The sequence below is a fragment of the Natrix helvetica genome, assembly GCF_964273705.1.
Source record: "Natrix helvetica genome assembly, chromosome: 5".
In the NCBI taxonomy this organism is placed as follows: Eukaryota; Metazoa; Chordata; class Lepidosauria; order Squamata; family Natricidae; genus Natrix; species Natrix helvetica.
Genome location: NC_138551.1, coordinates 95400493 through 95676797, shown reverse-complemented (window position 1 = coordinate 95676797; position 276305 = coordinate 95400493). Strand labels below are relative to the sequence as shown.

The 276305-nt window shown below is 42.0% G+C and overlaps 1 protein-coding gene across 9 annotated transcripts; it reads left to right on the top strand.

The window, feature by feature from the left end:
- Positions 1-33390: 33390 nt before the first annotated feature.
- Positions 33391-199101, top strand: PAX2 (paired box 2). Of its 9 annotated transcripts, none has more exons than XM_081953770.1 (10): positions 33391-33925; positions 36718-36883; positions 37578-37775; positions 101342-101427; positions 110407-110526; positions 160521-160696; positions 164859-164985; positions 183526-183627; positions 188959-189045; positions 192920-199101. In XM_081953770.1, the coding sequence occupies exons 1-10, from the start codon at positions 33883-33885 to the stop codon at positions 193039-193041; spliced, it is 1227 nt and encodes a 408-aa protein (XP_081809896.1). In that variant the 5' UTR covers positions 33391-33882; the 3' UTR covers positions 193042-199101. The 9 variants fall into 9 exon arrangements, with proteins under 9 accessions (XP_081809896.1, XP_081809891.1, XP_081809894.1 ...); XM_081953765.1 differs by having other exon boundaries at positions 36718-37174; XM_081953768.1 differs by having other exon boundaries at positions 36715-36883.
- The last annotated feature ends 77204 nt before the right edge of the window (positions 199102-276305 follow it).

Below are 276305 nucleotides of genomic sequence, written 5' to 3'. Positions count from 1 at the left end.
CAGAGGAAGCAACACTCCTATTGGCAAAAGGTCCAGGCTGTGTTATTATATTTCTGATCTTTGACATTTCTTGACATTCCTTCCTAGGCCTAGACCCCCATCTCCCAGAGTCTTGCCTATTGAACATCCAAAGAGATCAATTTTAAAATTACTCCATTTATAGACAGCATACTAAAAAGCAGAGACATCACCTTGCCAACAGAAGTGCATATAGTCAAGGCTATGGTTTCCCCAGTTGCAATGTACGGCTGTGAAGGTTGGACCATAAGAAAGGCTGAGTGCCAAAGAATGGAGGCCTTTGAACTATGGTGCTGGAGAAGACTCCTGCAAGTCCTTTAGACTGCAAGATGATCAAACCGGTCAGTTCTAGAGGAGATATAACCATGACTGCTCTTTAGAAGGCCAGATCCTGAAGATGAAACGCAAATCCTTTGGCCACTTAATGAGAAGGAAGGACTCACTGGAGAAGAGCCTAATGCTGAGAAAGATGGAGGACAAAAGAAGAAGGGGATGACAGAGAATGAGGTGGCTGGATGGAGTCACTGAAGCAGTAGGAGTGAGCTTAAATGGACTCCAGAGGATGGTAGAGGACAGGAAGCCCTGGAAGAACATTGTCCATTGGGTTGGACATGACCTCATGACTAACAACAACAACAACTGTGACCAACAAAGATATTTCTCACAACGTTGTTCTCCCACAAGCCAACCAAACAAAATAAAAATTGGTTACAGACATTTTGACCATTTAGCAACACAAAGCCTACTCAGATGCATTAGTTGTAAACTTGTTCCTTTCTGCCATGCACTCACCCCAGGCAAAGCTTATTTCTGCAGGTACTTTTTGCAGATATTTTGAAATGGGAAAAAAGAGAAAGGAACCAGCTGCCAAGTGAGTGTCATAAATGAAGACTAGATAAAGAAAATTACTCAGCTCTCATTTTGACTACACCTTCTCTATGGAGAAGCTATCGGGTGATTAGGAAGAGCTGGTAGAAGAACAATTTCAGCTTCAGTTTGAAAAAGCTACAACATCCTACCTCTACCTGTCAATGACTACTTCTGCTTCAACCACAATAATACACGGGCAAAAAATAGATACAAACACAATATAAACAGATCCAAACTTGATTGCAGAAAATGCAACTTCAGCAACAGAGTGGTCAATGCTTGGAATGAACTACCTGACTCTACTATTACATCCTCAAACCCCCATATCTTTAATCTAAGACTGTCTACTGTTGACTTCACCCCATTCCTAAGAGGTCTGCAAGGGGGCATGCATAAACGCAACTGCATACCTACCATCCCTGTCCTACTGTCCCCATTTATTCGTACCTATTTCCTGTGTTCATGTCCATGTTTATACTTATACCTGTTATCTTGTTTGGCTGAATGAATGAATGAATGAATGAATGAATGAATGAATGAATGAATGAATGAAAAAACAAACAAACAAATAAAATGATCAGGGAATGTCTGTTGACATTGACCTGGTTCATAATGACTGTATTCTAATTTACTGACATTTAGTGGGGAATGGCTAAACCTAAATCTGAATAATCTTATACAACATATAAAATACCAGATTATTTGCACAAGGAAAATGTTGGAAAGGGAGGATTTGGAGAATTTAAGATAAATCAAAACAAGGCATCAAAACTAGGGAAAGTTCTAAAGCAGATCATTGTTGTGGCCTGCCAGTGGCCAGCAGAGCTGGCAGCAGATTTGGAAAGTGAGGAGGTTGGAGAGGAACATGGGCCAGTCCTGGAGTCTGGGGAAGGCATGGATGAGAGCTTTGTGTCGGAGACAGAGAGGAGATCAAGGCCATCTGGTAGTTATTTGCTGCCTCTGGAGACTCCGGAATCTGACATCAGTGAGGCAGAAGAACAGCAGGAGCCTGTTCCCAGCGCATGCGCAGAGCTGCCAGAAGGCAAGAACAATTAAGAAAACAGGGTCGACTTGGGAGTAAGTCTTGGAGATGATTGTCCCCTCACATAAGACATAAAAGAGGAGTGAACAGGATGTGAGCTTTTGCAGTAAGCAATTAGTTCATCTGGTCAGTTCAAGCTATGAAAGTTCTGTTTGACTCTGTGCTAAGTTTGGCCTTGCTCTGCATTGGCAATTACTGTATTTTTCAGACTATAAGATGTGCCAGTGTATAAGACCCACCAAGATTTTGAAGAGGTAAGTAAGAAAAAGGTTTTTGCCTTCCCTCAGCCCCCAGAAGCACCCTGCAGGCTCTTTTGGGGGGGGGGGAGGTGCATCTTATACTCCAAAAAATACGGTAGGTCTCTGGCAGCATTCCAAGGGAGATACGGTGGGTGTTTATCAACATTCCCCTGAAGGATTGTGGCAACTCAAGCAGACATCTGTCGGAACCTTCACAGACTGTTTGTGAAGCCTTGCAGACTGTTAATGACTATAATTTACAGCCATATAAATGGAAGAGGATTTTGGGGACTAAGATTGTGATTTATGCTTTCTCAGGAAGCCTCGGTCAGAACAATCATAAAGAGATCAATATCCAGGCCAGGGCTGTAAAATTCGCAGCCCACGGGCCAAATGTGTCATGCACTGGCCACAGCCATACCCAGTTTAGTGAAGGGGGGAAGTCCCAATACATCACATGACACAGCTGTGACGACGTGAGTTTGACACCCCTGGTCTAGGCTATGGTGGGACTAAGTAAAGTAAAGACTAAGTATAGTAAAGACTAAGGTTGTCAGAATAAATCTAGTTCGCTTTATTTAATTCACTTTTATTCATTTTGATACAATTCTTAAAAGACTGTAGCGATGCAATGGACAGACAATCTTGCCCACAAATATATAATTAGATACAGTTTTCTTTAATATGAATAGCAAACTAGTTTATAATGGGCAAGATAGTAGGTACATAAAATCCGATGTGAAAACAGTACTAAAAAGTGTGTTCATCAAAGATTCCTCATCTAACTGGAGTGCTACAAGATTCAACTCAACATTTTCATTATTGGCTTTGATAAAGAAGTAAGAAATAAGGAAACAGTTATCAAATTTACAGATGATGAAAAATTAGATGGCACCATTAATATTATACACTAGAAGGCCATCAAAATTCAGAATGATCTTGATCGCTTAGAGCACTGCAAATAACACACTTGTATTTAATAGAGTGAAATGTAAACTCCATCCATTTAAAAAATCAAGTTTACAGACATATAGTGTGCAACATATAGCTTAAAAATCATGGATAGAAAAAGGAACCGGGAAGCGTGATTCATCACAACTTTTATGTGGTTGCATCAACAGCAGTATAGTGTTGTGTTGAAAAACCTATAGCTGTAGTTGCTAATGTTGTTTGGGGGAAATGCCCCAATGGCATCCTCGTCGTTATGGTTTTAAGGCCCTTTTCCCCATTGCATGTTAATGCTGCATGATGAGAATGTGTTAATATTGCCAGTTTTCTACACTATTCCATGACATTGCTTCTAGTTCATCCCCAGGCGTTGAGTGAAAATCAATCATCAATAGTTGTAACAAGCATAAAAGTAGCATTTCCATCACAAGTGTGTGTGTGTGTGTATGTATGTGTAAACTCTGCATCACTTTGCCACCTTGGAAGTTAAGCCAGGTGATCAACAATAGATAGGTCCAGTGATGGGTTGGGAGGCATGGCCACAGTCCATTTTCTCTGTTCTCCAGCCAACCTCTGTGGTGGCCATTTCACTCTTTGCCTTTGTCTTCCCTGGTATACTGTTTCCTTTGATAGCTGTCAATTCCACACACAGCCCTATTTGTTTCCGGCATGAAGTTTTCTTCAGGGTCCCAGCAATATAAAAAATCATACCTACACTCAAAAGTTGTAGCAAGGGGTTCTCTGCCGGGTTGCTGGGTGGTTGTGGGCATGGTCGGCATGGCATTGTCAGCCTCCTGCACCATGCCAGGGTGGGGGCGTTTTTGCCTTTCCCGGGCTCCAGAGGGTTTCCTCGAGCCTCAGGGAAGACGAAAACGGCCTCCCCAGGCTCCAGAGGCTCTCTGGAGGTTGGAAACAGGCCCGTTTCCAGCCTTCCCAAACTTCCGGTAGGCCCATTTTTCACTTTCCCTAAGCCTCCATGCACACCCTGCACTTACCTGTATCCCAAAAAAGCTGAGTGGAGACTCCTGGGAGGGGCAGGGTGGAAGGGACCAGCCAGGAGTGGGATTTGGGGGTTCTTCGAACTGCACAGAATCTTAGCTAGAGGTTCTCCTGAGCCCCCAGCAGCCCACCCCGGGTGACTGTTTTATTTCGGAGAAGAAGGCAGCCATAGGAACTCTGTCCTGAAGTGAGTAGAGCTCCACCTTTCTAAGTGCGAAAGGAATCTTTTCACACACTGTAACAATATTCTGAAGTATATGTTTAAATTTACTTGCAGCCACCCCCTTTTTCTTCATGGCAGTGCCTCGAAATCATGAAGGATGGCAAATTAGGGCTTGCCAATTTCCCTATATTTGTTGATTAAAGTATTCCCTTTTCCTTCTCCCTTCAGGAAAAGGGAGGTGTAAAAGCATCTACCATATTTTTCAGAGTATAATATGGACCTTTTTCCCTCAAAAAATAAAAAGGGTGAAAATCTGGGTGCGTCTTATACATTGAATACAGTATTTTTGGCCTCCCAAAACCCTGCCCCCTTTGCAAAAATGCCCATGCATAGCCTTTAGGAGGCTTCCAGAATGCTCCTGGGGGCTGGGGAGGGCAAAAATGAGCAAAAAATGGGCCGTTCTTTGCTCATTTTTGGGCCCACACAACTCCCAGGAGCACTCTGCAAGCCTCCTAAAGGGTATGCATGCCCTTTTTTGACAAAAAAAACAGGCCCATTTTTGCAAAAAAAAAAAAATGGTCCGTTTTTGGGAGGTCTGCAGAATGCTTAAACTTTTTTTTTAATTTGCCTCTTTAAAATCTTGGTGCATCTTATACTCTTGTGTGTCTTATACTCCAAAAAATATGGTAATTGTACCATCATGGCAGGGCCTCTTTCCCCTCCTCCCTACAGCTGTTTGGTGTCTTCCATTATGTTTCTTTCCATTTTTTTAAACTGAGTTGCCCCAGTGGATTGTGGGAGAAGGAGCTGACTAACTACCTTCAAGAAACCAGACCAGTAATTGTATCCTATTACCTTCATTACCAGTTCGGTAGGGAGGGCTCTTCTACAAGGCACCAATAGTGTTGCCATCCTGTGCAGGAGATGACAGAAAAGACCCAAGGAACCAGACCATACTAAAGACGGACTATCCCCACCAGCCTCAAGGATCCTGATGGACAGGGAAGCGAGCAAAAAATGTGAGGATATCAATTACTTTGAGTTTACGTAATGACACACTCAGTGATCAGGACAGAATTATAGACTTAGGGCTCTTCTGGGGCGTCTTTTCACCTCACCAAGCAGAAAAGGGGAACTGCTAGAGGACTAGAAAAGATTTGACCTGGTTCCAATCTCCAAAAAAAAAAGGGAAAGAAAATGGATACATGACCAATCACTTCTTCCAGCCCTTGTTGGTGCTGGGCATGCCTTGGTCACTTGGGGAGGCATGCACCAGTCTTCAAAATGAAGTTGCTTGAGTCACTTGATTTCAAAACAAATCGCAGCAGTTGCTGCCAATTAACCAATAAGAAGAAGTATATCATACCAAAAAATAAAAAGTCCCACCAATGTTCTCCAGGCTTAGCATACAGCTTCTACAACTGAAATGCTCTTGTGGCATTTTATTGGTATTATTACCATATTTTTCAGAGTATAAGATGCACCTTTTCCTCCCAAAAAGAGGATGAAAATCTGGGTGCATCTTATACACTGAATACAGTATTTTTTTTGCCTCCTGAAACTCCACCCCCATCACCAAAATGGCCATGCATAGCCTTTAGGAGGCTTCCAGAGTGCTCCTGGGGGTTGGGAGGGCAAAAATGAGTGGGAAAAGTGCCTTTTTTCACTCATTTTTGGCCCCCCAGGAGTTCTCTACAAGTATTCTAAAGGCTATGCATGGCCATTTTTGGGAGGTCTGCAGAGTGCAAAAACTTTTTTTTTAAATTTGCCTCTTCAAAATCTTGGTGAGTCTTATACTCTGAAAAATACGGTAATCATATTGCCCAGTTATGGGTTTTGAAGATTTTGGATTGGAAGAGAGAAGCGAGCTTGGGGGAGATGAGTTGCAGGTACATACAGTATGGTGGTGGGGAAATACTAGCCCTAATATTGTATGTATACGTGAATACAATCAATACTATACAGTGTACAGCTGGCAGATGCAGTCTTTGGAGTGCTTTGCATACATTTGTGAACATTTCTACTGTACCAAACTCCGCCATTAGGAAGCTTTGGGTAGGCCTGATGCCTCAGCAGAGAAGGCCTTGTCTCTTTCGGTACAAGAAGCAGCACCAAAGTCAAGAGCCGAGCAGCTGGAAATAAGGAAAAACTTTCTGACAGTGAGAGCAATCAACCTATGGATTAGCTTCCCTTTGGAGGTTGTGGGAGCTTCATCACTGGAGGCTTTCAAGAAGAGATTGGACTGTCATCTGTCTGTAATGATGTAGGGTTTCTTGCTTGGGCGGAGGGGGGGGTGTTGGACTAGACCTCCAAGGTCCCTTATAACTCAGTTATTCTAACAGAATGTTAGGTCTATGGCAGTGATGGCGAACCTATGGCACGTGTGCCACAGGTGGCACGCGGAGCCATTTGTCAAGGCACGCGAGGCGCTGCCCTGTCAGCTGGCCAGCACGCATGCGCATGCTGGCCAGATGAGTTCCCCCTTTTTTAAAGCCATTTTTCACCCTCCCCAGGCTCCAGAGGCTTTATAGGAGCCTGGGGAGAGCGAAAACAGCCTTCCCCGCCCCCCCGGACGTCCTCTGAAGCCTTCGGAACGCTCAAAATGACCCTCCGAGCAAACCGGAAGTGACTGGAGGGCGTCCCGGGGGGGAGGCTGTTTTCACCCTCCCCAGGCTCTTATAAAGCCTCTGGAGCCTGGGGAGGGCGAAAAAAGCATGTAAAAATGGGGGGGGGAGCACCTTTAGTGTGCGCATGCGCACTGGGAGGTTGTCGTGCATTGCATCATGGGTGCGGCACGCCCACACACAACCCCCCTGCGCTCCCCCAACTTATGGCACGTGAGCCAGAAAAGGTTTGCCATTGCTGGTCTATGGGTTGCAGAACCAAAGAGAAGCAACATACAGTAGTGGCCAAAATTGTGGAAACCCTTTGAGAAAAGTATATTTTTGAGGTTTGATGGCTAATAACACCACTTTTTTTTTTAGTTTCAAGATAATCATATTCCACTGCTGGAATGGCCTGGTAATAGCCCAGACCTTAACCCAACAGAAAATCTATGGAGCCGGCTAAAGAGACTTGTTAGTCAGAAGCAACCCAGCAATAAAACCCAGTTAATAGAAGCAATCATTCAATCTTGGTTTCACATTATAACAACTGCAGAACTAAAAAGACTTGGTTCACTCCATGGGAAGATGTTATAAGGCTGTAATTCATGCTAAAGGTTACCCAACTAAGTATTATCTGACATGGTGATAATTTTTGTATATCTCGTTTTTCTATGGTTATAATTTTTGTACATCTCATTTCACTTTTTTTCTTAATAAATGCTATTCTAATAGCAAATCCTTCAAAAAAAAATTATTACATTACATTTTTGATTACATTATCTTTCCACTGATATATAATTTTATGGCACTACTCCCAAAAAAGTGGTGTTATTAGCTCATTTTAGAAAATATACTTTTCCCAAAATGTTTCCACAATTTTGGCCACTACTGTAGAACTAAGAAAAAAAATTCCTAACAGTAAGAACAATGGAACAGAAGTTGCCTTCTGAAGTTGTGGGAGCTTCATCACTGGAGGTTTTCAAGAAGAGATTGGACTTCCATTTGTCAGAAGTGTTGCAGGGTCTCCCGCTTGGGCGGGGGGGGGGGAGGTTGGACTAGATGACCTACAAGGTCCCTTCCAACTCTGTTAATCTGTAATCCACTCCTTTTCCAGCCTGCTTGCAACTCTTCCTGGGATTTTCCCAGAGGAGAAACACCCATGGAAAGTCCTGACTGGCTTTCTCAAACTTTCTCTTGAGAGGAAAGTTTTTTTAATTGCGTTTTTTTATTTTTTCCATTTTCATAGCATATAATCACATGTATACTATCACATAGCCAACATCACATTGTATTATTAAATGTTTACATCAATTCACCTTACCATCAGCTCCCAAAAGCAATTATTGGCTCTTCTCTCCATACACCATATTTGTACCTTATCCATCACTTTCTTCTTCCTCTGTCCTCCCCCTCCCTACCTCCTTTCTTCCCTCTGTCGTCCTTGTCTTCTCTACTTCCCCTTCCTCTCTCCTTCTCCTTCTTGAGAGGAAAGTTTGCAGGATCCTCCTGCCCATAGGACTTCCACCATTCCCATATCCCCAGAGCCACGAATTGTTGCCTAGGCAGGAATCTGGCTCTCTCAGGGCTTGTGGGCCAGGTGGCAGGCCTTCCCGCAAGGAAGTGCAAGAAGAGCAACGAAGATGATGAAAGACCTGGAGGCTAAAACATATGAAGAACGGTTGGTTGGAGGATTTGGATTTGGCTAGTCTAGAGAAATGAAGGACTAGTGGGGACATGACAGCAGTCTTCCAATATTTGAGAGGCTGCCACAAAGAGGAGGGGGTCAATTTATTTTTCAAAGCACCAGAAGGCTGGACAAGAAACAATGGATGGAAACTAGTCAAGGAGCAAAGCAAGCTGGAATTGAGGAGAAACTTCCAAACAGTGAGGACAATTAACCAGTGGAACAGCTTGCCTCCAGAAATTGTGGGCGCTCCATCACTAGATGTCTTTTGAGAAGAAACTGGCAGTCACTTGTCTGAAATGCAATAGGATCTGCTTGAGCAGGGGGCTGGACTAGAAGACCTCCAAGGTCCCTTCCAGCTCTATTCTGATTCATTATTCAAGTGTCGCGAAGGGGGGGGTGAAGGCAAGTCTTTTGCATGGAGGGGTGAACTGGCCACAGCTGCCCCTTTCCCTTTTCCTTTGGGCCTCTCTCAGGGCTGCCTTTGCCCTGGGAACTTTCCTGACGCCAGGTTAATGAGTAACCGGTGCAGAAGGAGTCATTTTCTTGGGAATGTGAACTATTTCCTTTCTGGTAAAGAAAGAAAGAGCAGGTGGGAGATTAAAAACTGGAGGTCCCAGGTTACCACGTTTTCTGCTCCGGAGAGGCAGACCCAGACTCACCTCTTAAGAGGAGGATCCTGCGTGAAGCTCCATCATGTCATCCCCCCTTCCCTTTGTTCATTCTATCTATCTATCATCTATCTATCTATCTATCTATCTATCTATCTATCTATCTATCTCTATCTACATCTATCTATCTATCTGTCTGTCTGTCTGTCTGTCTATATCTATCCATCCATCTCTCTCTCTCTCTCTCTCTCTCTCTCTCTATCATCTATCTATCTATCTATCTATCTATCTATCTATCTATCTATCTATCATCTATCTATCTATCTATCTATCTATCATCTCTATCTACATCTGTCTGTCTGTCTGTCTGTCTGTCTATATCTATCTATCTATCCATCCATCTCTATCTCTATCTATCTATCTATCTATCTATCTATCTATCTATCTATCTATCATCTATCTATCTATCTATCTATCATCTATCTATCTATCTATCTATCTATCATCTATCTATCTCTAGCTACATCTGTCTGTCTGTCTGTCTGTCTGTCTATATCTATCTATCTATCCATCCATCTCTATCTCTATCTATCTATCTATCTATCTATCTATCTATCATCTATCTATCTATCTATCTATCTCTATCTACATCTGTCTGTCTGTCTGTCTGTCTGTCTGTCTGTCTATATCTATCTATCTATCTATCTATCTATCTATCTATCTATCTATCTATCTATCTCTCTATCTATCTATCATCTATCTATCTATCTATCTATCTATCTATCTATCTATTTTGGTTTGTCAAGCATGTATGAGAAAACAAGTATATGTATGAACATAAGGTATACGTATATACATAAGAAATGAGTAAAAATAGATGGGAACAGGAGGAAAAGGACGGTAGGCACGCTGGTGTGCTTATGCAAGCCCCCTTATAGACCTCTTAGGAATGGGGTGAGGTCCACGGTAGAGAGTTTAAAGTTAAAGTTTTTGGGGGTTTGAGGATGTAACAATAGAGTCAGGTAGAGCATTCCAGGCATTGACCACTCTGTTGCTGAAGTCGTATTTTCTGCAGTCGAGTTTGGAGCTGTTTACCTTGAGTTTGTATCTATTGTTTGACCGTGTATTGTTGTGATTGAAGCTGAAGTTGTCATTGACAGGTAGGACATTGTAGCAGATAACTGTGTGTACTACGCTTAGGTCAGACCATAGGTGGCGTAGTTCTAGGTTGTCCAGGTCCAAAATTTGAAGCCTGGTGGCATAAGGTATTCTGTTCTGAGCAGGGGAGTGGAGGACGCTTCTCGTGAAATACCTCTGGACCTTTGGAACTAAGAAGGGCAGTCTCGTCCCCCCTTCCCCCGCCCCGGACTTTGTCTGGCTCAGCTGCTTCAATATTCTGGCCTGCTGGGAGTCCTGGCCTGCTCCCTGTAAAAGGGGCAAAGGACAAAAATTTTGCTTTGGGTTCGCACTTCTCTGGGACTGTCCAGCCCTTAGTTTTCCCAGATGGTCCCTGCCTGTGACCCAAAGAGACACAACATCCAGGAAATCAAGAAGACTTAAAGGAAGCCCCTTTGTAATTGGGCTAAGGAGAGGCCTGGATAAGGAGCTGCCCAGCCACAAGCAAAACCCTCCTTTTCTTGGAATGAGAAATCGAGTTGGACAGGAATTGAGAGCTTTCCTGGCAGGATGGAGTTCTCTCCCACATTCCTTCTCTGGCCAAGAGCCCTGGCACCTCTCAACGCTCCACTTTCCCCCTCCACATTTCTTTCCCTTTGCTCCTTTTCCTTCCCTCCTCTGCTTCCTCCCCAAGCTCCTTCCTTCTTCCCTTCCTTCCTTCTCTCCTTCCTTATTCCCTTCCTTCCTTCTTGTCTTCCCTTCCTTCCTTCTTTCCTCCCTTCCTTCCCTTCTTTCTTTCCTTCCTTTCCTTCCCTTCCTTTCCTCCCCCCTCCCTCCCTTCCCTTCCTTCCTTCCTTCCTTTCCTTCATATCCTCCCCTTCCTTCTTCCCTTCCTTTCTTCTTCCCTTCCTTCCTTCTTCCCTTCCTTTCTTTTTCCCTTCCTTCCTTCTTCCCTTCCCTTCTGCAGCCCAGAACCGGATGGTGGTCTCTGAAGTTCCCAGTCTAACTGGCTGGTGTCAAGGAATCCCTCACTCGCTCTCGCTCTCTCCTTAGCCAGCCTGGCGTGACGGATTAAACATCAACTAGTTAAATAAAAATTAATATCAACGGCTTCCTAACTTCTAATGTCATGTTGTTTATAACTAATGAACTGATTAGGGGGATAAACATCTTCGGAAGACGAGGCGGCTGCTTCTCTCGGCTCTTCGTCAGAATCGGCGGCTTCGCCCGGTTCTTTCGCGGTGGCTTCAGGGCGACCCATCCCGGCGCCCCCCCTGCGCCACCCAAGCAGCCGCGAAGGGAAAGGAGAACGTGGAGCCCAACGCTGTGGGGCGGCAGGAAGGATTGGAGCGGGGCGGTGTGTTTGGGAGCAATGAGGACTTAGCTGGTTTAGAGGCGGGAGGCTGAGGGTGTTTAAATTGTCACGGTTCCCATGGCAATAATGAGCAGCAAAGCTTGGCCGGAGGGCGGAAAATTATTCTTACAAAGCTGGGGAGGGAAGAGGGGGGGGGGGAGAATCTCTTCCTTCTCTTCCGAATCCAGTTCACGGCCGGTGCTCGTTTCAAAGTTACTTTGATGAGAGTTAGACGAATGTCCCTTCTTACAAATGATTAACTTTCCAAAGTCCCGACTTTTTCAAAAACTATATGGGACGAAGCTACAAGCTTACAACACTCTTCGGGTCCGCGCTCAGATGGGTTTCGCCAGCAAGTCAAGGTCCCTTTTCTTTGGCTGAGATTCGTAGCCCAGTCAGATCGCAGGCTCTTTGGGGGATCTTAAACCAGGGGTAAAATCCAGCAGGTTCTGACAAGTTCTGGATAACCGGTAGAGGAAAATTTGAGTAGTTCAGAGAACTGGCAAGCAAATGCCACCTCTGGCTGGCCCGGTCCCATCTATTCCCATCTGTTGCTCAACAGTAGTAACTGTGAAAGGGATCTTGGAGTCCTAGTGGACAACCATTTAAATATGAGCCAGCAGTGTGCAGCAGCTGCCAAAAAAGCCAACACAGTTCTAGGCTGCATCAACAGAGGGATAGAATCAAGATCACATGAAGTATTAATACCACTTTATAATGCCTTGGTAAGGCCACACTTGGAATACTGCATCCAGTTTTGGTCGCCACAATGTAGAAAAGATGTTGAGACTACAGTGCAGAAAAGAGTAAGGGGACTGGTGGCTAAAACATAAAATAAAATTTGGACAATAAAAAAAAAACATATGAAGAGCAGTTGCAGGAACCACGATGTAGAAAAGATGTGGAGACTCTAGAAAGAGTACAGAGAAGAGCAACAAAGATGATTAGGGGATTGGAGACTAAACATATGAAGAACGGTAGCAGTGTTCCAATATCTCAGGGGTTGCCACAAAGAAAAGGGAGTCAAACTATTCTCCAAGGCACCTGAGGGTAGAACAAGAAGCAATGGGTGGAAACTAATCAAGGAGAGAAGCAACTTAGAACTGAGGAGAAATTTCCTGACCATTAGAACAATTAATCAGTGGAACAGCTTGCCTCCAGAAGTTGTGAATGCCCCAACACTGGAAATCTTTAAGAAGATGTTGGATAGCCATTTGTCTGAAACGGTATAGGGTTTCCTATGTAGGCAGGGTGTTGGACTAGAAGACCTCCAAGGTCCCTTCCAACTCTGCTATTGTATTGTATTGATTTAACAGCTCTATTTTCTGCCTCCCGAACCCCAGCTGATTGGGAGGAAATGGGGATTTTGCAGTAACCTTCCCCTGGAGTGGGGAGGGAATGGAGATTTTGCAGTATCCTTCTCTTGCCACACCCACCAAGCCACACCCACCAAGCCACACCCACCAAGCCACACCCACCAAGCCACACCCACCAAGCCACACCACACCTACCAAGCCAGGCCCATAGAACAGATAGTAAAAAAAAATGAATTTCGCCACTGCCTTAAACCTGCTTCTCCTTCAAGTTGACAGTGGAACCTCGCCTGTTCCCTCCCCCCTTTCCCCCCCATAAAGTATCATAAGTCTAAGAAAGAATCTCCCTCTTCTGCCTCTCTCTTATATCCTATATCAAACCTTGCTTTCTCCCCCTATTACTTTTATCTAACTACTATACACTCTCTTCCCCTATTTCCCCCCCTCCCTCTTTTCCCCTTTCTACCTTCTTTTTTTTTCTAGTGTTAACTGCAATTGGACTGAACCACAAAACGAAGAAGAAGAGAGAGTAAAATAGCAAGATGAGTAGAAAGCCAACACCAGTGGGTTCTACAACAACAACCCCTGCCTCCTCACCGGCAGGAGGACAAAGATCAATACAATCTATGATCCAACAGGAAAAAGAGAAGACCATATCATTAGATTCAATTATGCAAGCAATACAGAAACTTCAAACAAGCTCTGATGAAAAATTTGATACACTTGTAAAGAAGTTGGACAATGTGGAAACGAAGATGGAGAACATAGAAAAAAAAACAGACGAAGCAGAGAGAAATATAAAAGATATACAACAGTGGGTCAAAAAACAAGAAGATGTTATGCAAAAAATTGCTGAAAGAGAGAAGCAGAGAGAGAAGAGGGATGAAGAGTTTGATTCCAGATTGAATGAAGTGGAAACAGAAAGCAGTGTAATAATTGGACTGGAGATGGAGCGCTCTGAATATTTTTTGAGGTTTCAAAATATAGTAGAAGAAAAGGGTGAAAATCTGCCACAAATAATATCCCAAATTCTCATAGAAATACTAGGGATACCTGAGGAGAAGATAATGGACGGGATAGATGAGACATTTCGAGTTAACACAAGATATGCAACGAGGAACTCCCTCCCAAGGGAGGTCCATGTAAGATTTACGAAAAAAGCACTAAAACTACAAATCCTGCAAAACACAAGAGATAAAAAACTGCAATACAAAGGCAAGGAGATTGCAATTCTTAAGCAAATACCAAGACGGGTGAGAGAGAAAAGAAGAAAATATCAATTCTTGACTACAGCCTTACTTAAAATAGGAGTTAACTATAGATGGTTGATTCCGGAAGGCCTCATGTTTGTATGGAAAGGACAGAGATATAGAATTGATACAATTGAGAAGGCAGAAGCTTTCTACACAGAACATTTGAGAGGAAAGCCAGAGAAGCCTGGAAATGAAGAGCCACCGGTGCAACTGCTGGATCTACCCATAACCGAAATTGAGAGGACAGAGGGTGCTGTAGGTGGAATTGACATTGAAGAAGGTGCTGTTGGGGGTGTAGAGAGTAGAGCACAACGGGAACCAAGATCAACTAGAGCTATAAATCCTATATATAAAACATAAGGATGGAAGGAATAAAATTACTCTCAATTAATATAAATGGACTTAATTCGCCATGTAAACGAACGAAAATATTCCACAAATTAGGGAAATTAAAATTAGATATAATTTGCTTACAAGAAGTACATATTCAACAAAGTAATAGTCATTTATTAGTACAACCAAAACTGGGAAAAAACTTTACTTCGTTAGCGGACTGTAAACAAAGAGGTGTGACCTTCTACATTAAAGATAAAATCCCTGCGAAACAAATCTACACAGACGAAGATGGAAGAATTTTAATGGTGGAAATAATGGACAATGCTAGGAAAATACTGCTAATTGGAATTTATGCCCCTAATGAAAAACAAGATGACTTTTATAAAAAAATTCACAAGAAAATTTCTGATCTAGACTATGCTGACATTTGCATGATGGGAGACTTCAATGGTATTGTAGACCAGAAACTGGACTATAAGACCCACAAAACAACAAAACAAAATAGAAAAACACTCCCAAAGTCCTTCTTCAGGATGATGGATGAAATAAATCTAAAAGATGTGTGGAGAGAAAGGAACCCCATTAAAAAACAATATACCTTTTATTCAAATAGACACTCATCGTTCTCTAGAATTGATATGATTTGGGCTTCAACGGGCATATCCAGCAGCGCACTAGATGTGGAGATTGAACCAAACATCTGGGCAGACCACAATCCAATGGCAATAGGTTGGAGACAACAAAGAAGAAGATCGAGATGGACACTAGATAACAGGATATTGAAAGAGAAAGAATTTGTAAAGAAAATGGAAAAAGAATTGACTTTCTTCTTTAAAGAAAACAAAAAAGAAGATACGTCTTTACAGAATCTTTGGGATACAATGAAGGCCTTTTCTAGAGGTTTGATAATAGACTATATAAGAAAGAGAAACTTAAAGAAAAGACAAGTGTCTAAGGATCTAGAAAAAGATTACAGCACATTGGAAAAAGAACTACAGAAATCTCCACAAAAGAAAGAGATTAAAATAAAGATGGACACAATAAAACACAAACTTGACCTATTGGAAAAGGAGGACCTGGCCCAAAAAATCAGAGGCGCCAAACAGAACTATTTTGAAAATGCAAATAAACCAGGCAGATGGCTGGCTTATAAACTGAGAAAAGAAAGAGAGACCAAGAAAATACTACAACTAAGAGATGAACAAGGACAATTGCATCATGGAAATATGGAAAAAAGGAAAATTATTCAAGATTACTATGCCAAGCTGTATGAACAAGAGAACATAGAAGAGAAAGAAGTGAAACAATATTTACAAAACGCCAAACTCCCCCAAATACCAAATGATACTAGAACTATATTTGAAGATAAAATAACAATGATGGAATTAACTGAGGCCCTTAAAAGACAAAATAATGGGAAGGCCCCGGGACCGGATGGCCTTCCTGTGGAATTCTATAGAACATTAGAAAAATCCTTGGCCGTTCCATTACTAGAAGTCATGAATGAAGTAATGATTGAAAGTAAAATACCTAATTCATGGTTGGAGGCATATATTACATTAATACCCAAAGAGGAGGCAGACCATACGCAAATTAAGAACTATAGACCTATCTCCTTGTTGAACTCAGACTATAAACTATTTGCCTCAATACTGGCAGAGAGACTGAAAAAATACCTAAATGGGTTTATCCACCCGGACCAAAATGGTTTTTTACCAAAGAGGCAAATTAGAGATAACATAAGGACAATTCTAAATACCTTAGAATATTATCAGGTCCACTCTGAGAAGCAAATGGCTTTGATTTTCTTGGATGCGCAGAAAGCCTTTGATAACGTGAATTGGACATTTATGACTCAACAAATGGAACAAATGAATTTTGGTAAGAATTTTATTCAAGCCATACAAACGATATATCACAAGCAAACAGCCAAGATAATGATAAATGGAGAGCTGACGGATCCAATTGAAATTAAAAGAGGTACGAGACAAGGCTGTCCACTGTCACCACTGCTTTTTGTTTTAACATTAGAAGTACTAAATAGAAAGATTAGAGAAGAGGAAGAAATAAAGGGAATGATCATTAAAAAGGAAGAATACAAGTTGCAAGCATTTGCTGACGACTTAGTCTTCATCCTTGAGGAGCCATTTCAATCTGCACCTAAACTGATAGGAGAAATCGAGGCGTATGGAAAAGTTGCAGGTTTAAAAATAAACAAAGACAAAACAAAGATTTTAACAAAAAATATACCCCGAAAACAAAAAGAAGAATTGGCGGAAAATTTGGAAATGCAAATCACAAACAAAGTTAAATATTTGGGGATTCACCTAACAGCCAAGTGCAGCACTCTCAAAGAAGATAATTATATTAAATTGAAGCAACAAATTGTAACAGACTTGGCGAAATGGAAGAATCTTCAATTATCAATGATTGGTAGAATCGCAACAATCAAAATGAATATCTTACCCAGACTGTTATACCTGTTTCAGACTATTCCAATTAAGTTGGGGAAAGGATATTTTGAAGAATTAAATAAAATAGTGTTGAAATTTATATGGCAAGGGAAAAAAGCAAGAATAAAATGTAAATTGTTACAAGATTCCAAATCAAGGGGAGGGTGGGGTTTACCTGATTGGGAGTTATACTATCAGGCAGCTAGTCTGATGTGGATCAAGGAATGGATAATGCTAAGAAATGATAGGCTTTTGAATCTAGAAGGTCATGACTTGCTGTTGGGATGGCATGCATACTTATGGTATAAAGGAACTAAAAAACATGGTTATTTTAGAGACCATTCTATAAGAGAGGCTCTGTTATTAAACTGGCAGAAGGTTAAGAGGTTGCACTACTTGAAAATTCCAGTCTGGATATCAACTATTGAAGCCTTTTCATATCCAATAATATTTAAAAGGGAAGAAGCAGTTAGATATGCTGAATTATTGAATGCAGAGGGTGAACTTAAATCTATACAAGAATTGAAACAAGAAGGTATTGAACTCAATTGGTACTCATATGTGCAAATACATTCTAGATACAATGAAGATCGAAAAAATGAGGGTTTTTATGATAAACTGACTGAATTAGATAAAATTTTAACAGGTAACGATGAAAAATTAATTAAAAAATTTTATGATTATTTATTAGAGGTGAAATTATATGAAGAACAAGTGAAAGGAACTATGTTAGCCTGGGGAAAAAACTTTGGACATGGGATTGATTTAGAAAAATGGCAAAAATTGTGGACTCAAAATTATAAAATGACAATGTCAACTGCATATAAAGAAAATTTGTATAAGATGTTTTATAGGTGGCATTTATCCCCATCGAGAATAGCAAGAATGTCGAAGAATAAGTCTGAAAAATGCTGGAAATGTCAACATACACCCGGCACATATTACCACATGTGGTGGACTTGTCCTGAAGCTAAGAGATACTGGACTAAAATACACATGTGGTTGGAGAAAATGATACATAAACATATAGACTTGAAACCAGAACTTTTCTTATTGGGAATAATACCAGAAACATACAATAAAGACTTGAAATATTTGATCATAAATGTCTTAACAGCTGCTAGAATTGTATTTGCTAAATACTGGAAAAATGAGAAAGTACCAACAGAGGAGGAAATTGTTCGGAAGATAATGAACTGTGCAGAAATGAGTAAACTTACATTTGAAATTAGAGAATTAGAGGATGAGCAATTTTATAAAGTATGGGACTTGTTTTATCAATGGTTGGATAAAAAAACTTGGAAGTGAATCTTTTCTTTTTCTTTACCCTATCTTATATGTAATAATAATAGAAAGTTATACTTAATGTTTTGAAAAAATCTCTCTCTTTTTTCTTTCTTTTTTTTTCTTTTCTCTTTCTATACATATTAAGCCTTTATTATGAAATAGACCATTTACTTATACGAGATAAGAATAATAATGTATTTAATATATAAGAGTGAGATGATTTAAACTGTTAGGTATGATTATGGCTGGTGACTATTTTATAATATAAAATGGAATAATGATGATGTAATGAACAATGGATGTGAATATAGATTAAAATATTTAATGACTACATGGATTGACAAATAATAATGGGAAATTAAATTTGGAGTTGAGGATGATTGGAAACTTTAAGATTAATGGAAAATAGAAATGTCTTATATGAAGTAATGAGTTTCTTTTTTTTCTTTGACTTAATCTCCACTTTTATCTCTGAGAGAATGGTGATACAATTTTATAAAGACCTATTGCTACCTAGTACATAATTGTAGAGATAAAGAAATAAGGGTTGTCATAAAAGAAAGAATACTATGGTAACTTGAACATGCAATGCTCAATGAAATATTTAACTATATTTAATGGATAATTAGTGAACGCATCCTTAATTGTAAAAACCATCGCACAAAAACTTGTAACCAAACGACATGCTTGATGAAAATGTGTTTTTTTTTTACTTCCCTGCTCTTGTACCTTATGTGTTGTCTTGTCTTTTTAAAGAAAAATAAATAAACATTTAAAAAAAAAAAAAAAAAAGTCTAAGAAAGAATGTGACACCCCCTCCCCCTCAGACCACTTTTTACAATTTTGTTCAGCAACAAGGGGTTGACAAGACCAGAATAGCAGGGCGGTGGGGAAACAATGTTAAAAGCGATTTTAGCAAAAGGCAACTTTAATGGAAGAATCAATGGGAGGATGGTTCATTTTTTCCTGGGGTGCCTAGTTGGAAGTTGAGACACTTTCCATCAAGGAAATGGGGTTAGGAGAAGGATGCTCCCTTGAGTATACCAAATGCATTCGTTTTTTGCCATTCTTAGTTAAGGCAAGTGTTGGACAACTATATCTCAGAGAAACACAACAGGAAACATCTTAGGATCGATTTGACTGGCTTGAAATCTGGCTTGAAACCTTGCCAGATATTGCAAAAGGGGAATAGGCATATATATTGAAGGGTACCCCTTAAGAGATCGTTTATACAGATATTTCAGAGGTTGTTGTTGTTGGGTGCCAAGTCGTGTCCCACCCATGGACAATGTTCCTCCAGGCCTTCCTGTCCTCTACCATCCTCTGGACATCATTCAAGCTCACACAAACTGCTTTGGTGACTCCATCCAGCCACCTCATTCTCTGTCATCCCTTTCTTCTTTTGCCCTCAATCTTTCCCAGCATTAGGCTCTTCTCCAGTGAGTCCTTTCTTCTCATTAGGTGGCCAAAGTACTTGAGTTTCAGGAACTGGCCTTCTAAAGAGCAGTCAGGGTTGATCTCCTCTAGGACTGACCAGTTGGATCGTCTTGCAGTCCAAGGGACTCGCAGGAGTCTTCTCCAGCACCAGAGTTCAAAGGCCTCCATTCTCTGGCGCTAAGCCTTTCTTATGGTCCAACCTTCACAGCCATCCATTCCAACTGGGAAAACCACAGCCTTGACTAGGCGCTCTTCTGTTGGCAGGGTGATGTCTCTGCTTTTTAGCATGCTGTCTAGATTTGCCATAGCTTTCCTCCCCAGGAGAAATCGTCTTTTGATTTCTTGGCTGCAGTCAGGGGTTCCCCCTTAAATAAGAGGTGGTTTACAAGCGTCTTTTCTTTGGTCTCCTCCGGGAGAGAAAAAAGCAGAGGGACTCAGCACAGGTGCTCTTCTCAGGGGGTTTCCTCTAAATGCTAAGGGGGGGATTTACATCACCTGGGATGAGACTTCTCCTGGAAATGCTCTGGAAAAATGACAATGCCCCCAGTCAAAAAAAAGTCCCCCTTTTGGTCCATTTTTGATGCTCTCCTACTCAAGTCCTGCTTTACATCCCTCAAGAAGTCTTCCAAGCTGGGATGCCACCCCAAGAATCCACTAGAGAAAGAAAATAAGGGCAACAACGGAAAGGAGAGAGGAAGAGGAGGGAAGAGAAGAAAGGGTAAAGCAGAGGAAGTAAGGGAGGGGAAGTAAGAGCAGCAGAGAGAGTAAGAATGAGAAGAAGGGAGGGGGAGTGGGGGAAGTGGAAGGGAAGAAGAGAGGAGGAAAGGAGAAGGCAGAGAAGGGAGGTTGAGAAGGAGTAGGGTTGTTGTAAAACAAGGTGGAGATACTCGGTGGCAAGAAAGTGACCCCAACTGTGTTTTCTATGTTTGTAAGAGGATTGTGATAAATGACAGCTAATAGATATATGTTAATAGTATTTACAAGAATGTATATTTGTGAATGTATATGAAAGGAAAAAATAAAACTTTATACAGGAAAAAAAAGTAGAAGTCCTCCAAGCTTCTTCTAGCTTAGGAGTATTATTGGATGCCATGGAGCAAGAGGGTGGAATTTGCTAGCCAAAAAGTCTTCTCCGATGAAGTTCTGACAGACAGGAAGTCTACCCGGGCGATGATATTTTCTGGGCATATCAGCTGTACACAAGCTGGAGAATGTCCCTTTTGGTGCTCCACTCTACTTGTCTTTTTCTCGGGTAGCTCAGTGGGATGACACAGCGGTGGCTCTCCTATCGTTGGGGCTACGCCTCTTCTTCCCTTTCTCCCTTCCCTTTTTTCTTGTCTTAGCTCAACGCTTGTAGTTGGGGTGGTCGCAGCCAAGTGAGCTGAGCGAGGAGCCAGCGAGATGGCCAAGGGGAGGAATATGACCGGCTGCAGCTGATCTGGCGGGCTGGGGACCAGTGGGGAGACTCACTGGGGCCTGGTTCACAGCTGTAGCAGGAAAGCAGAAAAAAAGGAGTGGGTGAGCAGCTCCAACGGTTATTTATGGACTTAGAAAGGGGCGCATCCATCCCCAGAACAGCGACTTCTTGCAGTCAGTCCCCAAGTGAGTGCAACCTGCCCCCAAACTCTGCTTCTCTGACTCAATCTCCTAGTGGATGGAGAGGCGCCAGAAGTTCAGCCTGAGCAGAGGGCAAATATTTGGGTTCAGGAACCTCCGCCGCCGCCTTCACTCAGGATGCGTCGAGGCTTTGGGTGTGGAAGAAGGCACCATTTTCCCATATCCCCAGGCTACATTTTTAGCTTCGTGTGAATCAAGGGTACATACCTGCCTGGAAGGGAGATCTTGGTGGGGAAAAGGAAGAGGGGGCGAATGAAGAAGCAAAAGCTTCCGTTTCCAAAACGACGGGGGGGGGGGGCAAGCCATTTCAGGGTGTCCCCAGAGGTGGTTTTCTTTTTCAGACTTAGAGGTGGGGATTTTTCCAGCACCAAGAAAAAGAACTTGGAAAATTGGTTTTGCTTAGCCTGGTGGCTGTGGATTGGCTACTATACAGGCATTTTCAACAGTCAGTTTTAATTAGTGTGGTGCTAATGTCTATTTCACCACTTAAAAGGCTCTTAATTATATACATATACATACATACATATGCTTACACGGCTTTTAGTTATATACACATACATATATATATATATATGTATAACAAGGCTCTTAGTTATATACATATACATACGTGTTTCTTTGTGTGTGTGTGTGTGTGTGTGTGTGTGTGTGTGTGTGTGTGTGTGTGTGTGTGTGTATACGTATATAACTAACATTCTTGTAAGTGGTGAAATAGACATTAGCACCATGCTAATAATTAAAACTGACTTTTGAAAACGCCACACACAAACGCACACTCACACCCAAAGCCACACACCCACAAACCTGGAAAACCAAACCCCACCAAATACCACGGATTATGTGAGCGTATTAAATATGCACATATGGCATATTTGGGGATTTTAGACCATTGTCAGCTGATGGACAGAAAGCAGCCCCGTGCAGAGAAGAAAATATTCAATTCAAATAAATGTTTCCATGTAGGTTTCCCGCTTACAACATGAAAGAAGTCCTTCCCAGTCTTTTATTCAGCATCTTAGATACATTTTTTAAAAAATAATAATAATAACATATGCCCTGGCCCGTTTGCAGTCCCCTCTGTTCTATTTCCCTTCTGTGTCTCTAAAAGATCTGCCCAAGTCGCTTTGCATCTGAGGTTTAAATAGGAAGATCAATAGAAAACAGTTGTAATGATCTAATTAATTATAGCAAAATTAAAAGCGAGTAGAAAATCAATCTCTGATGGTGTTGAAGATGGAATTAAATTGATAGTCCATCTGTTCACCTCCTAGACCGTATAAATTTGCAACCCAAGGACGGAGCTAATGGGATCAGGCTGCCGGGAATCTCTTCCGGTTTCACCCTCCACCCCCACCGCCCCCCAACTCCATTCATTCTTGAGTTCAAACTTGCAAAATCGGATCCTTTCACCGTTGCTCCTTCCCAAACTTTCATTTTTTCCCTCCAGGTACCAACATCTCTGTCTTTCCCCCTTCTTTCTCCTCCCTCCCCTCCCTCCCACTCTCTTTCTCTTCGTGGAAACACTCGCCCGCTGCGCCTGCCTGAAAATCCCTGGCAGTTTACAACTAGGTAAACATTTACAGGGCCCGATTTTCTTCCCTGTTTATGAAGATTGGATAAACCACTTCGTATGGCAAAGAAAAATTGTGGCTTCTTTCCTTATCACCCCCTCCCCCCGTTTTAAATCAGGCCCCATGACGGATGATAAATAGAAACATTTTTTTTTAAAAAAACGGATGTTTTCACTCCCCGACCCTAAGTCCACTTTCTTGAAGGCTTCCCCCCCCCCGCCCCCCAAGAGATCGGGAGATGCGGATTGAAACGCCCAGCTCAGCTTGGCGGTGGTCCTGAGACTTCAATCCTTAGCTCTGCCACACAATGGACGCGTCTTGTTTTCGTTTTTTTTAAAAAAAGAAGACACCGGTTTAAAGGCGTTCATAAATTTGTACCGCTCTTAATCGGCAAGGAAAAGGGGGAGAAAAGACCACTGATATGAAAGGAAAACACGGAATCCTCTCAGTAAATGAATGGACGAGGTTTGATTGAATGTTCGATTGAATTAAATCCAATGGTACCGTTCTCCCAGTATGCAAACATTAGCTTCAAGTACCCTGCCCAGGGCGGAGGGGGAGAGAGGGAGAGTGAGGGGCTGAAGGCAATCGAGAGAGCCCTGAGAATGGCAGGAGTGACCGCCCTGCCTACAGATATTGGCCGCTGAATTTGGTGCTGCTGACTGCGGAGGAGGGTGGCAGGCTTTGGGGAGGGGTAGGTTACGGCTGGGGCAGCCTCGGCCCAACCAGGGTACTACTACTCACCCTTTCCTCCAGGAAAGGGCGCTTCTGCCAGCTGAGCCACCCAGCAGGTGCCTGGTGACCTTCCAAGCGAGAAAAGGGGGAGGGGGTGTTTCTTAAAAAAAAAACAGCACCACAGGCTAAAGCAAAAGTAATGGCACTGTTCATAACACCACCCCTCCCGCCCCGCAGCCACCGTATCAGCCCCGCTACTCCAGCAGACCTCTTTATCTTGCCGCCGTCCTCCCTTACCCCTGCGGCTTTGGCTTTGCTTGTCGGCCTGTCGGCGAAAGCAGGAGGCTATTTGAGGGGGGGGGAGGTCTTCTCCTCCCCTCTTTTAGGGGTTAAAAATGAAATGGGGGAGGGGAGCCCTGCCAGAGCATTATGAAATTAGTAGAGCAGAAACGCCGTCTATTTATTCCCTAGGATAGAATCTCCTACCTAGGGGTGGGGGGGAAGCCAAGCCAGGTAGTAGTGGGGGTGGGGTGATATTGGCCAAAAGTGGAAAGGCAAACCTGGACACTCTTTAGGGTGCCCCAGCACTAGCTCTCTAATACCGGTCTGTAAGGAGGTGGGGGGGGGGGGGGAATGGAGGTTAACGAGGTGGGGAACGTTACGAGAGCGAGAGAGGGATTTCGGTTGCGTGGATAACTAAAGCGACTCTAGATCGACTTGCCTGCTTGGTAAACTGTCCGTTTTAGAACGCTGTTTCTAACCTCACTTTTCCCTTCTCTTCCCTTCCCGTCCGCCTTTCTGCACACATTCTGTCCGAAGAAAAAGCTGCGTTTCCAGCTCCCAGGAGAAATTTTTTCCTTGGCCTTGACGGCGACCGTACAGCTTTTTTTTTTACCCTGCGGTTGTTCCTGGCAGCATTACGACGGTCGCCGTGTTCTGGTTGTCGGCGCAAGAGAAAAGTTCTTTAGATAGTCCACCGTACTTTACCCCCCCCACACCTTAAATTTGTTTTTTTTTTAAAGTTTTCTAAAGACGTACTAATCCTCTGATTAACTTGACCGCTCAAAACCGATTCCCAACAAATCGCGAGAGCCTTTCTTTTCATGTTGAACCTCGCTCATTAAATTGGGCTGGAGAAAAATAACGCCGTTCAGTGCTCTACCTCTTCCCTGTTTCACGAGGGCCGAACTATGAAAAGCGCTCAAATCGCCCTTGCACGGAAAGTTTTCAAATGGTCGCAAGTCCCGAAGCAAACCTTTCCTTTCTCTACAAGATATGAACCAAGAAAACCAAGGCCGTCTGAAGGAACTCCTTCTGAGCAAGTTCTGCCATTTTTTAAAAAATAAAAGAACTCTAGTTTCTTCCTCTTTGAGATGAAAGAGGAATTCCCCACCCCTCCACCCCCAGGGAAAGGTTTCTCCCAGCAGCTTACCCTGAACCCGTTTGCAACGAATTGTGGAGCAAAGTTTGCCCAAGGCCGGCAGTCGTGAGCCGGGAAAAGAAAGCCGATCTCAAGGCAGGGAAGTCGGCTCCCGCTTTTCGCTTGCCGGCGTCCCTGTTGGAGACGTGAGAAGCCCCCCCGGCGGCGGCGGCACGGAGCAAAGGCTGAAACGAAGCCACGCAGGACCCGAAGAACCCGGCGGGCGGGCGAGGGAGGGTAGTGCCGGGCTGGTCTCAGGCAGCCCTCTCCCAGCTCCGTGGTCTTTCTCGCTTCGAGTCGAGAGAGAAGCAGCCGGTGCGCCTGGAAGGGTCTTGGTGCCGCCACCGCCCGCATCGCCATCCTTCCGCGCTCGCTTGATCCCCAAGAAACTCTCCGAGCTTCGCTGGGATCGCCCCTGGCTCTCTTGTAATCCCTAACCGGGGGTGGAGGTGCCAGGCCTTGCATTGGTTCACAAGTTCTATTCCCCCCCCCCCCGTCCACCTGGAATAATTTCCACTTGCAATTAGCTTCGCTCTACTCTAGCTTTTAACTAGGGGATTCTCCTTTACCCCTTTTTATTATGCGTGGTTTGGTTGGGGAGTTGCACGACGCGGGCATAAATAATAACTCAAGATCCCGAATCTGTAATCCATAAGCGTTTTATTAGATCATTGTTTTGGGTACCCTATATGTTTATATATATCCAATTTTTGAACATTTCTGAAGTTCATTTAACTGAAGAAAGTTTTGCTTGGTGGATTAGTTCTTGGCAGCACCAGATACCCGGCTTTTTTTCCCCTTTTGAGCTGGATTTTAGTGCTTCACTTTCTCCCTTTGGCTGCAGATATTTTCTGGTTGCCCCTTATTCATTCTCTCTCTCTCTTCCCCTCCCCTCCCCCCACCCATAACAGTTCTTGCCAAAGTCAAGTGACTTGGACCATAACAGATTTAATTCTGAGATGTAGTGGTTTCCAGATTTTATACAAAGCAAGAACAATTTGTAACACAATGGTAATTGTCATTTAAGAGGGAAAATAAACTTTCGCCGGCTCTTCGCTTCTCCTGGCCAATGGAAGTACATTACAGATTGGGAGGGTTAACTTGCAAGACAGAGAGTGAACTTTCCGTTTTGGATCCGGAAGGAAGGTCTTGTGCTACGACCAGTAAGGGCTTTGACAGTTTACTGCTTAGGCAAAGCAATGGCTAAAGACAGTACTGGTCATCCTTCGTAGGGATGAGCTTCGTTGTCAAACGATAACTTGTACCACCTTCGTTTATTTATTTAGTAAAGAAGTTACTTCATTCTGTTGAAATACATCGCCAACGTAATTTAAAATAATGAAATATTCGCCAGACATTTCGAGAATGTGCTGGTTACATTGAAAACAAAGATACCACAATCCTGAAAAGAAATCAAAAGATAAGAATAGCAGGATTCCTCCCCCCCCACCTCTTCCTATTCGGGCAAATATTCTCATTCCCGGAAATTGCCCAGATCAAATATGGAAGATTTAGAAAAGAGAAAGAGGGGGAAAGGAAAAAAAACCGAAAAAGAATTAGAGGAATTATGCTACTTTCTCAGGAGGCTATGCAATTAAGTCGAAGTCAGCTAGGAAGTTCGTAGAGAAACTTTTTGTCCACTTGACTTCCGGGCGCTGCTTAGGTTTAAGATCAGGAGAAGCTTCCTGTCTTTTGAAACCTTCCTTTTAAAGGCTGCCTTGTTTCAAAATCCTCACCCTTTCCTTTAACCCACTTTATTCCTGATTTTTTTCCCCCCAGAGAATTTCCCACAACGGGCAAACTCGAGGCGTTTTGCTAATCCACAGCACTTTCCCGCACAGATCGGTCTGAGTTTTATGGGGCCCTTGCAGCGAGTGGCTATCGGCCACGATTTGCTTGCGACGTCTGTAATTCCAAATGTTTTCAAAAAAAGAAGAAGAAGAAGCCCCCAGGCAAGGGAACGCCAACCTTGGATGAAAGGATGGGGGGTGGGGGGATGGAGGGAGAAATGATTTAGGGGGAGGGGGAAAATATTTCATTACCGCTGATTAAAACTAGCCTTTTTTTAAACTAAGCTTTTAAATTCATTAACTGAAAATTTGAAGGAAGAAACGAGAGAAGTCCAAACTATACCCACCCAGTAGGGAGGAAATTGCGCAAGAAGGCCTCTTTCCAACAGATGCCAGTTGGCGCTGCCAAAAAACCCCGAGGAAACATACTGTGGGGTGCTGGGAGACCGGTGATTTGTTGGGTCCAAAGATTTGGGGGCCTAATGTAACTCCGTTTCTTCTCATCCCGACGGCTTCCTAACCATGAAAAAAACTTCATCTCCCCCCCCCCCCAGCTAATAGAATGTAGTCAAGCCGCCGTGATGAGTACCCCTTCCCATTAGCAAGACCCTACCCTCTCTATTTCAAATGCTGTTTCTCAGTCCACAAAGTGCGCACCTACAGCTTCCGGCACTATTCTCCTACAGACGTCTAAACCGTTTCTGAACTTTGGTGGAAGTTGTTGTGGCTCCCGCCCCCCCCCCCGCCACCCCCCCCCGCAAGCCCGCTGGCTTTTCTGGGGCAAAGACCGAGGCACGGCGGGAGGAGACAAGCAGGCACCACCGCGTGGGGCAGACCTCCCAATTATTTTATTTTATTTTTCTCCTGGCAGGAGCGCATTTGGCCCTTGAGCGAGCAAGCTGGTCTCGCTCGCTGGCTCTCGCTCGATAGCTCTGCAGCTCCCCCTCCTTAGTCTCCGACCTATTGTTGGCTTCCCCTCAACTCAAACGAGGCTGTAAAAAGGTCTCCGGCTTGTCTGGGGGGAGGGGGGGTTAGCAAACGCGCTCTTGTCAAGAGAAGAGGTTAAAAGTGCCCGGCGCCCGAATAAAAGAGCAGCGCACGTGGGCTTCTTAAGCGGTGGCAAGCAAACAAATGCAGCGCAGGGAAAAAGCCAACAACTGCAGGAGGCCATCAGCCCGCCCGCCCGGCCGGCCCGCCCGCCTGCTTTTCCCTTGGCTTGCTAAGTGCCCAAGGAAAGCATCGCCTCCCTGGCGAGGAGGAGGAAGAAGGAAAAGAAGTATTATGAAATGGCAGCGGGGGCTCCATATTGTACCAGAAGCCGCGTCTCCATCAAGGTGATGGGTGGGTGGGGGAAGCAGAAGGAAGGAAGGGGACGGATCTGGGCTCCGGGCCGACTGCAACGCCTTTGGTGTCTAAAATTGTCCTGCGCGACGCGGTAAAAAGACGCGCGAGGGTCGCCTTGGCCATTAAGTTGGAAGCACTTGAGCCGGAACTATTTCTTCACGCTTGGAAGCGGAAGTGTCGGAGGGCCGCGCGTGGGCGTCACTTGGAACCCTCGGCACCGAGAGGCTCGTGTGGATCCCTCAGCTCTCTTCTCGGTTACCCTGGCACGCTTTTAGGCGGCCGCACGAGCTGGCCGGGATGGTGGCCCGTCTTGGTCTAGTCCCCTCCCTTCGCCCTTTCAATCTTTGTACTGCCCTCTTGCTCTTTTACTCCTAGTGGCAGGGTTGAAATTCAGCAGGTTCTGACAGGTTCTGGAGAACCGGCATCGGAAATTTTGAGAAGTTAGGAGAACCGGCAAATACCACCTCTGGCTGGCCCCAGAGTGGGGTGGGAAATGGAGATTTTGCAATATCCTTCCCCCAGGAGTGGGGAGGGAATGAGAATTTTGCAGTATCCTTCCCCTGCCATGTTCACCAAGCCACGCCAACAGAACCGGTAGTAAAAAAAAAAAAAAATCACCACTGCACCTGGGCCTACCCAGGACGGTGTACTGCTTAGGTCCCAAGCCGGACTCTATCTCTTTACTTTCAAATTAGAGCATTGGCAGCGTCGTCTGGTTGCCCCAGCTAGGGCGAGGGTCTTCTGCCCTCTAGGGTGTCTTCCCAAAGTAGATTTGAGTGGTAGTGATGGAGGACTGAGGAAAGCGAGAAAAGCCGATTTAACAACCTGGGGGGGGGTGGTGCAACGCATTGCATTTCCTTTGGTCTGAAAGCATCGTTGGCTGTGTAAAAATGCGGCAATCAAAGCTCCCTTATCAGGACAGAGCAATTAGTCGGCAGCGATGGAGAGTTTGCTGAATTAGCAGACCCATCTCGGTCCCAAACACGACTGGAGGACTCAAAAAACGCAGTAACGGCCGAGGCACCCAGAAAGAAGCAAACGAGCTGCTTGTTCTCTATCCCAGGTCGAAGACCCAAAAATCAAATAAAACCAAATAAAGTGCAAGATTCTCCGGAAGGAAGAGAAACCACATTGCCCGCAGAGTCCAGGGAGAGGGCTGAAAGTTCATATTAGTTGGGGGTTGGGGGTAGGGAGGATGAGATCAGTGAGTTCGCTTTGCTTGATCAGTTGGGCACTGGAGGTAATGAAACAAATGCAGAGATTGCTATCTTCCCAACCTCCCCAAAAGTTTATTTTTCTCCCCCTCTCCAAATTTCCGCAGAGACGCGGGTGCCGCGTTTGAAGTGTAAATGCTCCGAGTTGGAAGGTGTGTGTGTGGGGGGGGGGGGGAGAGAATGAATAAGCGGGGAGGGGGAGACGCAAGAAGACCCTCTTTGAAAAAAGGAGAAAAGAAGATTCATTTAAAGTAAAACTAGCGGGAGCAGCCAAGCTTGACCAGCCGCGAGTTGGGCTCGGGGAGTTTTCCGAAAGATAACAGAGGAAGGGAGGGGAGGGGGAGCGGGGGGGGGGAGGGAATTCTTTATAGTGATTGAAATCCCTTCCTTCCATCTCTTTGGGGCTAGGAGGAAGGGGAGAGGCAGGAGAGAAGTGAGTTCAGGGATCCTTGCTGGAGGAATTAGCATCCTCGTCGCTCATACACACACACACACACACCATCCCCGCCCTCGGGCTGAGAGAAATTGTTAGGTAGGTTTGACTGTTGACAAAGCAATTCCTCCAGGAAGTCCCGCTCAGGAAGAGGTGACAATTTGGGGAGGTGAGCCGAGATTAGAGGCTCCCTAAAGGGGTTGGCTATTTACACAGAGGCTCCTCCTGTGCTTTTCCACTAACAGAGATGGCATCCCTACGAAGACGCTTCCCAAAGCCGTCTTTTACTTTCCTTACTATTTTCTTTTGCTTTGATTTTATCTCAAGATGGGTTGCTTTTGATAAAGGTGTACCCGAGTTTAATTTTTATAAAGTACTGCCAGAAGATTTCAGCACTTTTAGCAAAAGCTGCCCAACCCGCTTTGCTTGGATTCGCTCTTCCAAAACCCAACCTTCCTTAAAGAAACTTGCCTGTGTATACCCACCGCGCTCAGTTCGTCCCGTTCCTTTCTTGACTTAGGAAGACCTGCCCGAGAGGTTCTTTCAGAGCGGCTACCATCAACATCTCTTGGGGCGTGCCATAGGGCTAAGCGGGTTGACTGGGGAATGGAAAGCACTCGGCCAGGGGTGCCAGGGCGAGAGGCCGGGTGTGGGGCAGCAGAGACAGGAGACAGAGGCCGCGCTGGGGCTTGGAGTGAGGTTGATCGGCTGAGGCCAGAAGCAGTGCCCGGAGTTCAGTTAGAATTAGAATTGGAATTGGAATACAATAGAGCTGGAAGGGACGTTGGAGGTCTTCTAGTCCAGCTCCCTGCTCAAGCAGGAGAACCTGTGCCATCTCAGACCAGTGACTATTCAGTCTCTTCAGTGGCAGGCGTTAGTTGGGGATTTTGGCCAGATACCGGTAAGTCCTGACGGCCCAGGAATTTCCCGGTAGACTGCGAAGGCTCTGCCCCGGTGGAAAAAAGCTGAGATGAACTGCAGTGACCGATTAATTTTTATTTTCTGGCACGGCTCAGACCAGAGCAGGGGCCTTGGAATAGATTGGGAGGAGGTCTCGGGTTGGGGCAGATCTTAAAAGAGGGTGTGGTTGTGTTGGGTGCGCCTCGCTCAAATACCAAATTCCTAAAAAGCAGCGGGGGGGGGGGGAGATGACTCAGCTTCGGGATGATCAAAGCTCTTGGACTAAAAGTTCATTTAGAACAGAGGTCTTCAAATTTGGCAACTTTAAGACTTGTGAACTTCAACTCCCAGAATTCTGCTGGCTAGAGAATTCTGGGAGTTGAAGTCCACAAGTCCTAAAGTTGCCAAGTTTGGGGACCCCTGATTTACAAACCCGGTTTAGTTTGAAACTTTTCCCGAAATCTAAAGAGTAGCCAACCTCCCTACGCCCTCTGTAGGAGTCGCTTGGAACAATCTCGGTTGCCCCAAAACTACTGTGGCGTGGAGGAAACCTTCCCTCCACCTGCGTCCGGGATAGGGTAGCCCCCCCCCCGCCCCTCGGATCCCTCCGGCCTCCAGCTCCGCCCCGACCCGGGAGGAGGGAGAATTTCTTTCACCGACCTACCGCTTCGGCTGTCGCAACTGCGCCGGGGCCAAGCCATACGGGTTGAAGGATGATTGGTGGAGGGGAGGTCAGAGAAACTCGTCTCCCTCCGCGTGTGAATTTGTGGACTTGTGTGAGTCCCCGAGGTACGTTTTCCGTGAAAGGCTTTTCCCGGCACAATGTCAAAAACTGGAGAACAGTTTTCGGCCAACCGCCTCTGCGTCTCTCTCAGCCCTGTAAATGCCCCGCTTGATCCGAGCACAAGGGCCATTGCGTTGGGCATTGAGACCGGCCCAGTCACACGCAGACACACATACACACACCCCGGTAGGACAGAAATAACATAACAACCAGCCGAAGCGCAGGGGGCAAAAGGATCATTGGCGGCAGCAGTGGCATTTCGCCACGCAACGTTCTGCTTGAAAGACAGTCTGCCTAAGCTGTCGGAGCCTATAAGGGCTCCCGAAGTGGGCAGGCGAGAGAGACAGAGGGAAGTGTCACCCTGATTGATGTCATCCCGAGAAATATTCCATGCGAAGAGGCGCAGCTGGTTGCGAACCTGAGTCTTTCCTGCTGGCGAAGCGGAGAGGAAGGAAAGATCTAAGCAAAGCGGGGCGAGGGGGAGTTTCATTTCGCCTACCTGGAAAAGGACGAAAAAGAACCCGCGTCGAGGAGCAAATGGCAAGGAGTTTATTGATTTGCCGCAGGCTCCTCGCCCCCCCCTTTCGTTTCCCGACCGTTTCTCAGAAGTGGAAAAAAAAAACACTTTTCCTTCGTTTTGCAATCGATTGATCTCTTTTATGCATAGTAAACGTAAAACACACACACACACACACACACACAAATACAAAGTTATTCCCGGAGACGATTGAAATAGCAAAACAAGCGGTTTTTTTTTTAAAGTCCGGTCTTTGGCAGAATGAAAATAGAAACCCAGGGCAAGCGCGCGTCGTAATGCCTTTTCTTAGGGAAAAAAAATCTGGGGTGGTCGAAATACGCATTGACGGATAGAATGCTTCCCCCCTCCCCTTTTCTATGGCGCGTCCAGCTAAATGGGACTTACTTGGGCTTGGTACTACAAAAGAAAGTCCCCGAGAGTAGGTTTCCTTCCCTTTCCTTCCTTCCTTGTCCCCTTCGGACCAGCTCGGCGCCACAACCCGCAGCCCCCTAGGCCGATCCGCAGCCTTCTCCTTCCTCCAAGGTGAGTCTGTCTGGGGGACGGGGGTAGGATTTCCAAGAAGGCCCGGTTTCAAACGGCGCCCTTGGTGGATGTCGTGGCGGCAGTTCTTCGCGCGGAGCGGGGGAAAGGCGCATCTCCGGAGCCGTGGCGGTCGGCCGGCCTGTGTCTTACGCCCGCCGCGCTCCGGCCAGCGCTCTTGGCGCAGAGGACCTGACTTCCCCCAGCTTCTTTCGGACGCGACCTTCTGACGGCAGAAGGCCTGGCGTATTGGGAAGGCGCGGTGATGATGAAGATGATGATGGCGGCGGAGGATCGGAGTTTACCGCCACACACACACACCGAGGTGGCCGGGAAGGTGCCGCCGCGGCGTCTGGGAGATGGAAGAGCCCATTCCCGCCGCCCCCCCTCCTCAAAAAAACAAAAACAAAAAACCCCGGCCAACCAAGTAGCGAGGCGAGAGCAGCGATCAAACCAGGTGTTCTCGGGCTGTCCAGGAGCGGGGATGGGCGGATGTCAGGGTCCCCGCCAGCCCAAGGCCCGGGCATGCCTGGCGGGGGCAGTTGGAGGATCGCCGGGGCCGAGCCAGGGAACCACTGGCCGGGGATGGGGCGCTGCGCTTTGGCGAATCCGCGAGTGTTGGAATCTACTGCCTTTGTCTGACAAGTCATCCATCTCCCGGGCCGGCGCGCGGGGGTGGGAGGGAGAGAGGGAGGGGTGGAGGTGTGTGTGTGTATGTATGTGTATGTGGACGAGGGGGGGTGCCGGGTGCGATCTGGAGGGGGCTTTGCCGCTTTTAGAGAGACGGGCACTGGCGGCGGCAGCTCCATTCTCGAGGCGCAGCTCGTGGCAAGCACATCCCCACCTTGGCGCAAATCCGCCAGGAAGGCAAAGAGGGGGAGGAGGAAGAGGAGGAGGAGGAGGAGGAGGAGGAGGCAAAAGTCTGGCCGGAGCAGAAGGAGCCCTCCACCACCGTCGCCAAGGAACCTGGAGCTACAGAGGCGAAGAAGGCTGCCTGGGGAGGGAGAGCCAGCGTGCCCGGACTGGCCGCAGCGCGCCAACTTCAGCTCAGCCGAGCCCGGCCCGGGAAGGAGAGTCGCCGACACCTTACGGGGACCTCGCCATGCCTTGCTTCGGGCCCCCCTTAGCCAGCCAGGCAGGGATCTTGTGAACGCCGCAGCGGGCATAACTTCCCCCTCGGCTCGCCAGCTCGCTCGGCCAGCAGCGGGCTTAGGGCAAGGAGGCTCCCCGCGGCCCGCCGGCCGGGCTTCCACGGCTTGTCCTTCTGATTCTCCCCCAAGTCCTGAAGTCGAACCTCCGAGGCGAAACGGCGGCTTCAGCCGACTTCTTCCCTTTCCTGTGCCTCCCCATGGATATGCACTGCAAAGCAGACCCCTTCTCCGCGATGCACCGTGAGTACCGGCCGCAGCCTCCCTTCCCCCGCCCGGCGGCTGCCTCCTGAATCCCGCTGCCCGCTAGAAAGTTCGGGCTTTTGGTTTCCCACCGTCTTTCCGCTGGGGCCCGTGAAAGCCGCTGGCCGCTCGCCGCTTTTGGATCTGCCAGAAAGGCAGTTGAGGGCTCGGGAAACCCCGGTCCTCAAACCGGCGCGGCTCCTTCCACATATTCCCCCGGGAAGTCTGGGTCCCAAAGAGGCCTCCCCGGAATGCCCACGGCCAGGCTCAGGCGTGCGGGGAGTCGAAGGGGCAATCTTGCTGCCTCTTCGATCTTTCCCTTCACTACTCCGAAGGCGGCCCCGGCGGAGGAACAAACGGCGTTTTTTTTATATGCGTTTATTTCTTTTGGGGGGGGGGTAAAAAAAAAGCACATATTTCAAGGTCGAAAATATTAATTATGCCGCGTTTTATGGAAATGTGGGTGCGTGACCGATTTTTGTGTTTGATTCCGATTCCCTCCCCCCCAACCTTGCCCTGCAGTTTAAAACTCATAGAAGGAAGGAATTATGTTGATTCGTTAGAAATAAAGACGCGAGGCAAAAACGGGTGGAAAATCCAATATCTCCGTCAGGCTGGTTCCCCTCCCCCACGCATTACTGTATTTTTTTTTAAAAAAACACCCAAAACCAAACAATCAATTTCGAGTTTAGAACTTTGAAGTAAAAATAGAACAGGCGATTGAAACAAAGCTTAAGTAGTAAAATACCAAGATAACTTTCTACGTCCTTGGCTTTTAGTTTTGCCTTACCTAACAACAGGCTTATAAAGAAACGAAAATTAATCTGTTAAAATTTTAAAATATTTTGAGGTTGGAAAAACTGGGAGGACAGACAAAACGCATTTTTTAAAACGTTGGGAAGCTTTATTTTTCTGAAATTTTCCATGGCTTTTAAAAAAAAAATTACAATGACTCATCTTCCTTCATGTCTTGTTCATCACTTAAGGAACAAAAGTGACTAGTTCTGGCTTTAACTCTGTTGGAAACGAGATCAGATTGCAGACCGATTTTTCAGGTTGGAGCCACCGGTTAAAACTAAAAGTGACTCATTTATCTTTAGCGCCTTCTACAATATTTTGTGTTTTCCCCCCTAATGGAGGACATTTGCTTTCCTATGAAGTATATCTTGCATTCAATACAAAGAAAAGCCAGGGAAAAAAGAAATACGGTTGGAAAACCTAAGAAAATGACCTGCAAGGTGTAACGCTCCGGCTTAGGAAGTAGCAGGTGCAATACGCTGAATTATTAATCCCCGTGATCTTTTTTTGCATCTGTTGCCTTTTTAATACTCTGTAATGTGAGTTATCAAAGGTGTTTTGAATTATTCAGAATTGAGGTCCGGGAGAAATTGCTTGGCCGGCTTGTAACTTTAGAGGCAACATCTGCAAAAGGTGAATCAGATAAATGAAGGGAATGAGCAGATACTTCGAGAGGCGAGTGCGGGATGGGGGGGGGAGAGAGAAGGAGGCAAGGAGGGCAATCCGAAACTCCCACCGACTTCCCCTTTCCCTGACACGGAGCACACAACCGTGGCAGTTGATGAGGGGCGAAGCACATTGGTGTTCCAGTACATGCTGATAAATAGCTACTAACCGGACGTTCAGCATCCTTGAACGGCCACCACTATAGAAAGGATGGGGAGAAAAACTTAATTTGCCAAAGGATTGGGATCGATAGAGGGCAAGAAGAGTTTTCACTAAGTTCAGAGACCATAAGTCAGTATCACAAAGGGGGGGGAGGGAGGAGAGAGGGAGAGACTGGGCAAAAATGCAAACAAGTCATTCTTCAACCCAGCCTCCGATTTCGGTTCAGCTGCTCCTGTCGGGTGGAAAGGAAGCTCAGGTGTGTTGTCTACGGGGAAGGTTCGGTGGTGGTGGTGTGTTTCACTCGATTCCACCTGCTTGGGCCTCTCTCGTAGCCATTCAGATCTCTGGAGATCGAAACCGCCTTGGGGACCCCTTTTCCTTCCAGAGCCGCAGCAGCAACGGCAAGCGCTGTAGATTTCCTCCGGAAAGCCGAAATGGAGGTCGCGGGGTTAACTGGGTTGAATAATCAAAAGCGAAGAAACGGGGCACAGAAGCGACTCCGCTTCTCAGGGCTGGGCAGAGAAGTAAAGTCGGTTTTTTTTTAAAAAAAAAAAATCGCCTTCCTGAAATTCTGGCTCCTCTCCACTTCCATCCTGATAGATTTTTAGGCTAAAGAACCAAAAAGGTCGAAGGTTGTCTTGTTTTAGAACGTTTGAAAAAAGGGCTTAAAAATCCAACGAAATGAAAGCATTTCGACGGCCGTTGGGTTTTAAATGCGGAGAAATTATTGTTCCCCCCCCCCAAAAAAAACGAGAAAGGAATAAGGAGCGATAGGAAGAGCAACCGTCGTTGTAGTAGCAGCAGCTGGCGGAAAAGCATTTAGGAAATAAAAGGAACATTGTCATTAACGGGGAAATGATGAGTCTCTGGATTTCGTTTTTAAGGGGGTCGATTCCCACGAGGGGCGCGACCAGCTTGGTGGCTTCAGTCTCTCGCCCGGCTTGCTAAGCACTGGGGGGGGGGGAGAGACCGGAAGGCCGAGACTTTGCCCCCCTCTTGAGCCCCAAAGTGCTGGCAGAGTGACCCTCAACCTCCACCCCAAAAAAATCCGGCTTCCAGCTCGCCCGAACTGCCCCGACTAATGCCTTTCTCTCGTTCTTTTTTTTCTCCCCCTTCCCCGCCCCGCTTGCCTGCTTTTCTGTCTTTCCGTTCTCTCTCCCCAGCAGGGCACGGGGGTGTCAACCAGCTCGGGGGGGTGTTTGTAAACGGCAGGCCCCTACCGGACGTGGTGCGGCAGAGGATCGTGGAGCTGGCTCACCAGGGCGTGCGGCCTTGCGACATCTCCCGGCAGCTACGGGTCAGCCACGGCTGTGTCAGCAAGATCCTGGGCAGGTATGAGCGGGCGGCGGCGGCGGGAGGGGAGGTCTGCTGCTCGGCTGCCCCTCGGGGTCCCTCGCCCTGCCCGGGCCCGGCGAGCCCCCACCCCGCTCCTTCCTGCCGCTTTCTTTTGTCTGGCCTGTCTCGACACAGGGACCTGCGGTGGGTTCGCAGAGAGGGGGAAAAGCCCGACGAGCCCGGGGACAAACCGAGCGCCGCCCCGCTTGCGGTGAGACCAGCCGGCAAGCATCCCCTCCCCGCCTCCCAGCTAAGCCAGGCCGGGCCCTGCTTTCTCTCCAGCCGCAGGTCAGCAGGAACCCGGCCCGCGCGCCGCCGCCGCCGCCGCCGCCTTCAGAGAGCTCAGCTAGGATGGGAGTGGGGAGCCGGCCAGCCGGGGCCGCCAAAGAGACCGACGGCCGGGGGGCAGAGCTCAGCCCGAGGCCGGAGAGAAGAAAGAGTCCAGGCGGCCTTCTCTGACCTCGGTCCCTTGCCGGCCTTCTCAGCCTCTTGGGCCCCTACGAAGGGACTGGCCGGCCCGGGCAAGGCGAGAGTGGCCGGGAGCGAAGGCGGGTGGGGGAAGCCCGGCCTTCGAATCGTGGCCCGGGCAGGCGGGTGGCGAGGTGCTGGCGGGGCTGCGGCGGGGACCGAGAGGCTGCGACGGGAGCAGCGCCGCTGAGCCGGGCTCTGCCCTCCCTTCCAACCACCGCAGGTATTACGAGACAGGCAGCATCAAACCGGGTGTGATCGGCGGCTCCAAGCCGAAGGTGGCGACCCCGAAAGTCGTGGATAAAATCGCCGAGTACAAAAGGCAGAACCCCACCATGTTCGCCTGGGAGATCCGAGACCGGCTCCTGGCCGAGGGCATCTGCGACAACGACACTGTCCCCAGCGTCTCCTCCATCAACCGGTAAGTCGCCGCGTTTTGTGGCCTTCCCGCAGGACGCTCCCCCTGGGCTCCTTTCTCGGGAGCGTGGCCTTTGGAGTGAAGTTCTGCCCACCCGAGAAAGCGAAATACGGGCAGGGGGAGCCCTGGGACGAAAGCCCGCCGCGCAGGGATGCCCGGACGGGCCAAGGCGGTAGGGTGAATGAATTCATCCAGGCGATTTCCCCTGGGCTATTTCCTCCTCTGGGCAGAGCGTCTGTGGGGCTTGGGGGGCGGGCGGGCAAGGAGGACAAAGAGTTGGGGTGGCTGCCTGCAAGGCACGCCTTGCTGTGACTGTTGGTGGAGGTCTGCAAGAGGACAGAACCGTCGCTGGTTAATTGCTTGCTTTGAATGAACCTCTGAGCATATTCACTCTTGCCTTCTGAAGCTTTTGCCTGTCTAGGATCTCCGATGGGAAATCCCTATTGAGGAAAGCCTTGGGGTGGGTGGGGGGGTGGGGTCTACTCCTCTACAGGATTTGGCCAGGCCTGCAAAGTCCCAAGCTTCCTCACCTTCAACTGGGGCTGAGACACATGCCTGGGACTGAATCCAGGCAATGGCCGTAATTTAGATTTCCATGTGCTTTACAAGGTGATGCTGAGAAAGGAATTGTGCCACCTGTGCCAGGCAGATGTACAAAAACGCCCCATGGAAAAAGCAGAGTAGTGCTCCGGTCTATTCTGTGCACTGGTCTGGAAGAGAAACAGACGGGGGTGGGTGGATTGGGGGGGGGGGGAGAGATGCACAGAATGGTTCTTTGGACAGACACATAATTAACGATGCTTGAAAAGTGGGAGATGTCACCTATCCATAACCCATTCTCACAAATGCTGAGCTGTCACTAATTACAAATGAGCAAATGCAGCCTGCATATTTGTTTGAGCTTTACACGGAGTACTTTTTCTACGGGCATCAAACGTTTTCTGAAGCTTTTTTGAAGTTTCGTGATCCTCTAGGAACAAACCTCTAACAATCTACATGGATCTCTTTTTCCGAATGCATAAGCTGAGATTTGGGTATCTTCAGCTGTGAATTATGGAACGAGCAGCTGCTGCAAGTATGCCATATTATAAATCTCTATGTCAAAAAAAAAAAGTAGCCCTATAAAGATATTTTGAGTCAGGCAGAACGCAACAGCCGACAGTTCCATTTCAACAGCTGTTTAGTTCAATAGTTATATAATAGTAAATTCAGCACTTTTTAAAGAAGGAAGCGATGTGCATCGAAAGCATAGAAACAGTGGTGTCTTTATGTAAAAAAGATGGCTCTTTGTTCTTACAAATAATAGACGTTTTGTAAACTTGGCAACCTGGGTGGCTTTTTACAGTTTAGAAAAAAATGATGTGGGGGTCTTTATTTATTTATGTATTTATTTATTTATTTGTCAACAAGTACAAGGAAACAAGTATGAAAACACATGAAAAAATGGCACAAATAAATGGATAAAAATAAGCAAAACATAGCCATAAACACATAAAAAGAGTACATATAAATGGGGACAGGAGGACGGGGATGGTAGGGACCTCTTAAGAAACACATAAGGTCCACGGTAGACAGTTTAAGGTGAAAGGTCTGGGGGTTGGAGGAACTAACAACAGGATCCGGTAGGTTGTTCCACACATTTACTACTCTATGGCTGAAATTGTTTTTCCTGCAATTAAGATTAGAACGGATTACATTTAGTTAGTATCTATTGATAGCCCTTGTGTTATTGCAGTTGAAGTAAAAGTAGCCATTAGAAGAATAATCCCAAATCATCTCAAAATAACAGGTGAAATTAACCAGGGAACCTCCCTTGGGCAAACAGAGATGCCTCCTCGATGTGATGGCTCTTCGTAATATATGGCTATGTTATCCCACCAAATTATCCCGGTGTGTGCTATCAATATTAAAATGGCCATTAGGTTATGAACAGAGTTAAGTTCAGACAGACTGGCTGACTGATTATGCACCTTCCTTCAAGAAAGGGAGGCTCCACCTGTCTCAGGGATGGAGATAATAGGAGTAACAATTGGAGCCTCTTGAGAAGCAGCTGTAGAGAGCTGGACCAGAAAGAGAGAGCTGTAGGGTTTTTTTTTTTGGGGGGGGGGGGGGAGGCTCAGAACTAGGCTTTCTGGTTTAAAAAAAAGGATGTCCACTTCTCCGATGTCTGCAGAAAAGGTGACGAGCTACCTCAGGCATCTGCTCAGGTGGTTAAAAGTGTCCTGGGTTGCGGACAGGTGTGGCAAGGGTGGTGGTGGTGAGCAAGTCATTTATCCCCTCTCCAGGAATTCTTCTCAAAGAGTCATACCCTAGTGTAGTAAAGACCACACATTTGGTGCAGTGGTAAGAATCCTCTGCTAATAACTAGGATCATTTTTATCGAAGGACAAATATTTATCTGCGTCAGGGAGTCTCGGGTGGATCTGTACTGTAGTGTTTCATGGCTTGGTCATTCACCTATTTATCTCTAGAAAGATGCTAGTTGGCCTTTTAAATGTTGACTAGATGGCAGTTCGCTGGAATAGCAAGAATTTTCCAGATAAACGGCAGCAGCCAAACACCAGGCATGCGGAAACATAAAAAAGTAAATACCACAAATTGTTCCTTATAAGCTCAAGGCAGCCATCAAGAATTCAGGATTCAATTGGTCTCTGTGAAGCCTTGACTTTTCTACCCATTACCTAATCTATCCCTGAAATGAGGTAAATGTGCCACATTGGGCAACGTTTGTCATTCAGTCTAAGCCAGTATTTCTTAGGGATGCTAGAATCAATATGGGAAGCTTCTGAAATGAAACTAGGAAGAAGATAGTCTTTTATATAGTCTTGATACTTAGCTGATTTGGCCAATACATGTACGCATACATATGTTGTGGTGTGTATATGTCCTTGATCTCTGAAATCAATAAAAGAAATTGCTCAATTTGTCACGAAAGAAAACAGAACTCCTGAAATTATATTGTTGGAAATTAAAAAGAAGTAATTAGATTTCTCTCTTGATAAATATTAGGATTAGAGCCAATAATTATTTCATATCCTGCATATACCATATAGATGTATAAACAAAGGAATTATTATAGAAAAAATTAAAAAATATTTTTTCCATCTTGCCCGAATATTTATGTTTGGATATTTCTTAATTTTCTCTTCCTACGATTCTCAAATCGTAAAATAGAGTTATATAAAGTATAATGGTAAGTGATATGTCAGTACTAAGTTTTACATTCGGCGTCTTGAATCTTATAAACAATATGACATTTTGAATTACGACTCTTAATGCTTGCCTCCAATTTCCCTGTAATCTTGTTTTTCTCTACTTTCTGGATTTAAAAGTTGTGTGAATAGAACTGATGAGCCAGAGAAGTTGTGGTTTGCTATTTGCTAGATGTTTTAAAGCCCAGAATCTGGTATGTTTAAATGTGGACTCCTTCACTAAGTAGATGGCTAGATTCAAATAGGTTGAAATGGCAGAGAAATTTAAATTAAACATCAAATACTGAATTTTCAATACTACTACTACAACTACTACTTCAAGTTGTCACTAATATGGCCACATTACAATAGGGTAGGTTAAAGGAGAAGTTTCCAACATGGCCCCACATCATGAAAACAACTATTATTTGGTTTTGCTCATTTAGTACTTTTATTTCCCCTTCCCTCCTTCCTTTTTTCAAAGGGGAGAAAAATGCAAAATTGGCTAAGAGGCTTCCTTTTGTCCCAATTACTATTTGTCTAGATACAATATAAATTCTTTGACCATCAGTGCCCCAAGTATCCCTGGCCACTTTATTCCCTCCGCTGCATACCTGACAGTTTTCTTTGTCAACTTTGTTCCTTATTTTTTTGAAGCAGTGGATGATCAATAAAAGGAGAGTTAAATAAAGGCACTAATGAGATATGTACAGAAAATGTCTCCGCTCTGATCAAATTAGTCTAACTGGAGACACTGACATAGGAATATCACATAGCAAACCCTTGGAAAACATGGAAGTGTCCTTCTAGAAAGAAAGTAAGAGTATTCCAGACCTTTTTGTGTCGTAGTATTTTATCTTAAGAGAGACGGGGGAATTTTCTGATGATACAAAAATGTAGTTGAGTGTGTGTGTGTGTTATCAAATGATGCGTCAGGATACTTGGAGGAAGAACTAGTTTTCTGAAAAGGGCAGCTACCAGTGATTAATAGGATAAAATTCCTCATACCTTAATTGTTTGTCAAACTAGGTGGTAAATTACAGTATAGCAAAAGTAGGCAGGTTTTATTGTTACACAGGCAATATGACACAAACAGATCCTCAAAAGAATTCCAACCCTAGAGATTAGAAATAGCAAGAATGTCATTTCAGTGCTTCAAACAGTGGGGGGGACACTAATTTATGGAGATTACGTGTAGATTTTCAATATCTTTATAATTTTTTTTCGGAGCAAATGCCTTTCTCGCACTTGGATGTCTTTCACCTTGTTTCACTGCAGCTATTTATATGATTCTTAAGAACTATCTCCATCTGTCTTCTTTGGAGCTTCTAAAACACTGGTTTGTTTGGCAATTTTCAAAAGTATAAAGTTACCTTAAGCAAGAATAGTGCAGGTAGCATCGCAGGTGGCTGATTTTCTGGAGCATGAAAGTTTTTTTAAAAAATTGTGCTTTAATTCCGTCTTTGTGCATTCTTGTGAACTGTGAGGAAGGAGAAAAAGTCTTTATGCAGTTTTCCACTTTAAGAAGGAAAGTATTTGGGCTAGATAGGATCTCTCTGGACTGCAGAGGTGGAGGTGTTTGGTTGCTATTCTTCCTGTAGAAAATTTTGCATGACTACCGCTGATTCAAGTACAGTTGCACACTTCTGAACTATATCCTGTAATTTGGCTTTTAATGGTTGTTTAATTTGTAGTAGAAAATGGGAGCCTTATCTCTTTTTTGCAGATTACATTGCTGTTAAAAGCACAGGAGTAGGCACAATAATATTCACGTAACTACTTTGTAATCTGTTTATTTCTACCTGTATATGCGTCTGCATCCTCCAACATTTGTTCCTTCATAGAATCCAATACAGCTATTTCATGCTCACCAAAACCCTGTGACAAACTTCCCTAGAGAGGGGAGATACAAATTTGCTTAAAAACAAGCCAAAATACTTCTTTTCTTAGGATCTTCTTCAGAAAATTTCTGACCTAGAATGAAACCTATGTGGCAATTGTATGTAATCCATAGGAAAGTAATACGGAATATTTTTGGTCTGATGCGAGAAAGAAATCTCTCCCCCCGCCCCGAAACGATATTTCTATTGTCTTAAATTAGAAGTGGGCAATCTATGCAAGATTTCCCTTTCCCTTCCCTTCCCTTCCCTTCCCTTTCCCTTCCCTTCCCTTCCCTTTCCCTTTCTTTCCTTTCCTTTCCCTTCCTTATCCATTTACTTCCTTTCCTTTCCTTTCCTTTCCCTTCCCTTCCCTTCCCTTCCCTTTCACTTTCTTTCCTTTCCTTTCCTTTCCTTTCCTTTCCTTTCCTTTCCTTTCCTTTCCCTTCCCTTCCTTATCTATTTACTTTCTTTCCCTTCCCTTCCCTTCCCTTCCCTTCCCTTCCCTTTCCCTTTCTTTCCTTTCCTTTCCCTTCCTTATCCATTTACTTCCTTTCCTTTTCATACCTTTCCTTTCCTTTCCTTTCCCTTCCCTTCCTTATCTATTTACTTCCTTTCCTTTCTTTTCCTTTCCCTTCCCTTCCCTTCCTTTCCTTTCCCCTCCCTTCCCTTCCTTATTGATTTGCTTCATTTCCTTTCCTTCTCTTCCTTTTCTTATCATTCCTTTCCTTTCCCCTTCCCTCTCCTTCCTTTCTCTCTTTTCTTAGCTCCAGGAGCTCTTTTCAATCATATTTGCTGAGGTTGAAGCATTTCAGCTGTGTAGTTACTGAGAGTCATTATGAAACCATTTCTTGGAAATTTGAGAAACAAAACAAGAAAAGTAGTGGCTAATAAATGTGATAGACTTTAACAAAGATAAAAAGAGCAACAAAAACCCTCTTAGTCTGGGCCGAGCTCTTCCCCCCCCAAAAAAACACATCCATTCCTGCCAGTGAACTTGCTTCCACTTCATAAAATTGTTTTGCCATTTTAGTCCTCTCCCATCTAAAGAAAACATTCAAGTGTAACCACTTCCAGACACCAAAATGTTGCCCATTCTACAATCATTTGACTGCATGAATAAAGTAATGTGACTATTTCTAAAAGTAACAGACTGATTATGGCATATGGCATTATTTACTATTTAATTGTTAACCAATAAGTAAAGATACACTGAAGCACATTATTGTCAATATTAGCATTTTCTATCATCCTGTTCGTGTACCACACTTTTGTGTTAAACCCCATTATGTCAAAATCACTGTTTATTGTCTGTCTGTGTAGCACCCCAGGGCTGGCCGAAAACTCTGTAGACTCTGACACAGATGTATGTAAGGCTAAATACATGGGTAGATAAGGCCATTGATTTGGTGTGATAGATTATAAAATAACATAGCTGCAAATTTACTTATAGAAGTCTATTACTACAAATTATTAGTGACTTTAGAGAATGATTTTCATTTTGCTAGCAACTGACTAAGAGGCTTCCGCAGGAGTTCCTATCTCTCTTGCCTCAGAAGTAAATGCCTCTGAATTCAATAGGACTTCTCGTTAAATAATCATAAATTGCAGTTTTACTCATAAATGTCTTGATTATGTAGCCTTTATTAATGAAGAATCCAAAGAGCAATAGAATAATTCATTTTGTAGAATCAGCTAAATTATAATTAGTGAAGTAGCTTTCATAATTTACAAACCTCTTCTTCAAATTAGCTATTAAACAAAAGGATGCTTTCACTGCATCCTTTACCATTAAACCCTTGGAATAGATGCTTATGAAAGGATCAAGGCATCCAAAGCAGAAAAATCAAAGCAGAAACTCAAAGCCATCGCTAGCTGGTTCAAATGCGGAAAATAACAATCGCAGTAACATGCTAATGAAATCCTAGATTTCATGAACAGCACTACACAGTAGTGGCCAAAATTGTGGAAACCTTTTGGGAAAGGTGTACAATATTTTTGAGGTACTATACTACTCCAAAAAATAAGTGGCATTATTAGCCATCAAACATCAAAAATAGGCTTTTCCCAAACAGTTTCCACAATTTTGGCAACTACTGTAATGTGAATATGGCATTAGCCCTGTCATATATGTCCAATTCAGCAATATAGCTTAGGCGGGATATTAACTAACTTTAGCACTTTCAAAATTGACCAGCCAGCATGCTATACAGAGGTGAGTTTCATATATTTTTACCATCGGTTTGCCGTGCACCAAAAATGTGAGCGCGCATTCCACCCATGCGCTTTGCTCGTGCGTGCGGCTTGCACACCCATAGGTCACCACGACTGGTTCGTCCGAACCGGCTGAATACCATCACTGATGCTATGGCATGGGGAAAAAATGTTTATGATGCATTATTGAGAAACAACAAAATAAATAAACCCTAAAGGTTGTCATACAAGAAATGGCTGCCTAGTGTTCTTTATGGCAAGGAAGTGGCTTCAGCTTAACATTAGGTAAACAACCGTAATGCCTCATGAGATGTAGTTTCACATTCATCTAAGATACTTAAGGAGAATCTAGACAGCCAACTGTTAGGGCTGTTTGTGACATGTGCAGTTGGTTGAAATAGCTTGAGGAGTGCGATCTCTTAATTGTCAGCTTTTGAGGGCAACAGAGAGTGGTACGTAGAATGAAAGCTAGTCACAAATATTTGAAAACCCAAGAGAGAAAAAAAATCTTTTTTATTCCCTAGTTCACCTGTGAAAGCTTCCAGTTTACACAGGCTGAATCTAATGTGCAAAGAAGGCTAAATGTTCTGGGAAGGCTCACATCACAGAGGCTTCCTTTAGCACTTGGTAAATTCTATTTATATAAGGAATGCGGTGGCTCTGTGGCTAAGATGCTGAGCTTGTCGATCATAAAGGTTGGCAGTTTGAATCCCTAGCGCCGTGTAATGGAGTGAGTTCCCATTTCTTGTCCCAGATTCTGCCAACCTAGCAGTTCGAAAGCATGTAAAAAATGCAAATAGAAAAATAGGGACCACCTTTGGTGGGAAGGTAACAGCGTTCCGTGCTCCTTCGGCATCTCGTCATGCTGGCCACAAGTCCATGGAGATGTCTTCGGGCAGCGCTAGCTCTTTAGCTTTGAAACGGAGATGAGCACTGCCCCCTAGAGTCGGGAACAACTAGCATATTTGTGCAAGGGAATTTTTACCTTATTGTCCTTGGTTTTATTTACTAATGTATTAAAATATACATTGTACACTTTCTTTTTCTTTTAAATAATGCCTCCATGCAGATACATATGCATTCCAACTGAAAACATTTAATGAATGAGACATAATTCAAAAGCATACTTGCAAAATTCCATGGAAACTTTAAAAGCTGATATTTTAAACACTACCTTTTCAGCTGTATGAGGAGAAGGCAGCACAAAGACAGCATTGCTAAATGCTAAGCAGAGGCCTGATGCTGAGTTTACAGAGTTGAATAGAATAGAATAGAATAGAATAGAATTCTTTATTGGACAAGTGTGATTGGACACAAAGGAATTTGTCTTTGGTGCATATACTCTTAGCATACATAAAGAAAAATAAAATACATTCATCAAGAATCATAAGCTACAACACTTAGTGATAGTCATAGGTTACTAAATAAGCAATCAAATCATACTAGGAAACAAATAAAACAATGTAAACCACAGAGATACAAGCATAGTCATAAGTGGAAGGAGATAGGTAATAGGAAGGATGAGAAGAAGAATGGTAATACAGTCTTAGTAAATAGTTTGATAGTGTTGTGGGAATTAGTTGTTTAGCAGAGTGATGGCATTTGGGGGGAAACTGTCCTTGTGTCTAGCTGTTCTGATGTGCGGTGTCCTATAGCATTGTTTTGAGGGTAGAAGTTGAAACAATTTATGTCTAGGATGTGAGGAGTCTGTAGATATTTCCACAGCCCTCTTTTTCATTGGGAGCTATATCTCAACAGAGAAGAAAGTCCACTACTAGGTTGTTTTTTACAGGAGTTTTTTGTGTGTGTGTGGTATCCATTGATTTTGTGTTTTTCTATTTTACTTTTTGGAAGTCCTTTTCTCTGGTTTTATCTGTGGAAAATATAGTTTGTCTTGAAAACAAATATAATCGTCAGGTGGAATATAATTTTTAGTCAGTAAATTAATATCGTTCTTTTTATTTACATAAAACTACTGAGTGTTTTTTTTTTAAAAAAAACCTTCAGTCTTGAAGTTTGGTGATGCTTGTCCTGACCGCTCAGTACAGGTCAAAGTAATTTGCAAGCAGAGCTCCTAATTCACGAGGCATTCTTTTTGGTCTGTTCTTGCCAATTACACATTATTGGCAAAGCCTCTACAATATTCTTAGAATCAGGACTGAAAGTTGAAAACACTGTGAGAAAAATAAGTACAAATGGTCTCAGAAGAAAAAATATCACCTATAACTATGAATATCTGGGAGCTTTTGAAAGAGTTCTTCTGTGCGATTTTCTCTCCAAATATTTCTTCCCGAAGCGATTGAGGCCAGGGTGGAAACGCTACTAGAGTATGAAAGAAAACAAATAGAACATTAGCCGCTTCTGCCACATAACTCCAGGCACATCCATTCATATTTCCCAATACTGTATTCCATGCCTGTAATTTGAAAGAAGGTGGCTCAGTGGCTGATGCTTGTCAGTCAGAAAGATCGGCAGTTCAGCTGTTCAAATCCCTAGCGCTGCGTAACAGAGTGAGCTCCAATTACTTGTCCCAGCTTCTGCCAACCTAGCAGTTCAAAAGCATGTAAAAATGCTAGTAGAAAAACAGGGACCACCTTTGGTGGGAAGGTAACAGCGTTCTGTGCTCCTTCGGTGCTCCTTCGGCATCTCATCATGCTGGCTACAAGACCATGGAGATGTCTTCAGACAGCGCTAGCTCTTTAGCTTCGAAACGGAGATGAGCACTGCCCCCTAGAGTCGGGAACAACTAGCATATTTGTGCAAGGAGAACCTTTACCTTAACTTGAAAGTCAGGCTAAGACTGCAATCCAAACAATGGACATGAATTTGGGAATAAAGGATCTAGTGACAATCAAACACAAGAACAATAAAAAAATAACCACCTCAACAATTAAAATAAACTTCCAAGAACAGAACAAGGGAAAACAGTGCCATGTTGTTACTTTTTTTTTTTTTTAACAGCGGAAGAACTTTTTAAAAATCTCTATGTCATAATTTGCCTAACCAGCACAGGTCTAGGTTTTAAACGTCTTGAATTGCAAAGTCTGTGAAGTTTTGGAAAAACCTTCTACCTACAGGCACAACTGTTTTAAGCAGGACCTCAATTAAGAAGGTGTCACTTAATTAGCTATTCCAGATAAAGTGCTTTACTTGGTTTCACCCAGCAGGGGGCTTGTTCTGAAAATATTTTGGCATTCTACCTTCATTCCAAGAAGTGAAGAGTTCCAGATCCACAAGAGCACTTTCTAAGATAAAAGGCATGCAGATATTTCCTAAAGAATTCCACTCAGGTTATGGTTTTGGGTGACAACAATACCTTACAACAAAAATGCATACAGGATCCAAAAAACTGCAATCACTTTCAAATCCCTTCTGATGATATTATCTATTCAGTCAAGTTTGACTCTTGGTCGTTCTATGTGCCAGGTCTCTCCATGTCTTCTGATAACAGATTAACAGAATTGGAAGGGACCTTATAGGTCATCTAGTCCAACCCCCCCCCCCTGTTCAAGCAGGAGACCCTATACCATTTCTGACAAATGGCAGACCAATCTCTTCTTGAAAGCTTCCAGTAATAAAACCCCTAGAGGCAAGCTGTTCCATGGATTGATTGTTCTCGCTGTCAGAAAGTTCCTCCTTATTTCTAGATTGAATCTCTCCTTGTTCAGTTTCCATCCATTATTCCTTATCTGGCCTTCAGGTGCTTTGGAAAAACTTGACCCTCATCCTCTCTGTGGCAGCCCCTCAAATATTGGACGACTGCTATCATGTCTCCTCTGGTCCTTCTCTTCACTAGACTAGCCATACCCAGTTGCTGCAACCGTTCTTCATATGTTCTAGTCTCCAGTCTCCTAATAATCTTAGTTGCTCTTCTCTGCAATTTTTCTAGAGTCTCAACATCTATAAAATAACATGGTGACCAAAACTGGATGTAGTATTCTAGGTGTGGTCTTACTAAGGCTTTATAGAGTGGTATTAGTACCTCACTAGGTCTTGATTGTATCGCTCTGTTAATGAAACCTAGGATTGTGTTGGGGTTTTTGGTTTTTTTTTTGATCTTGCACTACTTTTATGAATTTTTCTGTGCTCTGACTGGTGTCAGCTTTGATGGTGTTCAGCGATGATGTTCTTTGACGGCTTGGTTACCACTGGCCTGGTAAAAATCACGAATTCTTCTTCCAAACCTAATTACTTTCTCCAGCAAATTTCCCTGCATGACATTGGCCAAAGCAAGTGAGACATAGTTCCATGATTTCGCCTTCTAGTGACCTGTTGGATCTGTGTTTATGTTTAAAAAGGAGTTGCGGAGGAATAATGTTAGTTCTTTTTAAGTTCATTCATTTATTTTTCATATTTCTTATACCACAACAATTCAGAGTTAAAATCTGCTGCTATGTAGTTATTTTAACCACCATCGTTTTGAATTAATTGTAGAAAAGGTCAGTTACACATCTCGGCAGAAATGTACCACTATGAAGTGGTGGGTTCCTACTGGTTCAGACTGCTTCAGCTGAATTGGTAGTGGCTTGGCAGCCTGGGTCGCTGGAACCGGTAGTGAACCAGGTCTGCCATGCCCCCAAATTGGTTTTCCGGGTGATGCCATAAGTGCTGCCATCTTGTTTTTCAATTCTGTGCATGTGCAGAACAATTTTAATTGCACTGTGCATGTGCATGCACAAGCACATGTGTGCGTGCAGTGAGCCCACAAGTGAATTGGCAGTAGTGCCTGCCAGAACTCACCCCTGAAGTGGTCAATAGCAGAGGACAAGAACCAACACAATGAACTAGCAGTAGTTTGATATCTACCTGCATCTTGAGCTTTCTTATGCTTCTTCTAGTATTGCAAATATGCAGTTGACGGGACTTGAGGAAGACTCATGTGCTTTCATCTCTTCCTCCGTTCTCCCTTTTCCCAGAATTTCCTGGTTACTAACTATGCTCTGTTCTTCTGAAGCACTCTTCATTTCAGCACTTTTTCATTTGTCCATAAATTCCGTTCTTTTTGCAAAGTATTCATAGCAACTTCCTGATATATTCCCACATTCATCATCCGAAAGCAAAGCCGGTTTGCCCTAATAAAGTGTTGCATACGTTGAACAATTGGCTGCGATACTCTCCTGAGGATTTTTTTCCCTCTAGTCTTCATTAATTTAAAATCAATTGCTTATCTCTTGACCCTTTTTTTTTTCTAAATCCATTTCAAGTTAGGAAGAAACGGAAATAAAAACAGAATTATGTTATCTTTAGTGTCACTATAATACATTTCTAAAAAATACCAATAACGCTAGAAAAGATGTTTACAAGAACAAAATGATCAGGGGCTTAGAACTCCTTCCCAATAATGAGAAGAAGGAGAAGACACTTTAGTGTTTTTAGTTTCAAGAAAATGGAAGGGACATCAAGAAGGTTTAAACCTCATAGGCAGTATTGAAGAAAGAGAACAGGGAGAATATAATTGCCCTATCTCCTAATACAGTGACCCAAGGTCATTCACTTGGCAGGAGGCAGGGAGTAACAAAAACAAGTGGTTTTTTCATGTAAACCATAATTAGTAGGGCTGTGCAGGGAGCATTTAGGATTCAAAGGCAAAAAGATGTTTTAGTGCAAAGGGTCATATTTTGGGGCCAGGTACCTACTTGGAACCATGGAGCAACCAAACTCAAATCTTTCTCTTGTCTCACCCCGGAAATCCATCAGAGAAAGAAAATAGGCAAGGGCAACAATGGAAAGGGGGAAGGATGAGGAGGGAAAGGAAGAAAGAAAGGGTAAAGCAGAGGAAGTAAGGGAGGGGAATTAAGAGTAGGAGAGAGGGTAAGAAGGAGGAGAAGAGAGGAGGAGGCGGGAAAGAGAGGGGAAGAAGGAAGGAGGAAGGAGAGGAGTAAAGAAGAAGGCAGGGAAGGGAGATTGAGAAGATAGAAGGAGCAAGGTGGTTGCAAAATAAGATGGAGGCATGGGGTGGCAAGAAAGTAACCCAAACTGTATTCTATATATTTGTAAGAAAATAACAATAAAGATTAATGATGAATAGATAAATGTTAACAGTAATTATAAGAGTGTATATTTGTGAATGAATTGGAAAGAGAAAAATAAAAAAAAACTTTTTTAAAAAGGGAAGTAACCATGGCGCAACCAAGCTCTAATCTTTCTCTTGTCTCATCCCTAATCCATGAGTAAATCAGCCATATGTTTTCATTAGTTATGTCAGCACAAACATTTTCTCTCTCCTGCCAACATTCAATGGCAACCTCAGGACGTATACATTCTGGTGTGCTATATACAGAGTGTGCTGTATGCCATACTCTTCCAGCCGTTATCTTCTCCGTTAAAACTTTGTTTCTGGAGTTGCTTTCCAATCTGTCACTTCCAGAACTTTCTAGTTTGATTCCATCTCCTTTCCAATGTCAACAACAGAGAGCAGAGCAGAACGGGGCTTCACTGTTTCATCAAGGAAGAATATATGGTGTATTGGTATACAGAATACAGAATAACAGAGTTGGAAGGGACCTTGGAGATCTTCTAGTCCAACCCCCTGCTTAGGCAGGAAACCCTACACCACTTTAGACAAATGGTTGTCCAATCTCTTCTTAAATACTTCCAGTGTTGGAGCATTTACAACTTCTGGAGGCAGGTTTTTCCACTGATTAATTGTTCTAACTGTCAGAAAAAGCTGTCATTTTATATTATATTATTTATTTCTCCTTAGTTCTAAGTTGCTTCTCTCCTTGATTAGTTTCCACCCATTGCTTCTTGTTATGGCTTTTGGTGCTTTGGAGGATAGCTTGACTCCCTCTTCTTTGTGGCAGCTCCTGAGATATTGGAACACTGCTATCATGTCTCCCCTAGTCCTTCTTTTCATTAAACTTGACATACCCAGTTCCTGCAACCGTTCTTCATATGTTTTAGTCTCCAGTCCCCTAATCAGTGGTGGGATTCAGCTAGTTCATGCCACTTCGGGAGAACTGGTTGTTAACTTTCTGAGCAGTTTGGTGAACTGGTTGTTGGAAGAAATCATTAGGGCAGAGAACTAGTTGTTAAATTATTTGAATCCCATCACTGCCCCTAATCCTCTTTGTTGCTCTTCTCTGCACTCTTTCTAGAGTCTTTTTTACATCGTGGCGACCAGAACTGAATGCAGTATTCCAAGTGTGGCCTTACCAAGGCATTATAAAGTGATATTAACACTTCATGTGATCTTGATTCTATCCCTCTGTTTATGCAGCCTAGAACTGTGTTGGCTTTTTTGGCAGCTGCTGCACACTGCTGGCTCATATTTAAATGGTTGTCCACTAGGACTCCAAGATCCCTCTCACAGTTCCTACCATTGAGGAAGGTACTACCTATACTGTACTTGTGCATTTTGTTTTTCTTGCCTAAATGCAGAACCTTACTTTTTTCACCATCGAATTTCATTTTGTTAGATAGCACCCAAGTATGCCAAGATTCTTCTGTATTCAGTTTCAATTTCAATTTATTAGCGCTTATAGACCGCCCCCTCTCCCGAAAGGGACTCGGGGCGGTGTACAGTCCATGTCAAAGAACAAAATTAAAACAATTAAAATTACTAAATGGACAATATATATATACAAATATAAAATAGATGGATAAGAGGAGGATAAAAGATGTGCAGGACTGTATTGCTAATAAATAATTAAAATAAACAGACATTAAAATCCCAATACCCAATAAAATTAAGTCTACAGAATAATCCCCTTAAAAACCAGTAAAAATATAAATGCCAGGAGATAGGCGTTGAAGTTATGCCAGGCCAGCCAGTCGGAACAGGTGAGTCTTTAGTTTCTGCCGGAAGGAGCGGAAGTCAGTGGTGGTTCTAATGTCGGGGGGGAGGTCATTCCAGAGGGTTGGGCCCATCACAGAGAAGGCCCTACTCCTTGGCGTCGCCCGCTGGCATTGCCTAGCAGACGGCACCAGGAGAAGTCCCTCCCTGTGAGAGCGAATTGGCCGCTGGGATGTATGTGGGAGGACGCGATCCCGCAGGGATCTTAAGCGTATATGATATATTCTTTATCTTAAGCCTAAATGGTACTTATTGTCACTTTCTCTGCAATTGTTAATGAAGCCAGTTATCCTCCCATAACTAGTTGCACAGCCATGCCAGATTCTGTCTCTTTTCTTTGTGTAATTATTTCAGCCCTGGTGTTTTTCCACTGGTTTTTTTAGTACTCGTGATTTCATTTTAACTTGGGAAGTGGTCAAATGGGTTTGGGTGAGGAAGGGGAGACCAATCAGTCCATGCAGAATCCAGAAGTTTAACCTTCCCCATTCCTGCTGCAATGCCCCTGATGGGTGAACGTTGTCCCAGCAAAGTGGAAAGGGAGGGTAGCGAAGTCAGAGAAGAAAATCAACAAACCTTGTCTCTCCCAAGTGCAGGGTTGCAAATCAGGCCACATTATCTGATTCAGAATGGACACAATAGAAACAGGATAGGAATTGGCAGTGGGGTTGTGAATGCTACTCCAGCCTTGTTTTGTGCTGTCCCAAAGATAGGAGGTTAACACTTCGACAGCCCCTCTCACTGCTATATAAGTAGCCTGTGATAAGATTGAACAGTGTCTATGTCAGTGATGGCTAACCTTTTCGTCCTCGCGTGCTAAAATCACGTGCATGCATCCCAGTGGTGGGTTTCAAATTTTTTTAGAACCTCTTCTGTAGGTGTGGCCTGCTTTGTGAGAGTGGCTTGCCAGCCATGTGACCGGGTGGGTGTGGCCAACTTGTAAAATGTGGGGAAACTCACTTAACAACGCTCTTGCTTAGCAACCAAAATGTTGGCTCAGAAACTCTGGCATTTGAAGCACGCAAGTCTTAAAGCTGTCAAGTTATAAGACCTTTGCACCCCTAACCCTTTAGAAAAAAAGACCCCAGGGGTCTTCAAACCTGAGAGCTTTAAGACTTGTGGACTTCAACTCCCAGAATTCCTCCTCCAGGCATGTTGGCTCAGGAACTCTGGCATTGAAGTGTGCAAGTCTTAAAGCTGTCAAGTTACAAGACCCTTGCACCACTAACCCTTTAGAAAAAAACCCCATGGGTGTTCTAACTTGACAGCTTTAAGACTTGTGGACTTCAATTCCCAGAATTCCTCCTCTTGCTCTTCATCTTGATGATGTGCAGACGGGCGGGGGGAGAGAACGGGAACCGGTTCTAAATGGTACTGTAGATTTGTGGAACCTCTTCTATAGAAGAGGTTAGAACTGGCAGGAACCCACCCCTGGTATGCACACAACAGTGCACATACGCAGCTCCATACCCACAATACAATGCACCCCCCCCACACACACGCACATGACTCCCTTTGCCCCGTTTTGGGCCTATCCGGCCTCCCTGAAGCCTCCTGAAACCAAAAACAAGGCCAATGGGGACCACCTGCATATGCCTGTGTGACCCCCACCCCCCACGTGTGTCCCCCCCAACCCCCACACATGCGTGCACGTCTCCCACATGCACGGCAGAGACCCAAAAACCATCTGGCTGGTGGGAGGCAGGTATGTATGTGCAGTGGAGTTGAGCTGGGCGACAGCTCGCGTGCCCACAGAGAGGGCTCCGTGTGCCAGTTGTGCCATACATTTGCCATCACGGGTCTATGTCCTCTGTCATTAACAGTGATGCAATGGCATCTCACCCACATCTGCATATTTATGGTACAATAGTAAAGTTAACTGCTTATACATTCATGGAGGCCTAACCCTAACCCTAACTCTAACTCTAAGTGGATTTTTCTGCCAATGGGATTTTCCTTTGTACTTTACCAGGAAATGCGGATAGGCTAGATTCGCACAATAAAGTGCCCTCCTAAACATAGACCCGCGCTCCGAATTCATCTGCCATGTCCATTTTTCTGTCCGAATTCGGGTTGTTTCAGCATTAGCCATAAAAGCATTACAGTTTAAACTAGAAGCACGAATTGAGGAAATGATTCCTGAACTGCTACAGATTAGAAAAATAATATTCTTGGAAAAGTAATGTTTCATGGATATTGTGCACGTAAGGAAACAAAATGTGCAATATTAATAGTTAATGCCCCGTTCTTCACATTGAAGCCTTGATATACCACCAGTTTTGATTCCAGACGTCCACAAGTTGTATCCACAAGTGTGGTCTGTGGGTTGACACAGAGGTTGCGTTACCTGCGTTACAGTGTGGCCGTAATCACCGACGTAAAGATTGCTAAGCAAGTGTGGAAGATCTCTGGTTGTTTTCTAGCCATGTCTTTGTCGCACATATAATATTGGTGTTTCATCGTACCTCTCTTTATATATGGGTGTCAGAGAGAAAAAAAATGACGAGAAAGGTTTCCTGTCCATTTAGCCCTTTATTGAATCATATTTTTTTCATTAATTGCAGTATTTCTGGTCAAGGATGGGTATTTCTCTCCAAGCACTCAAACACGCACCCTTTGCTTTGCTTTGTTCGCCCCCCTCACTCCAAGTAAACAGGATATTTCTCCTTCCTGCTGTAGGCATCTCCCGCTCCCGAGCACACAGTTTATGTTTCTTTAATGATCACACTATTTCTGCCAGGATCACAGCTAGAGTCACTGTAGCTAAGGGGGGGGGGGGTTGGGGTTGGAGGATGTTCAGTATATATAAACAGCCCTCCTTAAAGGGCTCATTTCCAAAGGATACCACTTCTTTTTCACAATCCCATCAGAGGAATAGGAAAAAAAAAAAAAAGGCTAGGGCAGCGCCACAAAAAGAAAAAATCCATAACTAAATAAATAAATATACAGCATCCCAACCAAATGGAGAACTCAATAAAACAATCACTTCAAATACGAGAAGATATAAATCTTGAGCCCGCACAGGTAACCCTCTCGATTGCTTTTATTATCACTCAGTCCGGCTCTATTTATTACAGTCGGTGGCCTGTGTGAAGGATGCTGCGTGGAGGGTGGTCTCCCACTGCAACCCTATCCCCCGGAGAGGCACAATCAGCCCATACACTGGCAGATTCCACAGGAGGGGTGGGGTGGGGGGGAGCAGACGTTGACAAGCCCATCTGTCTGCAGGAAAACCAATCAATAACTTTGTAACAAGAGCCGTTGTTACTGTGAAAAGGACAACAAGAGTGCTGGATGCTGGTGGGCCACGGAAGGGAGTCACTGCTGGAAGCTATAATGGAGAATGGACCGGAGCTCTGCGCGCTGAAGAAGAGTGCCTGCATTTGCACATAGGCGCCAAGAACTTAGTGGGGAAAGGCGAAGAGGGATACAGCGCTCGCTTGCCCCTTTAAAAAGGCTGCATTTCATCAGGGAAGCCGTCCCTTCTCGAGTTGTTTGGGGTCCTGTTTGAGCGGATGTTAAAGAAAATACGTGAAATGCCATCGTTTCAAAGACACCTGCCAGATGAAGAGATAGGCTTCAGCCCGCCTCGCTCTTTGCGTGGTTGGCTCTGTGTCTTCTAAATTGGAGTGTAGAACAGCTATTGCCTGGTGTCCTTAGATTCACGCGAGCACAGCGTTAAATTTGCCTTGGAGAATTGCACCCAGAGCTCTTCTCCTCCTTGAATTGAATACAATTTGTTTGGGAGACAGTTTAGTGATTTTTGTTTTTTAAGCTGAGCCTTCGGGCATTTCTCTCTCCCCCCCCCCCATCTCAGACTACGTACTTCTTCAATAATTGTACAGATGCTCTTCAGCTCTTGCAGTTGTTCTTTTTGTGGATCAGTTTATCAGTGGAAAATACAGTCTCTCCCTCAGCAAGTGGGGGAATTAGCCTCACTTGCTGAGTGTGGTTGCACTACTATCTCAAGGGTGGGATTTAGAGGTGGGTTTCACATAATTTTACCACCGGTTTGCCATGCACCAAAATTGTGAGCATGTGTGTGTGTGTGTGTATACTTGCTTCGTGAGTATGTGCACCTTCTGCGCATGCACTTTGCTCGTGCATGTGACTTGCATGCGTGCATGCAGCTCAGAAAACATGGCTAAATACAACAGCATAGAGCCAGGGCAGGTGGGCAGGTGGGTTGTATCCAAGGTGGGATTCACTTACTGTTAGTACTGCTTCATCCAGCACTGGAAATGTGAGGGTGCGTGTATCCGTGCATGCATGCGGCATCACAAACCAGGCAATTCACTTGCGCATGCCATCCGCACATGTGTGTGATGTCAAAACCACAGCAATATAGGATGGGATTGCGCCTGGGTGGGTGGTCGGGAGCAGACCCACCCGCAGGTCGCCACTACTGGTTCGCCTGAACGAGTCTGAACCGTCTGAATTCCACCACTAGTGTGATTGCGCTACTATCTCAGGAGCCTACTAGCTGTAAGGTATGCTGTCACTCTAGCACATAATCCAGACCAGTTCTCCTCCCACATTTTGCATTATTTTATCTATATCTTTCAAAACTTTTTATTGATTTTATTTTATTTTTGTCCTTATATTTCTATAAAAAAAGGAGAGACAGCACTTTCTCCTGTTTTAGCCTGTTGTATTCATTTTCCAAAATGGGGTGGGAGAAGAGGGAGCTTTTTATGAAACAATTAGGAACCGCTACTGAGATGGGTTTCTGCCGGTTCGGCCCAGATTGGGTGAACCGGTAGTAGCGGTGGTAGGCTCCGCCCACCCGCCTGGATGCTTCTGCTCATGCGCAGAAGCATCATGTGCACGAGCAAACCGGTTGTCAAAAACATGGAAACCCATCACTGAAGCACTACCTTAGCAAGTTAGCCTACACAAATGAAAATTAAAGATAAAAGCACATTCAGTTCCTGGAAATTCTCAAAGGGAGGAAAGCCCTCAGAGGCCTCCTCAGGGCAGCCGTTGCAGTTTCAAGTTCAGGCAAAAGATGCCAGAGGAGGATAATCTACCAGAGTCTGATGTACAACAGCATTTGCTAACTTGTTTATTTCCCTATTGACAAATGCACAGTTGTAACAAGTTAAAAGAATAAAGTATGCATAAAATTATTGCTATACAGTATATTAAAAAGGCTAAGACTGTAACATTACCTTAAACTATGCAGATAAGTCATGTGCCTTGTTTTTCAACAGCAAAGGAAGGACATCCATTTGGAACTTCTCATTGACCTGTTGGGCCCATTTTTCGCAGGCTTTCCTGGAGCCTGGGGAGGGCAAAAACGACCTCCCTCGTCCCCCGGAGGAAATACCAAGCTTAGCTTGGAGGCAAGCAGTGTGGCACGCGTCGAGGGGGGAGTGTGGGGTGTGTGTGTGCACGCATGCTCATGTGGGGGTGCCGGCACACACATGTGCTATTGCACACGCTCACATATTTGGCACCCAACAACAACAAAAAGTTATCCATCACTGTGCTAAATCGTCCTAGATAAGTGGCTATCCAACCCAACCTGAAAGTCCCTGGTGAAGAGGATGCCACTAACTGTTCCAAGAAGACTTTCCAGAATTTAGCAGATTTTACTCTCAAGACGTATTTCAAGTTAGTTGCCACAAGTTTCATTTCTTTGAATGAATACCTATTTCTTCTTTTGTACCCATGTAAGGAAATGTCCATTCATTCACCCGCTCACCTACCCATTCAGAACAGAGTAGAGGTGGTATTAAGCCGGTTCGGACCGGTTCCGGTGAACTGGTAGTTGGGACCTGTGGATGGTCCCACTTCCGCCCAACCTCCCAGGTGCAATCCCATGACATATTGCTGTGGTTTTGATGGCACACGCATGTGCGTATGGCATGTGCAAGCAAATTGCCTGGTTTGTGATGCCGCAGGCATGCGCAGATGCACGCACACATACATTTCTGTGCTGGGAGAATCGGTAGTAACAGTAAGTGAATCCCACCTCTGATAAAGAGTGTTGACCACACAGCAACACTCTATTACTGCATCAGACCGCATATGCAAGGGTTGCCTCTCCTTACTCTGAAAATATGACAAGAGAAGGAATCATTAACTGAATTTCATTTCTCGGATGAAATCATATCACAAGTCATGAAAAGTGATTCAGGTTGTGATATCTCTCTCTCTCTCTCTCTCTCTCTCTCTCTCTCCCTCCCTCCCTCCCTCCCTCCCTCCCTCCCTCCCTCCCTCCCTCAGATATAATGTTTATTTATTGCATTTTGGATCCACCCATTACTGGGTAAATTACAAGTTACTAAAACATTTTTAAAAATCAAGAAAACAATAAAACAGTGAAGAGAATAAAACCCTATTACAAGCTAGCAGTGGAAGGGTATAAAACTAGAAAATCTATAATGCTAGAACTATAAATCTGAGTTACTAGAATATGAATGGCAAGTAAACGCTAGTGATATGTAGTCTGCTGTTAGGAGCTGTGGTAGAAAGGAGCTTTTGAAGACACCAATTTAAACACTTTCAAGGTCAATAATGCATTGAATGCAACTCTATAAGTAACTTTTCTGAAATAGGAAAATGAGGAGCCATGAATGACAAGGCAAGTTGATTAATTGCACTTAATTGATTTTATTAATGAACATATCTATATATCGGGGCGAAATCCAGCAGGTTCTCACAGGTTCTGGAGAACCAGTAGCGGAAATTTTGAGTAGTTCGGAGAACCGGCAAATATCACCTTTGACTGGCCCTAGAGTGGGGTGGGAATGAAGATTTTGCAATATCCTTCCCCTGCCATGCTCACCAAGCCACGCCCATAGAACCGGTGAATTTTTTTTTGAATTTCACCACTGCTGTATATCTCTGATCATAGCAGACTACACAAAAGGCATTAAGGACCAGAGATAAAGTAAGAGAAATATAGTTCAAACGTAGTCTATTTTTAGCAGTTTCTTTTCAGATCTTTTACCATGTTTTCCTGAAAATAAGACAGTGTCTTATTTTCTTTTGACCCCCGAAATAAGCACTTAGCCTTATTTTCGGGGAGGTCTTATTATTTTTGAGGTGCAGGTGGCGGTGAGTGTGATCACCTTATGGCTGCTGCTGTGTTGCAATATTTTCAGGGAGGGCTTATTTTCAGAGGAGGGCTTATTTTAGTGCATGCACACAAGAGCCCGATCGGGCTTATTATCTGGCGAGGTCTTATTTTCAGGGAAACAGGATATAATTTTGCCTGTACTCAGCAACATAAATCAACATTGAATATGTGGAATGAATGAATGAATGAATGAATGAATGAATGAATGAATGAATGAATGAATGAATGAATATATACTAAATATGGGAGGACATATTCGAAGGACAGAAAGAGGGAATAGTGACCTTCCTCCCATATTTAGTCATACCAGGGGTTGTAACACAAATACATACCTATTTCCCTGGCTCAACTGATAAGGAAGAGAGCCCGTGGCTTAATGGCTAAGACTCCTGCCTAAGATATATACAGCCCGGGTTCAAATCCCAGTAAGGGTATGGCTAGCTGATGAGAGCTAATTAGCTCGAAATAGATCTATACTAGTCTCCCTTTATTTATTTATCAGTACAAATACAACACAAATATAAAAAGGCAACATTAAAAATAAAAATATGGTTTTCTGCCTGCATGGTCTTCTGTGATAAGCCGAAGGACAGAAAGAGGGAGTAGTGACCTTCCTCCCATATTTAGTCATACCAGGGGTTGTAACACACACACACACACATACATACATACATACATACATACATACATACATACATTTCAATGTACATTAAAATATTGTTATTGATATATTGATATTATTGTATCATTTAATTACTAACATGTCAGATGTATGAAAGTTGGGATACATGAACTTTTGGGGCAAGATTTGCATTATAAGATGAAAAATATACAGTAAGAAATGCTGGATTTTTGAAGAATAGACTTTAAAAAGTAGGTCTTCAAGGAAGTATCAGGATGGAAGCAAGCCCCTTCTTTGGATTTCACAAGTTATCTGGATATCTGAATCAGATAATTGGATTTTGAATCAAATTGGAAACTGCTTTAATTTAAAGTAATGTCTTATTCTAGAAAGTAAAAGAAACATCTTATTAAAGCAGCAGCCCTGACTACTCTAATTTTCATCACAGGCTTTATGTGACATGAGTATCCTACATGAAAATAGCATAGGATCCCTGCCAATTATGGCCTTTCTCACTTTCAAATCCTGTTAGCAAAAGGGCATTTATATCCTATCAGGAATGAAAGTATCACTTTACCCCATTTGCTCTGGATCCTTGTGCACTTTCCCAACCTGGCAGAGTAAATGGTGCTGAATTGGGAGACATTCCAGAGGAAAAGAAAGTAACAGATGAGGATTTCTTATAAAAAGACAATTCAGATTTGCCTTGAACTATAAGATGGCTGACAAATAAATAGGTAGGTAGGTAGGTAGGTAGATAGATAGATGATAGATTGATAGATAGATAGATAGATAGATAGATAGATAGATAGATAGATAGATAGATAGATGTTCGTCCATTGTGTTCAAAGAGGACCTTGACATCTAATGGGTTGTGGGCTGTCTACGATGTGTCCGCAGGTGGCTGGTAAGGCCTATATGGGCACGAAATGTCCTGCCATGTTGGGCAGACATGTGTGGGCATCACTGTTGCAGCATTTGCAGCTCTGGCTTTGCAGAGTGCTCGCATCTCTTGTACTATGGTTGTTCTTCTGTCCTCAAATGTCTGGCAGCTTTGGTGGATCAACATGCACCATGTCGATCAGTCTTGTACCAGGGTTTCCCAGGAGGTGATGTCGATACCCAGGGACCCAGCCAAGGAGGCTTTCAATGTGTCTTTGTATTGCTTCTTTGTCCCCCGTATGATCACTTTCTTTGAGACAGCTCACCATAGAGGAGCTGTTTGGGGACACGATGGTCAGGCATCCTTGTAGCATGGCCTGCCCAGCGTGTCTGGGCTTTCATCAGCAGGGTGTGAACTGATGGCAGGCCTGCTCTGAAGAGGACCTCTGTGTCTGACATCTTGTCCTGCCACCGGATCCTCAGAAGTCCTCAGAAGTCTGCGGAGGCAGGTCCTGTGGAAGTGGTTCAATTGCCTAGCATGCCCCCTGTATACAGTCCAAGTCTCACTGGCATACATCAGGGTAGTTAGCACTACTGTTTGGTAGACTTTGAGCTTTGTAGCAAGGCTTATTCCATGGCAGTCCCACTTGGTCAGTAGTCTGCCATATGCAGAGATAGATAGATAGATAGATAGATAGATAGATAGATAGATAGATAGATAGATAGATAGATAGATAAATGATAAAGAAGCATAATGGCCTTCAATGTGTTCTCTTTTATACTTTTCATTTGCGGTTGGCAGTAGAAACAAGTTTACATAAGTTTTGGATGTGACTAATTTAACTTTCCATGAAACCTAACTTTCATAAATGTAAGTAAAAAGAACATGTTATGCAACTTCTCTATCTCTAAACTTACTGGGGGAAAATACAGTCTGTTTCCTGCACTGTTTTTAATCATTGTTTGTTGAATAATCTACACTGGCTTGTGTTTTCTGTCATGCTAAGCTATAATACAGTTTGTTGGTTTTGGTTTATTGTATCACATAACAGCGACATACCTCTTGCACAAATTAAAATCTCGGTTTTCCCTTTTAATAGAGTAAACACTATTAACATTCCGACAAGCAAATTGCAATTAAATCACATATACTCACATTAATTCCACCTCTTTTTTTTTTGTCAGCAACTGTTCATAAAAACATCTTTTTCTCCAGAGTCCTTGGTGTTGTCTGAGCTTGGTTCAAGCACAGATGACATTACCTAGTTTGCTAATGAAACATCTGCAAAAGAACAACCAAGTATGAGAACACCAAGGACTCCAAAATTCAAGCTTGAGCTACAAATATTCTCTTCTATCAATATTCCTCTTTCTTTTGCAGTCTCAAAAAAAAATCACATTTAATTGTTTCCTTATTATAAACAATATGTTTCCACGCTCCTGCTTTCACTAGGCATATCCTGGTTAAAGGTAGTTTGAAAGCATGTAAAAATGCAAGTAGAAAAAATAGGAACCACCTTTGGTGGGAAGGCAACAGCGCTCCGGGCGCTTTTGGCATTTAGTCATGCCAACCACATGACCACGGAGACATCGCTGGACAGCGCTGGCTCTTCGGCTTTGAAACGGAGATGAGCACCGCCCACTAGAGTCGGGAATGACTAGCACATATGTGCGAGGGGAACCTTTACCTTTACCTTTAAAGGTTTTCCCGCACATGCTGCTAGCCATTTCCGGCTCTAGGGGTGGTGCTCATCTCCATTTCACAGCTGAAGAGCCAGGGCTGTCTGAAGAGGTCTCTGTGGTCACGTGGCCAGCACGACGAAACACTGAAGGCGCACGGAATGCTGTTGCCTTCCCATCAAAGGTGGTCCCTATTTTTCTACTTGCAATTTTTACGTGCTTTTGAACTGCTAGGTTGGCAGAAGCTGGGACAAGTAACAGGAACTCACTCCGTTACACGGGGCTTGGGATTTGAGTTGCCGACCTATCTGATTGACAAGCTCAGCGTTTAGCCACTGAGCCACCACGTCCCTATATCCTGGTTATGTCTGACAATTGTGGGATGGTAGTTTTTCCTGTTATATTCAGTAAAACAGAAACAGGAGACCTAAAGGACTTTCTGAACCCTTTCAACTTTTTCCCCTTCACTCCCCCCTCCCCAATCCCAGGGCAATATTACAGAATGACATCACAAAGGCCTAATAAAGTAACTATGCCCTGCCCACAAGTCATGCTCAGGTGAGGCAAGAGAGAGAACAGTGGTGCAGTGTTGCTTTTGATCCTGCAGATGCTTCTGTCTCCACCTTCCTTCAAAGTTGTCTACTTCTAATCATACCTGGGCTGTTTTATGGGTAAACTTTGTCAGCCTCTACCTCTCCAGAGCTTAGTTTTCACCAAGACTTTCTCCAATTTGAACCAGCTATTTTTCCCCCCTCATAAATGCGTATTAGCTGCCCTTTGATTTCCAGGAAATCTGCATTAAATAATTAAACTCACACAGGGACAGGCTGAAAAGGTTGCCATTCTGTAAAGTGGGCAGGATCAAAATGAGTTGCTTTTGCGAAACTTGATTTCTTGTAAATGGATACTGTGGCTGCAAATTTCCCCTAAAAATAATTAATAGGTAATCCTTTCACATTGAATGCTTAACATGCTTCTTTCTCTACCAACCTGCCATTTTAATGAAAGCATGTAATTCTGTTTCTGAATAACTTTTCCTGACAAACAGTAAGTTGGTAAAACTATTTCTCCAGTTGGTTAAAAAAAAAACATTTCCCCCAATTTTTAAGTAAGAATTCAAAGTAAATAGAGGGACTGGGTGGCTCAGTGGCTGAGCTTGTCGATCAGAAAGGTCGGCAGTTCGGCGGTTCGAATCCCTAGCACTGCATAACGGAGTGAGCTCCCGTTACTTGTCCCAGCTTCTGTTAACCTAGCAGTTCAAAAGCATGTAAAAAGGCAAGTAGGAAAATAGGAACCACCTTTGGTGGGAAGGTAACAGCATTCCGTGCACCTTCAGCATTTAGTCATGCCGGCCACATGATCATGGAGATGTCTTTGGACAGCGCTGGCTCTTTGGCTTTGAAACGGAGATGATCACTACCCCATAGAGTCAGAAACACATATGTGTGAGGGGAACCTTTACCTGTTAACCCTTTTACATTGAGTGTTTAACATGCTTCTTTCTCTACCAACCTTCCACTTTAATGAAGGTATGTCATTCTCTTTCTGAATAACTTGACCTGACAAACAGTAAGTTGGTAAAAATATTTCTCCAGTTGATTAAAAAAAAACATTTCCCACAATTTTTAAGTAAGAATCCAAAGTAAATGTACAAAAAAAGTTTGGTTACCCCATGTCCTTATCCAATTCCAAATTTTCTAGTATTGCACCACCGTCACTGTGGAGCTCTCTTTTGCAATGAAGGTGGATTTCCTACTGCCACAAAAATCACTGGGTGAGGCTGTAAGACTCCATGAATCGCCCTGTGGAATTGGCTTTTATCAACATTTTGAAAAGAATAAAGCCACATTGAGCGATGTGAGTGTGATAGAAAAAGACACGAGGAAGAGAACCAGACAGTATAAATTAGAAGGGAGAGGAAGTGTGCCTGATGCAGTTTTCAGATACATTTTTTTCCTTTTTGACAACGCAACATAATTAAGACGATCAGAGAATACAATTCATTTCTGGCTTTTTAACCTACACAATCTTATAAAAACTCCATTGACCTAAAATCTAGAATGAGATGTTCCCCTTCCTAGGAAGCTAAAAAGCTAACGGTTACCAAGAGATTAATTCTTCGCTGTAAGGAGGCTAGATTACAAAAAAATTGGTTGTGTATCTCTATTTCATACGCAGCTTCTGTACTCTCTAATCACCCCCCACTTTTCAAATTTACATTCTTAATAGGTTTCTAGGAAACCTATGTTTAGGTGTAGAGGAGGCCGATAATAACAAACCCAAATTACATATACTACTAAAGGTCATGCACATATTAATAAGAGACAAGGAAAGCAAGGAGGTAAAAAGATGCACAATGCTGTTCGCCGATATACTCATATTATATAACTACTATTTTTTAAAATCATTATAATACAACAAGATGGCTTCTCGTCTGTAATTCATATATTTTAGCCATTGTGTAGCTACAGATAGCATTGTTTGCTCTTCTTGCACAATTAAGTTTGCTTGTAATTATGAGAAGAATATGTATTATGGGAGGCAGTAGGATGCAGCAGGACCAGAGGAATGAAGGGGGAATAGTGTAAAGTGGTGGGTCTGTTATGAAAGTAATGGAAGTGAGCTTCAAAGGGTGTCAGAAGGAAAGAAAGAGCCCCAAGTGGCAAAGAGGGAAGGCTAGGCTTAAGTAAAGTCTTACATCTGGGGTGCAAATGTCATCACCCATGCCCAAACCACCACTCCAAGTGGAAATACATCAGAGTTGGGCATAACATCCGGGGGGGGGGGATTCAAACTTTTTTACTACTGGTTCTGTGCGCATGGCTTGGTGGGTCTGGATTGGTGGGCATGGCAGGGGAAGGATACTGTAAAATCTCCATTCCCTCCCCACTCCAGGGAAAGGATACTGCAAAATCCCCATTTCCTCCCGATCAGCTGGGACTGGGGAGGCAGAGAATAGATGGGGGCGGGGCCAGTCAGAAGTGGTATTTACTGGTTCTCTGAACTACTCAAAACATCCTCTACCACTTCTCCAACTGGTCAGAACCTGCTGAATACCAACATACTGTAACAACTGGTTCACCCAGCACCGGATATGTGAGCACATGTGCCTTCCGCTTCGCTCATGCGCCTTACGCATATGCATGCAGCATCAAAACACACAGCAATTTGCTCAGGTATGCCTTTTGCACATGCATGCAGTGTCAAAAACACAGTGATATAGGATGGGATTGCTCCTGGGTGGGTGGGCCTAAGTTAAGATTGCCAGCCAAATGGATGCATTTAGTACTGTATTCCCCTAAAAAAGACCTAACCAGAAAATAAGCCCTAATGCATCTTTTGGAACAAAACTTAATATAAGACCCAGTCTTATTTTTGGGAAAACACGGTATTTATTAATATTTGGACATCTAATAATTACTACTGTGGCAAATATTTGAGGATTGCTAGTATCAACTCCCCAATATTATCAGGGGGTTTACACCAATCTGGAGAATCAAGTTTTGTTCTTTGGATTTATAACTTATACCAGTGATGGCTAACCTTTTTCTAAAGGCGTGCCAAAATTGTGTGCACATGCATGTGTGGCCATCCCATAATAGAATGGCCTAACCCACATGTAATTCCCCCTGTGCATACACACATGACCCCACCCGCCCATGTAGGGGGGGGAGTTTACGCCCTCCCCAGGCTCCGGAGACTTTCCTGAAGCATGGGGAGGGCGAAAACAGCCTCCCCCGGCCCACCAGAGGCCCTCCAGAAGGAAGAAATGGATCATTTTTAAACTTCCAGTTGGCCCGTTGAGCCCTTTCTTCACCCTCCTCAGGCTCCGGAGGCTTTCCTGAAGCCTGGGGAGAGCGAAAGCGGCCTCCCCTGGTCCTCCGGAAGGTCAAAAATCAGCAGGCATGTGCCGGAGCTAAGGGTTGCCATGCCGGCAAATATGGCTCTGTGTACCACCTGTGGCACATGTGCCATAGGTTCACCATCATGGACTTATGCCATGCAAAATGCCTAGCTTTAGTATATTTAGACTATAATTGTTGAATGACTTTGTCTTATAATTCCAGATATTAAAGATCTTGCTAATATTTGGTTATCTGAGGTCTCTAAGTCTTGAGGCTTTTCTGCTCGAATGAGGAGTGTGTGTGTGTGAATAACAAGAGTCCCTTCAAACTCTTGTTATTCTGTATTCTATAAATGTGAGTTGATATTGTAGTTATGGGAAGTCTTAGTTCTGCAGGGCTTTCGTAGTGTGCTAAGCTGGCCTGAGGGATGGCTTTGAAGTGTCAGCTCAAAATGTGAGCACCCTCGCTCACAAATTTTTTTTTTGGGGGGGGGAAGTGCAAAAGCAATTCATTCTAAGGATTACAGCTATTTAAAAAGGCCAAGCAAGTCTGTGTACGTGATAAATGATAACGGCACTAATCATATTAAAGAGAACCTTACACATTTTTCGTTCTTTTTCAATGTCATTGCCACACAATGAGATTTTTAATGTGCAAAATAAAAGTAAGATTCAGCAGAATTTCCTTCTGTTGGTAGAATTATGTCCATCTGCATTGCCTGCCATGTTTTCTGTTAGATGTTGGCAATCTTAATCAAGACTACTGATTGATGGAGAAAGTGGGGTTTTCATGGTAAAATTGTGCATACTCAAGATTAAAACTAGAAAAAAAACTGCATTGCATTAAAGAAGGAAGAGAAGAGGCTAAGTGAGCAAATAAAGGTAGCTGAATGCTAGTTTTAAGTTTTGCTGTCAAAAATACCATTTACAACAGTGGTCCTCAACCTTTCTGCCTTGGCAGCCTAGCCCTGTGCAGGGTGTGTATGTGAGTGGCAGGTGCACACGTGCATGCACAGCTCCATTGGTGCAAGTGAGGGGTGAGTGTGCCTTCCATTCGCCAAATGGAGCTTCGTGTGTAAGCAGAGGGTGCTCACACTAGCATAGGAAGCTCCACTTGTTCAAGCAGTGGGCACTTATGCTTGCATGTGAAGCTCCACTCTTGTAAGTGGAGGGCACTTGAGTGGAGGGCACTTGTGCTGATTCATGCGCCACTCGTGTGAGCGGAGAATTCTCAAGTGCAAAGCTCCATTTGCGTGAATGGAGCTTTGTGCGCAGATACGAAGTGGAGCTTCGTATGCAAGCACAAGTGCCCACTACTCTCATGAGTTGAGCTTCATGCATGGGTGCGCTTGTCCACCACTTGTGCAAGTGGAGATTCACAATCAAGCAGAAGACTCTATACCATTTCAGGTAGGTAACTGTCTCGTCTTTTCATAAAAACCTCCAGTGATGAAGCCCCTACAACTTCTGAATGCAAGCTGTTCCACTGGTTAATTGTCTTCACTATTAGGAAGTTTCTCCTTAATTCCAGGTTGCTTCTCTCCCTAGTCCTTCTTTTCTTTAGACTGATCATACCCAATTCCTGCAACTGTTCTCTATATGTTTTAGTTTCCAAGCCTTTAATCATCTTAGTTGCTCTTCTTTGCATTTTATTCCAAAGTCTCAGCATCTTTTTTTTATAATGTGGTGACCAAAACGGGATGCAGTACTCCAGGTCTGGCCTTGCTAAGGCTTTATAAAGTGCTACTAATACACGTGAATTTGATTTTATGCCTCTGTGTATATAACCGAGGATTGTATTAGCTATTTTGGCTATTGCCACATGCTGCTGGCTCATGTTTAAGAGATCATCCGCTAGGACTCCAAGTTCCCTCTCACAGTTAACTATTTTTGAGCCAGGTTTTGCCTAATCTGTACTTGTACCTTTGGTTTTTCCTGCCTAGGTGTAAAACCTTGCTTTTCTCCACATTAAATTTCATGTTGTTAGGCCCATTGTTCAAGTCTGTCAAGATCTTTTTTTGATTCTGAGCTTGTCTTCTGGGGTGTTGGCTATTCCTGCCAGCTTAGTGTCATCTGCAAAATTGGTGAGTTCCCCTTCTATTCCCTTATCTATGAAGATATTGAAGAGCTCTGGGCCTAAGACAGAACCTTGTGGTACCTCACTGCTTACTTTCCTCCATATAGATGTAGTACCTTTGATGACTACTCATTGAGTATTGTTTTTCAGCCAGTTACAAATCCATCTGGTGGTGATGCTGTCTATTCCACATTTTTCTAACTTACCAATATGTAGGTTGTGGTCTACTTTGTCAAATGCCTTGCTGAAGTCTAAGTATACTATGTCCACAGTATTTCGCTGGTCTACTAAATTAGTCACTTTGTCAAAGAATGAAATAAGATTGGTTCGGCATGATCTGTTTTTAGCAAACACATTCTGGCTATTAGTTATATATATATTTTGTTTCTAGATGTTCATAGATCTGTTTTTTGATTATTTTTTCTAGTAAGTTCCCAGTATTAATGCTAGGCTGATTCGTATGTAGTTTCTGGGGTCTGTTATTTTTCTCTTTTTTGGAGATGGGAACCACACCAGCCTTTCCCAATCCTTTGGTAGTTCCCAGTGCTCCAGGATTTTTTAAAAAGATATGGTACAATGAGATAACATCTGCCAGCTCCTTCAGAACTCTGGGATGAAATCAGTCAGGTCCCAGTGATTTATATTCATCGAGGTCAGACAGGTGTTTTCTTATCATTTTCTTGCTTATTTTTATTTTAATTTCTTGTCCGTCTTTTACAGTTATGCTTTTGGTAGGTTGGTCTATATAGTTTCTTTTTGTGTGACGACTGATACAAATAATGAATTAAGCAACTCCTCTCTACTGCCTGTTACTTCCTTGCCATCTTTACTCTTTAGTGCACTGACTGTTTCCTTGACTTTTTTCCTTGTTATTTATGTGTTGAAAGAAACTTTTTAAAAAATTATATTTGACTTTTGTTGCAAGTCTTTGTTCATTCTGAGCCCTTTGCTTTCATGACTTCATGTTTGCAAACTGAGGCTACCTGCTGATATATTGCCTTAGTTATGTGCCCCTTTTTCCATTTTTTTGTACTTATCATTTTTGTCTTTCAGTTTATCAGAGAGTTCTTTGTGCAGCCATGCTGGTTTCTTCTTGGATTTCTTGTTTTTCTTTTTCAGTGGTGTTGTGTTTGACTGGGCTTTTCTGATCATATTTTTCAGAGTTTCCCACACTTCCTGAGTTATTTTCCCCTTTAGGATTTTTTTCTATGAATTTTTTCTTATGCTCTGAGTTTGTTAAAATTAGCTCCTTTGAAGTTTAAGACACATACAATACAATACAATAATAGAGTTGGGATTATGTTCAGAGTTGGGATTATAACATGCGGGATTATATTCTATTGCTTGTGTTTGCATTATATTGAATTCCAATATGATGTGGTCAGTGTCGCCCAAGCTTCCAGTAACTTCAACTCACTTCTTTTCTATTAGTAGGAATTAAGTCCACTATAGCTTTTCCTGTGGTTCCCACCTTTAACTTTTGGATGACAAAATTGTCAGCTAAACTGGTTAGGAATCTATTCAATCTCCCACTTGCTGCAGAATTTGTCTCCCAATTGATATCAGGGTAGTTGAAGTCTCCCATTACTACTGTGGTATGCTTCCTACATACATTTGTTAATTGATTAGCAAAGAGTTCATCTATTTCTTCTGGTTAGTTGTGTGGCCTGTAGTGTAGCAATGTCATTTCCCCCATTTTATATTGACCCCTATGGATTCTAGGAGGTTTTCATCCTTGGTTTTGTGTATTTGTATAGAGCTGTGGTGATCTTTTATATATAATGCAACTCCACCTCCTCTTTTGTTAGGTCTGTTTCTTTTGAATAGTTTATAACCTTCCATCAGTACATTCCAGTCATGAGTTTCATTCCACCAAGTTTCAGTAATGGCAACAATGTCATATCTGCCTTCATTTACTAGTACTTCAAGTTGACCCTGTTTGTTCCCCAAATGTTGGGCATTAGTGTACAGGCATTTGAATCCTTTATGGGTCTTGGTTATGTTTCTTATATCTCCTAATTTGTAACTGGGATTTCTACCCTTTCCACCACCCTCTACTTCATTATGTTTTTCTTTCTTTTTATTTCTTCTTTCTCTTTATTCCCTACTTCCTTATGTGATTGATTATCTAGTGGTTTTTGCTGAGAATTAGATTCTAATGTTTGTGGTGATTGCCCCCCCCCCTCAATTTTAGTTGAAAGCCCTTTTGGTAAGGTGAGCCAGTCTTTTCCAAATATATTCTTTCCAATTCTTGTGAGGTCCAGTCCAGCCCTTGCCAGTAGCCCTTCATATAGGTAAATAATAAGAGATAAATAGATGCTCATGGCACAGGAGAGAGAAAAAAGCTATCGCCTTCATGCATACAAAAAAATCCATGTATTGGCTCTTGCTAATGCTGTGATTTTTATAATGTATACTCTGTCTTGTTTACTCATTTGCAATGAAAATGTTCATCTTCATTTGGTACATCGTCCTTATAAGTTTTTAATAAAAGCCACAAATGAGGCACTCCCTGTATGGACTGAAACAGCAGGAATATTTTATCAGGTTAATCAGCTTACACATGTCTTAAGCTTCCATGGATCTCAGTCAATTTCATCAGGCGAGCTGATTATAATGTGAAAGAAGTGTTGTACAGATTCAGCTATTGGTGATCAGGGTAGGGAATGAAAGAGAAGGGAAAACAAGAGGCAGATAAAATAATCGGCATTAACAAAGTTGTACTTAAATGAGACAGTTTATTTAGCGGTATTTGCATCCTATTTTCTAAAAATAGATCAAGATGGGGAAAATATCCAACACACCTTTGAAAAATGGCATTTTTCAAACAGCAGGCCACATAAACATACAAACATGCAATAGATAAGTAAAATATACATGCTTGCAATCAGTGGCCCTGCCTTTTGGCTAACACGTTTGAGTGAAATTATTAATGATATTTATGATTGATTGATAGGCTTTATAAGCTGGCTTTCAAAATAATATTTCCCAAGTGGAACAGTTGTAGAAAAAGAGGACAGCAACTCTTTTAATGACATGATTTTTCAATACAGTTCCCTTAAATTTAGTATGTATTTTAAAAATAATATAGTTGAATTGGTAAAAGAAATTATTGCAGCTGTCGAAACAGAAAAGCAAAATCATATTTAATATCGACAGAATTATGACATTTGATGTTATTATTTAATAGCTGAGAAACCTGAGATTCCCTGCTTAGTTAATATTGAAGAATTACAAAATAATATTGGTAGGTTCAATGAAAATGCAACATTTAAATGTGGTAATGCAATCGTACTTATTTACAATAAAAGAATCTAAAAAAGCAACCACATTTTTAGCATATGGGGGTAGTACATATTTAACATTTACCTGACCTATTACCCTGTTTCCCCAAAAATAAGACCTCTCCAGATAATAAGCCTTTGAGTGCATGCGCTAAAATAAGCCCTCCTCCAAAAATAACCCCTGTTTGAAAATATTGCAACACACCAGCAGCCTTGAGTTGACCATGCTCGCTGCCTCTTGCACCTCAAAAATAATAAGACCTCCCCCCAAAATAAAGCCAAGTGCTTATTTCAGGGGTCAAAAGAAAATAAGACCCTATCTTATTTTCGGGAAAACACGGTAGAACATGTGGATTTATTTTTTCATTAAAAAATTCTAAAAGAGAACTTTAGAAATGGGTGGCATCAGAGCACTGTATATTTTGGTAATCTACTCTTGATAGATTAAAATAATATGCTTATGCAACGTCTCTGTGAGACACCTTTAAGAAAGAAAAATGCTGTTGTTAGAACTGGATATAAAATAGTTAAATGCCAACGGGTTGGTTCCTTAAACATCTTTGCTTGTCCTTGTTGAATATAATTAAGGCCTTGGAACACAATCTTTGCAGCTGGCTCATAGAACAAATCTTTTCCAGCCCCCCCCCCCCCATTCCTTTAGGGATGATGACAACCTATGCCTAGTTCCTCAAAGCTGCCAAACCATTTAATTTCCCTAGTACCTCAGCATTTTTCTTGTCATAAGACAGTCGTTTGGGGGTTAAAAATATTGTTGAATGAAATGTAAACAGTTCACCTGTACATTAAATATCATCAACTTTCTAAGGCAGGGGTGTCAAACTCAGTTTCATCAGGGTTGCGTTTGACCTTGGGGGCCAGAGTGGGTGTGGCCAGTTTGACATCACTGGTTTTGGGAGCATCTTTGGCAGCCTGAGCACTCTGCCAGCGAAAATGGGCTCCCAAACTCCATTTTTGGCTGCAGTGGCCTCCTGCAACCCTCTGCCAGTGAAAACAAAGCCCAGGGACCCCCAGCCCTCCCGAGCTCTGTTTTTGCTGGCAGGCTAGTCCTTCATTGTTTCCAGGGTGACCCTGTGGGCCAGATCTAAGTACCCTGCAGGCCGGATCTGCCCCCCCCCCGGCCATGAGTTTGACCCCCGTGGTCTAAGGTTTGTCTTTATGGTCCTCTAGTTGTGACCAGAAAATGCCCTTGTTTTATTGTATTATGTCTTCATGACAATGGCTTTGGTTCATCTTTTGTCTGTTCTAGTTTTAAAGCAATTGTATTCCCTTTTCTCCTCACACATTTTGTGATGAGTCCAATCTATGGTGTTCCATTAATGAAGAGATTAATGATATAGTTGGAGGCTGGGATTAGCCCAGCCCCGGTTGGCCAGTTGAGACTGGTACAAACATGCCTTCTCCCATCCAGACACTGAAGACTGTCTTTTTCAGGAACAACTGCCTGTAAATTGTCTGGTCAATTCTTGACAGGATCTTTATATACAGTAATGAGGTAACATTCTTGAAAAAGCTACTAGATCTGAACAGGAGCTTAGCATTATTTAGGAAGAGTACCAAAATTGATTTAAAAAGAAAAAGGACTAGCTGTCAGGGCTGCCTCTGTCCATTTCCTAGGAAAGAAAAATCCTCAACTCCATAGATTTAGAGAAAAGTACTTTTATTAGGAATGAACCAAAAACAAGAAATTGCAGGCAAGCTCTGAGGCAAAGTGCATGAAAACAGCAACTTGAAACAAACTGTATAGCCCAATCCCCTTGCAGCTAGACAACCAGGGGGCTTCTGCATACCAATGCTAGAACTGTCCTTGGAGAGATAAGCAAAGTTCAGGCTGTAGTTGCAAAGTTGCAATGAAAAATTATCCACTGATCCCTTCCCACTTTTCTATGGCAGCAAGCAGCAGACTAGCTGGCATTTGGCCCCTCGTAACAGAGACTTTAGCCTTACAGAGAAAATGTATGCAGGTAAAACACCATACATCATACCAAGAACACTGATTCCTTCAGGGTTTGTCAGGGTATTTTCTATGAAAAATCTGGAGGAGTTTAGGTGCCCAGACATGTTTAGCATCCATTCACACTGTGTGGCGGTGGGGGTGGGGAAAGTTTCCCGGCAATGAGGTATTGAACCTTCCCTCTATGTTTCCTGGAATCTAGAATTTCTTTAACTTCAAAATGCTGCTCTCCTTCAATTAGAGTCGGTACAGGAGGAGTGTCAGGTGCAGGGCAAAGGGGTGGCACAGTTTCAGGTTTCAACAAACTGCAGTGAAACGCAAGGTGAATACATTTAAGGTTCTTGGGCAAGTCCAGTTGTACAGTGATTGGGTTAATTACTTTAACAATTGGGAATGGTCCCATGTATTTAGGACCCAGTTTCTTAGATGTTTGGGTGGAGTACTTTGTGGAGAGGTAAACTCTTATCACCTAATTTAAAATCTTTTGGCTTCACATGTTTTTGTCACCTTGTTTCTTATGTGCCTGATATGCCTACTCCAGTTTCTTATGGGCAACTGGTCAAGTGTTCTGCAGTTGGGCTATCCACTCCGCTAAGAAGGGTATATGTGGTTCCTCCTGAGGCAGCTCTGGCATAGTTACAAAGTCCTTTACCGGAGGCCACCTTAAATGGGTGAACCCTGTGCAGATATACACATAATTGTTATATGTTGCTTCTGCAAAAATGCAAAAGGTCAGTCCAATTGTCCTGTTTGTAATTAATGTAGCACCTCAGGGACTGTTCCAGAACTGAGTTGGTTCTCTCAAATGATCCATTAGTTTGGGGGTGATGTACGGAGCTTAAGCTGTATACTGTTCCCACAACTTCAAAAATTCCCACCAAAACTCCTCTATCTGAAGTAATGCACTCGGGAACATTATTGTGCAACCTATACACTTGTGTGAAAAGTTTGGCTAACATCTTTGTGGAGGGAACAAAGTGCACTTTTTTGAAAAAAGATCAGTGACAACCCAAATAATTGTGTTCCCCCCACTTTCAGGCAATTCCACAATAAAGTCCATAGATATTTCTTTCCACGGTGTCTGGGGGCTTGCCACAGTAAAAGCCCTGTGGGATTCCCCAGAGGTCTCTTTGCCCCAGCACAAACTGGATAACTAGCCACATAGCTTTTAATATCTTTCTACAGAGAAGGCCACCAAAACTGTGTCTTAACCAAGTGCAGGGTTTTTACAAATCCAAAATGTCCTGCTGACTTAGAGTCATGAGTGCCCTTTGATATGGTGCCCCTCAAGCTTGAGGGCACATATAACTTGACTCTGACCCAAGCCAATCCATCATGCATGGTGCAGTCATTCTTATGAGTAGTAAGTCATTCATCAACCTTTAGCGGTTCTTTAAGCTTCTCACATAGTTCATTCGGAATCTCAGGCTCCTTCTTCCCCTGAACTCTAGTAGTTACTGAGATCGGACCACTTCAGCTTTAGAGCTGTTGTATTGGGGCAACCTAGACAAAGCATCTGTCATAAAATTCTTCCCCCCGGGACATAATGTAGGGTGAAGTTGAAGTGATTGAAGTATTGAGCCCAATGGATTTGTTTAGGAGATAGCCAGCATGGAGTTTTCAGGGCTTCCAGATTTTTATGGTCAGTCCATACCTCAAATGCCCCTTCCAGGAAATGCTGCCAAATAAATAGGGCCCACTGCACCTCCTTCCCCATTTCGCCTACCTCTTTTCAGTATTGGTGAGTTTCTAAGAGGTATGTGTGCATGGTTGTAGCAATTCTTTTACAACACCGCCCCCACAACTACATCACTAGCTTTGGCCTGAATTACAAATGGAGTGTTTGCGTCAGGGTGCCACCGCGAACAGTCATTTGAGTTTTTCAATGGTTGCTTGGCACTCCGTGGTCCACTTAAGTGGCTGACCCAGCTTCGGCTTCCCCTCACCCTTTGTCTTTTAAAAGGTTGGTGATTGGCAATGCAATCTTTGCAAATGTGGGGATGAACTGGGGGTAGAAATTGGCAAAATCCAGGAAGCTTTGCAATTGCCTCCTAGTGCAGGGAGGGGTCCACTGTAACACTGCCTTTACCTTTTCTGGGTCCATTCCCACTTCTTCATTTGAGATATGGTAATCGATGTAATAAATTTTATCTTGGTGAAATTTACACTTGGAAAGCTTTGCACTTAGACACATACTACTTCACAGTGCTTTTACAGCCCTCTCTAAGCGGTTTACAGAGTCAGACCCCAACAATCTGGGTCCTCATTTTACCCACCTCGGAAGGATGGAAGGCTGAGTCAACCTTGAGCCTGGTGAGATTTGAATTGCTGAACTGCAGGCAGCCAGCAGAAGTAGCCTGCAGTACTGCATTCTAACCACTGCACTACTGTGACTCACTATATGTTAGGAAGAATGACTAATATTTTCCCCCTACTGGGAGGTAGTACTCGATGAGGAGGAAATGAAACCAGGGAAATTCACTAACAGCTTTTCTTAACTTGTCCCACTTTAAAGGACATGAGAGTCACAAGCCTCACCACAGAGGCAGTAGAAGGTTTGGCCTAAGACTACAAATGAAACTCTAGCACATTTTCCTGACAACTGTAGTTGTGGTGAATTGCTCCTTAATATTCTGTGCAGTTGCACCCTAACTTATAATGGTCTTCCCACCAAGAATTGATGTTTCTGAGAAATCTGTTAGTCAAAGCAGATTGCCACCCTGTGCCACTCTGACCAGGTAGCTTTAACCTTAGTCAAAGTGCTTCTACCCAACTTCGACCTTTTTGTCTGTCAGAATATCAGAAAGTACTACAGATCTTAGTGAGCTCTCAAAAGCTGTTTTTTCCTTGACTGAGCCTAGTACCTTGATGGTGAACTTAGGGCATATGTGCCACAGGTTTCACATGGAGCCATATCTGAAGGCATGCAAGCCGTTGCCCTAGGGTCAGCTCCAGCACATATGTGTGCACTGGCCAGCAGATTTTCGCCCTTCCGGAGGGCCGAGGAGGTCATTTTCACCCTCCCCAAGCTTCAGGAAAGCCTCCAGATCCTGGGGAGGGTGAAAAATGGCCCCAACTGGCCTACCAAAGGTTCAAAAATGATTGGTTTCTGGCTTCCGGAGGGCCTCTGGGGGGCTGTGGGAGGCTCTAGAGCCTGCTAGGCCCAAAACGGGATGGTAGTGGGGTCATGCATGCATGCATGGGGGCCGTGAAGGGGGCATTAAATTATGGGTGTAGGCACATGCATATGTGCTATGGCATGCACATGCTCAGTACCCAAGCCAAAAAAGGTTAACTATCACTGGTTTAGGAGTCGGTACTTATTCTCTTACGATAGAAATATGCTTGTAAAAATATTTCAACGTTTATACATTCTCATTTGTTCTTGTGCATGTTTCAGAAAAACCTCTGGCTAGCTGTGTTCTTCTCTTGAAAATAATCTCAGTGGTCCACTGTGGATATTTGTTTTTCTTCTAAGGCTAAACTGTTAAACATTGAGGGGTTATTTTTTTTCTCCTTTGCTGCTGTTGTGCCAAACTCCTTTCAACAGCTTTAAATGTTGGCATATTTTTGGCATTGTCTAATCCACGATTGTCTTTCTAGTAGATGGTTTTTTCCTCCCATCATGGCATTTTTATATTCTTGTAGTAAGCAATTTCAAAATGCGTACACATTTAAAACAATATAAAGCATTTCAAATAAATCTACCACGTTCCTTCATTTTAGTTGAAATGAATGGCTGGCAGGCAGTATCTGGACTTGACCTCTCTCCATCCTGTAAGGGTTGTCAGGTTAGGATGATCTCAGATGCACGGTATGCCCAGCTGCTGTTTCTGTAGAAACACAAAAGAAGAGGAATTACCTTTCTCTTGTTCCTAAGTCAGAAGGCAGCCCTCTTTAAAAACCCGAATAAGAGGAATCAGCTGATTCTTTTTTGGAAAAAAAATGTAGTGGGGTGAAGTGGATGGTTTATGCAGGAATTCCCCTTCCTTTCCAAGTACTTGTTTCTCCAAGATCTCATGCTTTGGTGTTCAGTGAGTATTGATTTAGTCTGCAAGCAATTTTAATATTTCTTCAGGGACTTTCCAGCAACAGCAGAAGTCATTAATTCATCCTCCCAAATTGCTTATTCAATAGCATGAACATGGCTCCTGAATAAAGTCTCAGAATTTATATGACTTGTTCGAGTCAGGAGGTCAAGCAACTGTTATGGAGTGAAGTTAAAAATCCAAATAAAATATTGACACTTTTTGGAAGAGTGGGAGGAGGAGATGAAAGGAGGCAAAGGTATTTAAAATAGGGGCATGCCACCATGCCTCCAGGATAACAAAAGAAAAGAGATACAAGACAAGTTAGGGTTTGAAAAATCAATGGGTTATCACTTTCAACCTTCTCTACAGACACATAAATAGAGATTTACCTTTTGAGATTATTTGGCTAAGAAAACACGGCCTCTTGATCTGCTTGTTTCACATAGTTTGCAAAGCTAAACTGGACTTAACTACTTTATGACTCAATATATTGTACAAAGCCACCATGACTATTTAGTCTAGCGATTAAAGTGTTTGGTGAGCCTGAGCAACTGAGTTAATCCAATTAATCATGGTTCAGTGATATTTGGTTGAGATGCTGTTTTTGTGCTATACATCCACTGCATTATGCAGCACTGTGATATAAACTCTGGAATTAACTCAGAATAAATATATATATGCAAACATTTCTCAGCACATAGATGTTGGATAATATTTTGAACAGCATCTACTAGGAAAGAAACAAGATTCTCTACATTAGAGTGGCATTTTATTTAATATCTGTGGCTGGAAGATGTTTCGCCACTGGTTATGGTCACGTTTCTCCCAATACAAGTTGGCCCCAAATCTTCTAGATGTATTTGGAAAACAAATGATATAGAAAATGGGGTGCACTTATGTAAACATATGTTCACTGAGGAGACATAGGTAAAGGTAAAGGTTCCCCTCACACATATGTGCTAGTCGTTCCCGACTCTAGGGGGTTGTACTCATCTCAGTTTCAAAACCGAAGAGCCAGGGTTGTCCGAAGATGTCTCTGTGGTCATGTAGCCAGCAGGACTAAATGCCGAAGGTGCACAGAATGCTGTTACCTTCCCACCAAAAGTGGTCCCTATTTTTTTACTTGCATTTTTACATGCTTTCGAACTGCTAGGTTGGCAGAAGCTGGGACAAGTAACAGGAGGTCACTCTGTTACGCGGCGCTAGGAATTCTAACCGCCAAACTGCTGACCTTTCTGATCGACAAACTCAGCGTCCTAGCCACTGAGCCATTGCATCCCTATGAGGAGACGTAGAGAATAGGACAAATAAGGGGACAGGATTGAATTGCAACTTATTACTAGTAAAATGCACTGATAACACACTTCTTAGGAATACAAAACACACATACCATCATTTAATAAACCCTCATTAAGTTTTTTTTAAAGATTGAAAACATAACATAAGAACTAAAAATATGTCTACGATGATTTTGTTCTAAAATATACTATTCTGTTTCAAGTTTTATTGGTATGAATTACACGGTTTTCCATCTTGACATGTATTCTTTCTGTGTAAGCTAATATTTAACTTTGTCATTTATATAAAGAACACAGATATTAGTAATGACTAATTGTTCTTAGCTACATACAGCATTAATTGTGAACATGTGAATTAAAAAAACAAAAGGAATTATTTGATCTGATTTTATAGTGTAGAAAAAAAAAACCCAGGAAGGAAATGTGCATGTAAAAAGCTTCAATGTAAATGTGTACTATATGTTGTTGATTGATTTATCAATTTAAAATACATATTTTGGATGGCTTGCAAAAATCCATTGAAATAGCTGTACAAACAGTTATTAAAAGATAAAACAACAGAACAATAAAAGCAAATGCAAAGTCTTAAATGGATCCATCTATTTTAAGCACTCTCCTAGATCTGGGGAGGGTTGATGTTTTGCGAGCTTCATTACTGGAAAAAGAAGGGGAACATTTTGGGAGGAAGAAACATTGCGTGGTTGTTGTTGGTTTTTTACATAACATGAATATATTTATAGCATGAATAAAAATTAGGGTTGGTCACTTGAAAGAGTAATCTTGAATATGGATATGATTAGTAGTGGGATTAACTTAACTTCCCTACCGGTTTGCAAATGTGAGCATGCACTCTGGCTTTGCTCACCTTTTGTGCATGCACAGTGCTCGCACATTATGTCAGGGCAGGTGGGCGGAGCCTCCTCCAGCCGCCGCTACCGGTTCACCCGAACCAGAGAGAACCAGCTGAATACCACCTCTGGATATGATCAGGGAGGAAATCTAATTTGCCTCTCCTATGCTGATTGGCGTAGCATAGACTTGATGATTATCCCTTTTAGTTAGTCAGACTCTCTTCTGGACATTCACCATAGTTACTGAAGCTGTGTGTTCCTGCGTTTTATCATTCATAAAGACTTCAAATACCACAATATTTTAGAGACTCCAATATAGGATAAGGAAACTGGAACTCTATTCTTGCTAACAGAGGCGATAGAGGGAGTTCACATTGCCGGAACTTTGGGGGAGAATGACCATGTCATGTTGGAATTCAATATAATGCAAACAGAAGCAATAGAACATAAGCAAATGTTATGTTGGAGGTGGGAGGAGCTAAGATCGAGGGCAGGCAGCAACGGCTGTAAAGAGCTCTTCCAAAAGTAAACAGGTCTTTCTTTTTCATATCTATATAATGTGTGTGTGTGTGTACCATGTTTCCCTGAAAATAAGAGGGTCTTATTTTCTTTTGACCCTCAAAATAAGCGCTTGGCCTTGTTTTTGGGGAGGTCTTATTATTTTTGAGGTGCAGGAGGCAGCGAGCGTGGTCACCTCATGGTTGCTGCTGTGTTGCAATGTTTCCAAGGAGGGCTTATTTTTGGGGGAGGGCTTATTGTAGCACATGTGCTCCAAAACCCAATTGAGCTTATTATCCAGGGAGGTCTTATTTTCAGGGAAACAGAAAATATATAATATTTTAACTCATTTTTAATCTGTAGCGGACTTTTTACAAAAGCACATATCGTGTGGCTATCAATTTGTTTTAGATACATTTTTAACAACACTACAAATCAGGATTTTAAAGCTAACTTTAACAAATGTAGAGAGATCTTGGGAATGATTCCATGAAAGAAAATCTTAAAGATGAAAACAACTCAAGAAGCTTGGTAAACTATGAAAAATATTATTATAAAAGCCCAGCCAGCTAAATGCCACTGAAAAGAAAAATAAGAACCCAAGAAGAAACCAGCATGATTTCACCTAAACAGATAAACTGAAAGACAAAAAGGGTGAGTACAAAAAGTGGAAAGAGGGACATATATCTAAGGCAGAATACCAACTTGCAAAGATGGTCAGAAAAGCTGAGGCTTAGAATGAACTAAGATTTGCAACAAATGTCAAACCTAATAACCAAAGTTTCTTTCAACATAGAAAAAACAAGGAAAAAAGTCAAGGAAACAATTGGTCCACTAATGGGAGAAGATGGCAAGCAGGTAATGGGCTGTAGAGAAAAAGCAGAACTGCTTAATTCATTCTTTCCATCTGTCATCACACAAAAAGAAAAAAATAACTCAACCTAAAAACATAATAATAAAAGACAGACTACGAATGCAAATTAAAATAAGCAAGAAATTTGTAAGAGAACACCTATCTGCTTAGATAAGTTAAATCACATGATGGATTATACCCCCAGATTTCTGAGGGAGCTGGCAGATGTGATCTCAGAAACATTGAACCATATATTTCAAGGATCCTGGAGTACTGAACCAAGGAACTACCAGAGGACTAGAAGAGAGACGATATTGTTCCCATCTTCAAAAAAGGGCAAAAAAACAAACAAACAGATCCAGGAAACTATAGACCAATCAGCCTGACATCCACATCTGGTAATATCCTGGAAAATGTAATCAAGCAACAGATCTGTGAATACTTAGAATGAAGTAAAGTTAAAACAAGAAGCCAACATGGGTTTGTCAAAAAGAGTTCATGCCTAACAAATCTTATTTCATTCTTTGACAAAGTGACTAAATTAATGGACCACTGAAATGCTATGGACATAGTATACTTGATTTCACTAAAGCATTTGACAAAGTAGACCTCAACCTACTTCTTGGCAAGCTAGAAAGATGTGGCATAAACAATATCATCACCAAATCGATTTGTAACTGGCTGACATCACACTCAATGGGTAGTCCTTAATGGAACTACTGTATTTTTCAGAGTATAAGATGCACCAAGGTTTTGAAGAGGCATTTTTTAAAAAAAGTAGGTAGGTAGATAGCTAGAGGGATAGAGAGGGAGAGAGAGAGAAATACAGTTGGTAGGTAGGGTGAGAGAGAAAGTAGGTAGGTAGGTAGGTAGGTAGAGGGAGAGAGAGAGAGAGAGAGAGAAAGAGAGAGAGAGAGAGATACAGTAGGTTGGTAGGGAGAGAGAGAGTAGGTCGGTAGATAGAGGGATAGAGAGAGAGAGAGAGAAATACAGTAGGTAGGTAGGGAGAGAGAGAGAGAGAGAGTAGGTAGGTAGATAGAGGGAGAGGGAGAGGGGGAGAGAGAGAGAGAGAGAGAGGAGAGATACTGTAGGTAGGTAGGGAGAGAGAGAGTAGGTAGGTAGATAGAGGGATATATATATATAGAGAGAGAGAAATACAGTAGGTAGGAATAGAGAGAGAGTAGGTAGGTAGGTAGGTAGGTAGGTAGGTAGATAGAGAGAGAGAGAGAGAGAAAGAGAGGTGGTAGCTAGGTAGGGAGAGAGAGTGGGTAGGTAGGTAGGTAGGTAGGTAGATGTTTCTAGGTGTATTTATCCATGTGCTCGAGAAGGAAATCACTGACAACCTGCAGCACCTAAGACTTGTTTCTGCTGGCACAGCAATTGATCAATGTAATTCTCATCAATCACTCTAACTAAAGAGCTTTCCGAAAAAAAGTTTTTGCACTTTGCAAACCTCCCAAAAACGGCTCGTTTTTCGCGAAAACAGTCTCATTTTTTTCAAATAAAAGGGTTAGCCTTGGGAGAGCTTGCAGAGTGCTCCTGGGGGGGCAAAAATCAGCCAAAAATGGCCCATTTTTCACAAAAATTGGCCCATTTTTTGTCAAAAATTTGCATGCACAGCCTTAATGAGGCTTATAGAGTGCTGCTAGAGGCTGGGGGGGTGCAAAAAGAGACCATTTTTGGATCATTTCTGCCCTCCCCAGTCCCCAGGAGCTCTCTGAAATCCTTCATAAGGCTATCCATGGCCATTTTGGTGAAGGGGGCGGGGCTTTGATAGGCAAAAAAATGCTGTATTCAATGTATAAGACACACACATATTTTCAGCCTCTTTTTTGAGGAAAAAAGGTGTGTCTTATACTCTGAAAAATACAGTGCATCTACATGGAGGGAAGTAACAGTGGGGTACCCCAACATTCTGTTTTAGGTTCAATGCTCTTCAATATCTTCATAAAGAATTTAGATGAAGGAATAGAAGGGGAAGTAATCACATTTCCAGACAACACTAAGCTGGCAGGTACTGCCAACATCCAGGAAGATAGGTCCATGATCTAGATGGATCTTGACAGACTTGAATACTGGGCCCTATCTAACAAAATGAAATTGAATGGAAAGAAAGAAAAACCAAATGTACAGGTAATATATTAGGTGAAATCTGGCTCAATAGCGTGAGAGAGATCTTGGAGTCCTTGTGGATTATCACTTAAATAAGAGCAAGTAGGATGCTGCAGTAGTCAAAAAAGTCAATGCAATCCTAGACTGCATTAATAGAGGGATAGAATCAAGATCATATGGACTGCTTTATAATTACCTAATAAGACCACATTTGGAATATTGCATCTAGTTTGGTCACTGAATTATAAAAAAGATGTTGACACTCTGGAAAGAGTGCAGAGAAGAGCAGCAAAGATGATTAGGGACCTTGAGATTAAAATGTATGAAGAAGACATTTTGTCCTATTAGCACAAAAATGAGTAGTAGGGAAAGGACGCTACCAGTCTTCCCTTCTGAACTTTTTGTATTCTGCTATAGCAAAAGTACCGAACTTCAGCCAAACGCCAAGTAGAAAGAAAAACGAAGCAAAAACAAAATTTTAATCTCAACTTCCCTTACGTAAATTGAAGTTGAAGGTGAATTCTGCTTCTTGCCAGAGCAAGAGTTTTGGGTGGAAAAAAGAGAGACATTTGATTGTTGTGTGAATTTCTATAGCAAACAGAAAAATAAAACATGACCCATTGATTTGACTGATCCATTGCTCACTGCTCTTCTGAGCCCATTCACTTGCTTTCCTAATGTCACATGTCGTACTAGAGTTTGAGAGATACACTTTCCCTCCCACCTGTAATGGTTTGTGAGGGGCCTACTTTTTGTCTGCTTGGGCTTCATACACCTCAGCTGCTTTCATTAGTGCTGTTTTTACGGTGCTTCATACACCTTGTCTAGTACTCATCCATTCACTGGGTCGGCAAGGGGAGAGCAGTGCTTGCGCCGGGTATTTGGGAATAGAGATGAAGTCTAACCCATTGACCACTCGGAATGAGGTGAACCCAGTGCTACTATGTATCGCATTGTTGTATGCCACCTCCGCAAACGGCAGAAGAGCTGCCCAACTGGTCTGCAAGTAGGTGACATAACATTTGTTCCGTCTGGGATTCCATCATTAGAAGGTTGTATTTGGGCAGTGCCTTGGCCTGCTTGTGAATCAGGTCACAGTGCTTCCCTTTACCTTCAGTGCCAAGGACTGATAGTTGTAGACCAAATTTATAGGGGTGGGTCAATGTTTGTTGCATAAATATTAGCGTAACCAAAATGTAGAGATAAACTGTGCCTTCTATTCCAGCTTGGTTATATGTGTCTCATCACAAAAAGCAAAGTTAGATACATCTAGTTTCCTCAAATGTTTAGATTAAATGGCATCATGGGTAAAACCTGATGCCATGCAGTGACTGAACATGATAACGTGATTTACAAAATTTACTAGTGGGAGTGGGTAGAGGAAAGTAAACTTATCTAAAGAGACTTGGCTTGGTAAAAGTACTTGTGAAAAAAATATTTTGAAATAGCAATTAAATTGCAAATTTAGTATGAGCTAATTAGAATAGAAATAGGATAACACTTCAAGACTAATTCAGAGATCCTGAAAAAGATTCAGAGAAGATGACCAATGGACAATACCATGTTTCCCAAAAAATAAGACAGGGTTTTATTTTCTTTTGACGCCTGAAATAAGCGCTTGGCCTTATTTTCGGGAAGGTCTTATTACTTTTGAGCTGCAGGAGGCAGTGAGCGTGGTCACCTCATGGCTGCTGCTATGTGGCACTGCTGCAACACAGCCGCTCGTCAGCTGGATGCTTTTCAATCAAAGCACCACTCAGCTGCAGGAGTAAATGGTGGTAGGTAAGGAGTGGGGTGCATGGCACTCTTGACCTGCCACTCTTGGTGGCCATTAGTGTGACAGAACTGGCATGGTGGCTAGGGTTGTGGCAGCAGCCATTAGGTAAGAGAATGTGGGGTGCATGGGACATGTTCCCCCTCCATTCCCTCCCCTCAGGCCTCCCCTCCTCACCACGCGGCAAGCAACCAGAGGAAATGGCGGGGACCGGCTGCCCAAGCGTTTAAATATTTTCGGGAGGGCTTATTTTCGGGGGAGGGCTTATTTTAGTGCATGTGCTCAAAAGCCTGATAGGGCTTATTATCTGGCGAGGGCTTATTTTGGGGGAAATAGGGTATAATAAACAAGGTTGAAGGAGCTGGGATACAGATGACTGGGGAGGATATGTTGCTGTATTTCAAATACAGAAAGGCAGGTTCCTTCTTGTTCAGAGTATAAGACACAATGTACATGACCTGAGTTACAGGAAAGCAGATTCTAATAGTGTACTATGTGAGGAAAAAAAAACCTTCCTAATGGTTTGACAATGGAATTTATTACGCAGAAGATAGTTGAGTTTCCATTCATTTGATAGGTGCAATTACGGGCTAGGCAGCCCTCTATTGAAATGTTTTCATTTCATACTCTGTTGGACATTTAGATAATCTAAATGGTGACGTTTAACTTCAGGGTTCTCTGAACCCAAACTTATACCTACTGATACTTAACATGTGTTTGGCTGAGAAAGATCCTAAGTGGGTTGTGAGCAAATTACCATCTATACACTAAGTTGGCTATACTTTTTTTTTCCTGCAAAGGCACAGAGTTGTCTGTCTCAGAGACTGTTGGATGCGTCTTTGGGCTGTAAAATATTGGATTGTCAGAGCAAGCTGAAATTTAATTCATACTTGAGAATAGAATAGAATAGAATAGAATAGAATAGAATAGAATAACAGAGTTGGATGGGACCTTGGAGGTCTTTTAATCCAACCCCCTGCCTAGGCAGGAAACCCTACATCACTTCAGACAAATGGCTATTCAACATCTTCTTAAAAACTTCCAGTGCTGGAGCATTCACAACTTCTGAAGGCAAGTTGTTCCATTGATTAATTGTTCTAATTGTCAGGAAATTTCTCCTCAGTTCTAAGTTGCTTCTCTCCTTGATTAGTTTCCACTCATTGCTTCTTGTTCTACCCTCAGGTGTTTTGGAGAATAACTTGGCTCCCTCTTCTTTGTGGCAGCCCATGATATATTGGAACACTACTATCATGTCTCCCCTAGTCCTTCTTTTCATTAAACTAGCTATATCCAGTTTCTGCAACCGTTCTTCATATGTTTTAGCCTCCAGTCCCCTAATCATCTTTGTTGCTCTTCTCTGCACTCTTTCTAGAATCTCAACATCTATGCACATGTCATTTACTTCCTACTTTCTGAGAAGATTTACTTAGGGTACACCTTGGTCAGAATCCAACTCCAAGTGTCAACTGCTTAGATGAAACTGGAACCAGGAGAACATTTACTGCTCCTTTACACCAATGTGATAAATCAGTGCCTTTTAGTGTTGTATTAATTCTTTCTATTGTGAGAATGTAGTTTTAATCAAGCTGAACTTGGATTACCTCCATCTCCACGCAAATCTTTGATGCTTTTAGTTTAGAAGGGTTTTATGTTTTATGGTTTGACTTGATTGAATTTTAGATGATAGAGCCAGAGAAAGAAAGAGGGTGGCAAAAAAAAGATTTGTGTGTGTTTGTGTGTGTGTATTTAAAATTATTTAAAACCCTAACCTTTCAGTTCACACCCTGCTGATGAAAGCCCAGACACTCTGGGCAGGCCATGTTTCAAGGATGCCAGACCATCGTGTCCCCAAACAGCTCCTCTATGGTGAGCTGTCTCAAGGAAGGTGATCACACGGGGGCAAAGGAAGTGATACAAAGACATGTTGAAATCCTCCTTCAAGTCCCTGGATATTGACACCACCTCCTGGGAAACCCTGACACAAGATTGACCAACATGGCGCACACTGATCCACCAAGGCTGCCAAACATCTGAGGACAGAAGGGCAACCATAGCACAAGAGAAGGAAGCATTCCGCAAAAGCAGAGCTGCAAATGCTACAACAACGGTGCCCACACATGTCTGCTCAACATGTGGCAGAACATTTCATGCCCATATAGGACTTACCAGCCATCTGTGGACACATTGTGGACAGCCCACAACCTGTTAGATGTCAAGGTCCTCTTTAAACACAATGGACGAACATTATTTAAAAGTAGAAGTAGATGCAGATTATTGCCCAGAGAGAGATCAAAATGAAGACTATGGGGTCACAAGTTGGGAGACTGGATCATAAAAATGCTATATTTTCTGGAGGCTTGTAAAAGTTGTGTAGCAAGTCTATGCAAAGCTTTCAGAAGACATGTTTCACAATTCCCAGAAGTGCATACCAGGGGCCATCTTGAACCATGAAAGCAGTTGGACCCTTTGGGGAGCTTGGGCAGCTGCACTGGAAATAGCTTTAGCTGTCTTTTCAGAAAACAAGCACTATTCTCAAGATTAAAGGTAAAGGTAAAAGTTCCCCTCACACATACGTGCCAGTGATTCCCAACTCTAGGAGGCGGTGCTCATCTCCATTTCAAAGCCGAAAAGCCAGTGCTGTCCAAAGACATATCATGGTCATGTGGACGGCATGACTAAATACCAAAGGCGCACAGAACGCTGTTACCTTCCCACCAAAGGGGATCCCTATTTTTCTACTTGCATTTTTACGTGCTTTCGAACTGCTAGGTTGGCAGAAGCTGGGACAAGTAACAGGAGCTCACTCCATTACGTGGTGCTAGGGATTTGAACCGCCGAACTACCGGCCTTTCTGATCGACAGGCTCAGCATCTTAGCCCCTGAGCCACCACGTCTCTTGCCATTCTTGAGATGAACTGAGTTTCAATTAAGTTGCAAGGATTACGTCTGTTGACCAGAGCTTAGTTGAGTGACCCCCAGCATGGTTGGAATTTACATTGGTCCCAAAGGAAACACTTTTAATTGTGCATTAACTAAGGTAGTCAAGAGGTTTCAGAACTCATTCATTACCACGAGCATATTATTATATAATAACAGAATGTTCTATAAGGGATAGGCTTAATTCAGAAGCCCTCAGGCAGGTTTTGGATGCACAGACTGATGAATAGATACATTTATACTAAGTATACATACATTATATTGTTGTATTGATTTTTGAAAAGTTCCAGGTCTGACAAGCTGTAATGAGATTTTCGAACTTTGGGCTGTGATCAATGAAAGGAATATTATTGGCCTGCAGAATTGATATAAGCCCTCTCTGTGGATTGCTCCGCTCCCAGGCTGCTCCAGCCCCCCACATATAGGATTCCATCAGACACTTAACCTCTTTTACAGTGTCATCAGGCTAAAAGGAATCTAATAGTGACACAGGACTTGTGCGTATCTCTCCGGCACTATTGCTTTCCTGTCACAAATAATTTATAGCTTTCTATTTCCATTCCTTTTCCTGCACCCCATCACTGCTTCCTGGGGCTGCTGCAGGGGGGAGGCATGAGCAGAGATGCGGGATCAATATGCTCACACATGCAGAACCTTAGAGTGCAGCCTGGCAGCGGAACAATGGTGAAATTTGTCCTTTCCTACTTTCAGTACAGAATAGCTCTAGAACGTACCTCCACTACATGCTTTGTGTTACCTCAAAGCAGAGGTGAATTGCTATCAGTTCCCGTGAACCGGTGGTGGTTTGTTGGCTTGGGTTGCAGGCTGGCCATGCCCCAGAACCGGATCCCCGGTTGCTGCTGGCATTGCCGCCATGGTTTTTTTGTCCATTTTTAATGTTCTGCCTATGCGCAGGACATTTTACAGGCAACTCTGTATGTACGCACAGTGAATTGGCAGTAATGCTGGCAGCAACCCACCCCTGCCTTAAATTTATGGTGGAGGGGACACTTCCTCTGTGCTCTACCATAAGGTCCTTCCTTAGGTTGAGTGTCTCCAGCAGGATGTGAAAACCAGATACTGCTGAAGAAGTCATATGGACCTAATAACCATGGCTTCTCACCACGGTCTGCTGTTTTGAAACAAGGTGCCTCTGAGTGTTGATGTTCATTTCATTTTGCTGAACAGATGTTTTAAATTGTATTATTAGAGACAAGATACAGGTTTTCATTGTAAACACTCAAATATTGGCCATTTGTACCTCTAATAAATGCAATAGTACTGTATTTTTCAGAGTATAAGACACACCGGAGAATAAGATGAACCAAGGTTTTGAAGAGGCAATTTTTTAAAAAAGTAGGTAGGTAGATAGAGGGGTAGAGAGGGAGAGAAAGAGAGAAATACGGTAGGGAGGGAGGGAGAGAGAGTAGTTAAGTAGGTAGGCAGGCAGGTAGGCAGGTAGGTAGATAAAAGGATGGAGAGAGAAATAGAGAGAGAGAGAGAAATACAGTAGATAGGTAGGGAGAGAGAGAGAGAGAGAGAGTAGGTAGGTTGGTAGGTAGAGGGATAGAGAGAGAGAGAGAAATACAGTAGATAGTAGGTATAGAGAGAGTATGGATCTATATCTATATCTATATATCTATATATCTATATATCTATATCTATATCTATATCTATATCTATATCTATATCTATATCTATATCTATATCTATATCTATATCTATATCTCTATCTCTATCTCTATCTCTATCTCTATCTCTATCAATATCAATATCAATATCAATATCAATATCTCTATATCTATATCTATATCTATATCTATATCTATCTATATATCTATTTCTATCTATATCTACATCTACATCTACATCTACATCTATTTCTATCTATCATCTATCTATCTATCTATCATCTGTCTGTCTGTCTGTCTGCCATATTTGGGCATACCAGGGGTTGTAACACAAATACATATATAGGTAGGGAGAGAGAGAGAGTAGGTAGGCAGGGGGAGAGAGTAGGTAAGTACATAGATGTTTCCAGGTGTATTTATCCATGTGCTGGAGAAGGAAATCACTGACAATCTGCAGCACCTAAGACTTTATTTCTGCTGGCACAGCACTTGATCAATGTAATTCTCATCAGTCAAAAGGGAAAAAAAGGGGGTTGCACTCTGCAAACCTCCCCAAAATGGCCCGTTTTTCATGAAAATGGGCCCGTTTTTTTAAAGGCATGAATAGCCTTGGGGGTGGGCTTGCAGAGTGCTCCTGCGAGAGGCAAAAACGAGCAAAAAATGGCCCGTTTTTCACGAAAACAGCTCCATTTTTTGTCAAAGCATAACTCTGGAACACCTCGAGCAATTTCAACCAGTTAGTACACAGATGACTTATTCTCTGGAAACAAATACTATGGGGGAAAGACACCCCTAACACCCCAAACATGGTGTTTGTGTTCTGTTAAAATATACCTTGTTGTACCTTAAAGTGGCTTCTACCATACTGCCGTAAAATGGTTTCTACTGTACAGCACTGTGGAGTTGCCCTGGTAACAGCTTCACAGTACTCCCTCTGGTAAGGGGGAAAATCCAACATTAGAAATTGTGGCGCCGTTCATGAAAGGAGGGTTGGAATAAATGAATACCTGGGCAGTACCCGGTTATTCTAAGTGGCTTGGTGATTCCCAGAATGGATCTTAAACCCTGAGGTTTAAACCATTTCTTATTGATTCTTTGATTATTTATTTATTTGTTTGTTTGTTTGTCAAACATGTACAGGATAGCAAGTATAAGTATGAACATGAACATGAACAAAGGAAATGAATACAAGTAAATTGGGATAGTAGGACAGGGACGATAGGCACGCTGGTGCGCTTATGCGCGCCCCCTTTATGGACTTCTTAGGAATGGGGTGAGGTCCACGGTAGACAGCTTGAGATTGAAGCTGTGAGGGTTTGAGGCTGTAACAATGTAATCAGGTAGAGCATTCCAGGCATTGACCTTAGTTGTGACACATTAGTTGTGCCTTGGAACCATTATCTCTCCTTAAGGCCAGGCCATTAGCCAGTTTGTGATCCTCCTTTGCTCTCTTTCCAGGTCTTTCTGTATGTTTAAATTTGTGTGAGAATACCAGGTTAGTTTATGACTGGTATTGGCCCCCAAACGGTATTCACTGTCCTGTGATATCTTGGGGAATAAATATGAAACCATATCGTTATGTAAAATTTCATTGTTGATGATCAATGTAGTTAAATGATTTGTTTTATTAGTGCTAAAATTTTATCTTGCCAGTATAATACAGGGGTGTCAAAATCAAGGTCCACAGGCCAGATGTGGCCCACAAGGTGCTTAGATCTGGTCCACAGGGCCATCCTGGAAACAATGAACGACTGGCCCATGGTGCTTCAGCCAAAACACAGCTCAGGAGGTCCGTGTGTGGCTCTCCCAGGCTCCATTTTTGCTGGCAGAGGGCTGCAGAGGCCTTCACAGCTGAAATCAAAGCCCGAGAGGGCTGCATGCGGCCCTCCCGGGCTCCATTTTCATTGGCAGAGGGCTGCAGCAGGCCATCACAGCCAAAATCGTAGCCCAAGAGGGCTGCACGTGGACTTACTGGGCTCTGTTTCCACTGGCAGAGAGCTGCAGGATGTCAAACTGACCACACCCATGCCGGCCATGCCCACTGCCCTCCCCCAAGGTCAAATACAACCCTGATGAGGCTCTTAATGGAATTGAGTTGAAATCGAGCTTATCTATTCTATAGATTTGTAGATGTCTGTGAGGATTTTTCCAGGGAGAAGAAAAACTGCAGTGTAGAAGCTAAAACGCACCCGTTTCCCTTTTTGTATTGCTAGTTTCTTCAGAGTCACTGACAGGCAGCATACAAGTTGAATATATCATGATGTTGAAGATGCACATAACAACATGAAATCATGGCTGCTAGTTCCTAGCTCTGATTGGCCTTCATATGAATCAAGTTCTTCCAAAAAACCTAGGATATTGTAATGTATCTGAGTAGCACATGAGTCGCGGTGGTGCAGTGGTTTCAGTGAAGTACTGCAGGGTACTTCTGCTGGCTGTTGGCTGCCTGCAATTTGGCAGTTCAACTCTCACCAGGCTCAAGGTTGACTCAGCCTTCCATCCTTTCAATGAGTCACCTTGAGACCTCCTACAACATATTCCTGCTAATGATTAAAATGCTCAAGAATTCAAGGTTGTTTTAAACAAATATATCCTGGCTAAAGGATAACAATTTATTTTAAATCCAGATGAAATGGTAATAAAAAACAATCAGAATTCCTAACTGACCTGAGTATCATTTTGGAGAGAAATGTAGAATACAACAAATCTGCTGAGTAAGCTAGAAGTTGAAGACCACCCATCTGTAGGACACAAACTAGGAAAGTTACCTTCACGACCATCTTCACTTTCACCAATTTTCCAGGCACTTATGAATTTTTGGAGCTTTTGATTTTCCATACAGTATGTATTTCTCTTTCTGCAGAGAATGGAAACAGAGAAAGATAAGCCCGATGCCTTTGCCTAACCCACAGGGGTAACATGACTGTGAGCTGTAATGCTAATGTCAGGCCTGTAAGCCATCTTGGGCATTAGATCTTCAGGCTTGCCACATTTAGTCTGTGGGAAACTGGGAAGGAGGGATTGTTTAGCTGGGGAGAGATATATAGTCATAATAATGTTCCTTTCTCAGAGAGTCAAGGGCAACTTGCCCTGAATCTGGAAGGGCATGACTAGGAGGCATCTCCAGGTGGAATGGTGCCCATTGGGCCATGTGATGGGCATGTGGGTGCTGGGTAGGTGCTTGGACTTTCTTTTGGGTGGGGAAAACCTGGAAGCTTTCAGATTTGTGTTTTCCCAGACGTGCCAATATGACATCTCTAGTAAAATGGAACTCTGAGGAACTTCAAGTCTCGGAGTCTTCAATCATTGGGGATGTTATATGGAAACCTGACAGCTAGTTGTAGGTCATGAGAAAAAGGTTGAGATGGTGGAAGGGCATAGGGATATAAATTGTAATAGTAATGATGTCAATGATTTTTTTGGTGACAAACATCTTTGCAGACTGAGAAGAACAAATAGTTGACACGCTCAGTTGAGAGTGTCAAACAGATGTGGTATTCAGCAGGTTCTGACCGGTTCTGGAGAACGAGTAGTGGAAATTTTGAGTAGTTTGGAGAACCAGTAAATACCACCTCTGGCTGGCCCCGCCCCCATCTATTCTCTGCCTCCTAAGTCCCAGCTGATCGGGAGGAAATGGGTATTTTGCAGTAACCTTCCCCTGGAGTGGGGAGGGAATGGAGATTTTACAGTAGCCTTCCCTTGCCACACCCACCAAGGCACACCACGTCCACCAAGCCACACCCACAGAACCAGTAGTAAAAAAATTTGAATCCCACCACTGGTGCCAAATATGAGTTTTAAAATATATTTATTGTATTTATTTACTAAGGCTTCTATGTCATTTTAATCAACCAAGACTCAGTGGCTTACAAAACCCTAAACAATAAGAGATTTAAAAACAATAATTTCTATCCATTAAAAAGAAAAAAAAGACAATTACAATTAAAATCTACCAGAGCGTGAGTATCCATTTGGAGAAAATCAAACAGTGTGAGAGGATTTAATGGAGAAACTGTTACTAAGCATGAATGGACAGGGAAAGAGACTATATCCACACATTCAATTATCATTGAAATGATATTTTTCAAGCATGGGGCAGTAAGCATGGCGGCACTGCAGCTGGCGCCTCCATCTTTTTTTTTTCATCAGTGCACACATTCATGCACACATTCTGAAATGATGTGGCAGGTTAGTAGATCAGTAGCTTCCAAATAGCTATCTCTTTTTAGGAACACATTTCTGATCTGATTGAGATCAGGGGCAAACAGAGGCTCCACATATTGTAGAGTCAAAGAATTGGAAGATGTCTGACAGGTCTACCCATCTGTTCCATGTAAGATCTGAAAAATATGTTAGTCAGATGGCTATGGTGGAAGGTCTGTACTTAAGGTGAATATGCTACTTCGTGAGGTACCTCTTTCATTTTATCAGAGTTACTTACAGAGATGGATGGATGGATGGCTATAGAAATCAAATACATTTATAAATAAATAAGCTGGCACTTTTATTTTCAGAAAATTCATCCGAATAATGTAACCTAAAATTACTTTTCTGGAATTTTGGTCCTGCCAGCTGAAGCAAGAGAGAACAATACCCCCTCCTCTTTCATTTGACATTCCTTCAGATAACTTAAAAAATACCTGCTTTTTGACCCCCCCTCCCCCTTGCTGTTCTTTCTTACAAGGCTGAGTGTAGTGAATGGGATGCGGTGGCTCAGTGGCTAAGACACTGACCTTGTTGATCAGAAAGGTCGGCAGTTCAGCGGTTTGAATCCCTAATCATGTGTAATGGAGTGAGCTCCCATTACTTGTCCCAGCTTCTGCCAACCTAGCAGTTCAAAAGCATGTAAAAATGCAAGTAGAAAAATAGGAACCACCTTTGGTGGGAAGGTAACAATGCTCCATATGCCTTAACCGTAATTTTTTCGTACCCCTCCTGACTGTCTGTTTTTAACATTTTGAATTTGGATTGTATATGGGGTTTTATAATTAGGGTATTTTAATGGTTTTTAATTGTCTATGTATTGTATCTGTTAACCTCCTCCGTACATGTGTGTCTTTGTATTTATGTATGTCATGGGTTTATGTAAATGTTATATGTTTTTTACTCCATTGTACGCCGCCCCGAGTCCTATTCGGAAAGGGAGCGGCTAATAAATTTAAATTGATTGATTGATTGATTTGGCATTTAGTCATGCCGGCCACATGACCACGGAGACGTCTTCGGACAGCGCTGGCTCTTTGGCTTTGAAATGGACATGAGCAGCACCCCCTAGAGTCGGGAATGACTAGCACATATGTGCCAGGGGAACCTTTACCTTTAAGTGTAGTGAAACTCAACAATCCCTCACCATTTTGGTAGCCCTCCAAATAACTTGTACCAGATTGTTGCTATTCTTTGTAGACTGAGCTGATCAGAATTGAACACAGTCTTTCAATGGGCAGCTGACTAAAGCCAAGTAGAATGCAACCATTTCTTCTCATCATCTGAATCCCATGCCCTTGTTATTCATCCCAAAGCAGTGTTTACCATTTAAGCAGCAACATCTTGCTTGTTGTCTCACATTTGGACTACTTTTGAAACTGTGTGAGGTAGCTGGTTGTTTCTTTAACTTCTTAAATTACTGAATGTGGAAGGAAAGCAGGCAGGCAGGCAGGCAGGCAGGCAGGCAGGCAGGCAGGCAGGCAGGCAGACCGGTTCTAAACGGCACTATAGATTTGTGGAACCTCTTCTATAGAATGGGTTAGAACAGGCAGGAACCTACCCCTGCCTTCTTGCCACTTTCTCCCAGCAATGGACCAGTTGTTTCCTTAACCTTTTTATTGTTTTTAACACGTTGGAAGCTTTTTTGTTATTTTTTACATTTGTGGCAAGCCTTTCTTCATTGTGAGCCTTAGCTTTCCTCACTTCATCTTTACAGACTTGGGCTATTTGCTGATATTCTGCCATACTTATGTCCCTCTCTTTCCACCTTTTATACTTATCTTTTTTGTTTTTTAATTTGTCAGAGAGTTCTTTATGCAGCCATGCTGGTTTCTTTTGGGAGCTGTTATTTTTCTTCTTCATTGGTATTGTGCTATATTGGGCTTTTGTAATCTCATTTTTCAAAATTTCCCAAGCTTCTTGAGTTGTTTCCCCCTTGAGGATTCTCATCCATGGAATTCTTCCCAAGCTCCCTCTAAGTTTATTGAAATTAGCTCTCTTAAAGTCCAAGACTCTAGTTTGACTTTGTTCTACTACATGTGTTTGCATATTGTTGAATTCCAATATTCCCTGGTCACTTGCCCCCAGGGTTCCTGTGGCTTCAACACCTTCTATCATTTCCTCTGTTAGTGAGAATTAAGTCCAATATGGCTGATCCCCTTGTTCCCTTCTCTACTTTTTGGGAAACAAAGTTGTTTGCTAGGAACCTGTTGGATCTTCCACTGGAATAAAAACCATCAAGGCATTGTGGGAAATTATAAAGGACAGTGCCAGGAAGCTCACAGAACCAGCAACCACCTCACAATTATCTAAACAACCAGGTATCACACAGAAACACACAAAATCTGGCAAAGCTGCCTTGCACCAACCTTGCCTGCCAATAGAAAAGCAGCCATTTTGAGACACATAAACCATGCATCAACCTGCACACTTAAAAGCAACATATTGCATCACAAATAAACCATTTGCAAAAAGGAATAACATTTCTTCAAATAAACATATTCTATAAAAAATAAATAAATAAAAATTCCCTAAAATAATTTAAAAAAAGAACATGCTACACACAATAAATTGAAATAAACCATTAAAAAAATTCTATACTCAATGCTTATAAATAAAACAATAAAAAAACTATACACAATAAATAAAATATTCTTTTAAAAAAATATTAGAAGCATAAAAGAAAAAAAACGGGTCACTTACCAGCAGGCAGAATCAGCAGCTTTCTGATGCAATGGATGCAGAAGGCCTTCCCTCGCGAAAGCCGTGAGCTGGGGTAAGCTAGCCTCATCTCCTCCCCCCTGCCGCCACCACCACCCACCTCCTTTTGGCCATGCGGTGTACCCCAGCTCGCGGCTTTCGCGAGGCAAGGCCTTCCCTTGTGAAAGCTGCGAGCTGGTGTAAGCTAGCCTCCCGCCACCCCCGCTGCCCCTGCCATCCCTCCTCACGCTTAGTTGCTTACCTGAGGGAAGCAGCAAGCTGCTGGAAGGCAAAGCGAAACAAAACGAAATGAAGGGAGGACACGCCGCGCTTTTAAACGGGTGTTAGAGGCGGGCAGGTCGACTCCAGCCCACTCACTAATTGGCTGGACTCCAGTCCACTCACTGATTGGCTGGACTCCAGCCCACTCACTGATTGGTTGGACTCCAGCCAATCAGTGAGCGGTGGGCTGGGCTAGTTTAGTACGGATGAGCAGGGGAGTGAGCGAGCTGTGACGGAATGGGCAGGACGAGTGAGCGACTGGGCCGGGGCACGTGTTCCGGAACTTACCTCTGGGTCCACCGCTGGAACCTCTTCTAACCAGTTCGGTAGATTTGATGAACCGGTTCTACCGAACCGGTGCGAACTGGTAGGAACCCACCTCTGGGTGGGTTCTGGCGAACCGGTAGGAACCCACACACACATATATATATATGACACACACACACACACACACACACACACACACAGAGCAAAATGCAATCGATCAATCTTCAACTATAACATGGAAGCATACATGGAGAGAAAGATGCCCTCACATGGCCTCCCTTTCATAGTCAGCTTCTTAAAGTGGCAGTAACCCTGCTGACTCATTCTCATGGCTGTAAATCGATTGTTTTCCTCATGAGTGACTCCGATGTAGTTTCTAAAATCTTCATAAAATGCATTAATATTTTCATATACCTTTCCTCATTTATCATACAATGTAAGGATTGAAAGATTTATTTGTGAGCATTTAGTACAATCTCTTACACAGTGCAAGAAACTCTACTGCCACATGTATGACAAATGGCCACCCAACTCTTACTTCTAGCAGAGGCGAGTCTACGACCGGACATATTTATCAATATGTTGAACAGTACAACCCAGCGGTCTACCACTTGATACCTTCTAATCTGATGTTGAGCATTAATTTGCTGTATATAACCGGAGTACTTGTTTATCCAGATCTATATTCAGCCTATGCTTTACCATCTTCTCTTGTAGACTTTTATTTATATACTTGTTTTACACAATCTATAACTCACCTCAGCCTTGACAAAGATTTTGTCAAATGCTTTGTGGAAGCTAAAGTATCCAGTGTCCACTGAGATCACATAAGTTGATCATTCTATCAAAAAAGATTAGGTTAGTTTGGCATGAACTGTTCTTGATAAACTCATGCAAGCCCCTGCCACGTTTTGCCTGCTTTACTAAAGGCATACAAACCAACTGCTTACAATCTGTCCCACCCTTTTGTCCAGAATCACTTTCAAGCTGTCGAATCTGCCATCTCTTGGGTCTCTTTCCTGTTTTTGAAATATAAGCAACATTTGCCTTTCTCCAAATCTCATGTCCAGAAACCAGGAAATCCTTGCCTTGCAAAAGCCGCAAGCTGGGGTACACCGCATGGCCAAAAGGAGGTGGGCGGTGGCGGCAGCGGGGGGGAGGAGAGGAGGCTAGCTTACCCCAGCTCACAGCTTTTGCGAGGGAAGGCCTTGGTTTCTAGCTAATATAAATCACACGTCACAGCTGATCTTTGGAAATACCAGTTCACTCGAACTGGTAGCATTTTTTGTTTGTTTGGGCAAACTGGTCCAAACTGGTAGCATTTCACCCCTTGTCCATCCTCCATGGTTTCTTACAGAAAGCAGCTTTGAGATACATCCTCAGGTTCCTTTTATAAAATTGAATGTAGATCTATGGGGCTTAATAAGAGCGTGTTGTCAAGTAACAAGAGATAGAGTGAAGAAGGAAATAAAGGAACATAGGTTAAATTGCCATAAATACATGCCAGTTGCCAAAGGTCCAAATTTTGATTGTGTGTCTATGTGGATGCTGCAACAGTTGTAAGTGTGAAAAATGGTCATAGGTCACTTTTTTCAGTGTCGTCGTAACTTCAAATTGTCATTAAGCAAACGGTTGTAAGCCAAGAATGCCTTTGAGGCTTTCCTGGAAACTACAGTTAGTTTCACAGGGACGGGGTGGCTCAGTGGCTAAGATGCTGAGCTTGTCGATCAAAAAGGTCAGCAGTTCGGTGGTTTGAATCCCTAGCGCCACATAATGGAGTGAGCTCCCGTTACTCATCGCAGCTTCTGCCAACCTAGCAGTTCGAAAGCATGTAAAAAATACAGGTAGAAAAATAGGAACTACCTTTGGTAGGAACAGCATTCCGTGCACCTTTGGCATTTACTCATGCTGACCACATGGCCACGGAGATGTCTTCAGACAGCGTTGTCTCTTCGACTTTGAAATGGAGATGAGCACCACCCCCTAGAGTTGGGAATGACTAGCACATATGTGCGAGGGGAACCTTTACCTTTATCTTACAGTTAGTTCAGAATGCAGCCTCCTCCTGCATGTTGGCAGATGCTCAATGCTGCTGATCGTATTACACCAAGGCTTCATTCAAGGAGCAAGATCTTGAGTTATTTCTCTAGGATGGCCTGGGTTCACTGAAATGGGAAGAATTAGTAAATCAGAAACTAGTAAAAACTGAATTATTCCAGGAGGCTTTGGTAGTATGAATGTCATAATCAGGTCCTTTGATTTAATCGCTTGCTTCCCCCCCCCCCCCAATTGTGAATATGTCATATGCTATATCTTTGTAGAATGCTAAGTCACAAAATTTGATGGTATATAAATATAATAAATAAAAAATAAGTGATGTGAAAAGCTAAAATATTAAAAAGAAATGTATGAATCAATGTATAGGCATAGTGAAAACAAGGCTGGGTTGGAAGAATGCTAAGCTATGGAGGGTTATGGTGCACAATGTCAGCGTAGATTAAATTTAGACACATATCATTTTCTCTTATCTCTCACATTCAACCTTTTCTTTGCAAATTAGTTCTTATTGTTTTTGTTTTATATAATATTGCATAGTCCAAAAAAATTATGTAATGGGTATCTGGGTATCTATGAATCAATCTTTCTTTCTTTCTTTCTTTCTTTCTTTCTTTCTTTCTTTCTTTCTTTCGCAATATTATATTGTTATGTCAGGTTGGCACCTTTTTTGCAATTTGCTTCATAATTTGTTTTGAAAATAATTTGTGCAGAGGGGCTCCATCGGGGTGAAATCCAGCAAGTTCTGACAGGTTCTGGAGAACCGGTAACAGAAATTTTGAGTAGTTCGGAGGACCAATAGCGGAAATTTTGATTCATTCGGAGAACCAGCAAATGCCACCTCTGGCTGGCACCAGAGTGGGGTGGGAATGGTGATTTTGCAGTATCCTTTCCCTAACATGCCCACCAAACCACACCCACCAAACCACACCATGCCTACCAAGCCACGCCCACAGAACCGCTAGTAAAATAATTTGAATTTCACCACTGAGCTCCAGGGTTCTCTCCTGGGTGAACCAGCAAGGAATATGGATGCCTGCTGTTAAGCAGTTGTTAAGGATTAAAACATTGAATTTATTTATAAAAAATGATTTACTTATAATTGCAAAATATTTCTAAAATGTTTCAGATGATCAGAGGTTCTTTTGATACTCTGCAATTTCTTGGTCTTATAATAGTTGTGTTGCTATTGTTATCAGAGGTGGTATTCAGCCGGTTCGGACCGGTTCACTTGAACCGGTAGTGGAAATCGCCCACCTACCCTGGCTCTATCCCATCCTAATTAGGCACATTTTCAAGCTGCGCGCATGTATGAAAGCCGCATGGACAATCAAAGCACATGCACAGAAGGCCGAGCGCATGCACAGATGGGCGTGTGTGCTCACATTAGTGAACCGGTAGGGAAAGTAAGTGAATACCACCCCTTATTGTTATCACTATTATTTTAATCAATACACATAGGCCATTGTGCATGGATCAACATAAAATCAAATATTTCATTTGCAGTGCCTATCTCAGACTAATGTGCTGTTTTGTTGTTGTGTTATGGCGACAGGATCATCAGAACCAAAGTACAACAGCCTTTCCACCCAACACCGGATGGGAGCGGAACAGGGGTAACTGCACCGGGACATACTATAGGTAAGAGGAAAGTTCTTTAGGTAACATTAAAAAAAAATCATGAAAGCATCATTAATACCAAAGAACGCTCTAGTTGGACTTAATTAGCATATGGCATCTAGTTGGATTGATGCCAGCTGAATTAGATTCAGATCCGAAACCACTGAAAATTTTATGAATGAATGTAACATTTAGCCAAATAAATCTTTTGATGAAATGCTAAGCTAAGCTAAAGTATTGTGCATTATGAAGGGCATCCCCTTGAGCAACAACTGATGCACTGTTCCATAATCTTTTTTGGAGCTTATTTCTGTAAATCAAAGAGCGCTTCTGTATTAATGGTGTTTGTTGATGCTCCACATACTACCTTACACGTATTTTACCCAGGAGTGGGATTCAAAAGTTTTAGCAACGTTTCTCTGCCTGGTTGCTAGGTGGGCATGGGTATGATGGGCATGGCCTACTCGGCCTCTTGTACCATGATGGGGCGGGGGGCGTTTTTGCCCTCCCCAGGCTTTGGAGGCTTTCCTCGAGCCTCCGGGAGGGCAAAATAGCCTCCCCTGGAGGCCCTCTGGAGGCTGGAAACAGGCCCATTTCCAGACTTTCAGAACTTCCAGGAGGCCCATTTTTTGCTCTCCCAGAGCCTCCATGCAGACCCTGCCCTTACCTGGCATCCAAAGCAGGTGGTGTGAAGACTCCTGGGAGGAGAGGGGAGGGGTAGGCAGTCCTTGCAACTACCGGTTTGGCGAACCAAATGTAGAATTAGCATCCGGTTCACTCGAACTGGCTGAATCCCACCCCTCATTTTACCCATATGATTGTTGCCCACAATTATTTCTAGGTTTTACAGCAGAGAAATAATTCTCCCTACTTTCTGAATAAGAGTGAGTGACAGGAATCAGTGCAGGCTCTGACAGAGTTACTATTCCAAGGATCAAAATAAAATCCTAATATATTTATATGTAACGAACCCCCACCGTTGTTCCTGTTAAGAAAATATTTATTTTCATCAAAGAATAAGAGTTTCTGCCAGCTGCATTTCTACCCCAATTTTTCCTTCTTCATCTGCATCCCTTATTTTTGAGACTGGTGTATGAGAAAATATGTATCTGAAATAATGGTGGATAACAGATGGCTTGTTTTTGAGGCCCCGGAGTCATTTGCAGCTGTGATTGCTGGGAATTTGTAGCATAGTTTGTGAAAATACATAAAAAATGTATTAGAAACTTTAAAACAATCAGCTTTAATTTTCCCAACGTGAGAGAATTGCAGCCCATGTGAGTCAATAATCCTTATCTGATGTAGCCTTCAGCCACCAGAAATTATTCACCTATTCCCCACATCCAGACAGAGATTTGAATGTCAAACCCAAAACAGCATGAAACATGATATGCGTCATAGCAATAGCCATATCGCTTAGACTTTTTTACCACTTCACAGTGCTTTCCAGCCCTCTCTAAGAGGTTTACAGAGTTAGCCTATTTGCCCCCAACAATCTGGGTCCTCATTTTACCCACCTCAGAAGGATGGAAGGCTGAATCAACCTTGAGCCTGGTGAGATTTGATCTGCCAAACTGCTGGCAGCCAGTGATCAGCAGAAGTAGCCTGCAGTACTGCACTCTAACCACTGCACCACTGTGGCTATTAATGTACATAAAATATACATAAAACAACATGGTTTGAATGCCAGTAATCAGCAGATCACATGGTTTGCATGCCGGTGATCGGCAGCCGGTGATCAGCAGACATAGCCTCCCATACTGCACTCTAACCACTGTGCCACTGCGGCTGTTAATATACCTAAAATATACATAAAACAGCATGGTTTGCATGCCAGTGATCAGTAGATCACATGGTTTGCATGCTGGTGATCAGTAGATCACATGGTTTGCATGCTGGTGATCAACAGATCACATGGTTTGCATGCCAGTGATCAGTAGATCACATGGTTTGCATGCCGGTGATCAGCAAATCACATGGTTTACATGCCAGTGATCAGCAGATCACATGGTTTGCATGCCAGTGATCAGTAGATCACATGGTTTACATACCAGTGATCAGCAGATCACATGGTTTACATGCCAGTGATCAGCAGATCACATGGTTTGCATGCTGGTGATCAGCAGATCACATGGTTTGCATGCCGGTGATCAGTAGATCACATGGTTTACATGCCAGTGATCAGCAGATCACACGGTTTACATGCCAGTGATCAGCAGCCCATGATCAGCAGAAGTAGCCTGCAGTACTGCATTCTAATCACTGCACCACTGTGGCTATTAATATACATAAAATATACATAAAACAGCATGGTTTTCATGACAATCTACAATAGCTCTTGATTTATATATCACAAGTAGAAGCTGGCTTCAGTTTTTCTGTACTTGCTAGGGCACTGGACCTTTCCAAACAAAACTCCTCTCCAAAATTTGTTACTGAGAAGATTTGCTTCTCTGTCATCTTGGTACTCAATTCTTGCCATGCTTTTATTTAAATGATTATAAACGTGCCTACCTAAAGAGGAGAAAACAAATAAAATGAAAAGGTAGCATAGCACTTCTTAAAAGGTGAGAGAATCTTTAAAGAATATCCCACAATTTTAATTTAAGAAGACTAAATTAAGAGGACTGGGCCGAGGTGGCACAGTGGTTAGAGTGCAGTACTGCAGCCTACTTCAGCTGACTGCTAGCTGCAGTTTGGCAGTTCAAATCTCACCAGGCTCAAGGTTGACTCAGCCTTCCATCCTTCCGATGTGGGTAAAATGAGGACCCAGATTGTTGGGGGCAATAGGCTGACTCTGTATCCCGCTTAGAGAGGGTTGTAAAAGCACTATGAAGCGGTATATAAGTCTCAATGTTATTGCTATTCATGTAAATATGCATACTTGACAGGCACTAGCAGAGGACTACATTCAGTATAATAACTGGATTTGTATCAGATTTCCATTAATTTACAACCTATCTAATTTGTTAAAAAAATTGGAAAATATATTTGATTTTGATTCATGTGAATAGTGCATGTGCTTCCCATTGGGTTTTGCCATTGTGTTGAATATGCAGGTAGATGACCACAGTGACTTATAATCATAACTGACCCCAAAATTTCCATTGCTAAGCAAGACAGTTGTTAAGTTGAGTTTGGCCCCATTTTACCATTTTTTGGCCACCATTGTTAAACAAATCATTGCAGTGTTAAGTGAGTCATGTGGTCACTAAGTAAATCTGGATTTCCCCATTGACATTGCTACTTGGAAGATGGCTGAGAAGATTACAAATAACGATCCCACGATCTGAGATGGTGCCACTGTCATTAATATATGTCACACGCCAGAATTTTGATCACTTGATCATGGCGCGGGAGCAATGGTGATAAGCATAAAGAATGATCATAAGTCATTTTTTTTCAGTGCCGTTGTAATCTTGAATGATCAATAAATGAATGTTTGTAAGTTGAAGACTATTTGTACACAGGTTTCCTAAAAATCATATTTTATGGCATTAAAATGCCGTAGCAGTGGGATTCTTACATAAATAAAACTTAGGTAATGCCAGAAAGAAGGAAAGGTTTTACAGCCATTATTTGCAGAAGAGCAGAGGTGGTATTCAGCTGGTTCGTACTGGTTTGTCCAAAACGGTAGTGGAAATTGCAGATGGAAATCGCGCCCACCTGCCCCAACTCCATGACGTCCTATTTAGCCACAGTTTCAAGCTGAATGCATGTGTGCAAGCCACATGCAGGATCAAAGCACATGTGTGGAAGGCCGAGCGCATGCATGGACGTGCATGCTCACATTTGCGAACCGCTAGGGAAAGTAAGGGAATGCCACCCCTGCAGAAGAGCCAACATAAACAGTAACACAGCTATTTGAAAATGAAATACTGTACAACCACGAGGAAACCCTGCACCCAAATTCACAATTTAGTGCAGGAATTCCAACTCCGAGTTTCCTAGCCCACAAGTTTACATCAAGGAAATAACTGAAATAAATGGGTCTCTGTTTCAATTCAATATTCAACACATTTGGATTTTTAAATCTTTTAAAAAGATAAATCACATCGGAAAGTGGGCCTGGAAATTAATATATGGTATTTTTGTCATTAAACCAGGGGTGGGTTGCTACCGGCATTACTTCTGGTTTGGCGTGCAGATTTTTTGCCCGCGCACACATTTGCACCTAAAAAGGTCTGAGCATGCGCATAACGTTAGAAAAGGGGAAAAAATAAACTTTTGCAATGAAGATTGTTCTGCGCATGCGCAGAACCAAAAATCAAGATGGCGCCGGCGCCGATAGAACCGATTCGGGAGTATGGCAGGCCAAGTTACTACCTACTCAGCCGAACTGGTCTGAACTGGTAGGAACCCACCTCTGCATTAAATCGTATTTAAGGAGATCTAATCTTGAACAAAGGATAATCTATGAATTGCTTAGTGACGTGCTTATTAAAAGTGAAGAACATAGACCATAGAATAACACAATTGGAAGGGACCTTGGAGGTCCTCTAGTCCAACCCTCTGCTTGAGCAGGAGGCCTATACCATTTGAGTCATTTTTTGAAAGCCTCCAGTGATGGCATACCCACAAATTCTGAAGGCAAGCTATTCCGTTGGTTGATTGCGCTCACTATTAGGAATGACTTCCTAATGGTGACTTAAATATTCTTTTTCTCCTTTGACATTCTATACTTCCAAACAAGAAGTGGGTGATGCTCTAAAACGGACACTTTCTAGTATTTTTTTGTCTCTTGGTGCATTAAGAAGAACATAGAATCATTTCAAACAGATTGTGTGACAATCCTCACTACTTCCTAAGGCAGTTGAAATAGATATACACCTGGCTCAAAAAAAAAAAAAACAGAATAACAGAGTTGGGAGGGATCTCAGATGTCTTCTAGTCCAAACCCCTGCTCAAGCAGGAGACCCTATATCATTCTGGACAAATGGTTGTTCAACCTCTGCTTAAAAACCTCCAGTTATGAAGCATCCACAACTTCTGGAGGCAAGCCGTTCGACTTAATTGTTCTCACTGTCAGGAAATTTCTCCTTAGTTCTGGGTTGGATTTCTCCTTCGTAAGTTGTCATCCATTACTTCTTGTCCTGTATTCAGGTGCTTTGGAGAATACATTGATCCCTTCTTCTCTGGGACAGCCCCTCAAATTTTGGAAGACTGCTATCATGTTATCCCTAGTCCTTCTCTTCGTTAAACTAAAGTTACCTACTTCCTGCAAACATGAATTATATGTTTCAGCTTCTAGCCCCCAATGGTCACCAATGGTCAACCTCAAAAAGTATTCACCGATGCTCATCATCAAAACTAAGAATAGTATCAAGAGGGATATCACAAAATTCAATGCTGGGAATGCTCCTTTTTTTTAGCAGACTTGTATAAATACATAGGAATGCTTACGTTTTTGAAAGGGTACAGCAGTAGATAGGAGTTTTACACACAAATCTAAATAACAATATGAAATTTAATAGAGACAAAGGCAAAATTCTTCACAGGAGGCAGAAATCGAATGAAGAGCTATAAGATGTTGATTTCTGACTATGTCATAGCTGTTGCAGAAAAAATCTTGGAAATGTAACTGACAAATTGAATATGACTCAACAGCTCAATATGAATGCAAAAAAAAAAAAAGCAAATACAGTTTTGTATCAACAAAATATATATTTCCTAAAACACAGGAAGTTATTTTTCCACTTCATTCTGTATTGGCTCACGCTGCATCTGATTTTTGTATTAAATCCTAGACACCACGCGGTGAAGCAATAAAGAAACATGGATAAGACAGATGAACAGGAACTAGTCTAGAAGAGAGATCTAGAAGAGGAAACCAGAAATAGTTAGCTCTGAGAAGACTGATGAATGATCTGATGACACTCTTTAAATACTGTAAAGGATATCAAAAGGCTAAGACAGATTGGTGTTACTGAAAAAGAAATGCTGGTAGCATCTTCTCCAACTATTTTTCAATGTTGCTTGAAAAACGTGCTACCAGATTTCTTTTGCCACCATTGACTAACATGGTTCTATCTTTCTGTACCTGCAGTTCAAGAGGGGAAAGCTAGATTATATAGAATTATATAGACTATATAGAAGTAAAGGAGGGGTACGTTCCGGCCAGTACTACTGCTGGTTTGCTTGTGTGTGCGCTTCACTTGTTCTGCGCATGTGCACAACTGAAAAACAAGATGGCATCGACGGCGCCAACCAGGGAACCGGTTCGAGGGCGTGGAAGGCCTGGGTCACTGTCGGTTCCAGCGACCCAGGCCGCCAAGCCACTACTGGTTCAGCTGAATTGGTCTGAACCAGTAGGAACCCACCAGTGAAGTAAAGGCTAAAAGGACGCAGTGGCTCAATGGCTAAGATGCTGAGCTTGTTGATCAGAAAGGTCAGCAGTTCGAAGGTTTGAATCCCTAGCGCCATGTAATGGAGTGAGCCCCTAGTACTTTACCCAGCGTTCTGTGCACCTTTGGCATTTAATCATACTGGCCACATGACCACAGAGACGTCTTTGGACAGCGCTGGTTCTTTGGCTTTGAAATGGAGATGAGCACCGCCCCCTAGAGTTGGGAACAACTAGCACATATGTGTGAGGGGGAATCTTTAACTTTACTTTACCTTTAAAGGCTAAACAGCCCTTGTTCTGAAATGCTTTAATGTAGATTCCTGCACAGAGAATAAGATTGAATTTGGAGATCTTACTGGCTTGCTCCAAGTCTACAGATTGACCAGAAATACTTTCTGAAGCTGGGCCAGATAAATATACTGTAATGTAGATGGAGCTTCTCTTCATAGCAAAGGGCTACTTTAGTTCCTGAATCCTTTCCTTCTATCATTCTATAGAAGTTAAAATCGTTACAATTCTGGCTTTGAAGAATAATATTTTTCACATGAATACCACAATCTATTATCGCAGGACATCTATCAACTATTATTTTTTGTAAGGCATATCTGTGTTGACTGCATTAAAAGGAAACAGCACAATGCAAACAGAAATGTAACAGGTTCTAGAAACAAAATTATTAGCTCAAGGAAGTGATATAAATCCCAATAGATTTTAAGCAATTAGGTCTTCACCAGGAAACTGACAGAAAAAAAGTTATCTCACATTTATTGTAAGTTTAGCTAACCCTGTAAGAGCCAGTAGGTCAGTCGCTCAATTTAGAGATGGTCATCTATGAAATTGTAACGGATGTGGATAATTTTTTTTCCTGGCAGTCATTTGATGAAAATTGAAGGACTTGAAAGACTTCCTTTGTATCATTTGGCCTAAAAAATTGTCTCTTGGCAGTGTTGGGGTTGCATTCTCTCCAGTGGTGGGTTTCTATTTATTTTACTACCAGTTCCGATGATCGCACATCGCACAGCTGATCTTCAGAACTTTTTTTTTTTAACTTTTTAAGCATTTTTTTACTACAGGTTTTTCGGAAATGTGGGGGTGAGAGGGGGTCCGTTTTTGCTCCCAGCAGGATTCCCTGAAGCCTGCTAGGCCAAAAACAGGTTGTGGGGGTGAGCTCCCGTTACTTGTCCCAGCTTCTGCCAACCTAGCAGTTCCAAAGCATGTAAAAATGCAAGTAGAAAAATAGGGGCAAAAGCCTCTGATGATTTGATAGGTTAATTTAGGATTATGTAAACAGCATTTCATGAAGACTTGGAGCTCTTACAATACAACCTCTTGCCCAAGCCAGAAGACTTAATTCCATCCCAGACAAATGGCCGCATAATCTTTTGTTGCTGGAGGTTTTCAAGAAAACATAGGAAACATTTGTCCAGGATGGAATAAGGTCTTGGGCAGGGTGTTAGACTGGAAGACCTTTAAGGACCCTTCAAGCCATATGATTCTGTGATTCTATGTTTCTATGATTTGCTTGAAAAAGAACTCTATTACAATAATGGACTGAAACAGTGGTTACCAACCAGTGGTCCGTGGATCACTAGTGATCTGCGAGAAAATTTTGGTGGTCTACAGAAAAATTATTAGTATTTTTTATATTGCACTCTACTATTTATCTTTTTTTAAAAATTAATGTTAGTGGTTGGTGGGATTTAAAATTATGGATTTAGTGGTCCCTGAGGTCTGAAAGTTTGGTGACCCCTGGACTATACCCTGTTTCCCTGAAAATAAGACCTTCCCGGATAATAAACCCAGTCGGGCTTTTGAGCACATGTGCTAAAATAAGCCCTCCCTGAAAATATTGCAACACAGTAGCAGTCATGAGGTGACCTCAAAAATAATAAGACCTCCCCGAAAATAAGGCCAAGCTCTTATTTCAGGGGTCAAAAGAAAATAAGACCCTATCCTATTTTCGGGGAAACAAAGTAATATTACGATGAAGCTACAGTACAAAGCCAATTAGGAATACAGAGGAAGTACATGTTCACCCATGCTCTCCCACAATTTTGGCCCTCAAATGGTCCTATGCCTTTTTGTATCTCTCTCCCCACATCCTCAATGACAAATCTTACGGCTGGAAAATATAGCTGGAAGGAGGCATCATCCCACCAGCAGCCAAGTTTCGGTTCCAGCTTCAACTACCCACATCAGATAAGCCAAGTTTAGTAATGGAGTTTCCCATTACCAAATTCTAGTTAGACTTGGAAATATTAAGATAGGCAATGTAAGGCACAGAGGCATTTTTTGAAAGTGATTCACAATTGGTGACACTGGGGTGGTATTCACTTACCTTCGGTACCAGTTCGCAAATGTGAGCACGCTCGCTCGTGCGCTCACTCCGCTCATGCTTGCCATCTTTGCACATGCACAGGTCCCATCCAAAATGGGACGTGATGATGTGCAGGCGGGTGGGAAGATCCTCCCGCTGCTGCTGCTACCGGTGTGCCCGAACCGGTGCGAACCGGCTGAAGCACATATTTCTGGATCTTGGCTTAACTGGAACTGGTCTCTTGGCAAAGGTCTTCAAATGAGGTTGGGGATATGTGTCACTTCCTAGCTGTTGGCTCCTACTCTTCTGAGCCCTTTTCCTTTCTCATTTTGTCCAGTTCCCAGTACAGCTTCCCCTCCTGTCTCCAGTGCCTCCAATGATCCAGTGGGCTCCTACTCCATTAATGGGATTCTGGGGATTCCTCGATCAAATGGTGAGAAGAGGAAACGTGACGAAGGTAGGGGGAAGTGTTTTTCTCCTTTATTGGTTCGCTTCACTTCACTCCTTTGGGAAAGTAGTTGGAACCCTAATAAGTGCTGTGATCCACCGGTGGCCTGTGGAGCTGGCAGCAGAGTTGAACAGTGAGGAGGTTGTTGGGGAGGAATATGGGCCAGTCCTGGAGTCTGGGGAAGGCTCAGATGAGGGCTCTGAGAGAGAGAGGGGGCGAGGGCCATCTGAGAGTTATGTGCTGCATCCGGTACCCCCGGAGTCAGACATCAGCAAGGCAGAGGAACAGGGGGAGCCTGTTCCCAGTGTTGCATGCACAGAGCTGCCAGAAGGCAAGAACAGTTAAAGCAAAAGGGATGACTTGGAAGTAAGGCTTGGAGGTGATTGTCCCCTCCCATAGGACATAAAGGAGGAGCAAAGGCACATGAGCCTTTGCAGGAAGCAACTTTGTTCGTGGTGGTTTAATTCTGAAGCTCCATTTTGACTCTTGGCTCCATGTGGCCTTGCCAAGCTAATTGCCAATTAGGTCTTTGGCAGCATTTCAGGGAAGATAAAGGTGGGTGCTTATCAGCCTTATCCCGAAAGACTTTGGCAGAGCACTATCTGATTCATAACGGGCTGAATGAACTTTTTTTTAAAATAAAAAAAGGGGGTTTGGGGACCAAGCATGTGCTTTTTACTGTATCAGGAAGCCTAGATCAGAACAATAAGCTGAGAAACTATTTAAAATAAAGTAGGAAAGCATTTAAGTATCATAATCCAGAATACTTTTTGAAAGCAAGTCTCACTGAGTGGAGCAGTCAGGATTCAGCTGTTAAGCATGGCTAGGTGATTGTACACGTGGATAAAGGCTCCTATCAAAGCAATTTTATTTCTGCTGGCATTGCAGGTAGTCTTGGATTTATGACCACAATTGAGCCCAAATTTCCTTTGTTAAGCAAGACATTTGTGAAGTGGATTTTGGCCCATTTTATGACCTTTCTTGCCAGAGCTGTTAAGTGAATCACTGCAGTTGTTAAGTTAGTAACACAATGATTAAGTGAATCTCACTTCATCATGGAGTTTGCTTGTCAGAGGATCTCAAAAGGTTGTCACATGAGCCCAGGACACTGTAGCCATCATAAATACATGCCAGTCACCAAATATCTGGATTTTGCTCATGTGACCAGGGGATGCTGCAACTATTATACTTACGAAAAGTGGTCATAAGACACTTTTTTCAGGGGTCACTTAACAAATGGCTGGAAGTTGAGGACTACCTATAATCGTAGAAGACCAGACTCTCAGTAGCAGGAAAGGATGTAAGAGTAAAAGTCCAATCTTTAAAAGAGAAATTTAGTAGGATACTAGTTGGCCCTATTATTTCAGTAGCCTCCATTCTATTCACTTTGGTCGCCACACTGTAAAAAAGATGTTGAGACTCTAGAAAGAGTGCAGAGAAGAGCAACAAAGATGATTAGGGGACTCAAGGATAAAACATATGAAGAACGGTTGCAGGAACTGGGCATGGCTAGTTTAATGAAAAGAAAGATTAGGGGAGGCATGATAGCAATGTTCCAATATCTCAGGGGTTGCCACGAAGAAGAGGGAGTCAAACTATTCTCCAAAGCACCTGAGGGTAGAACAAGAAGCAATGGGTGGAAACTAATCAAGGAGAGAAGCAACTTAGAACTGAGGAGAAATTTCCTGACAGTCAGAACAATTAATCAGTGGAACAGAAGTTGCCTCCAGAAGTTGTGAATGCTCCAACACTGGAAGTTTTTAAGAAGAGATTGGATAACCATTTTTTCTGAAGTGGTGTAGGGTTTCCTGCATGAGCAGGGGGTTGCACTAGATGACCTCCAAGGTCCCTTCCAACTCTGTTATTCTATTCTATTCTACTTCCAATGCAGCTCTGTTCTTATTTATGTATGTCTTTGATATTCCCTGGTTAAATTCACATTACATAAAATACCAAAAATACATAAAAATCCAAGTTAATGAAACTTGACTCTTGGGCAGTGGTGAAATGGTGTGGCTTGGTGAGCATGACTTGGTGGGGGAATCATGTGACTGGGTGGGCATGGCCAACTTTTTAAGCATTTTTAACTCCTGGTTCTTCTGAGTCAGTAGTTAAAAATGCTTTTAAAAGTTTTTTTAAAGTTCCGACGATCAGCTGTGTGACAATCAGCTGTGCCGCACGATCGTCAGAAGTTTTTAAAAACTTTTTAAAGCATTTTTTGATACCAGTTCAGGAGAACTGGCCTGAACCAGTAGCATTTCACCTCTGCTCTTGTGTCCACATAACATGTTGTGTCCAAGTCTATTCAGCTAAACCCAATGGCCTGAGATAACCTGCTAATCCAAGGACTTCATTCATCTCAGCTGCTGTATCAGAAACAAACTTCCCTAGCCCAGCAAATTGTGTGGACTCAGCCTTTGGGTTGCCGAGAATGGGGTTTTCAAACAACACTCCGTGGAACCCTTCCCATCAATGGGAACTCAATGGAATTCTGGGCACAAAAAGTAGATAGATGCATCTGTCTACTATTCTTAAAAGGTTGGATCTTGATCAGGTTCTATTTTTTCTTTCTTTTAAACAAACAGATTCTGCGGCTTAACAATATTTGAAAGCCAATCTTAGGAAGCATATGAAAAACATAGAGGGAGCTGTTAGTGAGATTATGAGGATGACAAGTTCTGCAAGGATGCATTTTTGAGATGTTTTTCCTCTCCTGGCAGTCTTATAAATGAAACTGAATAGACTGTGGCTGATAGGAGAAATTTACCTTCAGAAAGAGAACATAGAATAGAATAGAATAGAATAGAATAGAATAGAATAGAATTATTTATTGGCCAAGTGTGATTAGACATATAAAGCATTTATCTTTGGTGGGTATGCTTTCAGTGTACATAAAGAAAAATAAAATAGAATACATTCGTCAAGAATCATAAGGTACAACACTTAATGATAGTCATAGGTTACCGATAAGCAATCAAATTATATTTGGAAACAAATAAAGGAATATAAATTTTAAAGATGCAAGCAAAATGGTTATAGTCATAAGTGGAAAGAGATAGGTACTAGGAAAGAGATACTAGGAAGGAAGAGAAGAATAATAGTAATACAGTCTTAGATAATTTGACAGTGTTGTGGGGATTAGTTGTTTAGCAGAGTGATGGCATTCGGGGGCAAAACTGTCCTTGTGTCTAGAATAATAAAGTTGGAAGGCACCTTGGAGGTCTTCTACTCCACCCCCCTGCCCGAGCAGGAGACTCTATATCATTTCAGACAAATGGTTGTCCGGTCTCTTTTGAAAGCCTCCAGTGATAGAGTGCCCACAACTTCTCAAGGGAAGCTAGTCCATAGGTTGATTGCTCTCACTGTTAGGAAATTTCTGCTTAGTTCTAAGTTGCTTCTCTCCTTGCTTAGTTTTCAACCATTGTTTCTTGCCTTGCCTTTTGGTGCTTTGGAAAATAGCTTGACTCCCTCAAATATTGGAACACTGCTATCAGGATACCCTACTCCTTCTTTTCATTAGACTAGACATACTCCATTCCTGCAACCATTCTTCGTATGTTTTAGTCTCTAGCCCCCCCTAATCAATTTGGTTGCTCTTCTCTATACTCTTTCAAGAGTCTCAACATCTTTTTTTGTATTGTAGTGACCAGAAATGGATACAGTATTCCAAGTGTAGTCTTACTAAGACATTGTGAAATGATACTAGAACTTCATGTGATATTTGATTCTATCCCTCTAATAATGCAGCCTAGGATCACATTGGATTTTTGTCTGCTGCTGCACACTGTTGGCTCATATTTAAGTGATAGTTCACTAGGACCCCAAGATCCCTCTCACAGTTACAGGCATTAAGCCACATTTCACCCAGTCCATATCCACACAGTTGGTTTTTTGCCTATGTGTAGAATCTTACTTTTATCTATGTTCAATCTCATTTTGTTAGATAGGGCCCAGTGTTCAAGTTTGCCAAGATCTTTTTGGACCTTGAGCTTGTCTTCTGGGATGTTGGCTATTCCTGCCAGCTTACGTCCCTCCATGTGAATGTAGTTCCATTCAGGACTACATGCTGAATATGATTTGTTAGCCAGTTACAAACCTATCTGGTGGTGGTGTCTATCCCACATTTTACTAGCTTGCCAAAACGTAGATTGTGGTCTACTTTATCCAATTCTTTACTGAAATCTAAGTATACTATATCCACAGGATTTCACTGATCTGTTAAATTAGTCACTTCATTGAAAAATGAAATATTATTTGCTTGACAGGTTCTCTTTTTGACATTTTTTGACAATGCTGGCTACCGTTATAACCTTGTTTGCTTTTGGTTGTTCATAGATTTGTTGATCAATTAATTTTTCAAAGATCTTTCCAGGAATTAATGATTGGTCAGGCTGATTGTTCTGTAATTTCCTGGATCTGGTCCCCCCCCCTTATTTTTTTTTGAAGGTGGGAAACACATCAGCTCTTTTCCAGTCCTCAGAACTGGATCCAAGAACTTTGAAAGATGTGTTTCAATAGTTTTGAAATCATGTCTGCCAATTCTTTCAGAACTCTTGGATATAGTCCGTCAGGACCTAGTGATTTGAATCCATCTAGAGCTGACAAGTGTTCTGTTACTTTATTTTTTGCATATTTTAATTTGCATTTATGGTTCTGTTTTTAGTAAGTTGAGTAGTGTTTTCTTTTTGTGTGAAGATAGATGCAACAAATGAATTAACCAGTTCTGTTTTCTCTCTACTCTCCATTACTGCTATGCTGTCTTCTCCCATTAGTGGACCAATTGTTTCTTTGACTTTCCTCTTGTTTTTTATGTGCTGAAAGAAACTTTTTTTTATGGTTTTTGACATTTATTGCAAATTTTACTTCATTCAAAGCTTAACTTCACCTTTGGAGATTCGACCTTTTGTTGGTATTCTGCATTAGTTATGTATCCCTCTTTCCATTTTTTGCACTTGTCCTTTTTTCATCTCAGTAGTTTGAGAGTTCTCTGTCTGTATATGTTCTTCTTGGTTTTACTTTTTTTCTTCTTTTGTGTTTTTTGAATGGACTGGCTTTTATAACCATATTTTTCAGAGTTTCCCAAGCTTCTTGAGTTGATTTCACCTTTAAGATATTTATCCATGAGATCCTTCTCAAGCTCTCTCTGAGTTTGTTAAAATCAGCTCTTTTAAAGGCTAATCTTCTTGGTTATGTTCTTTTGCTTATGTCTGCTTTATATTGAATTCTAATATGGCATGGTCACTCTCCTCTAAAGTTCCTGCAATTTCAATTCCCTCTATCACTTCTTCTCTGTTGGTAAGAATAAGATCCAGTATAGCTGTCCCTCTAGTTGCCACCTCTACATTTTGGGTGATGTTGTCAGTTGAATTGGCCAGGAAACTGTTTGATCTCCCATCTGTTGCAGAGTTTGTCTCCCAGGTGATGTCAAGGTAGTTAAAGTCCCCCATTACCACTGTGATGTATTATTTCCTACATAGTTGGTTAACTGATTAACAAAAAGTTCATCTATTTCTTCTGCTTGGTTGGATGGCCTGTAGTATATACCTGTGGCAATGTCATTATTTTTTTCCTTTTATGTTGATACATATGCATTTTAGAAAGATTTCATCCTTTGTTGTGTGCAACTCTGTAGAGAGGAAGTGATCTCTAACATGTAATGCAACTTTACCTCCTCTTTTGATAGATCTGTTTGTATCCTTCTATCAGTACATTCCAGTCATGAGTTTCATCCCACCAACTTTCAGTAATGGCAACTATATCACACTTGCTCTCATTTACTAGTATTTCAAGCTCACCCTGTTTGTTCTCTAAACATTGAGTGTTAGTATATGGGCATTTAAGTTACTTGTGACTGACACTGGGTATGCTTCCTATGTCTCCTACTTTGCATCTAAATTTTTACTCTTTCTCTTTACTCACTACCTTCTTATATTATTGGCTATCTAGTGGGTTTTGCTTGGAATTAGGTTGTAAAGGTTGTGAAAATTCGCCATCCTTCTCCCTCAATTTAAATTTAAATCCCTTGTGATAAGGTGAGCCAGTGATTTTCTGAATATATTCTTTCCAGTTCTTCTCAGGTCCAGTCCATTCCTTGCCAAGGAGCCCTTCATGTAGGTCTAGGAAACTGAAGTTCTCTTGATGACACCAGTTTTTAAGCAGTGGTTTGTTTTTAAATTCCTTTGCTCGCTCATTAGATGTGGGCCTCCTTCCATGAACATCACAGCAATTTCTAATGTTGGATTTTCTCCCTTACCAGAGGGAACCCCTTTGTGGAATATTGTGAAGCCGTTACCATGGCAACTTCACAGTGCTGTACAGTAGAAGCCATTTTAAGGCAGTACAGTAGAAGCCATTTTAAGGCACAACAGGCTCTTAACAGAACACACACTCTAAGGGGTGTTAGGGGTGTCTTACCCCCACAGTATTTGTTTCCAGAGAGTAAGTCTTCTGTGCACCAGGTTTGGTTGAAATTGCTCAAGGTGTTCCACAATTATGCTGGAACATACACACACACAGAGAGAGAGACACACACACATACATATATATGCATCAATATTTCAGTCATAAACTTTCACAGTGCTGGTTGTGTACATGAAAATGAAGTGTTTGTGTTCACTCCCACTGATATCAATGCATTGCTGTTTTAATAAATTCCTTCACTGGGTGGGGCATTGGATTGATCTACAAGATGATCTACAAGAGCCTTTCCATTCTGATTTTGTGAGATAGACTGGTGCATTGTTTTGTCCATTGCCACAACTATACACAACAATACTGTTATACAATTGTGGTGTTTTTTTTTTGCTCAGTGGGTTCAGCCAAATGTAAACCTGACAGCAAATGCACTGTCAGGAACCAGAAATACCAGAAAATGCAGATAGTTTGCATTTGTTTTGCCCGTGTTTGACATTCATCAGCCTTGGTTTACTGTTGGATCAATGGTTTAGACATATTTTTTATTTAGTTTGTCAAACATGTAAAAAATAACAGGTATAAGTATAAACATAAACATTAACACAGTAAATGAGTATGAATAAAAAAAACATTAGGATAGGGACGGTAGGCATGTTGATGTGCTTATGCACGCCCCTTACAGTCCTCTTAGGAATGGGGTGAGGTCAACAGTAGACAGTCTTAGGTTAAAGTTTTGGGGGTTTGAGGATGTAACAACAGAGTCAGGTAGTGCATTCCAGGCACTGACTACTCTGTTGCTGAAGTTGTATTTTCTGCAATTGAGTTTACCTTGAGTTTGAATCTATTTTTTGCTCATGTATTATTGTATTATTTTTGAAGTATTGGTATCTTTTGTCAGGATTCAATTGGCTAGGTCAGTTGATTAAAGAGACACACATTAAACTTGGTCTTACAAGTTTAGCAAATAAAACAAGACTTAGACATGATATTCTGAGAGAGGGGAGGGGCTATTGCTTGTATGAGTCTGAGAGAGACAAATAGCATTATTTTTATCTGCTGTTAAGTCTTCCTAAGGCCAGATGTTCTACATTCTTGCCTGCCCCTTGCAATTCTTTTTAAATAATTTCCTCTTCTATCTTTGGGGCAGCTTTCCAATTTATACATTAATACTACAGTGTCCTTAGAAAACATTACTGGCTAGGCTTCTTTGCTGCAAATCAAAATATATAAAAATAGTTCACGTTTCCAAACACTGCATACATTATTTGCTGTTACTGTCATAAATGCTTTTCAGGGTCACATCAGTGGTATACAAGGGATCTGCATCTCAAGGAGCATCATTTCCTTGAAATTCTACTTCAGCCATTTTGACTGGTCAGCTGTGAGCCTGTGGGCACAATTATAATGGTAGCTCTGTGTACCACAAATGAGCATATATAGACTATAGAATAACAGAGTTGGATGGGACCTTGGAGGTCTTCTAGTCCAACCCTCTGCTTAGGCAGGAAACCCTACACCACTTCAGACAAATGGTTATCCAACAGCTTCTTAAAAAACCTCCAGAGTTTGATAGTGACATGCGGTGAGGTTTATGGCTGGTGAGGCACTGACCCAGTGGTGGGTTTCAAATTTTTTTAGACTTGTGGACTTCAACTCCCAGAATTCCACAGCCAGGCATGCTCAGTTCCAATCTAAAGCGACAGCATTTGTTTTTCTCCTTTGCGAAAGAAGTTTCCTTCTTTCTTTTTCTTTTTCTTCTCCCTTCCCCTCCTTCCTCCCTGTCTCCCTCCCCCCTCTCTCAAACACACATACACAGATGTTGGATTGGACTACACACACTTTCCCCCAGCCCCGGAAGGATCCAGCCCAGCTTCACTGATTACAGGTTTGAAAAGGCAACGAGAGCACAAGCGAGCCAGGGTCCTTCCCTTTAGCATTTGCCCAAAGCCCCGCACCAGGAGGATGAATTTTGAATTCCTCCCCCTCCCTCCGACCTACACGTACCTTTTCCAGCTGTTTCAGAGAGGATTTTAACTCTGCTCTTGCCTTGGGTCCTCTGAAGAAGCCCCACCCAAACGAGCACCCTCTACTATGAGGCAGGAGAACTGCGTGCCTCACCTACGTCAGGAATTTTTAGGCTTTTAACCCTTGCTTAACTCTGCTGGAGTGATCATAAAACGCCTAAAGTCAGACTAGGTGAGGCATGCAGTTCTCCTGCCTCATAGTAGAGGGCACTTTTTTAGAGGCTTTTTTAAACAGTTAAACAGTCATCCCCGGTGAGGCAGCAACTAGCTCAGCCTGACCTCAGCTCTCGTCTTTTTCCTTTTACATTTTTTTTCTTTTCATGATGACAGTGGTGAGGCTGTGCCTCCCCTGCTTCACCTGACTGCACGTCACTGGAGTTTGATCATTCACAACTTCTGGAGGCAAGTTGTTCCACTGATTAATTGTTGTAACTGTCAGGAAAAACTGTCATATTATATTATATTATTTATTTCTCCTCAGTTCTAAGTTGCTTCTCTCCTTGATTAGTTTCCACCCATTGCTTCCTGTCCTGCCCTCAGATGCTTTGGAGAATAGCTTGTCTCCCTCTTCTTTGTGGCAGCCCCTGAGATATTGGAACACTGCTGTCATGTCTCCCCTAGTCCTTCTTTTCACTAAACTACACATACCCAGTTCCTGCAACTGTTCTTCATATGTTTTAGTCTCCAGTCCCCTAATCATCTTTGTTGCTATTCTCTGCGCTCTTTCTAGAGTCTTAACATCTTTTTTACATCGTAACAACCAAAACTGCAGGCAGTATTTCAAGTGTGGCCTTACCAAGGCATTATAAAGTGGTATTAACACTTCACGTGATCTTGATTCTATCCCTCTGTTTATGCAGCCTAGAACTGTGTTGGCTTTTTTGGCAGCTGCTGCACACTGCTGGCTCCTATTTAAATGGTTGTCCACTAGGACTCCAAGATCCCTCTCACAGTTCCCACTATTGATCAAGGTACCACATATACTGTACCTGTGTATTTTGTTTTTCTTGCCTAAATGTAGAACCTTCCTTTTTTCACCATTGAATTTCATTTTGTTAGATAGCACCCAATTTATTTGGGGGGGGGGGGTGGAAGAGAAGTATCAGTGCCATTCAAATTCTTGATAATTCATGGCTTGAATAGTTACACATTCACAAATTTTACTTCAAGAATTCCATTCCCGTCTATTTACTTACTGTATACCTATAACATTTATTTGTGTGCTTTTTAAAAACATATTTTGGACATCTTATCTTTAAAAATCCCAACGCATTATACAATAAATTTCCAATTAAATTGTTTAATTAAACCATTAATGTAGTGTAATGTAATGTAATTCTACCAATTCAGACCGGTTTGGCCAAACCGGAAGTGGTTCAGAGCCTGGGCCTCTGGAACCAACAGCGAGCCTGGCCTGCCACGCCCCCAAACCAGTTCTCTGGGTGGCGCCATAGATGCCACCATCTTGTTTTTTGCTTCTGCACATGCACAGAGCAATTTTCTCGCACCGTGCAGGCGGTGCTCCCACAAGCGAACCGGCAATAGTGACTGCCAGAACCTACCCCGGAATCATATAGTTATTATATGCATTAACTGGAAAATAAATGATTAAAACTAGCAATAAAAAATTAAAAGTACCATAGCATCATTGTTATTTTAATTGGTAAGAAAATACATATGTCTTCCTTCCCTAGCGGTTATATCTATTTTTTTGCAGTAGCTTCAGATACTTAGCTCATATTCAGTCTGTGATCCACCAAGGTCATATTTAATTTTTTTTTAATGTAGGACTTTACATTTGCCCTTAGTAAAATTAATCTTGCTGACCACTGCTCTAGCCCACCAGAATTTTCTTGATACTGTTTTGTAAGGTGTGCTGACTCCAAATATGATAAATATACTTTCTACAATCTCAGCCAAGTCATTTCTAAATAGCACATAGCTTCAGATAATGAAGTACTGTGTATACCTCTTGATCAGGAGCCACTGACATGTTCTTGTTAATATAACTGTCCAACCGGCTCTGAATCCATCTAATGGTAGAACTGTCAAGCGTTTTGTCAAGTTATTCATTTGATCTTAGCATCCCTTCTCTGGCTAGGTGGGTAAAGGTGCAAACTTAAAAACATCAGTCTTCTCCCCATCGTGTTAATCTCCTACAATATTCTCAGTGCTTCTACCCTTTTCCTTTTACCAGTAGCAGTTGCTTTTTTGCTTTTATATTATTTACAAATGTAATTTCTTTTTGGATCTTTCTAGCTTCCCCACCCAATATTAGTGGCTTGCTGGTGTACCTCTTTGATGAATTCACCTGCCTTTCATTTCTGATACAACCCTGTTTGCTCTTAGCTCAGTCAAAAGCTGCCTGTGAAACTGTAAATGTGTTTTAAACTGCTTTCCATCTTTTTTGTCACCATAATGGTGATTGCTGACATTTCCAGTGTTTTATTGCTGAGAAATTCTTAGACTTCCGTGGCCTGAGGATTTCTGCCCATTATTCCATTATGCTCCAATGTTTCCACTGTGCTAAAATTTCTTCCTATATTATCTTAAACCCTTAAATTGATGTCTACTTCCTCCCAAAGTTTCCAAAAGTTTTATTCTTCAGCCTCATCTTCTTTGTTCATTAGGATTAGGATTCAGTAGAATTCAGTAGGAAGTAAAGAGAAAGGAGAAGGAGAAGGAGAGAAAGGAAAAACACAATGAAATAGAGAGAGATGGAAAGATGGAAAACCCAGTTACAAAGTAGGAGATATAGGAAACATACCCAAGACCCATAAAGGACTCAAATGCATGAATGCTCAAAGTTTAGAGAATGGAAAGGGTGAACTTGAAGTACTAATTCATAAATGGCAACTACTGTATTACTGAAACATGGTGGGATGAAACTCATGACTGAAATGTACTGATGGAAGGATACAAACCAGAGGTGGTATTCAGCAGGTTCTGACCAGCTCTGGAGAACCAGTAGCAGAAATTTTGAATAGTTCAGAGAACCGGTAAGTACCACCTCTGACTGGCCCTGCCCCCATCTATTTCTGCCTCCCAAGTCCCAGCTGAGTTGGAGGAAATGGGGATTTTGCAGTAACCTTCCCCTGGAGTGGGGAGGGAATGGGGATTTTACAGCATCCTTCCCCTCCCACACCCACCAAGCCACGCCCACCAAGCCAAGTCATGCCAAGCCCACCACGCCATGCCAACAGAACTGGTAGTAAAAAAATGTAAATCCCACCACTGATGCTAACTATACAAAAGAAATAATAAAAGAGGAGGTGGAGTTGCATTATAGATAAAAAGATCACTATATCTCTACAGAACAGCATCACCACCAGATGCATTTTTAACTGGATGACATACCATATTCAATGAGTAGTCTTTAATGTTACCACATTTACCTGTTAGGCCCGGTACTCTTCAATATCTTCATAAATGACTTAGATGATGAAATAGAAGGGAAACTCATCAAATTTGCAGATGACACCAAGCTGGCAGGAATAGCCAACACCCCAGAAGGCAAGCTCAGGATGCAAAAAGATCTTGACAGACTTGAACAATGGGCCCTATCCAACAACAACAAATTTAATGTGGAGAAAAGGAAGGTTTTACACCTAGGCAAAAAAACCACGAACAGATTAGGTGAAACCATGCTCCAAAACAGTAACTGTGATAGGGACCTTGGAATTCTAGTGGACGATCACTTAAATATGAACCAGCAGTGTATGGTAGCAGCCAAAAAAGCTAATACAATCCTTGGTTGTATAAACAGAGGCATAGACTCAAAAATCACATGAAATATTAGTAATATTTTATAAACCCTTAGAAAGATCACACCTGGAATACAGCATCCAATTTTGGACACCACATTGCAAAAAAAAAGTTGAGACTTTGGAAAAAATGCAAAGAAGAGCAACTAAGATGATTAAAGACCTGAAGACTAAAACATGTAAAGAACAGTTGTAGGATTTGGGTTTGGCTAGTCTAGAGAAAAGAAGGACTAGGGGAGGATATGACAGCAGTCTTCCAATATTTGAGAGGCTTCCACAAAGAGGAGGGGAGTCAACTTATTTTCCAAATCACCAGAGGGCAGGACAAGAAACAATGGATGAGAACTAATCAAGGAGAGAAGCAAACTGAAATGAAGGAGAAATTTCCTAACATTGAGGACAATTAACCAGTGGAACAGCTTGCCATCGTAAGTTGTGGTCATTTTATCACTGGAGGTTTTTAAGAAGAGACTGGACAGTCACTTGTCTGAAATTGTAAATGGACTAGAAAACACCCAACTCTATTTCAGCTTCCAGCTCTATTCTGATTGATACGGTCAAATCTAGGTGAGCATGCTTTGACTTTCCACTATGGTTGGTGTTACTATTTAGATGACACCCAATTCTTGGTAATGTATCTGGAAGAATGTAACTAAATTAAAATTCGGTCTATTGTAGATAATCCTAAATCCAAGTAAAGGAGTGAAGGAAAAGACTCTTAGAGGGTGCTGTATTTATTATTTTCAGATGTCACTGAAGTGGTGGGTTCCTACCGGTTCAGATCGGTTCGGCCAAACTGGTAGTGGTTTGGTGGCCTGGGTCACTGGAACGCCCCCAAACTAGTTCTCCGGGCGGTGCTGTAGGCGCCACCATCTTGTTTTTTGCTTCTGCGCATGCACAGAACAATTCTTATTGCCCTGCGCATCAAGCGCACCTTGCATCAAGCGCACCTCGCATCAAGCACACCGCGCATCAAGTGCAGCATGCATGTAGGGCGCACCCACAAGCGAACCAGCAGTAGTGACTGCCGGAATCCACCCCTGTGATCATAGATACAAAACTCCTCTTGAATGGTCCTATTAGAACTGTGACCAAAACCATATGTTATCAGTTTTGGCCGATTTGCCAGTTATACTGTCCTCTGGGGAAAAGATAGATCTAAGTACTGTAATGCATACGTCAACAATCTCTGTATTTTTCCAACTCTGTGTCTTTAAATGTTTATTATCTTCGTCTTCTTGAGAACACATCTTCCTTTTCTTCCTGCTTTTTGAGATGGAAGCCTATCCATCCTGTAACAGCTGAATCGCACTCCACATTTGTATTTCGGGTGATAATTCCTAAGCCCTGGAATTGATTACCAGTAATCACATTTGATGAATAAATCCAAATGACTGGCAGATTTAAATAAAGATGTTCTCAGGCAATCTTTTAATAATTGCTATCAACAATTTTTATTGATTTAATCCTGTTGTATCTGAGGGAGGGAAGACGGTTTCTGATTTTCCCTCTCAATCTGATCCAACTCCCAGAATTGCCAGTTAGCATTGGAATTGCAGCCGCAACTCATCTGGAAGACCTCAGGATAGGGAAGATTATTTCAGTTATAAGAATCTATGTAGAGCAAATCTAATCAAGGAAGCAAAATTCCCATCCAGGTAATATAAAAAAAAGTAGAACGGGATACTTCAGGTTACTAAAACTGTGTACAACCAGTATGACTATTTTGAGACAACCCAAGAGCAAAATACAGTAAACAGAGGTTTGTCTTTCAAACAGTGGTTTATCTTTACAAGGAATATATACATACATGTATTAGGCAAAGTCAGGCAATCGATCAGCAACTATAGCACAGAAGCACACACCAAGATATATGCCCCAACAAAGCCTCTGTTATAATACAGTCTCTTAAAAAAAATTTTTTATTTTATTTTTTATTCTCTTACATACCATTGTAAGTATACATTCACATAATTGTTATTCTTCTTTACATTTGTTATTCTTATGCATTTATTATTTCATTTAATAGGTTATAATATACAGTTTGGGTTGCTTTATTTACCATCCCTTCCTCCTCTTGTAATACCACCTTATTTTCCCTTTCTTTTCTCTCTCTCTCCCTTCTCTACTTCTTTCCTTCCTCCTCTCCTTCCCCTTCTGTCTTCTCTTACCTTTTTCCTACTCCTACTCTTCCTCTTCCCCTTCCTACCCTCTGTCCTTTCACTCCCTTCCATCCTCCTCTCCTTACCTCTTTCTTCTTTCCTCCATCTTCCTTTCATTCTCTCCTCCTCTCTCCCTTCCTTTTTCTATTGTTGTAGGTCAGTGATGGCGAACCTTTTTTGGCTCGCGTGCCACAAGTGGGGGGAGTGCAGGGGGGTCGAGTGCGGGAGTGCCACACCCATAATGCAACGCGCGATCCCCCCAGTGCGCATGTGCGCACAACGCGCGACCCCCCCATTTTTACATGCTTTTTTCTCCCTCCCCAGGCTCCAGGGGCTTTATAGGAGCCTGGGGAGGGTGAAAAGAGCCTCCCCCGATCACCCGGAGGCCCTCCGGAGGCTTCAGGGACCATCCGGAGGCTTCCCTGAAGCCTTCGGAGCGCTTAAAACCACCCTCCGAGCAAACCGGAAGTGACTTCCGGGTTGCTCGGAGGGTCGTTTTAAGCGCTCCGAAGGCATCAGGGTAGCCTCGAACGGTCCCTGAAGTCTTCGGAGCACTTAAAACCACCCTCTGAGCAACCCGGAAGTGACTTCCGGTTTGCTCGGAGGGTCGTTTTAAGCGCTCCGAAGGCATCAGGGAAGCCTTGGACGATCCCTGAAGCCTTCGGAACGCTTAAAACGACCCTCAGAGCAACCCGGAAGTCACTTCCGGTTTGCTCGGAGGGTGGTTTTAAGCGTTCCGAAAGCTTCAGGGACAGTCCCTGAAGCCTCCGGGGGGGCGGGGGAGGCTTTTTTCGCCCTCCCCAGGCTCCTATAAAGCCTCTGGAGCCTGGGGAAGGCAAAAAATAGCTTTTAAAATGGTGAACTAAGCTGGCCAGCGTGCGCATGCGCGCTGGCCAGCTGACAGGGCAGCGCCTCACGTGCCCTGACAAATGGCTCCGCGTGCCACTTGTGCCACGCGTGCCATAGGTTCGCCATCACTGTTGTAGGTGTCTCTTTAAAATCTCAGTTTATGTTTCCTTGGGATGGTATTTCCGCAAACCCAAATATAATTTGGTATCATTTCTTATTCCCTTACCTTCGCTAATCTATCCTACGTCCCCCCCTTTATATCTCACTCTTGAATATATACTTGTATATTTAATATTTTCTTTTCTATTTTCCCCTTCTCCCCCCCCTCCCTTCCATTTAATAGTGCATTGTCTGGGTTCTATAATACAGTCTCTTAAAGTGGTAAAGTATTGTTGGAAGAAATGTCCATCTGGGTTTAGTTCCAAATGGGGAAAAAGACACTGTAAACATGGAGGCTGTTTGGAAAGATGGTTTAATGGTGGACAGGATGACATGGCTTGAACTCCTGAACAAGATCACATGGCTTGAGTTCCTGAGCAGAAAAGGGATGAGATGCTGAGAGAGACTGAGTTTTATACCCTCTCTGGGCTTTGAACTTCCTGGGGCACAGGAAGAGTATCCTGATTGGTTGCTATCAGAGGTCACAGTCAGCTCTGTAGGTTATTTGTGTGCTAAATTTGGTTGAAACTTGGTGGGTGGTGCAATGAAGGGCAATGAATTAGGTAGAGCTTTGTTATGTAGAATAGGCTGGCTCAGGATTTAATGGCCCATTGTCAAAGGTGGTGGGGGATTAGTTTCAGCTCTCCCTTTTACGGGGAAATATTATGCCTTTTAAATATTTCCTAAATATTTCATTTTCTAGGAGATGGGTGGGTGCTAGCTTCCTGCAGAGTCAACCTTGCTGACTCATTACTACCATTGCATCGTCATTACAGCATTGTAGCGTTACAGCAGCTGGTCAGCTATTATACCATCATTACCTGAACAAAAACTCAGAAGGAAAACTTGCACCCTAAATTCCATTTTGATAGCGTGAAGAAAAGATGGTGGTCTTTTAGAGGCATAAACCAACGGTAATCCGTTCTCAGTACAGCGATTCAAATACGGGGACCATAAGCGCCACAACGGCAGCAAAGGCCGATTGGCATGTACAACAAAACAAAGATAACTAGAAGACCTTCTGACAAGCTTAATTCATCATTGTGCTGGCTTACTTTTTTTTTCTTTTCGTGTTCTCATTATATTTGTTTGTAAAAGTGGAATTCAATTTTGAAGGTAATTTCCCGGAAAGAATGGAAGGGGGTGGTAGGATGGCTAGATAAGGTGGAGATGGGGGAAACGGGAGAAAACATAGGCCAGCCAGGCACAGCCCAGGGGCACCTCCTGGCAAGGTGAAAGGAAATTGCATATTCAGTCTCCATCCATGAATCTTTCTTAATGTTGCCCGCCTCCTTCTCAAAAAAAAAAAAAAAAAAAACAATAAAAGCTTTCTCCCCATTACAAGACAGGCTAGAAGTCCAGGACATCAGCATTCACTTTAAATTCAGGATCATTAATTCACCTGATTACCAGAGGAGACTGCAGTGGTGTCGTTTTGAAAGGGACCTTCTCTTCCCATCCCCCAAATATACCCGTTCTTGTAGGTGGTGGGCATAGAATTGAACTCAAAGAGAAGCTTTTGCATTCTCAGGCATGTCTGACATGAACAAAATAAAAGCCCAACCTGCGAGTCATCCAGGTTATGTTAGGGAGGACAAGTGGATTGCAGCCATCGTTGCTCTTAGTCTCCATTGTACTGTTACTACAAATTAAAAGGAGCATGTTTTGCCCTACATGATTGTCTCTTGAGCAGAGAAGCCAAATGTATGACAGCGTGTATGTTGGAGAGAGAGGGGGGAGAAGAAGGATTTATCATTTCCTTCTTCAGAAGCCCAGGCGCTGTATCACCATGTGAGATGACATTTGAATTTACAATTCTGCTGAGAAAAGCTATTAATTCACAAATTAACATCCCCCCCCTTTCTCTTCTTCTCCCTCTTACGTGGATGTGCAAAGCAATTGAAAAGACAAAGGAAATAGCCTCAAGGAAGAGTCTTTACTACTTGTCTGTCTGGGTAGAGATTGCTTCCAGGTAGATAAACCAATTACCTGAGTGACTGCTCATGGCAGACTTGCTATTGCCTTCTTTTGTAGAACTGCTTGGGCCATGGCTGGATTAAGCTTTATGTATCTCATTAATGTATGCTGGTAAGGAACTGGCCAGGCCCCCCTCATCCAGTGTGTTTTTCAGGAAGGCTGAATGGGCTAAAAGGAGGATGGATTTTATTTATTTATTTTATTTAGTTTGTCAAACATGTGCAAGATAACAGTATAAACATGGACATGAGCACATGAAATGAGTACAAATAAATGGGGACAGTAGGACAGGGACGGTAGGCACATTGGTTACTTATGCATGTCCCCTTACAGTTTGGCAGCCATATTTTCTTTCTACATGGAAAATGGGCAATTTGAAGCTCATCCCACCAAACCTATTTTTGCACCAGCCAAAATCACTGTTGCTGAAGTTTGATGGCATTGCAACTCACAAATTTAAGGCAATAGAGACATGAAGGGACAGAAAGTAATGGCAAGGTGTGTGTGGGGGAGTGAGGAGTAGGAGACACAACAAGTATTTTATTAAAGAGGTTGGTTTTTATTTATTTTATTTCTTTATTTGTCAATAAGTACAAGGAAACAAGTGTGAAAACACATGAAAAAATGGCACAAATAAATGGATATAGATAAGCAAATCATAGGCATAAACACTGCCTTGGGGAACACCATTGTTAACTGGTGCAGGATTAGATATAGCTTCTCCAATTTTGACTACTTGTTGCCTGTTTGATAGGAATGCAGCTATCCAATTGTGCAAAGATCCAGAAATGCCGTAAGAACTTAGTTTTAACAAAAGTTTGTCATGTACCACTGAATCAAAGGCTTTGCAGAAGTCAATGTAGATTGCATCTATTGCTTTACCCTGGTCAAGTTGAGAGGTCCAAATCTTTTTGCAGTGTATGAGTTGCAGATTGCAGAATAATTTTTTTCCTGTTTTTTTTTTGCCTGTATTTAAAAGGAAAATATAATGAGATGCTCCATTCCTTAGAGTTCATTAGGATTTAGCACCACTGCAACATAAATTAAAACACATGTAAAAGTAAAGTCAAAAGAGACGCGTTGGCTAAGACACTGAGCTTGTCAATCAGAAAGGTTGGCAGTTTGGTGGTTCGAATCCCTAGCGCCATGTAACAGAGTGATCTCCCATTACTTGTCCCAGCTTCTGCCAACTTAGCAGTTTAAAAGCATGTAAAATGCAAGTAGAAAAATAGGAGCCACCTTTGGTGGGAAGGTAACAGTGCTCTGTGCACCTTTGGCTTTAGTCATGCTGGCCACATGACCACGGAGACGTCTTCGGACAGCGCTGGCTCTTCGGCTTTGAAACGGAGGTGAGCACTGCCCCCTAGCATCAGGAACAAGTAGCACATATATGCGAAGGGATATTCCTTTATCTTTTTAAAATTAAAGCCAATGAAGAACTGTATAATTATGATTACACAAAACTATATTTTCAAACTTTATAATTTTAAATATTTAAAAAAATAAGTAGTGAATATATTTTGATTTTTCCATAATCTTCATTTTTCTCAAAGTTTCTCTACACAAGAAATGATTTTTATCACTTCCTTCAAAATTTTCCAGAAAATTAATGCAAACGTTATGTAAAGCACTAGATCACTTGTACAGGCGTAAAATCCCATTATCTGCTTATCTTTTTATGCACAATTAAAACCCCATTTGCCCTTTTGCTCCAATTCAGATTTAATGCCAGATTAAATGACAATTCAGATTTAATGAAAATTCTGCTTTGAAATTTTAAGCTTATTAAAACATAAGGTCATCGTCATAGGCCAAGTACTATTTAGGTTTAGTGCACAATCGTTCTCCAAGTAGACTGTTTTCCTGAGGATTTCCTATAGAAGAGAGAAGAGTGTTGAAATAGGGAAATTGTAGGCAACATCCCTTAATAAGTACTTCACTGGCCCACACTACAAGTAGAGTAAAGAAAAGTGTCTAATCCTTAGCAGTTCTACAGATTAGAAGCAGGATAAAGGTAAAGATAAAAGCTCCCCTTGCACATATGTATTAGTCATTCCTGACTAGGGGGCGGTGCTCATCTCTGTTTCAAAGCCAAAGAGCCAGCATTGTCTGAAGACGTCTCCGTGATCATGTGGACAGCATGACTAAATGCCAAAGGCACATGGAATCCTGGTACCTTCCCACCAAAGGTGGTTCCTATTTTTCTACTTGCATTTTTATGTGCTTTCAAACTGCTAGGTTGGCAGAAGTAATGGGAGCTCACTTCATTATGTGGTGCTAGGGATTCGAACCATCGAATTGCTGACCTTTCTGATCGACAAGCTCAGGTCATAGCCACTGACCCACTGCCTCCCAGTAGAAGCTTTAAAAAGGTGTTTTGAAGAGGTGCTTCACTCACAGCTCCTTTCAAAGATCTGCAGAGAACTATAAAATTATTGTTTTTTCAGTAGCTATTCATGTTTTCTATTTTCAATACATAAACTTTTTTCATCTTAAGTAAGCTTCCATTGTATTTAATCTAAATTAAACAATAAACCTAGGTTTATTGTGACCAAATTTAAGGGGCTGGGGTCATCTCCATTTCTTAAGCCAAAGAGCCAACATTTTCCGTAGTAGTTTCCACAGTCATGTGGTTGGCATGATATCACGCCGCAGCACAGAGTATATGACGAAACATGGATCACTGTGACCCTTCTTCTCTGTTTATCTGTGGTACCTATTCATCTATTTGCATTTGCATGATTTCAAACTGCTAGGATGGCAGGAGCTCCAGTGTGCATGCACATGCCAGCCAGCTGATTTTTGACCTTCCAGAGTGCTGGAGGAGGCCATTTTCACCCTCCTCAGGCTTCAGGAAAGCCTCCGAAGCCTGGGGAGGCCAAAAAACAGGCTCAACAGGCCAACCAGAAGTTCGGAAATGATCAGTTTCTGACTTCTGGGGGGCGGGGGAGGCTGTTTTTGCCCTCCCCAGGCTTCAGGAAAGCCCCCAGAGCTTGAGGAGGGTGAAAACAGCCTCCCTCACCCCCCGGAGGAAATATCAAGCTCAGCTTGAAGACGCGTGGGGAGGGGTTGTGCATGTGTGCGCACCCTCACATTTTTGGCACCCAACAACAAAAAGGTTAGCCATCACTGAACTAGAGTCTTAGAACATAGAATAATAGAGTTGGAAGGGATCTCAGAAGTGTTCTAGTCCAATTGTCTGCTCGAGCAGGAGACCCTATACCATTTCAGACAAATGGTTGTTCACTCTCTTTGAAAGCCTCCAGTGATGGTGCACCCACAACTTCTGAAGTCCATCTATTCCATTGGTTGATTGCTCTCACCATTAGGAAATTTCTCCTTACTTCTAGGTTGCTTCTCTCCTTGATGAGTTTCCATCTGTTGCTTCTTGTCCTGCCTTTTGGTGCTTTGGAAAACAGTTTGATCCCCCTCGTCTTTGTAGAAGCACCTCAAATATTGGAACATTGCTCTCATGCCACCCCAGTCCTTCTTTTCATACCCAATTCCTGTAACCGTTCTTCAGCCCCCTGCTCATTTTTGTTGCTCTTCTCTGTACTCTTTCCAGACTCTCAACATCTGGAAAGAGTACAGAGTACATGTATTGTGGTGACTAGATCTGGATGCAGTATTCCAAGTGTGGCCTTACCATTATAAAGTGGTATTAACACTTCACGTGATCTTGATTTTATCTCTCTCTTTATGCAGCCTAGAATTGTGTTGGCTTTTTTTGGCAGCTGCTGTGCACTGCTGGCTCATATTTAAATGGTTGTCCACCAGGACTCCAAAATCCCTCTCACAGTTACTATTATTGAGCAAGCTACCACATATACTGTACCTGTGCATTTTGTTTTGTTTTTATATATATATATATATATATATATATATATATATATATATATATATATATATATATATATATATATATATATATATATATATATATATATATATATATATATATATATATATATATATATATATATATATATATATATATATATATATATATATATATATATATATATATATATATATATATATATATATAATTTTTCTTTAAAGAAGACAAGACAACACATACAGAACAAGAGCAGGGAGGAGAAAAGAAAAAAAAACCCAATTTCATCAAACATGTCGTTTGGTTACAAGTTTTTGTGCAGTGGTTTTTACAATTAAGAATAAAGTCACTGATTATCCATTAAACATAGTTAAGTATTTCATTGAGCATTGTGTGTTCAAATTACCATTAGTATTCTTTCTTTTATGACAACCCTTGTTTCTTTACATCCATAATTATCTACTAGGTAACAATAAGTCTTTATAAAATTGTATCACCATTCTCTAAAAAAATAAGAATAAGCATTAAATCAAAGAAAAAGAAAAAAAACCTCATTACTTCATATAAGACATTTCTACTTTCCATTAGCCATAGAATTTCCAATCATCCACAATTCCAAATATAATTCTCCATTGTTATTTGTCAATCCATGTAGTCATTAAGTATTTCAGTCTATATTTATATCCATTATTCATTACATCGTCATTATTCCATTTTATATTATAAGATAGTTACCAACTACAATCATACCTAACAATTTAAATCAATTTAAATTTAAATCTTATATAATGAATACCTTATTGTTCTTATATCGTATAAGTAGGTAGTCTATTTCATAGATAAAGCTTAACACATATAAAAAGAGAAAAAAGAAAAAAATGATTTTTTTCCCAACATTAAGTATAGCTTTCTATTATTATTACATATAAGATAGAATAAAGGGGTAAAAAGTTCATTTCCAGGTTTTTTTATCCAACCATTGATAAGACAACTCCCATACTTTATAGAATTGCTCATCCTCTAGTTCTCTAATTTCAAATGTAAGTTTACTCATTTCAGCACAATCCATTATCTTCTGAACAATTTCTTCCTCTGTTGGTACTTTCTCATTTTTCCAATGTTTAGCAAATACAATTCTAGCAGCTGTTAAGACATTTATAATCAAATATTTCAAGTCTTTATTGTATATTTCTGGTACTATTCCCAATAGAAAAAGTTCTGGTTTCAAGTCTATATGTTTATGTATCATTTTCTCCAACCACATGTGTATTTTAGTCCAGTATCTTTTAGCTTCAGGACAGGTCCACCATATGGTAGAATGTGCCCGGCTTATGTTGACTTTTCCAGCATTTTTCAGACTTATTCTTCGACATTCTTGCTGTTCTCGATGGGGATAAGTGCCACCTATAAAACATCTTATACAAGTTTTCTTTATATGCAACTGACATTGTCATTTTGTAATTTTGAGTCCACAATTTTTGCCATTTTTCTAAGTCAATCCCATGTCCAAAGTTTTTTCCCCAAGCTAGCATAGATCCTTTCACTTGTTCTTCATATAGTTTCACCTCTAATAGATAATCATAAAATTTTTTAATTACTTTTTCATCATTGCCTGTTAAAATTTTATCTAATTCGGTCGGTTTATTATAAAAGCCCTCATTTTTTCTATCTTCATTGTATCTAGAATGTATTTGCACATATGAATACCAATTGAGTTCAATACCTTCTTATTTCAATTCTTGTATAGATTTAAGTTCACCCTCAGTATTCAATAATTCAGCATATCTAACTGTTTCTTCCCTTTTATATACTATTGGATATGAAAAAGCTTCAATAGTTGAGATCCAGACTGGAATTTTCAAGTAGTGCAACCTCTTAACCTTCTCCCAATTTGATAACAGAGCCTCTCTTATAAAATGATCTCTAAAATAACCATGCTCTTTAGCTCCTTTATACCATAAGTATGCATGCCACCCCAACAGCAGGTCATGACCTTCTAAATTCAAAAGCCTACCATTTCTTAGCATTATCCATTCCTTAATCCACATCAAACTAGCTGCCTGGTAGTATAACTCCCAATCGGGTAGGCCCCACCCTCCCCTTGATTTGGCATCTTGTAACAATTTACATTTTATTCTTGCTTTTTTCCCTTGCCATATGAATTTCAACACCATTTTATTTAATTCTTCAAAATAGCCTTTCCCCAACTTAATTGGAATAGTCTGGAACAAATATAACAGTCTAGGTAAGATATTCATTTTAATTGTTGCGATTCTACCAATCATTGATAATTGAAGGTTCTCCCATCTCGCCAAGTCTGTTGCAATTTGTTGCTTCAATTTAAGATAATTATCTTCTTTAAGGGTGCTGCATTTGGCTGTTAGGTGAATCCCCAATATTTAACTTTATTTGTGATTTGCATTTCCAAATTTTCCGCCAATTCTTCTTTTTGTTTTCGGGGTATATTTTTGGTCAAAATCTTTGTTTTATCTTTGTTTATTTTTAAACCTGCAACTTCTCCATACGCCTCAATTTCTCCTATCAATTTAGGTGCAGATTGAAATGGCTCCTCAAGAATGAAGACTAGATCGTCAGCAAATGCTTGCAACTTGTATTCTTCCTTTTTAATGGTCATTCCCTTTATTTCTTCCTCTTCTCTTATCTTTCTATTTAGTACCTCTAATGTTAAAACAAAAAGCAATGGTGATAGTGGACAGCCTTGTCTCGTACCTTTTTTAATTTCGATTGGATCCGTCAGTTCTCCATTTATCATTATCTTGGCTGTTTACTTGTGGTAAATCGTTTGTATAGCTTGAATAAAGTTCTTACCAAAGTTCATCTGTTCCATTTGTTGTATCATAAACATCCAGTTCACATTATCGAAGGCTTTCTGCGCATCCAGAAACATCAAGGCCACTTGCTTTCCAGGATGGACCTGATAATATTCCAAGGTGTCCAGAATTGTCCTTATATTGTCTCTAATTTGCCTCTTTGGTAAGAAACCATTTTGGTCCGGATGGATAAACCCATTTAAGTATTTTTTCAGTCTCTCCGCCAATATGGAAGCAAATAGCTTATAATCTGAGTTCAACAAGGAAATAGGTCTATAGTTCTTAATTTGCGTATGGTCTGCCTCCTCTTTGGGTAGCAATGTTTTTGTTGCCTAAATGTAGAACCTTACGTTTTTTACCATTGAATTTCATTTTGTTAGATAGGGCCCAGTGTTCAAGTCTGTCAAGATCATTTTGGATATTGAGTTTGTCTTCTGGGGAGTTAGCTATTTGTGCCAGCTTAGTGTCATCCACAAATTTGATGAGTTTCCCTTCACTTCCCTTATCTAGATCATTTATGAAGATATTGAAGAGTACTGGGCCTAAACTGGAACCTTTGGGTACCCCATTGCTTACTTCCCTCCTTGTGGATGTATTACTATTGAGGGCTACATGTTGAGTACAATTTTTCAGCCAGTTGCAAACCCACATGGTGGTGCTATCTATTCCACATTTTACTAGCTGCCAAGAAGTAGATTGTACTCTAATGTTTTACTGAAATCTTTGCTGATCCACTAATTTGGTCACTTTGTCAAACAATGAAATAAGATCTGTTTTTGATGAACCCATGATGGCTACTGGTTATAACCTTGTTTGCTTCTAGGTGTTCACATATTTGTTGCTTGATTATGTTTTCCAAGATAATTAATTGGAATTGAAATAATTGTATTAATGTCAGGTTGATTGGTCTGTAGTTTCCTGGGTCTGATTTCCCCCCTTTTTTGAGGATGGGGATCACATCAGCTCTTTTCTAATCCTCAAGTACTTCCCCGGTGATCCAAGAACTTTGAAAGATATGTTTCAATGGTTCTGAAATCACATCTGCCAGTTCCGTCAGAACTCAGGGTTGTAGTCCATCAGGACCTGGTGATTTGAATTTGTGTAGAGCTGACAGGTGTTTCTTACATTATTTTTGCATATTTTAATTTGCATTCCTAACCCGTAATTTATGGTTTTGTTTTTGGTAAATTGAGTAGTGTTTTGTTTTTGTGTGAAGATAGATGCAACAAATGAATTAAGCTGTTCTGCTTTCTCTCTATTATCCATTACTGCTTTGTCATCTACTTGTTTTTTATGTGTTGGAAAAAACTTTTTTTGTTTTTCACATTTGTTGCAAGTCTTAATTCTTTCAAAGGCTTAGCTTTCCTAACTTCATCTCTGCATGTTCAAGCTATCTGTTGCTATTCTGCCTTAGTTATGTGTCCCTCTTTCCATTTTTTATACTTGTCCTGTTTTTTCTCTCTCATGTGCTCTTAGAGTTCTTTGTGCAACCATGCTGTTTTTTTCTTGGTTTTTCTTGGTTTTCTTTTTTAGTGGTAATGAGCTGGACTGGGTTTTTGTAATAATATATTTCAGAGTTTCCCATACTTTTTGATTTGCCTTTTAAGTTTTTCATCCATGGGATCCTTCCCAAGCTTTCTCTGAGTTTGTTAAAATCAGCTCTGGTTTGATTAGGTTCTATTGTTTGTGTCAGTTTTATATTGAATCCAGTGGTGAAATCTAATTTTTTTGCCCACTAGTTCTGTGGGAATGGCTTGTTGGGGGGGGGGGTGTCATGTGACTGGGTGGGCATGCCCAACTTTTTTTCACTTTTTAAAGCATTTTTTCCCGGCCGGTTTGGCTGAATAGGCAGGAAAAAATGCTTTAAAAAGTGGTGGTGGTGGGAAGCTTCTGACGATCGCGTGTCTCACAGCTGATCTGCATGTTCATAGGAAGCTTCCCCCCCATTTTTAAAAGCATTTTTCCCTGCCTATTCACCCAAACTGGCAGGAAAAAATGCTTTAAAAAGAGGGGGGAAGTCTCTGAAGAGCAAGAAAGGAGCCGTGATCTAACCTTATTCATGGCCCAGAGTATACTAGGGTGTTGTATGAGTTATAAAATTATAGAAAGCAAGGATTGGGAGAGTTCTTTGGGATCAACTAATCTCATGCCCTACTACTATCTCACTATTCTGTTCTGATCCAGCCTTAGTAGAAGCAAGAAACAGACTTCTTATCACAAAAAAACCCTCTTTATTTACCTCTTGTCAATCAATTGCATTCACCCACCAAAAAATCCAGGCAAAAGTCCTTCAAGGAGTTAGTGCCCCAGCACTTTAAGGAGGCAGTGGTCTGCCCTCTTCTTAATAAGCCATCGCTGGATTCCACCCTGTTGGATAATTTCTGATCTGTGTCCAATCTTCCCTTTTTGGGGAAGGTAGTTGAGAAGGTGGTTGCGTAGCAGCTCCAGAGGTTTCTGGATGAAATGGATTATCTAGACTCCTACCAGTCAGGATCCAGGCCTGGATATAGGACAGAAACATCATTGGTCACACTTTTGGATGATCTCTGAAAGGAGCAGGATGGGGGTAGTGCATCCATCCTTGCTTGATTGCCAATTTGCTACTGAGTGCAATTCAAGATGCTGGTTATCACCTTTAAAGCCCTTCATGGCTTGGGATCAGGTTATCTGAAGGACAGTCTTTTGCCAGTCACATCTATCCAACCCATCAGAGCAGGGAGGCAAGGAATGTTGCAGGTCCCATCCCCAAGGGAGATACACTGTTGGGACCCAGAAGAAGCGCCTTCTCCATGGTGGCTCCCTACCTCTGGAACATCATTCCCCCAGAGATTAGATTGGCCCCCACTCTAATACTCTTCCGGAAGGTGCTGAAGACCTGGTTCTGCCAGCGGGCCTGGGGAACCCAGAGCCCATTAAATGGTTCATGTGATATATTGTTGCCAGGGAAGGGGGAAGGGGGGTTATTTCATTAAATAAAAGTCATTTTATTAATTTATTATTGATTCTATCTATCTATCTATCATCTATCTATCTATCTATCTATCTATCTATCTATCTATCTATCTATCTATCTATCACATTTTTGCTGATAAAGAAATGAAGGGAGATTAGCATACATCTATTTCAAGCTATTTAGCTCTCATCAGCTAGTGATAACTTGAAATAGATCTATACTAGTCTCCTTTCATTTCTTTATCAGCAAAAATTTAACACAAAATGGTTTGTTGTGTAAGCAATTGCCTGGAAGGCTCCTGGAGTGGGGCTGAAAGGCAAAAGGGAAGCAGTATGCTCCCTCCCATATTTGGGCAGACCAGGTGCTTTGACAGAAGAAAAAAACACTTAATCTCTCCCCTGGATCAGCTGATAAAGGGAGGAGAACTTGTGGCTTAGAGGTTAATACAACTGCCTAATATGTAAGCAACCTAAGTTCAAATCCCAGCAAGAATATGGCTAGCTGATGAGAGCTAAATAGCTTGAAATAGGTCTATACTAGTCTCCATTCATGTCTGAATAGGACCAATGTAAATTTCTAAATAAATAAAGTACTGAAGTTTGCAGGTGATACAACAATTATTGGTCTCATTTGAGAGGATGATGAGTCTGCCTATAGACAAGAGGTAGATCAACTGGCCCTGTGGTGCAACTGGAACAAACAGGAGCTGAACACTCTTAAAACTGGAGAGGTGATAATAGATTTCAGAAGAAGCTCTCCTATTCTACCGTTTCTAGGCTCTATTATCTCCAAAGACTTGAAATGGACACCTAACATTAGAACCATCATTTAAAAGGCACAACAAAGAATGTGTTTCCTGCATCAACAGAAAGCTTAGGTTACCCAAGAATCTGCTGATCCAATTCTACAGAGGAATGATTGAGTCTGTCATTTGAACCTCACAGCACCAGGCAGGACAGATACAGACTTCAATGGATAGTTAGGACTACATTATGGTACCACATTTGTATGGTCACTTATTTAAAAAAAGAAAAGAACAATTTTGTTTTTCAGGACTTTTTATTGATATTACTAAAGAAAATAATGCACTCTTTACTGAATGTTCATAAATTTTGTAATAATCTATTACAGAGTTTGGCCTGCTAATAACCTCAAGCTTCACCAACCTATGCCATCTTCTTTTCCTTACAGGGGAACAGTTAGATATAGGATTAATATTTGCTCTTCTTCAGTCCCCTAGCACTATGCTGATCTTCCATGATTGCTCAAACATCACACACACAAAAAAGACTCTTATGTTGACATCTGTAAATGCCTTCAAAACTCTTGGATATATTCATCCATGGAGACCTGCATTTTGCAATTGACTGATGGTGAATTTGTCAATGCTAATGGTGTTCAAGTGGTACTCATGTCCTGGGGATTTGTATTCATCAAGATCAGACAGGTGTTCTCTTACCATTTTTTTTTTTTTGCTTATTTTAACTTTTATTTCTAGTCTGTTTTTTACAGTTATGTTTTTGATAGGTTGGGCTATAGTTTCTTTTTGTGGGAACATCAGTGCAAAGAATGAGTTAAACAGCTCTGCTTTCTCTCTGCTGCCTGTTACTTCCTTGCTGTCTTCTCTCTTTAGTCGACCGACTGTTTCCTTGATTTTTTTCATGTTATTTATATGTTGAAAGAAACTTTTTTTATTATCTTTGACTTTTGTTGCAAGTCCTTGTTCATACTGAGCCCTTTGCTTTCATTCAGTCCTTCGGGAGAGGGTGCGGCTAAGAAATAAATATTATTATTATATTTAAATATTATTACTTCATGTTTGCAGATTGAAGCTATCTGCTGATATTTTGCCTTAGTTATGTGTCCCTCTTTCCATTTTTTCTACTTGTCCTTTTTGTCTTTCAGTTTGTCAGAGAGATCTTTATGCAACCATGTTCATTTCTTTTTGGATTTCTTGTTTTTCTTTTTCAGTGGTATTGTGTTGGACTGGGCTTTTATGATAATATTTTTTCAGAGTTTCCCAAGCTTCTTGAGTTGTTTTCCCCTTTAGGATTTTCATACAAGGAATCTTTCCCAAGTTCTTTCTGAGTTTGTTAAAATCAGCTCTTATAAAATCTAAGACTCTGATATCATTATGTTATGTTGCTTGTGTTTGCATTATGTTGAATTCTAGTATGACATGGTCACTCTCACCCAAGGTTCCTGCGGTTTCAACTCCCTCTATTAATTCTTCTCTGTTTGTAAGAACTAAATCCAGTATGGCTGTCCCTCTAGTGCCCTCCTCTATCTTTTGGGCAACAAAGTTGTCAGTTGGTTGGTTAGGAACCTGTTGTGGCCCAGGAACCTATTTGATTTCTCCTTTGGTGCGGAATTAGTCCTCCAATTGATGTCAGGGTAATTGAAGTCCCTCATAACTTTTGTAGTGTATTTCCTACATATGTTTGTTAGTTGGTTAGCAAAAAGGACATCTATTTTTTTCTGCTTGTTTGGGTGGCCTGTAGTATATACTTATGGCAATGTCATTCTTTTCCCCCCTTTTGTATTGACCCATATGCCTTCTAGGAGGTTTTTGTCTTTGGTTTCCTGTATTTCTGTAGCAACATAGTGGTCTTTTTACATATAGTGCAACTCCACCTCCTCTTTTACAGGATCTGGTTTTTTTTTAACAGTTTATATCCTTCTATCAGTATGTTCAAGTCATGGATTTCATCCCACCAAGTTTCTGTAATTCCAACTATATCATATGTACCTTCATGTATTAATAGTTCATGTTCACCCTGTTTGTTCCCCACACTTTGTGCATTTGTATATAGGCACTTGAGATCTGTATGTCTGACTCTGGATATGCTTCCTATGTCTCCTATTTGGTGTTTGAGTTTATCTTCCATCCCATCCCTCTTTACCTCATTATTTGACTTGCTTTCTTGGGTTCTTTGCTTGGAATCAGGTCCTGGAGAGCATAAAGAATGGGCACCCTCCCCCACCTCAATTTTAGTTTAAAGCCCTCCTGATAAGTTGAGCCAGTCATTTTCCAAAAACATTCTTCCCCGTCTTTGTGAGGTGCAAGCCCATCCCTTGCCAAAAGCCCATCATGGAGGTAGTGCAGACCATGGTCCATGAATCCAAAGTTTTTTGGGTGACCCCAACCCTTTAGCCAGTGGTTCACTTCTAGAATCCTTTTGTTGGCAGTACACATGAAAAAATTACTTGTGCACCTAACTCCTTGATTTCTTGTCTAGCAGCTCGTAATCATTCGATATTGTTTTCAATTACTTTTTTGTGTCATTCATCCATCCCTACATGTAGTAGTAGAAATGGGTAGTAATCTATGTGTTTTATTATTTTGGTTAGGTTCTCAGACACATCTTTGATTTTTGCTCCAGGGAGACAACATATCTCTCTAGATCAGTGGTTCTCAACCTGTGGGTCGGGACCCCTTTGGGGGTCGAACGACCCTTTCACAGGGGTCGCCTAAGACCATTGGAAAACACATATTTTTGAAAAAATACGGAAAACAAAAAATAATTTTATGGTTGGGGGTCACCACAACATGAGGAACTGTATTAAAGGGTCGCAGCATTAGGAAGGTTGAGACTCACTGCTCTAGATTGACTGTCTGGTCTACAGATAGCTAATTCTATTCCCTTGAGAATTGAACCTCCTATCACCAACGCTCACTTTTTTTTCCTAGGGAGGTTTGGGGTATTTTTCTACCTCTCACAGAAGCATTTGACAGGGCTACATTTTTAGGGACATTTGATGGCACTTCTTTTCTAAGTGTCTACATGTTTTCTTCCAGGAAGAGTCCATGAAATAGATTGCTTAGCACCAGTGGGGCTGCATCAGACAGGGGTTTTGTACAAAGTTTTGTGACATCACAGATCATTCCTATTATTATTTAAATTTTGTAGCCTCCAACTCCAAAATGGCTCTGGCTTATGGTTTAAAATAGAGAAAGAAAAAAAAAGCTGTTGCATCCAAATATCCACATGTCACCAACAGGGCTCCACAGGTATGGTACTGCAAGGCCTGGGAGATCAAGTCAAATTGTAGGCTCGCAAAGAATATCTGGATAGCATTCAAAGATCAAGCATGCTTCCTGGGCTCCAATAGGTGGCACTATTTGATTGAAGGGACTGTTTTTTAATCAGTTATTCTGTTAGCTTCACTTTTGGGGTGCTACAAAAAGATTCCCTTTCCTTATCATGTCTATCCTTGTGGGGGTGGCCTGATGGACTCCTTGAGCCACATATTTGTTCTCTCTACAGAGAAATTTGTCATAGTTTGCAGAAATGTTCTGGCTGAGAGCATTACACTTGTTTGCTCCTTCTCCTGTTTTGTAATTGTTCAGCTGTATCCTTCCAGGTTGACCAATTCTGCAGTTGTATACCTCAGGGGGGAAAATCTGCATTTTCTTAACTATGGAAATCTATTCTTTTTTTAAAAAAAATTGCTTTATTTTTTTCTGATAGCTAAACTCATTTAATTTGATTTGAAGAAGATGGAAGAAATGTAGAAGCAGAGGGGTATTGCAAAGCATGCGCGGAGCAAACCGGTTGTCAAACCGGTAGGATTGCACCACTGGCTAAGTCTACCAAAGATTATCAGATATAAAAAGTAAAGGTAAAAGTTCCCCTCACACATATATGCTAGCCGTTGCTGATTCTAGGGGGCAATGCTCATCTCTGTTTCAAAGCCGAAGAGCTAGCACTGTCCGAAGATGTCTCAGTGGTCATGTGGCTGGCATGACTAAATGCCAAAGGTGCACAGAATGCTGCTACCTTCCCACTAAGGTGGTCACTATTTTTCTACTTGCATTTTTACATGCTTTCGAACTGCTAGGTCGGCAGAAGCTGGGACAAGTAATGGGACCTCACTCCATTACGTGGTGCTAGGGATTCGAACCGCCGAACTGCCGACCTTTCTGATTGACAAGCTGAGTGTTTTAGTCACTGAGCCATCGTGTCCCTTGTGTCTGTTGTGTCAGATATAACAATATATCTATTTTAACTTGAATTAAATAAAAACAGCTTCCTTCCTTTTAGCAATTTTGATCATTTGTTCTGCCAAATAATGTCTTAAAACTTTATTTCTTTTCATTTCTTGGTCCCTTTGCACAAAATTCTTCTAAACTTTAATAAGCCTTTTGTAAATCCAGTATAGGACAATTATCTAGGTCACTGTTTTGGTTTGTTACTTCTAAATCTCTTTTAATTATTAAGACATTGTTTTTTTTGTTTGTCTAGTATAGCATCTTTTCCCTTATCATTCTTGCAATTTGTCACTTTTAGTTTCACTTTTACATAATTCTCAGTCTTATCTGTAAAACTGATTTCTATTCCATAACATCTTTTAAATGTGGTCTATTTATAGAGGCAGATATACTTAAAATAATTTCTAGGGTTATTATTCAAAACTATCCTTCAGTATATCCAATGTTAAAATATTTTGGTTCATTCCCTACTCATGTTTCCCAAAAATAGGACAGGGTCTTATTTTCTTTTGACCCCCGAAATAAGCTCTTGGCCTTATTTTTGGGGAGGGTCTTATTATTTTTGAGGAGGTGGTGAGTATGGTCACCTGAAGGCTGTTGCTGTGTTGCAATATTTTTGGGGAGGGCTTATTTTAGCGTATGTGCTTATTATCCGGGGAGGTCTTATTTTCAGGGAAACAGGGTATTAGTAAGTTAAATTTAACTAAATTCCTTTAATTCTAATATTTAGTTCCTACTAATTCCTCCAGTGTCTTCTTCAAAGTTCCATCATATCATTAAAAAAAATTCAAAATGGAAATAATTTCCCATGGTGTTCTCCTTGAGTGAGGTAACTGTATAGAGCATATGTGAGTGATCTCAAGTGATCTCAAAAGGAAAGAGAGAATCGACTCCTCAGCTGTTCATTCCACCAGTCATTGGCTGCACTTTTAGCAGATTTGTCTTCAGTGTGCTATTTCTTCCTCCCCCCAGAGTCAGCGTAGGATTGTTTACTTTTAGCTATAGATTCTGGATTTGTCAAAATCAGTTATATACATACCGTCATTGACACTCCAGCTATTTTCTTAGGCAAGTCTTGTCATTGGGGGATTAAAAAGAGAGTTATTTTCCTCAGATCGGGCAAGGAAGATTGCAATACCCTACAAATTGTCAATCTGAGTTGTTGAGTAACATGAATCGGACCACTTCAGATAACAAGAGGAAGATGACAGTTTGAAAGCTGATATCTTCTATAGTGAAAAAAAAATAGCAATTTCATTTATAATCCTTTTGGTGCCTGCTATGGCTGCTCCTATTCCTTTGTTTAGTCACTCCTGACTCTGTGGAATTCAAGGGGCATCATTTCACATCATTTCCTGTCAGTAACTGATTAACAGAATAACAGAGTTGGAAGGGAACTGGAGGTCTTCTAGTCCAACACCCTGCTCAAGCAGGAGGTCATATACTATCTCAGACAAGTGGTTGCCCAGTCTCTTCTCAAAACTTGCCTTCAGAAGTTGTGGATGCTCCATCAACTAGATTCTTCCTGGTGTTTCCTCTGAATGCTAAAGGAAATGGAGTCTGGCTTCCCACAGGATTCACTTATTTTTGGAATGAAGGTTGATGGGTAAAGAATGTTCCCCTCGCAAAAATGTGCTAGTCGTTATCAACTCTAGGGGGCGGTGCTCATCTGTTTTAAAGCTGAAGAGCCAGTGCTGTCCAAAGACTCTATAGTCATGTGGCCGGCATGACTAAATGCCGAAGGAGCACGGAACGCTGTTACCTTTCCACCAAAGGTGGTCCCTATTTTTCTACTTGCATTTTTACATGTTTTTGAACTGCTAGGTTGCCAGGAGCTGGGACAAGTAATGGGAACACACTCTGTTACACAGTGCTAGGGATTCAAACTGCCAAACTGCCAACCTTTCTGATTGACAAGCTCGGCGTCTTAGCCACTAAGCCACTAAGCGTCCCTTAGTATCCCGCGTCCCGCGTTCCAAACAATACAGTTTGGTATTTGGCTCTGGCCACTAGATGGAGCCAGAGAACAACATCAGTATATACACAAATTATATGCTGCGGGCATGACAGTGACCACAACAGGATACAGTATTCCAAATGAAAAAGGCCTGAAAACGGGGCATGCAGAGCCGAAAAATGGCTGGTGGTTGGACGGGGCTTCAGCAATATTCGGTCTATAAGACACACAGACATTTTCAATGCCTTTTGGGAGACAAAAAGGTGCACCTTATAGTCCAAAAAAATATGGTAACTGTCTTCAATGCTAGAAAAGCAACCATTTTTACTGTAATGAAACAAAGAACTTGCTAAGAGTTTAAGCATAGCAAACAATATTTTAAGTTGGACTCACAATGATTACATAGAAGTAGTTCATTCTGACACATGGAAACATATACTTGTAAGCTTAATGTCATTGGTGGAAATTGGAAAAAATAAAACCACTACAATCATAACATGAGATTCTGGAGAGCAACCATTAGATTAGATCAGGGGTGTCAAACTTGATTTCATTCAGGGTTGTGTTTCACCTCAGGGGCCCAGGTTAGGCATGGCCAGTGGGCGTGGCCACCTCAATGTTACTCGTGTCGGGGTGCCTGTGGTGGCCTGAGCACTCTGCCAGTGAAAATGGGCTTCCGAGCTCCGTTTTTTGCTGCAGCGGCCTCCTGCAACACTCTGCCAGTGAAAACAGAGCTCGGGAGGGGCACCCTCCCAAGCTCTATTTTCATTGGCTGAGGCACCATCGACCAGTCCTTTGCTGTTTCCAGGTCAGTCCTGTGGGCCAGATCTAAGCATCCCGCTGGCTGGATGCGGCCCGCGGGCCTTGAGTTTGACACCCGTGGATTAGATGATCAGTTTAGGTAAAATTTCTATGAAAACAACAGTTTTCAAAATATGTATCAGTTTCGATGCAAACATAAATGTATAATAATAATTGCATTTTTATTCTCCAATATAACTATCCTGATTTCAAGGTAACATAATACCAAATAAAACCTAAGAAGCATAAAAGGAGCCATACAAAAACCCTCCATAATTAGCCTAATCCTATTAATAATATTTATCAATTATGGGTCAGAGGCTATCATGACTAAGTGACACTAAATTTATGTAAGTAACCTTATCATTAATATCAGCCTAATTATAGACATTTGCTCACTAATCTTTACATTACTTTGTGGTCTGCCTGATCAATCCATTATCTGATACCTAGATGCTAATGCGCTTACTGACATATTTGTTACATATTTACTTATTTTTTCTCACTGTAATATTTATTCTTGTAATTGCAAAGAATGCATTTCAAAAACAAACATGGGAGGGTACCTCAAAATGAATAGGAATTCTATCATCCCTATTGGCTGATTGACACAGTGACTTTAGTCATAAACCCTTATATCTCACATTAGTCCTTCTGGACTAACCTTCACTGTGACTGGATTGTTATAAATTCATCACGGGACATATTTTTTTCCAATTAAAAATTACTAACAATATGCCCTTGCCTAGGAGTAATCCAAACAGCAAATGATAAATAAGGTCAATTTAAAAGAATAATAGAGATCATCTTTTCACACTTTATGTTTTCCCCCTTAAAAGTGAGGAAAATAGGATCAGGATTGCATTGAATTAGCTCATCTTCTTTGATAATTGTAACTTTTGCACCTTTTCTAGTGCAAAGATCACCAGTCTGCTATTTTTGATTAATATCAGACCTTAATTTTACATGGTAGGGGTTTTTGGGGTGGGGAGTTGGTTAAAATATACTGAGAACATCTGAGCAAACTCACACAATATTCAGCAGCACTTTCCGTAGTTTAATTTAACTTAGCATATCCATTTTTCTTTTCCATCTTGAGTCTGTATTAATTTTTATATAGTCTCCCTGGCTTCAAGTAACATACCACCGTCAAGCTGAGTTTGGACTGTGTACTGAGCCAAATATATTTTAGGTAGAATCTTGTTTGAGCCAGAGGTGGTATTCTGACGGTTCTCTCCAGTTTGGGCAAACCGGTAGTGGCGGCTGCAGGAGGCTTTGCCCACCCACCCTAACGTAATGTACGAGCACTGCTCATGTACAGAAGGTGGTGTACATGCACAGAGCGCGCTCACACTTGCAAACCGGTAGGGAAGGGAAGTTAATCCCACCTCTGTCTGGCCTGACCCCAAAACGATGACGTTCATTTTTATAGCCCAAGATAAGACACTTATCTGCCATTTGACTTGCGTAGTCTGAGGGGTGTTTTGTTCAGAAAAGCAAGTGTAATGCTTTGGTGTTTCTTTTTTTAAAAAAATAATTTTTATTCAACATTTTTTAAACCTTAAAATCACAATTACACTTTTACAGCTTTCCATTATTGGTATTCTCTTTTCCTGATTTCGAATTTTCCATTCTAAGGCCTATTGTTTTATACATATACCTCCTTATTTCATAGTTACTCATTCATATAATATATAAAACATTTACATCTCTGTTACTCTATAAATATATACCATTTCCTTTTATTGTATTTTCTATGTATTCATTATACATTAATTTTACATCTCTTTTCAAGCCATTTATACCACCTATTCCATGTCTTGTAGTATTCTGTTTCCTCTCTATCCTCTAGTTCCACCATTAATTTATCCATTTCCCGGCATTCTAGCACCTTTTTTATAATTTCTTTGTTTGAGGGGACATTTTTTTTTGTTTCCAATTTTGGGCGAATGTAATGCTGGCTGCAATATGAATTATAATATGAAGCATAAAATATTGAATTTCTTTGCTTGTCTTTCCTTTTATTATTCCTAGAAGGAACAGCTTTGGTGCTTCTTACAGATTCTTTTTGGGAAAGCTTCTGAGATATTGGGGACAAATATCTCTTTTTCCTGAGGTCAATTTGCAAGCAGCCTGGAGTTTGCATGGCTAGAATTGTTTAGCCTCTTGCTTGGCCTAAGGTATGCTTAGTCTGCAGGGGGTACAATAGCCTAGAGTATCAAGGCAAGCTGGAGGAGCTACTGTGAATGACAAGCACAATGTATTGATTGTTTTCTAAACTCAGCCCAGCCGATAGAAGGTAATTAATGACTCCATTTGCCTCTGTACCAACAAGAACAATTGAGTTTGAAACAGCAACAACTGACAGTGATGTGAAAGCTCCCTGAGGGAGATATTGTGAAAAGAAGGTGACTGGCTCCCGTTGCTTGGGGACACAGGCAGGAACGTATCCAAGGAGGGGAGGGCGAAAGGAAGAAGGCAGGAGCTGAGGCAGATTGGAAGACCAGGATAAAAAGTATAAGTGAGGCAATTTCAAAAATAGAAGATGCTTTGAAAATGTCATCACTGAAATAAAAAAGGTAAAGGTTCCCCTCGCACATATGTGCTAGTCATTCCCAACTCTAGGGGGCGGTGCTCATCTCTGTTTCAAAGCCGAAGAGCCAGCGCTGTCCGAAGACATCTCTGTGGTCATGTGGCTGGCATGACTAAATGCTGAAGGCACACGGAATACTGTTACTTTCCCGCCAAAGTGGTCCCTATTTTTCTACTTGCATTTTTCCATGCTTTCGAACTGCTAAATTGGCAGGAGCTGGGACAAGTAACAGGAGCTCACTCCATTACACGGCGCTAGGGATTCATACCGTTGAACTGCCGACCTTCTGAACGACAAGCTCAGCCTCTTAGCCACTGAGCCACCGCATCCCGCTCACTGAAATAAAGGGCACCCTTATATATTATATTCCCCCAAAAAAGTGCCAACTTAGATTCATTGTAGGTAGATTTCCTTAGTGAAGGCTTTAGCTGGCTCTAGTAACATGCTAGGCAAAGATAGAGTCAACTACTTTATGGTTCAACATGCTTTCCAAACTAGCATGATTATTTCGTAGATTGGTTTCATGAATTAGAAAATGAGGTAATTTAGTAGTCAGGTTTGCATGAACAAATCTTTGCTCTTTCCACTGAGTCATAGAATTTGCTTGCTTTCTATTTGAATACCAGCAACATGGGCAGACAGACAGATCTGCAAATCAAACCCCTATTGTTCAAAACTTCTTGCATGAGCTTTATTAAATAACCGAACCAGTGGTGGGCTCCAAATTTTTTAACAACCGGTTCTCTGCCCTAATGACTGGTTGGGTGGGCGTGGCTGTGTGGGGTCATGTGACTGACTGGATGTGGCCAACTCTATGTCACTTGTGTGGATGGTACCTGCATTTTTATCTGCTTGCGCTTTGTAAACCAAATGTGCCTTTTCTAAGACCTTTCTCACAACTGGCCATGAGTTTTGCAATTTTTGTATCCATTACTTAAGGGAAGTGGATAGTTCTAGAATGGAGTTAAACTTTTGGCCAGTGGCTACTCTAAAAGGGGTGAACAGTTTGACTGGCTTATTGCTATTGTAATGTGGCAATCTGGACAGAGCATCAGTCAGAACTCCCCTTCGTATCGAAGGGTGAGGTTGAAGCGCTGGAAGTATTAGGCCCAATATACTTGTTTGGGGGATAATAATGTGGGATTTTAAGGGCTTCCAGATTCTTGTGATTTTTCCCCTTCCAGGAAATGGCCCCAAGTAAGGAGGGCCCAATGGACAGCATAAGCCTCTTTCTCCCAGTCCGCCCACCATTGCTCTGGGTCTGTTCACTTCTTTGAGATATATGCACAGAGCTGCAATTGCCCCTGCTCATTTTCCTGGAGCAGGACAGCCCCGACTGCCACATCACTAGTGTCTGCTTAGATTACGAAGGGCTTTTCCGGGTCCGGATGTTTGCACACCGGTTTGGTGAAAAAGAATTTCTTTGGTTTCACCTGGCATTCCATAGTCCACTTTAAAGGTTGCCTCGGCTTAGCCTCCCCGTCCATTTACAAACAGGTACATCAAAGTGACAAGAAGGCCAGAAACAGGAAAGAGGTTGTAAAGGCACATCCACTCTCCACCCCCCAATCATAATGGCAGCATCCCGATAGGGATCTAAGGGACCTGACACTCAAGCCACTTTCTGAATGGTGTCTCTAGCCTTGAAATGGGAAGTGGTGCATCAGTTGCTAAGCAGAAAATCCATGGACTAGTCATTGCCATTGATTTTATTGCCGAATTAAAACAGTAGCATCTGAACACAGAAAGTTACTTGATGCAGAATCTGATTACATTTGCTACTTAAACCTTAGTCTCCTGGTCTCATGTTTGACCCTTCTTTTGATTTATTTATACTGCACTCCTATATTATAGAGGTAAATCTGAGCAAGTACGTCCGAATGCAGACTTACCCTTTTCTGCTGCTTCTTTCATTGTTTTGCCATCTTTCTCTGTGCAGGGCCTGTCATCTGTGAGATCCTGAGTTCGTGTAGATAGCCCCCATAATCCTTGAGCAGAACTATCAGTGGGATATGATTGATCAATTGAATTCCCTAGCAGCTGAAAAATGTGGGATTAAGTAGGGCATTATACACACACACAGTGTTGAGACTGGATGTTCATTTCAAGTTCATCCTGCACGTCTTCTGCCACAAGATCAAGCAATCAATAGGGGAGCAGATATCATATATCACTTCTCTCCATCCTAGGGAGAGCACCATAATCTCTTGCAAATTTAGAGTGACAGTCTTGTCAAGATCTTAAGGGACCTGAATAAATGAAGGAAAAGGGAGCTTGCAGAAAGCTCAGGTTTCTTTTGCAGATTGAATCAATCAGCAGATATTCAGATTGAATATCTGTGTATACATGGATATTTATGCACTGGTACCATTGTTACAAATACTAAGATAGCTACTGGGCAGAGTGTGTTAATTAATTCATAGTTCAGTTTGCAGTACGTAAAATGAAAATCTAGGTTTTAGTACAGGGGTTGGCAACCCTCGGCTCTGGAGCCACATGTGGTTCTTTCTGCTGCAGCTCCTTGTCGCTCAAAATATGCATCACAACCGGCAATGTGCAATACCCATCAGCATGTGATTTATTGAGTTTTTTTAACCCATTGGTTTTTTTCCCCAAGTTCAAAATCTTTTTGTTGCAAGCAGAAATAAAAATGTGTTTTCTCTGTAGCAGATCATTGATTTCATAAATGCAACACACTATCGGTTTTTAATACATAGCATAAAGGTTAAAAAAAACCCAATATATGCAGTGTTATCTTCATTTTAGATGTCAAAAGAGTTTTGTGGCTCCCGGGGTTTTCTTTTTTGTGGGAAACGGGTTCAAATGGCTCTTTGAGTTTTTAAGGTTGCTGACCCCTGTTTTAGTAGAAAAAAAGTTAGAAGCTAAATGGTCATTATTTCATAGGTGCCGCCATCTTGGTTTTTGCTTCTGCGCATGCAGAGAACAATTTTATTGCACTGTGCATGCATGCACTGCGCATGCATGCATGAAGCACACACAAGTGAACCAGCAGTAGTGCTTGCTGGAACTCACCCCTGCCCCCCATGTTTTATTTATTTTATTTATATAACATTCAATTTCCATCAAACAGTGTGTGATCTGGGTACAGTTATTTTTAAACAGTCATAATCCACATATTTGCTGTAGTATTCATCACAATAATATTGATAGTCTAATAATATAATAACAATAATACTTAACATCTTCTTTAACAACTCTTCACATTAATATTTCCTCTTTCTATGTCTCCTCCTTTCTAACTTCTGTTTCTGTTGTCTAGCCATTGATAAAATACATCCCATATCAAAAAGTATTCACTTTCTTCTTATCCTTAATAGTGAATGTTAATCTATCCATTTCTGCACATTCTAATATTTTCTTTAGTACATTCTCATCTGACTGAATCTCATCGTTTTTCCACTGCTGTGCAAATACAGTTCTGATTGAAGTTAGTATATGTAAAACTAGATATGTAGTCCTTTTATCAATTTTTTCCAGTATTAGGCCCAACAAAAATGTCTCTGATTTTAAGTCTATGTGTTGCTTTATCATTTTTTCCAACCAAGTATGTATTTTCATGCCACAGATGCAGTATTCCAAGTGTGGCCGCACTAGTGTAGTATAAAACAGTACTATCATTGTTGGGATTTTGATGCTATCCCTCTGTTGATATAGCTTAGGTCTGTATCAACTTTTTTGGCTGCTACAGCACACTGCTGGCTCATATTTAAGTGGCAGTCCACTAGGATACCTAGATTCCTCTCACAGTTGATCCTGGTATAATTTATTCTATACTTGTGCATTTGATTTTTCTTGCTTAGGTTGCAGGACCTTACTTTTCCCTTATGGCATCTTATTGGATAGGGCCCGATGCTCAGATTTGTCAAGATCCTTCTGAACCTTGAGTCTATCCTCCAAAGTGTTGGCCATTTCCCCCAAGGTGATGTCATCTGCAAATCTGATGAGCTTTCCTTCTATCCCATCATCTAGAAAATATAGGAAGCTATTGAAGAGCACTGGGTCCCAAGTCAGAACTTTGAGGTTTATTTGAAGATTACAGGTTGAGTGCAGTTGGTCAGCCAACTCAAAATCCATACCAGTAGTAAAAAAAAAAATTGAATCCCATGCAGGGGTGAAATTCAGCAGGTTCTGACAGGTTCTGGAGAACCGGAAGCGAAAATTTTGAATAGTTCGGAGAACCAGCAAATATCACCTCTGGCTGGCCCCAGGAATGGGGAGGAAATGGGGATTTTGCAGTATCCTTCCCCTGCCAAGCCCACCAAGCCTTGCCTACAGAACCAGTAGTAAAAAAAATGAAATTTCACCACTGATCCCACCACAGGTAGAACATTATCTGACCTTAAAAAAGTTAATCAAAAAGCAAGATTGCACAGAGAAAGATGAATGCTACTGAGAAAAAGGGACTGGGTGAGCATGAAAGTGGCAACAGGATCAAGAAGAAATAAAATAAGGAAAGAGAATCAGGACAGATATATTCTGCGACAAAGTTTTTAACGTACATTTCAGTGGTTTTGCAATTATTCCTCTTAACTCCAATGCTGTTAATTTCTGAATAGACACTGAAATGGTTTCAGTCAGTCCATACCAGGGGTGGGTTTCAATTTTTTTTTACTACCGGTTTGGTGGGCGTGGCTAGATGGGGGGGCATGGCCAACTTGATGTCACTCATGCACACTCAGTCACATGACCCCCTCACCAAGCCATGCCCACCGAAATGGTGGCGAAAAGGTTTGACTGGGGGTGTGTGCCCTCCAGCCTCGCCAGAGCTAAAGGAGCGCCTGCAAACTATACCCAGTAAGAGAAAAGCTTTTTGTCCTCCCTAGCCCCCAGGAACACTCTGCAGGCTTCAGCAGGATTGGGGGAGGGCAAAAACACTCCCATTTTGTGAAAAATGGGCGGAAAATGGCCCATTTTTCACAAAAACAGGGGCATTTTTCTCTTTCCCCAGCCCTGCTAAAGCCTGCAGACTGCTTCTAGAGGCTGTGGGAAGACAAAAACAGCTTTGGTTTTGCAAAAAACAACCCATCTCTGGGACCACTCTGGGACTAGCATGCGCACACCATTAAAAAAGGGAAAAATACATTTTTTTCAATGAAGATTGTTCTGTGCATGTGCAGAACAGAAAATAAAGATGGCGGTGCCCAGGATAGAACTGGTATGGTTACGTGTCCGGCTAAGTTACTACTTATTTGGCTGAACCTGTCCGAACTGGTAGGAACTTACCTCTGGTCCTTACATTCCTTTGACTGCATGTTTTTCTCTCTCCATATCTATGCAGGCAAAGCAATAAATGCATTTGACTATTTCTTTTATTTGAACTTGACTCATTTTGTCTTGCCCACATGCATTGTCCTCTGAACAAAAATAGAGAAAGCCTTGGGAAATAGATGGAATTTTGATGGGCTGGGGAAGGTTCCAGGGTAATCTTTTTTTTCCCCTTTAGGCCTTCACAAGGGAAAAGAAAGACAGTTGTAGGAGAAACTGTGGAAAATCGCAATTTCCCAAAAGCAGCATTTCTATTTTGGAAAATATATTTTTCAACTGTACCAATAGCATGAGATAAGATGAAGAAAACAATAGATCTAACTGTTTTGTTCTTGCTGCAAAGATGTAAATGTTTAGTTTGTCCAATAGGTATCTTTAGCATCTTTCTATTGTCAGAAAGGTTGGCAGTTCAGCAGTTCAAATCCCTTGTCACCGAGTGAGCTCCCGTTACTTGTCCCAGCTTCTGCTAATCTAGTAGTTCGAAAGCATGTAAAAATTCAAGTAGAAAAATAGGGACCACCTTTGGTGGGAAGGTAACAGGGTTCCATGTGCCTTCGGCATTGAGTCGTGCCAGCCACATGACCACAGAGACATCTTTGGACAGCGCTGGCTCTTCGGCTTTTAAACTGAGATGAGCACTGCCCCCTAGAGTCGGGAATGACTATTGTTTTACTTTAGTTTAGGAATGGATTGGACAGGAATTATCCTGGACAGAAAGCTGACTGGCTCCAAAACCTCTTAATTTTCACTCCTGAGTGTAATAATTTTCATTTTTCTTCTGACATTTTGCCATCCAAAGCTACAAGCCATTTCAGTCTAAAGAAAGATGAATTATGGTTAAATTAAAGAAAATAATATTTGCAATAATAGTTACAGTACCATAAATACTACTAATTATAATATAATCCCTTGTCTGACTTAAATGAGGAAATTAAAGAATGACTCCCAGGTCAGCAAGTGACACAGCTGGGGGCAGTGGTTACTAATTTCAGAGGACAGAGGAAAGATTCAACAAGACCTAAGCAGGCTTGAAATTAATACGATGGAAATTAACCAGAAGAATTCTAGAGTTCTAGAGAATACCTGGGTAGGAAAAATGGAAAACACAAGTATAGGCTGGCCATGATTTGGCTGAAATGTATGTATAAAGGAGCCAATTGTCTTGGAAAAAACAAGTTAAATACTGGATAAACCAGGAGTGTGAAGTGCAAAAAAAAAAAAAGGCAAATTATATTCTAGGGTGCATTAACAAGTACATAACAGCCAGGTGACAGAAATAAATACCACTCCTCTCCAGACATACTAGTTCTACTTTAAATACCATATTCTCAGGGGTGGGATTCTACCAATTCGGACCAGTTCAGGCAAACTGGTAGCTCTGACTATCAGCTGGGAGCGAACTGGTTCGCTCTGACTTTGAAATGGTGCCACGTGCTCCTGCGCTATACTCACTTATAATTCCTTTTCTGAAGCCCAGCTGATTGGCGTGGCAGAGTGGATTGCCGTACCTCAGCTGTTTTCCTTGCCAGCAGTAATGCTGAAGGTCAGTTTTCAGTAAACTCTGCACATGCGCAAAGTGCGCCCTCAGCGAACCGGTTGTTAAACCAGTAGGATCCCACCCCTGCATATTCTTGCACCACACTTCGAAAAGGACCGTGACAAATTTGTGCAAGTTTAAAGAACAACGGCAGGATGATGAGGGATCTGGAAACCTATCTTTATAAAGGATAAGTAAATTATTTGGGTATATTTAGCCTAACAAAAAGGCAACTGAGATATTACAGAAGTTTTTTAAACATCTGAAGGGTTGCTACATGGAAAACAGAGTGGACTCATTCTTGATTGTCCTAGAAAACAGGAGTTAAAATTGCAAGGAAGGAAGTTCATCCATTATCCAAAAGATTGAGACAATAATCGGACCAAGGTAAATTGGATGAGGTGCCTAATGGTGCCTAATTTCCATCAGTTAAGGGACACCTGATTAGGCTCCCAGTAGAATATCAGTCAAACCACTCCACATCCTAAAACTACTATGTACCATGTTTCCCCAAAACTAAGACAGAGTCTTATATTCTTTTGCCCCCCAAAATAAGCACTTGGCCTTATTTTTGGGGAGGTCTTATTATTTTTGAGATGCAGGAGGTGGTGAGCATGGTCAACTCATGGCTGCTGTTGTGTTGCAATATTTTCGGGGAAGGCTTATTTTAGCGCATGCACTCAAAAGCCCGTTTGGGCTTATTATCCAGGGCGGTCTTATTTTCAGGGAAACAGAGTACTAAGGGAGAAATGCAACTTTAAATAGTTAAGCACAATTTATGGTTGTTCCAACGATGGGCTGAAGAGTAGATGAAGGCAATTGTATGGAAGAAAAGCAGAAAAATAGATTATGGGGCATATTATATATACTGTTGTAGTTATTGTTAGTTGCAAAGTCGTGTCTGACCCATCCCGACTCCATGGACAATGTTCCTCCAGGTCTTCCTGTCCTCTACCATCCCCTGGAGTACTTTTACTGTATTTTTCAGAGTATAAGATGCACCAGACTATAAAATGCACCAAGATTTTGAAGAGGTAAATTAAAAAAAAAACATTTGTGCACTCTGCAGAGCTCCCAAACCCTCTGCATGCTCGTTTTTGTGAAACACAGTGCATGCAGAGAGTTTGAGAAGCTTGCAAAGTGCTCCTGGGGGCTGGGGGTGGCAAAAACAAGCAAAAAAAACAGCCCATTTTTCATGAAAATGGCCTCATTTTTTGCCAAAAAAGGGCATGCATAGCCTTTAGGAGGCTTTCTAACTTTTGCTTTTTAATGGCTTCGATGATTTCCCTTGGCTTTCCCAGGCAGCTTATCATCTCCTCATTTTTGATTTTTTCAACCCAGTTTATACATAACAGCCATCTATAAATCCACATTTCAAATGCTTCTAGTTTCTTCAAGTGGTTTTCATTCATCCAGTGAACTAAAATTTGTATCCTTGAGATTTAGATTTAGTAGAACTCTTGGATTTTGAACATCTTGAATCAGTGATCACAGCAAACAGCTTCCTCCCCTCCCTCTTTCCCCTTCCATGCAAGTGTTGGAGAAGGAAAAAGAAGAGGAGGCTGCAGGCTTGTTGTCAGCTTGTACTAATCAATATATAACATTGTCCATGGTCTTATTGTATTAGTTTACAGTATATAATGTAGTATTGATTATCTCATATTGCAAAACCACATATAGCCAGGAAGATCAAAACAGAGTAGTAAAGTTGAGGGATATACGATCTGCATCCCAAGAATTTCCTTTGGTTGCAATAGAAGAAAACAATCTGCTGCTTATAGGAGAAGATGGATATTGCCTTCATAATGCAATTAGCTTCTTCTATGTTTCAGGTTGAAGTCCAGACTTATTTTTAACTCTCTGGATTACAGCTACATAATGGGTGTAGCAAGAAGATGCTGTAGACCAGAGGTGTCAAAACTCGATTTCATTGAGGGCCGCATGAGGTTTGTGTTTGACCTCATGGGGGCGTGGTCAGGGGGTGTGGCCAGTTCAACATCACTCCTGTCGGGGGCACCTGTGGTGGCCTGAGCACTCTACCAGTGAAAATGGGCTCCTGGGCTTCGTTTTCGGCTGCTGCGGCCTCCTGCAACCCTCTGCACTGGCAGAGTATTGCAGGAGGCCACGGCAGCTGAAAACAGAGCTTGGTAGCCTGTTTTCACTGGCAGAAGCACCACAGTCCAGTCCTTCTCTGTTTCCAGGGCAGCCCCGCGCACCAGATCTAAGTACCCCCGGCCTTGAGTTTGACACCCCTGCTGTAGACACTTAACATTTTAAATTAATTTTTATATTCACTATTAAGAGAATATGGAAGACTCTTCTCTTTTACAGATGTTCCATATTTTTCTGGTCAAAGTGAGAAACTGCAACACTTTTAGTTCAAGCCAAGAATAGTGCAAATTAGGTAGGATGTATGCTAAATAATTTCTCCCTCAAAAGGTTTTGCTTTGTGTAGCTAAAATATTATCAAGAGGTCTTACGCTTGGAATCTATAACAAAAGGTACTATGGTGTTACATACACAGATCAGTCTAGCTAGTGAGGTTGCACATGTACTCGTATGGCATATAACAGTGTTGGTGAACCTTTTCGGCACTGAGTGCCGAAATGGGAGCATACACACAAGAGAGAACACCGAAAACCAGAAGAGCAGCTCTCCAGCGCGCACATGGGAGAGCGCCAGAAATTGGAAGAGCAGTTCCCTGGCATGCATCCGTGCACCGGGAAGCTGAGCTTCCAGTTTCCAGCATGCACATGCACACCGGTCACCTGATTGTTTGGTTTCTGGAACACATGCGTGCACAAAGACCACTGGCTGGCATGCACATGCACACCAGGGAGCTGCTCATCCGGTTTCCAGCACTCCTGCATGTGCAAAGACCAGCTGGCTAGCACACATGTGGTTTTTGGAACCTGGAAGAGCAACAGGTGATGGCTGGTATGCCTGGAAAGATGGCTCAATGTGCCACTTCTGGCACACATGCCATAGGTTCGCCATCACGGGCATATAAGAAGGATCGCATCTTGAGTTAACTCAAATATTTTTTTCTGAATCACTTTGAATATGTCTTATCTTAGGTGATATGGTTTTTCAGCTGTTGCATAAGAGCTGCTCCTGTTGAAAAATGGAGACATTTTTCTTTCAAAGAGCAATGAAAGCAATGGCATGGGAATGGTTTGAGAAATGTCAAAATGCTTTCTTTTCAAATGTACAAATTGTTTGCAATTCACATAAAAGTTTCTTTACACCCCAGTTTTATTTATTTACTTGCTTGTGCTGCCTATAGTAGATTTATTTTTAACCATGGCAACTTGTCAAACATTCACCACTAGGTTATAATTCCTTGCAGCCAAAGTATACCAATCGATGTAGAGGACAAACTCTAAGTTAAATATTTCAGCCGAGGATTAAAGGTGGTTTTGAAGCTAGCATATTTTCTCTAAGAAAGAAAAGGATACAATCTTTAAATAAATAAATAAATGATTGAGATGGCAGAAAGGGTGGACTAATTTCTAGATTTACAGGGATTGAAGGAGGCAATGGGATGTGGTAAGATAGAACAATGTGGGACAGTAAATATCACTACAACAGTGCTGAAATCCAGCAGGTTCTGACAGGTTCTGAAGAACCAGTAGTGGAAATTTTGAGTAGTTCGGAGAACTGGCAATTGCCACTTCTAGCTGGCCCCAGAGTGGGGTGAGAATGGAGATTTTGCAGTATCCTTCCCCTGGAGTGGGGTGGAAATGGAGATTTTGCAATATCCTTCCCCTTCCACGCCCAACAAGCCATGCCCAACAAGTCACACCCAACAAACCATGCCCACAGAAAGGAGAGGAGGAAAGAAGAAAGGAGAGATGAGGGAGGGAAGGGAGGAAGAAGAAGTAGGGTTGTTGTAAAATAAAATGGGTGTATGGGATGGTAGAAAAACAATCTTGATTATATATTTAACTTTAGGGGGAGGCAAAAATTGTTATAAATGTAGTAAAAAAATTGAATTTCATCTGCACCACAAGATGATTTGCACTTGACTAACCAACTGCATTCGGCGTGTGATTCTCAATGGAATTACAGTGTTTTCCCCAAAATACGACATGTCCTGAAAATAAGACCAAAATAGGCCAAAATAGGTCAGAGGTCAAAATAAAATAAGACCCTGTCTTATTTTTGGGGAAACATAGTACATCTACATGGAGCAAAGCATGCAGTGGGATACCTGAAGATTTTGTCTTGGGGCCAGTGCTCTTCAACATCTTTATAAATAACCTAGATGAGGAGATTGAAGGGGTACCCATCAAATTTGCAAATGACACCAAGCTGGTGGGAATTGCCAATGCTTTGGAAAATAAAATCAGCATTCAGAAGGATCTTGACAGACTTGAACATTGAGCCCTATGTAGTTCAGTGGTGAGAAAAGTAAGGTACTGCACTTAGGCAGGAAAAACCAAATGCAAAAGAAAAAGGGAAATAGAAACCTAGACAACACACTACCAGATGAAGGAGGGGCGAAATAGAAAGGTACTAATATACAAATATATGTTTAAAGAATGATGCATGCGTAACTATGAAAATGGAAAATAAATTGTGGAAGAAGGAATTTAAGATTGTTATGTAAATACAGAACTGAGTTTGCTGGAACACCATCCCGAAAATACACCAGATTGAAGAGGAAAATATGTAAATACAACAACGTAAAGAGGGAATGGATAGAGGAGTAGAGGGAAAGGAAGGAAGAGGAGAGGAGAAAGGAGAGGGAAAGAAGAAAGGGAAAATGAGAGGAAGAAAGGGAGGGGAAGTAAGAGTAGAAGAAAGGGTAGGAAGGGGAAGAAGAGGGGAGGAGTGGGGGAGAGGAAGGGGAAGTAGAGAAGGGAAAGGAGAGGAGGAAAGAAGAAAGGAGAGAAGGAGAGATGAAGGGAGGGAAGGGAGGAAGAAGAAGTAGGGTTGTTGTAAAATAAAATGGGTGTATGGGATAGTAGAAAAGCAATCTCGATTATATTTTTAACTTTAGGGGGAGGCAAAAATTGCTATAAATGTTACAAGATAACACATACTATGGAATTGTACATTTGTGAATGTATGTATGAGAAATAAAAAATAAAATACTTTTTTCAAAAAGAAAAACCAAATACGTAGCTGTAAAATAAGTGGTACCTGGCTGAACAGTTCTTGAGCAGCAGTCATAGGGATGAGGGCACAAGTCTATTCTCCAAATCACCTGAGGGCAGGACAAGGAGCAATGGGTGGAAGATCGTGAAAGAGAGATCTGACTTGAAACTAAGGAGACATTTCCTGACAGTGAGAACGATTAACCAATAGAACAGTTTGCCTCCAGGAATTGTGAGTGCTCTATCGCTGGAGGTTTTCAAGTAAAGATTGGACTACCATTTGCCCATGATGGAATGAGTGTCCTGTTATGGACAGGGTGTTGGACTAGAAGCAGGGGTGAAATTCAGCAGGTTCTGACACGTTCTGGAGAACTGCTAGTGGAAATTTGCAATAGTTCGGAGAACCGGCAAATACCACCCCTGGCTGGCCCCAGAGTGAGGAGGGAATGGGGATTTTGCAGTATCCTTCCCCCAGGAGTGAAGAAGGAATGGAGATTTTTCAATATCCTTCCCCTGGAGTGAGGAGGGAATATATATTATGCAGTATTCTTCCCCCAGGAGTGGAGAGAATATGGGGATTTTGCAGTATCCTTCCCCTGCCACATCCACCAAGCCACGCCCACAGAACCAGTAGTAAAAAAATTTGAATGTCACCACTGACTAGAAGATGTCCAAGGTCTCTTCCAGCCCTAAGATTTTATGATGTTTTGAGCAAATAAAAGCCACACTAATGCCACACCTTATCTCTTCCTCTGTCTCACAGAAGTAACAGAAAGCTCGGTCCCCAATGGCGATTCCCAGAGCAGTGTGGATAGTTTGCGGAAGCATCTTCGTGCCGACACTTTCACACAACAACAACTGGAAGCATTAGATCGCGTCTTTGAGCGGCCTTCTTACCCCGATGTCTTTCAGGCATCTGAGCACATCAAATCTGAGCAGGTGGGACCCATTTGGAGACACAAACTTGATGGGAACCCTACAACTGCAACGGGTCACTGTTGATTCCCTTCTCTTACAAATTTTCATAATCATGTCTTTCAGGGAAATAGCAGTTGAAGGGGGCAAATTTTTAAAATAAATCTTAAAACGAGTTACCATTCCAAGAACTGGGGTGGTAGCTATGGTGATTAAATTCCCATAGAGCCAATTTGTAATATAAAATACGCTGTCTGTTGTACAAGTCTTGTGCAAAAGGTTGTCCACTTTTCTCTGGCATACAGCATATTTTTATTTGCAATTATGGCTGGTGCTGCTATAAGGATTTTTTTTTTGTCAGTTTCTCATCGTTCTGTAGTCTTCCTGGCTGGCTTTCACAGTATCTTCATTTTGGCAGGGAGGCTGCAGCTCCTTGGAGGGAGTATCACACAATGAAAGGCAGGACAATCCCAAAGCTCCTTAGCACTATCACCTACATAAGTACTAGTAGTGTCCAACCAAAATCCTTTTGAATGGAGCCTGTTTTCTGTCCAGTTAAATAAAAATCCTTGATAAAAGATGGAGGAAATGTTTGGCTCAGCCCAGTTTTAAACTTTACAAACTTTTGCAGAATACATTAACAGTGTCACCGTTCCAAATATCATGCAGAATTAAATCAGAGTCCAAGGCAAAACTATCCTTAAAGTTCCAATTTAATAAGTCAGACATGTTGACAACGAACTGTGGAATCCCAAATCTGAAAACTTCCTGGGATTCCACCCAGTTGAAAGTTCATGATCTTATCCCCACACCCATAAATCCATTACATGGTCCAATCTTCTTTGGCCACCCTGGCATCTCCACCCAGCTGGTTCCGGTCAGGTGCAGAGGTGCGGAGACAAAAGATGACCTTGGGCTTCTAGAAAAGAATGACAACAACACATTCCACAATTCTACTCCTTTCTATTCCCCCCTCCCAACTACTACACTAATGAAACAGCACAGTGAAATAATAGAAAGTGTGGCAGGCCAAAGATCCTAAAAGGAACATAACTACAGGCCTGACAAACAGTTGACTACAATCCACATCTACACAAATAACAGTATATATAGATACAGATACACATGTCCAGATTTAAACCATTGTAGGCAAATACACCAACTCTCATATGCTACTAACATTGACATAGCATCCATGTCACTATTTAAGAATTTAAAAATATACCTGATATATATCCATGGAAATATGCCCATGTAAATTCTTTATTTTACTGTAAATAATTATTTACAAGAGACACTTCCATAGGTATCTGATTAAGTGGATTAAATTACATTGCTACACCTACGAGAGGACGCAGTGGCTCAGTGGCTAAGACACTGAGCTTGTTGATCAGAAAGGTCAGCAGTTTGGCAGTTCAAATCCCTAGCGCCGTGTAATGGAGTGAGCTCCCATTACTTGTCCCTGCTTCTGCCAACCTAGCAGTTTGTAAGCATGTAAAAATGCAAGTAGAAAAATAGGCATTCTGTGCGCCTTTGGTGTTTGGTCATGCCGGCCACATGACCATGGAGATGTCTTCGGATGGCGACAGCTCTTCAGCTTTGAAACGGAGATGAGTACCACCCCCTAGAGTTGGAAATGACTAGCACATATGTGCGAGGGAAATCTTTACATTTTACCTACAAGACAATGTACTTGTTATTATATGATTTCCCCATATAGATTGCACAATAGAGGCAGTAAATTCCACAGTTGCATAGAACTTAAAAAAACAAGAACTTTCTCAGTGATAGTCTTCTCTCTCTGGACCAACTTGCCCCAAAGTCAAAAGTGCCTTCTTGTAAGATTCATTATTTTATGGTTAGTGTTAGCTTTACATATTGTAAGCCTTCTAAAATCATGAGACCAGGCAGTGTACATATGGAAGGGAAGGAAAAGTTTGAAAATTGGTCCTTGAAAAAAAACTTCATACATTTTCCAGTGCTATTCCAAGAGTGTTCATATAAAATGTGATAGTAAAGGAATATTTAATACATTAATATTTAATACTTCCTTTAGTCTATAATTTATCCTTTTTTAAAATTTAAAAATTACTTTAGAACTGCATAACATACAGTTACTATGAGTTTTACTACTACTATTGTTCCAGTATAGAAGAGTAAACAATATGTCTAATTCATTTGAATTAAAACTTACCATAAAAGAAGAAACGAAGTTTAAACTTTGAACAGGAAGGATGCTGAAGCTGAACTGCATGTATATTAGTTTAACAAACCCTGCAGTTTACAAAAAAAAAAAAAATCTTATGATTTTTCTACTGAAGTGTATTTCGTGCTGTCCCAAGTGGTTGCATGATGTACCCTTCCTTATAACAGAAAGGAATCCAGGGAGAAACTAGTCATAATACACTATTATGCATTATACACACTGGTAGGATTCAGCCAGTTCACACCTGTTCGGGAGAACCAATTGTTAACTTTCTAAGCAGTTCAGAGAACTGGCTGTTGGAAGAAATCTCATTTTGTTTTTTCTCACTTCACAGGGCTAACCCTGTAAGGAAGGCAGGAAGGAAACATTCTGGTGTTGTTTCTAGCCTAATCTTTATTGCCCTGCTTACAGAAACTGCCTCTCCGGTTAACCCTTATTATATTGTAACAGCTAAGTTGAAGCGCCCATCGACCTGAGTGACACTGAGTTGGTCACGCTCACCCAGTCACATGATCACCAAGCCCCGCCTACCTAGCTGGTCATTAGGGCAGAGAACTGGTTGTTAAAATTATTTGAATCCCATCACTGATTATACATTTTACCCTTTCTTTTTTTTTCTTCTTCTGGTCAGCCCAAGCCATGGAAGCCTCATTCAGAAGGAAGCAGGTCTTTTCCCGTTGCTTGAAATTAAAACCCAAGCTCTGGAAAGGCCTCCTGCATTTCCTGTCTCCTGGGTTTGCAATTTATCTCCAAAGTGATTTGTCTTCACACAAAAATCAAAGGCTTTAAATCCCACCTCAAGCAGTAAAACCAAACTACTAAAAGTTGGAGCCAGCTTTGGGTTTCTGCTATCCGGCATCTCTGTGTTTATTACGATGAATAACCTTTATTTACTTTCATTAGACTATTAAATACCAGCCCAGTCATTCTTCCTCCAGAAACTCTGAATGGGGCCCATAAAACAAAACCAAAGCCTAATTGAGTTCATTTTAATTTCTCTCCAATCACAGCGAATTACTCCAGTGATAAATCAGGGCTAGCCTCACCCCCAACAGAAAGCCTAATTTGCAGCTAATTACAAAACTGATTTCTACAGAAAAATCAATACAAGAAGGAATTGGAAACGACTGGGCAATCGTGACCGGCCAGGGAGGGGGGGGGAGGAAGCAGAAGAAAAGTAGCTCGTAAGGAACTAGCATGAGAAATAGGGACAGGGGGGTGGGGAACCCACCACAAAGCAAAGAGAGAGAGAGAAGAAAATCAGTTTTAATTTAAGGTAATATTAATCAGAAGAACTTTTCCTGCTTTTTTTTTAAAAAAATGTCTCTCTGGTCCCTGCGTCTGGTTTGGAGGCGACCACAATAAAAAGGCAATTACCAAATGCCTCTTGGAGAGGGGGATCCTTTCAGATGCAATGAATTTTTCCCCTCCCATCCTTCTGTTAGCCATGTGGCCTGCCCCCACCCCAATTTCATACCCCAATGCACAAGGGTTGGGGAGAAAAGAAGAGAGGGGTGGTTTTTTTTTAAAAGGATCCCAAGAGTGGATTGGAAAATGCTTTCCACAATGCAAACATCACAGACAATCTTTCCTGTTCCGGCAAGAACTTAAACCCACCATAGGATGTCGCCTTTCCTTCTGTGGAGAGAACGATTATGATTTTCACTTTTTCTTCAACTTATAAGCCAGTCTTCGAATCCGATCTCCCATGTTTTATCTAAGGTGGCTGCCTGCTGGGAATAAAGGCAGTCACCCTAGATAAACGGGGATGAATCTGTTGAGAGAACTTGTATTCATCAGGAAGTTGGCAGCTCTGGCCAAACCTTGCTCTTCGTTCCCTTTTATTTATCTCTTCTTTGCTTCCATCTGTGCAGGGGACTGCAATTGTGCCTCTTCCCAACCTTTACTCCCCTCCATCTGCCTGCTCTTCCCTTTCTTCTAATCCATCAGTTAGAGAGCTTTCTTTTCGTTTCTCCCTAGGGTAATGAGTATTCCCTCCCAGCTCTGACCCCTGGTCTTGATGAAGTCAAGTCAAGTCTATCCACCTCTGCTAACCCAGACCTGGGGAACAACGTGTCAGGACCCCAGACATACCCTGTAGTGACTGGTAAGTGATGGGCCCACTGATGAGAGACTATACTTTTGCTTTGTCATTATTCCCAGTTGCTTGATAGGCGTGTTACCCAAACACAAAGGGAGGGAGGGAGGATAAAAGAAAAGAAAAGGTAGGGAGGGGAGGAAAGGAGGAAGGGAGGAAGGAAGGAGAAGAAAGGAAAGGGAGGGAGGATAAAAGAAAAGAAAAGGAAGAAAGGGGAGGGTGGGGAGGAAAGGAGGGAGGGAGAGAAGAATGAAGGAAGGAGAAGGAAAGAAAGAGAGGGAAGGAGGGAGGATAAAAGAAAAGTAAAGGAAGAAAGGGGAGGATGGGGAGAAAAGGAAGGAGGAACGAAGGAAGGAAGGAAGGAAGGAAGGAAGTAAGGGTAGGGAATGAGTAGGCAAGATTGGAATCAATACTTTCCTTTTTTTAAACTGGCAGCATAGCCCTTGGTTTGTTCTGAACCCATAGAAAGAACCCCCTAAGAAATGTTGTTTTAAAGTACTTGAATATTTTAAATATTGTTGACGCCATAATGAACCCTAAATGAAACCAACCTTAAATCAGATGTCAGCACAGAAACTTATTCAAGTCATAATTTATTCCAAGCAAAGTCTTAATAAGCATCAAAATATGATAATCCATGGAGCTAAAAAAAAACAACCCCAAAACCACCTCCGTGGGAAAAAGAGCCAGGAAATATAACTGAAAAAGTGACACTCTGCAGAGTGACTAGTTTTGTTTCATATGGTAGAGTACTTGGATCCCTACCTAATTTGATATGTATAAAATTATCCCATTTCCCCAAAAAGAAGATCTCCCCTGGATAATAAGCCCAATCGGACTTTTGAGTGTGTGCTCTAAAATAAGCCCTCCCCTGAAAATAAGCCCTTCCCTAAAATATTTAAACGCATGCGTACCTGGTCCCTGCCATTTCCTTGGTGAGAAAGGGGGAACATGTCCCTGGTGCCCCACAGGCACTAGCCATCCATACGGAATGGTTCTCTTGGAGGCCAGTCCGGCAAACCCTAGCTAATACGCGCCCCTTCTCTTAGTGGCAGCCGCAAAAAGAGCAGCAGCCCCAGCAACGCTAAGGCTGGCAAGAGTGTGCCAGAAACAGAGACAGAACTTCCGGCCCTTCTGGATCAGCTGATCCATGGGCTGCGAGTTGCGGTTAAGGGGCCTCCTGCACCTTAAAAATAATAAGACCTCCCCCAAAAAGAGGCCAAGCACTTACCTTGGTGGTCAGAAGAAAATAAGACCCTGTCTTATTTTCAGGGAAACACAGTAGTGGAAAGGGCTTTGCTTGGTTATATGCTCCCAAAGGTATTCATCTAGGTTTTCAATGGAATTTACATGACTTTACATAAGTTCTGGACAGAGCATGTGCTAGTACTGTGCATTATTTTATTACAACTATGATGTATTATTTAATGGCTGCTAATAATTTAGGATTTAAGTAACGTATCTTAAACTTATATATATTCTCAAAATAGCCTCTCAATTTAGCTAGAGAATAGAATGACAGCTCCAGTTTTTGGTTCTGTGAGCTAGAAGCAACATACTTGGTTTATGCCTAACTATCTAGCATGCTATGCTGCTAACTAGCAGCATAACTAGAGCACACGATCATAAATCCACTGACTGTATCTCCAGATGGTTTTATGTTGACTAAGGACAATCAGATATGAACGGGAATAGAGATTTTCATATGTTGGAATAACACACACACACACACACACACACACACACACTGTGGATGGAGGGAGAGGGAGGGAGGGAGAGAGAATGCATTAAAATAGGGTCACCAACATTTCAGACCTCAGGGACCACTAAATTCATAATTTTAAATCCCACAGACCACTAATATGAAATTTTTTGTAAAGATAAATAGTATTTAGTGCAACATAAATAATGCAAATAATTTTTTTCTGTCAACCATTAAACTGCACTAAAAGGTATGTAGGGAACAATATTTATGCAAACATAGTATGATTCCCCCCCCCTCTTTTTTTTTCTACCATGCATTCAAGTAGATAGAAAAAGTATTGGATTTTAGCTAGGAGTAACATATTCTCATAGTTTCTAAACGAATGCATGGTCATCTGTATTGGTAAGTGCAGGATCTTCTCAAACATCTGTGAGGTGTAGCTAGAGAGTGCTTGTTTAAAGAAATACTGTGCTTTATCATAATTCTCAGGTTAAATGACCTTTATTAAGATACTTAAAAGATATAAACTGCTTCTTGCTGATTTTTGCTGTTTTTAAACCACTTATGCGTGGGGTTTTCCATTGGGAAATTATTCTGCATTATGTTATCTCTGAAGATATTAATGTATTCATTGTGTAATCCCAGCTCTTGACTACATCATCATCCACCTCATTGACAAATATCCTAGATCAAGGGTGTCAAACTCAAGGCCCGAGGGCCGGATGTGGCCCGAGGGCTGCTTAGATCTGGCCCGCTGGGCTGGCATGGAAATATCAAAGGACCAGTCCGTGGTGCCTCTGCAAGCTAAAATGTGCTGCCGGGGGGGGGGGGGCGACTGTGCGTGGCCCGTTTTCAGCTTGCACAACCTCCTGCAGCACTCTGCCAGCCAAGAGTAGGCCGCCGGGGGTGTGTTTGTGGCTCACACAATGTAATGAGTGGTTATATGGTAAGATGTATGATCTACCTTTTGAATGGTATCACCAACCCTTTACTGCATTCCCTAAAGAAATTCATTATTCTTCATTGCTCCAGTGAGTTGTGAGAAGGCAGCCCATGCACTCAAAACCGTCAAGAAAGGCTGAGTTAGAAGGACTAACTGGTGCCATAAGGAGGTTTTTTAAATAAAGTAAAAATTGATTTACTACAGTAAGGCCTTACCACTCTGCCCCCATGATGTTTTATTACTTCTCTTAAGGAAAGGAATCTGAGAGTGTTTTAGAGTGTTTTAGAGTTGAACAATATTTGAGAGTGAAATGTAGCAGTTAACTATCCCAAACATTCCTCTTTGGAATGTTTTTAAGATTATCGTATTTTTTGGACTATAAGATGCACTTTTTTTGTCTACCAAAAGGGGATGAAAATATCTGTGCATTTTATAGACCGAATATTGCTGAAGCCCCACCCACCCACTGGCTGTTTTTTGGGCTTTTTCAGGTCTTTTTTCAGCCCGTTTTTGTGGCTTTTTTCAGCCTGATTTTGAGGCTTTTGTGGCCCATTTTTGAGGCTTTTCTCAGCCTGATTTTTTTCTGGAAAAAAAAATTGGACTGAAAAAGTCTCAAAAATGGGCCAAAAAAGCCTCAAAAATAGGCAGAAAAAAAGCTGGAAAATGGCAGAAAAAGACCCCCCAAGAGGTCAAAAAATGGGGCACATGGAGGCATTTTGTTGTTTTCCACTTCTAAACTTAGGTGCGTCTTACAGTCAGGTGCATCTTATAGTCAGAAAAATACGGTAGATAGAAAATCCAGGTAAGCCTTCCCTTCACCTTCACCTAAAAATATGTCCAAACAGCTCTGTGAGTCAAAGGGAAATGAGTGTGTGCTACAACTTCAAAGTAATGGGAATCCCTGACTTAACAACCATTCCGGTGGTGGGTTCCTACCACTTTGGACCACTTTGGCTGGAATCGGCAACGACCCAGGCCTGCCACGTCCCCAAACCGGTTTTCTGGGTGGTGCCATAGGTGGCGCCGTAGGCACTCCCATCATGTTTTTTGCTTCTGCGCATGTGCAGAACAATTTTAATTGCACTCCCTGTAACATAGCTTGTAAATATATGCTATGTATATTTCAGCCAAGAACATAGATATAGACATGATAATTCAGGCCACAGTTGCAAACTCTTCTCCATTATTTTCACTTTTGTTTCTTAAGGCACTAGTTGCAAAATGGTGTATATTTCACCATTTTCCCTTCTCGGGCTCACAGGCTAGCTAAGAACAAATTCTTAATTTATAGTGAACATTTGTTAGGTATTATCGCACCAAACTATCCTAGCAAATTCCAGCCAATACTCTTGGATCACTTTTTCAATACCATTGTTCTGACCTAGGCTTCCCCAAAAAGCACGAGGTCCTGGTCCCGACAAAACCCCTTTTATTAAACGAATGTGAATTCCTCTCATTCACGTTCAGCAAAGGCCTGGCAAACAGTCTTTCAAAGGAATATTTATGACTACGGACCTTATCTATCTTGAAAAGCTGCCGTGTTAATATTTTCCAAATGAGGTGCTGTGCAAGGAAAGACTGGCATAGAGTCTCTGAGATTCACAGACAGATCTTCACATTCCTGAAATGAATCTAACGACCGACCGAACGAATTGTTTCCTGCAAAAGCCCACTCCCATTTCGCTCCTCTTTTCTTCCCTATGGAAGGGGCCACTCACTGCCCATCTGTGACTTTACTCCCAAGTCTACCCTGATTTCTGAGTTTCTCTTTTCTTCTGGCAGCTCTGTGCATGTGCACTTTGGGAACAGGCTCTAGCTGTTCCTCTGCCTCACTGCTGTCTAGCTCCATAGGCACCTGATCTTTGTCAGATGGCCTCAGCTCCCTCTCTGCCTCTGATGCAGAGCTCTCGTCTTCCCCAGCCTTTAGGACTGGCCCATGTTCCTCCCCAACTTCCTCTGTCCAACTCTTCTGCCAACTCTGCTGGCTGCTGGTGGGCCACAACAACCGTAAGCTTGTTCCCTAGAATCTGGCTGCCTTATTTTTTTCTGGCAGTCTGCTTAAGCTGCAGGAAGCACTCATATAGTCACCCACAATGAATAAAGACAGGGCCACAGGCCATCACTTGCAAGTGCGCAGCTCAACTTCTTCAGGTGGTGGACTGTCACACTTGCAGTCGAGCTGTGTGTGCACACTGGCCCGCAACTCTTTTGTGTCAAGCTGCACACATGCGCATGCACGCTGAGCCACCACTTACATGGCCCAATTCTTCTTTCCCCACCCCCAACTGGGGCCACAAACCTGCAAAGGTTGGGGACCGATATCATAGAGTATCAGTATAAAACCTCTTATCATCAGCATACTGATAGTGATGCATTCTGAATTTTTGAATTCTTTATTTAATCTAGTACATGTATTCTTTTTCATTATTTGTCATGAGTGCAGCTGTGGCTTTCAGGCACAGAATGTGAGGCAACTGGCAGTTGGAACAGAGTTCTTTTCAGGTGGGGAGGGGGAGTAGAATGTCTAACTCCTTAGCATCAGAGCATGTTAATATAAGGCAACTGGCAGTTGGAACAGAGTTCTTTTCAGGTGGGGAGGGGGAGTAGAACTTTTTACCATCAGAGCGTGTTAATTACTGTATAAGAAATACTAATAATCTGTTGGTCATTTCAAAAAATCCTTTCTTAGCCAGGCATCTAGAAGCCAAGAGGAACATATGTGCCAAATTTCAAGTTTGTAGGCTTTACGATTCTGGAGATTTCGTGATAAGTGAGTGGCATTTGGCTTTTATACATAGAGAATATTATATCCAGCTGTAAGCCTCAGAAAGTAGAAGTCACACCCATTCAGAAAAAAATGTGTGTGGCAAAGTGTCTGCAAGCATGCAAGCATTCTTATGTCCACATCAGTTGGGCAGAGTCTGTAGTAATGAGCAAGACAAAGTCATGTGCTTTTACCTGGGATTCATTTGATCTTATAGAGCCCAAGGAAGTGGATAGGATGCTGTATCATAGGAATCCAGCCACCAGTGGGGCTGGATTCATATCCCTCTTGGGCAGCCAGATAGGGAGGGTGTTGAACAACTAACCCCTGAGAGTTGAGATAAGGGTTGCTTGTCTTGAGGAGACAGTAGCAGAAGTGGGTTTATACCAGTTCAGACTGGTTCGGCTGAACTGGTAATAACTTGGTGGCCTGGGTTGCTGGAACCAGCAGCGACCCAGGCCTGCCACACCTTGGAACCGGTTCTCTCGGTGGTGCCATAGGTGGCGCCATCTTGGTTTTGCCTTCTGCGCATGCACAGAGCAATTTTTGTTGCACTGCGCATACACACAAATCACACACCAAGCACGTGTGCACGCAGCATGTCCCTGAGTGAACCGGAAGTAGCGGCATCCAGAACCCACCCCTGGACAGTAGTGTAACATCTCCTAAAAAGAAACCCTCCCTTGGTACAGCCAATTTTTCTACAACTTGCACCCATCTCCAATCTCTCTTTCTTGGTAATTCAGCTACAGGTCATCCAAGGTGAAACAGATTATCTGGATACCTTCCAGTCAGAATTTAGTTAAGGTCATGGGACAGAAGCAGCATTAATTAGATAATTGGTGGATTAGCTTTGCCCAGGACTCAATGTACCTCTCTTGCTAGTATTGTCTTTGTTAGTATGGTATATTGCTGGACCATCTGTAGGAATTGGAAGTCAGGGTCACTTTATATGAGTTCTGTTGGACTTGTTCCAGTGCTTGGCTCCATAATTGATCCAGTGCTTTCCCCTATGTTATTTAACATCCATAAGAAGCCACTTGATGGAGGTCAAACATTATTTGCATTGAACTCTGCTGACAACATCCACTTTCATCACTTTCTCAGGCAAAACTGCAAATGCTGTGGAAAGAGACTCTTGGGCAGGGGTGAAATGCTACTGGTTCGGACTGGTTCTCCCGAACCGGTAGTAAAAAAACATGCTACCAGTTCAGGTGAACCAGTAGCTCCAACCATCAGCTATGTGACAATCAGATGTGCCATGTGATTTATATTTGCTAGAAAGCTGCTTCCTAGTGAATCTAAATCGTGCGCCATAGCTGTTTCTACTTACCTTTGCAGACTCAGAAAAGGCTTCTTAATCCTCCTTTATCAGCACTGCACACTAGCAAAGTGAACCGGTAGCAAAGCGAACCAGTTGCAAAGTGAATGGATACTGAAGCGAACTGTTAGCAGACTTCAGAATGTTTCACCCTTATTCTAGGGGCAAAACAAAATCTACCAAGATCAATGTTGATTGTGGTAGTTACTCAAAACAGAGTTGTTCTACAGACAAATGAATTGGCTCAAGACTTGGCAATGTTCTAGACTTCACAGTTCCTGCTTAAAAATCAGGTGGCAGATTCTTAGAAGGTCTTAGAAAGTGAGAAAGTAAGCCAGTTGTGACTTTACCTGGAGCAGATGCCATGGCAAAGGTAACCAGCAGTGTGCAGCAGCTGCCAAAAAAGCCAACACAGTTCTAGGCTGCATCAACAGAGGGACAGAATCAAGATCACATGAAGTGTTAATACCACTTTATAATGCCTTGGTAAGGCCACACTTGGAATACTGCATTCAGTTCTGGTCGCCATGATGTAAAAAAGATGTGGAGACTCTAGAAAGAGTGCAGAGAAGAGCAACAAAGATGATTTGGGGACTGGAGGCTAAAGCATATGAAGAACGGTTGCAGGAACTGGGTATGTCTAATTTAATGAAAAGGACTAGGGGAGACATGATAGCAGTGTTCCAATATCTCAGGGGTTGCCACAAAGAAGAGGGAGACAAACTATTCTCCAAAGCACCTGAGGGCAGGACAAGAAGCAAAGGATCAAGGAGAGAAGCAACTTAGAACTAAGGAGAAATTTCCTGACAGTTGGAACAATTAATCAGTGGAACAATTTGCCTCCAGAGGTTGTGAATGCTGCAACACTGGAAGTTTTTAAGAAAATAATGAATGGCCATTTGTCTGGGGTAGTGTAGGGTTTCCTGCTTTGGCGGGGGTTGGACTGGAAGGCCTCCAAAGTCCCTTCCAACTCTGTTATTCTGTTTTTTTTTATAATGTCTTGGTCACCATATGGCTGAGTTATTGCAACACAATCTTGCAAGATGATCCAGAAGCTGCAATTGCTTCGGAATGCAATAACTGCTATCAGGGGAATCCTTACCATTGCAAGATAACAGCAACACTGAGATTTCTAATGGCACTAGTTACCCATACATTTCCAGGGCCAGTTCAAAGTGCTACAACATATTTTTGTGGAGCAGCACTAAGATACATTAGGTCTTGCCAAAATTGATTTTGCCTCTGGGCTCAAAAAAAAAAAAAGAGTCATCTCACTGGCTTATCTTTCAGGAAAAGCTTCACAAGGCAGCAGAGAGTAGCAGAGCATCACATAAAATGTATCCCCTTCTTTCTTACCTAGCCAAGATTTACATTTATCTTCACATGCTTTGGATTGGGGCAGGGGTGAAATTCAGCAGGTTCTGACAGGTTCTGGAGAACCAGTATCAGAAAATTTGAGTAGTTTGGAGAACCAGCAAATACCACCTCTGGCTGGCCCCAGAGTGGGGTGGGAATGGAGATTTTGCAGTATCCTTCCCCTGGACTGGGGAGGGAATGGAGATTTTACAATATCCTTCCCCCAGGAGTGGGGAGGAAATGGGGATTTTGCAGTATCCTTTCCCTGCCATGCCCACCAAGCCATGCACACAGAACCGGTAGAAAAAAAAATTGAATTTCACCACTGATCTGGGGTCTCCAACCTTGGCAACTTTAAGACTTGTGGACTTCTGGGTGAGGAATTCTGGGAATTGAAGTCCACAAATTGCCAAGGTTGGAGACCCCTGCTTTGGATTATCAATAAGAAAATGTTTTTGGAAATCAGATTAATGTCTGAATGGTTTGATGCATGCAATGTGAAAGGATTTACTGGTGATATTTTATTATTGCCTGGATAATGCCCACTTGGAGGCTCCTTTCCTGTCCCCGTGAAGTTGCCCACTAAAATGGTATCCATTGTTCTACTTGCAGTTGCTCGCTTTCAAACTGGCTGGGTTGAAAGGAGCGGGAGCATGTGATGGGAACTCACCTCACCCTGTGGCAATTGATCTCAAAAGCGAGTGCCCCAGTCAGCACCCAGCGTCCTTCCCTCATGAGCCACCACAGACCTATGCTTGAATACTATGTAGGCATGATGCATACATGCAGTTACACGTTCTAATTCTCCTAACTCAGGGGTGGGATTCAGCCGGTTCAGACTGGTTCAGGCGAACCGGTAGCTCCAACGATCAGCTGGGGAGCAAACCGGTTCGTTCCGATGATCAAATTGGCCCAGCCTCCCATCCCTGTGCTTCACTTACTTATATCCTCTCAGTCGATTCGCATGGCAAAGCAGATTGCTGTGCCTCAGCTTGTTACTTCCCAGAAGTAACGTGGAAGGTACATTTTGTTAAAACTGCTGATACATGTGGGTGCGCATGGAATGCACATGGCGCATGCAGAGCACACAATCATTGAACTGGTTGTTAAACTGGCAAGATCCCACCAATGTCCTAACTTCCTGTTAGTCTCAGGAGTGATAGGGCCATGCCTATCGTGGAAAAGCTGCGGAACGATGAATAGCAGCGGTTGAAATACAGGTCAAAACTTCATGTGAATGAGTACTGGTTTCCCCTGGAAAACTGACATTGAAATTCTTCTCTTATACATCCCACTTCACTGCCCTGGCTGATCCCTTTGCTCTCATAAGGTTCCCCCTCCCTTTAAGTTCATTTCAGGCTCAGTTTGAGGGTCCCAAGTGGCAGTTTAACGCTAACATCTCAATCAGAGTGTGACTCATTCAATCAGGCACAGAACAACAACAACAGCAGCAACGAAAAAAGCAATCATTAAGATTCAAAGTTGCATGCCAGCAGGAAAGAAAGGAAATGCAGGCAGAGTGATGTCAAGAATGCTTACAGAGAGGTGTGAGAAGAAGTGGGAAGGGAAAAGATAAGAGGATAATTGCTGGATTTCAATGGGAATCCAATATTGGTATTTGAGAAATACTACAAATACAAATATTCCACACTATGGCTCAAAACAAAGTGGCAGGTAATGTTCATTAAAAAAAAAAAAAAACCAAATTTGTTGTTTATATTTTTTTAAAAAAAACATATTTGTTATCAGGCCACTATTGATTTTATGAACTTCCAATTTGCATAATTTATTGAAGATAGTACGGGATTAATGAAGGAGATGCCTACAGTTTATTCGCAGGAAACGATTGCTGATGCGACTACATCAGTGGTGGGTTGCCAATTTTTTTAGTACCGGTTTGGGCACGCTGCTCTCGTGAGCAAGACTTCTGCGCATGCACAGAAGAGTCCGGGTGGGTGGGCGGAGCGTACCACCACCACTACTACTGCTTCGCCTGATCCGGGCCGAACCGGCAGCAACCCAGCTCTGGACTACTTAGTCAAAGCATTTTAAAGAGGGAGCAAAGAAGAATTTTAAGCAGAGTGTAACCACTGTTGGTGCAAAGGTAACAGTGTTCCGAGCGCCTTCGGCATTAAGTCATGCCGGCCACATGACCACGAAGACGTCTTCGGAGAGTGCTGGCTCTTCAGCTTTGAAATGGAGATGAGCACTGCCCCCTAGAATCAGGAACGACTAGCATGTATGTACGAGGAGAAGCTTTACCTTTACTGAAGCTGTCTGAATTTTGACAGCAACCATTTGCTTCATACCCTGTTGAGGAATAGAACATTTGCAACAGGCCCATAATTATTCACTACTTTTAGGGCCAAGGAAGTCTTTGTTAAGAGAAATCTTGATGACAGACTTTCAAAGAGGTTGATATTTCTGGCCAGCAACTTTCTAATTAAGGAAGAATTAATAATCTCCTGAACCCAATTAGTCATCTTCTCCCTACTAGATAGGATGGAACTCCATACGTTTGTCAGTCTTATTTAAGGACCTTCTTTGTATCCACTGTCTCATCAACTGGAACTCCCCAAAACAATTGGATGAAACAATGATCTGGATGTAACTGTGATAATTATGTGATCAAAGCCAGGACATGGTATTGTCTTCAAAGTATCATGCAAATTTATCACGATAAGCTGTTGAGGGTATAATCTGATATCTTTCAAAATCCAGACCTAATTTAAAAGTCCCATTACTGCAAAAATGCAATAGAGGAGAAAAAGGACTTCTGTATTTTTCGGACTATAAGACATACTTCCTATCCCGCTTCCTGAAAAAGTGGGTGGCCTTGAGCAATTTCAACCAAACTTGGTACACAGATGACTTACCCTCTAGAAACAAATACTGGGGAGGGAGAATACTGGATGTGGGTGTGGATGTGTGTCTGTGTGTGGGTGTGTCTGTGTGTCTTCCAGCATAACTCTGGAATGCCTGGGCCGTTAAGGAGAGCGAGTGCTGCGTCCTAGAGCAGCAATTGTTTGTGATGTCATGGGAGAGGGAAGGGAGAGCCTGGGCCATTAAGGAGATCGAGTGCGGCATCCTAGAGCGGCAATTGTTTGTGATGTCAGTTCCTTCACAGCTTCCTCTGGAAAGCCAGCCATGAGGTTCGCCCTCCAGTGGACCAATGGGGAAGTGCCTGATGGATTTGGGGCAAAGTGCCAGGATTGTAGACAGGGCAGGAAAGAGGAGCGCATGGGAGGGGGAAGGGAGAGAGCAGGGATGACGGGCATGGGAGTAAGGGGAAGAAAGGCCCCTCTCAATGGCTCCCTATCAGACAAATGTTTCGATATCTATAAATACCCCAGCAACACCGGGTTATCAGCTAGTAAATCTATAAAGCATGGTTAACAAATCATAATGTTTAGGTTATGTATGTACGTCATGTAACATATACAGGTAGTCTCCAACTTATAACAATTTGTTTAGTGACTGAAGTTATGACAGCTTAGAAAAAAGTGACTTGTGACTTTTTCATACTTACAACCATTGCAGCATCCCCGTGGACATGTGAGAAAAATTCAGATGCTTGGCAACTAACTCATAATTATCATATTTGCAGTGACTTGGGATTATGTATGAGCTTCTGAAAGCAGATTCACATAACAACCATGTTACTAACTTAACAACTGCAGTGATTCACTTAACAACTGTGGCAAGGAAGGTCACAAATGGGGCAAAATTCACTTAACAAATGTTTCACTTAGCAACATAAATATTGGGCTAAATTGTGGTCGTATGTCAACGACTTTCTGTGTACAGTTTAACTTGGTGGCCTCATTCGTGTAACATGATGCGGTTTGTCTGATTGTAATCTTATGATCACAGTTTACATGTTACAAGAAATAACCAAAGAGATATCGAAAACTTGGTGCCAACCACTTAAAATGTAGCTAACTTAAAAGTTGGGCAATTTGATGATGGATAGATGATTTTTCGTTTTTGGTGTTGTTTTGACTTGATTTGCTTCTCTTTTCCTCTCTCTCTCTCTCTCCTTTCTTTTTTTCTTTTTTCTTTTTTTGTAGGTAGGTGGCATGATTAGAAGTTAGGTAGGATAGAAAGATTTTTTTTAACAAAGGATGATATGATTAAAAGATAGAATCAAAGATAGAAATAAGAGAAAAGGGGAGTATTACTTTATACACTTCTAAATAATAAAATAAGAGCAATAATAAAAGAAAATATGGAATAATCCAATAGTGACATATTGCATAGTTATATAAACTATAGTATTACTCTTATAAGTAATAGTATTATATTACTTATATAAGTTGGTTGAAAGCAATAACTATTACTAATGCTATTAGTTTTATTTGTATTAGAATGTATGACACCCAAATGCCACACTGTTTGCACAATGAAATGTTTGTTAAAAAAAACTTTTTTTTCCAGAAAAATTGGGTAATTTGACAATTGAGCCAACTACCTCTGTGTTGGATAGATTAAAGCAGAGGCCAAATGGGGAAGCTCTAATCTGGATTTCTGCATTGAGCAGGAAGTTGAGCTTCATGGCCCCAGTTACCCTTTGTAACTCCCGTAGGATTCTAGCGGTAGGGTTTCTATGGATTTTAAATGATTTATTCCTTCAGCTTAATCTACCAAGTGGGAATATCGCCAAAGTCATTTTTCTTGGCTGAGGTTGGGAGACATAGTGAAAATTATGTTACCTGTACTAAAAGCAAGAGTATTATAGGATGCTCTAAATATGATTAGTTATACCTGAATATTATTTAATCCCCGTCATATACAGAATTTGGCCCATCATTTGGCTCCCAAAAGGTATGGAGCAGTGGTGGGATTAAAAAAAAAATTACTACTGGTTTTGTGGGTGTGGCTTGGCTTTGAGGGTGTAGCTTTGTGGGCGTGGCAGGGGAAGGATACTGTAAAATCCCCACTCCTGGGAGGAGATTACTGCAAAATCCCCATTCCCTTCCCACAGCAGGGGAAGGATACTGAAAAATCTCCATTTCCACCCCACTTCTGGGAGAAGAATACTGTAAAATCTCCATTCCCTCCCCCTCCAGGGGAAGGATACTGTAAAATCTTCATTCCCTCCCCACTCCAGGGGAAGGATACTGTAAAATATCCATTCCCTCACCCTCCAGGGGAAGGATACTGTAAAATCTTCATTCCCTCTGCACTCCAGGGGAAGGATACTGCAAAATCTTCATTCCCTCCCCACTCCAGGGGAAGGATACTGCAAAATCTACATTCCCACCCCACTCCCATGGGAAGGTTACTGCAAAATCCCTACTCCCTCCCCACTCCAGGGGAAGGATGCTGCAAAATCCCCATTCTCTCCCCCGCCACTAATCTGCTTTCCAGCTCTGTTCTGCGGTTCAGGGCAACAAAAGAAGATCAGCCAGGAGGCAGTGGGGGTGAGGCCAGCCTATTTGCTGCCAAACTACTCAAAGGTTCTGCTACCAGTTCTCCAGAACCTGTTAGAACTGGCTGAAGACCACCTCTGGACCGGGGGTTTTTTGAACCTGCAAGAAGCATTGTGACCAAGCTTCCTACTTGATAGAACTTCCTACAAGTTCTACTGTGGAGAACTTACCATTTCCCTTTTTTTTCAATGGTTGGCACATGAAAAAGCACAAAGCAGGCATGGGAAAGCCTCTCATCTTCAGAAGGCCTTTGCTCCACATTAGACTAAAATAATTTATTGCGTTGAAGACAAAGATTTAGATAATTCAGCCTATTGAATAACAGAGTTGTCAACCTTATTTTACGTAGTTTTCTCTCTGGTGACCCTATGCTGCTAACTAGGGCATACAAAACCTTTGTCAGAGCTATAGTTGAATGCTGCACACCTGGCTGGAACCCATACTGCGTTTCGGACATTAAAACCTTAGAGAGGGTCCAGAGGTATTTTACAAGAAAAGTACTCAACTCCTCTGCTCGCAATAAAATTCCTTACATCACCAGGCTTCAAATTTTAGGCTTGGATAACCTTGAACTACGCCGGCTACATTCCAACCTGAGCTTAGTGCACAAGGTAACCTGCCATAACATCCTACCTGTTAATGACTACTTTTACTTCAACTGCAATAACACAAGGGCTATCAATAGATACAAACTAAATGTAATCCGTTCTAATCTTGATTGCAGGAAAAACGATTTCAGCCATAGAGTAGTAAATGTGTAGAACACCCTACCTGATCCTGTTGTTAGTTCCTCCAACCCCCATTCCTTTTACCTTAAACTGTCTACCGTGGACCTTACGGGTTTCTTAAGAGGCCATAAGGGGATGTGCATAAGTGCACCGGCGCGACTACTGTCCCTGTCCTACTGTCCCTTTTACATGTACTCTTTTTATGTGTTTATGGTTATGTTTTGCTTATTTCTATCCATTTATTTGTGCCATTTTTATGTCTTTTCATACTTGTTTCCTTGCACTTGTTGACAAACAAACAAAGAAATAAACAAGCAAACAAAATAACTAACTTAGACAGAATCTTCAGGGATGTTGCCATTTCTTGAAGCTCCAGCTATGAACTTCTGAAATTGGCCAAGGTCGGTTGAATAAAGTTTATCCTGCCAACTGAAACCTCTGGTTACTGATGGTTGTGCATAAACAATAGTCTTCTAAGAGGGAGTGGATCTGTCACAGAAGCAGTTTGCGTGGAAAACACCCAAACCCGAGGGCTGAGGACACTGCGGCCTGCAGCGGGAACAGGGGAGCCTTCCACACAGAGGTGGTATTCAGTCGGTTTGGATCGGTTCACTAGAACTGGTAGTGGAAATCACAAGTGGGCCCACCCATTCACTCGTCCGCCCCAGCTCTATGTTGTCCTCTTTAGGCACGTTTTCAAGCTGTACGCATGTGTGCAAGCTGTGCATGTGATCAAAGCACAGAAGGCTGAGTGTATGTGTGGATGTATGCATACTCACATTTGCAAACCGGTAGAGGAAGTAAGTGAATACCATCCCTGCTTCAATGGGTTTCACTGAATTAGGAGGGTTCCTGCCAGTTCTAACCTCTTCTATAGAAGAGGTTCCACAAATCTACAGTGCCGTTTAGAACCAGTTCCAGCTCCCTCCCCCTGCCTATCTGCACATCATCAAGATGAAGAGCGAGAGGAGGAATTCTGGGAGTTGAAGTCCACAAGTCTTAAAGCTGTCAAGTTTGAATAGCCCTGGTTTTTTTTTTCTCAAGGGTTAGGGGTGCAAGGGTCTTGTAACTTGACACCTTTAAGATTTGCATGCTTCAAATGCCAGAGTTCCTGAGCCAACATGACTGGAGGAGGAATTCTGGGAGTTGAAGTCCACAAGTCTTAAAGCTGTCAAGTTTGAACACCCTTGGGTTTTTTTCTAAAGGGATAGGGATGCAAGGGTCTTGCAACATGACAGCTTTAAGACTTGCGTGCTTCAAATGCCAGAGTTTCTGAGCCAACATTTTGGTTGCTAAGCAAGAGCGTTGTTAAGTGAGTTTCACCACATTTTACAAGTTGGCTACTGCCACCTGGTCACATGGCCGGCAAGCCACTCCCACAAAGCAGGCCACTCCTACAGAAGAGGTTCTAAAAAATTTTGAAACCCATCACTGGTGCCTGTCCAGCCCTGTATTCTTTTGAGATGAGCTCACAGTCTCCTTTTTTAGTCAGATAATTGACTAAAGGCAATTAAAGGCAAATAAAATATGTCTCTTTAAGAACGAATAAAAGGTATCTTTTGTTTCAAATGCTTTGGAGTATTGTATACATTATCAATAAAACAGGAACAATTTCTTATGCTGAATAAGGTGGTATCAGAGAAAAGTAGATAGTAAACAAAGTTCACCATTCATTACAAAAGGGTGTCAAGACTTTATTTCAACTTTAAAAAAAAAGAAGCTTTGACCAAAACACTGAATAATTGGAAACTGTCACCAAATAAGATATTATGTACCAAATTATATTTCCATATAGCATTTGTAGTCTGTTAAACTTTTGATTGCTCCAAATATTTTTAAATTTATCACCTTTTATTAAATTTGCAAAAACAGACAATTCTTTTAGTATCTGAAGGAACTAAAATACGTCATCGATTGAGAACTAAGGATGAGAATGAGTAGTTTTAGGGTAGAGGTAACTAAGTAGGTTTCGAACCTGGAATTGACATATGTGTAGCCCTTTTAGTCAGCTCTCTTATCATACAATACAATACAATAGTAGAGTTGGAAGGGACCTTGGAGATCTTCTAGTCCAACCCCCTGCCTAAGAAGGAAACCCTATACCGTTTCAGACAGATGGCTATCCAACATCTTCTTAAAGACTTCCAGTGTTGGGGCATTCAAACTTCTGGAGGCCAGCTGTTCCACTGATTAATTGTTCTAACTGTCAGGAAGTTTCTCCTCAGTTCTAAGTTGCTTCTCTCCTTTATTAGTTTTCACCCATTGCTTCTTGTTCTACCCTCAGGTGCCTTGGAGAATAGTTTTACTCCCTCTTCTTTGTGGCAACCCCTGAGATATTGGAACAATGCTATTATGTCTCCTCTAGTCCTTCTTTCTCTTAAGCTAAACATACCCAGTTCCTGCAACCGTTCTTCATATGTTTTAGTCTCCAGTCCCCTAATCATCTTTGTTGTTCTTCTCTGCACTCTTTTTAGAGTCTCCACATCTTTTTTACATCGTGGTGACCAGAACTGAATGCAGTATTCCAAGTGTGGCCTTACCAAGGCTTTATAAAGTGGTATTAACCCTTCACGTGATCTTGATTCTATCCCTCTGTTGATGCAGCCTAGAACTGTGTTGGCTTTTTGGGCAGCTGCTGCACACTGCTGGCTCATATTTAAATGGTTGTCCACTAGGACTCCAAGATCCCTTTCACAGTTACTACTACTGAGCAAGGTATCATCTATACTGTACCTGTGCATTCTGTTTTTGTTGCCTAAATGTAGAACCTTACTCTTTTCACCATTGAATTTCATTTTATTAGATAGTGCCCAATGTTCAAGTTTGTCAAGATCCTTCTGTATCTTAAGCCTATCTTCTGGAGTATTGGCTATTCCTGCCAGCTTGGTGTCATCTGCAAATTTGATGAGTTCCCCATTTATTCCCTCATCCAAATCATTGATGAAGATGTTGAAGAGTACTGGGCCTAAAACAGAGCCTTGGGGTACTCCACAGCATACTTCCCTCCATGTAGAGGCTGCTCCTGCTGAGAACGGAAGGTGGAGTTTGAAGACACCGGGCAATATGTATTGAGTGTTTATTGGAGAATGTGACTTTTGAGGATGTTTCTAACTTACAATATTACGTGGTGTAATTCCGATTTGTGTCAGATCCGGAATTACAACAGACTTTGCCAGTTTGATGTCTACCTAGATAAAAAGAAATTTGTTTTGGAAGATGGACTTTGCATGTTTCTTTTTTCTTTCATTGTAAACCTTTCCTGAAAATTTAAAACATTAAGATGCAAATACCTTTAAAAATAATTTTATATAAATTACAGTCTTTTTTGACAGTACTAACATAACCATTTGTTATTCAAATACATTTTTATACATTCCTAATTATTCCTGTATCTATACATACATGTTTCTAAGCTGTACATTTCATATTCCTCTTATTTATCCATTGATACCAGTTTTCCCAAAATGTATAATATTCTGAGTCTTCCTTGTCCCTTAACTCCAATGTGAGTTTATCCATCTCTGTGCAATCAAGAATCTTTTGGATTATCAAACAGTCTGTCGGCATGGTATCACTTTTCCAACATTGTGCAAGCACTATTCCAGATCCTGTAATTATGTGCAAAATTAAAATATTTTATCTCTTTCATATACTTTCCCTTAATAATCCCCAGAAGGAACAATTCTGCTTTGAGCTCTATTTGGGTGTTTGTAATTTCCTGTAACCATTTTTGTATTTTAGTCCAATATTTTTTAGCTTTCGGGCATAACCACCATGCATGAAGGAAGGTCCCCTCCGCCTGTTTACACTTCCAACAGTTTGGATTTAAGTTCGGATACATTTTTGCCAATCTCGCGGGGGCTAAATGCCACCGAGAAAACATTTTGTATTGGTTTTCTTCGTACGTGACAGATTTTATTATTGTGTAATTTTTATTCCAAATTCTTTCCCAATCTTCCAGCTGAATATTATGGCCAAATTTTTTAGCCCAATGCATGTTTCTTTTTTGAATGGGTTTCATCACTTGGAAACCGGACATTCAAAAAAGAAACATGAAAAGTTAAGAATGTGGCAACCCCCCCCCAAAAAACCCCTTACATAGTAAAGAGAAAGAAAAGGAATAATGGAATATGACAGAGTGCTAAATAAAGTGAAATTTGTTTTGGACAATGGACTTTGCATGTTTCTTTCTTGAATGGGCGTCATCACTTGGAAACCTGACAGTAGGATTTCCCTGCTTCAGACTCATCATCTCGAGCAACCACATTGAAATCAGTTCTCCCTCCTTTTTTCTTCCTAGGTCGTGACATGGCGAGCACAACCTTGCCTGGCTACCCACCACATGTTCCACCAACCGGACAAGGCAGTTACCCAACCTCAACTCTTGCAGGAATGGTGCCTGGTAAGGTTCCTTGCATCCCATTTCAGTTCAGTTCATTACATGGACACTACTAACTTCTGGCATCACCCAGATATCATGGAGGCCATTGCAGCACAACTATAGTTGAATAACTTAGGGGTCACCAAAGGTTTGTGGAGTAATGACTGCTTGATAGCTCCACAAGAAGCAAAGTCTTGGTCCCAGCAAAACCCCTTTTATTTACACGACTGTGAATGCCTTCCATTCATAGTCCGCAAGGCTTAGCAAACAGCCTTTCAGAGGGCTGTTTATCAAATGCGAACCTTATCTTGTTTGGCGAGCTGCCAAATAACTAGTTTCCAAATGCAGGGCAAAGCAAAACTTGGCACAGAGTCTCTTATAGTTACAAACAGAATTTTCCCCTCTTGACACGACAGAATGAATATATTGTTTCCTGCAAAAGCCCAATCCCAATTCACTCCTCTTTTGTTTCCTAAGGGAGGGGCCGATCAACTCCAAGGTCTGGCTTTACTCTTGAGTCGACCCTGCTTTTTTAATTGTTCTTGTCTTCTGGCAGCTCTGTGCATGCACACACTGGGAACAGGCTCTGGCTGTTCCTCTGCTTCACTGCTGCCTAGCTCCTTCTCTGCCTCTGACACAGAGCCCTTTTCTGAGCTTTCCTCAGCCCTCAGGACTGGCCAATGTTCCTCCCCAACCTCCTCACTGTCCGACTCTGCTGCCAGCTCTGCAAGTCACAACAGGGTGCTCCATTGTTGGAGGTTTTTAAAACAGACTTGACAGACATTTTATTGGGTTGGTATAAGAAAGGAGTCCTGGACCCTTGGGCCACAGACCAGCCCCAGTCCATGACCCATCAGGAACTGTGTCAGCAAGCAAACAAAACCCCATCAACACACATACAGGATTCAGAAAGTGTGTGGAACCAGCCCCCTCCCCCCAGTCTGGAGAAAAAGTGCACTACACAGAACCAGTCCCTGGTACCCCAAAAGTGGGGGCACAGATATAAGATCTCCTTGAGCAGGATGGTTAAATTAGAAGGCTTCCAAAATTCCTTCCAGATCTATGATTCAGTGGTGGGATTCAAATTTTTTTACCACCGGTTCTGTGGGCATGTCTTGGTAGGCATGGCAGGGGAAGGATACTGCAAAACAGAAGAGCAAATGACAGCGGTTCTGGATTGAGGGAATGATATCATAATGGACAATACCAAAAAAAATTTGTATGTATGTATGTATGTATGTATGTATGTATGTATGTGTATACACACACACACACACACACACACATACATACAAAATTTTTATGCAATACAGTCCTGGTTCGAATCCCAGTAAGGGTAAGGCTAGCTGATGAGAGCTAAATAGCTTGAAATGGATCCATACTAGTCTCCCTTTATTTATTTATCAGCACAAATACAACATATGTGTGTGTGTGTGTGTGTTGTATTTGTGCTGATAAATAAATAAAGGGAGACTAGTATAGATCTATTTCAAGCTATTTAGCTCTCATCAGCTAGCCATAGGAAATAGGTATGTATTTGGGCATACCAGGGGTTGTAACACACACACACACACACACACATACATACATACATATATTGCATTTGTGCTGATAAATAAATAAAGGGAGACTAGTATAGATCTATTTAGTTCTCATCAGCTAGCCATACCCTTACTGGGAATCGAATCTGGGCTGTGTTACATATCAGGCAGTTGTATTAGCCACTAAGCCACAGGCTCTCCTCCTTTATTAGCTAAGCCAGGGAAATATGTATGTATTGTGTCACAACCCCTGGTATGCCCAAATATGGGAGGGAGCATACTGCTTCCCTTTTCTGTCTTTCAGCTCACCCTAGGAGCCATCCAGGCAGAAAGCCATTTTTTTAATGTTGCCTTTGTTACATTTGTGTTGCATTTGTGCTGATAAATAAATAAAGGGAGACTAGCATAGATCTATTTCAAGCTATTTAGCTCTCATCAGCTAGCCATATGCAACACAAATGCAACACAAATGTAACAAAAGCAACATAAAAATGGCTTTCTGCCTGGATGGCTCCTAGGGTGAGCCGAAAGACAGAAAAGGGAAGCAGTATGCTCCCTCCCATATTTGGGCATACCAGGGGTTGTGACACAATACATACATGCATACATACATACAAACACACACACACACGTATGTATGTATGTATGTATGTATGTATGTATGTATGTATGTATGTATTGTGTCACAAATATGGGAGGGAGCATACTGCTTCCCTTTTCTGTCTTTTGGCTCACCCTAGAAGCCATCCAGACAGAAAGCCATTTTTATGTTGCCTTTGTTACATTTGTGTTGCATTTGTGCTGATAAATAACTAAAGGAAGACTAGTAAACATCTATTTCAAGCTATTTATCTCTCATCAGGATTGATTCCTAGTAAGGATATGGTTAGCTGATGAGAGCTAAATAGCTTGAAATAGATCACACACAAAATTAAAATAAATTTGAAAAATTCAAAAAAAGTAGATCAGCTGGGAGGCAGCAGGGGCAGGGCCAGACTATTTGCCAGTTCACCAAACTACTCAAAATTTTGGATCCTAATCTCCAGAATCTGTGAAGACTGGCTGAATACCACCTCTATTCTGATTCTAAGTCTCTTGGCTTATAGATACCATATTTTTCAGAGTATAAGATGCACTGGAGTATAAAACGCAACAAGATTTTGAAGAGATAAATAAAAAAAAGTTTTTGCATTCTGCAGGCCTCTCAAACCCTCTGAATGCCTAATTTTTTTGTGAAAAACAGGGCATGCAGAGAGTTTGAGAGGCCTGCAAAGTGCTCGGGGGGGGGGCAAAAACAAGCAAAAAATGTCCCATTTTTCACACAAATTGGGTCATTTTCCCCCCCAAAAGGGCATGCATAGCCTTTAGAAGGTTTGTAGAGTGCTCCTGAGGGCTGGAGGGGCAAAAACAAGCGAGAAACTGCCAGTTTTTTGCTCATTTTTGCCCTTCCCCACCCCCAGGAGCATTTTGCAGGCCTCCCAAACACTCTGCAGTCCATTTTTGTGAAGGCGACGGGGTTTTGGGAGGCCAAAAATGCTGTATTCAGTGTATAAGATGCACCCAGATTTCCACCCTCTTTTTTGGGGGGAGATACGTCTTATACTCTGAAAAGTACGGTACTGGAATTCTTGTATAAAACCTGTTTTTGCATTATTGCTGATGAGATTAGTGACTCAGTGAGCAGGCCTGCACTGTTCAGTTATCCTAGGGAAACTGGCCTTTCCTCATTTCTTCCCCTAGGGCATTTTTTTTTTCTGGAGCATTTTGAGCTTCAACTGAAAAGCTCTTAGGACTGCTGTGAACAGGTCACAGCTCTCGCCTTCTCCAAAGAGAGCAGTTAAACAGAATCTAGCATTGATGAGAAAATTACATGTTTCATTAGTGATCACAAAAGGAGATAACTGGTTCCTCTCGGTCCGCAATTGAGCTCAAAAGCTCATTATCCTGCAGCTCGTTTCCTTTAACTCCTTGTCAATAAACATTGTGCACATATGGTGCTTCTGCCTTCCCTTGACTGGCCTGAGAGAGAGAGAGAGAGAGAGGAAGAGTGAGTGAGAAGTTCTTTACTTAACCTGCACTTCAGAATAAATGTAGAAACAAATTGAGTGACAATATAGAAAAATAAAGGAAACATTTAAGCCCCCTTTTACATAAACCGGCCTTGTAAAGAATCTTCCACCTGACTTTTATTGGGGACAAGCCTGTTGCTTTCTTATTGGAAGTTCTACTTACATTCAACCACCTTGAAATGAGAAAGCTTTTGCAACTGCCCACTTTGCTGGCTGCAGTTTGTCCCTAGATGTGCTGTGGTCTTTATTAGCAATCTTTCTTAGAGGATTCTTAACACAAATCCCAAAGGGAAGTCCACCTGAAAACTCTTTATTATATTAATGTGTTGGAAGAAATGTCCATCTAGGTTCAGATCCAAGTGGTAAGAAAGACATTGGAAACACAGAGACTGCTTGGAAAGATGGTTTAATGGTGGACAGGGCAGGGGTGGGTTCCGGCAGTCACTACTGCTGGTTCGCTCGTGGGCGTGCCATGCACGCATGAGCAGTACAATACAAATTGTTCTGAGCATATGCAGAAGCAAAAAACAAGATGGTGCCTACAGCGATGCCCGGAGAACTGGTTTGGAGGTTCTCTGGGCATCGCTGTAGGCCGCCAAACCAGTATCAGTTCGGCCAAACCACTCTGAACCAGTAGGAACACACCACTGGGACAGGACCAATGGTTTGAGATCCTGGGCAAAAAAGAGCACCTGGGTGAGAGAGGGAGAGAGATTTATACACTCTGTTGGGCATTGAACTTGCTTCCTGTTCCTGTGGCAAGAAATGTATCCTGATTTGTTGTCAGACTCACATGGGGCCATGCAGTGGTGGGATTCAAATAATTTAACAACCGGTTCTCTGCCCTAATGACCAGCTGGGTAGGCGGGGCTTGGTAGTCATGTGACTGGGTGGGTGTAGCCAACTTAATGTCACTCGTGTCAATGGGCGCTTCGCCTTAACTCTTACAATGTAATAAGGGTTAATAAGGGAGAGGCAGTTTCTGTAAGCAGGGCAATAAAGATTAGGCTAAAAACAACACCAGGATGTTTTCTTCCTGCATTCCTTACAGGATTAGTCCTGTAAAGTGGAAAAAAACAAAAGGAGATTTCTTCCAACAATTGGTTCTTCGAACTCCTTAGAAAGTTAACAATAGTTCTCCCAAATAGGTGCGAACTGGCTGAATCCCACCACTGGGGCCATGTAGGGGTAACTTTGTAGGTTGTCTTGAGTCCCAGGCTTGGTTGAAACTTGCTGGGTGATGTAATGATCTCAGGTGTCATGTAGTGAGATGGGTAGAGGGCTAATCCTATTATATCCTGAGAGTGAAGGTCTTTTGTGTTGTAGATAAGCTGGGCCAGCCTTTCTGGGGCTATTAACAAAGATGTGGGCTATTTTCCAAGGACATGTTTCTCTTTTTCTTATCCAGGGAGGTGTAATATTCTGCCTTTTAAAAATATTTCTTAGAATATGTCATTCTTCTGGGAGAAGGCTGGGTGCTAACTTTCTACCAATGTATTAGACTAAACTTCATTTTCCCCAGTTTCCTGTTTTGTCTTCTTTGCCAATCGACTCTTAAGACTTTCCTGTTTGCTGCAATGTTTTCTTGGGACTTGTAGAATTGCATTACAAGATGCCCAGCAGATTGTAGCCAGTAAAATGACTTTCTTCTACTCTTGTCAAGCGCTAATGCAATTTTGTTCTCTTTCCTCTCTGTCTGAATTATAGTATGAATGACACCCTTCTGTGTTTTATTTTTCCAGGGAGTGAATTCTCAGGCAATCCTTACAGCCACCCTCAGTACACAACCTACAATGAGGCTTGGAGGTTCAGCAATCCTGCATTATTAAGTGAGTATTCCCTAAGGTTCGCTCTTACCCTTTGCCATCCTTTTCTGTTGACCTCCTTGTTTCTTTGCTTTCTTATTCCTACTTATTTCCATCTTACTGGGGATTCTAAAACTTTTACCACCATCCCAAAAAACTGAAAATGAACTAACTTTGGGCTTACTCCTGTCACTGAATCCAGTATTTCCCTTTTCATCAAGATGTTTTATCTAAACAAAGTGTTTACATTTAAATTTTGCCCATATTTGGGGGGGGGGATGGTGAGAGGGTAGTTGCTGTTTGTTCTGATCTAGGCTTCCCCAAAAAGCACAAGGCAGATTCCTGGTCCCAACAAAACCCCTTTTATTAAACAAATGTGAATTCCTCTCATTCACGTTCAGCAAAGCCTGGTAAACAGTCTTTCAAAGGTGAAGTTATGACCACAGGCCTTATCTAGCTTGGAAAGCTGCCATGTAAATATTTTCCAAACACAGTGCCGTGCAAGGAAAGACTTGGCACAGAGTCTCTGAGATTCATGGACAGATCTTCACACTCCTGAAATGAAGTAACAAACAAACAAATGAATTGTTTCTTGCAAAAGCCCACTCCCTTTCGCTCCTCTTTTATTTCCTAGGGGAGAGGCCATTCACTGTCCACCTGTGGCTTTAATCCCAAATCGACCCTAAATTCTGAGTTGTTCTTTTCTTCTGGCAAGACTGCTGTCTAGCTCTGAAGGCAACTGAGAACTCCCAGATGGCCTTGGACCCACCTCTAGCTCTGGTGCAGAGCCATTGTCCAAGCCTTCCCTAGCCTCCAGGACTGGCCCATGTTCATCCCCAACCTCCCCACTGTCCATTTCTGCTGCCAGCTCCACTGGCCGCTGGCAGGCCACAACACTGTTCCCTCTAATTTTGAATTAGAACAGGGCATGCTGGAGCTGTCCTCTCTACCTCAGACAAGAGTCTATTCTGAATTCTTCTGAATTTGAGTTTCACACCAAGTTGGATAATATCCCTATAAAGTAATGGATACAGAGGGAAAATAATCTTATTTTCACATGCATTAATTAAATCTTAGCTGATGTGAAATAAAACTGCTAACATTGTAATACCTTTATATAAAACCATTGAGCATTTGCAATATTTTTCTTTCTAAAAATTACTAAAAAGTTGGGGGGGGGAACCCACGTAGAGCAAACCATAAATAAAATGTCAAGGAAGCTAGAACAATAGTGTCCTGTAAATGGAAAAATGGCAAGATTTGGCCGAATTGTTTAAATACGTATCAAAACAACAACAAAAAAAAACATACAGTTTTATAGATACATACTATATAGATACAGTTCACTATTTCTAACCTCAAAGTGGCCATCCTAAAGAAATATTTCATCCCAAAGCAATGAGATTCAACTTTATTTCTCCTGGATAGCAATAGCACTTAGACTTATATATGGCTTCACAGTGCTTTACAGCCCTCTCTAAGTGGTTTACAGAGTCAGCCTATTCCCCCCCCCCCCCCCCCAACAATCTGGGTCCTCATTTTACTCACCTTGGAAGGATGGAAGGCTGAGTCAACAGTGAGATTCGAACTGCCAAATTGCAGGCAGCCGACAGTCAGCAGAAGTAGCCTGCAGTACTGCACTCTAACCACTGCACCACCTCGACTCTGATTAAACAGAGATCAGGATATCTCAAATGACACTGCATGTAATAACTAGTTCATCGGTGCAAAAATGTCACATCTAACTACTGTTTTGTTTATAGTCCATCTTAACCATCCCATCGACTTTTTTACCCCCACCCCCACCACATACCCTTCTTTCATTTTTAAAGATGTCACAAAACCCATTCTTGTTTTTGCTGCAAGAATCTACAAAGCTACTCTTCTGGGATATATTAGCAAATACTTTATTTCCCAGTTCGCCCATCTTTAAAACATTAATGCTAATGAGCTCCTTCACAGTGAAGAGGAGGTTGAGCTTGATAGTTTAAATGACCACTTCCAACTTAATGCATTAACGTAATGAATTAAGGATGACATATTTTCTAAGTGGGAGCTGCCCGGATTTAAGCTGGGCAGTTGTATATGTTTTGAATAGATAAATATTTCTTAAAATTGATAATATGGAATTTTTATCAATCATATTTCTGTAGTAATTGCTAATGTAGGACCATTATGTGCACACCCAAGAGTTTAAACCACAAAGCATACTGTATTTCTCCAAAAATAAGACAGGGTCTTATTTTCTTTTGAGATAAGTGCTTGGCCTTATTTTCGGGGAGGGAGGTCTTATTATTTTTGAGTTGCTGGAAGGCCTTTAACCGCAACCTGCATCCCATGGATCAGCTGATCCAGAGAGAGCCAGAAGTTCTGTCTCTGTTTCTGGCACCCTCTTGCCAGCCTTAGCGTTGCTGGGGCTGCCGCTCTTTTTGTGGCCGCCACTAAGAGAAGGGGCGCAGTAGCTAGTGTTTGTGGTAGCAGCCTCCACAAGGCCATTCCTCATGGATGGCAAGTGCGTGTGGGGCACGTGGGATATTTTTTCTTCTCCCCCCCAGGGAGGGGCCAGCTGTGGGTACCAGCTGTGCCAGCTGTGCATGCATTTAAATATTTTAGGAGAGGGCTTATTTTAGCACATGCACTCAAAAGCCCGATTGGGCTTATTATCCAGGGAGGGCTTATTTTCACGGAAACAGAGTAGATCTCTTGAAAATTATTGGGAACGTGTACACCTACTAATAAAATATGTGTCATATGGTCTGCTATTGCATTTAGTAATAATCTTGCTATTCCATATCTGTAATCTTGTGAATTGTGTGCTTTAGTTTATTTAAAAACTTAAAGCTTCATAAAATCCAGTTCTTAGGATCAGCTACCAACGTTCTTTGAATAATTTTTGACTCTTACACATTTATTCTTACACATCTTACACTTTATTCATAGATACCTTCAGCCCAATCAACAATTTTATTGCCGCTTTTTAAACTTGGTTTTCAGATCTGTTCTAAGCCTGATTTTGCTAAATATTTAATACACCCAGAGAGCCAGTTCTGCACAGATCTGGTAGTTTTGTTTTATATAAAAAAGTACTTTAGTTCTCCATGTACTTCCTCAGAATGGAAAATATTCCAAATAATGAAGATACTTATATTTCTTACATAGTTTTGCTAAGGTGGGCATTTCTGCTATTGGAATTAGAAAGATTACAAAGTATTGTTAGATTTCCTCCTTCTTTTGCAAGCTTCAACATTTCTCCATGAGGACTGAGTATCATCCAAAATGGTTTTGGAGATTACCATGGAAATGAGAAGAATCAACAAAAATGTTCTATTTTTTATATTTACTCACTTTTTAAGACCACCCACATTAATGACTTTTGCAGAGGGCTGACAAAGTAAAAAGAAATTTCCAGTATTAAAAAAAAAAACCAGGCAAGCGGGCAAGAATAAATTAGGTGTATTCAATTGTTGCAGGTAGTTGTTGCGAAAAATGGCCCATCATGCAAACTGGAAGTCTGTTCCTGAACTTCCAGTTTACATGTTGGGTGTTTTTTTGCCCTCTGGAGACTTTAGGGAAGCCTCCGGAGGCTGAAAAACAGCCGAAAATCAAGCCCAAAAATCAGCTGGCCAGTGCATACATACATGCTAGCTGACAGGGTAACGCCTCACATGCCCTCAGAAATGGCTCTGCGTGCCACCTATGGCACGCGTGCCATAGCTTCGCCATCACGGATCTAGGCCATAAAGAAATCCTCATTTCCAGATTTCTATTTCCAGTTCCTTTTAATATGCTTTCTTTCTTTTCTTCCTTTCTTTTTTTTCTTATTTTATTTTACTGTATGTCCTTTCAATCAGTCCATTCTTCTCCTGTGTTAACTTTCAGGTTCCCCTTATTATTATAGTGCCACATCCCGGGGCTCCGCACCTCCCACTGCTGCCGCTGCCTATGACCGCCACTAACTACCATGGAAACCACATGAAACTGCAGGGTGACAGCCTAGGCCTCCATATCGTCCCTGTCTGATGGACATTCTGCGCCACCTGGAAGAAAACGGCATCCCTCCCCTCCACCTTCTATCCCTCGGTATTTTTTCAGATGGCAGAATTTACTGACATCCCAAGACAGAAAATGTCATATATCCCTTGCAAACTAGCCAAGCTACTCCACTGGGTAATGGCAAAACCAAGTTTGTGGCCAGTGGGTCTGCTGTCTTCTGTTGCTAATGCCACTGCAATATTTCAGACTCCACCTTGGTGAATTCTTCAATTTCTTCCACATGAGTCTTCTCTAACTGTAAGAAGAATGGAGAGTGATTATGGGCAGTCAGTAATAGGGGAGGAAGTTACTTATAATTCATTGTCCCCTCCCCCTCCCCTTAAAAATGATCGTCTATGAAAAAAGAACTCGGAATGATCAACAGTCAAATTTCCAGAAGCATGAGGAAACACGCGGCTCAGCCTAACGAAGGGGGAATAGACTGTGCGTCATCTGCTGTATTTCACAAACATTTCCTTGTGTGGTACCTTCCCTCTCATTCCTATCTAGGTTGGTTGAAGTAATTAGGACTTGCTTTCTTCTCATTTGAAGATTGACCATTTCCATCCTATTTGTCAAAACCTTTACAAAGCGGAAGGTGAACAAGCAATCACCCCCATAAATCACGTAGAGTCAAGTCCGAAAGAAGGATGGCGAGATGTCAACCAACCATTGAAATGAAGAACTATACAAGTGGATATATAACTATAACTGCTTTTAATGCTTTGTCCTGAAAAGTCTATTCAATGGAGGAGGAAAATAAATAATACCCCAGTTTTCTGAGAAAGTAAAGTCATGATAGAGTAAGCTGAAATACCACCCCAATTCCAATGATAGTCACATTTTCCTGGGTTTCATTCTTTTCCTTTTATGCACGTAGGAATATCCATGTATGGCAGAGAGACGAGCGAGTGCAGTTTGTGTGCAGCCATTCTGCACAATATACAAATTTGGCAACAATTCAGAAAAAAAAATGAAAATCCATTCTTGATGTGTAACGTGCATTTGATTAGTTGCCAGCCAAAATATATTGCTTTTTGCTGGGCAATTTAATAGTTTGGGCAACTGACAACGAATCCAAATAATTTCATTTAGAACAGAGATGATTATTTTGATTCTCTACCTTTCAGTTTCTGCCATTCCTAGAGAAAACATCAGGATGGACTTAAAGGATGAGAAATGATACATTGCAAAAGAAATATTTAAATACAGAAAAAAAATTAGATTTCACTTCTAAAATGTTATGCCTTCTCTTCTTATCGACAGTAACAAAAGAAAGGACAACACACCAGCAGCGTGTTGACAAATTGGTTACCACTTGATTGGAGAATGGGCAGATAAGCAATTGTGCCATTGCCAATTCATGCTAAATCTAAAATTTCAAACTCATTTTCAAATTGCCATCTAATGCCACAGACAATATATTGTTATATAAAAATCACACACAAAGCCTATCACCCATCTCAGGGGTGTCAAACTCAGTTTCATTGAGGGCCACATCAGGGTTGTGTTTGACTTGGGGGGGGGGCAGAGTGGGCGTGGCCAGGGTGGGCATGGCCAGCTTGATGTCATTCATGCCCTTGGCATTTGTGGTGGCCCAAGCACTTTGCCATGGGCTCCCGAACTCCGTTTTTGGCTGTGACGGCCTCCTGCAACCTTCTGCCAGCTAAAGCAGAGCTCGGGAGGGCCGCATGCAGCCCTCCCAACCTCCATTTTCACTGGCAGAGGTACCGTGGGCCGGTCCTTCGCTGTTTCCATGGCAGCCCCAAGGGCCAGATCTAAGCACCCCATGGGCCAGATCTAGCCCCCAGGCCTTGAGTTTGACACCCCTGACCTATCTTGATTAATCTTATTACCTATCTTGTTTTGGGTTGGGTTTTTTTTTTTTTTTTTGCTATGCCATAATTATCTCTCTCGCCAATTGCTCAAGCCAGCTATTCTGTGTGAAATAATTTGAAGATTCCTCCCCCCCCCCCACATTGACCATATGTTTTCTGTTTCCTTGTGGTTGCCCAAATCTGTTGGGGGCTTCGCTTGGGCCCATTGCATCTCAAATGCTAATATCATGGCCTTTCCTTCAGCTCTGCTTTCTTGCCTTCCTTCCCTTTTATTGAAATAAAAAGTTATAAGATACATAATAAAAGAAATTTTAAAACTTGGATTTGTGAAAACTTGAATACGTCGAGTAGGGTCTTGTCCTCAGAGAAGGGAGAAGAACAACCTACTCCCCTTTTACCAGAGTGAGAATCATGGAGAAATTCATTCCCATCCACAAAAGTGATAGCATAGGATGCCTCCTCTAGCAAAAGGTTTCCTATCCAAAGCTGCTCTTATGTGTTCTAATTCCCATGTAATTCTCGCTTAAGCGAATGGCATGCAAACAAAGTGGACCTTTTCATCGTAACTATCTTACCTCTTCTTGCCAGAACAATATCCCATTATTAAAATACCCTTCATGCAAATTTCCTGTCATAATGTAAGAATGCTGTAAATCATTTAAAAACGTGGAACATTATGCATGATCATGGTGGATTTTGGACTTTTTAAAATCTAGCATTTCCTTCAGCGAGTTAGTGAAGTCTCTCAATATAATCCACTCTAGGATGTCCTAATCTATACAGGGAAGTGGGAAGAAGAGGACATCTTTGTCAAGGTCCTTCTTCCCTGCACTCTTGAGCATTATCTCCCACAACATTGAAAAATATTTTTCCCTCCTAAGCAAGAGAGAGAGAATAATTATTACTTCCCTTTTCCGCAAGTAGAGATTTTCTGTCAGATCTGGAGAAGAAAGGAGATATAATTTACCTAAATGATTGTAGGGAGAAGAAGATGTTCATGTGTACCATATTTTTCAGAGTATAAGATGCACCTTTTTCCCCAAAAAAAGAGGGTGAAAATTTGGATGCATCTTACACACCAAATGTAGCCCCCCACCCACCCACCAGAGGCCAAAAATGTGAGTCATGTAGGTAGCGATGGTCTGTGGCAATCCCTGCAGCCTGGAACAGCTGATTGGGGGTATTCCAGCAGTCTGATCCACTCACCAATCAGTTGTGCTGAATCAGGCTGCAATAAGTGCTGAAGCTGACGTGGCTGGTCAGAGTTTTCAGCAGCAATCACATTCAGAAAGCACAGTAACTGATTCAGCAGGATTCAAAATAATAATAATAATATACAATACATTACCAAAAGCAGGTTTTCCAAGGTAGCAGTAAATACAAGCAAAACACAAGCAAGCAGTTTCACTTTCAGTTCTCGGCTAAGCCAGGCTCCTTCCCATCTCCTTGTTGCTCACACAGCAAATTTCAGAGCGCTCATTGGCTGACTTAGTTGCTATGCCTATTCATTGGCTGAGCCTGTTACCATGTGTCAGCTGAATACCATGGATGCTGGTAGGCAGAGGCAGAATTTTTTTTCTTATTATTTTCCTCCCCAAAAACTAAAGTGTGTCTTATACTCCGGAGCATCTTACACTCTGAAAAATATGGTATCTTGTGTATATCTAATGTTCAACTCTCTGAAGGGAAGCAAGGACTTCTCATGAGGAGCTTTTGAGGCAAGAGAGGGGAGAAAGTGTTCATAGAGAACTAAATATACTTGCTGCCTCCCATTTGGTACATCTTGACTTCACCAGGAGGCACTTGATAAACTTTCAGGCAAATGTAAACAGGGGGCTTTGCAAATCAACTAATTTGTCACTATTGGGTTATAAAAAAAATGGTTGTATTTTGCTTTATAGAGCCTTTCCATGAGACTATTACTCATGACCATTGCCGTGAGCCAAAAACTCTTTCTGTTATTGTCCATAATACCATTGAAATGTGTTGATATTATTGGATCACAAAAAATCATCTACATTTTAGGCTGTGTTTTTTTAATTAATAAAAGATTTTTTTATTAATAGCCCCAGATTAAAAGATCTGGAAATGCACTTATTCTTTTATACCTCCTACAGCCTGCTAAAGATTTGCAATCCAAAATCATTTCAATGACATCTTTAACTATCTTATCCCAAATTAATTTTAAGATTAAGGGCAACAAAAACCAATTGTCATTAACACAGAGAGTTAATAATCTGGTTATTGTAATATTTAAAATTGCCCATGCAATAGCATTAAATATGGATCCCCAAACAATTGGGAATAGCTATTTGGGCCATTCTGAAAACTAATTAGGTTCCAACATATCCCTGAAGATCATTCATGTATTCCCTCAACTTGATTATGCCAAAATGGAAGAATAATCTCATCTTTTAAAAAACCTCAGACCCAGGAAATCATTAGGGAAAGAGTAGTGGGAATAATCTGATCTGATATTCATATTTTTTTAAAATAACATTGGTTGAAAAAAGGTGAATGTGTCATTGTTCCTAACCTTTGGCTTAACTTCAGGCCATTAACACAGATAACATTACAAAAAAAAATTGATTTGGTCTGGCATGATCACTAGAAGTGTAAGTTGAATTTGGAACATCCTATTCAAAAGCCCAGGCTGTGCCTTCGTCTATCTTCCAGCTCTTTTCAAGAGCTGCCTGCAAATGTGTGCATAACATTTGCCAAAGAATTTCTATGCTGGATTGTTTTGAATTCCATTTCAAGATTGCATTGTAAAGCAGACTTACAGTTACAATTAGGAACTGAAATGGGGATTTATGTGATGATATTATACAAAAAAAAAAAAAAACAACCCTTCATTATTCATACAGATTCCATTGGAGTGGACTATTCAGGAAGCACAGAAAAAAAAATTATCAATTATTTAATATTTTATTTGTCGGGGGGAACTGAATTACTGCTTTGTAGAAAGATGATGTGTGTAATGTGAAGGCAATTCCTCTTGTATATAAGCCCATTCTACATCTTTATCATGCTAGTGATTGAAACTGGCTCATTCTCATCGTGTAAATAAGGAATGCATTGTCTGTACTGCTTGAATCTCATTGTGCTCACTGACGACAAAAACCCAGTGTTCAATAAAGCACAGCAGAAATTCAGAATCTGTGGGGACAACCCAACCTGTTAAGGCCTTTTGCCTAGGGGTGAAATTTAGCAGGTTCTGACATGTTCTGGAGAACCAGTAGTGGAAATTTTGAGTAGTTCAGAGAACTGGCAAATGCCACCTCTGACTGGCCTCAGAGTGGGGTGGAAATGGAGATTTTGCAATATCCTTCCCCCAGGAATGGGGAGGGAATGGGGATTTTGCTGTATCCTTCCCCCTGGAGTGGGGTGGGAATGGAGATTTTGCAATATCCTTCCCTTCCACGCCCACCAAGCCATGCCCACAGAATTGGTAGTAAAAAAAATGAATTTCACCACTGCTTTTGCCCCAAAATATCCAACATCTCCTAAAAGATGTTTGCCACTTCATCTTGTTAATATAATACTAATATGAATCATGCAGGGAATAGAAAAACTGGGGAAATTGAACAGAAAAAACAATTCTATGCAAAAGGAAAAGATGAAGATTTGGGTATCTTTTGCCTCTGTCCATACATGCTGATTCTTCTGCTTTTGCTGCTATAATTTTGTCTTCCTTTGTTCATTGTTTTTTTTAAAGCTTTGGCTCTCCAAATCTGCAGGTTGTGGTTCATGAATGGATTTTTTTGCTTTGACTTTCTTTGGGCAAGGTAGGACACACACACCCTTTTCCTTCCCCTCCAGCTGTACAATAGGACTGGGAATTAAAACATACAGAAATCCAAGAAATACACAGAAACTTGCAGAATATCCTGATTCTTTCTTGTTCATATTGGCTACCTATTTCAATATCTTTCCTGAGAAATCCTGATAAAGTTTTGTTGCTATTACTAATACTACAAATACTCTGTTTTCCTTCACTTGATAACTTGTCACTTTATTTGTTCCATTCTTCTCCTAGCAGCTTCTGTTATGTTTCCTTCTTAAAAAATAATTTGTTGCTAAAGTTCTGTAATTCATCAAAACCAGGGGTGTCAAACTCGCGGCCCATGGCCCAGATGTGTCACGTGCTGGCTCCGCCCCCACCCAGTTTAGCGAAGGGGGGGAAAGTCCTGATACGTCACATGATGCTGCCCAGAGGTGGTATTCAGCAGGTTCTGACAAGTTTTGAAGAACCGGTAGCGGAAATTTTGAGTAGTTCAGAGAACCGGTAAATACCACCTCTGACTGTCCATCTATTCTCTGCCTCCCAAGTCCCAGCTGATCAGGAGGAAATAGGAATTTTGCAGTATCCTTCCCCTAGAGTGGGGAGGGAATGGAGATTTTACAGTATCCTTCCCCTGCCACGCCCACCAAGCCATGTCTCGCCCACCAAGCCATGCCAACGGGACCGGTAGTAAAAATGTTTGAATCCCACCACTGCTGCCGCCGTGATGACACGAATTTGACACTCCTGATCTAAACAAGCAAAAGGCTATATTTACTTTTTCAGGAAAAGTAACTATAGCCCCACAAATTCATACCAATGGTATGTTTCAGAAAGAACAGGAATTGTTTCCTTAATCATGTCTCTTTTAGCTGGTATATCTTTAAGGCTTGGTAACGAAAAGAAAACATATAGCAAAAACATTTTTTATGACAAGATCCATTGTGAACTGTAAAATTCTTTCAAAGTAACATATTTAATAATCCTGAGCCTTAGGCTGAGGCAGTATCGTTTCGTGTTTTCTCACCCATGCTCACAGTAGTAAAAATCAAAATGCAGCTAGGAAAGATTCTGAACTAATCACAAACTTACATGAAGATATTAAACAGCCAAAAAATGAGAAGAAATCTTTTCTGCAGTCTTCCTTTTGAAAACCTTATTTTTCCCCTCTGTTGAACAGTCTAATATAGCAATACCACCCTAACATCCCTTTCTCCATATTCTGAGAACTGGAGGAGGAAAATCAAATGTGAATTATATCACAGATTAAAAGCAACCTACATTGAGATTTCCATAAAGTTTCCATAAACTTCAGAGGACAATGCTGAAGCTTATGAAAATACTTGATCTTGTCCACTTCTATCATAAAAAGAAATATAGCTCGTTTTTCCTTTTGTTTCATGTTTTATTTTTCTTTTGTTTGATTTTTAACACATTCACCTAAAAATGTTTGGGATAAGAAATTGTTAGATAGAATGACACCTATAATCCATTATATTCCAAATCTTGGTCATTATCAATCAATTAATATGAAGGATTCAATGAAATGTAAAATTCTGTCCCTCTGTACAATTGTATATAAAACAAACTACAAACAAAGGGACCCGGTGGCTCAGTGGCTAAGACACTGAACTTGTCAATCAGGAAGGTCAGCCGTTCGATGGTTCGAATCCCTAGCACCACATAACGGAGTGAGCTCCCATAACTTGTCCCAGCTTCTGTCAACCTAGCAGTTCGAAAGCATGTAAAAGATGCAAGTAGAAAAATAGGGACCACTTTGGTGGGAAGGTAACAGTGTTCTGTGAACCTTCAGCATTTAGTCATGCCAGCCACATGACCATGGAGACGTCTTCAGACAGTGCTGGCTTTTCAGCTTTGAAATGGAGATGAGCACCACCCCCTAGAGTCGGGAAAGACTAGCACGTACTGTATGTGCAAGGGCAACCTTTACCTATTGACTAGCCCATCAAACCTTTGCCAAAAAATTGTAAGTATAATTCAAAAGGCATACGTAATAAGGTATGGGTAGGTTTGTTTATCTCTTCAAGTCAGTGTTGACTTCTCTCCTTAGCAAGAATTTCAGAAATCAGTTGCCCTTGCCTTCTTCTTCTTGGGGTTGAGCAGGGGAGACTGATCCAAAGTCACCCATATGGCTTCATGCCCAAACTCACAACCTGTGATGTATTAGATGTTTTAATGGTCTGAAGAATGCACTTTGTGTGCATTGTAGAAGAACATTTCAGCAAGGGCAGAAAGGCTTGGAGGAACGTTGTCCATGGGGTCATGATGGTTCGGACATGACTTCACAACTAACAACAACATTTTTTTCTAAAAACAGAATGCATCATTATTAAAATCTGTTTTAAAATATACTCAGTCCTTACAACTTGGTTACGTTAGAACATTTTCAAGCCTGGATATTGCAGTGGGTATAAGGAAGGCATCCAAACTTTGGAATGCATTATAAAAAAATATAATCCCACTGTCTGCCAGCTCAGATATAGTTTGCACTTTTCAGCACATGGTTCTGATTAGCAGAGAAGAATGTGGCAGTGATGCTTCAGGGCTTAAAGGTAACAAGCAGGATACTGACTTTCATTCAAAAGCTTAACAGTAGCTTTTGAATTAAAAACAACATTCTGAGTGTAATATACTAAAGCAGACTCAAATATTCATTCAAAAAGAGCCATCAAACCATGATTGCTGCCACTTAAAGAAGTTTATAACTTTTCTGCTCTCTAGGGACATACGTATATAAATCAGTACGTATTCTGAGATGTAAGCAATTAGTAGTAACAGTATTATGCACTAATCCCTATCTAACAGAGGACCATCTATCTTCTATTTTTCAAAAGAACAAAAGAGAACTCACCATTACATGTGGCAGCATGTTCCATTGCTGTGCATGTCATACCATTGGAAAATTCTGCCTAAAATCTGAACTGAATCTCCTTCTTGGTAATTTAACGTATTGGCTTTGGTCCTGCCTTCTGAAGAATACAACATGACATTTTATGTTTTCTATGGGACAACGCTTGAGTTAAAATAGTCAGACTCCCTTACAAAGTAACTAAATTAGTGGACCAGCGAAATGCAGTGGGAATACTTGGATTTCAGTAAGACATTTGATGAAATAGACTACAATCTACTGCTTGGTAAGTTTTTTTAAAAAATGGGATAGGCAGCATCACCACCAGTTGAATTTGTAACTGGCTAACAAATTGCATTCAGTGAGCAGTCCTTAATGAAACTTGACCTACATGCAAGGAAGTATGCAATGGGGTACCCTAAGGTTCTGATTTAGGCACAGTACTCTTCAATATTTTCATAAAAGATTTAGATGAGGGAATAGAAGGGAAACTCATCAAATTTGCCAACAACTCTAAACTGGCAAGGATAGCCAACACCAAAGAAGATAGGCTGACAAGCGAGATGGATCTTGACAGACATGAACACTGGGCCCTATCTAACAAAGTGAAATTCAAAGTAGAGAAAGGTAAGGTTTTATACTTAGGCAAAAAAACAAAACAAAACCCAAATATATACCTACAGATTAGGTGAAACCTGGAAATACCAGTACCAGTAACAGAGAGTGATCTTGGAGTCCCAGTGGACAATCATTTAAATATGAGTCAATGGTGTACAATAGCAGTCAAAAATGCCTATACAATCCTAGGTTGCATTATCAGAGGGATAGAATCAAGATCACATGAAGTATTCAATGATCCCAAGTTAAATGGAGGAGCTCAGGAACTTCGTGGACAAAAATCTAGCTAGGGCTTCCTCCAATTGGCGAAATCCAGGATGGCAGCCTGGGTACTCTTCAAAGAAAAGAATTGTTTGAGATTATGCATGGATTATCAAGGGATTAATAGGTCTGCATGGAAAATATGTACCTTTCCCACTTATGAAGGACGTGCCAGGATACCTGGCCAAGGGGAGGGTATTCACCAAACAGGACTTGAGAGAAGCATACCTCCGAGTGAATGTTAAGGAGGAGGATGAATGGAAAACAGTTTTCAATTGCCCCTTACGTTGTTACCAATTCTGTCTGATGCCTTTTGGACTGCAGAGAGTACCCTCAGTGTTCATGCAGCTGATAAATGAAATGCTGCATGAGCACCAGTATAAGGGGGTATTGGTGTACCTAGATGACATCCTCATTTTCTTCTGAAATGATGGAAGTTCATGTAAAGTTAGTGCAGGAAGTGCTAAGGAAGCTATTGGAAGCCAAGCTCTATGCCAAACTATCCAAATGCAACTTCCACAAAACCATTCTGGATTACTTGGGGTACTGCATGTCCAGTGAGGGAGTGGAGATGGACCCTGGAAAGGACCCTGAAAGCAATACTAGAGTGGGAAGCCCCCCAGACTAAAAGCCAACTGCAGAGCTTTTTGGGCTTTGCCAACTTTTACCACCAATTCATCCCCCCAATGAATTAATTAGATGGTTTTCACCTAATTGAAAGTAAAAGTTTTCCCCCTTTCCCAAACTATCAGTCACATGGTCCAATCAAGGTGCTGTCCAGTTGCTAGGAAGCTTCACTTCTCCTCTCTTCAGCAACCTGTGGGAATGTCCTTGGTTCTCAGAGGAACTATTTTGTTTTGGCTACAAGACCCCAGCTATCTCTATTTTCCCCTCCCTATCTCTCAGCACCATTGTGGCAATACTGAACCTTCCAAAATGGCCCCAGTCAGGCCAACTTCAAGTACTGGACAGATACTCTTGTATCCAATTTCCGAAAGTCATGATTTAAATGCCATGATTTTTCTTCATCCAGATAGAGTATGGAAAACATAACACCCTCCCTTTGGCGAGTAGGTGGCATTGTTAAATGCCTTGGTTCTGAGCTTTCCACCCCTTCATCCATTACCAAGAAGGCTGACATAATGCATATTGTAGCTGGGGAAACATGAAAGATGTTAAGGAATTTGCTACACTTCTCTGTCATTCACCTCCTTGCCTCAGGGTGGTTTCTGGGTAGTTTACTGCTACCACCCCCTAATTTTGGAGAGAGGCACCCTGATTGGCTCCTTCCCCTGAACCTCAGCATGTGGAACAGCTCACAGTTAGTGAAGTAAGATCAGTAATGATGATATCAAATTAATTACAGTAGTAGATGATGATGATGCCTCTGTATAATATGACTTCTTGGCCTGTGCTTCTGTGTAGCTTCATATTTACAGGCAGAGAAAAATACTTACTCCCTCCCTTTCCCCCCCTCAGGAATTGCAAATAAAACAAGAAAGTATACATTATACATATGACCACTCCTTTAGCAATGTTCAAAGTTACAGCAGTACTGGGGGAAAAAAAGATGTCCAACTAGATCCTTGCACTTACAACTGTTGCAGCATCACCTAAGTCCAGGGGTGGGATTCAACTAGTGTAACAACCAGTTCACTGAGCGCACACAGTGAGTTTGAAAACTTACCTTCTATTGTAGCCTCAGTGCAAAACAGCTCAGGCACAGCAATCCTCTCTGCCACACCTTATCAGCTGGGCTTCAGAAAAGGGAATATAGATCAGTGAAGTGCAGGGGCGGGCGGATGGGCCCAGCTGATGGTCAGGGCGAACCGGTTTGCTCCCAGCTGATCGTTGGAGCTACTGGTTTGCCTGAACCGGTCCAATCTGGTAGAATCCCACCCCTCCCTAAGTCACATGATCAAAATTCAGCTGCTTGGCAACCAGTATGTATTTACAACAGTTGCAATGACATGAAGTTGTGTGATCAGCATTTGCAAACTTCCCAAACAGCTTCTGACAAGAAATGTCAATGGGGAAGCTGGATTTGCTTAATGAGCATGTGATTCATTTAACAAAGGTTGTAAACTTGGGTATGCCTCACTTAACAATCACCTCACTTAGTGATGAAAGTTCTGGTCTCAATTGTGATCCTAAGTCAAAGATGACCTGTACTGTACTTTAAAAAAAATATTTTATTGAAATAGCAAAAAGGAAACTTCCTTTCAGGTTTTTGTAGCCTAATGGCAAAAACAATTACAAGCGAATGAATTAAGGATTAAAGTATGTTGGAATACATGTAGTTGGAAGAAATATCCATCTGGGTTCAGTTCCAAGTGGGGAGAAAGATACTGAAAACATGGAGGCTGATTGGAAAGATGGTTTACAGATGAACAGGACTACATGAGTTTGAAGTCCTGGTGCAGGTAAACATGTGGAATGGAGAATGAGGGTTGTTTGTACCCTCTCTTAGTCCTTGTGTCAGGGCAGAGTTGCCATTCAGGGGAGAAGACTGGGCCAGCTGCCAAGACTCACTGTCCCACCTACACAAACTGAAGAAATTCATGCTAACAATCCATGATTAATTGCCAGGTGGTTTTGCTCTGGGTCACAAGGTGATGGATGTGCGCATGCGTGGGGTGTAGTTTATCTTAATTACCAATGTAGCTATAAAAGGTGATGGGAAGCAGAGGGTGGCAGCTCTGACAATTTATTCATTGGCTTAGTGCTTTGTCGGTCAGTTTGTGCCGAAGGAAGGATACAAACTGCATTTCAAACCGTTTCTGTGTTTGGCTGGTTTCATTATCCCTTCGGACACCTTGCCCTTGAGCTTCCTGTTCCTGTGGCAACAGCATGTATTCTATTGACAGTAGTCAGACTCCTATGTGGATTCATGTTTGTCTGAATCATGTTTGGTGGAACCTTAGGCTGATGTAATGTCCCCAGGTGATTTTGCAATGCAGTGAGCCTTCCTGTTAGATGGATAGAGGGCTAATTCTATTATGTCCTGAGGGCTCATGTCTTAATCCCATCATGCTGGAGTTGGAGGTCTTTTATCTTGTGTTAGAGTGGGTAACGGATCGGCACAGACAGGCTTAACGGTAACAACAGCTCTTTATTAAGTACAACAAGTGAGAACAATCTAGCAAAGGTTGAGTCTGACAGCAGCCCTTTTATAGGGAGCTGTCAGACCCTTCAACCAATAGGATTAAACCTCTGTTCCTGCGGGAACAGAGGACCTTGGTGGAAACCACTGTAGTTAGAACAAGTATCTACCACTCCTCCCCTCTTGGCTGGAAAAATCCTACTTGTTACGTAGTCATTCAGGTAGGCAGGCTTTTGGGTAGCTCTGCCTGACCTGCACAGTTCAGTAGGAGGGGTTTCCTTGGACAGGTCGGATGGACTTGTTTGCTCCACAGCTCCGCTTGGTGGAAGCTCCTAGAACCTTTCACAGGCCGTGGTTGGAGCTTCTAGAGCCGGTTTGCTCGGATCTCGCTATGGGCCTGCAACATAACAGATAAGTTCCCTGGTACCCTCGGGCTTGAGATGGCCGTGGAAGGAGTGAGTGTTTGCTCCATTTGGGTAGGGCTTTGGCTAACTCGTGCAGGAGTTACCTCTGGTTGTCTAAGATTGGCGTTGGAAAGGCGGCCCCGGAGTTGGTCAATATGCCTTCTCCAATTCCTACCATCCTCGAGCTCTAGGAGGTAAGAGTGAGGGCCGGTGATCAATGTTCCCTCTAAGGTGCACGGCTGCGCGGCTGCGCACGTGGCAAGAAAACACCGCGCAGCAGTTTTCAACTGCCGCGCAGTGATTTCTATTGCCACAGGCTCCGGAAGCTGGGGAGGTCCTTTGCAGGCAGCTATAACGGGCCGCCCGCAAAGGACTTCCCCGTACTTGCTTTGATGAGCACGGGGCGACTGAGGGTAGTTGTAAAGCCCCAAAGCCCCCGCCGCCACCGGAATAACTGCTGCCACCTCCTCCTCCTCTAACAGCACTGCCGGATTTGCTGCCTGGCGCTGCGGCTGAGGTGAAGCCGGCAAAGCTCCAGCCATCATCCCTGCGCATGGCAGCGGTGCCTCCCCTCCGCTCGGAGCACCTGAGCTCAGTGCTGCGTTACCCCTGCCCCCTCCTCCTCCTCCGTGCTTATGAGGAGCCATGAGGCTGCGGGAGCCAGTAGGAAGGTAGGAGGGTGGGAGCAGGGGAAAAACAAGCCTCATGGCTCCTCAAAAGCATGGTGGAGGAGGGGGCAGGGGTAATGCGGCGCTGAGCTCAGGTGCAAATGTGGTGGTGCTATTGGAGGAGGAGGAGGTAGCAGCAGTTATTCTGGTGGCAGCTTGTTGGCATCTTCAGCAGCAGCCCTGCCCACGATGAAGAAACCAAAGATGGAGCAGATCCACGCAGATGACGTCGCTGCAACATGACTGGAGGAGGAATTCTGGGAGTTGAAGTCCACAAGTCTTAAAGCTGTCAGGTTTGAAGACCTCTGCATTTAAATTCTAAAGGGTTAGGGGTGCAAGGGTCTTGTAACTTGACAGCTTTAAGACTTGCGTGCTTCAATGCCAGAGTTCCTGAGCCAACATGACTGGAGGAGGAATTCTGGGAGTTGAAGTCCACTAGTCTTAAAGCTGTCAGGTTTGAAGACCCCTGGGTTTTTTTTCTAAAGGGTTAGGGGTGCAAGGGTCTTGTAACTTGACAGCTTTAAGACTTGCGTGCTTCAAATGCCAGAGTTTCTGAGCCAACATTTTGGTTGCTAAGCAGGAGTGTTCTTAAGTGATACTGATATTATATAACACTTTTAATTAAGCGGGTACCTTGAAGAAACATAACTTTGAGTTTCAAATAATACTGATTTCGTTGTTGTTTTAGGTGACATCTGTGAAAAAAATTCAGGTGCTCAGGCATGAAAATGTGCCGCTCAAACACTATACTTTTCTGCTCACATTGAAAAAAAATTAGAGGGAACATTGCCGGTGATGCCTATCACTGTGGCAGGAATCCACAGAGTTTCCCCGGCGTAGTTGTGGGCGTATACCGAATCCCCTATGCTAAATGTCTGAATCTTGCTTGTGGAGTCTGGGGGCGATGTGGCAGAATAATTGGGGTGTAGCCGGTCTAAGTGGGACTTTATCCGATGACCCATGAGAAGCTCAGAGGGGCTTCTCCATGTAGTGGCACTGGGTGTGATGTGCTGCATTAGGAAATAGTGGTCAACCCATGATTGCCAATCTCCCGGGCCCATCCTAAAGTGGGCCTCTTTTGCAGATCTCACCATTCTCTCCACCTGACCATTGGAGGCCAGATGAAATGGCGCAACCAGGGCATGCCTGATTCCCTGAGCTGCTAGGAGGGTCTCTAATTGCATGGCCATGAATTAGGGCCCGTTGTCAGAGACCAAGATCTTGGGCAGGCCGTGCGTGGAGAAAAGTCTCCGAAGCACCTTGGTGACCACTTCTGCTGTAGTGGAGGTCATCAGGACTACCTCTAACCATTTCGAGTAGGCGTCCACAACTACGAGAAATGTCTGGCCATGAACTGGGCCAGCAAAGTCAATGTGCACCTTAGACCATGGTGTTTGAGGTCGCTCCCACTCCTTAGCAGGCGCAGTGTGCAGGTAGCCACCCATTCTTCGATCTCCCTGTCCATGTTAGGCCACCACATGTAACTCCTAGCCAAAGACTTCATCCTGACAATTCCAGGATGCCCTAGGTGTAAAGCCTCTAATACTGCAGTGCACAGTTTGGGTGGAACAACGACCCAGTTCCCCCACAGTAAACAGCCATTAACAACCGATAACTCATCATGTTTGGTAAAATACATTTTGAAATCAACCCCAACAGGCCCCTTGGGCCACCCCCTCCACACCCAGTTAATAATTTGCTTGATGGTGGAGTCCTTTGCAGAGTGATGGGCAACGTGAGTGGACAAGAGAGGCCCAGTCTCAAGGCAGTCAATGCGGAGGACTGGCGTCTCGGGGGTAGGGTCAGCAAGAAGTTCCGGCAGTGGGGAGCGGCTTAACGCGTCAGCGTGCCCCAAAGTGGAACCTGGTTGGTGGATGAGGCGGTAGGAGTAGGCAACTAAGAAGATGGTCCACCTGGTCATGCGAGGTGATAATGACACTGGGGTAGGTCGGTCCCCAGCCAGTAAGCCCAACAACAGTGGTCCGTAACCAGTTCGAAGTCCCGGCCATATAGATATAGGTTCATGGAACCTCTTTACTCCAGCCACTGCAGCCACTGCAGCCACTGCAGCCACTGCAGCCACTGCAGCCACTGCAGCCAAAGCCTCACAGTCCAGCTGGCTGTAGTTCTGCTCTGCAGCAGACAAGGTCCTGGAGTAAAATGCAATAGGGGCTTCAGTTCTGTTGAGCATGCGGTGGCTGAGGATGGTGCCGACGTCGAACGGGGAAGCATCGCAGGTCACCACCAATGGCAGGGTCTGGCTCTATTGTACTAGAACGGAGTTCGCCGACAGGAATCATTTTACCACGGCAAATGCGGCAGCCTCGGCTCTGCCCCAGGACCACTTCGTGTTCTTAGCCAGGAGACAGTGTAAGGGCTCAGCAATGGTGGCTTTCTGTTTGAGAAAGACACTGTAGAAATTAAGGAGCCGGAGGAAGGCCTGCAGCTCGGTTTGATTGCAAGGTGTGGGGGTGTCCTGAATAGCTTTAATTTTTTGTGTGGTCGGGTGAATCCCAGAACCATCAATTAGGTACCCTAGGAATTCAACCCTTGGCACATTAATTTGGCATTTCTCTTTTCTGAGATGGAGGCTTTTGTCTCTAATTCGAGCCAAAACTGTTTGTGCACATTTCAAAAGCCTCATTTGCAGCCGATACCAAGATGTTGTCAAAATAGGGGACGACTCCTTGAATCCCCTGCAAAAGCCATTCCATGACGCTTTGGAACAGTCCAGGGGCGATACTAACGCCAAATTGCAGGTGGTGACATTTGAATGCACCCTGTGTGTCATAATAGTTTGGGCCTCTGCCGTATCACCATCTACAGGCAACTGTTGGTATGCCTGTGCCATGTCCAATTTTGCGAAAAATTTTCCGGGGCCTAGTGAATGAAGTAGGTGCTGTACAATGGGTACAGGGTAGGCACTTTGTTGTAATGCTTTATTTATTGTGCACTTGTAGTCCACGCAGATGCGGACAGACCCATCAGATTTGACAGGTGTCACTATAGGGGTCTCCCAGCGTGTGTGATCGATTGGCTCTAGGATTCCCTAGCCTACAAGCTTATCAATTTCCCTGTCAATTTTGGGGTGGAGAGCAAAGGGTACTCTCCTGGGTTTTAGCCTTATTGGGGCTATGTTGGGTCCAAACTATAGGAAATTGGATTCCCCACATACTTACCCAGACAGGTGCCGAAGATGTCCTTGAACTCCTTAAAGATGGCTTCAGCGCCGTCATCTTTCAAGGTGTTGATACCAGTCACCTCTAGGCCCAGGGCTTGGAACCAATCTAGCCCTAGGAGGATCTGCAGGTTGCCGCTGACCACTGTCACTGGGAGTTTCCCACTAAACTGTTTGAACTTCACCTGGAAGGTGCCTTGGCCAATGATGGGGACCCGGTTTCCCTGGGCGTTTTGGAATCTGCCGCTCAAAAATGGCTGCTCGAAGCCGTGCTGTGCTCCGGGCTGGATGTACTTGCTGGATTGCTACACTCTTTTTTGGTTCACCTAGTTGCCTTCCAATCCCACCTTCATCGCCAGTGTTAGATTGGGTTCCTCTGTGCTCCAAGAGTTCTGAAAGAGCCTGTTCAGTACTTCCAAGATCTCGTCTGCCAGATCCTTCAGAACACTGAGGTGTATTTTGTAATTCTGTAATTCTGGTCCTGGTAATTTGAATTTGTTAGATTGGGTAATGGATAGGCACACACAGGCTTAATGGTAACAACAGCTCTTTATTAAGTACAACAAGTGAGAACAATCCAGCGAAGGTTTAGTCTGACAGCAGCCCTTTTATAGGGAGCTGTCAGATCCTTCGACCAATAGGATTAAACCTCTGTTCCCGCTAGAACAGAGGACCTTGGTGGAAACCACTGTAGTTAGAGCAAGTATCTAACACCTTGTAAATAGGCTGGCCCAGTCTTAATGTGAACCAAATATCTTCTGGGGGCAGGGAGCTGCTTTGTCTTTAAAAAACATGTTTCTCCTTTTTTCATCCTTTTTTCATTCATATAATATTCTACCTTTTTAATATTTCCTAGAATATTTCATTCTTCTAGGAGAGGGATGGGTGCTAACTTTCTACAATGTTTTCATGTCTTTTGTGCAACAACTACAGCCAGCCAGTAGATGGCAGTGTTCGTAAGTTTGCATCTAGGGTATATACTCCATGTCTTTTTATTCTGAATAAAGTTTCCTGTTTCCTGTTACAGTTAAGCAGAAAGGCTTAATACAGAATTTCTAACAGGTTATGGGCCGAGTCATAGCCAGCTACAGTACATAAGTGCAAGATACAGCAACAGAAAGAAGACTGCAACAGAATGAAAGAAAATGGCCAGTCAAACAGCTGCAACAAAGCTTTCATTTGCAAATCTGACAAACCAGTTTTAGAAATTCAAGATGAAGATGCTGCTAATGGGAGAAGGTATGTGAAAATGTATAAATGAAGTTAGGCCAGAACACCCTTCCGATGAGTGGATAGAGAAAGATCAGAAAGCTCTGAGCACGATCTGTCTTAGAACAGAAGATGATCAAATCATATATATACTATATTTAAATCAATGGTGGGACTCCAAATCTTTTCCGACCAGTTCTATAAGAGAGTGCTTTGTGCGTGTGCATGTGCAACACTCAAAGACCGCCCTCAGTGTCAGCACTGGCGAGCTGAGCTGTTTTTTAGCTCAACCTGAGGTGCGGCAATCCGCTCTGCCATGCAAATCAGCTGAGCTAAAACAAGAAAGGAAATATAGGGCAGAGAAGGATGGGGTCAGGAGGGCAGGGCCAGCCAGAGGTGGTATTTGCTGGTTCTCTGAACTGCTCAAAATTTCTGCTACCAGTTCACCTGAACCGGTCCAAACTGGCTGGATACCACCTCTGATTTAAATGTGAAACTGCTAAAGAAATGTGGGAATCAGGGGTGAAATTCAGCAGGTTCTGACAGGTTCTGGAGAATCGGTAGCAGAAATTTTGAGTAGTTCAGAGAACCAGCAAATACACCTCTGGCTAGCCCCAGAGTGGGGTGGGAATGGAGATTTTGCAGTTCCAGTATCCTTCCCCTGCCACACCCACCAAGCCACGCCCACAGAACTGGTAGTAAAAAAATTGAATTTCACCATTGGTGGGAAGAATTATAAGAGGTGCCTGAAAGAGCTAATCTCAGCAATAAATTGTATTTGATTACAAAGCAGCACCATTTTGTAGTGATTTACCAAAAGTTATGAAATACTTGATGAACTGACATTGGAATATGTTAAGGGCAAACTCATGGTTGAATATAAGCATCAAACAGAAAGCACAAATTGGGATGGTGCTTCTGTAACAGAGTCTGCTTTAAAGATGAAAAATAGGAAGAAAAATAGTAACATGCAGCAAGAAACAAGGCCGTCTAAAAGCAGATTGCAGAATCTGAAAAGCTAGAATGCAAAAACAAATTAATCTACAAAAAGGCCAAAAGTGTGAAGGAAGAAACTGGTTTTGCTTCAGAAAATGAATACCGTACGTTTTTCAATCCAAAAATTGCAGCCTCATTTTTTGCAAACATATGGTGTTGACTCAGGAGCTACGAGTCACTTGGCAAATGACAGAAATTTCTTTATTTGCCTTGACCAGAGTAAAACAGAAGAAACCAGACAGCTAATGAGCAAATAATGGAATCAGAAAGAATAGGAGATGGTTTTCTTTACTGTCCCATTTCCCACAATGTCGGCGGAAAGATAATTGTGAAAAATGTCCTGTATGTCCCTGATCTTGAAACTAATATTTTGCCAATGAAGAAGCTCACAAAACAATGCAATGTAGTGACCTTCCAAGGGAACAGTTGTGCCATCACAAAAGAAAATATCTTACTTCTTGTGCCATATCCATCATTGGATGTTGGTGATCATGTTGCCAATCCTATTTTTGTCAACAGCTGCATGAAAAGGTGCTGCTGAATTTTGTCCAAACCAGTCCCTTAGGTTTTGAAGCCATGATGTTCTTCTGCCTGGACCTCGTTTGCCTTCAATTTTTAGGAGGATTACTGTATTTTTTGGACTATAAGATGCACCGGAGTATAAGATGCACCAAGATTTTGAAGAGGTAAATAAAAAGGTTTTTGTATTCTGCAGGCCTCCCAAACCCTCTGCACGCCTCGTTTTTGTGAAAACAAAGCATGCAGAGAGGTTGAGAGGCCTGCAAAGTGCTCCTGGGGGCTGGGGGGGGGGGCAAAAACAAGCAAAAAATGGCCTGTTTTTCATGAGAACGGGCCCATTTATTTTGCAAAAACCAGGGCATGCATAGGCTTTGGGAGGCTTGTAGAGTGCTCCTGGGGGCTGGGGAGAAAAAACAAGCTAAAACAGCCTGTTTTTTACTCATTTTTGTGCTTCCCAGCCCCCAGGAGCACTTTGCAGGCCTCTCAAACCCTTTGCACGTCCATTTTTGTGAAGGGGGTGGGGTTTTGGGAGGGCAAAAATGCTGCATACAGTGTATAAGGTACACCCAGATTTTCACCCTCTTTTTTGGGGGAAAAGTGTGCGTCTTATACTCTGAAAAATGCAGTAAGTGAAATATGCCATATTTTTCTGGGTGTCACATCACATGTCCAAAATATTCCAACTTTTGCTTTTTAATGGCTTTGATGATTTCCCTTTGCTTTCCCAGGTGGCTTATCATCTCCTCATTTGTGATTTTGTCAACCCAGCTTATACATAACAGCCGTCTGTAAATCCACATTTCAAATTCTTCTAGTTTCTTCAAGTGGTTTTCTGTCAGAGTCCAACTCTTTACTCTGTAGAGCAGAGTACAAAAGATGTAACATCTGACAAGCCTGATTTCCAAGTCTTAGGCTTATGTCTTACTTGCAAAGGTTAAAATCACAGGTGAACTAGATCAGCTGAGTTGCAATGAGCTGGTTAATACTGCCAAGGAGAAAAAAAAACATTCAAATTGCATTCACACAGATGACTTGGGCACAGAAGTCCTGACATAATAAAGAAATTAACTCAGAATGACTATGCAAGTGGAATAAAAATTAGTCCTTCTGATCAAATAATAAAATGCACCAGCTGCATAAAAGGAAAAGGGACAAGAAAAGCCTTCCCAAAGCAGAGTAAAAGCAGAGTTTAAAAAAACCATCTGGACTTAATTCATTCTGATCTTTGCAGTCCAATGAAAACATTGACTCCAGGAAAGAAGAGGTATTTTCTCACTTTTATAGATGACTAGCTGATAACTGGCGTTGCCCGAGTATTTATTTATAAGGGGAAAATATCCGGATCAAATGTTATTTCTAATGATGGATTTTCCTCCTTACCAAAGGGATCCCCTTGTGGACTACTGTGAAGCCATTACCATGGCAACTCCACTGCACTGTAAAGTAGAAGCCAGTATGGCAGTATGGCACAACAGGCTGTATCTTAACAGAACTGACACCCTGAAGCGTGTTTGGGGTGTCTTACCCCAACAGTATTTTTCTCCAGATCGTAAGTCATCTGTGTACCACGTTTGGTTGAAATTGCTCAAGGCGTTCCAGAGTTATGCTGGAACCTACATACAAACACACACACACACACACACACACACACACACACACACACACACACATTTTATATAGAGATATTATTCCAGGTATACTACACTATATCTGTTACACAACAAAAATGAAGTACCAGAGAAACTTGAACAGTATTTGGCTCAAGTAAGCAACAAATTTGGAAAAGACACTGAAAACAGACAATGGAATTAAATATATAGGTGAAAACACACAGTCGATTCTCAGAGGGCATGGCATATTTCAAACTATGTACCTTACAGCCCAGAACAAAACACTGTTGCAGAAAGAATGGACCATACTCTATGTGAGAAAGGAAGAACTATGCTGTTGGATACAGTTATGCCAACCACATATTTGGGGGGGGGGGGGGATTATGACAGCATCCTTTATCCAAAATTGACTCCCAGGAAAATCAACTGAGAAAACTCCATGTGAACTGTGGGATGAAAAAGCCCGGAATTTGAGCCATCTAAAAATTTTGCAAGCAAAGCCTATGTGCATATCTCAAAAGAAAAATAGGATGCCTGTGCAAAGGAAGGTGTACTTGTGGGGTACAGTGAATTTCATAAGGGATACAGAATTTTACACCAAGATGCAAGCAAGGTAATCTTCAATAGAAATGTAATTGTCAATGAAACTTCAAAAATTATGAACTAACACAAACACTTCAAACTGAGTAGAGGTGGTATTCAGCCTGTTCGGACTGGTTCATCTGAACCAGAAGCACTGAACTGTGGGTGGGCCAGCCCACCCTCCCTGGCTCCAAAATGTCCTATGTAATCTCATTTTCAATGCCATACACATGCATGCATGCCGCTGCATGAACAAAGGGCATGCATGGAAGGTCACATACATGTGTGGAAGGCGAGCATGTGATGCGAGTGTGCACATGTACAAACACACAGTTGTGAATTGGTGGTAAACCTAAGTGAATCCCACCTCTGAAATGGAGGGAAATTTGCTCCACTAGAGGCAACAAAGGCATCCTAGCCAAATGTTGCTTGTGTATCATCAAACCAGGGCCAGATTTATAGGATGAGATGCAAAGACTTCCAACCCATGAGAAACAAAAGTGAATCAGAGCTGCTGATGAATAGATGACATCTTTCAGTGAACTGCTAAAACAGGACAGCACCCAAGGAAGAAACCTAGAGATAGGAAGGAGAAGCCAAAAGAGGCTGCAGCTGCTGCCCTGGTCCTCCAGCCCAGTCCAGCCCAAGCCGCCGCAGCCCCACTGCCAGCCTCTCGGACAGTCACTGTGGACAGTCAGGACAGCAAGAAGCAGCATAAGAAACAGATTTCTAGAACTAAGACCCGAACTGGACTAACAGAAGGAGTAGTTGTTGAGTTGAACTGAGGTGTTGGAACACATGTTTTCATGTATTTTTGTGTAACAACTACAGCCAACCATTAGATGGCAGTGTTTATAACTGCATCTGTGGGTATGCTCTATGTCTTTTTGTTTTGAGTAGTTTCCTGTTTCCTGTTGCAGTTAAGCAAAAAGACCCATGTGGACTGTGTGTTCTTTTTTGTTCTGTGGGGCTATATACAGAATTTCTAACAAAGTGCTAATAAAATCCTGAACTTTAAGGAAACTTTTGGCGAGGCAAGGGAAACAAACATTTGCATTTTTCTTCACACAGATTGCAGGCACGTTACAGCGCAAAAAAAGCAGCTGGATGTGAGGTGCAGACTGCCAAAATTCTCTCTGGAACAAAGACAGATCTGGAGATTGTCCATATGTCTTCTCAACAATTGATTTTGAACCCACTTGTGATCCTTTCATGGCTTAAAACTTCATCTTTTTAATCACTTTTGAGTTTTTTTATTTTGTACTGCCTCGTTAAGATTCAAAAATCTTGGCTTCCGGTGGCACCGTCGGCGTTGGAAGATGCTCCCTAGGGAACGCCAGCCCCATGACTGAGTAAAAGCTGCTAGAACAGCATAAATCAGCTGTCTAGCGGCTTGAAAACTCCCCCCTCGGGAAAAGAGGGGGAGGTGAGCACACGGGCAGTTTGGGTAGAACTCCCCAGGATCCCCAGGAGAAATCCTGGGGCGTGAAAGGTGAGAGCTCCCCAGAAGCCCGACATAGCTCCTCTTCTGGGACGCTTCTGCTTTTGCAGAAATGAAACGTCACGACCACCCCTGCTGTCAATGTTTAAATCTATATTTGATTGATACGCAGGCAGAGCAAAACAGGAGGGAATATAATTGTAAGTACAACTCTTAATTCCGATGTAATATACTTCCTTCTGTGAAGACAAAGGTGTTAAGTAATTAAGCTCCCCGTTGGGAGAACGAGTATGCAGAGAAGCGTAATGAGAGTGATATGGAATAACACGCACAAACCAGCATACAGAGACACCGAATAGTATAAAAATATAGTAGTTTACTATGTAGAAATATAGAAGTATTCAGAATTCAGTTTACAGTCTAAGTCATATACTGTTCAGTCAGCCAGTTATCAATATTCTCAGTTTAACCCACAAAGTAGCTAACAGTAGCAAGACTTAGTAACTCACAATACAATATCCGATCAGCATCTAACAAAACAGAGAGAGAGAGAGAGATCTAACAACCATTCTGGCTCCCTCTTATAGCTGCTTGAGGTAACAAGCCAATTACATATTTTAAGCATTTAAAGTAACAGTAAAGTAATCATAGCTTATATACATTGCCAAGCAAAGCCTAGGGTTACATCCCTAACATTCTCCCCTCTTGGGTTGTCAATGTATTTACACACAACTTCACATTCTCAATCCATAAACATCACAGTAATGATTTATGTTTTTTCTTTAACACACAATACAGTACTTAATGTTGGTTCAAGACACAATTCATAATGCATCTCTTATCACACATAGAACCTATTATATCAACATCATCTAACTCATCAGGGTTTAAATTTCATAAAGGTCTACATACTTCCTATTCACTCCAGTTTTACTCTTATATTTCTGTTTGCTTCCCCTTGCATATTTACTTGAAGATAAATCAGTCTTGTCAAGCACTCCCAAATCCTGCAATGACTTAAACTCACTGTTCATTTCAGGTTGCCCTACTTTTTTATCCTGTTGGATATGTAGTCAGTTCATTGTATGCAGCAGGTACTTTATCCACCTTACATGCAACAGATGCCTGATATCTATCTGGTGGCCGTGTTACACGGGTTGACCTTCTGGGTAATACAGGGCTTATAGGTGGACTATCCTGAACGTCCTCCTGCTTTATCACTTCATCCTGACTTTTCACTTCCTCGTCCTGAGTAGACTCCTTCTCTTCATCACACGTTTCTGGTATTCCTGATACCTTATTTTGGTCTACTCAGGTTTCAATTATTACCTCATCATTTAATTCCAGTTTATCCCAACCAACATGCTCTAAAAACTTAGCATTTGCACTGTGATGGATCTTAATTGTCCCTAGTTCCCAGAACCTATAGGATCTAGATTTGAGTCATAACCTACAATATTAACTGCCTTGCACGAGTTTATCCCTTTAATCTGATCTGTGCAGGAATATGCACCCATGCAGGAACTCCAAACGTGTGCAAGTAGCTCAAATCAGGTTTCCTACCATGCCAACGAGTAAATGGTACATCTCCAGTAGAAGCATTTACAACGTTGTTCAGTAAATGATTAGCACACATCATGGCTTCACCCCATAATGTTTCAGGTAATCCTGAATCGGATAACATGGTTCTAGTCATAGCTTGTAACATTTGCCCTCTCCTTTCCACAAATGTATTGTGTTGAGGTCTATAAGGAGCAGAACGTTTATGCTCAATACCAGCTGTTTTTAACATAGTTTGGAACTTATAATTTGTAAACTCTGTCCCATTATCAGTAACTACAGTAATAACCTTGGCTTTTATCTTCCTTTCTGCAAATCTCAACCAATTAAAAAATTGTTGAAATGTTTCCGTCTTGTCTCTCATTAAGTAGCAGAAACCATATCTTGAGTAATGATCCATGATACTCAAAACATAACAGGCACCTCCCAAACTGGGTTTTATAGGTCCAATCAGATCAGCAAATACTACTTCTAGAGGTTCCTTTGTTTTAAACCCATTATATCTGTTTGCTGGTGTAACCCTGCTCTTTTCCTTACTACCTACATTACAATCCAAATACTTACAGCAAGGTTTTAATTTCACTCCCTCTGACAACTTTACAGTTTGTTGCAGTGTTTTGAAATTAATGTGCCCCATACACCTATGTAACAGATGAATGCATTCATCATGTGGTTTAGCATTTGTATACACAGAATTAACTACACTTTCATCAGACATTACATACAAACCATTCTTTAAATTAGCAGTAACCATTTTACCTGCTTTCTTTATGAGACATTTATCTCCCCTAAAGGTTACTACATAGCCAATCTTAACTAGAGCTCTTACTGATAATAAATTAAATTTCAGTTTAGGTATATACAACATGGATAAATGCTCATTTACAAATGAACACCTTGCCATACCTTCACCAGATGCTTTCACCTTCCATCCATTTGCCAAAGATACATGTTGCTTGCTGGCAGATATTTTTATAAAACAATTCTTATTTCTAGTAATGCACTGTGATGCTCCACTATCAACAACCCATGAATCATGGCTTATTGGTGCATTTCTAGAGATAGTTAAAGTAGACATGCCTAAATTGACATTATCATGTTTCTTAGCCTTTTTAGTATTCTGTTGTTTTGCATGTTTACAGAATCTAGCTATATGCCCCTTAGCCCCACAAGAAAAATATTTTCTAACAGTATAGGCAGTTGAAGGTGACTCTTCATGTTGTGGTGGTTTCTCTCTCAGTTGCTCTCTTTCCAACCTTCTTCTGGACTCTTCTAACAGGCGTGCAGTTATATCAGTCAATGTTAGTTCATTTTGGGTTAGGACCTCGAGGGATGATACAAAATCATCATAACTCTCATCCAGTGATGACAGAATGATGTAAACTTGATGTAACTCTGAGAAAATAAGTTCCTTTTCATGTAGCTCTTGGAAAACTTCTTTCATAAAGTTTAAATGAGCTAACATATCTCCTCCCTTCAGAAGTCGTGCCCTAAACAGTTTTCAAGTAAGATGTATATGTGCCCCTACAGTGTCACGTATATATATCTTCTTCAAATTCTCCCAACATCTTGATGCAGAATTCTCCCCACGAATATGAACTAACTGTTGGTCAGTCAGCGTTAGATCAATTATACACAATGCTCGTTCATTGCATCTTGGAAACTCTGCTATCTTCTTGGCATCATCCTCGTCATCTGGATCCCAATAAATCACACCCAGTGGATTCTGTACAGCATCCCACAATCCCTCAGTATGCAGAAATAAGCTGCACTTCATTGACCAGAAAACATAGTTTGTTCCATCCAATTGGGTTATCAGTGATAAATTTGCTGATGGTGCGTGTGCCATCTTCTCCATAATAGTAAACACTTATAAACTAAACAGCTATCTGTATACGGTATTGCGTATCAACACCAACTCTCTTTTTAGCTACGTCTGGCACACTCTGGGTACACAGGGTACACTGGGCCCATAACCAGTGTTAAATAATTAAGCTCCCCGTTGGGAGAGCAAGTATGCAGAGAAGCGTAATGAGAGTGATATGGAATAACACGCACAAACCAGCATACAGAGACACTGAATAGTATAAAAATATAGTCGTTTACTATGTAGAAATATAGAAGTATTCAGAGTTCAGTTTACAGTCCAAGTCATACACGGTTCAGTCAGTCAGTTATCAATATTCTCAGTTTAACCCACAAAGTAGCTAACAGTAGCAAGACTCAGTAACTCACGATACAGTATCCGATCAGCGTCTAACAAAACAGAGAGAGAGAGAGATCTAACAACCATTCTGGCTCCCTCTTATAGCTGCTTACAAGCCAATTACATATTTTAAGCATTTAAAGTAACAGTAAAGTAGTCATAGCTTATATACATTGCCAAGCCAAGCCTAGGGTTACATCCCTAACAAAAGGGACTTAAGATGGCAGTTGAATAACAAAGGGAGCGTCGAAAGTGAAACCTAAAAGGGACAGCACTTGTGGGCGAGCGCCAGCCTCTTCTTGAGGCTGAATCGATGAGAGAACATGTTACAGCAGCATCCAAGGCTATGAAGAAGGGTGACTGGAAGACATGTCACCATTTCATTGTCAACGAGAAAATGAATGGAAAAGTCTGGGATCTGTTTCCCAAGGCTGAGAAAGTGCGCAGCATGCTTCTCCAGAAGATCTAAGAGGAGTCTCTCCAATCCTCTCTCTTTACCTACAGCAGTGTTTATAGTTCCATCAGCATGAAGATCCTGTCTGATATGTTTGAGCTGGACCTTCCCACTGTGCACAGCATCATTAGCAAGATGATCATCAATGAAGAGTTGATGGCCTCCTTAGATCAGCCAACCCAGACAGTTGTGATGCATTGAACAGAGCCCACCACCACCCAACAAAACCTGACATTGCAGCTGGCTGAGAAGCTGGGAAGTCTTGTGGGAAACAATGAGAGGCAAGAAGCAAGGCTGGTCAAAGGTGGCAACTTTCAGGACCAAAAGAATGGCTATTGTAAGAATGAAAGGGGCTACCTGTGCCCTGGAGGATATCGGCAGCAAGAACATCAGAGCAAATACTAAACTTGGAGCCACTTTTATTCAGTTAATTTGGAGAGAGAGGTTACCACTGATCATAATTCAAACACGTCCAATAAAACAAAACCTGCTTTAAAAAGTTACTGGGGAAGAGCAAAGACAAGCTTTTAGTAGTCAGGTTTTTTTAGGAAATTAATTAATTAATTAATCAACTAATTAATTAATTTGTCAACAAGTACAAGGAAACAAGTATGAAAACACATGAAGAAATGGCACAAATACATGGATATAAATGAGCAAATCATAGCCATAAACACATAAAAAGAGTACATATAAGTGGGGACAGTAGGACAGGGATGGTAGGCACGCTGGTGCACTTATGCAGGCCCCCTTAGGGACCTCTTAAGAAACATGTAAGGTCTACGGTAGACAGCTGAAGGTAAAAGGTATGGGGGCTAGAGGAACTAACAACAGGATCAGGTAGGGTGTTGCACACATTTATTACTCTATTATTGAAATCATTTTTCCTGCAATAAAGAACGGATTATATTTGGTTTGTATCTATTGATGGCCTTTGTGTTATTGCAGTTGAAGTAAAAGTAGTCATTAACAGGTAGGATGTCATGGCAGATTATCTCTTGCACTAAGCTCAGCTGTCAAGCATGGCTCCTTCAACATCCAAGAAAGAAACCTCCCAATTTCATAGATTTAGAGAAAATGTACTTTTACTGGATATGAAATGAAAACAACAAAAGTGAAGGAAGATCTGAGGCAAAAAGGCACGAACTTGTACATATCAAACATTTACCCAAATCCCTCCCTCCAATTACCCTGGCCCAATGTCCAATCTCCAACCCCCAAGGGTGTCCTGTGGGGTGCATCTTCAGGTGGCCTCATCCAGCTGGTATGCAGAGATGGTTGGCCTTGACCAAACACAAACACAACCCTTCACCATGCTCAGAAGATAGTGAGAACAAAACTCCCTATTTCGAGATGTCTCCACCAGCACAATTCCCCTCCCAAATAACATGGACCCCCTCCCTCCCCATTACTATGGCAGCCAATAGCAAGCAAAAGGTATAGAGGCTGGCAGAATGTAGACAGTGTAGTTCAAGGTTATCCAGGCCTAAAATTTCAAGCCTGGTAGTATAAGGAATTTTATTGCAAGCAGAAGAGTGGAGTACTCTTCTTGTAAAATACTTCTGGACCCTCTCTAAGGTTTTAATGTCCGAAATGCAGTGTGGGTTCCAGGCAGGTGTATTCAAGTATAGGTCTGGCAAAGATTTTGTTGGAGGAAAGCCTTCATAAGCCCAACAACTGATGATTCCTGTAACGAAAGAAATCACATATGTTATCTACAAAGTTATGTCAAATTGGAACACGGAACGTTAGAGACATATCCCCTTTGAAACTCGAACTTGTAAAAAGAGAAATATTAGAGCTAACGCAGACATACTTGGCATCAGTGAGTTACACTGGACTGGCAGTACTTAATTCAAATAAGAAGATTTTATGGGGGGGTTTCTGGAAACAATATCAGATGAAAAGGAGTTGCATTTTGTGTAAGCAAACAAGTGGCTAAATGATTGGGAATCACAGAGCTTAGTGATCATGTCAGAGTTCCAAGAAGTAGATCCATTGCAAGGGAAAACTCTGAGGCAGGTGAATTCCTCGAAGAATAGCTTTATTTTGTTAGGTTACACAGCTCAGAATCTAAACAAAATCCCAATGAGACTCTGATCACGAGGCAACGGAAATTCAGCTTTATTTTTTTGATCAAAAGCAAAAACTGGCCGTCTTTAATCTCCTGCCTCAAACAGCAAGGCAGAGAGAGAAAAGGTAGGTCGCACACTAATTAAAACGTTTTTGTTTTTACAGTTTATGCACAACCTGTCATTGTGTAGGAAACATAATTTCGTATCCATTAGTTCATGCAAAGCTCATGATTTCCCAGCACTTGGGAACAATAGGGAATGGAAGGATTTACATTCCTTGCAGACAGCTGGTCATTTGTAGCTTTTTAGAGCAGGGGTGTCAAACTCAAGGCCCCCAAGGGGTGCTTAGTTCTGGGACCGGCCTGGAAATATCAAAGGACCAGCCCGCGGTGCAACTACCAGCCAAAATGGGAGGCCCTCCTGTAGTCCATTTTTGGCCAGCAGAGTTCTGCAAGAGACTGTGGAGGCCGAAGTGCCCCCCGAGCCCCATTTTGGTGAGCAGAGGCACCATGGCCCAGTCCTTTAATATTTCTAGGCTGGGCCAGCGGGCCAGATCTAAGCCCACGGGCCTTCAGTTTGACAATGAAGAGCCCTCAATGAAATTGATTTTGACACCCCTGTTTTAAAGGTTTGTTGAAGCACTTGGAGCTTTATCTTTGTCCTCAGGGTCACCTGAGTAGTGCCTCTGGTTCCTGTAGTCTGCAATTTTTTCTCTGGAAATCCATTCATACTCCCACACCATTCAAAGGATGTTCATCCCAAATTGTATAGCTAAAAGTCATCCAGGTCATGGTTATTTCAAAGGTGCTTTTTCAGGGGGCAACTGTCTTGTTTTTTCTTTGAAGATGTTTTGCTTCTCATCCAAGCTTCTTGGATAAAAGAGAAATATCAAAATCAGAACAGAGCTGGAAGGGACCTTGGCGGCCTCCCAGTCCAGCCCCCTGCTCAAGTAGGAAATCTTATACCATTTCAGACAAGTGACCGTTGTACTTTTTCCAAAGTCTCAACATATTTTTTGTAAGGTGGTGACCAAAACTGGATGCAGTATACCAGCTGTGGTCTTACTAAAGATTTATAAAGTGGTACTAATACTTCACGTGATTTTGATTCTATGCCTTTGACTAATACAAACAGAGCTGGAAGGGACCTTGGCTTGTACAAACCAAGGGTTGTATTAGCTTTTTTGGCTGCTGCCACACACTGTTGGCTGCTGTTTAAGTGATCATCCATTAGGACTCCAAGGTCCCTTGGAATTATTTTTTTCAAGCCAGGTTTTGTCTAATCTATACTTGTACTTTTGGTTATTTTCTGCCCAGATTTAAAACCTTGCTTTTCTCCACATTAAATTTCATTTTGTTGATAGGGCCCATTGTTCAAGTCTGTCAATATCGTTTTGGACCCTGAGCTTGTTTTCTTGAGTATTGACTAGTCCTGTCAGCTTGGTGTCATCTCCAAATTTGATGAGTTCCCCTTCTAATCCCTCATCTAAGTCATTTATGAAGGTATTGAAAAGTACTGGGCCCAGGACAGAACCTTGTGGTACCCCATTGCTTAGTTCCTTCCATGTAGATGTAGTACCATTAAGGACTACTTGTTGAGTATGGTTTGTCAGCCAGTTACAAATCCATCTGGTGGTGATGCTGTCTATCCCACATTTTTCTAGATTACCAAGTAGGTTGTGGTCTACTTTGTCAAATGCCATGCTGAAGTCTAAATATACTATGTTCACAGGCCACAAATAGTTTGCCATTGCCTTCTTCTAGGCTTCAATCAGGAATTTTTTCAAAGTAGATTGGCTTTCTTCATGCTTGCAAAACTCCTCCTAGTATTGTCACCACTGTGGATTAATTTCCAGTCTATACATTCAATATTTCTTCCAAAACCTTTACTCTGTTACTTCTAACCCTAAGACCATTTTTTCTACTACCTCTTGCAAAAAGCTTGCAATGTTGCAAAACAGTGCACCTGAAATGAGAAACTCCAGCTGTCTTTTCCTTACAATTTGTCTATTATATCAGTAATGAAAACTTTACCAATGGAACTTTACTCATGCATTTGTTAAGAATATTGGTAGAACCCAATTCAGTTTATAATTCTCTACTGTGGATCCATTAAAAGTCAATGGGCCAAACTCTCAGCTTGATGTAATACAAAGGCTGAGACTCTCAATCAGTAGGATTGCTTATTCATCCTACAGAGTCAACTTCCCCAGTGTGAATCCTAAATTGTTTATAAGTTTCTGACAGATTTTTTTTGAAGAGGGGGCTTATCTGTAATGAGAAAATCAGCCATTTCCAATCTGAAAGACCTGGGACTCTTTCAATTATCTAATTTTGCAGTTATTGAAAATAGTGCTGACATCAAATAGGATACCAATAAAAGTTGCATTCTGCCTCTGTGAATATTTATTAAAACTATACTCACACACTTTTTACTTGATTCTGCCCCAGATTCACTTTTATAATACATTTTATACAGTAGATTGGAAAAAGAGAAAATGGAAATGGAGTACCTAAAGTAATCACTAGCTAAGGTAATTGTTATATGTAAATTATGAGATTCAGTTATTTCACTTTGTCAAGCAGAAAAAATAATGAAGATATTACAGGTGTGCACCCATTACATTACTCTAATCTGAAGATCACTGAAAATGAATGCATGTTGGCCAAATCTGATTTTTCTAGGAAAAGACACAGTTATTCTGAATCAGATTGAGTTAAGAAAAGGTGGGCTCCAAGATCACCGCAGATGGGGACTGCAGCCAAGAAGTTAAAAGACACTTGCTCCTGGGGAGGAAAGCTATGGCAAAACTAGACAGCATACTAAAAAGCAGAGACATCACCCTGCCAACAAAAGTGCGTATAGTCAAGGCTATGATTTTCCCAGTTACAATGGATGGCTGTGAAAGTTGGACCATAAGAAAGGCTGAGCGCCAAAGAATTGGGGCCTTTGAACTATAGTGCTGGAGAAGACTCCTGCGAGTCCCTTGGACTGCAAGGCATTCCAACTGGTCAATCCTAGAGGAGATCAACCCTGACTGCTCTTTAGAAGGCCAGATCCTGAAGATGAAACTCAAGTACTTTTGCCACCTAATGAGAAGAAAGGACTCACTGGAGAAGAGCCTAATGCTGGAAAGGTTGAGGGCAAAAGAAGAATGGGATGACAGAGAATGAGGTGCCTGGATGGAGTCACCGAAGCAGTAGGCGTGAGCTTAAATGGACTCCAGAGCATGGTAGAGGACAGGAAGGCCTGGAGGAACATTGTCCATGGGGTCGTGATGGGCTGGACATGACTTCACAACTAACAACAACAAGAAAAGGTACTCCTACTCTCATTATTGCCAGTTGTTCAGCTTTTCAGCTATTCTAACTAATCTCTATCCTATTTTTGGCATGGGAAACTTGAATTTATCCAAGAATTGGAATCTTCTAGGCTTCCTCTGTGGATTCCTTAGGGAATAGAATGAAATCAGTTTATAGCAGAAACCAGACTGGTGAAGTGGGTTTGAGGAGAACACAATTGACTTAGCAAGACAATTTTTCAGCAAGACATAGCATTCAGTTCTAAAGAATTTAAAATGCCATCTAGGGGCTGTGGCATAATTTAATAATTACATTTCTCTGCTGCAAGAACATAAAGGAAGATAGAGTGTATATAACACTGTTGGCAAACCTTTTTGGCACTGAGTGCCAAAACAGGAGCGTGTGCATGCAGGGGGGAGTGCCAAAAACTGGAAGAGCAGCTCCCTGGCGCCCTGGCGTGAGAGCACTAGCAACAGGAAGAGCAGTTCCCCGAAAGCTGAGCTTCCGGTTTCTGCGAAGACCAGCTGGCTCAGCTTCCCAGCATGCACATGTGTGCCAGGGATCTGCTCTTCCAGTTTATGGTGCTCCCGCATGCATGAAGACCAGCTGGCTGGAACCCAGAAGAGCAACGGGCAACGGCTTGTGTGCCCGGAGAGATGGCTCTGCTTCTGGCACATGTGCCATAGGTTCGCCATCACGGGTATATAACCTTCTGAGAGATTTTTAAAATCCAACATATAACTGGAATCTATTGGAGAGAGAATACCCTCCTCTGCCTAGCCTCTATAGATAGCAAGCATATACAGTATATATTTTACATTGTCTTATCATCACGCTCCAGTCCTCCTGTGACTGAACGTCTGGTAAGTTTGGAGCAGAGGGAGTATTCAGCAGGTTCTGACCAGTTCTGGAGAACCAGTACCAGAAATTTTGAGTAGTTCAGAGAACCGGTAAATAACACCTCTGACTGGCCCCACCCCATCTATTCTCTGCCTCCTGAGTCCCAGCTGATCGGGAGGGAATGGAGATTTTGCAGTATCCTTCCCCTGCCATGCCCATCAAGCCACGCCCACCAAGCCATGCCATGCAACACTCACCCACAGAATCGGTAGCAAAAAAAATTGAATCCCACCACTGGATTGGAGCCACTGAAATTCATACTGATGATTAGTAGGATACTTTTGGAACCAGAAATGAATGTGGAACAGATATTGGTCCATCCACTTTAATAGTCTAAGAGTTTTAGCTCAATTGCCAAAGGGTCTCTAGGGTCTGAAGCAAAGGCAGGAATTTTCCAATGTTTTTACCTTAACATTTTAAAATTAGAAATGCTTTTTTAGAGGCTGCAGGAAATGTCCTCCCCAACCCATTTTCTGCTCCTCAAGCTTTATGTCTAAAGGGAGAAAAAAATCTTTGCAGCAGCATCGTATGTGCTGCATTTATTTATTTATTGTTATTATCTCTTGAAAGTAGAGACTGTGTATCATCATTAACCACCCTAAACAGTGACAGTCAGAGAGGCAGGTACCAGTAAACGGAGCCATTAGCAACTGAGCAAGCGAAGTATATTCAATCTGAAAGCTTTCTTTCTCAATCCATCTGTACTCATCACACAAAGTGCTGATCAGAGACATTTTACTTTCAATTACATTCATCAGGTTAATTCCAAGTTAAAGTCAACATTTTAATCAAGAAGCAGCAAACTCAGACAAAAAAAAGAAGGCTGAAAAGAAAGAAGAGGAGGAAATTGCACAGAATTAATATTCTTGTGAGAATCTCTATCAACCCCAGGAATATTTCAAGTTATACGTTCCTCACCCCGTGCCAAATTCGCTGTCATTTTTTTTTCAAGCACCTGATATTTGCAGTAGTCAGCAATTCACTGAAGTAGTTTGCACCTTAAAAAAAATATTTAAATCCAAGAAATTCTTGAATTCTCTGGGCCAGTTTTGAAGCAACATGGCTGGCATCTCAGTTAGAATGAAATAGACATTAAAAGCCTTTATTTATTTATTTATTTATTTATTTATTTATTTATTTATTTATTTATTTATTCATTCATTCATTCATTCATTCATTCATTCATTCATTCATTTATTTATTTATTTATTTATCTATTTATCTATTTAACAAATATACCAGTGGTGGGATTCAATTTTTTTTACTACCAGTTCTGTGGGTGCGGGTTTGTAGGTGTGGCAGGGGAAGGGTACTGCAAAATCCCCATTCTCTCCCCAGTCTCAAAATTTCCACTACTGGCTATTTCTATTTCCACAGAATTGGCTGAATACCACCTCTGAAACATACCCATCCTTCTACTAGAATGAGGTGGCTGGAAGGAGTCACCGAAGCAGTAGGCCTGAGCTTAAATGGACTCTGGGGGATGGCAGAGGACAGGAAGGCCTGGAGGAACATTGTCCATGGGGTCCCAATGGGTCGGACACGACTTTGTGACTAACAACAGCAACACTTTTAAAAAGTCAAAATAGCTTTGAGGTTCTGAAAAAAATCACATATATACCCCATAACACAGGTGGGTTGCTCCTGGATCAGCTGAACTGGTAGTGGCAGTGGCAGGAGGCTCCGCCCATCCACCCGGACATTTCTGCACATGCGCAGAAGTGTCACGCACATGCATGAGCATAAGCGGATCGGTAGCGCTGGGATTTGAAACCCACCTCTGCCCTATACCAACTCCATGAATATCCTGATCCCAAGCCTTGGAAAAAAGCTGTGTATTCACAGCTTTCCCAAAGCTGAACAATGTCCATCTGTATCTCCAGGAGAAAGCCATTACAAGGTGCCATGACAGAGATGGCATACTTCCAACCTTCCAAATGGGCAAGCTTCATTACACTGGGTGATTTTCCTTCAATTCTTGGTGAAAATCATTTTATGCGGGTTTGAGGACTTTTTTAAAAATCTTATTTTGAAACAAAGAGCAAAAGGGTGATTAGAGCATTGATACTATAAAGTTACAAATGCACCAAGAGGGATTTGAAGGATTTGAAATAAGATTTTGAAATTAATTACAAGATCCTTCCTATAGGTTGCTTAGGATTTTATTTAAAAAATATATGAAGACTTTGAAATTAAGCATAAGAAATCTTCCCATTGGGAAATGCTGATAATTAAAAAAACAAACAATATAAAATAGGACTTAAAGGTTGGGCATTAGAGAGAAGTAGAAAGAATTAAAATTATCATCATAGTAGAAGAGACCCACTAACAGAGAACTGAGCAAAATACTTTAACTTTGCATGAATTCAAGGATAATTTGGAATTATACACTAAAAAGTAAGATCATATAAAAATGAATTTAAAAAGAATGACAGAAGATTATACATACATACACACACACACACACACACACACACACATACACACACACACACACATATATATATATGTTTTCGTAGATTTTCACGGGTGTAGGTATGCTGGTTTTGTTGTATTTGGGTCTTTTCCCGTGTAGGATTGAGATTGTCTTGGCAACGTTTCAGCAAGATCTCACTTGCCATCCTCAGGCTTGGGCTTAAAATGGGAACGGAGCTGCTGTCTTTCTATAAATCTTGGTGGGAGGGCATGGGGTGCTGACTTTGTTTCAGTAAGTGGAATGATTGGTTGTGTGGTTGTATCATGATTGGTAGATTGGTGCTGATTGGTGCTGGCTGTGTGTGCATTGTTGTTTTGTATTGTAACGGCCTGGATGGTGGGTGGTGTTCGTTTGTTGGCTAGGGCTGGTTTCCAGATGTTTGGTAGGCGGGAGGTATCATCATGTTTATTCATGTTGTGGGGGTGTTTCTCTATTTCGATGGCTTCCATAATTATTCTCTTGTTGAGGTGTTCTGTTTTGGAGATTAGCCTGGCTCCTTCAAAGTTGATTTCATGTCCTGTAGCTTTAAGGTGCTGGAAAAGGGAGGAAGTTTTTTCTTTTTTTCCTGGTGATTATATATATATATATATATATAGATAGATAGATAGATGATAGATAGATAGATAGATAGATAGATAGATAGATAGATAGATAGATATAGATATAGATATAGATATAGATATATTATATATATAATCTCCAGAACTTTTAAAATACATTGCTCATTTAGCTTTCGTTAGTCTCTGCTAACATCATCAGAGTGTAAAAACCATTAAAGAGAATCTGTTTTTATACACTATTAATCAATTTGGCCATTGCGCATGTGATAGGCCCATCCATATATTTTAAAACTTCCAGAGATCTCAATGTGTGTTTCTTTTATAACTACACCTGGAACTTGCATTTTAGGATAATTCACGAGAGACACAAAGAGAGAGACAGAGAGAGGGGGGGAGGGAGGGGGGAGAGGGTGAGGGTTAGTTAGTTAGTTAGCTAGCTAGCTAGTATCTGGAAATTCTTAATGGATTTTTGCTGACCAGGATTAAATGAGTTTAAATATTTGTTTGTAGATAAGAAGTGAGCTATGGAAAGAAGAGATCTTTTGTGGTAGTATCACAGTAGGTATCCCAACTTGGTCAGTTAGAAAAGAAAAACTTTACCAGGTGTACTGTACTACATATACTTTAACTAAAACCAAATGGTTACAGAAGAATCGAAGCTGGATCTGAGGTTTTCCCATCCAAAGTATATGGTTAACTTTTCCATGTCCCACTCCAACCCCCCACCCACCCCCACCCCAGTTATCCAGAAGTATCCAATTAGGTGCTAACAAATTGTTTTGGGAAACAGTCCCTGTCTGCAGCTGGCATTTCTTTCTTGTCCTAGAAGTAGCTGGAATTAATTTTATCAATTGCTCACTGGAAGCAGTAATAATGAAGTTAAAAGTTAAATATTTTGTCAAATAATGCAAAGAGGACAGACATTTGAAAAGCCCCGATGTTTCAAGAATCAAAAGCAACAGAAAAAAAAGATCAAGAAAAGTCATGATAGTTAAATGTATCATTGAGGATACAGTATTTGCTTACAAAGACTAATTAATGACAGATACCGTATTTTTCGCCCTATAAGACGCTCCAGAATACAAGACGCATCCAATTTTAAAGGAGGAAAATCTAGAAAAAAAAGATTCTGAACTAAATACTATAGTAAAATATTTTATATCAACTGTATAAAGTTAACAGCAGTTTAAGAACAATTTTATGTCAACCATGTAACATATTAAGAACTATCTTTACTCTCATTAACAGTCAGAGCAAGAAACAGCAAGAAATCCAGAAATGAAAGAACTGTCAATATTACCAATATGTTCTTCATTTCCTCTCCCCCCTTATATTTCATCTGGTGCTCTTATCCAGCCATATTTCATCTAGTGGTCTCATAACCCCTCATATCTCATCTGGTGCTCTCTAACCCCCATATTTCATCTGGTGGTCTCGTAACCCCCTCATATGCATCTGATTTGAGTGAATGCTGCTGGAAAGGAGATTGTAAAAAAGGAGATTGTTCCTTTTCCCTTCCCTTCCTCCCCCCTCCCCCCAATTTCTCCGGATTCTCAGGAGCCTTAAAGCAGCGCCTCCTTAAACCAAAGCCTCTGAGTAACTGGGAAAGAATGTGGTGAAACTCATTTAACAATGCTCTTGCTTAGCAACCAAAACTTTGGGCTCAATTGTGATCATAAGTTCTCTTCCTTTTTCTTTCTTTCTTTCTTTCTTTCTTTCTTTCTTTCTTTTTCTTCCTTCCTTCCTTCTTCCTTTCTTTCTTGTGTCTCTCTCTCCCTCTTTCTTTCCTTCCTTCCTTCCTTCCTTCCTTCCCATCCTTCCTTCCTTTATTGTGTCTCTCCCTCTTTCTTTCTTTCCTTCCTTCCTTCCTTCCTTCCTTCTTTCTTGTGTCTCTCTCCCCCACTTTCTTTCTTCAATCCCTCTTGTGCCTCTCTCTCCCTCTTTCTTTCTTTCCTTCCTTTCTCTTCCTCTTTCTTCCTTCCTTCCTTCCTTTTCTTTCTTGTCTCTCCCCCCCACTTATTTCCTCCCTCCCTCCCTTCCTTCCATCCATCCTTCTTGTGTCTCTCTCTCTCCAACGTTCTTTCTTTCTCTTTCTATCTTTGTCTCTCTCTCTCCCTTCCTTCCTTTCTCTCTTACTCTTTCTTTCTCACTCCCCCCCCCCTTCACACACAAATACGTACGTACCTTCCAGTTGGCAAAAATTTCTGTTTTGCCAGCTGGGAGGCTGGCAAAGAAGCCTCGTTTTCCCTGCCGCCCGTGGCACTTCACTTGCTGCAACTCGGACAATGGGGAGGTGGGAGTAGCGCTGTCCGGGTTTGAGGAACGGATGTTCCTTCTGCTCAGCTTACGCACTTGAAAAGACCCCGTGGTTCCACATCCACAGCTGATCCCTTCTTGGCCAAAAGGGTGCCTTTTCGGTCCCAGCTGGGCGTCTGGAAGAGAGTGGCTGAAGTGGCTTCTTTCTCCTCCTCCTGCCAGCCGAAGGAAAAGCCCCGGGGAGACGGGCTCTGCGCGCTGCTCTGCCGGACTCCCGCAGCCGATCCTTCTTCTTTAGGGGTCAGCGGAAGATCGGCAGCCCGATCCTCCGCTGACCCCTAAAGAAGAAGGATCGGCTGCTGGAGTCCGGCAGAACAGTGTGCGGAGCCGCGCAGAGCCCCGGGGAGGCCCCACGGAAGATCGGCTGCGGGAGTCTGGCTTAGCAGCGTGCGGAGCCCGTCTCCCCGGGGCTTTTCCTTCGGCTGGCAGGAGGAGGAGAAAGAAGCCACTTCGGCCACTCTCTTCCAGACACCCAGCTGGGACCGAAAAGGCACCCTTTTGGCCAAGAAGGGATCAGCTGTGGATGTGGAACTGCGGGGTCTTTTCAAGTGCGTAAGCTGAGCAGAAGGAACATCCGTTCCTCAAACCCGGACAGCGCTACTCCCACCTCCCCATTGTCTGAGTTGCAGCAAGTGAAGTGCCACGGGCGGCAGGGAAAACGAGGCTTCTTTGCCAGCCTCCCAGCTGGCAAAACAGAATTTTTTGCCAACTGGAAAGTACGTATGTGTGTGTGAGGTGGGGGAGTGAGAAAGAAAGAGTAAGAGAGAAAGGAAGGAAGGGAGAGAGAGAGACAAAGATAGAAAGAGAAAGAAAGAAAGAACGTTGGAGAGAGAGACACAAGAAGGATGGAGGGAAGGAAGGGAGGGAGGGAGGAAATAAGTGGGGGGGAGAGACAAGAAAGAAAAGGAAGGAAGGAAGGAAGGAAGGAAGAAAGGAAGAGAAAGGAAGGAAAGAAAGAAAGAGGGAGAGAGAGGCACAAGAGGGATTGAAGAAAGAAAGTGGGGGAGAGAGACACAAGAAAGAAAGAAGGAAGGAAGAAAGGAAGAGAAAGGAAGGAAAGAAAGAAAGAGGGAGAGCCCTGACCGCCAGTTCCTCCATACACAGCCCATTCCCCACCCCCCAAAAAAGACCGTTTTCTTTTTAAAAAACGCCTCTGCAGACGATCTTGAAAACCTGCGAGGTTGCTTTCGGAGGGGAAAGACGGGCAGCTGTGCAAAGGCTTGTTTTAAAGCTTCAGGCTCCAAGGCTGCAGGTGCCCAGGGAGGGCGGCAGGGGCAAATGCTGCCGCCTGCCCCCTCCCAAAGCAACATCGCAGGTTTTCAAGATAGTTCGGACAGGTGTTTTTTTAAAAGAAAACCCTGAAAAAGCCGCAAGATCTGGAGAGAGATCCGGCCAGCCCGACAAGACATTTCTGAGAAGAGATCTCGCCATTTTTTGCATCGGGGCATGCTGCAAGGGGGGGGGAGTGAAGACCTTTTCCAGCTGGTGCAAAGGACTTCCCCGGACTTGCTTTAGTGAATACGGGCCCGCACCTCCACCACCACCAATCCGGAAAAGGTCTTTGCTCCCTCTCTCTTGCAGCAAGCCCCGATGCAAAAAAACGCCAAGGACTTGCGAGTGAGTGACAGGGGCGGAGCTTCCGGGTTCATTGACCAATGGGCAGAAACCCACCACTGCCCACGTGGCTACATTCGGCCTATAAGACGCACCCAGATTTTCACCCTCTTTTTTGGAGTAAAAAAGTGCGTCTTATAGGGCGAAAAATATGGTAGTCCTGAGAAAATGACATATTTGGCATCACAAAGAATTGGAAGTAACTATATGACTGAACAGCAGTAGGGGGAAAAAACCATTCAAAGGAATATATTGAAAATCCATTGGAAGCATAGATTTAAAACAAAAGCTAAGAGGTTGTGATAATGGAGACCTAAATGCCTCAGAATGTCCCATATTGTCCACAGTCAAGGGAGAAGTCAACAGGAGGTCACAAATAGCAATCATGTGACTGTGGAATACTGTGACTGTGCAGGATTTTCCTAACAGTGGCAACTGGGACTGCTGGAATTGCCATCATAAATCAATGTAAAATCATGACATTGCATTTTATGACTCTGTTGCTTAGCAACAGACCTGGTTTCAATTAGTATGGTTAAGTGGGGATTACTATAACAAATTTTATGCACACATTTAAGCTATAATTGGTTGTTGGTAGCCTATTTATGTCATATTTAAGAACTGCCCATCTCCCTCACAAAGTGAGTCTGGACAATAAAACATTAATAGCATTAAAAATGTACAATTTAAAAGAGGCAAGAATTGTTAAAATTATGTGCACTTATGCACATCCCCTTTAGGGACCTCTTAGCAATGGGGTGATGTCCACGGTAGACAGTTTAAGGTTGACGCTGTGGGGCTTAGAGGATGTAACAACGGGGTCTGGTAGAGCATTCCAGGCGTTGACCACTCTGTTGCTGAAGTTGTATTTTCTGCAATCGAGTTTGGAGCGGTTTACCTTGAGTTTGTATCTATTGTTTGCCCGTGTATTATTGAGGTTGAAGCTGAAGTAATCATTGACAGGTAGGCTGCTGTAGCAGACAATTTTGTCTACTATGCTTATGTGTATATTATTTACTTGTGTACATTATATATTTCCTTCCCAAACATTAGACAAAATCAATCAGCAAAAGCTCCTGAATAGATAAATTTACTCATAGACTCATAGGGCTAGAAGAGAATTGGAGGTCTTCTCAAAATCTTCCTGAATCTTGAGCCTATCCTCCAAAGTGTTAACAAGTCCACCCCAAGCTGACACCAGCTTGGAGTCATCTTCAAATTTAATGAGCTCCCCTCATCTAAATCATTTATGATGATGTTGAAGAATACTGGCCAAGACAGAATCTTGATATATCCCACTGCATGCTTTCTTCCATGTAGATGTAGTCCCATTGAGGACTGCACATTGAGTGCAGTTGTTCAGGGATTTTACCAAGAAATAGGCTATGGTCTACTTTGTCAAATGCCCTACTGAGTCTAAGTATACTATATGCACAGCATTTCCCTGGTCCATTAATTTAGTTACTTTGTCAAAGAATGCAATCAGATTTTTTTGACATGTCTTGTTTTTAACAAAATTATGTTGGCTTTCTGTAGCTTGGTTTTCTTTTCTGATTGATCTGTAGTTTTCTGGATCCATTTCTTTTTGAAGACTAGAACTACATCAACTCTTTTCCAGTCCCCTGACAGTTCCTCTGTGCTCCAAGAGTTCTGAAAGAGCCTGTTCAGTACTTCCAAGATCTCATCTGCCAGATCCTTCAGAACACTGAGGTGTATTTTGTAATTCTGTAATTCTGGTCCTGGTAATTTGAATTTGTTAGATTGGGTAATGGATAGGCACACACAGGCTTAACGGCAACAACAGCTCTTTATTAAGTACAACAAGTGAGAACAATCCAGCGAAGGTTGAGTCTGATAGCAGCCCTTTTATACGGAGCTGTCAGACCCTTCGACCAATAGGATTAAACCTCTGTTCCCGCCAGAACAGAGGACCTTGGTGGAAACCACTGTAGTTAGAACAAGTATCTAACAGAATTCACTGGAGAAATATGAACTGGGTAGAGGAATTTGAAGTCGTTTAGGGTGGGAAGCAGTGGCTCAATGGCTAAGATGCTGAGCTTGTCGATCAAAAGGTCGGCAGTTCGGCGGTTTGAATCCCTAGTGCCACGTAATGGAGTGAGCTCCCGTTACTTGTCTCAGCTTCTGCCAACCTAGCAGTTTGAAAGCATGTAAAAATGCTTTCGAGAAAAATAGTGAACACTTTTGGTTGGAAGCTAACAACGTTCCATGTGCCTTTGGTGTTTAGCCATGCTGGCCACATGACCACGGAGATGTCTTTGAACAGTGCTGGCTCTTTGGCTTTGAAATGGAGATGAGCACCACCCCCTAGAGTTGGGAACGACTAGCACATATGTGCAAGGGGAACCTTACCTTTACCATTACCTAGGTTGTAGAAGTGTTACTTTACCAATTTCTTACTTCTTTTGACCTTTATTCCTGGTCTGTGTCCCATGGAGCAAATTGAATGGGGGGAGAAACTGTTGGGGTTTGAGCATTAATATTGCTCAAATAGCATTAACATACATACCAGATGCATACATCTTCCTACAGATGTATGCATCTGGTATGCAACAAATAAAACAAAAGCAGCATGAAAAAAGTATTTAAAAATTAACATTATACTTATTGTAGACAAGGGAAAACAGATTGAAGGTAATATATTCTCCTGTGGTGTGGTGGCGCAGAGGTTAGAGTGCAGTATTGCAGGCTGTTTCTGCTGACTTCCGGCTGCCTGCAATTTGGCAGTTCAAATCTCACCAGGCTCAACGTTGACTCAGCCTTCCATCCTTCTGAGGTCGGTAAAATGAGGATTGTTGGGGACAATAGGCTGACTATAAACCCCTTAGAGAGGGCTGTAGAGTGCTGTAAAGTGGTATATAAGTCTACGTGTGTTATTGCTATTGCTATTCTGGTTTGTTCAATATGGCATAGCGCAACAGATTCTGAATTCTGACATATGATTCAGAAAAAATGGAGCTAAAATCTTCCTGAGATAATTTCCCACATAGTTTTTTTTAAGTGTCTGCTGAGAGACTTGTTTTTGTTCCATTGTTTAATAAGGAAAGTATTTAAACTCAGATGAAGCTAGACCTTTTAACCACCAACCTATGAGCAGCTAACCATCTAAAATTTCTCAAAAACTGCAAAGATTTCCGACACATGTACAGGACTTGCTCCAAGTCTTAACAAGAAAGATAGCATAGGCAGTCATTTCTACAGAGAAGTTATGTTCTTCTTCCAAAAAAAGAATTCTACCACCCTTTCAGATAACAAGCATTTTTAAACTCATGATAAGCATCTCCACCCCACCCCATTTTTGCTGAGTTCTCAAAATTTAGCAAGTAGAAGTTGACCAAAACCTGCTTCTAGAGCAGGGGTCTTGGCAACTTTACAACATGCTGGCTGAGGAATTCTGGGAGTTGAAGTCCACAAATCATAAAGTTGCCAAGGTTGGAGACCCCTGCTTTAGACCAGGGGTGTCAAACTTGATTTCATTAAGAGCCGCATCGGGTTTGTGTTTGACTTCAGGGAGCCAGGATGGGCATGGCAGGGGTGGGCATAGCCAGCTTGGCATCACTTGTGTTGAGGGTGCCTGTGGCAGCCTGAGAGCTCTGCCAGGAAAAACAGGCTCCCAAGCTCCCTTTCCAGCTACAACAGCATCCTGCAGCCCTCTGCCAGTGAAAACGGAGCTCGGGAGGGCAACATGTGGCCTTCACAGGCTCTGTTTTAGGCTGTGATGGCCTCCTGCAATGCTCTGCCAGCAAAAACGGAGACACCATGGCCCATTCCTTCACTGTTTCCAGGGTGGCCCTGCAGGCTAGATCTAAGAATCCCATGGACTGAATCTGGCCCCCGGGCCTTGACTTTAACAACCCTCCTCCAGACCATTCCCTCTTCAATTTTCTTGACAATCTTCTGTTCTGTCCAATAAGTACAGGAAGAACTCTATATTCAAAACTTTGTCACACATCCAAAGGAAACCCCTACAGGAAACCCAAAATTGTTAGACGATAAATCATTTTACTACCATATTTTTCGGAGTATAAGACGCACCTTTTCCCTCCCTAAAAGAGCATGGAAATGTGGGTGTATCTTATACACTGAATACAGCCATTTTTGGCCTCCTGAATCCCTGCCCCCGCATCCCATTTTTGCAAAAAACGGGCAAAAAATGGAGCATTTTTTTTGCACATATGGAGGCATTTTTGCCTCCCCCCAGCCCTGCTGAAGCCTACAGAGGGCTCCTGGGGGCCGAGGAGGACAAAAACTTGTTTTTTTACTTACCTCTTCGAAATCTTGGTGCATCTTATACACCAGTGGTCTTATCATCCAAGAAATACAGTAAATCATCCATCGCTGATTCAGCAATCATTTTACCAAATTCGGCCATTTCAGTGTAGATGTATACTACCTAGAAAAAGACTTCTTTCTGAGCTTACTGATATTTTAAAAGGCTGACACACTCGACTTTCAGGCATACACTCTCTCCATTCACATATAAGTCTAAAGTTGATGAGCAAGCAAACCTCTGCATCGCAATAGTAAGGTCACTACAACAAACTGATGCCAAAAAGTCTTTCTTTGTCACCCTTCAAGCAGAACTCTGCAGCTGATGACACTTTCTAACTTTCATCCTCCAGCCAATTGGCCAGTTTAGAACCTTGAGCCCATCATTCTGTTCTCCCAAGTGAGAAAAGCAGATGTTCTGATCCAAGCTTCCTTAACAAGCATGAAGCAGAGTCTGGGTCCTGGCAAAACCTCTTTTATTTGCATGACTGTGAATTCCTTTCATTCAAAGTCAGCAAGGCTAGGCAAACAGACTTTCAGAGGACTATTTATCAACACGAACCTTATCTCGCTTGGCGAGCTGCCAGATAACTAGTTTCCAAATGCAGGGCAAGGCAACACTTAGCAGAGAGTGTCTTATAATCATGAACAGAACTTTCCTCTCTTGAAATGACTGAAGGAATGAATTGTTTCCTGAAAAAGCCCACTTCCTGTTCACTCCTCTTTTGTTTCCTAGGGAAGGGGCCAATCACCTCCAAGGTGTGGCTTTACTCTTGTCAACCCTGCTTTCTTAGTTGTTCTTGCCTTCTGGCAGCTCTGCGCATGCACACACTGGGAACAGGCTCCAGCTGTTCCTCAGCCTCACTGCTGTCTAGCTCCCTCTCTGCCTCCGACGCAGAGCCCTTGTCTGAGCTTTCCTCAGCCCCCAGGACTGGCCCATGTTCCTCCCCAACCTCCTCACTATCTGACTTTGTTGCCAACTCCAAAGGCCGCTGCGGGGCCACAACAGCAGGGATACTAGAAACCTAAGTTGCTGGCAGCTCTTTCTGGCTTCATATTGGGACCCTAAATTTACCTCTTTCTAACCTAAAGAAAATAAATGCACTTTAGTCTAGAGTGATTTTAATGCACTCTCTCTCTATCTTTTATTGGGTAAAACTCTGACTCCATCAAAATCTATTTGCATAATGCCATTTTGCTTTATTCTTTTCTGCTGCAGTTTCTTGACCTCTGCAAGCCAATGTGTGATTAACTGAAAAATTCATGGCAATGCTACTTTAATAAAAGGGGACAGAGGTTATAGCAGCTCAATATTCATGATAACCAGCCTTTGATTCCCTGGGCTCAGTAGAGGGTGGCAAGCTGGCAATGAGCAGACTTATAATTGGACCTCCAGTGGGAAAATAATTCCCAATTAACCCCTTCAACAGGGGAGAAGTGAAGAAGAGTTACTTTCTCCATCCATAATGTCTCTAAATTCTAGCTCGTTGCCTAAATATATTGATTGATATTGCTGAATTATTCCATCAAGTTGGAACTTACGCTGTTCACCTAGTCCCCTCCATATGTCATTGTGTTGCAGAGATCTCAGTCAAGGGCTGCAATCAGTCATGTGAATCTTCAGAGTCAGCTGTAAGATCAATTTTAAAATCTGGCCTTAAAAGTAGATGAAATATTTCTAGATGATGTGAATAGTATTGAGAACAAAGAAACATGACTTCTGCTTTATCAAATAAGTCTCTTTCCCCCCAATTTTTTAAATGAATTGTTTAATCTTTTTAAAACAATTCTAACAATAATAATACAAATCAGTACGTGTTGTCCTAATCTTCCAACTTCAACAATACTATTCCTTTTCATAATCCTTTATCATTTTCCCATTAATTCATTTAAACATAAATACTGTGTTTCCCTGAAAAAAAGACAGGATCTTATTTTCTTTTGACCCCCGAAATAAGCACTTGACTTTATTTTCAGGGAAGTCTTATTATTTTTGAGGTGCAGGAGGCGGCGAGTGTGGTCACCTCATGGCTGCTGCTGTGTTGCAATATTTTCAGGGGGAGGGCTTATTTTAGCGTATGTGCTCAAAAGCCCCGATTGGGCTTATTATCTGGGGAGGTCTTATTTTTAGGGAAATTGGGTAATATTTCTTTGCGCCATGTATTTGTTATTCCCTACTAAATACTATTAATTAATATTTTAAGAATTACTCATTATTCCACCATAACTTCAATATTCCAAATGTGTAGGATTACTAATAACGCCAAAAAGTCAGATAAGTCTTGAAATTAAATATTTAGAAATGTTTGTTTCATAATTCTTTCTAATTATCTGAGTTTTCTGGATGGATTACAGAGTTCTATAAAACATCCAAAGCAAAAGCAAAATGCATGAATAAATATCCCAGGAAAATATAAGGCAACTGCACATCAAAATGTAAAGACCTTCTTATTACATAGTATGAAGAAGAAAAAAATGTATGTTGCTGATTTTAAACCCAATAAACAGGAGAACATTTTGTTTATACAGTTTTGTATTGCTATGTTTTTAATTCTAGGAAGGACAAAATGACTACAGAAATTTCTGTCTTGGTGCAGAAACATGGTTAGAAATTTGGAGTACTAATTTTATCAGGTTGGATTATCCAATACACGCTGATTTATGGGAAATATTTTCTAGTGTTTTGCTTCAGGCAAAAAATGTCTTTTGGATAAAGCCTGAAGTAGTATGTTTGGCACTAAGAGACTTCAGCTGAAACATAAATAAAACAAAACAAAACCCTCCAACTCAGTTAAGTAGTTCATTTCTATCCTGCCACTCTTCTCCCATGGAGCTCAAGATACCATTAACGGGATTCAGTTTTAGGCAGTCTGAATAAGAGAAAAAAGTAGCATCATAGCATCTGATTTCAAAAGTTAAGTGGATCATTTATGGTGTTAACTATTGTTCTCAATGTTATTTTAAAATGTGGAAAACACTTATACCACAGTATCTCTTAAAATATATCAATTTGTGCCAATGTATACTGGCCAGGGGTGTCCTTTTGGTGCTACTTCCCTTATGTGGCACATGATGTTGAATAGAATAGAGTAGAATAGAATAGAATAGAATAGAATAGAATAGAATAGCAGAGTTGGATGGGACCTTGGAGGTCTTCTAGTCCAACCCCCTGCTTAGGCAGGAAACCCTACACCACTTCAGACAAATGGTTATCCAACATCTTCTTAAAAACTTCCAGTGTTGGAGCATTCACAACTTCTGGAGGCAAATTGTTCCACTGATTAATTGTTCTAACTGTCAGGAAATTTCTTCTTAGTTCTAAGTTGCTTCTCTCCTTGATTAGATTCCACCCATTACTTCTTGTCCTGCCTTCAGGTGCTTTGGAGAATAGTTTGACTCTCACTTCTTTGTGGCAGCCCCTGAGATATCGGAACACTGCTCTCATGTCACCCCTAGTTCGTCTTTTCATTAAACTGGACCTACCCAGTTCCTGCAACCGTTCTTCATATGTTTTAGCCTCCAGTCCCCTGATCATCTTTGTTGCTCTTCTTTGTACTTTTTCTAGAGTCTCAACATCTTTTTTACATCGTGGCGACCAAAACTGAATGCAGTATTCCAAGTGTGGCTTTACCAAGGCATTATAAAGTAGTATTAATACTTCATGTGATCTTAAGTCTATCTCTCTGTATATGCAGCCTAGAACTGTTCCCCAACTCATTCTGACATCTTACTTCATACTATTGTGTTGTTGTATCTATATGTTTTTAATCTACAGTATTGAAGCCATTCAAATCTCAGTACAAATTGCAGAACAAATTTTAATTGGGTATCCTCAAGCCTGATAAAATAACTTTCACTATTTTGACTGCAGCTGTGAATAATAACAATATTTTTTTATTTTAAATCAGCTGACTGGATACGCTTACATTTACCAAACATTAAACTATGTGGAATATGAAGAGACTAGAAAGACAAATTATAAACCATCTATGGCCGTGATGGCGAACCTATGGCATGCGTGGCACAAGTGACACCCAGAGCCATATTTGATGGCACATCAGTTGTCAGCTCCGGCGCGCATGTGTGCATCGACTAGCTTATTTTTTACCCTTTGGAGGGCCAGAAAAAGCCATTTTCACCCTCCCCAGGCTTCAGGAAAGCCTCCAGAGGCTCAGGAGTCCCTTTCTGGGAGAGGGGCGGTCTAAAAATCTAATAAATAAATAAATAAATAAATAAAGGGTGAAAAATGGCCCCAACAGGCCAATCGGAAGTTTGGAAATGAACTGTGCATGTACAGGTGGGCAGGGAGATTGAGTGGGCATGCCGTAAGAAAACGGTTTGCAATCATTGGTCTTTCAAGCTTCTCCCTGTCTCATTTTAAAGAAAAGTAACACTGTACTACAGGGGTGTCAAACTTAATTTCATTGAGGGTCACACCAGTGTTGTACATGACCTTGGGGAGGGAGTGGGTGTGGCCAATTTGATATCACTGCGGTGACCCAAGTGCTCTGCCAGTGAAAACGGATTCCCAAGCACCGTTTTCAGCTGCAATGGCCTTCTGCAACCCTCTGCCAGTGAAAACGGAGCTTGGGAGGGCAGTGTGTCGCCCTCCCGAGCTCCGTTTTTGCTGGCAGAAGCACTGCAGGCCAGTCCTTTGCTGTTTCCAGGTTGGCCATGCTGGCCAGATCTAAGCACCTCATGGGCCAGATCCAGCCCCTGGGCCTTGAGTCTGACACCCCCGCAGTACTATATTGCAAAAAGAGTATTGCAGCAGGATGACCAATGGAAAAATAAATTCCATGTCAAAAATATATTGGTTCAGAATATTACTTCCCATGGGGATCTATTTATAGGTTATAAAAACCCTTCTGCCTGTAACATTTAAGTAAATGAAATGCAACAATATATCATACGGAGCAACTATTTTTTAATCAAGATACCTCAACTAGGCTCACCTAAAGAATTCAGCCAAAATCCAATTACATTCCCAAGTAATTGAAACTTCAAGGATCTTCACACTAGTTGTGTTTGCAAATGCAATGTCGCCATAATCAGACACAGTCATGATTCCTGACCACGCTTCCCAGAAACCCATAGGTGGCATGGTAGAAGGAAAAATGGCAGGTGAGTAGGGCCTCCCCTCTTTCCTGCCTCTCTCTCGCCCCTGCACCCAGTTGGCTGGTAGCAAGGCCAAGTGACAATTACCTCTTTTGAAACCGAGGCCCATACCTGAAATCTCTTAATAGTGGTAAGTTTATTTTATTTAGCATATGGCAAATACATGGACTTGTAGTGGTTCAAATGCTAATGTCCACTCCACCCAGCCGTTCAAGGACAGGGTGTTCTCTGTTGAAAAAAAATCAGACATTGGGCTGGTGTAAGCTCTTTTTTTTAAAGTTTTTTTTTATTTTTTAAAAAAATATATTTTTGAATAGACACAAACAAACAAGACACAACAAACACCATAAAAACATATTCCATTACAAATTATAAAAAGTGTGTCAATTGGTTACAAAGAACTTTCGTGCATCCCTTCCACAGTCATCACCTATAATCCATATCAAATTATATATTTTACATCAAATATATTTATATATATTACTATCATCATACCTCATCCTTCATATGAGTATAGTTGTTTTAACATCCCTTTATAACAAATATTCCAAAATTCAAAGCAAAACCACATAATGGCATTCCATTGTCTATTTTCAATATCATCCAACAACATTCTATCTTTGTGAAACGTTCTAAATAAAAATTAATTATGTTTGATAACAAAGTTTCTAAACCTCCTTTCTTAATCACGGTTTACAATTTATATCCAATTTCAATATTATAGGCTTTCATACATAACTAAGTTTCAAAACTTCCTTTCATGGTCACCATTTAAAATTTATACCAAATTTCCTCTTGTTGAATCAATATATATGTATACATTATATCATTATCAATTATTTAACTAACTAAATCAATGATCAATCCAATTTTGATATTATAGGCTTTCATACATAACAAAATTTCTAAACTTCCTTTCATGGTCACCATTTAAAAATTTATACCAAATTTTCTATTGTCAAACCAATACATATGTATACATTATATCATTATCAATTATCTATCTAGCTATATTCATTATCACTTCATTTTTAGCATAATGTTTTAATTTTAACTATTTAGGTAGTATTTTGTTAATAGTTTTCATATCTCAATCTGTCTTTCCAGTAGTAGTACAATCTTATTTCTTTTGCCTTACGTGGGATTAATCTTCTGGTTATTTCCTTAATCAACTTTGTGTGGACTTCTCTTCCCACCTTGTTGCTTGTTGCATGTCTTATAAATTCTCAAAACCCTCCATCAACTTCTTTAATCAGCTTATCTTTGGTTATCATTAGTGCTTTTGTCAAAGTTCCTCTCCTTAAATCGATCAATTCTTCTCTTTTTCCTCCTTCTATACCTTGAAATCTGGGGTAGGGCTCTTTTCCATCTCTCTTCCCTTTCCATGTTCCATTCTTTCCATTTCCAACCACGCTCAGATCACTGTCAATATCCACAGTTACCTTGCCCCTTTGTTCATTTTTCCTTTGGGTTTTTGAGACTCTAACCTCCACTTTTTCCATTAGCTGGCTATCTTAAATTTCATCAATTTTTGCTATATTACCATCTATATTTTCCAATTTCTTCTCAATTCTCTCTGATGTTTCTAATAATTTTTGAATTTCAAACATAATCTATTGTAATGTTATGGTTTCTTCTTGGTATTGTGTCATTGTCCAATTTATAAACACTCTAGTTGGAAAACAAAGCTTTGTTTTTTCACTTCTCTCTCACTGCCAAAGAGACATCCAAAGGGCATCTGCATAAACAACCCATCTTATCTCTTTGTAAGCTAAAACCTTTGAAGTGCAAGGTCAAAATGATCAGAGAAAAGAGAGTGAAAAATATTTCCAGAACTCAGCCTCCAACCTCCAAGTGGCAGTGTAACTTCTTTTCCTTCTGATGTTACTGCTCTCATTATATTCCTTTTATATCCTCTTTATATTCCAAGCTTAAAAGAAACAAGGCTCTTAAATGGAACAAAATAAAAAGGAAAAAAAAAACCCATCCAAGCCAGTATTATGAAAGTTTAAAAAAAGATTTAATCCATAGGTTTAAAAAAAGTAGTAGAAGAAAAGCCAATACTTTCACTTTAAAAAGTAGGAAGTGTTTGCAAAACTTCCATCCATAGAAGACGATTAAAAAAAAAGGATAACACACCATCCAAAATAGCTTAAATTCGCTGCTTATTTTTTTTTCTTTTCTTTACAAGTTCAATTTAGTTTTAATCTTTTTTGGGCAGTCTCTTTTGTATTCTCTTACATACCATTGTAAGAATACATTCACATAATTGTTATTCTTCTTTACATTTGTCATTCTTATACATTTGCTATTCCATTTAATAGGCTATAATATACCATTTGGATTGCTTTATTTACCATCCCTTCCGCTTGTTGTAACGACACCTTATTTTCCCTTTCTTTTCTCCTATCCTCCCTTCTTTACTTTCTTCCTTCCTCCTCTCCTTCCCCTTTCTTCTTCCCTTACCTCTCCCCTACTCCTACTCTTCCTCTTCCCCTTTCTACCCTCTCTCCTTCTATTTCTCTCCCTCCCACCCTCCTCTCCTTCCCTCTTTCTTCCTTCCCTCCTCTTCCTCTCATTCTCTCCTCCTCTCTCCCTTTCTTTTTCTATTGTTATAGGTATCTCTTTCAAATCTCAGTTTATATTTTCTTGAGATGGTATTTCTGCAAACCGAGATATAATTTAGTATCATTCCTTATTCCCTTACCTTCGCTAATCTATCCTAACTATGTTTTTTTGCCAGTGTAAGCTTTTTTTTTTTTGAAGAATTTTATTGGTTTTTAAACATTTATGGGGAAAGGTAAAAGGGTACATGGAAAATTTTGGCAGCTCCCGTGCTAGAGGTAGAAATCCCTCCAAATCTCACAATTTTTACAATATTAAAGACAACGTATAAAAGATAAGCAAAAGCAGAATCTTGTTCTACATTATATCAACCATGTGTTCGATCATCTCTTTTTTGTCACTTTCTAGTATATCAACAATTACAATAATATTTCAAATGCATTTATTTTTGTGACCTGAGCCTTTTCGATATTGCTCCCTCCTCCCTGTCCCCAGATGGAGCCACAGCCCCTCCCTCCTTCATATCTTGTACATTACTACTTTTTCACTACCTCCCATATTTTTGTCCTCTAGGAGAGAACTGTGTTTTTTAATGAAGGCTTCTGCCTCCCCCACTGTATTAATTCTAACTCTGTTTCCCTCCCAAAAGATCAGCATTCCCTCTGGCAATAACCATCTAAACCAAACTCCTTTATTATATAATTTCTTTGATAAGGAGGAGTACCTCCTCCTTTTCTCTCTTATTTTTTTCGGAATTTGCTAAAGAATGGTAATTTCTTTGTCTTCATATTTTAGTGGTTCCCCCCTTTGAGCCCCTAGCACCTCATCCCTCATGGTCCTCCTAAGAAATTTAACATGTACCTCCCTAGGAACATTACGTGTTCTAGCATATGTTGAATTAATCCTGTAAACCAGATCCATATCCCACCACAACTGTTCTTTGTCTCTCTAATATATTCTGCTAAAATTGTACTCATAATATCCTTAAGGTCTTCATTTTCTGTCTCTGGTAGGTTCTGGAATCTGAGAAAAAATGTCATTCTTTCAAGTTCTATCTTTGCCATAAAATTTTCCAATTCTAAATTCCCCTTCTGGACTGCCTTAACCTCCTCCCCCAGCCCAGCCGCCCCCTCCTCCAACACCTTAATTCTTTGTTTTTTTTCTGTTATATGGTGTTGTACACCTCTGAGTTCTTCTTTGAGATCTGACACCTCCTTTTTCAACTCATTTTGACCCCTCATAATTTCCTGAAACATTTGGGTAACGGATAAGTCTTTTGAGCTTTCTCCACCCCCTTCTTGTTGTAACAATGAAGTAATTTTCATCTGATGCATACTTGGGCTGGAGGTGGCAGATGTGGGAGCCGAGAATGACTTGCCCGTTGGTGGTTTTTTGGGCCCCATTTATCTGAGTTCAGAGATGGTATAAATCTTTTACGAAAGAAATGGCGTCAGTGGAGTGCGCAGCTGTGCCAATCCAAGGAGGCAGGCAAATCCGAAAGTGAAAAGTTAGTTCTGCATCACAGTTCCAAGGCACGGAGGCACACCAGAAAGGGGAAAATCAAATAGTCAATATCCAGGAAGACCATATAACAGGAGAGGTCCAGGGGTCCTTCAGGGGAGGGGGGTAATAATACAATGCCAGAGATTTTTTCAAAGGTAGTCTCAAAAGGCAGACTTCATTTGTAAGTATAAAAATGAAGGTGGAGGGGAGCCATCTTGGCTCCTCCTTTCACAGGGAGAAGAACAAAGATTTCCATAAAGTTTTTTTTCCTTTAAGAAAACAGCTCAGCAATCACTTCTTGCAGTTGTGATATGAATCTTTCTCACATAGGTAATACAGGTGACAAGTCAGCCTTTATTCTATCTCCATTCTGATATAGAGAGAGATAATTCAAATGCCGCTTTATCCGAGGGGGGTAAAGAGAAAAAAACCCCTCTAATCTTCCAGCTTCAAATAGATTGAACACGAACTTACAATAGTCTGCTGCTTATCCATTAACGATGATTAAGGAGATTAGAATGGATCTCTCACCACCAGCATTCCAGCCGCTCCTCCTTAATTAACTCCTTCCTCCCAGAGCCCATTCATCAAAAGGGCAGACAGCCAGATGCTGCTCCATGTCCCCCCTCCGCTCCCCGACTCCTGAGGTGAGGCTGGAAACACCCCTGCTGGCTGCCGCCGAATCTGGGGGGTTCCAGCAAGCCGCCCTGCAGCAGGTGGCCCCTCCGAGGCCCCCTGTGCTCCTAAACAGAGTCCACCAGAGAGACGAACAGTGGACAATAACGTCCGTCACCTTCAGTGACCAGAAGTGATCTCCACCAGTGTAAGTTCTTGATGGACATTCGGACACAATGTGGTGGATATTTTGTCAAGGAACACCACAGTCATACTGAGGGGTATAGACAAGACCCCACTTAAACAATGAGTCCTGGCAGATACCATCTTGGGTACGGATCCTTTTCAGAGTTGACCAAAGCTAGGCAGGAAGGTCAAAACCTGGCACCTTTTGTGTAGGGTAATCTATGTAATTGCCTGTATCTTGGCATCCAGCAGCCCATTTGGCTTTCCACTGTGTGTTGATGTCAAAGTTGTTAGGCAGCTGTTGAGCGAGTGCCAGCGAGTGCCAAAGTGGTATGTGATTGGGGAAGGATGCCTGCTGGCAAGGTAGGGTAGCTGGGAGATGCTGGCAATTAACCAGTGAGCCCTTTTTCTCCCTGGACGGGGTGGGCTAAGGGTGGAGTGGGTTTGGGGAATTGATGTGCAAATTTCCTCATGGTCTATGGCTCCTTTTTCTTCTCCCTTCTCCCCAGTAAAGTAGCTGAAATTTCCACAGGTCAACCAAGAATGAGAAAGGGAAGAAAGCTTCACTGGGGCTCTGCTGGAAGTCAGGAAGGGAAGGGGAATGGTGCTAGAATCAGTGGTGGGATTCAGCCAGTTCGCACCACTTCGGGAGAACTGATTGTTAAGTTTCTGAGAAGTTTGGTGAACTGGCTGTTGGAAGAAACCATTAGGCCAGAGAACCGGTTGTTAAATTATTTGCATCCCACCACTGGCTAGAATATATTATATATGGCAAGAAGGATGATCCATTGTATCTTAAGTTGTCTAGTAATACAATGTTTCTCATAATTAAGCGCTAGAATGGAATGGAAATGGAGTGGAGTGGAGTGGAATGGAAATGGAATGGAATGGGAATGGGAATGGAGTGGAGTGGAATGAAATGGAGTGGAGTGGAACGGGAATGGAAATGGAAATGGAAAGGAAAGGGATAGGAATAGAATGGAATGGAATGGAACAGAATGGAACAGAATGGAACGGAAGAGAAGAGAAGAGAACAGAACAGAACAGAACAGAACAGAATAGAATCTGGAAGGGACTGTTCTGACCCAGCCTTAGCAGAAACAAGAAACAGACTCCTTGTCCCAAAAACCCCCTCTTCATTTAGCTACTGTGAATTACTGGCATTCACACACCAAAAAGTCCAGGCAATAATCTTTCAAAGGATTAACTGCAGTACAAACCTTATCAGTTCCTTGGGATAACTGTCAGGCCGGGACCTTCCAGGCGCAAAGCTGTAAATTAAATTCTGGCAAGCAAAGTCTCTGAGGCCTCAACCACGATGAGCAAATCTTCCGAAATAAATCCGAACAGTTGTCTCCTACAACCACCACTCCCATCTATTCCCCAGCCAGGCAGGGGCCATTCAAAATCCACGTGTGCCTTTCTTCCCGAGTCGGCTCATCCTTAATTGTTCTACTCTCCTAACAGCTCTGTGCATATGCACATCTGGAACAGGCCCCATCTGTTCTTCCTCACCACTTATCTCCAACTCTGAAGGCAGCTGGGAAATGTTGGATGGCCCTGGCTCTATCTCTGTCTCCACCACAGAGCACCCATCAGAGCCTTCCCCAGACTCCAGGACTGGCCCAAGTTCCTCCCCAACATCTTCATCGTCCAAGTCTGGCGCCAGCTCTGCTGGCAGCTGGTGGGTTACAACAGGGACCACAAAGGCTTTCTAGTCCAGCCCTCTACTCTGGCAGGAGACCCTATACCATTTCAGACAAGGAGATGTCCAGTCTCTTTTTAAAAATCTCCAATGATGATACACCCACAATTTCTGAAGGCAAGCTGTTCCACTGGTTAATTGTCCTTAATGTTAGGAAGTTTCTCTTTAATTCTAGGTTGCTTCTCTCTGATCAGTTTCCACCCATTGTTTCTTGTCCTGCCCTCAGGTGCTTTGGAGAATAATTTGACCCTCTCTTCTTTGTGGCAGCCCCTCAAATACTGAAATGCTGCTTTCATGTCACCCCTAATTCTTTTTTTTTACACTAGCCAGACCCAAATCCTGCAGCCGTTCTTTGTATAGTTTGGTCTCCAGGCTTTTGATCATCTTAGTTGCTCTTCTCTGAACTTTTTCCAAAGTCTCAACATCTTTTTTGTAGTATGTTGACCAAAACTGGATGCAGTATTCAAATGGATCTCAACAGATTTGAATACTGGGCTCTATCTAACAAAATGAAATTCAATGTAGAGAAATGTAAGGTTTTACACTCAGGTTAAAAAAGCCAAATGTACAGGTACAGATTAGGTGAATCTTGGCTCAATAACAGCAACTGTGAGAGGAATCTTGGAGTCCTAATGGATAATGACTTAAATATGAGCCAACAGTGTTCAACAGACTCCAAAAAAGTCAATGCAATCCTAGGCTGCATTAACTAGAATCAGGATCATGTCAAGTGTTACGAACACTTTATAATGCCTTGGTAAGACCACAGTTGGAACATGGCATCCAGCTTTGGCCACCACAATATAAATAAGATGTGGAGACTCTAGAAAGAGTGCAGAGAAGAGCATCAAAGACAATTATCGGGCTAGAGGCTAAAACATATGAAAAATGTTTGCAGGAGTTGGGTTAGTCTAGTCTAGTGAAAAGAAGGATTAGGGATGACATGATAGCAATGTCCCAATATTTGAGGGATTGCCACAAAGAAGAGGGTTCAACCTATTACCCAAAGCACCCAAAGACAAGGCAAGAAGCAATGGATAGAAAGTAATCAAGTAGAGATCCAACCTAAAACTAAGGAGAAGTTTTCTGACAGTGAGAACAATTAGCCAGTGAAGCGGCTTTCCTTCAGAAGTTGTGGGCACTTCATCACTCAAAGCTTTGAAGAAGAGACTGGACAGCCATTTGTTTGAATGGTATAAGGGCTCCTGTTTGAGCAGGTGTTTGGACTAGAATTCCTCCAAGGTCCCTTATAACTCTGTTATTCAGAGGTGATATCCTCCCGGTTCAGCCCAGTTTGGCCAAACTGGTAGGAACGATTATCATTGGTTCTGTGAACTAGTAGTAAAGAAAAAGCTTCTGAGGATCGCACAGCTCAGCTGTGAGTCGCACGATCATTGGAAGCTTTTTTTCTCTGCTTTTTAAAGCTTTTTTTCCCTGCCAGTTTGGGTGAATAGACAGGAAAAATTGCTTTAAAAAGCAGGGGAAAAAGCTTCCGAGGATCACGCAGCTTAGCTGATCCATCGGAAACACACACACACACACACACACACACACACACTTTTGAAAGCATTGTTTTCCTGTCTGGCAGTTTTCCCAAACTGGCAGGAAAAAATGGTTTAAAAAATGAAAAAAAAGTTGACCACACCCATCCAATCACATGACCACCACCACCCAAACCACACCCACAGAACCAGTGGCAAAAAAAATAGATTTCACCACTGCTGTTATTCTGTTACTTAGAGCAACAGAATGAAGTCCCATTGTTTTTTGCTCTGATCAGACACCACTGCATGTATTGTGCCCAATTCTGGCACTGCTTTAAAGGGATTGGGGGAAATTGAAACAGATTCGGAAAAGAGCAACAAAGATGCTCAGGAAGTGAAAAGTTGTTAGAAGAATTGAAGGTGTTAGGTCAGTTTGCTTTGAGAGAAGATGAGAATATCCTAACTCTCCTCAACTATCTAAAAGGATGACATAAAGAAAACACCCAGAAGAAGGTCCAGATGTTTCCTCTCCCATTCCAGAATGCCAAAAGATTGGGTTTAAGTTACAGAAAGACAGTTGTTGGATACTATAATTATTATCACACAGGCAAGACAGATTTGACAGGGGAATCAGTCACCCTGAGAGTTAGCTGACTCCCTTTTGTTGTCAGTGTTCAGGCGGACACTGGATACTTCAAGTACTTTGGTGTCCTGCACTGATAAGGGCTTCCACTAATTGTCCTAAAACAGTGATGGCTAACCTTTTTGTGTTCGCATGCAAAAAGTGCATGTGTGAGTGGCCATAATGCAATGCATTTGAGACCCCTGCGCAACCCCTCTGTGCCCTGTTTTGGGCCTAGCAGGCCTCCCTGAAGCCTCCTGGGACCAAAAATGGGGCACAGGGATGCGCCGTACCCCTCCCAGGTGCTCCCCCGCCCCCGTTCATGCACATGGGACCTCCCCACCCACCATACATGCACACGTGTCTTCCACCTGCACAGCAGAGACCCAAAAATCAGGTGGCAGGAGGTGAGTGTGCATGCGCAGTGGAGCTGAGCTCAGCCAATGACTCGCGTGTGTGAAAAGGGGGCTCTGTGTGGTACATGTGCCATAGGTTCGCCATCACAGCCCTAAAATGATGCTTCTAGTTAAGATTCTGCAATTCTATAAAATTCAGCACTTCACAAAAATCAGTAAAATTATGGAATATTTATTTTGTATTTAGATTTTTTTATATAAATAACCAATTTTGATAATTATATAGTTATTGCACACACTTTTCTTTCCAATTTTCTTACAGATCATATCAGTCAGATACAGATCATTGCTCTATCTCTAATTATTTATTCCAAAAGGAATAAGAAGGGATAAGTACATACGGATAGCTGCAGTGCACTGAAGACCAGAAGGCCTTCAAATCTTCCAGTTTGGTGCCATTGTAATCAGAAAGTTATGAGGTCATGCAAGGGGGAAGGTGTGAACGAAGGTGACCCATTAGTTGTAAAGTTTCTATGAATTAGTATGATAATTTTCCTACAATCAATATATGAAGTTTAATATCATGGAACTGAGTTTTAGCCAGGAGTGAGCTTCAAAATTTTTTAGCAATGAGTTCTCTGCCCAGTTTCTGGATGGGCATGGCCATGGTGGGTGTGGCCTAGTCAGACTCCTGCACCACGGTGGAAAGGGGGCATTTTCACCCTCCCCAAGCCCGGAGGCTTTCCTTGAGTCTCCGGGAGGGTGAAAACAGCCTCCGCCGGGCTCCAGAGTCTTCCACAAACTGGCCACGTGGAGACTCCTAGGAAGGGCAGGATTGGGTGGGTGGTAGGTTGGGGCCAGCCAAGGGTGGGATTTTCAGGTTTGCCGAACTGGGCAGATCCTTAGCTAGAGGATCACCCAAACCCATGCGAACCTGCAGGAGCTGGTTTTAGCAGTATCGTAAGAATTGGTATATGTTACCAAACAGCCAACATTTAAATGACATCTTATAGTTCCCATGCAAGCAAGTGACTGTTCACGCCACCACCCTTGTACATATTCATTAACTGGTCTCTGACCTTCCTCGGAATACATTTCTCTACATCCTGGGGGCAGGGAAGCCTCCTGATTCTTCCTACTGCTACCATTAAGATGGGTCTCGCATCATTGTGCATCTCACTGCAGCAATACACATGCGGATCCTTGTTCCTTGAGGCACATCATTTCCAATTGGGAGCAAATACTGTTGGTTTTCATTAATCTGCCAATTTCTTGACTTTCCGTTCTCCCTTCTCCCCCCCCCTTCTCTTTCCCTTTTCTGCTTCAAGGCAGGTGAGTGCATCAATTTTCTTCTCATCTATGGCAGTTAAATTAAATGGAATCGGCCTGATTGCTGAAAATCAAAGAGAAGGCTGATAAAGCAATTAAATCCCTCTAATTCCTTCTCTTGAAAAGGTGCAGCTTGGCTCACAAGCTAATTAACTTCATAATGAAAATCCTTCTTCGCCCTTTTAGGCTTTCTCTTTTTTCCTTTGTTTTTGATGGGGGCTTTCCACTGCCTGAGGAAAGAAGGGGACATTGGGTTAAGTAATGTCACAAGAACCCCAAATGCACCAGTTGTTATGGCTACTTGTGGCATTATCAACTCCTTTCATGATTTAATAAAGAGCACTTACAGGGATACAAGCACATGTCCACATACATACGCTTGGACATATTATCTTGGGCAGTGGTGGGATTCAAATAATTAAACAACCGGTTCTCTGCCCTAATGACCAGCTGGGTAGGCGGGGCTCGGTGGTCATGTGACTGGGTGGGTGTGGCCAACTCAACGTCACTCATGTCGATGGAAGCTTCACCTTAGCTGCTACAATGTAATAAGGGTTAACCAGAGAGGCAGGTTTTGTAAGCAGGGCAATAAAGTTTATGCAAGAAAATAACACCAGAATGTTTCCTTCCTGTTTTCCTTACAGGATTAGCCCTGTAAAGTGGGGGAAAAAAACATAATTAGATTTTTTCCAACAACAGGTTCTCTGAACTGCTTAGAAAGTTAACAACTTGGGGAGAGGGGGCGACTAACAAGTTCAAATAAATAAATAAATAAATAAATAAATAAATAAATAAATAAATAAATAAATAAACTTTAACAAGAGCCAAAGTTCTCTTGAATGTGGATCTAACAGGAAAAATTGAGATAAAGAAGGGAGTAAGACAAGTATGTCCCCTTTCTCCACTCCTGTTTATATTAACATTAGAAACACTACTAAGTAAAGTTAGAAAGGATCAGGAGATACCAGGACTAAACATTAGAAAGAAAAAAATATAAAATTCAAGCTTTTGCCGACGACCTAATGTTCATTTTGGAAGACCCTTTGGAATCTGGCCCCAGATTAATTTTTAAATTAGAGGAATTTGGAGAGGTAGCAGGTTTAAAGATTAATAAAAACAAAACAAGAATAATAACAAAAAGCATGATGAAAAAACAAGAGTGAATTGGAGATTATGACTAAATGCAAATAACTAAAAAAGTTAAATATTTGGGAATCTGGGTGTCAGCAAAATACTCTTCAATTAAGGAGGGCAATTATAATAATAACACAAATAAAAAAGTACGGAGAGCTGGAAAAGCATACAATTCTCACTCATGAGACGCATAGCCACAATAAAGATGAATATACCTCCAAGAATTTTATTTTTATTCCAAGTAGCACCAATAAATCCAGGCAAATTATTTTTTCAAGAACTAAACAAATTAACTTCTAAATTTATATGGCAAGGAAAAAAAGCCAAGGATTAAATTAAAACCATTGCAGGATAGCAAGGAAAGGGGAGGTTTAGCACTCCCAGATTGGGAATTATATTTCCAGGCAGCATCACAAACATGGCTGAGGGAGTGGATAGAACTGAAAAACAAGAGAATACTGGTGTTAGAAGGGCATGACCTGCAAACAGGATGGCAAGCATTCTTGTGGGATGGGAAAGATAAAACCCACAAGTATTTTCAAAGACACTTAATTAGAAGCTGCTACAAAATTAGCGAAAAATAAAAAAAACCCATTATATTAAAATGCCAAATTGGTTTTCTCCAATAGAAGCAATGAAGCACCCAAATTTTATAGACAAAGTAACAAGATATAAAGACTTAATAAGTGAGCAAGGGAATTTGAAAACAATACAAGAATTGACAGATCAAGGTACAAAGATAAGCTGACTTACATACACGCAAATCAATTCAAGATAAAATAGAGACATTAAAACACATGAATTGCAACTGGAACAACAGGAATTAGATAAGATAATTCAAAATATGGAGATGAAAATGATTGGGAGAAGATACAATTTTTTGCTGAAATATAAAATGGAGGAGGAGGTTGTCAAGGAAACTATGGTAAAATGGGCAAAAAATTTCGGCTATAATATTGAATTGGAAAGATGGGAAAAATTTGGGGGAACAAATTTGAAATTGACTATGTCTGTGGCATACAAGGAAAACCAGTACAAAATGTTTTATAGATTGCATTTGCCACATGCGAGACTTGCGAAAATATCTTCAAATTTATCTCCAATGTGTTGGAAATGTGAGAAATCATATGGGACGTACTACCGTACATGGTGGGCATGCGAGGCAGCAAAAAATTCTGGGATAAAATGAAAAACTGGTTGGAAGCTATAATAGGGAACGATATAGATTGGAAACCGGAGATATTTTTATTAGGCAAAACCACAACAAAATACAATAATGAGACTTTATACCTAATTCTACATATCATCACAGCGGCTAGAATCGTATATGCGCAGAAATGGAAGAATAACACGATACCAAATGAGGATGAGATAATAGGGAAGATCTTAGAATGTGCAGAGATGGATAAATTGAACAGGGAAATCCAAGGAAAGGAGAAAACTGAGTACTATTTAATTTGGGAAAAATTGTATAAATGGCTGGATGATAGAAACAGGAAACAAGAATCTGGAAAATATGTTTGTATTATAGAAGAAGTAGAAATTAGTGATATGAAGGTAGGAAAAGTAGGATTTACAGAAGTAGAAAAAGTTATTTATTAGTAGAAGAGCATTAAAGACTGTCTGATACAAATAACCAAATATAAATTGATAAGCAAAAGAGTAAAAAATAATAGGATGTTAAGTGTAAAAATGTATAGAGATGGATTGAGAGGGGGAAAATGTTTGTAAAGATGCACCAATAGATATCTGCTGTAAGAAGGAATGGGAAGTTCTGATGTTATTTGTAAGTGTTGTGTATGTTTTTGTCAATGTACATAAGTGTTTACAATAAAAAAAATAAAAAAAGAAAGTTAACAACTGGTTCTCCCAGATAGGTACGAACTGGCTGAATCCCACCACTGATCTTGGACATTTTGCTTCGAATCACTTACCCTAAGAGTTTACTTTTATAATTCATTCCCCATTCCGGAAATGATAGGGACTTGTATGCAATGTGTGGTCTGGTGACTACTGTGGTTCACAAGACAACTGAAGTTGGTTCCTAGTGCTTCTGCAGTTTTTAAAGACCAAGCCTCTTGAGTTTATGAATTCCTACAAGATTTCAAGTGGGGACACCATATCTCAGTCCCATGGTGCTCAAAGGTTCTATATTGCTTTTGAGAACATAGGGCACCTTTTAGCTTAAAGAAAAGGCTGATAGAACAGCTAGGAGGAGGAAAACACCTAATTCATTGCAGTGTTATATAAACTACCAAAAATTAAATTTTGTTATGAGGCATGCTTTAAATATGGATTATCCCTAAAGCATCATTAAAAGTTGAGAGAGTATTTATGAGAAAGACAGCCAATGTACATTGGCAAAAAGTGGTGACTTTCAGTATTTGTTGTTGTTGTTGTTAGTTGTGAAGTCGTCTCTGACCCATCGTAATCCCATGGACAACATTCCTCCAGGCCTTCCTGTCCTCTACCATCCTCTGGAGTCCATTTAAGCTCACACCTACTGCTTCAGTGACTCCATCCAGCCTCCTCATTCTCTGTCGTCCCCTTCTTCTTTTACCCTCAATCTTTCCCAACATTAGGCTCTTCTCCAATGAGTCCTTCCTTCTCATCAGGTGGCCAAAGTATTTGAGTTTCCTCTTCAGGATCTGGCCTTCTAAAGAGCAGTCAGGATTGATCTCCTCTAGGGCCAGTGGTGGGTTTCAAATTTTTTTAGAACCTCTTCTGTAGGTATGGCCTGCTTTGTGGGAGTGGCTTGCCGGCCATGTGACCGTGTGGGAGTGGTTTGCCAGCCATGTTACTGGGTGGGAGTGGCTTGCCAGCCATGCGACTGGGTGGGCATGGCCAAGTTGTAAAATGTGGTGAAACTCACTTAACAACGCTCTTGCTTAGCAACCAAAATGTTAGTCCAGAAACTGGCACTTGAAGCACGCAAGTCTTAAAGCTGTCAAGTTATAAGACCCTTGCACCCCTAACCCTTTAGAAAAAAAACCCCAGGGGTGTTCAAACTTGACAGCTTTAAGACTTGTGGACTTCAACTCCCAGAATTCCTCCTCTCGCTCTTTATCTTGATGATGTGTGGACAGGCGGGGGGAGGGAGCTGGAACCGGTTCTAAACAGCACTGTAGATTTGTGGAACCTCTTCTATAGTTTAAAGACCTCAATTCTTTAGCACTTCAGTATTTAGTTTTAGATAATTTAGAATTGAAGTACTATCCAGTTTTGCAATATATAAATCTTGAGATTTATATAGAACCATATCTAACTGATACACAAAAAATTTGTTTTTTACACATAAAACTCTTTAAAAAGGGATACATATGCTGATAGTTTATTTATTTTATTTGTCAAACAAAAATTACAAATTCAAACAATAATAAAATCAAAATGTGACAGGGATGATTGGCACACCTCTTACATATGAAATGGGCCCACAGAAGTTAAGTTGGAATTAAAACTGTGAAACTTAATGACTGAGACTGAGCTGATTCAGGTAAAATATACCCCACTTTAACAATTCTGTTACAAAACATGAATTTTTAAATTGAGCTAAGAGCAGTTTACATTACGTTTAAAGGGGTTGTTTGCACACAGTACATTACAATTAAAGCTTAAAAAGTCATTTTCAGGTAAAATCGTTACTATGTTCAATTTTGTATGCATTGCCCAGAGCTTATCTCTGAGAGAGATGGGTTGTGTGGAAATAAAAATATAAATAAACAAATAACATGGCTCCCCAAGCTTTACAGAAGCATAATCTCAAAATTCCAGGCTACTATTACAATAAGGCTAGCAAACAATTTCACTTCAACTTACAACAATTCATTTAGTAACTGTTTGAAGTTACAACAGCACTGAAAAAAGTGAATTATGACCATCTTTCACACTTATGATGTTGCAGCATCCCCATGATCAGCAGCCATGGCAGCCGTGGCAAGGGGGGCGTTCCACCAGGTTCGCCTGGTACGCCAATTGCGCCCCCTTCTGGACCGGGATGCCCTACACACGGTCACTCATGCACTGGTGACGTCTCGCCTGGACTACTGCAATGCTCTCTACATGGGGCTTCCCTTGGGACGCGCCCGAAGACTGCAGCTAGTCCAGAACGCAGCCGCGCGGGCTGTCATGGGGAGTACAAGGTACTCCCACGTAACACCACTCCTGCGCGAGCTGCACTGGCTGCCTGTGGTTTTTCGGGTGCGTTTCAAGGTTTTGATCACCATCTTTAAAGCGCTCCATGGCACAGGACCTAGTTACCTGCGGGATCGCATCTCTCCACACACATCCCTGCGGCCAATTCGCTCTCACAGGGAGGGACTCCTCCTAGTGCCGTCCACTAGGCAATGCCAACGGGCGGCACCAAGGAGTAGGGCCTTCTCTGTGATGGGCCCAACCCTCTGGAATGACCTCCCCCCCGACATTAGAACCACCACCGACTTCCGCTCCTTCCAACGAAAATTGAAGACACACCTGTTCCGATTGGCTGGCCTGGCATAATCATAACTGCTACCTCCTGGCAAACATATTTCTTAACTGGTATTTTAGGGGAATTGTTTTTTAAATTTAATTTTATGGGATATCTGTAGGGGTTTTAAATTATTTACTCAGCTGTACAGTTCTGTTAAACCTTTTTATCCTCCTTCGTATCTATTTATCTATTTAATAATTTTAATTGCTTAATTTTATAGTTATTTATATGATGTATTTCTGATATGGACTGTACACCGCCCCGAGTCCCTTTCGGGAGAGGGGGCGGTCTATAAGCGCTCAGTAAATAAAATAAATAAATGATCATGTGATAAAAATTCAGATGCTTGGCAACTGACTCATATTTATGGCAATTGCAGTGTCTCATTGTCATTTATTTATTTAACAACTGTGTTCCTAACTGAACAACTGCAGTGATTCATTCACAACTCTGGCAAGAAAGATCATAAAATGGAAAAAATTCACTTAGCAACTGTCTCCCTTAACAACAGAAATTTTGGGCTCAACTGTGGTCTTAAGTTGAGGACTACCTGTATTTTTAACCTATAAATAAACCAATAAATCAAAATATAACAGATCATTTTCCTCTCACAGTTTTGTTCATAAATACCATATTTTGGGAAGTATAAGACATACCTTTTTTGCCCCTAAAAGAGGGTGAAAATGTGGGTGCGTCTTATACACTGAATGTAGCCCCAACCACCCATCAGCCCCAACCCTTTGGCCTCTGCCTCCCAGCAATTTACCTCTTTGCAGCAAACGGGGCTTGCGGAGGCTTCAATAGACTATAGCAGTGATGGTGAACCTTTTTCGCCTTGGGTGCCAAAAACACGAGCGACGCTTCCCGAACTTCCGGTTTGCATGTTGGGTTGTTTTTCTCCTTCCGGAGGCTTCAGAGAAGCCTCTGGAGGGTGAAAAATGGCCAAAAATGAAGGCCGAAATCAGCTGGCCAGCGTGCACACGTGCCATAGGTTCGCCATCATGAGACTATAGCAATCCCTACAGCCTGAAACAGCTGATGATCAGGAGAAATTGAAAGTGAAACTTGCTGTTTGCTCCATGAGGCAAATTGCTGGGAGGCAGAGGTAGATTTTTTTTTCTTGTGCTAATCAGGCTGTTTGCTGCAAGGAGGTAAGTCAACAACTATAAATGCCTATAGAATGTTCAAATCATTAGACTTATTTTTTAAAGACTGCTTTATTATTATTCTAGACTACTTAACAAAATGAAGGAGCTTTTTAAAACAAATGATTGATCTGAAGAGGCCCAGTGATATTGTTTTAAAAAGTGCTATTATTTTAAATAGCAGAAAATAACTAATGTATATTGTCTATACTGTTTGCTGTTTGTTGCAAGGAGGGAAATTGCTGGGAGGCAGAGGCAAATATTTTTCCTTTGTTTTCCTCCCCAAAAGCTAGGTGTGTCTTATACTTCAGAGCGTCTTATACTCTGAAAAATATGGTACTGTCACCACAATGAAGAATAAAAATGCACTTACACAATTAAAATTCTACTAGAAATGAACAGTAGGAAAATTAATAAAAATGGGAGAATTTTTATTATTGATTGCATAACTTATGTCAATGGGCAAAGGGATGCCAAATATTTAACATTGACTCAAATTTCATTTTTAATTTAATTAAGAGTTCCTAAGTCTTATTTGGATGCCAAAAAGATATCATCTGCATACCTTAAATTATTAGTAGTTTTGGTTTCATGTTTTGATTCCAGCTGTATTATCTTCCATTCCTGCTATTCTTGTAATTTATTTACAGTACCTTAAGCAGGTGTGGGTACATTATACATTATTTGTTTCCCTACTTTTTCTATTCTCAACCACTGTTTTACCAAATGCAGTTTTTGCATTAATTTCTTGTTTGTTGTAAAGGTTATGAATCTGAAAACAAAAATGATTATTTTTTTTACAGAAGATAATTTACTATATTTCCCAGAGGGTCATATTACTAATTTTACCATGCCTCTTTCACTTCCAGAATTTACAATAGTATTACTTTAAATCTAAAATGGGACGCAGTGGCTCAGTGGCTAAGATACTGAGCTTATTGATCAGAAAGGTCGGCAGTTCAGCAGTTCGAATCCCTAGTGCCGCATCACAGAGTGAGCTCCCGTTATGTGTGCCAGTTTCTGCCAACCTAGCAGTTCTAAAGCATGTAAAAATGCAAGTAGAAAAATAGGAAGCACCTTTGGTGGGAAGGTAACAGCGTTCTGTGCACCTTCGGTGTTTAGTCATGCTGGCCACATAACCACAGAGACGTCTTCAGACAGCACTGGCTCTTTGGCTTTGTAACAAAGATGAGCACCACCCCCTAGAGTTGGGAACAACTAACATATATGTGTGAGGGGAAACTTTACCTTTACCAGGGAGACGTCTTTACATGCTTCCGAACTGCTGGGGCTGACAGAAGCTGGGACAAGTAACGGGACTTCACTCCATTACGCAGCACTAGGGATTCGAACCACCGAATGCTGACCTTTCTGATCAACAAGCTCAGCATCTTAGCCATAGAGCCACCACGTCCCTGCACCTTTACCTTACAATGGAGCTTTTCAGTCAAATCTCTGATTTTAAATTTTAATCAGATAAGCATCACAGAACCTAGCCATTATTGTATGTTCTAACCATAGACTTTCTTCCTCAAAAAATGTGGATGCTAAGAAACAGCTGTTGGATACTGGACATTAAAAGTAGCTATTTTAATACAGAGAGTATAGACTGTTCCAACTATAGAAGAGCCAACGCAGGCAGGATTATGATGAGAGTGTCAAATTTCTGGTAATAATAGATTTTTAATTAGGATTTTCAGGAAGACTTCAATCAAAGAATGAAAACTCAGATTGTGAACATACTTAATATTCTCTCTTCCTATTTTCCTCAAAACAGCACACTATCAGTTGAGTTGGGCTGAGAGGGAGTATTTGGCCCAGTCACCCAGTTGGCTTTCATCATTAAGGTGGGATTAGAACTCAAGTCTCCTAGTTTCTAGTCTGATGCCTTAACTAAACTACCACTATTGGTAGTGAGGTTTCAGTGTCAGCTTCAGGAACAGCCTCATGTAAAGTGAACTTCATTAATTCATATAAAAGATACAAGGGGCCTGAGTGAAGTACCTTCACTCTAGGCTTGACTAAAATTGGCACACCATCTTTAATTGAATTATGGGTCTCTCTTACAATTTCCTGGATCTACTTCCTTACCCTCTCCCTTATTACTAGCTAAGTCCACAAAAGCTGAGGTAGCGCAGTGGTTAGAATGCAGCACTGCAGGCTACTTCAGCTGACTGCTAGCTGCAGTTCAGCAGTTCAAATCTCACCGGCTCAAGGTTGACTCACCCATCCATCCGAGGTGGGTAAAATGAGGAGCCAGATTTTTGGAGGCAATATGCTGACTCTGCTTAGAGAGGGCTGTAAAGCACTGTAAAGCAGTATATAAGTACTAAGTGCTAAATTTATAACATCAATTTTAACATCAATTTTAACGTCTGGGTTAGTGTCAATTTGGCATGAAAAAGGGACCAAAATGCAATTTTCCAGAAATATTATATCACAATTTTTGAACAGATCTAAATGTAAAGACTAAACTGATCCAAAATGGTGGCAATGGAGAAAGCATTGTTATATAGCATGGAGTAAAGTTGCTATTAAACTAAGATAAAATGGTAGGAGAGGGTACCTATTCTATTCTATTCTATTCTATTCTACTTCAGTGGTAGAAGCCTCAAATCACTGATGTTTTTTTTTGTTTTTTGGGTTTTTATTTTAAATGAGATTGTGGAAGAAGGATTTGAACAGTCCTTTTCAAAGGGCACGCATTAGAAGTTCCCACATGGGGCAAAGGGCTTGGGATGCACCTATAGTAGAAAGTTATTGTTGTAAGTTTCTTGTAGTCTTTGTGGTGCAGCGATCTTCATTCTACCTATCCTCACAAGCCAAGCCAAACCCAATCCACTTGACATCAATACAGAAGAGAATAGATCAGACATCCAGCCTTTGCTTATCAATGGAGACTGAGTGGAGCAAGTTGCCAGTTTTAAGTTTCACGGTGCTGTCATAGAAGACGACCTGACCTGGAGCCCTCACATTGCAGCCCTAGTCAAAAGGGCCCAGCTGAGATTATACTACCTGAGACTTCTCAGGAAACAGCAACTGAATGAAACACTGCTGGTGACCTTCTACCGCTGCACCGTAGAGGGTATTTTAACTTACTTCACCTGTCTATGGTTTGCCAATTGCTCAGGGCAGATAGGACAGTGCTCCGGAGGGTTAACGTCATTGCCCAGAGGATCATGGGTTGCCCTCTCCCCTCTTTGGAAGAGCTTTATAACTCCCACTGCCTTAAGAAAGTTCAAAACATTCTTAAAGATCCATCTCATCCTGGGCATCCTTTTTTTTGTTAACTATTACCATCTGGCAGACGGTACAGGACAATTAAAAACAAGGACAAATAGGCTGAAAAACAGCTTCTATCCCAGAGTAGTAACTATATTGAACTCCACTGTATAGTGTAATATTAATGCAGTGTCAGGGGTTTTCAATTTAATTGTATAGAATGTGAAGGATGCTTCTTTGTGTTTTATTTTTTATGTACTGTATAATGTACATTGAAGATGGCGTTTAATTTCATTGTACGAGGTGCAATGACAATAAGGTAAACTTAAACAACTTAAATCCTCTACACAACCTTTGTCAGATGATGCTGAATTTTAACATAGGGTTGGGTAATAAACTTGCAGGAAATTTGAATGGAAGTTGTAAATATTTTAATTTTTATTTCTTTGAATTTATTTTATCCGAATGCAACTAGCTTCCCTGTATACTGTTCAGCAGCCTCCACTGCTTTCTTGCCAATTGAGCCCAACAGTATCTGCTGCCCTGCCACATTTGCCATCTGCATTCTTGGGCCATGCCCTCACCCAGTGCCTGGATCCCAGAGCAGCAGTGGGAGAGAAAAACAGTAGTCATCTGGGGGCAGCAGAGTTAGGTAGTGGTGGCAGGAGAGTGCATAGAGGCCAAAAGAGCTGTGATGAATGGGGAGTGGGAAGACACAGAAAGATGGTGGAGTTGAAGTGCCCCCGCAGACCTGCATCACACCAATTGCTAAGCCCCTGATAAATGGAGGCATTGCAACAGCCATAACATCAAGGACCAGGGGTAACTACCATAGCCACTTTAGAATTTTGAAATGCAACAATCAGTGGTGGGATTCAACAATTTTTACTAACTGTTCTGTGGATATGGCTTGGTAGGCGTGGCAAGGGAAAGAGACGGTAAATCTCCATTCCCTCCCCACTCCAGGGGAAGGGTACTGCAAAACCTCCATTCCCTCCCCACTCCAGGGGAAGGATACTGTAAAACCTCTATTCCCTCCCCACTCCAGGGGAAGGATACTGTAAAAACTTCATTCCCTCTGCACTCCAGGGGAAGGATACTGTAAAATCTGCATTCCCTCCCCACTCCAGGGGAAGAATACTGTAAAATCTTCATTCCCTCCCCACTCCGGGGGAAGGTTACTGCAAAATCCCCATTTCCTCCTGATCAGCTGGGACTCAGGAGGCAGAGAATAGATGGGGGCAGGGCCAGTCAGAGGTGGTACTACTCAAAATTTACGCTACTGGTTCTCCAGAACTGGTCAGAACCTGCTGGATACCACCTCTGCCAACAATGATTTCCTGAAGAGTTATTCCTCCACCTTCCTTCTAATCAAATCATTCAAGATTTAAATGTGGCAATAACCCCAACAAGAATAGCAGGAATGTTCAAGAACAAGTCGGAAAAGTGTTAGAAATGTCATCAGACACTGGGCTCATATTACCATATGTGGTGGACTTCTAAAAGAAACTGGACTAAAATCCACACGTGGTTGGAGAAAATGATACAAAAACACATAGACCTTAAACCAGAGTTTTATTTTATTGGGAATTATACCAGAAAGATATAACAAAGATTTGAAATATTTGATTGTAAATGTTTTAACAGCAGCTAGAATTGTATTTGCAAAAAAATGGAAAAATGAGAAAATGCCAACGCAGGAGGAAATTATTCAAAAAATAATGGAATGTGCTGAAATGAGTAAATTTCAAATGACATTTGAAATTAGAGAACAAGAAGATGTACAATTTTATAAGGTATGGGACTTGTTTTATCAATGGCTAGATAAAAAAACCTGGAAATGAAAAACATTGGAGAAGTTTTTCATATTGTAAGAATAATAGAATAAGATAGGTGATACTATAAAGATATATTATTATTAAATAGACTAACAATGATGTAATGGAATATTGGTATATACATGAATTGAATATCTAGAAAATTTTGTTTAAAATGAAGGAATAACAATTATAGTTGAACATAACAATGTACCTATGTATACTTGATGGATAATATGTGATTCTATATACAATTGAAAGTAGTGATGCATAAATATAAAATGTTGGAGAATTCTTTCATATTGCAAAAATAATATAATGAGATAGGTGATTCTATAAAGACATAGTCTTATTAAATAGACAAATAAAGATGCAATGGAATATTGGTATATATGTGAATCTAGTTTCTAGAATATTTGCTTAAAATGAAAGAATATCAATTATAACTGAACAATATGATGTACAATGTCAATAATGTATCTACGTATGCTTGATGGATAATCAGTGAGCCTATACACAATTGAAAGTGGTGATGCACAAATGCTTGCAACCTAATGACATGCTATATGTAATTGATGAGGGTTTATGTTACATGTACTGTTTTGTCTTTGTTTGTTTAAAAATAAAAAATGTTTAATAGAAAAAGAAAAAAGATTTAAATATGAAAAATTAATAATATTTTTAGTGAAATGGTTTTTTAAAAATATATATTAAAAGGCTAACATTGGAGTTTGCAATTATGGAAGAGAAGGGAAATCAAATACAGTAGAAAGAGCAATAACAGGGAGGGAAAGAACTTGAAGCTGTGCTAAAAATATGCCTGTCCATATTATGTGCCCTGCCATATATCGGAATTACATCCACAACTTATCAAAGCATTATTTTGAAAGAAAGGACCTGTATTACAAATAAAAAAGAATATTTATGGTGACACAGTGGTTAGAATGCAATATTGCAGGCTGACTCTGCCCACAGCCAGGAGTTCGATCCTGACTGGCTCAAGGCTGACTCGGCTTTCCATCCTTCCGAGGTGAGTAAAATGAGGATCCAGATTGTTGGGGGCAAATAGGCTGACTCTGTAAACTGTTCAGAGAGAGCTGTATAATACTATGGAGTGGTATATAAGTCTAAGTGTTCTTGTTATTCCTATTGGTAGCTCAGGGTTGAAATAAGGGATCCTTGGTGCTCTCTTGGCTTGGTTTTGTTTGTTTTGTTTATTTGTTTTTGTTTATTTGCTTGTTTGCTTATTTATTTATTGTAATTTGTCAAATAGAAACGAAAACAGGACTAATATAAAAATACAACGACAGGGACTATAGGCACGTTAGTGCGCTTATGCACGACCCCTCTACAGACCTCCTAAGTATGGCATGAGGTCCACAGAAGTCAATTTGTGACTAAAACTGTGAAATTTTGTAGTTGAGACAACTGAATCAGGTAGAGCCTTCCAGATTGTGACAACTCTATTACAAAAATCGTTATTATTTAGGGGTTTTTAAACACTGTATTTTATTGTTTTTATTCATTAGCCGACCTCCTCCTTGTACATGTCTTGGTATATGTTTTTGTAATATGTATGTCTTGTCTATATATTTATTTCATATGTTTTATTGTATGCCGCCCCGAGTCCTTCGGGAGAGGGTGCGGCAAAGAAATAAATATTTTTTATTATTATTATTATTATTATTATTATTATTATTATTATTATTATTATTATTATTATTATTATTATTATTATTATTATTATTATTATTTACAGTCAACTTTAGAACGTTTACATTGAGTTTAAAGTGATTGTTAGCTTGCGTATTATTGCAATTAAAACAGAAAATGTCATTTACAGGCAAAACATTACTGTGTACAACTTTGTATGCAATCCCTAAGTCTGACCGCAAGGGACGCAGTTCCAAGTTATCAAAACCAAGAATTTCGAGCCTAGTAGCATAGGGAATTCTATTATGTACAGAAGAGTGCAAAACTTTTCTCGTAAATACTTCTGAAACTGCTCGATTGTACTAATGTCAGATATATGGTAAGAATTCCAAACAGTTGAACAATACTCTAAGATTGGTCTCGTGTACGTTTTATCAGCTCTAGTTAGCCATACAATGTTTCTCTGTTAGAAGTACCTTATTTTGTGGAGTATAAGATGCACCTTCCCCCCCCTAAAAGAGGGTGAAAATTTGGGTGTGTCTTATACACTGAATGTAGTCCCACCCACTCACCAGCCCCAATCCTTTGGCCTCTGCCTCCCAGCAATTTACCTCTTTGCAGCAAACAGGGGCTTGTGGAGGCTTCAATAAGCTATAGCAATCCCTGCAGCCTGTAACAGCTGATGATCAGGAGAAATTGAAAGTGAAACTTGCTGTTTGCTCCAGGAGGCAAATTGCTGGGAAACAGAGGCAGATTTTTTTTCTTGTGCTAATCAGGCTGTTTGCTGCAAGGAGGTAAGTCAACAACTATAAACGCCTATAGAATGTTCAAATTATTAGACTTATTTTTTAAAGACTGCTTTATTATTATTCTAGACTACTTAACAAAATGAAGGAGCTTTTTAAAATAAATGCTTGATCTGAAGAGGCCATGTGCTATTGTTTTAAAAAGTGCTATTCTTTTAAATAGCAGAGAATAACTATACTTCCACAAAGCACATCAATTTTAACAGCATCTGTACAACTATAGTCTGAAATATAACACTACAAACAGTGTATATTGTCTGTACTGTTTGTTGCAAGGAGGAAAATTGCTGAGAAGTAGAAGGAGATATTTTTCCCTTGTTTTCCTCCCCCAAATCTAGGTGCGTCTTATACTTCGGAGTGTTTTATACTCCGAAAAATACGGTAGATCTAACAGACAATGCAGATATGTAAAGAAAGGGGGAAAGTGAAAAAAATTGATTTGCAGTAACGTAGTGGTTAGCCTTATGTTCAGAGTCAGAAAAGTTAAGTCTTGTTAAAGGCAGTATCACAGTGCTCAAACAGGAGGCTTTGTGTTTTGCTACAAATGAGATTATTTCCTAAGTTGTGCCATTTGTTCTGACAGGCAGGGTGGCTGGGAAAGCCGAAAACAGAACAGTAGGGGGGCCAACTACATGCACAGTGAGAATCTGGGAAAAGAAGAGGCAGAACGGTGTGAGATCCTGGACACAACCCAAGTGCCTGCCTCAACCTTCTGTCGCAGCAGCTCCAGAAAACGGGGAAGAGAACAGCCAGCTGTAATGCTTCAGAACAAATGCTGAGAAGCACCTGCCCATCTTCCCAGTACACTTATTCCATGACTGGAAGGTTGAGCAGACTTCTCCAGTACTGGATTTCAGGGAACATATACATCTGTCATTCAGGGATGGTTGCATAGGAGTTCTGTTTATATTTCTGCATAGGTAACATTCTGGCTAAGGGGACTCCAGTAGCGAAGCATAGAACAGGAAATCAGATCATCCCATCAGCAAGTAGACACACACACACACACCCATCTGCAGCCCTCTGCAATTTATGCTGAGCCATCAACTCCTTCACAGTGTAGATATGTGGCAATGGCGATGGGCAGTTGTGGATAACTCTAAATTAGCCTTTAGCAGTGCTATTCTACCAGCATTAACCTAGAGTAGGGGTCATCAACTTTTTGGGTCTCAGGGGCCACTAAATTCATATATTTTTTTCAAATATTTTTTAAAATTGTTTTTATTCTCTTACATACTATTATAATTATACATTCACATAATTGTTGACATTGTTTGGGTTGACGGAAATGCCATCCCAAGGAAACATAAACTGAGCTTTGAAATATACACCAACAATAATAGAAAAAGAAAGGGAGAGAGGAGGAGAGAATGAAAGGAAGTCGGGAGAAAGAAGAAAGAGGTGAGGAGAGGATGATGGAAAGGAGAGAAAGAGAAGGAGAGAGGGTAGGAAGGGGAAGAGGAAGAGGAGGAGGAGGAGAAAGGTAAGGGAAGAAGGAAGGGGAAGGAGAGGCGGAAGAAAGAACGTAGAGAAGGGAGGGAGGGAGAAAAGAAAGGGAAAACAAGGAGGTGTTACAAAAGGAGGAAGGGATGGTAAATAAAGCAACCCAAACTGTACATTAAAACTTATTAAATGAAATAATAAATGCATAAGAATGATAAATGTAAAGACGAATAACAATTATGTGAATGTATACTTAAAATGGTATGTAAGAGAATAAATTCATAATTTTAAATCCTGCGGACCACTAATATGATCTGCCTAATGACCGGCTGGGCGGGCGTGGCTAGGTGATCATGTGACTGGATCGGCATGGCCAACTTGAGGTCACTCATGTCGAGGGGTGCCTCACCAACCTCTACTCATCCCTCCCTTCTCAGCCGCTCCTCACCTGCCTGCCTGGGCTTTTTTTTTCTCAGTAATTTTTTTTTTCATTTTCATAACGTATAATCACATATATACTATTACATAGCCAGCATTGTTTTGTATGATTAAATGTTTACATCAATTCATCTTACCACCAATTCCCAAAACACAATTATTAGCTCTTCTGCTCTCCATATACCATATTTGTCCTTATCCATCACTTTCTTCTTCCTTTCTCCTCCCCTGCCCTACCTCCTTTCTCTGTCATCCTTGCCTACTCCCCCTTCCTCTCTCCTCCTCTCCCCCACTTTCCACTCCTCATTTCTCTCCTTCTCTTCCCCCCTCCTTGCTGCCTGGGCTCCTTAGGGCCCCAACAGGAAGCAGTTGATGGAGCTAAGTAGCCACCATGAGAAACAATGGACTCAGTTCAAATTGGATCTGACCAAGAAGGAGGCTCAGCAGAAGCACCTCATTGAAGACTACAAACATAGGCTTTTCAAGCAGAGGGAAGACCTGTGGGAGTGCAAGGCCAAGTACCCATGCCTGAAGGCTCAGCGGGCTGAGATGGTCAGTCAGTTCCAGGCCATGATGCAGTCCCACTGAAACAGGGCCCTCCGGCTCGTATCCACCAGTGGCACTTCCCTCCAGCCTTCGCCCAAAGCAAAGACTTCCATCCTTCCAAGGTGGGTAAAATGAGGACCCAGATTGTTGGGGGGCAAGAGGCTGACTCTGTAAACCACTTAGACAGGGCTGGAAAGCACTGTGAAGCAGTATCTAAGTCTAAGTGCTATTATTGCCATAGGGAAGAAAAGGAAAATGCTTTCAAGTCCAGCTTGGGAGATTAAAACAGACAAATGTAACAAAGAAGAGGAAATCAGCTACCTGGACTGATTTGATTGCTTTGACACTTGTTTTTTCCCCCCCTAAGTATTTAAGGAGAAGAAAGCAGCAAATTCCCCATGAGCAGGAATGGGTATGTCCAATCTCAGGCCCAGTAAAAAGGCAAAGGGTCCACTCTAGAAGGACAATGGTGCAGAAGTATATCCCTTTCCTCCCAAAGCTAAGGTGATCTTAGCTCAGAAAAACATAGGATACAGTCTTTCTTGTCGTTTGAAAGGTTGGCAGTTCGGCAGTTCGAATCCCTAACACCACATAATGGAGTGAGCTCCTGTTACTTGTCCCAGCTTCTGCCAACCTAACAGTTCGAAAGCATGTAAAAGTACAAGTAGAAAAATAGGGACCACCTTTGATGGGACAGTAACAGCATTTCATGCGCCTGCGGTGTTTAGTCATGCTGGCCACATGACCACGGAGACATCCAGACAGCGCTGACTCTTCGTCTTGCAATGGAGACGAGCATCTCCCCCTAGAGTCAGGAATGACTAACACATAAGTGCGAGGGGAACCTTTACCATTATGATAACAACCATTCCATTCTAATACCCTAGGGCTTTCTTTTTAGAACACCCTTAATACACAAAAGCGAGGGTTTAATTGAAAGGGGAAGTGCTATAATCAATATTGGGACTTAAGCATTAGAATGAACATTTCCAGATGAAAAATGTAGAAAATCTATCTATATCTGTGAGCAAGACTGGACTTCTATTAGTATCTTTTTCCACCATTTTTAAGTCTTTGGCAATGCAAAAATTAGCATTACAATTCTGGTGTTTGACATCACTTCTATACATCTGTAGAGAGTTAGCACCCAACCCTCTCCTAGAAAAATGAAATATTCTAGGAAATATTAAAAAGGCAGAATATTCTCCCTCCCTGGATGAGAAAAGGAGAAACATGCTGTGGGAAAGCAGCCCCCACTTCGTTAAGAGCTCCAGAAAGACTGGGCCATCCTTTCTACAAGACAAAAGGTCTTCAGCTCCAGAGTGATAGGATCAGCTCAGAGGTGGGTTCCTACCGGTTCGGACCAGTTCAGCCGAACAGATAGTAACTCGGGCAGACACGTTACTGTACCGGTTCTATCCTGGGTGCTGCCGTCTCTATTTTCTGTTCTACACATGCGCAGAACAATCTTCATTGAAAAAAATGTACTCCTCCCCCCTTTTTTTTTAATGGTGTGCACAGGCCAGTCCCAGAGAGGTCCCAGAGATGGGCCGCTTTTTACAAAAACTGAGTCATTTTTCTCTTTCCCCAGCCCTGCTGAAGCCTGCAGAGTGTTCCTGGGGGCTGGGGAGGACAAAAACTTTTTTTTCTTACCGGGTAGTTTGCAGGCGCTCTCTTAGCTCCGGTGAGGCTAGACTCCCACCTCATCCCCGGTCAAAACATTTTGCCACCATTTCGGTAGGCATGGCTTGGTGAGGAGGCCATGTAACTGAGTAAGTGATGTCAAGTTGGTCATGTCACTCAGTCACATGCCCCCCGTCTAGCCACGCCCACTGAACCGGTAGTAAAAAAAATTGAAACCCACCCCTGAATTAGCTCTCACTCAAGATCCAAACCAGGACAAAGCCATTAAGCCATAATAGGAATTGCCCAACATCCTTTCAGAACACAAGCCTCTTCCTTACATCATCACCCAGCAAGACTCAACCAAGCTTGACTCAGAAAATCTACAATGATAGTTATGACCCCTACAGCAGCCAATAGCTTGCCACAGGAATAGGAAGTTCAAATTCAATGCCCAAGAGAGGGTATACATCTTTCTCTTCAAATAACCACATGAGGTCCTGTCCATCACTAAACCATCTTTTCAAACAACCTCCATGTTTCCAGTGTCTTTCTCCCCGCTTGGAACTGAACCCAGATGGACATTTCTTCCAACACATCCAACAGCAATAATGAGGTTCTTCTTGCATGTAGAAATGCAACATGTATTCAGCTTATTTGATCATTCAGAAAGAACATTCATTCCTAGAATGCTATGAAATGCGATGCCATGAAGGGACATCCAGCTCCTTGGAGTATTAAGGGACACAAACAGGATAACTATCATCAGTCACAGATATCCTTTTTTTTTTTTCTATGAGGTTATGATATCAGTTTTTATCTCGGTTCCATGCAGAAAGACTAACTGTTGTGTCCGGGCAGATGACGTCAGGGAGTTCCCTCCGTCTGCCGGCATCTGCGCTAGCAACAGCCAGGTCGCGTCTGATTGGCTAAGACGCGACCTGGCTGAGAGTGGGGAAACTCTGGCTTGGGGATTGGCTGGTTCGTCTGACAGCTTCGTATAAATAGCTGTCAGACGAACCCTGCATTGATTCTCTCCTGTATTTGACTGTTAACTGCTCTGTTAATAAAAGTTGGTTGAATTCTCCTCACGACTCGGCTCGCCTTTCGTTCGCATCTAACACTGGCGACGAAGGTGGGATCCAGCCGCTAACCCACCGAAATCCACCGAACGTGTCTTTTGGTCACCCTCGCACCGGCGACCTATTCTCCTGGCCGGCTGATCCGTTCCTGAGGAGATCATGTCGGCAATGCCAACTTTTGTGCCTTTTGGCTGCGATGGCGAGACGTGGGAAGCGTTCATGGAGCGCTTCGAGTGTTACCTCATAGCCAACGGTCGTCGCGACGCTCCAGACGATGAGAAGTGCAGTTTCTTCTTGAGCTGTTGCGGCACTCCAATGTTTAGTGCCGCTCGCTCAATAGCCGCCCCACAGCCCGTTCATTCTCTGGACTGGGCGACATTAACCGAACGCCTGCAGCGCCACTACGCCCCCACTCCATCCTGGGTGGCGAGGCACTACGCTTTCCGGCGCTGCGTACAGAAGCCAGAGGAGTCGGTGAGCCAATTCCTCCAGTCGCTTCGCACCGCGGCGATGAGGTGCGAGTTTGCCGACCTCGATCGCAACCTGACGGAACAGTTCGTCAGCGGCGTAAAAGACCTGCGCCTTCGCCGGCGGCTCTTGTCACAGGCGGACATCACGCTGACTGGGGCCATCGAGCAAGCTAGGGCGGCTGAACTCTCCGACGAGTCAATGGCGGAGATGTTCAATCTGCCGCCCCCGCCGGGCCGCACTTGCTTGGTGGACGAACTAGTTCCCTTGCCAAGCGACTATCCGGAGGAGGGAGCGGTGGCGCGCATTGGCCAGTCCGCCAGAAGACGCACTCCTCAGCGAGCCCGGGAAGCTGTGCCCGCTTGCCTTGGCTGTGGAGGCAACCACGACCGCTCGGGTTGCCCCTTTAAAAACGCAGTTTGCCGCCGCTGCCTGAAGAAGGGACATTTGGCTCAGGTCTGCCGAGCGCAGTTCCCCTTGCCACAGCGAGCAGATGACGTCCCGACCACAGCCGCCGTTAAACAGCGACCCGGAGGCCGTGCTGGACGACAGCAGCAGCAGCAGCAGCAGCAGCAGCCTTCGCGCGGAGGCTGCTACGCCGTGGACGCAGACTTGCACGCCAACCCCGCAGAGTTGGCCTTCCACACGGGTGCAGGTGCGGAGCGCATCAAGGCGTCGCTCCTCATAGAGGGCTCCCCCTGCACCATGGAGGTGGACTCGGGGTCGTCTCGATCCCTTTTGTCGTGGACAGAGTTCTCCCGCCTCTGTCCAGGCATCTCCAAGACCCAGTTGGCCCCTCCAGACGCAACCCTACGGGACTACCAGGGGACTCAAATTCCTACCCTGGGTTGTCACCTGGTGCGGGTGGAATACGGGGACTATTCGGGGTGCCTTCCTCTACTAGTTGTAGAAAAGCCTTTACCGGCCCTCCTGGGCCTTGACTGGTTCCCGGCACTTGGCCTATCAGTGCACGGGATTAGACAAGTAGTGGCCACGCCTCCCGACGTGGCCGACGTCCTTGCCAGATTTTCTGATGTGTTCGATGGGCAGCTGGGGGCGTATAAGGGCACGCCCATCTCCTTGAACCTAGATCCCCAGGTTGCCCCCATAAGGCTGAAGGCCCGTAGGGTGCCTTTCGCTTTGAGGGCAAAGGTTGATGCGGAGCTCGACAAGCTCGTCGCGCAGGGAGTCTTGGAGCCGGTGGATTACTCCAAGTGGGAGACCCCTTTGGTCATCCCAGTTAAGGCGGATGGGTCCATTCGCCTCTGCGCCGATTTCAAATCCACCATCAACCTTGCCCTCCAAGCGAACCCCTATCCAGTTCCGGTAGTGCAGCACTTGCTCCACTCTTTGGGGCAAGGCTGCATCTTTGCGAAGCTGGATATGGCGCAGGCCTACCAGCAGCTCCCGGTGGATGACGAGGCGGCGGCTGCGCAGACCATCGTCACCCACCGTGGAGCTTTCCGTTGCCGCCGCCTGCAATTCGGCGTTTCCGTAGCCCCGGGGATCTTCCAGAGCCTCATGGAGCGGCTGCTCCATGGACTCCCTGGCGTGGTTCCGTATTTCGATGACGTCCTGATCGCCGCTAGTAGCCGATCGGGCCTCATCGAAGTACTGGTGAAGGTCCTCGAGCGTTTCAGGGGCTCGGGTTTAAAATTAAAGCGCAGCAAATGTTCATTTGCTGTGCCCCGGGTTGATTTCCTGGGCTTCACGATTGACGCCCAAGGAATTCACCCCACCCCTTCTAAGGTTGCAGCCATTAGGAACGCCCCCACGCCTGCCTCCAAGACGGAGCTGCAGGCGTTCCTTGGCTTGCTTAACTTCTACGCGCCTTTCTTACCGCATAAGGCGTCACTAGCCGAGCCGCTGCATCGGTTGCTCGACCGATCGGCAGCCTGGCGCTGGGGCAGCCGCGAAGCGCATGCGTTCGCGGCTGTCAAAGACTTGCTGACGTCAGAGGCAGTCCTCGTTCAGTATTCGGACAAGCTGCCTTTGACTCTTGCTTGTGACGCCTCGCCCGTGGGTTTGGGGGCGGTCCTGAGCCATGTGCTGCCCAATGGCTCGGAGGCCCCCATAGCCTTTTATTCCCGGACACTGACTTCTGCGGAACGCAATTACAGCCAGATCGACAAGGAGGCTCTGGCTGCAGTGTCAGGGATTAAAAGGTTCCACGACTACCTCTATGGTCGGCACTTTACTTTGTTCACCGACCATAAGCCACTCCTTGGGCTTTTGGCAGGTAACAAGCCGACCCCTCCCATCCTGTCACCGCGCATGACCAGGTGGACAGAGTTCCTAGCTGCATACAGCTATACTCTGCTCTACCGCCCGGGCAAGCATTTAGGGCACGCTGATGCCCTCAGCCGCTGCCCCTTGCCCATTGCTGACCCCCCGACAGTGCCTTGCCTGTCGGTCTTGGCCATAGCAGATTTGGATCTGCCACTCTCTTCCGGAGAGGTGGCCTCAAAGTCTAGGGCTGACCCTGACCTGTCCCAGGTCATCCTTTGGGTCCAAAGGGGCTGGCCTGAGGGTCCGGTGCCAGAGCACCTTCGTCCCTTCAGGGCCAGGCAGTTGGAGCTGTCACTTCACAGTGGGTGCCTCCTGTGGGGTGACAGGGTGGTCATTCCACCCAGCCTGCGCCATCAGGTGCTATCTCGCCTTCATGAGGGCCACCCGGGCATAGTGCGCATGAAATGCCTGGCGCGCAGCTATGTCTGGTGGCCTCGCATTGATGACGAGATAGCCGCCTGGGTGGCCGGCTGCTCCTCCTGCCAACATTCCCGACCGGCGCCACCGGCTGCCTGTCCTAGGGAATGGGAATTGCCTCGTGGTCCTTGGTCCCGTCTTCACGTGGATTTCGCGGGCCCCTTCAGAGGCCAGGTCTTCATGGTGGTGGTGGATGCATATTCGCGCTGGGTGGAGCTCATCCTCATGAGGTCCACCACAGCCGAGGCCACGATCAGAGAACTGACTAGGCTTTTCGCCACCCATGGCGTGCCGGACGTCATTGTCTCTGATAACGGGCCTCAATTTGCATCCACCGCGTTCCAGCTGTACCTGGCCTCTCAGGGCATCCGCCATGCCCCAGTCGCCC

Excerpts from the sequence above, each read along its gene's own strand:
- PAX2 (XM_081953763.1), top strand. The coding sequence starts at position 36,633 with ATGCCTTTCTCTCGTTCTTTTTTTTCTCCCCCTTCCCCGCCCCGCTTG. Across the intron at positions 37,175-37,577 it reads TGCTTTCTCTCCAGCCGCAG|GTATTACGAGACAGGCAGCA; the intron begins GTCAGCAGGAAC and ends CAACCACCGCAG. Across the intron at positions 110,527-160,520 it reads GAAGAGGAAACGTGACGAAG|AAGTAACAGAAAGCTCGGTC; the intron begins GTAGGGGGAAGT and ends TCTGTCTCACAG.